The sequence below is a fragment of the Cetorhinus maximus genome, chromosome 17 (assembly GCF_964194155.1).
Source record: "Cetorhinus maximus chromosome 17, sCetMax3.hap1.1, whole genome shotgun sequence".
Lineage (NCBI taxonomy): Eukaryota > Metazoa > Chordata > Chondrichthyes > Lamniformes > Cetorhinidae > Cetorhinus > Cetorhinus maximus.
This window is the reverse complement of record NC_135895.1, coordinates 61,976,471-62,236,691: the sequence shown is the minus strand read 5'-3', so window position 1 is coordinate 62,236,691 and position 260,221 is coordinate 61,976,471. Positions and strand designations below refer to the sequence as shown.

General features: G+C 42.2%; 2 protein-coding genes across 4 annotated transcripts in view; both read left to right on the top strand.

Annotated features, from left to right (window-relative positions):
- The first annotated feature begins 17,315 nt into the window (after window positions 1-17,315).
- On the top strand, window positions 17,316-199,562 carry cachd1 (cache domain containing 1). Of its 2 annotated transcripts, XM_078561309.1 has the most exons (28): window positions 17,316-17,638; window positions 18,219-18,519; window positions 105,751-105,813; window positions 133,151-133,299; window positions 139,291-139,397; window positions 150,732-150,858; window positions 151,774-151,918; window positions 152,724-152,940; window positions 155,563-155,712; window positions 158,031-158,264; window positions 159,298-159,447; window positions 159,854-159,977; window positions 164,069-164,186; window positions 165,619-165,787; window positions 166,607-166,749; window positions 168,884-169,065; window positions 170,884-170,994; window positions 171,521-171,643; window positions 172,053-172,152; window positions 174,100-174,216; window positions 177,498-177,658; window positions 180,659-180,745; window positions 181,432-181,548; window positions 182,306-182,457; window positions 189,466-189,627; window positions 190,231-190,308; window positions 192,991-193,092; window positions 197,454-199,562. In XM_078561309.1, the coding sequence occupies exons 2-28, from the start codon at window positions 18,235-18,237 to the stop codon at window positions 197,693-197,695; spliced, it is 3,915 nt and encodes a 1,304-aa protein (XP_078417435.1). In that variant the 5' UTR covers window positions 17,316-17,638; window positions 18,219-18,234; the 3' UTR covers window positions 197,696-199,562. The 2 variants fall into 2 exon arrangements, with proteins under 2 accessions (XP_078417435.1, XP_078417436.1); XM_078561310.1 differs by lacking the exon at window positions 17,316-17,638 and having other exon boundaries at window positions 18,115-18,519.
- Window positions 199,563-231,714: 32,152 nt separating this feature from the next.
- The window catches only part of raver2 (ribonucleoprotein, PTB-binding 2), an 87,301-nt gene continuing 58,794 nt past the window's right edge, over window positions 231,715-260,221 (top strand). For both annotated transcript variants that reach the window (XM_078561307.1, XM_078561306.1), the window contains exons 1-3: window positions 231,715-231,976; window positions 243,334-243,400; window positions 259,848-260,221. The exon at window positions 259,848-260,221 is cut by the window's right edge and continues 96 nt beyond it. In XM_078561307.1, coding sequence (XP_078417433.1) covers window positions 231,782-231,976; window positions 243,334-243,400; window positions 259,848-260,221 — 636 coding nt within the window. In that variant the 5' untranslated portion in view covers window positions 231,715-231,781. The remainder of the gene's footprint in view (window positions 231,977-243,333; window positions 243,401-259,847) is intronic.

The window sequence follows — 260,221 nt, the reverse complement described above, 5'->3', positions numbered from 1 at the left end:
AGGGCATTTTCCTACAACAAAGGCACAAGGTGTTGTTATCATTGTTAGTTGAGCTCACTACTTATCCTTGTTGTTACAATTATGAGGTTTATTAGATTATAATGTTTTGGACTGTGTCTTTAAACTTAAGTTAAAATGAAGGGGATCATGTAACTATTCCAAATTCTGCCTAACAAGCCTGGCTAAGTATAGGAATTGGATGAGCAAGGCCAAGGGCAGCTGTGCTAACAGTAACTAGATTTACTAGCTCCCAGCTTTTGGGCAGAAGGAAAAAGAGACAAAGGAAAAGAACAGCAGTTGGTGTGGTCAGCAGAAACTAGAGATTGCGGGTTCATTGTGAGCTACCTAAGTCGGAGGTGGAAGGGAGACGGTCTCTTGTCGAAGAGGCGTATTCTGCAGCCATCTAAAGAATCCAGGAGATTTGTCCTGATATAGGCAGAGGGGAAGAAGAATCATCGGAGCAGACTTCCGCTAGGAGTGGATTTGGGGAACTCTCCAAAAGCTGATGGAAGTGGTCAGGGAACTGGAGATGGCACTTAAAGTGAAACAGGAAAACGTGAACCCATTGGAAACTGGAAGCGGCCGTGGACTGTTTGCTATTAGGACTGTAATTCTGTGGAAAGTGTGATGTGTGACAAGTGTAAAATAGGATCGTTCCTTTCTATAGTTTAAAGTTTAAGATGCCTACAAAAATGCTGTTTAGTTAATAATGTTTTTAGTCATCCTTTTTAGTGATTAATTGAAAGTTCGAATTTCTTTTTAATCGTTATTGGTCTCCATGGCGATTGTGATCTGTTGACAATTATTTTCTTGAAGACTGTAAAATTGTTTTTGCTTAATCCTAATTTGTCCTTGCACATGAACAGCAAACTATTTGAGCTACCAATTGTCCTTTTCTTCCAAATCTGGGACATAGGTGCCACTGGTAAAGCAGACATTTAATGCCCATTCTAATTGCCCTTGAGAAAGGGATGCCAGGCTTTGTAATCGTTGGACTCTGTGTGATGATGTTGCTCTCACAATGCTGCTAGTTATTGAGTTCCAACTATTTTGACTCAGCAATGATAAAGAAGGGGCCATATATGTTCTCACTATAGTATGTGATTTGGAGGGTAACTTGGTGATGAGGAACTTGTCCTGCTAAGTGGGGATGTTGGGCAGTGCTGCTAGAGAAGTCTTGGCAAGTTGCTGTATGCATCCTGCAGATGGTACAATGTGCAGCTTTGGTACACTGGTGGTGGAGGGGAAGATGTTTAGGCTAATAAATGATGTGCAGATCCAGTGGACTCTTTTGTCCTCGATGGTAGTTGTGAGGATGCAGATGGTTTCCTTTTTTCATTAGGATGGTTTTAAAGGTATTCCACTTCTTTTTGGCATTGCTACCCAGTAGGGGTGCCTAATTGACCCTATGCAAGTCCTCTGCCACCTTTATAAATCTAGACCTCTTGAAATCTAGAACCAGCATTAAATTTGGTTTCTCTGAAAAAGGTGAATCTAAAAATATTTTGGACATTGTTGCTTAGGTGTTCTTTATAATCACTACCAGAACCTAAATCAAGTAGCCAATTCCACCTAGTTTCCTCATTAAATTGAATACAAAAATTAAAATCCCTCATTATGAACAATACCTGATTGAAATGCTTTTCTGTGAAAGGTGGGTATCATTAGTTATGACAATTATATTTTGATCTAACATCAGAAATTAAATTTCAGTTTGAAGGGTCATTTGTATTCATTACACCATCCGAAGACGAGGATACTTGTGTTGTGTACTTTGACTTGTTAAAAGAAAATATTTGTGCCCAGAGTGCTTGATCAAAATAGGCTCCTTGACCAGGAGGCCGATAACAAGTTACTGATGAACCTAAATAGCTTCAGCTGCAGTTAGACGCTATAACAGAGCTTCATTTACTGATTTGAGCTGTTTAAAAGTTGTTGCTGAATCTGTCTTACCGCAAATACTATTTGCTTTTCTGCTATTGCTAATCACAGAATCACAGTGCAGAAGAGGCCCTTCAGCCCATCGAGTCTGCACCGATACGTGAGAAACACCTGACCGAACTACCTAATTCCATTTACCAGCACTTGGCCCATAGCCTTGAATGTTATGATGTGCCAAGTGCACATCCAGGTACTTTTTAAAGGATGTGAGGCAACCCGCCTCCACCACCCTCCCAGGCAGTGCATTCCAGACCATCACCACCCTCTGAGTAAAAAAGTTTTTCCTCACATACCCCCTAAACCTCCTGCCCCTCACCTTGAACTTATGCCCCCTTGTGACTGACCCTTCAACTAAGGGAAACAGCTGCTCCCTATCCACCCTGTCCATGCCCCTCATAATCTTGTACACCTTGATCAGGTCGCCCCTCAGTCTTCTCTGCTCCAATGAAAACAACCCAAGTCTATCCAACCTCTCTTCATAACTTAAATGTTTCATCCCAGGCAACATCCTGGCGAATCTCCTCTGCACCCCCTCCAGTGCAATCACATCCTTCCTATAATGTGGTGACCAGAACTGCACACAGTACTCCAGCTGTGGCCTCACCAAGATTCTATAGAACTCCAACATGACCTCCCTACTTTTGTAATCTATGCCTCGATTGATAAAGGCAAATGTCCCATATGCCTTTTTCCCCACCCCACTAACATGCCCCTCTGCCTTCAGAGATCTATGGACACACACACCAAGGTCCCTTTGTTCCTCAGAACTTCCTAGTGCCATGCTGTTCATTGAATGCTTCCTTGCCTAATGTTCCTCCGCTTGGCCTAGCCACACTTCTGCCTTGCTTTCCTTGGGGATATCCAATGACAAGTTTTCCCTGCAGGGCATAATTTCGAAGAACACAGCAAACTACCACTGTCTGTGGGACTCAACTGGGAGTTTACTGCTTCCCTCCAGAATGACCCAGAATGATCCAGAACTGGCACTTTAACATATTATTGTGCTCTATGGTGATCTTATTTGCTCCTCCTCTGCAAGCACTTTGGAAGTCATAAAGATGTTGTGAACTGTGGTAAAAGGGTTCCCAGAAGCCAACTTAACACTCTGCTGTGTGGGGGAACAAAGATGGAATGTAGATGTACCTCTTGAACCTTGGGGGAGCCAGCATATACTGAGGCTAATTGAAGGCCCACTGAACAGGTTCAAAACTAAAAGAGTTACAAGTTACATTACTTTTATCATGGTCACGTTATCATCAGTTGTTTAGAGTCAGAGGGCAGAATCGTTCGGTGCCATTGGTGGCATGCATCATGTATGGCGTCATACAATATGGTGAGAAGGCCAAAAATCTGTTTCATGCCGTTGTGAAACTAGTTTGCAATCGTCCACTCTGCTCATCAATGGCAAGATTAGTTTCAAACCACCGCATGTCAGGAATCTAATTTCAACACTTTAGCATCTCGTTATAAGTCCTGCTCACTGGAATCATCTCCCCACGTCAAATTTACTGCCCACGTTGGCGTTACTTCAGAATGGCATGCTTCACGACTGCCTTTAAAGGGCCTATACCTGGTGACCTGAACTTTGAGGGAAGTTGGAAGTGAGTGCACACAACCTTGCACAGCGCTCACGAGCAACGCACATAGGACATCAAGGAAGAGGCACTGAGCATTCAGGAGGTGGTGGGAGGGTGGTGCATAGGCAAGTTGCTTTTTCCCAGCTGGCTTTCAGTGCAATGCCTGGAACACAGCTCCAGTGTGAGTGGGGCTGGTGGAGTGGGGGGTGGGCAGGGACAAGGCAGCACAGACTGAAGGAAGTACATAAATATGCCAGTGTGGAGGGTGGAAGGGAGGTGGGGACTGAGAGAAGCAGCCAAGCATTTGAAAAAGCATGTCAAATGTGAGCGTTCATCCGCAGCTGAGACCGTTCAGCTGCAGCTCCATTGGCATGCTTGGAGTCGGGCCTCTGATGCTTTTCTGCCCACTGAAGCAATGCAGAAGCATGAAAGTGCCACCAAATACTCCAGAACCTGTCACCCCTCAGGCACAGGCTGCAAATTAATGTGTATTTTAGGGGGCAGCAGAGCAATTGGTCGACTGGGCAAGTTGTAGAATTCCCTTGTAAAAGGTGGCCATGGCATAGTCACTGGTGGAGGCACTCACAACCCCTTGCAATGTCTTTATTAAGGTTTGGACAAGAATCCCTCATGGCTCAAGCTAATAGTGCAGCATTGCAGTGTGGGTTAGGAGAATGTCTGCGCCTGAGCTGAGAGCACAGCATGCAGTCCAGTGGCTGAAGCTGTCGCCAATTGGTCAAGTGGAGTGGGGCGGAGTTGGGTGGGGTTTTGGACAGCCAATGAGCGCGCTACACACTGGCCATCCAAGTGGTGGCCAGCACTCTCCTGCATGCGTGCATGAAAGGGCCTTCAGACTTAACTGACAGGTTCTTAGAACACATATACTATCCCACATGTCTCTCTCTTTCATCCTGCAGGAGCTGAACATCAGGATCAAGGAGCCTGGTGATTTAGTGGTACGCCTCATGGATGACAGGGAGCAGAGAAGAAGAAGGAGTGCAACGGAGGTGTCTGGCTCGGCAAAGGAAGGAGCACCTCCCTCAAGATGAAGGTGCGGCAGGGCCATCTATGCACACAGCTAAGATCCACTGAGAGCCGTCGCTTGTAGGTGTTTTACTAGACCCAGGGTCTGGAGAAGGCACTTGTCATTCCTGCAGATGACTGAGAACCAGTGTTGCCAAAGATTACGCATGTTTAGGGAACTGGTCAGTCACATATGTCACCTGCTGCAGGATTTGGCACCATGGGGACATGGAGGGCATCCACTGCCAGTGGCCACGAAAGTAACCATGTTGCTCAATTTTTACACCAGTGGCTCCTTCCAGGGTTCCACAGGTGACCTGTGCAGGATCTCACAAGCCTTCACACACAAGTGTATCCAGGATGTCACAGACATCATCTTCGTGAAGGCACAGAACTTTGTGCATTCTGACTAGGATCAGGAAAGCCAGGAAGCAAGAGCGCTGAGATTTGTGCAGATCTCAGGTTTCCCACAGGTGCAGGGTGCCATCGACTGCACTAACGTGGCGCTTAGATCTCCGTGGCAACAAGCAGTTAACTGCAAGGGCTTCTACTTACTGAATGTTCAGCTACTGTGTGACCACCACAAACACCTCCAACAGGTCTGCACTTGATTCCCATGGAGCATCCACAACTCCTCCATCCTCAGCAGGTCTCAGATCCCAACATCTTCCAGGGTCCACGGAGGCTGCAGGGTTGGCTCCTTGGGGACAAGGGTTACCCACAGAGGACATGGCTGATAATGCCCATGCAGCGGCCTCAGACTGCAGTAGAGTGAAGTTATAATGAGGCTCCTGCTGCGACCCTGACTTTGGTGGAGCAAATGATAAGCATATTGAAAATGAGGTTCTGGTGCCTCAACAGGTCTGGTGGAGCCCTGCAATACAGTCCTCTGAAGGTGTGGTGCATCATTGTCGCTTGCTGCGCACTACACAACCTGGTGCTGCAAAAGGTGACGACCTGGCTGAGGAGGAGATGGAAGAACTGCACATCTCTTTGATGATGAGCACGTCGAAGGGGATGACGGCGATGAGGTCCTTGAAGGTGAGGATGCTGGTGATGAGGCCATTGGACTGGCCAGACGAGGCAGGCATGCTCGGGAGGCCCTAATTGCTGCAAGATTCATGGAGGACGATGATGAGATGCAGTGAGGACACTCCTAATGTCCTCACCTTGCATCTGTGAACATTTGACTCCTTTGTGGCTGTTAGCAGCGCACCTACCCTCACTGCTCAGGCTTATGTCATGGAGGTGCAGCAGAGGCCCTAATAGTTGCTAGATTCCGGGAGGATAATGATGATATGCAGTGAGGACACTCCACAGATCTTCACATTGCCTCTGTGAATGTCTGACTCTTGTCTGGCTGAGGGCAGTTTGTTTGCGCTCTGTGATCAGGGCCATATCATGGAGACACAGCGGTGAAACTTCAAATGCACCTGATCCTTTGTCAGCCTTCAGTACCTGTCCCCTTTCGAGCACACCGTCACCGGTCACAGGTGCTGATGAGATAGCAGGGGAAAGCCAAATCTCAAAGGTGCTGCGAGCACACAGAGAGAATGACGGAACTCTGTCATGCCTGTCCACGACATTCTGGCAGCAATGACAAGCACCATCAAAGTGCAGGCATCGCTAATGTGTCCAGGGAGTGTGAAGCCAGACCATCGCTTTGGTCTGAAGGTTACACACTGTACAGGGGAGAGACACCTGTCTTTATCTGCACCCCTCTCGCTTTGACACTGTTGGAGGCCAACTATGGCGTCAGTGATGGAATTCAGCTCATGCAGCAGTATAGAACCAATGTCCTGGACCAAGATCTCCATGGCGGCCACCACCCTGCCAGTGTTGACCTCAATGCATCGGCATGCCTGTGCTATCACCTCAGACTGAAGGACGACAGCCTCCTCCATCATTGCTTGCAATCTGAGGAGTATACCAGACATCCCTTCCTAGTGTTCCCAGGTGATTGCCTTTGCAGCTCCACCAACTAATTGAGGACCGAGTCCAGAGGCTCATCATCTGAGTCAGACTCAGCAGATACATTGCCTCCAACAGTTTTCCAAGTGCCAGCAACCAAGGATGTCCCTGTCTCCGCCTGCTGTGGAACAGATTGTCTGCTGTGCTCACCAGATTGTAATCCCGAGGTGACTCCAAAGTGTGTGTCGCTGCGCTGGTCGAGGGTGTGGGTGAGCACCGTGATGGGTCTTCAATGGTGCTGCCCTCAGGGTCCTCATCCGAGGTGCTCTCAGCACTGGTGTCGGGCTCAAGGTTGCCTGAGGGCAAAGTGTCAGATGTGCCTTGGAGAGAGAGTGGAGATTATTAGTGCTTGGCAGCCACGTTGAACACAGAACAATAGAACATTGGAGTCAGAGTGATGTTGACAGAGGGATCATGTAGTAGAGGGTCCTCACGTGGGTGTTCACTGCTGACGTCACCATCGCTGGAACGGTCAACGTCCTCTCCAGCCAGTTCCAATGCTTGACTCTCGAACAGAGTGAGGACCTTGATGTCCGGCACTCCGTCCCCAGTCTGGGACCACTCCTGTTGATTGTGTGCGATCTTGTCCTGCATAAAGACAGATGGAGAGAATGTGAGCAAGGCGCATGCCAGGCCAAATGAGAAGGATGCCAGGTGTGCTGGGTGGAGCCATGGACAGGATTAGGATATGATCTCCAGAGGAGATGAGGCCTGATGGAGATGTGAGGGTGTGTGTGAGAGAGTGAGTGGTGATGTCCCTTGAGCTGGCAGTGAGTGAGATGCCAGTGAATGTGTGATGGGCTTGTGAGTGGGTGAATTGAGATTGATGAGATGGTTGACTTACCCTGGTGGCATGGATGAGATCATTCCTCCGTTTTCTGGTCGATCTCTTGTGTGCAGCTTTGGCACTGACCACCTCTACCACCACCTTGGGGGCAGAGGACTTCACGGCAGATCTCCACGACATCCAGAAGGTCCCAGGAATGCACCACTGAATCGGGAGGCTGCACCTTTCCTGGCTTTTGGGGGCCATGTCTTTAGCAGAGCAGTCCTGGGCTGCAAGCATTGAGAAGTGTGTGCGTGGCTACATTTTAAATATGGCATCCTGCATGAGGAAACGGTGAGGCAATGGTGTGGTGGGCCAATTGGAGGCCTGCTGCCAGCAATTTGGCATGTTTCTCATGACTGCATAACTTATGAGGTGGGAAGGGGACGATACGCGAAAACCCACCATTGCGGCCGGTGGGTGAAATGTCTTTTTTCCCGCCTGCTACAGCACTTAGTGTAAATCTGGGATGATTCTGCCCTGAGTACTAGGATTAAAGCTTTGGTCTTAATCCATTGCTGAAGCCAGTAACGCCTTGACATGTGGCCAGAAGGAGAAATATTGACAGAAAGGACTGGATTTTGAATGGATGACATCATTTTGTGATTATCCCATAATTTCCTATGCCTGCTGGGAGGGGCTATAGGTGGTTCTTGCTTCAATTTCTGGTGAAAGTTACAGTGGGTGGAACTTCAGCAGATCCAATTCCAATGCTGTTTTCCTCCCCTGCTCAAATTGCATGATGTTTGCACTCAATTGTCAGGAAATTCAGGGCTCATATTTGCAAGGGGCAACACTGCCATCATATTCTCTATGGACAGGGTGACAAACCTTTACTGGGTGTCAGGGTTGCCAAGAATTCAGGTTCTAGTAGCTGGCACCTATGTAGGCATCAAGGCCACATCAACATATTTGGTTCTGTGCACCATTAGGCTTTTCAATTAATGTTCAGCTGTTGCCTTGTCACAGAAGGATCAAATACCTGTTATCCAAAAAGGTTCGAAGATGTTTTTAATTTGCAAAGCGTACAATATTTGATGGCTCACATAGGCTACTAGATAGTTGCCAGGAGAACACAGCTATCATTTGCAGCCATGGCTAAATACCACACAGCTGTGGAATGTAAATACAGTGAAACATTTTCCTCAGTCAAAATTACTGTACAGCATGCCATTGAGACACTAAAGCAACTGTTTGCATTCAGGCACAATACTTCTCTATAGCCCAGCAAAAGTGTTCCAAGATGATCATATTCTCCATAGTTCTTTTTTAAATAAATATGAGTAATGTTGTAACAACAAATTTGCATTTATATAGTGATTTTAATGTAGAAAATAGGTACTACACAGAGGCATTAAGAAAAAAATGTAGGCTGAACAAAAGCAGATGTTAACAGTTGACCTTGGTCAAAGAGGTAGGTTTTAAAATTGAATCTTAGAATATGGGTGTCACTAGCAAGGCTAAAATTTATTGTTCATATCCAGTTGCCCATTTTAAGGTGGGTCTTAAAGGATGAGAAGAGTGAAGAGGAAGAGGAATTTGAGGAATACCTCCAGAATATGGGTTGACGGCACACCACCAATTATGCTACAAGGTGAAGAAGCATAAACAAGGGGCTTGAGTCGAAAAATGCAGGGGTATGGGGAGATGGTTATGGCACTAGAGGGCATTGGACATAGGGATGGGTAAAGCTGAGGAAGAATTTAAACATAAGAATGAGAATTTTAAACTTGAGACATTGGGGGACCAGGAGCCAATGTATTCAAGGGAGAGCATTCAAACTCACTTTACCCTCCTCCTTCCACTAAATTAGGCCAAAAATATCAAAGGCCAGCTCCTCAATCCTGTTCTTTTTCTACTGGAAGTACACACCAGCTATCCAGATGTTAGAAATTGGCAGAGTACCCAGTGGCCAATCCATATTTTCCTTGTGTCAGTGAATTCCTTTGCGCAACACACATAGTTTCTGGGGCACTGTTGGTTCAGAGCAACTGTGAAAGCCACATCACCCAAACAGACTGCATCACATTCACTAACCTACTTCCCTCTTTCTTGCAGGACTGGAGACAGCAGCATCTAACCAGTGGGATGCAGATGAGGCAGCATGTCCTTATTCCCATGGAGGAGATGGTGCTAGTCATCACTAGAGTACCCCTGACTGAGGCTGTGGCCAGTGGTGGGGATGAAACCACGGAAATTGATAGTATCCTCAAACCTAATCCTCCTTCTCAAATTCCACAATCTGTTCTGATTTACAAGCTGCAGATAGTTCTAGAATGTACCTCTTGCTTTCTGCAAACCCTCCCCACCCCTGCCACACTTCTGCCCAACACAATCTTATCCTTGTGCCTTTCTCCTTTCAGAATATCTAGGAACTGCAACCTAGCCAAAGAGAGTGGTAATAGGTAAAGTAAAGAAATAAAAGAGGTGACTAGATGAGCTGTGAATGGCTGGATAGTAGCTGTCTGAATGCAAAGTAAAGGGATTAAAAAAAGAGAAAAAAAAACAGCAAAAAAGAAATATAAAACAAAATGGCAAGCAGAGGTTATGATCTAACATTGTCAAACTCAAAATCCAGAAGGCTGTGGAGTGCCGAGATGAAAGATGAGGTGCTTCCTCGAACTTTCGTTGAGCTTTATTAGAACAGCATACCAAGGACAGAAAGGGCAGAGTGAGGGCAGGTGGATAATTGAAAAGACAAGCGACAGGAAGCTCAGAGTCATGTTTGCGGACTGGACGGAGGTGTTCCACAAAGCGGTCACCCAGTCTGCACTTAGTTTTCCCAATGTAAAAAAGACCACATTGTGAGCAGCGAATGCAGTATACTAAGTTGAAAGAAGTACAAGTTAATAACTGTTCCACTTGGAGGATTTCCCTTAGGATTTTGTACCATGAAAACTTTTGTCTTTTAATCTGACTTGTCTTCCACCTATCACAGACCTTGCCTTTTTTGCTTCTTCTCCCTTTCCCCACTTTCACTTGCTCTAAACTTATGACATTTCTAACTTTCCTCAGTTCTGATGAAGGGTCACAGACCTGAAACATGAATTTTTTTCTCTCCACAGATGCTGCCTGACTTGCTGAGTATTTCCAGCATTTTCTGTTTTTATTTCAGATTTCCAGCATACGCAGTATTTTGCTTTTGTGTTGTTGCAGAAAGAGGCTTTGTTGGTTGCCTCCTCCTTAGCTGGTTGATGTATAGCTGGTGGCAGGAGCTGTGCCCGCACGATGGCAGGGTTGTACAGCATGCAGCGGATCACTAAGTACTGCAGGGTTTCTCCAGAGCAGTTCAAGCAGTAGAAGTGTTTAAGCAGCCCAATGGTCTGTTCTATCACAATTCATATGGGAGCATGGCTCTCAGGTGTCAGTGGTTTGCCACAGGGTGTTATTATGTATCAAGTGCAGTTGTATGATCCACTGCCACTGGCTAGTTTGCTGCGAAGAGGGAGCAGAATGTTCAAGTCTCTCCTGCCAGTACATAGTCTCTGCACCAAAAATACACCCTGAGGTGCCTCCTTAAGGCGACACATGGCAACTAGGCTCCCTGCAGCCCCTGGCTGAACTGCAGGGGAGCTCGAAAGAGCCCTGGCCCCCAGGATACAGGCCCACAAACGTGTGGACATGCCATGGCACCCATCAGCCAGATCCCAGCTATGGGTCAAATAGTACCCACTGCCTTGTAGGTCAGGCTTGGGAGAGTCAATTGCAGTGGAGTAGAGTCTTATAGGCAGCCAGTGATCCCTTTAAGCAACCACCTGGCAACTCCTGCAACTAAGTGGCTCCAGCTGTAGGGGCTCCCATCCTTCCTTTGGATTCAGTCTATAAGGTCCAGAGGGTGATGCAGATGCTGGGCAAGTCTGTCTCTCCAAATCCTGCCTAGGCTATGCAGCCAAAAACAAATGGAGAGAGCACTTCATCCTTAATAAAAAATGGAGAGAACACTTCATTCTTATGCTTACCAGTGAGGGGATCAACACAGGAGATATCAGTTTATGGGTTATAAGCCCAGATCAACTGGTGTAAGGGAAGGGTGCCACTGGTTGCCTAAGTCTCTATTGGTCAGTCTCTGCCCACCTCAAGCTGGGCAGCCCCTAGCCAATAAGGTGTTGACCTGCCAACATCTGTTTTCCTCAATGGGCGTGTGAGGAATAGGGATTCTATCCTGACGAGCAGAAGGTAAATTAATCCCTAAGAAACAAACTGGCTTGGAAGCTGGAACATCAGAACCATGTGTCCTGGCATGCATGAGGAGTTTTATTCAACAATGTACCTAAGACGTCAATGATTGACCATGAGCTACACAAGTTCAACATTGACATTTCTGCTCTCCAAGAGACTAGATTGGCCAACGTTGGATCAATATGTGAGGCCAATTATACCTCCTATGAGCACAGGAAAGTGCAGATGACCACCCTGAATATGGTGTGGGCTTTGCTGTCAACAACAGATTCACACAAATCATTGAGATGCCTGTCATTACTTTTGAATGCCTCACCTCTATTCATTTGCCATTAGATGGAGATTTTGTCACCATCATTTATGCTTATGCACCAAACTTGTATGCCAATGCTGAAGATGAAGATAATTTCTATAACACTCTAGATGATGATCTGGAGCATCTGCCACATGGAGAAGTATTATTTCCCTTCAGGGACTTTAACGCAAGAGTTGTCAGACAGAGTTTTCTGGCAAACGTGCCTCAGTCATCAAAGCGTTAGCAAGGTGAATGAAAATGGACTGTGGCTACTAGAACTTATTTGTGCAATGTGGACTTTGTGTTACCAACATCAACCTGACCTGATAACCACCATCTGTCCAGGGTTCGCCGCACCCACACCTATCATAGTGCAGATCGTGATACTAGTCACTTGTTTGTCAGTAGCAGGGTGAAGGTGCAAGCATGGAAAACACACAAGTCCAAATACTATGGCATGCTGCAGATCAATATTCCATGCACAAGGGATGATGACAAACATCAGAAGTTCTCAGGAGCTCTCAGGCAGTCCCTTGCACCTGAGAGCTCACCAGATAGTGCTGTTGAAGTATGGAGCATGAAGCATATAAAAGGTCACAGAGCCACCAGAGCTCAGATGATGATCCCAGTGGTGTAGTTCAGGCCGACTGAAGACGATAAAGGCTAGATCCAGAAGCTGACAATAGGCAAACTTGCAGTTGCTGCAGCTGTTTCTGTTACTTGAAGATAACATTGGTGGACCTACGCCATCCAGACTGTCATAAGCAGAGTTGAGGAAGTTCTGCTGATATGTGCCATTTTTTGGTGAAGATTGTGCCCATGGAATTTGGGTTGGTTGTGTGCTGCTGTCGGCTGGGGTCAGGCTACACCCTGGAAGAAGAGGAGCTGAAATTCTTCATAAGGAAGACTGAGTTTTTAAGGACTTTGTAACTGGGATTGATGACCTTAATGCTGAGTGGACTGCTGAGCCAATTTGTAAGATCTGTCTTAGTTGTATCTGCCATTTAATGTATAATTTATAGTTGATAATTGTCTGCAATTTGCTTGTTATTTCATATTTAGCTTATATTGATTCTGCGTTTTAGAGTACAGGTGGTTACCCAAGATTGTATTTAGTGTTTGCTTTGTTTGACTCTTGTATAGTAAAAAATTATTTTGTTTTATACCGTGGAATCTTGTGGCATCATTCTTTTTAGTAAATAGCTGGGGTTTTGGATTTATTCTTTCTGAAAAAATAATTTACTGATCTTGGCCAAGATCATAACACAATAGTAACTTTCATGCTCTTTATGAAGGTATCAAAAGAGCCCTCGGCTCCACGATCACCAAACTTGCTCCTCTAAACTCCGCCGATGGGGAGGTACTCATTAACAGGAACAAGCAAGTAGCCTGCTGGTTAAAACACTACTCCAAGCTATACTCAAGTGAGATGGATATCTCTTTGCCTGTGCTTGATAATCTTCTGCAGCTACCTGCCATGTATGAGCTTGATGCTGAATCCTCATTACTTGAGCTTGAAAAGGTATTGACTCACTAGCAGCATGAAAGCACCTGGAAAAGATGGAATACCAGCTGAGCTATTCAAGTATGGAAAACCCCACTTGCAGCAATACCTCCATAATCTCCTCTTCCCCTGGATGAAAGAAGGCCTCTGTTCCACAGGATATGCGCGACACTAACATCATTACATTATACAAGAGCAAAGGCAATCAAGGGGATTGTAACAACTACTGGGATATCTTACTCCTCAGCATCATTGGGAAGGCCTTTGCAAGAGTCATTCTAACAAGGCTCCATTGACTAGCCAGCAGAATGTACCTATGTGTGGCTTTCGAGCAGGCAGACCCAGGGTGGACATGATATTCTCCCTATGTCAGCTTCAAGAGAAGTTCAGAAAACAGCAAGCACCACTCTACCTTGCTTTCGTGGATCTGACAAAAGAATCTGACACTGTGAGGACAGACTTCTACTGTATACTAGAGGATAGGCTGTCCTCCTAAACTTCGCAGTCTCATACAGTCCTTCTATGATAACATGCACCGCACCATTCAGTTCAATAGGCTCCACCCCTTGACAGTTTTGAGATGAAAAATGGGGTAAAACAGGGCTGCGTCTTAACCCCTACTCCAGTAAAAGCTGCAGATGTTGTCAAAAGAGACATGAAAGCCCTCAACATAAATCATATCAATTGGGGAAATTCCAGCTAATGATTGATGCAAATGGTGACATCAACTGTGGGCAGAAATTTGCCACCACAACAACAAATGGTTTTGGAAGCTCCAAAGCAGATGCCAGCTCTTCAAACAAAGCACCAGCAAAGATCATCCCACACCTCCAAGGGACAACTTTTTGTGTGGCACTTGTGGCAGACTTTACCTTTCCAGGTAAAAGCAAAATACTACGGATGCAGAAAATCTGAAATAAAAACAGAAAATGCTGGAAAAACTCAACAGGTCTCTCAATGTCCCTGTGGAGAGACAAACAGAGTTAACATTTCGAGTCCGTCTAGCTCTTAAGAAGAGCAATACGGACTCAAAACGTTAACTCTGTTTCTCTCTCTGCAGATGCTGAGTTTTCCCAGCATTTTCTGTTTTTATTTGCTTTTCCAGAATCACCCTGTTCAGCCAACAAAAGAAGTGCAGCAGGTGATCTCATCAGATCTCACCAAAGTTCTGAGGCTTCATCCCCATCATTTCTCGCAGATGCAAGGATGTGAACCAGCATGGCTCTCAGCATAGGTATTCTTCCCATATGTGCAAGGGTTGCACAGTGGAGTCATGAGCCGTGTCATGAAAGAATAGGCCTTGTTGCCCAGTGGCCACAGTTATAGAGTATATTGTCCAGGCAACTTCTCTTAGTGGACACATTTAACTTTATTTACAAGACAGCAGCAGCAACTACATGTGGGCATCAAACTCTATAACTAAGGGAGAACTCTCCCCTAGAGGTTCCCCGCGCTGCTAACTCATTGGCCAGAATCTTCCGCTCGTCGGGCGGGCCACTGAAGGTACTTCTCCAGTGCTTGAATCATACTCATAGTTGTTTACCAGCTGGATGTTGAGGGAGTGGAATCCTTTCTGGTTGCAATACATTTCAGAGTTGACATGTGGCATCCACAAAGCAATGTACTTGCAGTTAGTGACACCCTGTAACATGGGGAAGACTGCAATCCTCATGAAGCTATGTGATCGCTCTGCCTGCTTCTCTCTTGCAAGAGAAAATGAAATATATTAAGCTCTATTTGAACAAAGAAACTCAATGATCTCCCATGTGCAACAGTGGAAAGCAAACTGTGAGATGTTGCAAATGTCACTTGCTGCAGTCTGGAAAGAGCCCAATGCAAAAAAGCTCATTGCTAAGGTCATCTTCATAGCCACTGATAAGGCTATCTTTACCCTGCTCTGAGGTTGCAGTTGTGCAAGTGGAGACATCTAACACAATGGTCCCTGATGAGGTTCAGGTAGGAAAATTGCTCCTTGAACATGCTGGGCAGATGTGGCCTCCTGCTGAAAGCCCTTCTCTTCTCCTCCGTCCTCTTCCAGCAGCTTGTCCTGCTCCATGCCACCTCTGCTCATTCTCATGTAGGCACACTCCAGTATACATGCCTGGGACATCCTTGAAGTCAGGACAAAATTCCTACAGCATGTGCCACACAACTCCCTGTAGACTTTAGCAACTTTAAACAACTCTGAAAACATCCAAACGCTTCTACAATTACAGCAAGAACCAGTAGAAATCAATCAGCAACTAACCTGAAACTATTGATAATCCCTTTAAATGGAATTGGTTGGGGCCTTTTCTACTGCTAAATGCATGTTCAGCTGTATGTGTTTAATAGACAGCATTAACTGAAGATTTGTGCTCCAGAATAGCAGCATTGGCATCAAAACAATGTTACACGCTGATTGACATCATGATCTGCCTAATCTGCATACTCGTGGCAGATGCTCCACTTGTGCACACTAAGGCCATCATCAAAATGACTTCCAGTCTGGCTAACACCAGAAGTGGGTGTGCGTGTCACAGATGCCATTTTGGAGACAAAAAAGTTTTTGTAGCACTGAAAAACGGATAGTAAGTAGCCAAATTTCATGTCTAACATGTCAAATTATTGTTAAGCAACAATAAAGAAAGCAAATAGAATTCTGACTTCCAGCTAAAACATTAAAGCACAAGTCAGAGGAAATAATGCTCAAATTGTATTCTTGTCAAATCACATCTTGAGTGTTGTGTTCTGTTCTGGTCATTGAGTCATAAGGGAGACATTTAAAACAGGGAAAAGATGAGGCACAAAAGACCAATCCTATTATCAGATATTTGATTATGAGAAAATATTGGAGAAACTTGAGGTTTTCAGCCATGAAAGGAGGCTGCTGAAGAACAACTTATATTATAGTATACGATTTAGAAACAGTAACTTTACTACTGCAAACTAAACTGTAACACTAGGACAAGGGAACATGAGTTCAAACCAATAAAAGACTGTTAGAACTGATGTCAGGAAGTTTTTCAAAGAAAGAGTGATCAAAATGGATTTTCAAGTAGGATAATGGAAGCAACAAGCTTGGAATCATTGAAGAAACAGATGTCAAGAAGATGGGGCAACTGTCAGATCTTTTTGGATGGATGAGCTAAAATGGGCCAAATAGCCTTTCCCAACTCCCTCCTGATGTTTCTGTAAGGAAAGGGCCTGGCCTAGATTAGCATGAACTGTTTGGACTCTTGTGTTGTAACTTCTATGTATTTGCAGTTATTGGCTTCATTATTGTTTATCTTGTAACGAAAGGCCGAGCAGATGAAGATAACAACTCATATACTGATTGTTGAATCCAATTGATCCTTTCTAAGCACATGGTTAGCAGCAAACAATCAGAGCTCCAATTTAGAGATTATGTGGTACCCACCATCCAATCAGGTCATACAACATTGTGAGCATGAACATCATTTTTAAGAAGTATGCCATGTTCAGAGTTACTTTAAAAAGTCATTTAAATAATTCTTCTTGTAAAATATAGGTTTACACTGGGAAAGAAAAAGATGTAAGGATTTTTTTGGAATAGAAATCTAATTCTTTCAAGCAACATTTTAAGACTGCCACAAAGATGTACGCAACAGAAGCTTGATACAAGAAACGCTCCATTGTAAATTGAAACCACAGACTCGAAAAGAAAAGCAAACCAGCAGGTTTCCAAGTCTGCCCAGGCAGGTAAACGCCATAGGAAAGGAGGGGGAGTTATACTTCCAAATGAACAAATTAATTAATTTAAAGACCGTTCTCAAATTTGCATTTCACAATATAACAAAGGTCTATTCAATAACTTCTCCTATTTAATACTTTTCTAAATCTTTTAGCAATTTCTTGAACTCCCAAAAGATTTGAGTCGCCGATCGTTCATCCCTTCTCTGATTTGTAAATAAAACGATCCTAAGAAAAAGCGGAGTGGATTTTAGTTTTGAGTCTCTTGGATTTGCAAATATTTTTATTACCGAGAAACTTATGTGCGGGAGGACATTACCAAGGATAGGGAAAGCAACAGAGAGGATGAAAGAAATTAAATAGAGGCTTGGTGATGCCAAGCTTGAGTTTTAAAAGCCTGTAGATTCCATGAGGAAGATAAGACTTGAGGTAAAGAGTTGTCTAATTTTGAGGTGCTGGAAAAGGATGAATTGGGGTAGATGACAATGAGATCAATCTCGACATCAATACAGTGAGAATACAGAGAGGATGAAGAACATGGAGGATGGCGTACTTAGAATTTAGGAGAAACAAACGAGAAAAGTTCAGAGGACTATTAACATAATGGCGCTGATCAAATGAAAAATAAGGTGGGTTGTGTTGTACACAGAGAGTTTGGAAGTGAGCCATTGTGCCCTATGTTCGTGTGACATTGTGTGCTGAGAGGTGCCAGGAGATCCTCTCCAAAGGTGAAAGCAGTATAGATATCCACGTTTTAGTTTTTATAGAATCAACACTGGTGGGGAAGATGATCAAACAGACCAAAGAGAAAATGAAGTAAAAATCTGCGCTTTCCAAGTATCTTCTGCGTTCACGACTGCATTGCGTAGGGAGGTTGCTATGGTTATATGGCCTGCATTTTAGTTTGAGATCCAGCCCGGGTTTTGCACTGATCTTTTGTGGCAGGAATTCAAGCTTTTTTTTCTCTGGAGTTAACAGCGAGTCCCGGGATTCACATTTGGAGGGGGAGCCGCTTTAGGAGAATATCAGTGGAATAAAGTTTTTCTTGTGCATTTAGTTTATATTTGGAGGGAAGAGAGAAAAAAAGACTTGCAGTTGGAAAGATTTGCGCATTAATTTTTTTGGGGGGGTGTTTGGGCAGCATTTTTTTGAGGGGGTGGGGGGAAGTTTGCGGTAGAGTTTGAAGAAAGTTTTTTTTTGCACATCCAGATTTTTTTTCTTCATCATGGCGAGAGGGAGCCGCGGATGTGTTGAAATGGGAGCTGGACATTCCACATGGGTCACGGCGATGGCAGCATCTCAGCGGGCCCGCACTACCGATCCATCCCACCCAGTAAGCTGTCTCCTCAGCGCCCTGATCCCACTCCTGATCCCCCTTCTCCTGCTCTCCTCACCCGGATCCGCTGCTCCGTCAGAATCGGGAGACTTCGCTATCCTGGACGAGGCACAAGTTCTTGCGAATCAGATGCGAGTCCTGGCTACCAGCGAGCTTGGAGTCTTCAATATGCAGGTAAGAACATGCTTTTGCTCTGGTGGATGGTCCCAGTTCCCTGGGATCTTCCCTGTTAAAATAACACCTGGATGAGGCATCCTCTGTTAAAATAACACCTGGATGAGGCATCCTCATCCAAAGAAATGGATCTTCCAGTTGGGGGAACGTGTCCCTATAACCTTCCTGTTTATTATTTCCTTTAATCTTGGGTGCCCCTTGAGAAATTGTATGCAGTCCTATGGATGCAGATTTCTAGTAAAAATGTGTTTGCCTCGCTTAGTTAATATGTGAACTGATGTATTACTAGTAATTGGTTGGGCGGGCTGGATGGTGGCGCCTGCTAACATTGATTCTTAAAATTAATCTGGACAAGTCTGCACCTATTCCAAATGTTTCCCATTCTATTTGCTATCCACCATTGACCATTCTATTTGCAATCTCGAAACCTCCTGATTCCACTTTCTATTCACCGTTTCCAGCCATGCTCAGTGACTCTGCTTCTTCACACTTCACATTCTAACACATTTTGCTTCTTTCCTCATTCTATGCAAGCTGTATATTCATCATTCACATCCATGTACCATGTCTCTTTTGTCTTTTTCCAATGTGCTATCCCATTTCCAGCCATTATTCCCTTACTCTTCATTTATTTATGAAATTCCCTCACTATTGGTTAGTCATTTAAATAGGTTAGTTGCCTGAAATCTTGTATCTTTGTACCAAGATGCCCTGTCTTCATTAAGTCTTACTTTTTGACTATAACCTGTGTTCAGAATAGACTTTACACTTTAAAATTTTTAGTCTTGCATCATGCTCCCAGGTTGACGATTACAGGATTTGGGGATCATTGATCATTTGGTGCCCTGGTCTGTGGCTTCCCTATTCACTGTCTCAAGCAGTACAGGCTCAGTGATGGGATTGAAGCAATGTTTGTATTCAGATGTGTTTAGAATGTTTCAGTAGTTCAGTTCTCATCCTTTCCACACATTTCCTCTGCCTACACCACCTGATATTATGTCACTATAGCATTAACTCTGTAATCTCAATAAAATATCTCGATATTTTTATATTAACCTACATAATTAGTAGGTTTTTAAAAAAATATGTTTCGTGGCGCTTTGATGCTCTTTTCCAAGAGACAGTCTCAAGGTTAAAATCATTAATTTTTGTTTCTGTTCCTTGCTCACAGACATCCTTGACAAATGTGAGGATGGATGGTATCTTAAGTCTGTGTGAGGCTGACAGAAGGTGAAAGCAAATGGGCCTAGCAGTCAAGGAGGTGTTAAATATACTAGGACTGTGTGCCACTTTAAGATGTGAGAAGGTTTTGTCTAGGTGGGTGGGGAGCTTAATGACTTATATAGTCCTTTTCTTCATTGCTTTTGTTGTTTATGGGTTAGGCTGTAGTATTTTCTTTCATTATTCATATAATAAGAAAGATGAGCTTGAGCTACCCGAATGACTTAGCTGGTCGGTGTATGTGATGTGGTATTAAACACATTTCAGGAAATTCCAGATTTGATCCCTGGTCTATATGCAGTTGGCTGATTACAGCAGGGCAAGGGGAAGTGAGGGGGAGTGCAATGAGTTGCTTAGTGCTTCAAAGTTAGGGAGGCACATTAGCAGCATTCTAGCTACTAACTGATATCCAGTAACCACAGTTGGCAGATGTGTAGATGTTGGATAGGGATAGCCATCGTTGTGGTGTCTGTATGAATAGCTTTTTGACCAGCTTGCATGGTAGAATTGCACCACAATAAGGATAAGCATCTTCCGAGAGGAGGTGTATTTATTTCTGTCACTCTCTTCAATTCCACCTGCATGGAATGGAGCAGGCATTGAGGGTAGCTTGTAGCGCAGGGCCTGTATTCCTAACTTGAGTGATCCACACAGTATTACACTTTCCTTTTTGTATGTTTCCCTGAAATCTTTAATTTTTTCAATTGTCTATTGCAAAAGGTTACAAATGCAGCTCCGCTCAAATTCATTTAACCAGCCATCAAAAGATAGCATATTTCTTTTGACAATTTGTAATAATAAAGGCCGTAAACCATCTTGATTCCTTCAAATGTTTGTGGAGGTCACAAAATGTAATTTATTATATATACAGACTACTGTTGTACTTATAAATAATGGATTGTGCGAGTTAGCACAAGATTTGAAAGAACCCATAAGGATTTCAAAGCTTCTCTAACTACTTTTAGAATATCTTTTGTTTTCTACTGTTCTTCTAGAGTCTGGAGGTCCTGATTTCTGTTGCAGTATGGTTTCACAAGCCCTGGGAACCTTCTGGTACCTTGCCCAAATGGCAGTTTTCATATTCGAGCCTTGATGTGAGTGTTGCCAAGCTATCTGACTCTGGTAAGGCATCGCAGCCATGCCTTGACCCAGTCTTCACCTGATGTGCACTTAGCAGCAGAGTTTCATGGATAGCAATCAGCATCAGGAACTCTGAATGGTTTTTCCACTCTGTAGTCCAGGATTGCTGTGGGCTTCCTGTTGCCCTGGTTGAGATCAGCCAAATCCGCACAAACCAAGAATTGAAACTGGGACCTTTTTGCTTTGAATGGTTCAGAATCACATCAGTTTGTGCATTTATTCACAAAAGCCACTGGGGCAACAATTCCCTTTATTGAGAGGTAAGTTAACAGTGCAGATACAATCTATTATTACATTTCTCCACAGATCGTCCAGCATTAGAGTGAATGCAGAAAAGCTTCACGAGAATGGTTCCAGGGATAAGAAATTCAGTTACATAGATAGATTGGCAAAGCTGGGACTGTTTTCCTTGGAGAAGAGAAGGTTGTGAGGAGATTTGATAGAGATATTCAAAATCATGAGGGAACTGGACAGAATAGAACTGTTCCCACTGGTGGAAGGATCAAGAACGAGAGGGCACTAAGTTAAGGTAATTGGCAAAAGAAGCAATGGAGACATGAGGTAAAACTTCTTCATGCAACAAGTGGTTAGGGTCTGGAATTCGCTGCCTGAGTGTGTGGTGGAAGCAGGTTCATTGAAGGCATTCAAGAGGGAATTGGACTATTATCTGAAAAGGAAGAATGTGTGGGGTTACGGGGAGAAGGTGGAATGACACTAGGTGAATTGCTCATTTGGAGAGCTGGTGCAGACATGATGGGTTGAATGGCCTTTCTCTGTGCTATAACAATTCTGTGATATAACCTTAAACTATATTCTATTTTAATGGTCTGTTTGGTTTAAAACATAGTGTCAAATGTATAACATTTTATGAACAATATGGCTATACAATTGTTTTTAGAAAAAGTTAATAGCCTTCCCTAATTTTTTACTTTCTCCTACATGCATTTTGATATGAAATAACCATAAATTTATTTTATTTTAATTTTGCCAAACTGTGCACACAGTATTATTAGCCTTGGCATTTGGTCAGTGTGTGTGGTTACATCAAAGTTTAAAGAGGGGAGCTGCCCCAATTGCTTTGGCTCACAGGGTACGCTATTATTTTGTAATGCACATCAGAATAAACTGCTGTTGCTTTGTAATTGATGTCAGGTGAATGGCACACAGTTGGTAAAGATAATGTAACTAAATCATGTAGACAGCAATATCTTAAGTTCACTTCATCTCACTGTGTGCTGAGCTAACTAGTCTCAGTTGGTGCAGGAGTTAGGGTGAAAAATTGGCAGCAGCGTTTCTGATCTAGGGGGGAAACTATCAGCCTGTGTTCCAATTTTTGATCAATATCCAGCTCCAGGGTTGGCTGTGCTGAGTTCCAGAATCAAATTGCTTGACAAACTAAACTGGTTAGATTCATGCATGAAGATTGTAGAATGATAAAAGGTCGCACAAATGTCCTAGAATCCTTTGAAAACGTCCATCAGCATGAGTCAATGTAGGGAAGGCAATAGATGTAGATCATCTAGTGGTTATTTTATTTAACCACTGTCTTGTACTACTTGGTAGCCAATTGATGCTAGCCATTGGTATAGTAACAGATTATCTGTTATTTTGCTTCGCGGGTTGTGTTACATGAAGGAGACAGAACAAAGTTGGGTTGAGGAATCCAGATCTCCATGTCTTTCATTGAAGAGTCAATGCCTCTCGTTCCCAATTTGTGTGGTGCTATGCCAAATGGATGAAGAATGTTCCAGTTTCAATCCCTGGCCTGTGCTGAGTTAGCTAGTCTCAGCCAGGGCATTAGAAGGGGAGAAACAATTGTCATTGGCACCCGAGGCAAAAGAATGGAAAATTGTTCAGAATTTCACTTCTGATCACTATAATTGCCACACAGTGACGCAATGGAAAGTGTGCATGTCTGGTGTGCAAAGAATCCAGCTCAGCTATGATGTTTCAATGGATGGATTGCCTGCTGACAGCCACTGTCTAGATTTGTACATGAAATATAGTCATATTGTGTGATAATAGAGTGGCTGGCATTGTGGACAACATCCCAGGATAAGGAAGTTTTTTCAAAAGAGGTTGTGATACATTGGGGAAATACATTAATGGTGCTAGTCACATAAAAAAATAACAATTTAACAGACAAAATTATTGCTTTCTTTGGTGTTGTCCCATCCATTGTTGGCTTTTAAAACAAGTATTTTAATTAGGAAAGTGAGCATTCCCTTTGTTCTGTTCTGTTTAATAAGCATGTGGTACCTTTGAAATAGTGTACACTTCAGTGAATGCTGTGTGGGAGGTAACAGAGGGAAATCTTTTCAGTTGTACATGATTGCCTGTTGGTTGGATTCCAACCATAATATCATTCCGAGAGGTTATTTTGCAGAATGTCACCATTGACAAAGGCAGCAGTTTTTCATCTTATTTTACCGTGACATTGTTCTGTGAAATATATAAAACAGAATGCGTTCAGCAAGTCCTGGAGGAACAGTGGTTAGAATCCCTGAGCTTGAGAGAATAAATCAGAATTTTTAATCGGGCTTTGAACTGCGACTTCAAAGCACTCAGAAATCACTAATGATGTAAGCAATGTCATATTAGCAAGAGCTGACATTTCACTTCAAACACGGGAAGCACAGCTGTCTGAGGCAGATATTAAAAAATGTATATACTGGGCAAGGTGAATGAGCTGTTAATTAGGATTATCATTAACCACCATTCTGAAAACGAAGCTGCATCTAATGATGGAAATTTTTGTTTTCGAAATTTACAGCAGAATTTCAGTAAAATTATTTGTAAACGAATAGGCGTTTACCTACTATTTGATGCTTTAAAACTGTAGAGAAGCTGCAGGTTTGAGATGGTTTAATTCAATTCCTGAGGTCCTTGTTTTGTTCATTATATTGGGAATATGACAGTGTCGTTACTAGGATTTTGGAAAAATGCAATAGTGAAACCTTGTATTTGAACTGTACAAAAAGTTTGAACAATAGAAGTAAAAATTTTGATTGTTTAAACTTGGGTTGTATCTAGAAAGAACATTGTGAGCAGTGGTACTTGCAATGCAGTCCAGCTCACCTTTACCTTGTGGCTGTTCAGAGACTTGTTGCTCTGTGTATCTTGAGGTTTCCATGTTGATGGAGCTGGGATTCATTACTGTTTCCTCTGCTTTACTTGCTCTCTGGTAAAAGAGGGAGAGGTTAGGAGGGAGAGTTAGCTTACCTTCCGTATAGCAAATAAAAGGATTCAACTAAAATTACATAGAATTTACAGCACAGAAATTTAGCACCACTGGTCCATTATGCTCCACGTAAGCTTCCTCCCACCTCTCATTAATCCAACAGCATGTCCTTTTTTTTCTTTCAGCTGTGGCTCATTGGGTGGCACTATCACCTCAGTCAGGAGGTTGTGGGTTCTAGGGATTTGAGCATATAATCTAGGTTGACACTCTTAGTAAGTACTGAGGAAGTGCTGCTTCCTGCTCAGGTGGATGTAAAAAATCTCATGACACTATTTCAAAGAACAGTGGAGTTCTTCCCCCTGTCCTGACCCAATATTTATTCCGTCAATCACTATCACTAAAACAGATTATCTAGTCATTTTTGTGTTTCTGTTTGTGGGACCTTGCTGTTTGCAAATTGGATGCTATGTTTCTTATATTACAACAGTGACTATATTTCAAAGGTACTCAATTGGTTGTAAAGTGCTTTGGAACTTCCTGGAGTCATGAAAAGCATTATATAAATGCAAGTTTTTTTTGTATTTTTTTTCTCTCTCAAGTTTATCTAGCATTGCCTTGAATGCATGTCTCAATCACTCTTTTGTGGTAGCAAGTTCTGTGTTCATTACAACAGTTAAGTCCTAATAGTTTTCTTTTCCCTCTTGTGTGAAAGTGCCTAGCCTGCACTTGCAGACAGCTCACAGTGGTATCAATGGAAGGAGCTCACTTCGGGAATCACAGGTGCAGACCTGTGTCTCTTCAGTCAATAGTGTGGCATGTTACAATATTCGAGTGCCTCTCCAGCAAGTGTCTGGTAGTTGTTAGCAGAAAGTTAGTAATGCTGTCCTGGGATAGACTGCTAATTGGAGCAATTAGCGATGGTGGAAAAGTGCTATTGCACAAGAATGGCTCACCCAACATTAAAGCATGATAATTTAAGAGTGATGATTTACCTTTTCCTGTGTATTGAATACACCTAGTGACTTGCCAATCATGCTAAGCTCCAAACGTCATAGTTAGTGCTCTTAAGTTAGGTACAGAGTAAAAATTACTCTGTTATCCCATAAGCACCCTCAAGACAGGCATAACTCCTGTTGGATGCAGAGTAAATTGCCCTTTGTGATACCTCATCAAGCACTTTTCAGTTAGTTAGGTATGGCGCTGGATAGAAGCAAAGCCAAAAAAGCTACTTCTAATGTTCAAAACCAACCCAGTCTATGATGAGATTAACAACATCTAACTTTTTGTGAGGGTCCTACATGAAATTCGTTTGGATCGTGTCAGTCAAGATCTTAGTGTGATGAACTGGCTCTAATTTGGAATAATTGGCAATCTCACTGCTGAGAGGGAGCAAGCTAACCAGTGTGGGAAAAAAAATGACACTGCTTTTCAGAGGTTGGCGGTGCAGCACACTCGCAGCCAAGTATGGAGTCTACTATCAATAATTCAGTTTTTTTTTGCACTTAAAATTTCAATTGCCAGATAATTTTGAATTAAGCAGCCACATTGAATTAAATAAAGTTTGCTGTAAAGGGAGCTTCAAATTCAGCTAAGCTAGGCCTGAGAAGATAGCTCCATTGTTCCAAGCATATTTTAACTTCAGTATTTGCTGTAATGGTATCATTTATTTATATTTCCATTGCCAACCATCTTGTCATTTCATCAGTTTATTACAATGTTCGGGGCATTTTTTGGCTATTAGTCTGTACCAACTCAGTTGGCTTGGGCTACCCTAAATTAATTTATTGCCGAGAGAGAGGAATTCCTTTTTGTTGGTCTGAACTCCATTCAAAACCAAGTCCTGGAGCAGTAATGAGTGCCTATCTCGCTGTGCCATTCAGCCCTGCTCAAACTGCTGCTTTTTATGACGCTGGCTCCTGTGCTGCTTCTCAATGCTGTTGAACAAGCTGCTAGAAGATGAGCAGAAATGATCAAGAGTACTGCTAGTTTTAATTTCCTCCCTGTGTGGAAATTCATAGACTCTGCTTGGCTTCCACGTTGTGTGGCATGGCTGAGATTGACAGTTGATACCTGTAATCCTCCACAAGGTGAATTAATGATGACAATTTGCATTTATATAAGCATCTTTAATGTAAGAAAAGTACCAAGATGTTTCACAAATGAAAACTAGATGAGGGAATGGAGATCTAGGTATGAGGAAGGGACATGAAGAGATTGGGTGGTGTGACTGAAAACTTGGTGTAGAAGAAGCTTTTTAAGGAGGAGAAATAAATTGATAAGTGTTGAGGGAGTTCTTGGAGAATATGGCAAAGTGGCTGTATACTGTCTGCAATGTTGGGACAGAGGGAAGGAAGGATGCAATAAAAGACCACAGTCAGAGGTCCGAACGAAGGGTACAGAGGGAATGTAAGGCTGGTGGATGTGGAATGAGACTGTAGAGGAACTTGAGGATGAGAATTTTAAATTCAGTGTGTTGGAGAACAGGGAATCACCATAGAATAGTGCAGGAATACAAGTGTGGTGTGTGCACAGTTAAGATTGCCTGGCCTATGGCACTGGGAGAGTTGAGACTTTACTCCACTGATTATAACCATTGAGTTATATGTATAGGGTGGGAAGTAAGGGCTAAAACACGAAGAAATTTGTTCCTGTTATATGTCAGGGCTGATGGAGGAGACAGTCGAAGTTTAATAAATATAGGATACAAGTGTATTGATTGTCAGTTGTGTCACACTTAGTGGTGTTGCTTATCTCTTACTTCTTTATACCTAATGAAATGATCCAGCAGTACATCTTGGTTGCAAATGGCAGCCTTTGACCATTCAGTGTTTTCTCCCTCCTCTCCCCTGTAATTGTTGCTGGGTATGGATCCACAGATCTAGTTGTCCTTTAGTATCTGGCACAACTCTTATTCTTCATTCACAAGGCCTAGTCAAGCTGTTGATCTGAGCCCAGTCTTGTCATTGGATATATTCATGTGTACTTCTTAGGATGAATTACTAGATAATGCTTTTCTTAGGGACCTTGGCTAACTTATTTTCTTCACTTTCTAGCCCAAAAGTGCAGATGCTAATTGTAATGGTGACAGTTTTTGCATTTGCCCTGAGCTATCTGTAGATAGTATGCCTAGTTGCATGTTTTGTAGAGGTGCTTCTAGACTTGGCTATGTTATTGAGTTGTGGGGGATGGCATTGCATGAATTGGGATAACTTGGGGAGTGAAAATGATGGTAGGAGGAGGAGAACAGCACTGCAAAAATTTTTTTAAACCCTTGTCTGCTTTTTATAGAGAATGATAAAGTAACAGGTGATGTGGACCAGCCATGTTAATCCCTAAAGCCTTTGGGGAAAGATGTGGCTCTAAGAATTATAGTGTCAATATTTGGGTTAGACAGCACTGACATTGCAGAATGATTTGTGAGGAAGGATGTGGAAGTTTTCATTAGGTGGCTTCCATTCTGCTGTACTGATGTTTGGATAAAATTTTTAATATCGGTGTAAGTTAGCTCTTGCCAGTCCAGATTGGTGGTGGAGATTTTATTTATCAAAATCTAGCACATGTAAATTTGCAGTAATCGTTGCAAATACAGAATGTACGATTTGTTTAGTTTTTCATGTAAAACAAAATGAAGACAGTCCTACAAGGATATTGCAGGATTTTATAGACTTGCTTTTTACTTTCGTTTAATTATTAGAATGTATCATGCCTTCATACTTCCTGATTTTTATTTTCCCCTGTGCCCTCTTGCTCTTTTTAGCACTGTGGGTTTTCATTCTTCACCCAACCAAAAAAATGCTTTGGACCTTCTTCATAAAGGAAAATTGAATTGATGATAATATTTGCTAAAATAGAGAAAAGTAAAACAGAACAACTGAAGGTGAGAGATGAGAGAGGAGTTTCTGTCAAGCAACAAGCTTTTTACCTCTTGTGCTCAGAAATGTGAGAGCTGTTGAAAGAGCCTGACCATGCATTGGGTAGTTTTTAAATGTTGGATGAACTTGGGCTTTATTGTTACTCAGGGTTATTAAAGATTAATCTGAGAATTGCTACATGTATGCAGTTGTACTTGTGAAGCATCTCTTACCTACGTTGATCTCACTGTGCCCTTGAGGAAATATACTAAGCAGAGCCCTGGTGAAGTGATTTAGGGAGTGAAATATACAGTGGCTCTCCCGTATACCTGTAATTCACTCATTTTTGGCAGAGACTTGGGAGCTGAATGATAACTAAATGCTTGTTGCACGGAAACTCAGTTGGGAGAAGATGATTTAAAACAAAATGCATTATATCTTTTATAATAAAACAGAAAATGCTGCAAAAACTCAGTATGAGCTTTGAAGAGTCAAAAGCAAAAAACTGTGGATGCTGAAAATCCAAAACAAAAATAAAAATACCTGGAAAAACTCAGCAGGTCTGACAGCATCTGCGGAGAGGAACACAGTTAACGTTTCGAGTCCGTATGACTCTTCAACAGAACTAAGGATAAATAGAAAAGAGGTGAAATATAAGCTGGTTTGGAGGGGGCGGGTAGAGCTGGATAGAGGCCCAGTGATAGGTGGAGATAGCCAAAAGGACAAATAGGTGTTGAAGATGGTGATATTATCTAAGGAATGTGCTAATAGGTGACATTAAGGGTAGAAAGCAGGACAAGCAAGGTACAGATAGCCCTAGTGGGGGTGGGGTGGGGGGAAAGGGATCAAAATAGGCTAAAAGGCAGAGATAAAACAATGGATGGAAATACATTTAAAAATAATGGAAATAGGTGGGAAAAGAAAAATCTAAAAAAATTATTGGAAAAATGGGGATCGGAAAGGGGGTGGGGATGCAAGAGAGAGTTCATGATCTAAAATTGTTGAACTCAATATTCAGTCCGGAAGGCTGTAAAGTGCCTAGTCGGAAGATGAGGTGCTGTTCCTCCAGTTTGCGTTGAGCTTCACTGGAACATTGCAGCAGGCCAAGGACGGACATGTGGGCATTAGAGCAGGGTGGAGTGTTAAAATGGCAAGCGACAGGGAGGTCTGGGTCATGCTTGCGGACAGACCGAAGGTGTTCCGCAAAGCAGTCACCCAGTCTGCGTTTGGTCTCTCCAATGTAGAGGAAACTGCATTGGGAGCAGCGAATGCAGTAGACTAAATTGAGGGACGTGCAAGTGAAATGCTGCTTCACTTGAAAGGAGTGTTTGGGCCCTTGGCCGGTGAGGAGAGGGGAAGTAAAGGGGCAGGTATTGCACCTTCTGCGGTTGCATGGGAAGGTGCCGTGGGAGGGGGTTGAGGTGTAGGGGGTGATGGAGGAGTGGACCAGGGTGTCCCGGAGGGAATGATCCCTGCGGAATGCCGCCGGGGGGGTGAAGGCAAGATGTATTTGGTGGTGGCATCATGCTGAAGTTGGCGGAAATGGCGGAGGATGATCCTTTGAATGCGGAGGCTGGTGGGGTGATAAGTGAGGACAAGGGGGACCCTATCATGGTTCTGGGAGGGAGAGGAAGGTGTGAGGGCGGATGCGCGGGAGATGGGCCGGACATGGTTGAGGGCCGTGTCAACCACCGTGGGTGGAAAACCTCGGTCAAGGAAGAAGGAGGACATGTCAGAGGAACTGTTTTTGAAAGTGGCATCATCAGAACAGATGCGACGGAGGCGAAGGAACTGAGAGAATGGGATGGAGTCCTTACAGGAAGCGGGGTGTGAGGAGCTGTAGTCGAGGTAGCTGTGGGAGTCGGTAGGCTTGTAATGAATATTGGTGGACAGTCTATCACCAGAAATTGAGACAGAGAGGTCAAGGAAGGGAAGTGTCAGAGATGGACCATGTGAAAATGATGGAGGGGTGGAAGTTGGAAGCAAAATTAATAAATTTTTTCAGGTCCAAACGAGAGCATGAAGCAGCACCGAAGTAATCATCGATGTACCGGAGAAAGAGTTGTGGGAGGGGGCCGTAGTAGGACTGGAACAAGGAATGTTCCACGTATCCCATAAAGAGACAGGCATAACTGGGGCCCATGCGGGTATCCATAGCCACACCTTTTATTTGGAGGAAGTGAGAGCAGTTTAAGGAGAAATTGTTCAGTGAGAGAACAAGTTCAGCCAGACGGAGGAGAGTAGTGGTGGATGGGGATTGTTCGGGCCTCTGTTCGAGGAAGAAGCGGAGAGCCTTCAGACAATCCCGGTGGGGGATGGAGGTATAGAGGGATTGGACGTCCATGGTGAAGAGGAGGCGGTTGTGGCCAGGGAACTGGAAATTGTTGATATTATGTAGGGTGTCAGAGGAATCACGGATGTAGGTGGGAAGGGACTGGACAAGGGGAGAGAGAATGGAGTCACGATAACAAGAAATGAGTTCCGTGGGACAGGAACAGGCTGACACGATCGATCTGCCGGGACAGTCCTGTTTGTGGATTTTGTGTAGGAGGTAGAAGTGGGCCGTCCGAGGTTGGAAGATTATGAGGTTGGAAGCTGTGGAAGGAAGATCTCCAGAGGAGATGAGGTCAGTAACAGTCCTGGAAACAATGGCTTGATGTTCAGTGATGGGGTCATGGTCCAGGGGGAGGTAGGAGCGAGTTGACGCTCAGCCTCTGCGAGGTAGAGGTCAATGTGCCAGACAACAACAGCACCACCCTTGTCGGCAGGTTTGATGACAATGTCAGGGTTGGACCTGAGAGAACAGAGTGCAGCAAGTTCAGAGAGAGACAGGTTAGAGTGGGTGAGAAGAGCAGAGAAATCGAGACGACTGATGTCATGCCGGATTTGAAGAGTCATATGGACTTGAAACGTTAACTCTGTTTCTCTCTCCACAGATGCTGAGTTTTCCAGAATTTTCTGTTTTATTTCAGATTTCCAGCATATGCAGTATTTTGCTTTCATTATGTCTTTTAATGGACATAATTTATATTTTTGAAAAGTAATTTTTCAATTGGGTATCTTCTATACATAAAGGTTAAAAGATGCTGAAAATGCAGCTTTTCTGAACAAACTTAATATGAATGGATATTTCAAGCAAGTGCACCAAACTTTCTGCTCAGAGGAATTTCTGAGCTGCCCCTGATCATCATAGTATCAACTTGGCCAGTGTGAAATATTTGCCATTTTTCGCTATCCTGCATACTGCGAGTTTCTTGATCATGCTGTATTTGCTCCTAAGACCTATTTTTCTAGAATAAAATAGTAAAATCATTTTCCCTCATAATTCTTTAATGTTACAATGTGATCTATTGCAGAGCTTCATGACTGTCGAGCATGGGTTAGAAAATCAATAACGCAGCCCTCTATCTGCTACTGCAGTTGCTGCTAGCAAAGTTCCTTGCTGGGTGTAGAACCTTGCAAAAACACTGCCCCCAACCCACCACCACTACCCCAGAGTGTTTCTCATTGCTCTCTTGTCACTACTGTGTTTTGTTTGTAAACTGCTTTTCAGAAATGGCTTGAGAGTAGCCATTTTGTGCATAATAAAACAAATCTTTCAGTGACATTATGAGTTCCCATCTAAATGCCATGAATCAGGGATGCCACTAGAGTATAAGACATTATCAGTAGTCCTATTTAAATGTCTGCCTCCAGGCTGCTTCTTATCAATTATTTTGAAGGGGAAAAAAATGCTGTTTTAAAAAGGTTTGATTGGGAGACATAGATAAGATCTCTTATGACATTCAGGATTTTGTGATATTTCAGTAAAGTGGTGAAAGTGATTGAAAGGACTGAGATATACAGGTTTCCAACTCAACATATTCTGAAAATATTTTTGAAATTAGTTTAATGTTACTTGACAAACTCACTTTTTTATTAAGATTAAATAAACCCGTAAAGGCATTGGGAAGTAAATGGGCTCCAGTAAAGGCAGTGCCTGGAGCTTTATATGAAAGGTAAGCGACATTATAGGCATGCTGTTGTTTGTAATCTTGTAAAAGTCAAAATCCAAATAATGGTTACATTTAACTGTTTAAATACACTTTTCAAAAATAAGACAACATGAATTGAAAGTTTCACAAGCTTTCAGATCATGCTGATCCTGTAATAGTTGCAAGTGAGATTCTGTGATTCTAAAGACCATTATTCTTTTACATTCTGCCAGTCAGTAAAAAGTACCTTGATTATTTTCAATACAATTGCAAAAAAAATTTAAATTGGGAAGGTGGGAGGAAGTCTGAAATCTGTGAATGGTTTTGAGATTGGAGGTTTCACATTAGGAATGTGAAGTGTTAATATTGTAAGGGTCAAAGTTGAGTTGAAGGGTGACTTAAGAAAACATTTGCAGCATTCTAGTTTGTGCAGAGCTGTTGATTTTAGTGCTGGCGTATTGTTTTGGCTGTAAGGTGATATTATTATAGACCTGATTCAGGAGTGTGTGCTGGACTCCATCATGAGGTCTTTACTTTCTGTGATGTACATTCACAAAACTTATTTAATGGATGCACCAGCTGAGATGAAAAAAACATTTTTTTGTAGAACGATTTCTTTATATTTGGCTCAGGAGCTTTTTGCAGTTCCTGGTGTGAGCTTCCAAATCTCTGCTAACAAGAGCGGGGAAGAAAAACTTATCTCTGCAAGCTTGAGTGGAGAACAATGGGAAATGTTGGGAACTGGGGGATGGGGACCACAAGCTTTGGAATGCAGGGCAATCAGTGCAATTGACACGCACGCATCATGGCATTTGTTATTGCATTTAATTCGCCCCCTGCTCCCAGCGGTGGTTTTTGCATTCAGAATGAGGGATTTACGTAAAGGAGATTAGTTTTTTCATGACAATAGGCCCTGAGACTTTTTAATTCTTATAGCTTTCAGTGGGAGCTATTTCTCACAGCCACAGGTACCTAGTGGCCATAGCCTTCAGTAGTTGGGGCCGTAATTGAGGGCAAAGCTTCAATTCTTTGGACAGACATTGAAAAGTCTGTGAGGCAGTGCTTTAGGAAATCTTCTCCTCTCTCGAAAGATCTGACTAATTCTGGTTCTGATCGCACAGGTTCCAGTCCGCCGGTACTTTACCCACATGTCCATTCTTTAATTGCGAAGCTGGACTGTATGTGTAGGCAAGCTCATTTACTGTATAATGTATCAGAGCTAAGCTCATGCATGCACTGTACAGTAGAGGTCATTGGCCAATGTTTATTTTTTCCATTCCAGCCTAGAGATACCAAGGTTAAATGTAGCGCTGTTACTGTTGTTATTGTTACTAATTTAGATGAGTTAATGTGGCGTAGACTAAGCATTGAACCTGAGACCTTGTAGACAAATTTTCTCATTTGTAACACGCTGCCCTGATCATTCCTTGTCTGCAAGGAAATCTGCATTTGTCATACAGGACGAACGTGTATGAAAAAAATCAGGTAGGACAGAATGCTAGGAATAAAAATAGCTGGAGTGTTATCAGGAAAACAAAAACTGTACCCGTTAAACTTTCACTGCAGTTTGGTTTCAGCTGGGGGCCCTTTGGGTGTCAAATTTGCTCTGTATTTTCCTGGGCTCATTGTGGGGGGTGAGAGGGGGAATGCTGCAGGAATCATCTAGAGTCCCTGCTCTTTACCAATATGTACCACCATTTATCTACTAACCCTTGTGGAAAATACATGCATGTGAACATCAGGTAAAGAAAGGATTGAACTTAGGTTGTTTTTTATGATTCAGTAATTTTATGATGCTCACTTTGTGGGTTCAGAAGGAAGTAATGATCACAAGGGTAAAGTTGAAGGACTGTTGGCACCTGTGCACCTGTACTCTTCATGAATCGGTGACTTTATGACAGAAGGGAAGAAAATTAGTGATGAAAATGGTAGATTTAGATTAAAAACAGAAAATGGTGGATACAGTCAACAGGTCCCTCAGCATCAGGCTTTTGAAGCCCACTTAATACACCAGCTACTGCTTGTTGCAGCAGTGTGTACATGACATTTGAGGATCACAATGGGGTATCCTGCATTCTGTAGATATTGCTTTACACACATGAACTTTGCAATGTGGTGCCGTATTAATTTTACACTCTCTGAAGAAAATAAAAACAATACAGAATGATAAAGTTACTGCACACAGACAGTCATCCACTCAAGTAATGATGTCCTACCACCACCTTGTTTTCATTAATTTTCTCCTGGAGACCAAATGGAGGTAAAGCTAGCTGTAAACAAAAAAATAAATAAATTAACTGTGTTTAAGATTCGTGATTACAGTTAGGTGCTCTTATTTGCTACTATGTGTAGAATTAATACTCTGTTTCGAGAGCAATTTCAGTAACATTCTTGCAATACAGTGTACTGCCAAATCACTTTGTAGTTTAAGAAATTGTTAATGTATTTGACCTCGCAGGTTGGTTTTAAGAAGTCACAGACTTGTGCTGAGGTGCATTGGGCACTGGCATTGCTCCAGTATCTTGATCAGGTGTCCATTTTTCATGTGTGAACCGAGCTGAGTGGCAGGATGCTGTTTTTCTAGCGATAGTATCAAGTCAAGCTGTTCATGTCCTCACCAACATTGACACTTGTGCGTTAAATCATGCCCACTTGGATAATAAACATTTTCTATTTGGGCTGATTAAGATGCAGAATGTTAGTACTGGAGAATAAAACAGTTTTTTAGTTTAGAAACTGGGTGTTGCTATCATGTTTTCCCAAGATGGATAACCTGCGGGTTATATGCAGACTGAATCTTCCACTACACTGCATCCATCTTGTAACTTAACCTCACGCAAACTGCTTTGTTTACGTAACTACAATTTTGAATGTTTTACATAACATAGAATTGTGTAGAATTTAAAGCACAGAAACAGGCCATTCAATCCAATTGGTCTATTTTCGTGTTAATGTTCCACACGAGTCTCCTCCCACCTGGATGTGAAGCACTATATAAATTCTCCCTTCCATCTGTCCAAGACAGATGCTACAATATCACCACTTATAGAACCATAGAGCATTGAATAAAAAAATCCTTTTAATTTGCAAGTTTGGGCTAGATCTAAAGGTAAGTCTCTGAGCTACTTAGCCCACTAAATGGTGTTTTCCCTATATCTTAAGAAATAGAAAATTAAAGAATAGCATTTATAGTGTCTTTCATGACCTCAAGGATGTTCCAAAGTTATTTATAGCCAATGAAGTACTTTTGAAGTAATGCAGAGTATGCAACTAATAGCACAATGTATGATTTGAGAACAAAAGCAATCTCTGTATTTGTTTTGAATTACATTTCAGGAGTCACCAAAATTAGTTCCTTGGTATGAAGACCATTAATTATTTGCAGTTGTATTGCTTTATTGTGACTCTAATACTGCAGGTTCACAGTATGCAGGTCTTGGGTAGCCAGTAGCAATACCAAGGTAAACTTGCAGTGTTTACTGAGACCAATGGCCAGGAACACCCAGTTAAAAATGGATCTTTTCAATTGCTGCCATTGATGAATCTGGCAAGTTTAGTGTGGTATTGCTACCAGTGTGCTAAATCAGCATGTTGGCACTGGCAGCATGGCACTAGGTGCATTTGTGGCTAATGTTATAGTTAACACTGGAGGGGAAAGAGAATCAGGCAGCTGATAGTATCATATTTACACTGCTTGTGAACATTGAAAAGTGTCTACCAATGCACTGCAGTAGGAAGCAGTCACCTACATATTCATTTCACACGTATTCGTGTTACTCTCAAACTCCCCCTGGGCAAGATGAACTCTACAACAGGATAAACCGATCCCTGGCATCTGCTGGTAGCCGGTGTGCAAGTAGAACAAAAACAGAATTACCTGGAAAAACTCAGCAGGTCTGGCAGCATCGGTGGAGAAGAAATCAGTTGACGTATCGAGTCCTCACGACCCTTCGGCAGATCTGCAAGTAGACCCTGATTGCAGTTGTTCTAAATTAGTTTTCCTGCTTGCCATGGCAAAGGCTTATTGTCTGTATTTTACTCCTCCACATCCCATAGCAGTGTGGAATTCAGCAGAGTGCAAGAGAGGACATGTGTTATCACTAGCATTATCTGTTAGTCACTGCTATTCTGCAGCTCCACTCTACCTATTTCTTATTTGAACAACTCCACACAGTTTTGTCATTAGTGTCTATATTCTAAATAAACCTAGTAGTTCATCCCAGTGTTGTATAGCTTTGAATGTTCTCTCTGGATGTAACCCAAGTTTGGCAGTATAGAATTTATAACTGGACTGTTTACTTAAAAAGAAATTGCAAACGTTGCATAAGACACCCTTTTTAATTCTGTACGATACTTCAGTTGACTTGCATTCCTGAAATTTTCGATTACAGGTGTTTCAGACTTCAATCATACATTAGTCAGACGATTTGATAATGAGGGATTAAAAAAAAAATTAAATTAATGGGCTGCATTCCTGATTCAACAATAGTATCTTTGGCCTATGGCATTAGTTACTCATTAGAGTGCTAGCAAAATGTCACTACATGTTATCAGCTTGGTTAATGTATGCAACAGTGGGACTAGTAAGTGCAGTATTAAAATCTTTAGCAGAGGTATGCATTCCACTTGATCTGATTGTGTGCCATTCTACCACCACATCTGACCTCCCTCCTAAGGGTGCCCTTTTGGGTAGATGCAGGCACCACAATAGACCTGATTTTTGACACTCCTTTTGATCAGTGGGGAGACCAAAATTGCACATGATGGAGAATCAAATGTTTGAACTGTGGAAGAATCTAGGAATTAATGAAAAGGTGAGCAGAAATAAGTTTGGAGAGGATTCAAAAAAAACGGCTCAGAGGTTCAGATTTGGCTGTGATGCCATTCCTTCCCTGGGTAGCCTGATGATGACACTTGCTCACTGATGACTAAGGTCATTCTTGAATAAGGACCATTTGTGTTAAATACTGGAGAGCTGCCAGTGTTGAAACTTTATTGCCTTCAGGAGAAGAGAAGATAAAAGAATTGGAGTGAGAGAGAAATAAACAGAAGTTGGAGAAATGAGGCATACATATCCTGGTGGGGGCTTTGGGGGTGGGTGGGGGCAGCAAAAGTAAAGGTTACAATGTTCAAGTACGTACCTTGGAGCCTGCAACTCTGTTACCTGATTTCCTGGTTAGAGTTTCTTTAATGGACGATGTATTCATACCACAACACACTCTGAAGGAAAACCAAACTGAGTACAGTGTACACAGCTTCTGGTAACCAAATGTAGAGGAGTTTAAAATCCTTGATCTAGATTCTCCAAAGCTCTACCAAATTTTTTTGAGTTGATAATTTGATGGATTGCATGCTGCCTCTTTTTATGAAACAAATTTATTTAGTTTTGCATTAGGTGGCATTGTCGTATGGACTGTGTTACCCTTTTTTTGAAATAGCAGTCGTCTCTCCATTCTGTGCTGAGTTAGGATGGATGGAGTGGAGCCAAGATTGGTGAGAGCACCCTGGTCAGGGGGAGAATCTATCAGGAATTCCACTCCTAATCACCAGCCATTGATTTATGCTATAAATGTGCACATGCACATGTTAAATGGGGACTGGATTGGACTTCGCTGTCAGTGGGGACTTTAGAATCACCTGCATGGATGAACTAAAATGGTCAAATAGCCTGACAACACTTGTTTGCCTAGGCTTGCATGTAAAGAATAACCACTTAAGGCATGTGCTGGAGGACGGCCAATGGATTATGCACTAGGAGAACAAGTGATTACAGAATATTAGGGAAGCTATTTGAAAATTATTATTTATTATTGCATTTTGTGCAGAACTGGACCAAATAAATCCATTGTTTTACCCTAGTCTGCAGAAGTGTAAAAGTCAGATGAACTCAGTTGCAGTCATAGCCAGAATGAAAAACAAAGAAGGGACTTTCTAACTTAATTGGTTCTTTTATTACACCTCATTTTAAAAATTGCATCAGGTGAAGGATCTGGAATTTTTGTGCTCATCAATGGGAGAAATATTGATTTTGGAAAAATGAACCCTTTCCTGTTTCTGTCATTCATTGTTTGCATCAACAATCCAGCTCAAGGCAGCTATATACCTGAACCCCAACATAGTCCTACAGAAAACAAAATGCTGGAAACACTCAGCAAGTCTGGCAGCACCTGTGGAAAGGGAAACAGAATTAATGTTTCAGTTTATGACCTTTCATCAGAACATTAACTCTATTTTTTTCTCTCCCGGATGCTTCCAGACTTGCTGAATGTTTTCAGTATTTACTGCAAGAACACTGTTGTGCAGTGTGATGTTTCCACTCTATTGTGTATTGAGACATTTTTATTTCTCATACCAGCCTTCCCTACGACCTTCCCTAGTGAGATGAACAACTTAATGCCAAATTTTTGTTGTGTGGACCTTTTTTCCCCACAGGAACTCATTTACATTGGATCCTTGTAATCAGCAAAAAAATCTTGGACTAAATTAAAACCCAAGTCTTAAATTTGATCTCTGATCTGTGCCAAGTTAGTTGATCTCAGCATTGACAGAAATTGGGGCCCGGAATTCCAGGCTTCAGGATGGCCCATCTCTAATCTCCCTTTCCTCTCCAAAGTTCTTGAACGAGTTGTTGCCTCTAAAGTACATGGTTTCTTTCCCAGAGCCCCATTTTTGAATTTCTCTAACCAAGTTTTCGTCTCTGCCGCAGTGCCGAAATGGCTCTTATCAAAATCACAAATAACAACCTATGTAACTAACTGCAGTTTTTGACATGGTTGATCACACTGTCCTCTTCCAATGCCTTGCCATCGTTGGTTGGTTCCATTCTTATCTATTTAATCCTATTGGAGAATCACTTTCAGTGGCTTCTCTTCCCACTCCCATGCTGCTGCCTCTGGTGTCCCACCATGGATCTATCCATGGACCCTTTCTATTTCTTGTCTGAAAGCTGCCCCTCGGTGACACATAAGCTCTGTTTCACCACACCTCTCTTTACACCTCCATTGTCTCTAAATTGTCCAACTGCTTGTTGGACAACCCGTGCTGGATGAGCAGAAATTTCCTCGAATTGAAAATTGGGAAGACTGAAGCCATTGTCTTCGGTCCCTGCCTCATACTGTGCTCCCTCACCACCAACTCCATCCTTCTCTGTGACAGCTGCCTGAGACTGAACCAGACTGTTTGCAACTCCGCATCATATTTGACCCCAAGATGAGCTTCCAACCATATATCCGTAATATCACTATGACTGCCTATTAATGCCTCCATAACAGCGCCTGACTCAACCCTTGCCTCAGCTTATCTGCTGCTAAACCCTCACCCATGCATTTGTTATCTCTAGAATTGACTTTCAACAGTCCTGGCCTGCCTCTCACATTAAATCCTCTGTTAACTTGAGGTCATTCAAGACACTGCTGCCCATGTCCTAACTCATGCCAAGTTCCGTTCGCCCATCACCCCTGTGCTCACTGAGCTACGTTGGCTCCCGTTTAAGCAATGCCTCAGTTTTAGTTTTTCGTCCTTGTTTTCAAATTGGTTTGTGGCTTTGCCGCTCCCTATCGCTGCAATCTCCTCCAGCCCCATAACCCTCAAGATATCTGCATTCCTCTAAACCTGGCCTCTTGAGCATCCCCCAATTTTAATTGCTGCACCATTGGTGACTATCCCTTCAGCTGCTTGGGCCCTAAACTAAAATGCTCCTTAAAACCTCAGTCTTGGACCAAGGTTTTGGTCATCTGCCTTAATATCGCCTATGTAGCTCAGTGTCACATTTTAAAATGCCCGTGTGTGGTGCCTTGGAATGATTGTTATGTTAAAGGCCCTATACTTATATAAGTTATTGTTGGATGCATGGGGCAGAATCTTCCTATACCCGTGGAAGCGGGCTTGAAGGTGGCACCAGGAAGAAATGCTGAAACGAGGGTATCAGTTCAGCGGCCCAATGTGTTCTCACCCTGGCAGTGACAGGTAGCCAATTTGAATAATCAAGTACCCATTTGTGGGCAGACTGGGGACAATGCAGGACCTGCCTAGCGGTGGAAGGGTCACCCACTGAGGGCATAGCTTGGCAGGTGCATGGTGTCCTTAATTGGATGGCATTCCTGGAGGTGGCCTCTTAATTGGCTGCCTCTGGGAAAATCTCGTAGGCAGATGCAATGCCATTAAGTGCGGGGTTGGGACCTGGAAATGATCGCCACCTGTGATTACTTTTAAAGTTCTTAGTCTTCAGCCCTTGGTATCTGTTCCTTGCCTAGATCATGGTCTAATGATGCTGGGAAGTGTATGATGTGAGGACAGGTTCGCAGTTGAATAGCCTGTGTAATGCATTGTGCAGCCTTGTGTAGGGGAATGACCATTTGGGTAGGCTACTAAGGGCCCCTGCTGTTTGTGGCACTATAGTCCAAGAGGGGCCAAGTGATAAAGGAAGAAACCTGAAAGGGAAAGTAAAACACTCGCCTCATTGATTGCATCCATTTATTTTACCAAAAATAGACTGCTGTATGGTGATGACATTCGTGTCCCATTTATATTGGGGGTGTGGGATGGGGAAGTGTGGTGGGGTCTCAGTCTATCCTATTTAAATCTCATTGTTAATTCAAAGCACCGCCAGTAAGATTGTAGCTACTCCGCATAAGTTGTTAAAGTCGAATTTGCTGCTTTGTTTCTGCCTGTACATCTTCCCCAACGTCAAGCAAAGGTCCATCCAGGCTCAGTGTGAAAATTATTTTCCTGACCTATGGATATGTTTAGTCTGCGAGCCTACCTGTACAAAATGGCAGCTTTAGCCATTTGTATTTGGTGCTGGTAAATGTAGAGAATACTTGTGCTTCTTCTGGAATTGGAACAGAATTAGCTCATGAAGTGCTGTTCAGTGCACCACCTTTGTTAATGACCCCTCCTCCATATCTCTTTTATCATATGGAAATGCCTTTGACAGGAAATCCTATAAGGATGACGCTATCATGTATATTGTCCCAACACATTTCTCAGTATCTAATAAACTGTGACATAATGTATACCTTCTAAAAACATGAGTACTTGGTGCATACGCTGAGCATGTAGCTCAAAATCTGTTAGAAATCTTAAACCCTGTCAGCACAAATATTGTCCTTGAAATGTCAAAATCTTGTCTTCACTGATAAAGCTTTAGAAGCCAAAACCCTGTAGCTAATGTGGGTCCTACAGGGAGCTGGGATCAGCAGTTATATGCTGGGATTCTGAAGGCTGATACTCCTATCAAATAACTTGTGTAAATCAACATGACAGGAGGAAGTAAAGAGACACTTCAGAGTAATATATTTCAGCTATTGAAATCTTTGCTTACACTTTTATTTGGGTGCAAATTAATATCACCACTCTCACTATGGATAATGGTCACAGTTTTGAAAAGCACAGGCTATAAGCACTAGGTTCCTATAAAAATCAACACAACTTCCTCAGTTGACTGAAGTGGAAGCTGTTTGAAATCTGCTTCACCCCTGGGAGGACTGCAGAAGGTGTATTAAAAGGTACCTGTAACTTAATTGTACATTGCTGTGACATACGTAACTTTAAAATATAAAGCTTCCCCAGCAGATCTCAGTTGGTTATTTGTAACTCTTTCGAGTTATCAACAGATCGCATGTAACTCTTTCGAGTACATTCACAGTTCTTGGTTTTCTGGGAGTGGGACATGAACCCACAACCCTCTGATTCAAAGGCGAGGGTGCTATGAACTGAGCCACAGCTGACACCTCGCTGTACTCCAATTGATTTAATATTATTAGGTTAAGAAGAGGAACTAGGATTATCACCAGGTCAGGGAGGAAAGGACTAAAGAAGACATTGCCTCCTTGTCTTAAGTTTGGAAGATTTTTCACTTTTTTTACTTGCTCCTGATGGGGAAAAGAAATAACTGTTATTTTGTGAAGACATGGTGTTCTCTTGTAACCTACACTCCAAGCAGTTATTACTCCAGTTCACTCTAGCTTGACAATGCCGTACAAGTTTTGCCCCCATATGAGGAACCACACTTTTCAGCAATCCACAAGGGAGAAGCAAACTGAAAACTCTTACTCTCCATCAATTTGCAAACAGACTTTTTTGTGTTTTTTTTTCAGTATGTGTTGGAGGAGAGAAAGATGTGCTAGTTGTAGTTTGCTTGTTTGAGAATCTGCTTCCTTCTGACTAGATTCCAAACCAAAATGGAGTACAACTCCCTGAGTGCATCTGTGCATGTACAGGGACCGCTGTGTCTTTATATGAAAAATAAAGCAGTTTACTCTTGGTCTTGCTTATTGGTAATCTGTCAGTAACAAGGTAAAGATATTTAGGTGCCAAAGTGGAGTTGCATTTAATGTGACCTGTCCATGAAATGGTCTAAGTAAGAAGTGCTCTGAGGTAACTTAGTCTCTGCCATGTGTTCTTGCTTGTAGATCTCTGGTTTTCTTTTATATTGTATTGATAAAATGTTTCCATTTGGATACCGATTGGCATATTGAGTTAGACACAGGTCTTCCGCCTCTGCGACTTGGTTCGGTTTTATCGCAGACGATTCTTAGTTATATGCTATGTGTGGTGTGATCTTTCGACAAAAAAATTGTCCCTAACTCACAATAACTTGTATTTGTATAGCACCTTTAATGTAATAAACCATTCCAAGGCTCTTCACAGGAGTGTCATCAAGTAAAATTTCACACTGAGCCACATAAGGAGATATTAGGGCGGATGGCCAAAAGCTTGGTCAAAGGGGTAGATTTTAAGGAGCGTTTTAAAGGAGGAAAGAGAGGGAGAGGTTTGGAGAAAGAATTACACAGCTAAGGGCCTAGGCAGCTGAAGGCACAGCCACCAATGGTAGAAATGATTAAAGTCGGTTTGCTCAAGAGGCCATAATTAAAGGAACGCAGATATCTTGTAGGGTTGTGGACAGGAGGAGTTTATGAAGATGGGGAATGGCGAGAAGCAAGGCCATGGAAGAACTTGAAAATTAAGATGAGAATTTTAAAATCGCAGTTTTGCTTGACTGGAAGCTAGTGTAGCTCAGTGAGCACAGGGGTGATGGGTGAATGGGACCTGGCACAGTAAGAACACAGGCAGCAGAGCTTTGGATGACCTCAAAGTTTATAAAGGGTATGGGAGACCAACCAGGGGTGTGTTGAAATAGTCAAGTCTAGAGGTAAAAAAAAGGCATTGGGGGTGGTTCAGGAGCAGATGAGCTGAGATAGGGCAGAGTTAAGGCAATGTTGTAGAGGTGGAAATAAGCATTCTTAGTGACGGCGTGAATATGTGGTTGGAAACTTATCTCGGGGTAAAAAAAGATATCAAGGCTGCAAACAATATGGTTTGCTCTCAGATCATTGCTGGGAGAGGGATGGAATTGGTAGTGAGAGAGAGGAGTTTGTCCTGGGGACCGAAGAGAATGGCTTCAGTCTTAATGTTTCGTTGCAGGAAATTCCTGCTCATCCAATACTATTTGTTGGATAAGCAGTCTGATAATTTAGCAACATTGCAGAAGTCAAGAGACGTGCAGTGAGTGTGTCGTCAGTGTACATGTGAAAATTAACACACTGTTTTTGAATGGTGTTGCAAAGGAACATGTGGATAAGAAATAGAAGGTGGCCAAGGATCGATCTGTGGGGGGTAGTGGGGAAAACACCACAGATAATTGTGTTGTAGCGGGAAGAGAAGCAGTTGAAACTCTGGCTTTGATTAGGGAGGAAAAAAATATAGAACCAGGTGAATGCATTTGCACTCAACTGGAGGCGTCAGAGGAGGATGGTTTGGTTAACCGCGTCGAAAGCTGCAGACAGGTTGAGAAAGATGAGGAAAAGTGTACCCTTGTCACAGTCACATAGGATGTAACTTGTGACTTTGATAAGAGCTGTATTGCTCCTGTGGCAGGTGCTCCTCATTGGCGAATTCAAACAGAGGTCTGAGAAAGTTGTTCGAGATGGGGTGGTAGTTTGCAAGAACATTGAGGTCAAGGGTTTTTTGAGTAGAGGTGCTGACAGCAGATTTAAAGGAATGAGGGTCGGTATATGAAGAGAGAGAAACGTTAGCAATATTGGCTAACATGGAGAACCAGGAGGTGAAATTGGGTGGTCAGCTGGTTGGAGGGATTAGGCTGAGGGACCTGGAGGTGAACTTCATGGGCAAGATGAGCTTGGAGAAGGCCTGAGGAGTGATAGGAGAGAAACTAAAGTAAGAAGCGATTTAAGGACTAGGGCAGAGTGGGGCTGCGTAATGAATTTGGGCATGTTGGGCAAAGTGGGCTAATGGAAGAGTAAGAAGCAGTAGAGGCTTTTGATCAAATCTCAGTCTTAGACATCCATGCGCTCCTTGCACTTATTGTTGGAGGTGAGGGTGGAGAAGACAAGGGTGAGGAGTTTAAGAACACTGTCTGCAGTAGAGAAAAGAAGCCGGGGGTTACCTTTGCATTCCAGGATGATCCTGGATTAGTGAGCAGTTTTAGCAACCAATTCCCACTAAACAGCTGACCACCCAATTTCACCTCCTGGTTCTCTATGTTAGCCAATATTGTTAATGTTTCTCTCTCTTTAAATACTGTCCCTCACTCCTTTAAATCTGCTGTCATCACCTGTACTCAGAAAACTAACCCTTGACCTTAATGTTCTTGCAAACTACTACCCTATCTTCAACAACTTTCTCAGACCTGTTTGAATTTGTCAATGAGGTTTTCACCCCAGTCACAGGACCTGATCAATAGTGCTTTGTGGTCCTGCCAGATGTGGCTGTGAATACTGAATCAGTTGTCCACCATGTCCATTCAAGTTTGTATCCCTTGAACTGAAGCAAGTGAAAATGAGGACTGTCCCAAGAGGAACAGCCAGGGTGAGAGAGAATAATGTTTTTATTGGTGACTTTGGCAGCAAAGTTGAAGGTGTGTTTGAGCCAATCAGTGTCTGAAGAAATGTTATGGTGAATGGAGCACCAAAGGCTAGACAGTTGGGATTTTGAAAGTGTAGTTGTCATGAATTGTGAGTAGATTTTTGCAGGGCGGACAAAGAAGAAGTAAGGTTGGCACGAGGAGGGGGATACAGGTGGAGAGTGATCAGAGATGGCCTTACCTGTAATTGATCTGATGGGTCCAGCAAGGCCTCATTGAGATGGCCAGGTCAGGGGGGTGACCTTGATGAGTTGGGGAGTTAACATGGAGGAGAGAATAAGAGGGCAGTGAACTCATAAGGAGGGAGAGCATGGTAAGTTGAGATGGAGCTTGAAACTGAGGATGAGAAGCCATTTGGTGTAGAGGCTGAGGGAGGAAAGCAGTGAAGATATCCCAGTGAGGAAACTTTTCTCATACTTGAGTGGGCAGCAGAGAATGAGGATTTTAAATGAGACTAAATGACACTAATTGACAGTCTCACCCAGGGGCCACAGAGATTGATGTTGGAAATGGAGACGGTGCTCTTCTAAGGTTGGGGTTGAACAAAAGGAGCTTTATTTTTCACCTGGTTGTGCTATACCTGACCTGGGAGCACGTGATCCCAATATGAATGTTTGAAATGAAAAGAGTTCCATTTCCTAGCACTAATGCAACCTGGATGAAGATTTTCTTAACTTGCAAAACACATTGCTTACATTTACTTTATGAATGGAATTTGAGTCAATTGATTGTGAGTTTGACAAACTTTCATGTGTGTCTTACGTGCTAGATGCAAGAGTTGGTATGTGTGCATAAATGTACACTTAAGTATATACAATATTTAGAGAGAAATGGCACTGTTGAAACTTGCAGCAAATGTAAATTGCTGGTTAATGACTGCACAGGTTGGGGTCACTGTAAAAATCTGTCAGATGAGAATAAACTTGGGCTTAGCTGTGGTGCCATTCCAGGCTTGAATACCTTAATCACATTCAGTGTCCTGACTCAACAAAATTGCTGGCTACTTAATTGGGGTGCACAGGCGCAGAGGAGCTAAATCTAAGTAAGTAAATGAGGTGCTAGAGCGGCCGACAGCAATGGAATCATAAACCAGCACATTTGAAGCAGGCAGAGCAAAGTCCAACCTTGTGCTCATGTTGTGTACATGTGAACTTTTAAGGAGGAAATCACTCACAGGAGGATGATTGGAGATTTGGATGAATTTTCCCCTTCATCCCATGATCCTTGATCGGTTAACGCTTGTTCTTGCTGCCTGTCTGGTCAGGAGAGATCTGGGGAATTTGTGGATTTGTCCTTGTTTCATTGGAAGCTTTCAACTTCACAAAACATTGGAACGTTAATGCTATTGCTAAGGAAACATTTAGCAATGAAAATAGACAAAGACTTTGAACTCCAACCAGCAGCATTAACGGAGTTTTAATTCCACTTAAACCAATAAAGGTTCTTTCCTCCTTTTTTTCATTTCAATATTCTTCTTCCCTAAAGTCACTGACTTGATTTGAGCTACAACTTCAAGGATGTGAACTTACACAGTAAGTATTGGCAGACTGAGGGAGGACTCGCAGCTAAAGCAGATCTTGACCACACTGATTATTGGTGCAGTGGACTTCTATCAGATCTACTGGATGGTGGTCACTATAGGAACCAGTTTTTCTTTGATCATTTTTTCTACTTGAGCCTGGTGGGACACTGTGTGTCTGGTTACAGTCTTGGCTGAAAGCAACTAACTTGGCATAGGCTCACTGACCAGGGAATGAACCTGGGATCGTCCAGATCCATTTTCAGTGTACTCTGCAACTGATGTGTAGGATGAAGAAGAAATATGTTTTTGTACATTAGTTATACTTGTCTTTGTTGACAATTTTATCTCAACGGATCTGCATTGCATCAGTGTGACATTTGCATTTCGCACACCTGCCACCTTTATGCCTCTGAGTAAAATTGTGATCTTGTGTTGAATTGAATGGCTGTTCTCTGCTCCCGCACTCCCCCTCAAGATCTGAGTTGAGACCAAGAATTTATTTGTCTTGAGACCCATACAGCCAGCCAGGGAAAGTGTTAGCTCAGTGCACCACCCAATTTCGTGCAAAGTCCCAAACTACATTTTTACCCAAGTTTTACACAGGACAACCAACCATTTTCTGGAAAGGATAAAAAAGCTCACCCTCCTATTGAAGAGAGGGCTGCAAAGCACAGCCTGCTTTGGCAAAGCCAAGTATAAAAGTCTGCAGTTGATATCCTGAAAATGGCAGAAAGAATGTTGCATGCAAAGTCTGACTTTGATTATTCATAAAACAGCCACATGCTGCAGTGTGCATTTTAAAAGCTGTGCTTCATTAGTTCTTGCCTTCCAGCTGAAACCTTCTCCATTAAGCAGAATAATTTACTACAGTAAGAAGTCCTTCATATAATCTCCAGAGCAGGATCTAGGAAAGGGAGGAGGAGAAAAACAAAGGAGACAGGCTAAGCTACTTGGAATTTACAGGGGGCTTTTGGTTTGGACTCTTCTAATCCTGAGGAAAAGTTAGCAATGTTTCTTACTAAGAAATCCTTAAAATGTTACCAGAGCTCCTATGATTGATACAGGAAATGTCACAGACAAGCCAAACAATCCTGATGTTGATAGGCTGCTATGGGACAATATAATACTGGCTGCTATACAGTAATCCCAGAGGCTGAAGGACCAGTGTCTTACCCAGTTCTCCCATGTTGCATCTAATTACTAATATTGATTATACATGTGAGAGTTAAGAACAGAAGCTGTTGCTATTGGTCCATGAAAGTTATTGATCAACTTCAAGTACACCTCAAGAAGCATGTACATATAGCTTGATTCAATTTAGAAGAAAACCAACCAAAAATATTGGCATTAAAATAAGATCACAGTCTTCCATTTCAGGATCATCTCCATCTTCATCTTCAATTACCAATTTGACATCAATTACATTTATTCAAATGTTTATATTTTTGTCAGTAGTCAAATTAAGTACTTTGATGTCAGAATACTATATAAAAATATATTTTGTGTGTATTTTAGTTTTTAAAAATACACCTCCCAATTTTCTCCCCTGCTGTTGCTGGGGTAAGATTCCACAGGTGAACAGCTCACTCTGGTAGCTTATAGAAATGGTCTTCGAGCATGGGCCCAGTTAATGAATGTTGCAAATGAATCACCAGCCAAAACCCATACTGTACCCAGTGCCTACACTAACATCTTTTTCAGAGGTCATTGGATAATGAGCAGGAATAAAAAGAAACTCTGACTGAATTTTTCTTCTGTTGCCCCTTTCTTAAACCAAGAGTTCTGATAAGTCATTTTGCTGGATCCCTTATAGTGATGAGCAAACTTGATGCAAAATGAAAATTTTGACGTGTTATTGTTCATGGCTAGTACCATACTGTGTTGAATTTTCCCACTGAACCATTTGGAGAACTCTGTACATTTATAGAAAATATCTTGCTAGATTTAATCACTTTTGTTTAAATTGTCTTGTTTTCGGTGAATTTGCTTTTTAATCTATAAGTCCAGCACCAAGAACTGTTAGAACGGTCCTCAGTGACTTCCATTTTGAAAAATACAATTTGTACAACAATACCAGAAATAAAAACATTGACTCTTTAGTTAATTTTCCCCCCTTCTCCCAATACCAGGCCCCGAAAGCCTCTCATAAAACTATTGAATTGCTTTGACTTTGGAGGGCACTAGACTGGATTCAAGCAATCGTAAAAATCACAGCTGTTGGAGTTTCTCTTCTGGGTTTCATCATGCTCATATCCCTGCTCTTTCACAGCCATTTCCAATTAGTGGCTTATTTTCAAAAGGTTGCCAGCTCTTTTCATCTTCAAAAAAACTGAATGCAACCAAAAGGACGTCATGGCAACTGCAACCAAGGTCATTTCCTGTCTGAACTGCATAGCCCAATAACACAAAAAATTTATATCTCCTACTGGGTGCACTCCTGCTGAAAAATAGATAAAACGTTAAAAGTGGATATCACATAGTACTTATGAAAATCGAATCTCATTAATGTTTTACTTATAAATGTGAGCAAGCAACTAATAAAAAGGAGCCAAAAAGAGGAAAATATCCCTCAAAAGGCCTCTTGTGTTCATGTGTTACTTCAACAAAACTTCAATACAAAAGGTTTTCCTTAAGCAAATCAGTCAGAGATCAGAAACCTGACAAAGAGCGTCCCAATATCGTGTTTTTCTAGTCATGTGATGTTTGTATCACTTTAACCCTGGAAAGGTACAGTGCAAAATCCTTGTGCAAACAATCTTGGTTTGTACAACTTGAGTTTGTTTCATTGGCTTCTAACCCTAAATAATAACAAATTGCATTTATTTATGCAACGCCTGCAATGTAGGAAAATATCATGTAAGAGGTGTAATAAAGCAAAAGTTGATCCCAACTCTCAAAAGGAGATATTAGGAGGAGTAACTTAAAGCTTGGTCAAAAATGTGGATTTTAAAGAGTGTCTTAAAGGTTGAAGAGTTGTGGACAGATTTAGGAAGGCAATGCCAGAATCTCGGGTCTAGACAGCTGAAGGCACAGCTGCCAATAGTAGGGTGAAAAAAGTTAGGGTTGTACAAGAAGCCAGAGTTGGAGGAGCGCATAGCTTTTTGAAGGGTTATTGGGATGAAGGTTGTTAAAGATGGAGTGGGATGAGATCATGAAGGGAATTAAACGTGGATAAAAATGTTAAAATTGGAGGCATTGAGAAACCAGGTGCCAAAGGAGCCACTGAGCACAGGGTGATGGGTGAGCAGGACTTCATGCAGCTGAGGCTACAGGCAGCAGAGGTTTGGATGAGCTGAAGTTTATGGTAAGTGGAGGATGGAAGACCTGCCCAAGAGCTGGAATGGCTGAGCCCTTTTTCTGCTATTAACACATTCTGCTATTTTGCCTTCAGACAGTGCTGACCTTTATTCTGCTATTAATACCTGTACTATCATTACCACTCCCATTGACAAATATGTCATGCACAACACAGTTAATCACTCCTGCCCTCCAACCTATCCCTGACCTTCTATTTTGCTTCACCTGCCTCTCCCCTGCCCCACACCCCTTTTCTACAGCATAAAACCCATCACGTTTCCCTCCCTTCAGTTCTGGAGAAGAGTTATATTGGACTTGAAATGTTAACTGTTTCTCTGCACAGGTGCTGCCAGATCTGCTGAGCTTTTCCAGCATTTTCTGTTTTTATTTCAGATTTCCAGCATACGCAGTATTTTGCTTATGCTTTATGCTACAATTAGATACTGACTTAGAACTTCCTAATATGTGATCTTGAGCATGCTGGGAGCAGTGTTGGAAAATTCTTTAACCCTCAGTCCAGAATTTTCTGGCCATTTTAATTCCTAGGAATGTTGAGTTTCCTGATTATTCTAGTGTGCTCTAGGAACCATGGACTGGAAATTTTGGGTGAATATTTCCAAATGTTAGGGTTCAATTCTCAGCACCTTAGAAAGGATGACATTGGAGAGGATATAGAAAAGGTTTACTAGAATGATACCAGGGATGAGGGTCTTCTGTTTTGTGGAGCAACTAGAGAAGCTGAAGTTGTTCTCCTTAGAGCAGAGAAGATTAAAAAGAGATTTGGTAGAGATGTTCAAAATCATGAATGGTTTTGATAGAGTAAATAAGGAAAAACTGAAGAGTCAGTAACCAGAGGACCCAAATTGAAGGTGATTGGCAAATGAACCAGAGATGACATGAGGAAACATTTTTTTACACAATGAGTTCTGACCTAGAATGCACTGCCTGAAAGGCTGGTGGAAGCAGATTCAATAGTAACTTTCACACTGAATTGGGAAAGGTAGGAATTTACAGGGCATGACGAAAGGACAGGGGAGTAAGACTAATTAATGGAATAGTTCTATTAGAGCTGGCACAGACCAGATGGGCTGAATGGCCTCCATCTGTGGTGTATCATCGTATGATTCTATGTTGCAGAGATAAAAACAAAATCAGACAAGATTTCCACTGAAAATTACTGGCCAGTGACTTCTGCTGCAAAGTGCTCCTGTGTGGACACTGGTTGAGTACAGGATCGGCTTGTCCCAGATATGCCCACAGTCAATTATTCTGCAAATATTCAAAGTCTACAAGAAAAATGGGGTTTGTTAAGATACTGAGGACTATCAGCACCTGTGAAATTGAGTTGCAGCATGATTTAGCAGCTTCAAAAGGGGAGATCGAAAATTGGAATAAAAACAGTTAGTATTTATAGGCAACACTTAATTCCTTTCCTTGACTGTGACTTTCCAAATGTCTCTGGATTTAATTGATCGCTAAGCTGTCTATCTTCTACTGCAAAAACAATTTAAACTTGATCCTGTCTTAAAATAAGGAATGTTATTGATCCTCGTCGTTGAGTCTGTGTGTTTTGCACTGTGCCGGCAAACAAAATCTCATCTAATCATTCCTCAACTCCTGCCAAGTGGGCTGCAGTTCCCTCAAGGAAAGTAGATGATCATACCTGATATGAACAAAATCAGAGTAACTGAATTGGCATTTTATTTTGCTGTTTAGTTTCACTGGTCTTTTCTTCTGCTGAATATTTGTGCTCATCAGTGTGAGAAAATCAGCATTTACTAATTTCAGGGATCCAGGAATTTATTAATTACCCCCAGATTAGGCTTGCACAGTTAAGCCTTCTCCATCCTTCCCAAACTGCAACCCTCAGTTTTAAGTTAAGAAGCATAACACCTTTTTTTCGAACAATGAGAAAGTTTTAGTTACCACACCTGCCACTCTCTTTTCTCATTAAGTCTAAAGATATGAAGAACTTGCATTTATATAAGGTCTTCCACTACCTCAGGATGTCCCAAAGCACTTCTCGGCTAATACCGTACTTTATAACTGTAGTCACTTATAATTGAGGGGTTTGTGGCAGACAATTTGCAGCCGGCAAGGTCACACAAACAGCAATGAGGTGAATGTTTTAGTGATATTGCTTAAAGTAATAAAGTTTGACTAAATCTCTGGAAAACTCCCCTGCTCTTTAAATAGAATCATGGGATCTTCTAAATCACCTGAGAGGGTAGATGGGACCTCGGGTTAATGTCTCATCCAAAAGGTAGCATCTGCAGTAGCGCACCCTCAGTAGTGCTCTGTGCACTCAATATTCTGGAATACTTTGCTTCAATCCAAAGGTTGAGTTCAATATTTTATGGTATAATCATATCTTCTCATTATAGGCAAGATTAAATGTGACCCTTGGCAGGTTGATAGTTCAGTTTGGTGACAATGTTCCTTTATCTTGGAAGGGAGGGAAACCCATGTTTCCATATGGTGACACATGATTTATTATACGTTATACATGCTTTGAGGACAAAACCCTGGTGTGACCTCAGCACACTAACCAATGATAAACTCAAGAAGCCAGAGGCCATCCAATGGTGGCTCAACCCAGCTGTTGCCACTTCGAGGTAATGAATGGCTTCCCAAGTTCTCCTCCACTAAGTCCTCCATGTTATTTTTAAAGAATGAGCTCAGGTTACATAGAAGATGTTAGTCATCTTGTTCATGAGACCCAGCTCCAGCTCTGTCAATCCTATCTGACCAAACTGCTGACCACTCGCTCAATTTCCCTTCCATGGCAGAATCTGATAGCTAATATTGTTAACGAATCCCTCCTCGGGCACCCTTCCCTTTTATTATGCTGTCATTACCCCTCTCCTCAAAAAAGCTACCTTTAATTCCTCTGTCCTTGTACCTACTGCCCAATCTGCATCCTACTTTTCACCTCCAAAGACCAAGAATGTGTTGTTGCTCCCCAAATCTGTACCCATTTTTCCTGCAATTCTTTTTTTGAAAACCTCTAATCAAGTTTCCAGCATGGCCATCGTACTGAAATGGCCCTTGTCAAAGTCACCAATGACTTTTTTGTGACTTTGATTGACTCTGACTTTTGTGACTGTGATTGAAAATAAGAAATAGGAGCAGGAGTGACCATAGGCACCTCGTATCCCGTATCCCTTGATTCCTTAGGAGACCAAAAATCTATCTGCTTCAGCCTTGAATATACTCAACAATGAAGCATCCATTTGGGGTAGAGAATTCTAAAAATTCACAACCCTCTGAGTGGGGTAATTTTTCCTCATCTCGGTCCAAAATGATCAACCCCTTATCCTGAAACTCTGCCCCTGTATTCTAGATTCACCAACCAGGGGAAACAACTCCTCTGTCTAACCTATTAAGACCCTTATGTTTTAATGAGATTATTGCTCATCCTTCTAAACTCCAACAGCATAGGTCCACTTCACTAAGCCTCTTGTCATAGGACACCCTCTCGTTTGCGGAATTAATCTAGGTGAGTGTTTGCTGTAGTGCCTCGAAGATAAGTAGATCCTTCCTTAGATATGGAGACCACAGCTGTGCACAGTACTCCAAGTATGATCTCACCAAAGACCTATACAAGTGTAGCAAGATTTCTTATACTTTTACTTCAATCCCCTTGCAATAAAAGCCAACATGCTTCCAAATTTGCCTTCCTAATTGCTTGCTGCACCTGCATTCTAACTCTGTGTTCCTTGTACGAGGGCACCCAAGTCTCTCTGAACATCAATATTTAAAAGTTTCATGCATTTCTAAAAAAAAATTCTGCTTTTCTATTCTTACTACCAAACTGAAGAACCTCACACTTCCCCACATTATACTCCATCTGCCACCTTGATGCCCACTCACATAACGTGTCTATTTCTCTTTGCAGCCTCTTTGTCTCTGCATCACACCTTACATTCCCACCTAGCTTTGCATCATCAACAAACTTGAACTCATTACTCCCTGTCTCTTTGTCTAAGTCATTAATATAAATTGTAAATAGCTGAGGCTCCAGCACTAATCCTTGCGACACTCCAATAGTTACAGCCTGCAACTTGAAAATGCCCCGTTTATCCCTGCTGTCTGATTTCTGTCTGTTAACCAATGCTCCATCCATGCTCATATATTACTCCCAACTCCATGAGTCCTTAACTTGCATAAGTAGCCTTTTGTGCAGCACCTTATCAAATGCCTTTTGGAAATCCAGGTTTACTACATCTACAGGTTCCACTTTATCTACCTTCAAAAAACTCGTCAAACACAATTTTCCTTTTGTAAAACCATATTGACTTTGTCTGATCATACAATGATTTTCTAAATGCATTGTTAAGACTTCCTTCCAGTAGAAGCAACTTTGCATCCAACCCTTGGCAAGAGGAAGGAACCTGGAAAAATAAGATTCCAGGCCCCAGGAATGAAATTAACATATGAGGAACGTTTGAGGACTCTGGGTCTATACTCGATGGAGTTTAGAAGGATGAGGGGGGATCTGATTGAAACTTAGAGAATACTGAAAGGCCTGTATAGTGGACGTGGGGAAGATATTTCCATTAGGAGGAGAGACTAGGACCCGAGGGCACAGCCTCAGAGTAAAGGGAAGACCTTTTAGAACAGAGATGAGGAGAAACTTCTTTAGCCAGAGAGTGGTGAATCTATGGAATTCATTGCCACAGAAGGCTGTGGAGGTCAGGTCATTGAGTGTATTTAAGTCCGAGATAGATAGGTTCTTGATTGGTAAGGGGATCAAAGGTTACGGGGAGAAGGCGGGAGAATGGGGTTAAGAAACTTATCAGCCATGATTGAATGGCGGAGCAGACTTGATGGGCCGAAGGGCCTAATTTCTGCTCCTATGTCTTATGGTCTTATGGTTTTATTTTCTCTATGAATGATGTCAGGCTAATTGGCCTTTTGTTTCATGTTTTTCTCTATCCTTCTCATTCTTTAATAGTGATGTTAACTTGCTGTCTGCTGGGACCATTCTAGAATTTTGGAAAATCATAAGCAGGGAATCCATTCTGCAGCTATCTCTTTTAGAAACCTTGAAAGGAGGCCATCAGGTCCTGAGATTTTGTCGGTTTGTAGTCCCTTGGGTACTTTTTCTCTGCTGATGTAACTTGCTTTAAGTTCCTACTCTTATTAGCCCCTTGGTTACCCTCTATTTCTGGAATGTAATTTATTTCTTGTGAACACAGACAAAAAATATTTGCTTAATGTCTCTGCCTTACCCCCTTGTCCTTCCCTACCTGGTCTGCAGTCTTCTACACAGCTGACCACACCATCCTCCTCAGAATGCCTCTGCTCCATCGTCCAACTGGAAGAAACTGCCCTGGCTTGGTTGCAATCTTATCGATACCAAATTGTAATTAGAGAATTACGTGGAATGGCTTCTCCTTCCAATCCCTGTGATGCTCCCAATACCTTTCCCCGTTAAATACATAGAATTACTTGAAATTAAAACATGGAAACTTGACATTCAGCCCAACCAGTCCTTATTCGTGTTTATCCTTCACACCAGCACTGGTCTGATTCCCATGTGCACATCTTTTCCCATATCTCTTCCCGTCAACCATGTACTTAATCTATTCCCAAGTGATGATGTGGTCTCTGCTTCAGTTACTAACTCCGATTTCACAGCCTCACAATGCTCTGTGGATTTATTTTGATGTTTTCTCTTGCTCTGTGTCCTGAATCTCTTACATTCACCCTTTTATATCCATTTATCTTCATTCTAGACCACTGGAAACAGTCTGTTTCTATCTATCCTGTCCTTACCTTCATAATTTTAAACACATTCTAACCTCCAACGTTCTAACAAAAACAACCACAAGTTTGCATTCCTTCAGTTTTTGATTTCCTCGTACCCTTCTAGCAAATCTGTGCTGTATCCTCTCTATTGCCTCAACATTCTTTCTTTTGTGTGGAGCTAAAACTCCTCAAAACTGTGAAACTGCACACAGCATTCTATGGTCTCAATAAAGTTTTATGTAGATTCACAGTATCTCGATTTTTATGGCCAGCTGTAGAGCATATAAAACCCAGTACTCCATTAGCTTTTTTAATGGCCTTATCCACTTGAGATGCTGCTTTCAATATTTTTGAACCAAAACTCCCAATCCCTCTGTCCTTCCACAGCAGCTAGCTAACCCACCGCCATCCCCAGTCAAAGGATAATTATTACTTTAGATTTGCCAAAATATACAACTGCACATTTACTAACATTGAATGCCATTGGCTACCTCTTGGCCCATTCAACGTTGTTTCAGTCTTCTGCTGCAGTTTCCTTTCATCCTCAGAGCTATTTGCTGTGTCTGTTATTTTAGAATCATCTGTGAATAACTTGCCAGCAGTTCTTATCTTGGTTTATGCATAAAGAATGTTCACATGAAAGCGGAGAGCTGCTGTATCATTTGTCAAACTGTAGCCTAATGTGACATGCCATCTTCAGAAGTAGGAGAGAAAATTTGAGGTTAGCAGCCAGGGGCGTGTGCTGAAACAAATCCTTTCCATTTGGCCCTAACACTCAAATGAAGGCTTCTACCTTTAATTATTTCTAAAGTTTTAGTGTGAAAACCTGATTCTCCTTCATCACTGCTAATAACTAAATATTGAGTGGAAACCTGGGATCCATGACTCACCTGGGGACATTAGTGTTCATGCAGAGGAGAAGAGAAAAAAAATTGGATAAAAGGGAGAGAGAGATTGAGATGGTGAGAAAGCAGTTTTTGACCTGATAGCACTAACCTGAACAAAAACAGAATTACCTGGAAAAACTCAGCAGGTCTGGCAGCATCGGTGGAGAAGAAAAGAGTTGACGTTTCGAGTCCACATGACCCTTAGTTCTGTTGAAGGGTCATGTGGACTCGAAATGTCAACTCTTTTCTTCTCCACCGATGCTGCCAGACCTGCTGAGTTTTTCCAGGTAATTCTGTTTTTGTTTTGGATTTCCAGCATCCGCAGTAGTTTTTTGTTTTTAGCACTAACCTGAGGTCTGTTCCACAGGTTGAAGAGTTTAAAACAATTGAGCCAGAGTTCAACTTCTTTCAAGAATACTTGAGTGGAATTGTAAGCCATGGAGATAGGTATGGGCAGAGGCAATAGAAATGGCCCATGCCAAACTGGTGGTCTGCTGCTGCTGGGTTTGAGGTGTGTAGAAAAGTCATTCGTCAAGGACAACTGGCCAGGCCTGAATGATGGTTGAATATTTTGGAATTTTACTTCATTACCTTAGGGGATCAGGGATATTTATGCAGAAATGTGTTGAGTTAGAGGCTATGGTTTAGATTATATATGGATGGAGCGAACCTAATTACCACTTTTAGTTACTTGTTTAATTGTGACTACCCCCTTTCTCATAAGCTGTATGTCTCAAGCTCTTCATTAACAAACAATAGAGGTAAGTAGCTCTAGTTGTTAGTTTTTATCAGATTCTTTGCTGTTTCCTTTGCTAATCATTTGTGCATTTTACTTTTAACTCAAATCCAGCCTTGGCACCTTTATTTGTAATTGTAATTTATTATTTGGCTTTTTGGCCTGCCCCAGATTTCTAAATGAGTGGTTCCAAATCCTTCCCCAGTGCTTTTGTGAGTGTATAACACAGTTGAAAGAATGGAGTTGTGTTTATACGACATCTTTCACAACCTCAGGGGGTTCCAAAGTGCTTTGCAGCCAATTAGTTTTGTGAAGTATATTCAAACAAATGTGTTGTTCAATCTGTTCATGCATTTCACAAAGTGCAATGAGATGAACGATCAGTTCTCTGTTTTGGTGGTGGTGTTGGCCAGGAGATGGGGAGAACTTCCCAGTTTTTTGAATAGTGCCATGGGATCATTGATGTCCACCTAATCAGGTAGATGGCTCCTCAGTGTCACTTTATATAAGAAAGATGGAAGCTCTGACAGTGTAGGACTCCCTCAATGCTGCTGTGAATTTTAGGAATATAGAAATTACGAAATGTGGAAAAAAAAACAAGGTTCATTAGTTTTCCTTCTACCATCCAGGTCGCATGAGTTGTTGCCTAATTATGGAATCTTTTTCAATTTGTCTAGAACTAACCCAGACATCAGACAAGGAAAGCCCCATAGATCCAAAACCATTTGTCCCTTCCCAGCATGCTACACTTATCATATGTCAGAAGCTGGAAATTGTGAGGTGAGTAACTCACCTCTTAACTCCCCAAAGCCAGTCCACCATCTACAAGGCCCAAATCAGGAGTGTGGTGGAACAATCTCCACATGCCTGGATGGCTGCCGTTCCAACAGTACTCGAAGCTCGACATCATTCAGGACAAAGCAGTCCACTTGATTAACACCCATCCACCACCTTCAACACTCATTCCCTCCACCAGCAATGCACAGTGGCAGCTGTGTGTACTATATACAAGATGCACTGTAGCAACACACGAAGGCTTCTTGGACAGCACCTTCCAAGCTCCCACCTCTACTACTTAGAAGGATAAGGACAGCAAATGCATTGGAACACCACCACGTGCAAGTTCCCCTCCAAACCACACACCATCCTGACTTGGAACTATATTGTTGTTCCTTCACTATCACGGGATCAAAATCCAGAAATTTCCTTCCTACACCAGATGGACTGCAGAGCTTCAGAAGGTGGCTCACCGCCACCTTCCCCAAAGAGCATTTGGGATGGACAATAAATGCTTGCCTTGCCAGTGACACCCACTTCCCATGGATGAATAAAAAAGTAATGTCACAGATTACTCAGAGTATTTTGAAGATGTAGCCCCAGTATGTCGAGGAACCAACTAGGGAACAGGTTATCCTAGATTTGGCTTTGTGGAATGAGAAGGGGTTAATTAATAATCTTGTTGTGTGGGGTCCTTTAGGGAACAGTGACCATAACATGATAGAATTCTTCCTTGGGTAGGAAAGTGAAATAGTCCAATCCAAAAATAGGGTCCTAAATCTAAACAAAGGAAACTACGATGGTATAAGGCGTGAGTTTGCTAAGGTAAATTGGGGAACTTCATTTAAAGGCATGACGGTGGATAAGCAATGGATAATATTTAAGAAATGTATGCATTGCAACAGTTTATATATTATCTGGCGCAAAAACACAACAAGAAAAATGGCCCAACCATGGCTAACATAAGAACTTAAGAATAGTTTTAGATCCAAAGAGGAGTCATATAAAGTTGCTAGAAAAAATAGCAAGCCCTAGGATTGGAAGCAGTTTAGAATTCAGCAAAAGAGGACCAAGAGATTGATTAAGAGGGGAAAATTAGAGTGTAAGAGTAAACTTGCAGGAACGTAAGAGGACTGTAAAAGCTTTTGCAAATATGTAAGAAGAAAAAGATTGGTGAAGACAACTGGAGGTCCCTTACTGTCCGAAACAGGGGAATTTATAATAGAGAACAAAGAAGTAGAGCAATTAAACAACTGCTTTAGTTCAGTCTCCATGGAGGAAGACACAAACAACTTCACAGAAATACTAGGGAATCGAGGGTCTGGTGAGAAGGAGGAATTGAAGGAAATTATTATTACTAAAAAAAAACAGTGCTGGAGAAATTAATGGGACTGAAATCCGATAAAGCTTCAGGGCCTGATAATCTACATCCCAGGGTACTAAAGATGGTAGCCATGGAAATAGTGGATGAGTTGGTTGTCATCTTTCAAGATACTGTGGATTCTGGAACAGGCTCAGCAGATTGGAGGGTGGCAAATGTAACCACACTATTTAAAAAAAAAGGGAGGGGAAAAAACAGGGAATTATAGACCGGTTAGCCTAACATCAGTGGTAGGGAAAATGCTAGAGTCTATTGTAAAGGATGTGATAACAGGAAATTTAGGAAATATCAACGGGATTAGACAAAGTCAACATGAATTTATGAAAGGGAAATCATGCTTGACAAACCTAATGGAGTTTTTTGAGAATTTAACTAGCAGAATCGATAAGGGAGAACCAGTGGGTGTGGTGTATTTGGATTTTCAGAAAGATTTTGATAAAGTCCCACATAAGAGGTTAGTGTGCAAAATTAAAGCACGTGGGATTGGTATGGATTGAGAATTAGCAGTCAGGAAACAGAGTAGGAATAAATGGGTCTTTTTCAGAATGGCAGGTGGTGATTAGTGGGTTCCACAGGGATCAGTGCTTGGGCCCCAGCTATTCACAATATATATCAATGATTTGGATGAGGGAACCAAATGCAATATTTCCAAGCTTGCTGATGACACATAACTAGGTGGGAATGAGAGTGGTGAGGAGGATGTTAAGAGGTTTCAAGGTGATTTAGACAAGTTGAGTGAGTGGGCAAATACGTGGCAGATGCAGTATAATGTGGATAAGTGTGAAGCCATCCATTTCGGTAGGAAAAACAGAATGGCAGAGTATTATTTAAATAGTGATAGACTGGGAAATATTGAACTATAAATGGACCTGGGTGTCCTTGTACACCAGTGCCTGAAAGCAAGCATGTAGGTGCAGCAGGCAGTTAGGAAGGCAAATGGTATGTTGGTCTTCTTTGCAAGAGGATTTGAGTACAGGAACAAGGATGTCTTATTGCAGCTGTACAGGGCCTTGGGGAGACCACGCCTGGAGTATTGTGCAGTTAAGTGACATCAGATTGTAGGAGGAGGCAGACTCAGATGAGCAATTGCAGTGTTAAAATTCTACGAAAAATTAAATAGAATAGATTTTGACTTCAATACACAGGATGAAAGAAGTAGGAATGCTGTGTAGAATGTCTGTTTGAGACATAGACAATCAATAACAATAGTTGTATCTGTGTAAGCTTAGTACATGAACATATTAGCATAATGTTAACTTCCAATTTCTTAAAGAAATACATTCTGAAACCCTAACTAAACCAGCCCCGACACATTCCATTCAGGGAGTGCAGAGGTTTTGTGTTTGTTTCTTGATTGCATAATTATTTTGTTTAAAAAAAATCTTTTATTTAAAATAAATCACAAATGAACATCAGGACAGAGTCAATTTACTGTAAATGCTTATTGTTGGTTGACTGATATGCAATGTGTATTTTTTAAATGCCAAAAAGCAATTTTAGACCACATGGATGATTGTTTTATAATGTGGAGAAACCAGTCCGGTGGGTAATTCTAACAATAGGGGGAAAAAAAACTGACATGCATCATTGCTGAATGTGGATGCTGTTTCTGAGCACAGCTGATTTATTCTAATTTTTTTCTCTGGGAACAAATTATAATGCGGCCTATGTCACAGAAAGCTTTATTTAAAAAGGGCAAATATGACAAATATTTTAAACAGTACTGAGCTTTATGTGAGCAACCAGGATGATTCCTATTCATTTCCAATAAACGTAACTGGCTTACTGAGAAATTGAGTCTTTTTCTAGTGACTTTTTAAAAAAAAGATTTTGTATTCCCTTTATAATTTACTCCACATTTTCACTTTCCCCTTCCCCCAACTTTCTACAATTACTATCCAAAGGCATTGATTCTCTGGGATTCATTTCCAAGCCTTCCAATGTATTGCCAAATAGCCAATCCTCAAATGTGCCGGAAGACTGTTTGATTGTGGGGCACACCATACCCTGATTCTGATTTCATCCCCACACACTTTCTAGCAGTGGCCTCAGATTGCTATCTAGAGTGGGAAGTCTGGCTGACAGATTATTTTCCTGCAACGATGCCAGTTGTAATGCCCCTGCTGGGATGTTGATTTAGCACAGACCAAGGATTGAACCTGGAAACTTTCTGGTCTTCTAGGTTGGTACCATACCAGACAGCACATTAACTAAACAACTGTGAAAAGTTAAATGGTACTGATTGTATAGAAGGGTAAAATAGATGCAATAAATGATTCAGATTTATTTGGGAGTGTAGAGATGTACTACCGAGAGGCTTCTTTATTTGAACAACAAACTTTATTTACAGAGCTGCTGGATTAGCTGCATGCCTCTAGCAAGGCTACAAATCACTCTCTTGGAAAACTCTGCCCCTTTATAAGCTTCCCCGCGCTCGGTGTTGATTGGCTGCTCTGACCACGTGACCCTTAGCAAGGCTGGCCTTAAAACAACAATCACTACATCCCTCCCCCTTTAATTCCTTGTTTTACATTCCTCATTTACACAGATTACTTCATACAGGTGAATAGAAAACAATGTTGAAAATCTTAGAACTAAATCACACTGGCACTTTGTCATGAATTCAGATACATAGGTCCAGTAATTACAAATCATGTCATTGAGGGGGTTTTCTGTTCCGGGTAGAGCGGTGTAATTCTATAGCGTGAGGCTCTCCTACAGGATCGACATTAACAGGAACTGCGATAATGGGTACCTGTTTTGGCACAGGCAGTTCATTACTAATTGATTCAGTGGAGACATCAATTATGTCTATAACAGATCGATCAGGTACTTTAGTGCTTACGGGTTTGATAACATTCCTTGGTGGTAACATGACTGTGGAAGTGTCTCCCTGCTCCTCAGGTGATGCACGTATTTTACAAACGATTTGGCCTTCCACGTCTACTTGGTATGAAAGGGGTCTAGTTTCTCAGACAATAATCCCTGGGATCCAACTTGGAGCGTTACTGAAGTTTCTTACATTTACGGCTCCATCTACCATAGATTTCCAGGCTCTACTATACAAATCGTTGCTTATTTTCTGATTATACCTTGGTTCTTCTCTACCCTCCCTCGCAAATTTGGAAATTCGAGGCTCAGCCTCGTTCTGAACCGATGCTTCATAAGCAGTTCCGCTGGTGGAACTCCCGTTGTTGCATGCGGAAGCTAGGAAGAAAGCGTGAGATTTTGGTTTCCAAGGTTCCTCCCAACAATTTTTTTAGTCCTGACTTGAAAATTTGGACAGCCGACTTGGCTAGCCCGTTTTATGCTGGGTGGTAAGGCGCAGTTCAGATGTGTTTAATGCCATTTAGATTGGTGAAGTTCTGAAATTCAGCTCTTGTAAATATGGCTCCATGGACTGATACAATGACTTTGGGCAATCCGTGAGTTGAAAAGCATTGGCATAACCCCAGTGGTAAGTGATGCGACGTAGGTGATTTCATCTCAAATCTCCATCCATTTTGGGTGAGCGTCGATTATGAGCAAAACATTGTGCCTGGGGATGGACCCACGGAGTCTATTTGGATCCGTCAGCTAGGCCATTTCGAAGGGTGTAAGGGGGCTGTGGCTGGCAACTTTTGCTGTAGTTGGCACTGTTAACCGTGCTTGACTGGCTTCTCGATATCTGCATGTATACCAGGCCACCACACATAATTCTTAGCGAGCATTTTCATTTTAGAAATGCAGGCTGTGCGATGTGTAATTTGGTTAGGAGCAGTTCCCTGTTCCCCAGAGTTATGATGCCATCCTGACAACTCAGTTCGTATTTGCAGGTAAAAAATGGTTTCATTTCCTCGGACACTGGCTCAATTAACCGTCCTGTAAGTATCTGGTCTTTCACTTTGGACAGAAGCGGATCTCGATTGGTTCAGTTCCTGGTCTGCTTCACGCAGACGGGTGATGTGTCTAAAAAAATTCAATATAAGGACGATTTCTTGGGGTACAGGAATACACGATGCTTTCTTGCAAGGGTAGGTGACTAAGGCCGTCTGTGTTCGTTATGTGTATCCCAGGTCGATGCTTGAAAGTGTATTCGTAGGCAGATAGAATTAATGCCCATTGCTGAATTCTTGCTGAGGCTATCGGCGGGATCGCCTTGTCTTCTTTGAAAATACCCAAAAGCGGTTTATGATCGGAGACTATAGTAAAGTGCCTGAAATGTAAGTACTGGTGGAATTTTCTAATTCTGAAGACTATTGACGGTCCTTCATTCTCGATCGGCAAATAGCCTTTCTTGGCCACTGAGGGGGTTCATGATACGTAACCTATTGGCCTTTCAGAGCCGCCCTCCATTACATGGGACAATACTGCACCAACGCCATATGGAGAGGTGTCGCTGATCAATTTCAATTCTTTAGATGGATCGAAGTGCACTAACACAGTTGAGGAGTGCAGCAGTTGTTTTACTCTGTTGAAGGCTGCCTCCCGTGGAGCTTTCTAGTACCAATGATGGTGTTTCTTCAGCAATATGTGCAAGGGGGCCGGTATGGTCGATAAGTTGGGTAAAAGTCGCCCTGTTGTAGTTTACCATCCCTAAAAATGACTTGAGTTTGGTGATATTTGTGGGGGAAAGCCTTTTTTATTGCCTTAACCTTTTCTTCCACAGGGTGTAATCCTTGTGCATCTATATGGTGTCCCAGATAGGTAACCTCGGTGGCTTGGAAAGTGCATTTCTCCTTTTGTAGAAGGAGTCCACTTCCAGAAATCTTTTTAACACCACCTCTAAATTTGCTAAATGCTCGGCCTCTATCGATCCAGTTATGAGGGTATCATCAAGGTGTACTACAGCCCCGGTAATCCCTGTAGCAAACTCTCCATCGTTCTTTGAAATATTGCACATACTGAGGACACGCCAAAAGGTAGGCGCGTAGACTGGAATAGGCCTTTGTGTGTGTTTAGTGTGACATGCCCCCGGGATGTGTTATGTAACTCGAGTTGATGGTACACCTGGCTGATATCCAACTTAGTGTAGGATTGACCTCCTGCCAGCTTTGCATACAAGTCTTCAATTCTTGGAATTGGATAATTATCCAACTTGACAGCCCGATTAACTGTTAGTTTATAATCGCCGCAAATGCGTATGGTCTTATCCGATTTCAGTACGGGGAAGGTAGGTGCTGCCCATTCTGAAAATTGAATCAGCTGTGTGATGCCTAGTTCCTCCAACCTATTTAACTCAGCATCTACATTTTCTCTTAAGTACCAGTATTGCCTTAAAAAATTGGGGAGTTGCCTCTGAATCAACATAAATCTTGGCTTGCAAGTCTTTGATTCTTCCTAATTCGTTGCGAAAGACACAGTCGTATCTTTTTAACAATTCTCGCAGCCCTCCTGCCTGCGCTTGAAAAATCTCGGACCAATTTAACTTGATTTCCTTTAGCCAATCACGGCCCAGAAGGCTTGGTCCTTCCCCAGTCACTATTATTACTGGGAGCTGGGCTGACTGCTGCCCATAGCTCGCAGGTACCATGGCGGTGCCTTTTACTTTCATGGCTTCTCCTGTGTAAGTCTTCAACTGAACAGTAGTTCTCTCCAGGCTCAAGGGTTGGGTACCTTCACTCAAGGACTGAAATGTGTGCCCACCCATCACTGTGGTTGATGCCCATGAATCCATCTCCATAATTGGAGGCTTCCCATTCACGTGAAGCGTGACAGTAATAAGGTTTGCCTTGACTGCTTTAAGATTAAAAAGAGTGAATATCAGAATCAGTTATTTCTTGCTCTTTCATATTATGTACTTCTAACATCTTTGGCTGGTTACTTGGCAGTCTGGACTTAGCCCTACACTGCTTTACCAAATGTCCTCTTTTGCGATAGTAATAGCACTCGGCCTCCTTAAATCTACATGTTTCAGGAGTGTGATTACCCCCACATTGGTAACATTTCAACTTCAGGAACACTGTCTGATTGCCTCTGGTATATTTTTTGATTTCTGGGTGATTGGGAATGATTCCCGCTTCATGGCTGCTTCAGCGGTTTTGGCGCCGCGTCTGGCTGCAGGTTCCCACCCTAATGGTAAATGGCACCATTTTGCAAGCTCTGTAGCTCCTGCAAATCGTTTTCAGCGCTTCCCGTGGCCAGTGCTAACTCCATTACTCGTTTAAAATTTATATTGACTTCTGCCAGCAATCGATGCTGAATGGAATTGTTGCACACGCAACAAACTAACTGATCCCGTAGCATGTTCTTCAAGGTCGCTCCAAAATCACAATGCTCTGACAATTGCTTCAACTTCGCAATATAAGTCATGGTCGATTCGCCTGGGGCCCTCACCCTCATACTAAATTTGAATCTTTGCAGAATGACAGGTGGTTTGGGCTGAAAATGGCCCTTCACTAAATCCATGAGTTAACTGAACGATTTGGAGTCAGATGTGCTTGGGGCTGTGAGACTGCAAATAAGGTTGTAGGTTTGACTCGCACAGATGCTCAAGAGAATTGCCTTGTGCTTTGCATCCTCCCCTATTTTGTTAGCCTGGGAATAAAACCCGAGGCGCTCAATGTATTGAGTCCAGTCGTCCGTAGAGCAGGCAAATGGGTTGATCCCCCCACCCCCGCACTCAAAGAGAGGCACCCTGGTGAGTATATATATTTTCCCTTCTTTAAAATGAGATACCCACAGTTGTTGGGTGAGAGGCAGTGCCAGGATCATTTATCCTTGTCGATGTAGCGATGTACTACCGTGAGGCTTCTTTAATTGACCAACGAACTTAATTTACAGAGTTGCTGGATTAGCTGTAGGCCCCTAGCAAGGCTACAGTACACTCTCTAGACTAGGAAAACTCCACCCCTTATAAACTTCCCCGTACTTGGTGGTGTTTGGCTGTTCTGACCACATGACCCTTACTCAGTAAGGTTGCCCTTAAAGCAACAATCATCACAGGGAGGATATATTGGTTTTGTGTGCTTGAAGAAAACTCATTAAGGAGAACTGTTTCCTCCAGCAGCCCAGTCTGCTGTTCTTGCACCTAACTGTATTTTTAATGTTCTCAATATTTTAATCTTTGCTTAATGGAATTATTCTAAACATTTACTGTTAAACTCTTTAAAATCACAGAAATTTCATGGACATTCATGGGTGTATGTTTGTGATGAAACTGTCATCTGTATTCCATACAGTTAATTGTGGTATGCGTGCAAAAAGTGTAAATCTTCTTCAATTGTTGTAATCAATTCTACAGTATAATTGAGTAAAACATTTTTTCCTTGCTGTTTTACATTTACTTTTCACAAATCAAATTTATGTTATCCGGACCTACTTTCCTGGCTTCCATTGAAATAATCTAGTTTATTTATAATTTAATATATATACATTATTAGAATCCCCTATTTAATGCCCTTTTTCTAGACTGCAGTTTCTCTTGCCTTCATCATGACTTTACAATTAGGATCACTTCTTTGGTTCTTTTTACAGGTTCAATCCATATTTTTCATGCGATGACCAGAATTTAATATAGTTCCATTCCACTAATTGTCAGACTGGTGCATTGTACAGCCCTGTCATAATCTCAGTAGATTTGTATTCTATTGCCAGTGATATATTCCACAGCAGCATAGTTTTTAAAACTCCTTTGCTACATTGCTAGACATCAAAAATGACATATCTAAAGAAAGAACTTGTCTTTATATTATGCCTTTTGTGACCTCTGGATGTGCCCAAGTACTTTCTAGCCAATTAAGTACTATGATGTGTGATGCCCTAGTTTCCCTATGCCTGCCATTCATTGTGTGTTTATGATGCAAGTATTTTTTTGTTAACGTCAAGTTTCATTTTCCTTTTATCTGCACAGTTCATCTGAATCTTTTACTCCATCCTCTGGTGCACTCCATGTTTTAGTGTTGTTGGTAAAATTTGACAGGCATACATTTTGGTTACAACATCCAGCTCATTGATGTAGATTAGAAACAACAGGGGTTTGGACCATTCAGCTCCTATTTGCTATAATAAACATGAAGATTTCAGACTATGCAGGATCCGTGAAATGCAACTTTGAATGTATTTCATTTTAGTAGGAGTTCTCTTAAAAGTTGGAGCTTCCACCAGCATAAGATGCTCAAGCTTTAGATTTATGGATTATGGTGCCATGTGAACCTCCGAATGAGATTGTTATCTGGTAATCATGACCGTGTTTTTAGCATCATTGAAGGTGGTTTCTCTCCGACCCCTCTGATTTGACATTATTTTGCTCAAGGTCACTTTTGAACACACACGCTCTGCGATGTATCAATATGGGGCGCTACTTGTTCTTCTATTTCAAGAAAATTGTGTTTTCAGTTTGTACTTTGATCTTGCTGGTAATCTAAATGATTTAAATAATTTATTCCACAATCATGATTACGATACTCTGTTGCCTCCAATGAACTCCGCTATCAACCAAAATTTGCACATGATATTTGACAGGAAGCTTTTGTGATCTGGCAAGTTCTGGAGGAGCACTGTTCAGTGCAGAGTGAAAATATGCCTGTCTTGTTGGATGTCAAATTGGTCTGACAAAAAACACAGACCATTCAGTTTCTATTTGCTATAATAAACTTGAAGACTTCAGATATGCAGGATCCATGAAAGGCACCTTTGAATATGTTTCATTTTAGTAGGAGTTCTCTTAAAAGGTGGAGCTTCCATCAGCATAAGATATTCGGACATTCCATGGTTGAATTTTCAATTGGAAATTAACAGGCTAACAGACTATCCTTCCAGCATAGGAACAGAGTACACCATTCAGATGCTGGATCCTGTCCTGACATTGAATTAGATAAAAGCAAAATACTGCGGATGCTGGAAATCTAGAACAAAAACAAAAATACCTGGAAAAACTCAGCAGGCCTGACAGCATCTGCGGAGAGGAATACAGTTGATGTTTCGAGTCTGTATGACCCTTCATCAATTAGAATTAGATCATAGCTGGTTATATTCTTACCTGCATCTACCCACTTTGCAAGGGTCATAGAACCAAAAATCTATTGACCTCAGTTTTGAAATTTTCAGTTGACCTTGTCTCAACAGCCTTTTGGTGAGGACTGAGTTTCAGATTTCCACGACTCACATGTGTGAAGAATTACTTTCTGACATCATCCCTGAATGGCCCAGCTCTAATTTTAAGGTAATGCTCCCTTGTTGTGGACTCCTTCACCAAAGGTAATAGATTCTTTATCTCCATCCTCTCAAGTCCCTTGATCACCTTAACGATCTCAATTAGCTCACCTCTTAACTTCCACATTCAAGGGAATAGGAGCCTGGTCTACGCAATCTGTCCTCATAAGATAACCCTTTTAATGCTAGTGTAATTCTAGTGAATCTGTGCAGCAGCCCCTCCAAGGCCAATATCATCTTCCTGAGGTACAATGCCCAGAACTGGATGGGGTCTAACCAGAGCTTTGTACAGCTATAACATAGCCCTCACTCCTTTATATTCCAGTCCCTGAGATAAACAAACATTACATTTAACCTTTTAAAAAATATTTTGTATCTATCCACTAACTTTTAGTGATTTCTGTATCTGGACCCCTGAATCTCTCTGCTTGTCCACAGTTCCAAGCTGCTGCTTCTTATAATGTTGTTTGCCTATAATGTAGCTTCCAGAAGTAAGCAGAAATATGACTGATTGTGGTGACCATATACTCCAGAACCTTGCCAAAGAGCATTCATCTGTGAGCATAGACAGCAAATATTGGAATGCACATGCCAGGAAAAATCGGAGTAGTGATCTGGATTTGGAACTGTAATGATTTTTTTTTTACATATACCTTATTTTTTATTTAAGAAGTCATTACCTGTATGACTTTCTTAATGGTTCATTGATTTAGTCCAGTGAGTATCAAAGGCTTGGGACGTACTGTGTTAGACCCCTCTATGTGCGATCTTGGCCAAGGCAGCAATGGGAGGCATACAGAGCAGCTCCCATGCTTGACCTCTGGCCTTGTTGAGTTTCATGATCTCGATCAGTGCAGCCTCTGTCTCACCTGAGTTAGAGAGTGGAGAATGTTGGAAAATGATTATATGAGGAGAGGATAAGATTGCCTGTAATGGCTGGTAAAATAGTCTCCTGACACATAACCAGTGTGTATATGTTGAGCATTGTTCTTGGGTGAGGAACACAATATTAAATTTTTTTTTAATATATTGAAGGATGGCCAGCAACTGAGAGATTGTACCTCAGCATGAATCTGTGCTCACAACCTCAGGACATCCTGAAGCAGTTTAAGCCAATTAAATGCTTTTGAAGCACACTAACTTTGTTTTATAGGAAACCCAGAAGCCTATTTGTGCATGGAAAGGTCCTACAAGCAGCAGTGAAATAGTGACCAGATAATGTTTTAGTGATGGTAGTTGAGGGGTAAATATTGGCCAGGGTACCAAGGAGAACCTCCCTGCCGTTCAAAATAGTGCAGTGGGATCTTTTGTGCTCATCTGAAGAACAGACAGGGTTTCAGTTTAATGTTTTGTGTTAAAGATGATGACTCCCAGCAGTGTGACACTCCCTCAGAGCTGCACTGAAGTGTCAGCCTAGATTCTGGGCTCAAGTCTGTTGAGAGGGCTTTGAACCCACAACCTTCAGATTCTGAGGCAAGAGTGCTACCACTGAGCCATGGATGACTGGAGAGGAGAAAAATTTTCGGACCAGTAGAAATGTATTTTATTTAATGTTCTGTTGCCATGTCAGTAGAATTTCAAAAATGAGTGAAGAGGTGTCCTAACATTTCTAGTGAGCAAAACATCACAACGTTGAATTCTTCACTGAGTTTTAGGGAAACTGTTTTGGAAAATTGAGGCAGTTTCTAAATGCAGCCCAGATTCTTGACTGGTATCCAATGATTTGCTGGAAAATGCAAATATATGGATGTCAGCTGAAGACTGGATTGGACTCAGCTTTGCTTTTAATGATCTTTCCGCCATCATGCATTGTCTGGGATCCCATAAAGAATAACTTGAGGTATCAAGGAGTTGATTGAACTCGTAGAAATATCCTTTGGGAGAGGAATGGAAAACATCAAGGGTTGAAGTAGGGGGTGGAGAATAAAATGTACTTAAATACCAAGTTTTGGAACTGTCTCTTTTAATCTTTCTAAATACAATCCAGATTCTTAACCTCTTGTGAAAGCATGCCTGAAGTCTGAGTTTAAGGTTGGTTCTGCATTCATTTCCTGTGCTGTATAATTTTATATACTGCATATGTTTTCAAGCAAATGCGAAAATCCAGTCCAGTCCTTGTATGTGTATATGGAATACTAAAAAATTGTGCATCTTGTTCTATTCTGTACCACCACCCTCACCCCAAACCTCACAACTGCTTAACTCTGTTCATTAGTTCCAGATATTGGTGTACATAGTTGAATTTTGACTGTTATTAAGTTAAATCAACGATAAATCAACCTTTTAGGAAAACTCTTCACATGTATTTCACCTTTTTTGCCTGTGTTGCTACATAATAAAATCAAACTAAAAAATTTAACACTTTCAAAAAAAAATTTCTGAATTTTTTCAATTTGCTGATTGTGGGGTAGAACTTTACAAGTGCCCTTCAGTGCCTTATACAAGTGGCTGTTCGTCAAGTGTGAGGCAATTGGCTGTTGGTATGCTGTTCAACTCTTTGTGAATTTGAGCTTGTTCTCATATCTATTTTAATTTTCCAATAGGACCCACTAGATAGCAGTTAGGAACACTAGCTAATTTTTTTCCCCATCAGTAGGCCTTTTGAGGCTGATTGTAGCTGCATCTGTTATTCTGTTGAACATAGCTAAATGGGCACTAATCAGGAAACACTTTTGTATGGTTTAGAATCACATACACCAATCTATTTGTCTGTTGGGCCATTGGATAGGTTTTGTGAAACTCTCTTGAAATGGTTCTGAGGGTTGATAAAATTTGTGAAATCAAGGGCAGTGACTTGTATGTTGGCAAGTTGTGTTTGACAGATGAGTTTTTTTTGATGGAGTGACCAGTTGAATAGGTACAAGGAACACAACAGATGGAGTGTAAATGGATTTTCAGAAGGTATTTGATAAGTCCTCTTGTAAGAGGCTTGTAAATGTTCAGGCAAAGGGTACAAGAGGAAAGTTAACATAATGGACAGAAAATTGGTTGATCGACATGAAATGAATAGTTAGGGTAAATGGGTATTGCTCATGTTGGAGAAGGGTTGGCAATGGTGTACACCAGGGATCAGTGCTATGTTCACTCTTTTCCTGGTACATGGTACATATAGATATTTTGGACTTGGATATAGGAAACATGCTGCTAAAATCTGATGAGACAAATAAGACGTCTGATAAACAGTAAGGAGAGCCCATAAAAAACTTCAGGAAAATAAACATGTTAGTCAAAAGAACAAAATGACATGTGAGAATTTTTGGAGGAGAAACAAGATAGAAGTATACATTCAATTAGAAATTATTGAAGGGTGAGCAAAGAGACCCAGGGGTTCAAATGCATAATGCCTCAAGGTATGATTGCAGGTAGATGAAACCAGAAAAAAGACAAACAGCATTTTAGATTTTATAAGTAGGAGCATAGGGTACAAGTAATGATAAATAAGTGCAAAACTTTGATTAGACGACATGTAAGTGTCCTGAATACAGTTTTGGCATTCTTTTATAGACAGAACATAAAGTCATAAAGGGAAAATGTAGCTAGATTCACCAGGTTGCTGACAAGGACAGGAAATGTGGTTATGAGGAGCAATTTGGAATAGGGGGCTATTTCCACTAGCGTACAGAAGGCTAATTGGAAATTTAAAAGATTTTTAAGATAATGTTTGCTAATAAGTAAGAATATAGTGTTTGTTGGGAGAGTCAGTGATGAAAGGTCATCATTTTAAAATTGTTATTAAGAAAGCTAGGAGAGAGGATAGTGGAAATTTCTTTCCATGGAAGGTTGTTGGAAATGGAATGCTTTGCCAGAGGGAGTGGTAGAAGCAGATATTATTGCATTATTTAAGAGGAAGTTGGATAACATTTGAAGCAGGAGAAATACAGGAGTATATGGAATACATGGAAAGAGAGAGTAGGGCAGTGGGATTAGTTTTGAATTACTTTGGTAAAGAACCAGCAAAGAGACGATGGCTTGAATACCTTCTTTCTGTGCTGTAAACATCTAATGATTGTAGATAGTGAGATGTTTAAGACTAAATCTCCCTGCATTTAGTTAGTGACAATTATTGATTGGTAACCCCTCAACAATGACTCCAGAACCTGTGGAAATAATCTTTCTCTATTCGCACTATCAAACCCTTCTTAATTGTAAAACTTGTAGTAAATCTGTTCCCTACTGTTCTTTGCTGCAATGGATATAGTCCTAGTAGTTCCAGGTTCTCCTCATAACAATTGTTTTCCATGCCTGGCATCATCCTGGTAAAACACCTGGCATCATCCTGATAAAACTGTATATGGCTTCAATCTGTCTATAATGGGTGCTCAAATTGTAGCCTAAACCAAGTTCTCAACTCTTTTGCTTTCGAGGTCCCCTCCCCTCAAAAAACTCCTCTGATTCTCTGTAATAAGTTCTTTTCTTCCGTATAAAAGTTAGCTAAACAATTAAACATATATTATTGTTTTTGTTTTACTTAAAACTTGACTGCTATCCTAACATAATAAAGGCAATATCTGCGGATGCTGGAAATCTGAAATAAAAACAGAAGATGCTGGAAATACTCAGCAGGTCTGTCAGCATCTTTGGTGAGAGAAACAGAGTTAAAGTTTCGAGTCCAATATGACTCTTCTTCAAAACGCTATCACAGGCTTGTCCAACTGGCGGCCTACGAAGACACTGTTCGAAAGCCAGTAAGACAGGCCGGTAAGTTCAAAAGTGAAATTCAAGATTTTGCAAGGGGATGCTCCTCCAATCACAGGCTGTTCCTTTTCCGCATTTGCTGCTGATAGGCTCATTGAGCCTATCAGCAGCAAACGTGGGAGAGATATGTGCTCTGATTTGAGGAGCAGCAAACACTGCCGGCGGTGAGTGTGCTGAGGGACATTGCTTTACTTTTGCTCAGCCATTGTTTCTCCTCTTAATACCTCAGCTTTTTTTTTGAAATTCAGTTTATTGCTGTGCCAAACCTTATCTTTCTGAAATTTGCTCACTGGCCCCTTGAGTGAGGAAAAAAATGCAAATGTGGTGCCCCGAGCAAAAAGATTGGACAAGCCTGTGCTATCGTCTTGTCTTTCCCCTTCTTGAGCTGAGATTTTCTTTTCTTTTCTCTACACTCTTACTGACCAGAGGCATCTCCCTTGTTATCCTTCCATTTGGCATGTTCTTTATGCCTTAAGCAAGCAATTTAAAAAAAAATGTACTGTATGAAAATGGTACCAGATGCAATTCTAATTCCCAATGGTACAGCAGGCAGTAACTTGATTGTAACCTTCCCAGTCTTGCAAATTCACTCATGGAATTACAAAATGACAATATATATGTACAATATCTGCATTAATGACTTAGTTTAGTACAATTCAGTTGCACAATATTTGTAACAAGCCCTTTCTTGGCCAGTGTTTTGCCACTCAAATTACACATCCATATACTGATTTCAAAAACATGAAAACTTATTCATATTTTGGGATTTTTTGCAGTGGTAGTAATCATCCAGCACAGGCCTAGCCTTTCACAGCTGCTGCTTTAAAAATAACATAAAATTCATTACAAACAAGAACAAGATTTATTAACTGCCCATGGGACCTTCTCATGGACCCTGAGGAGGCCGCACACCCTGGTTGAGAACCCCTGGCTAAACAATGTTTTGCATTAATTTACCATTACTTCTTGAGACAGTGGAACTTGCATGCTGAGTTATACCATGAGTTTCACATAGAGAAGCGTTCTTTTTTCAAATATGTGAAACTGGTATTTTTTTAATGGTATGTAAAGTTTAAAGATATCTATATATCACATCACTGATATCCGTTTGAGCCAAATTGCTGATATTTGGACCGTAAAAGCAAAATACTGTGGATGCCGGAGGTCTGACATTTAAACAGAAAGTGCTGGAAAGAACTTTGGAGTTCTGAAGAAGAGTCATATTGGACTCGATGTTAACTCTTCCTCTCTCCAGTTCTGCTGAGCTTTTCCAGCACTATGTTTTTATTATTGCTGCTATTCAGAACTACTTTTAACAGTGAAGAATCCAAGCAGTAGTTGCTTGATCTCAAGTGGGAACTCTGAATAGTCTTCTCTCCCCCTTATTTTGCTCCCTTCCCTCATAAGCCTAGGCTACTGGGGCGATTTGTGGCATCAGTTTGTTTTGTAGATCAATATTAGCTAATTCAACACAACCGTTGAAATGCACAAACTGTGTTTTAACAAGTCCTGATTTTGTTCAGCTTGTTGCAGTGAAAAACAAGAATCTGTGTTCATTCTAACTTCCTTTTGTGCATCCACTTGAGGATAATCCAAAATTAGGATGAATAAGTCACAGAAGTGTCATGGATGAGATTTTTGTGAATGGCATGTTGGTCATGAGAAATTTTAATGCAGTTTCTATTTGAATTGTAAAAAATATAAAGCAGTGCAATAATAAATTAAGTCCTTCCAAACTTAGATTGTGCCTGGAGAGATCAGTTGGAACTGTGTAATGCTAGTGAAATATTGATGGTTTACATGTCGGTCGCTGGCAATGAAAACCACCTTGAGGTAATGAACAAGGAGGAATCACAGCAGAAAACCTTAGTTTATCAGTTTAAGTGTCATTTTTTTTCACCACAGACTATTGATCCTGAACAAACCTAGTAATAACACTGAATGTGTTAATCCTGTTTACCAGCAGAATGCAGTCGATGAAAAAATATGACATGAAAACCACAGTCAAAACTTAGCAAACCTGTATTTTTTTCTTTTGTGGTTTCTGATGTCAGCTTTAGTTGGACTAAATCCAATGAGCAATTTGTTATTGAATCTGTTCCTTAATATATTTAATTGAGATTAGTGCAAGTATTAACACATAAAGTAATTTATTCACTACATTTTTTCATTTTTTTCTTGTTTTTCTTACTATTTTATTTCCTCTGTTGCATATCCCCCCTGAATATTTTGATGCATGCTGGGTTATTAGAACATTGGAACTAGGAGCAGGAGTAGGCAATTCAGCCCCTCAAGCCTGCCCCACCAATCAATACGATCATGGCTGATCTCATTTCAGCCTCAACTCCAATTTCCCGCCCTCTCCCCATAACCTTTCAACCCGTTACTAATGAAAAATCTGTCTATCTCCTCCTCAAATTTATTCAGCGTCCCGACATCCACTGCACTCTGAGGTAATGAATTCCACAGATTCACGACCCTTTGAGAAAAGTAATTCCTCCTCATCTTTGATTTAAGTCTACCACCCCTTAGCCTAAAACTATGGCCTCTCATTCTAGAATGCTCCACAAGGGGAAACATCCGCTCCATATATACTTTGTCTATCCCCTTTAGCATCTCATATACCACAATTAAATCTCCTCTCATCATTCTAAACTCTAGCGAGTATAGGCCTAAACTGCTCAATCTCTCTTCATAAGACAAGCCCCACATCTCTGGAATCAATCTAGTGAACCTCTTCTTAATCGCCTCCAATGCAACTACATCCTTCCTCAAGTAAGGGGACCAAAACTGTGCACAGTATTCCAAGTGCGGTCTCACCAATGCCTTGTACAGTTGCAACAACAATTCCCTATTTTTATACTCTATTCCTTCAGCAATAAATGCCAAAATTCCATTTGCCTTTCTTATTACCTGCTGTACTTGCATACTAGCTTTCAGCAATTTATACACGACGACATCCAGATCCCTCTGCACTGAAGCAATCTGAAGTTTCTCTCCATTTAAATAATAAGTCGCCTTTTTACTCTTCCGACCAAAATGGATAACCTCACACTTATCCACATAAATGGCACAATTTAAGCTTGTTATGGACAAAAAAATAGACAAGTTGCAAAAAAATGTTTTGGATTGGGGGAGAGCGGATTTTAGTAAAATAAGGCAGGATCTGGCCAAGGTAGACTGGGAACAGCTACTTGTGGGAAAATCTACAGAAGAGCAGTGGGGGGCATTCAAAAAGGAAATGGGGAGGGTACAGGCTCAACATGTTCCCTCTAGGGTGATAGGAAGGAGTAACAAGCCCAGAGAACCATGGATGACCAGAGATATTCAGGATACGATGAGAAGGAAAAGAGAGGCTTTTAGCAGGTACAAGGGGAGCAAATCAGTGGAGGCATTAGTGGAGTACAGAAAGTGCAAGGTGGAGAGCAAAGAGGGGATATGAGAAAGCTCTGGCTGGTGAAAGTAGGGAAAATCCCAAGATATTCTATAAGTATATCAATGGGAAGAGGATAACCAGGGAAAGAGTAGGGACCAAAGGGGCAATCTATGGGTGGAGCCAGAGGACATAGGTAGAGTGTTGAATGAATACTTCAATCCGTCTTCACCCAAGAGAATGAGGATGAAGGTATGGAACTCAGGGAGAGAGACTGCGAGGTTCTTGAGCAAATTGATATAGGGAGTGACAAGGTGTTGGCAGGCTTAAAAGCGGACAAATCTCCAGGTCTGGATGGTTGGTGTCCCAGACTGCTGAGAGAGGCAAGGGAGGAGATCGCAGGGGCTCTGACCCAAATTTTTAATTCCTCTCTGGCCACGGGGGAGGTGCCAGAGGACTGGAGAGCAGCTAATGTGGTTCCGCTATTTAAGAAGGGTTGTAGAGATAAGCCAGGGAACTACAGACCAGTGAGTCTCACGTTATTGGTAGAGAAACTATTGGAGAAAATTCTGAAGGAGAGAATCTATCTCCACTTGGAGAGGCTAGGTTTGATCAGGGATAGACAGCATGGTTTTGTCAGAGGGAGGTCATGCCTAACAAATTTGATTGAATTTTTTGAGGAGGTGACCAGGTGCGTAGTTGAGGGTAATGCAGTTGATGTAGTTTATATGGATTTCAATAAAGCCTTTGACAAGGTCCCACATGGGAGACTTATAAAGAAGGCAAATGCACATGGGATACAGGGTAATTTGATAAGGTGGATTCAAAATTGGCTTAGTTGTAGGAGACAGAGGGTGATGACAGAAGGCTGCTTTAGTGACTGAAAGCCAGTGTCCAGTGGCGTACCACAGGTATCTGTGCTGGGTCCCCTATTATTCGTCATTTATATAAACGACATAGATGACTACGTGGGGGGCAGGATTAGTAAGTTTGTGGGTGACACAAAGATTGGCCGGGTGGTTAACAGTGAGGTTGAGTGATTTGGGCTACAGGAAGATATAGATGAGATGGTTAAATGAGCAGATAAGTGGCAGATGGAATTTAACCCTGAAAAGTGTGAGATGATACACTTTGGAAGGAGTATTTTGACAAGGAAGTATTCAATGAATGGCATGACACTAGGAAGTTCTGAGGAACAAAGGGACCTTGACGTGTGTGTCCATAGATCTCTGAAGGCGGAGGGGCATGATATTGGAGTGGTGAAAAAGGCATATGGGACACTTGTCTTTATCAATCGAGGCATAGTTACAAAAGTAGGGAGGTCATGTTGGAGTTGTATAGAACCTTGGTGAGGCCACAGCTGGAGTACTGTGTGCAGTTCTGGTTGCCACATTATAGGAAGGATGTGATTGCACTGGAGGGGGTGCAGAGGAGATTCACTAGGATGTTGCCTGGGATGAAACATTTAAGTTATGAAGAGAGGTTGGATAGGCTTGGGTTGTTTTTGTTGGAGCAGCGAAGACTGAGGGACGACCTGATCGAGGTGTACAAGATTATGAGGGGCATGGATAGGGTGGATAAGGAGCAGCTGTTCTGCTAAGTTGAAGGGTCAGTCACGAGGGGATACAAGTTCAAGGTGAGGGGCAGGAGGTTTAGGGGGGATGTGAGGAAAAACTTTTCTACCCAGAGGGTGGTGACGGTCTGGAATGCGCTGCCTGGGAGGGTGGTGGAGGCGGGTTGCCTCACATCCTTTAAAAAGTACCTGGATGATCACTTGGCACGTCATAACATTCAAGGCTATGGGCCAAGTGCCGGTAAATGGGATTAGGTAGGTAGGCCAGGTGTTTCTCACATGTCAGTGCATACTCAATGGGCTGAAGGGCCTCTTCTGCACTCTGTGATTCTGTGATTCTGTTAAACTCCATCTGCCAAATTTTGGCCCATTCACCTAACCTGCCCATATCCATTTGAAAACTTCTTATTTCTTCATTGCAACTTACTTTCCCACCTATTTTGGTGTCACCTGCAAATTTAGCTATAGTACCTACTATCCCTGAATCCAGGTCATTAATATAGATTGTAAATAGTTGGGGCCCAAGGATCGAACCCTGTGGCACCCCACTAGTTACAGCTTGCCATCCAGAAAAAGACCCATTTATCCCGACTCTCTGCTTTCTGTTGGTTAGTCAATCCTCTGTCCAAGCTAATATATTACCCCTAACTCTGTGTTATAGTTTCACATATACCAACAGAGTTGGTGCCTTATCCAATTCACATACTGCATTATGTAGAACTGGTCAAATGTTTCAGTAGGTTATTTACAAGAGAAAATGGAATAGGGGGAACTGCAACTGAGCGAGACCATTTCCTTATATGATACTTCGGCCAGTGATTCTGCCACCTACCCCAATCTTTATAGTCATCAAGGGAGCCGCAACAATACAAAGGTGCAATCAAGTAAAACGACACTTAAGACATTGGGGTAGTACTAGATGTATTTTCCTGCACTGACAGTCGCTCTGGATTAATTAATTATATTACTGGATCTATGGACAGAGAAAAAAGTTATGCTGTACAATCTTCACAGATGGCGTTCTTCCCCTTGGACTTAGGGGCATTTTGATACTTGAGAAGATTGTTGAGCACTGACAAATTGCAGCAGGATAGTAAGTTCAGGCTGACTCAGCAGAACATCATCAAAAATATAAACTAATCACGTGTTCTTCCCTGCCCTAGAAATGAAGGGATTTTAAAATTATGAACAAAGCTATATTATTGCAATTTGACTTATTTTGCTTTTCTTTGCAAATTAAGGTCAGAGGTCTCCTGGGCATTCATAGCATCTGTAAATCTGCCTGGCCTCCTTTCATCTGCTTTTTGTGTATGTGTGTGTGGCAGCCTTGCAATGAATAAAGTGACACTATAGCAAGGGGTTGATAAACTGAGGTGAGTTAGGTGGCACTGATAAGCTTGCTGTGGGATGTCTAGCCTTATTTGGAAATATTAGTTGCAATGGCTTTAGGTGTAACTTCATATACTTGGCAGGTTTTGTGTCCTCACTTATCACCCCACCAGTCTCTGCATTCAAAGGATCATCCTCCGCCATTTCCGCCAACTCCAGCATGATGCCACCACCAAACACATCTTCCCTTCAACCCCCCTGGCGGCATTCCGTAGGGATTGTTCCCTCCGGGACACCCTGGTCCACTCCTCCATCACCCCCTACTCCTCAACCCCCACCTATGGCACCTCCCCATGCCCACGCAGAAGATGCAACACCTGCCCCTTCACTTCCTCTCTCCTCACCGTCCAAGGGCCCAAACACTCCTTTCAAGTGAAGCAGCATTTCACTTGCATTTCCCCTAACTTAGTCTACTGCATTCGTTGCTCCCAATGTGGTCTCCTCTACATTGGAGAGACCAAACGCAAACTGGGCGACCGCTTTGCAGAACACCTGCGGTCTGTCCGCAAGAAAGACCCAAACCTCCCTGTCGCTTGCCATTTTAACACTCCACCCTGTTCTCTTGCCCACATGTCTGTCCTTGGCTTGCTGCATTGTTCCAGTGAAGCCCAACGCAAACTGGAGGAACAGCACCTCATCTTCCGACTAGGCACTTTACAGCCTTCCGGGCTGAATATTGAATTCAACAACTTTAGATCTTAAACTCCCCCTCCCCCCATCCCCACCCCGTTTCTTCCCCCTCCCTTTTTTTTTCAATAATTTATATAGATTCTTCTTTTCCCACCTATTTCCATTATTTTTAAATCTACAACTAACACTTTGTTAGTCTTTCCACCCCACCCCCACTAGAGCTGTACCTTGAGTATCCTGCCATCCATTCTTAATTAGCACTTTTCTTAGATAATATCACCACCTTCAACACCTCTTTGATCCTTTTGTCTGTGACATCTTTTGATTATCTGCTCCTATCACTGCTTGCTTATCCCTACAACCACCCCACCCTCAACTTCTCTCTCTCCCCCCCCACCCCCCACCTTAGACCAGCTTATATTTCACCTCTCTCCTAACTATACTTCAGTTCTGCTGAAGGGTCATGAGGACTCGAAACGTCAACTGTTTTCTTCTCCACCAATGCTGCCAGACCTGCTGAGTTTTTCCAGGTAATTCTGTTTTTGTTTTGGATTTCCAGCAATCGCAGTAGCTTTTAGCTTTTTGTTTTTATCTTTGTGTTAGTGTGCCTTTTTTAAAAAAGGAATCTGCTTTGTGTAATTCTTATCAGACATCAGACCTGCAGAGCTCCTCTGAGCACTTGACCAAACAGAGTGGAATAAGAACAAATTATTTGGCACTTTCTTCTGTTATGGTTTACCGAAGTGAACGTGGAGAAGTTTTCAGGATCATGAAAGAGATTGACAGTTGATCTGAGCATAACAATGAGAGGTACAAATACCAAGAGACATAGGAACATAGGAAATAGGATCAGGAATAGGTCATTTGGTCCCTTGAGCCTGCTCTGCCATTCAATTAGATCATGGCTGATTTTCTACCTCAGTGTCATTTTTCCTGCGCCATCCCCATACCTCTTGATGTTTTTAATATCTAGAAATCTATTGATTTCTGTCTTGAACATGCTCAATGATTGAGCTTCCATAGCCCTCCGGGGTAGAGAATTCCAAAGATTCACCACCCTCTGAGTGAAGAAATTCCTCCTCATCTCAGTCCTAAATGGCCTACCCCTTATTCTGAGACTGTGTCCCTGATTCTAGACTTCCCAGCCAGGGGAATCATCCTTCCTGCACCTGCTCTGTTGAGCCCTGTAAGAATTTTCTATGTTTCAATAAGATCACCTCATTTTTTAAATTCCTAGAGAATGCAGGCCCAGACTCCTCAATCTCTCCCCATAAGACAATCCCACCATCCCAGGAATCAGTCTGGTGAACCTCCTTTGCTCTCCCTCGATGGTAAGTATATCCTTCCTTAGATAAGGAGACCAAAACTGTACACAATGCTCCAGTCTCACCAATGCTCTGTACAATTGCAGCAAGACATCTTTACTCCTTTAATCATCCTTTTGCAATAAAGTCCAGCATACCATTTGCCTTCCTAATTGCTTGTTGCACCTGCATGTTAGCTTTCAGTCACTCATGAACAAGGACACTCAAGTCCCTTTGGACATCAAAATTTCCCAATCTCTCACCATATAAGAAATAATATGTGGTTCTGCTTTTCCCACCAAAGTATATAATGTCACCTTTTCACCATTATATTCCATCTGCCATGTTCTTGCCCACTCATGTAGCCTGTGTCACCTTGAACCTTCTTTGCATTCTCCTCCCAACTCTCATTCCCACATAGTTTTGTGTCATCAGTGAACTTGGAAATATTACATTTGGTCCCGACATCCAAATCATTGATAAAGATTGTGAATAGCCGGGGCCCTACTAGTGGTACCTCACTAGTCGCAGCCTGTCAACCTGAGAATGACCCGTTTATTCCTACTCTCTTTTTTTCTGCCTGTTAACCAATTCTCATTCAATTCCAGCATATTACTCCCAATCCTGTGTGATGTAATTCTGTTTACTAACTTCTTATGTGGGACCTTATCAAAAGTCTTCTGAAAATCCAAATACACCACATTCACTGGTTCCCCCTTACCTATTTTGCTGGTTACATTCTCAAAAAACTCCCAACAGGTTTGTCACAGATTTCCCTTTCATAAATACATGTTGACTGTGCTCAATCCTACCATTATTTTCTAAGTGTCCAGTTATCACATCCGTTATATTGTATTCTAGCTTTTTCCCTACCACTGATGTCAGGCTAGCACTTCTGTAGTTTCCCATTTTCTCTCTACCTCCTTTCTCAAATAGTGGGGTTACATTTGCTACCTTCCAATTTGCAAGAACCATTCCAGAATCTATAGAATTTTGGAAGATGATCACCAATGCATCCACTATATTTGTAACCGTCTCTGCCAGCACTCCGCGATGTAGATCATCAGGTCCAGGAGATATATCAACTTTCAGTCCCATTAATTTCTCCAGTAATATTTTTTCACAAATACTAATTTCCTTCAGTTCCTTATTCTCTCTAGACCCTTGGCTCCAGTATTTCTGAGAGATTTTTTTTTGCATCTTCCTCAGTGAAGAGACACAAAGCATTTGTTTAGTTTCGCTGTCATTCCTTTATTCCCCATTATAAATTGTCCTGTTTCTGCCTGTAATTGGCCCACTTTTGTCTTTGTTAATCTTTTCCTTTTTACATACCTATAAAAACTTTTACAGACTGTTTTATGTTTCTTGCTAGTTTATTTTCATATTCTATTTTCCCTTTCTTTATCGATTTCTTGCCCCTGCTTTGCTGAATTCTAAAATCCTCCCAATCCTCAGGCTTACTACTTTTTTGGCAAATTTATTAAGCCTCTTTCTTTGATCTAATATAGTCTTTAACTTCCCTTGTTAGCCATGGTTAGATCACTTTTCCTGTTGGGCTTTTGAGCCTCAAAGGAATGTATATTTGTTGTAAAGCATGTATTAATTCCTTAAATGCTAGCTATTGCCTGTCTGCAGTCATATCTTTTAATTTATTTTCCCAGTCTACCACAGCCAATTCATCCCTTTGTTTAGATTTAAGATCTTAGTTTTGGATTGAACTACATCACTTTCAAACTTAATGTAAAATTTCAGCATATTATGGTTAATCTTCCCTAAAGGCTCCTTTACAACAAGGTCATTAACTAGCCCAATCTCTAGTTGGTTCCTCATCATAATATTATAGAAAACCATCTCGCATACATTCCAGGAATTTGTCCTCCACAGTATTAGTGCTGATTAAGTTTACCCAGCCTATATGTGGATTGAAGTCCCCCCTGATTACTGTATTACTCTTGTTACATGGACCTCTAATTTCCTGATTTATACCATATCTGACATTGCCACTGTTTTTTGGTGATTTATAAACAACTCCAACCAATGTTTGCTGCCTCTTGCTATTTCTTAGTTCCACCCAAACTACATCTTGATCTTCCAATCTAAGATCCTTTATCACAAATGTTCTGATCTCATCCTTTATTAACAGTACCACCCCACCTCCTTTTCCTTTTTGTCTGCCCTCCCTAAATGTTGAATACCCTTGAATATTCTGTTCCCAACTTTGGTCTCCCTGCAGCCATGTCTCCGTAATGGCAATTAGATCATAAATGTTCACTTCCATTTGTGCCGTCAATTCACCTACCTTGTTTGCTGCGTGCATTCAGATAGTGTGCCTTGAATTTTGTCTTTTTAACATTTTTCCATTTTTGACCCAATTTGGCACAAGCTGCATTGGCCTCACTTCCTTCAATACAACAGTAACTGCACTTCAAAGTACTTCATTGGCTGTGAAGCACTTTTAGAAGTCTGTTGGCCTTGAAAGGCTTCGTATAAATGCAAGTATTTCTTTTTTAAGAGTGCTAAATATGATTTTTTGTCTCAGTTTTTAACCAGGGAGTAGGCACATTATTATATTTGATCTATCAAGGGAACTCAAGGGTGCTGCAGATTTGAGTTGTGACACTTCATATTACTACCAGCATGGTTGCCAAACAGCTCTGCAAACTTTGAGTGAATAAATCTTGAAGACCAGATAAGATGCATCTGAGTATCTTCAAGAAATAAGGAGTGAATTGCAGGAACTGTGGCACAAATCAACCAGACATTACTGAATACTGGGGTGGTGCTTGAGGACTTGAGGAAGACAGATATTACACCTGTTTTTAAAAAGGTAGCAAAAGGGACCCAGGCAAATACAGATCAATGAGTTTGATGTCCACTGTGGGTAAAGTATAAAAACTCATATTAAAGATATGATCATGGAGGCATCTGGATAGAAACAAAGTCATGAAAGGTAGCAAATATGGGTTTATAAAGGGGAGGTCTTGCCAATCTAACTTACTGGTTTTCTTTGGGCTTGTGACAAAGTAGCTTGAAAGGGGAAGTCAGTGGATGTGGCATACTTGGATTTAAGTGAGGCCTTTGTACAGTTCCTTTTGAAATTCTGGAACTGAAAAAGGAAGTGGGAATCATTGGAAATATTTTGCAGTGGATTGTCCAAAAGGACCTAAAGGGTGATGGTACAGAGGTAGCCATCAGCCTGGAAAAAGGTTATCAGTGGGGTTTCAGAGGTATTTTTTTGGAATTGCTTTCCCTTACTATCTTTTATAAAGAACCTGGAGTGAGGAATCACAGATACAGTGGTTAAATTTGTAGATGACACAAAGCATATAAAGGTGGTTGACTCCAAAGCTGAACAGTAAAAGCTCAGGAGATTCCGAATATACTTAGGATTTGAACTGACAGATGGCAGATGAAATTCATTATAGAGTCTGAAAATAATGTGTATGGAAAATGAAAGATCTATGGGTTCTGATTGACAATAAATTAGAATGATTTTGTACTGAGACTGATGGCTCAGTACCATGTCAGATAATGTATTTACCTATCCAACCACTGGGGAAGCTCAGTTGGTATGTGGCGTTTTAGTTTTCGCTGCTTAGTGGTATAAGCTGACTCTGCTGTTGGAATCAGAGTGCTGTTTTACATAACCATGCCCCATTGCAAGTTGCGTCATTCCATTGGAAGCTTTCTCTGAGGCTTTTGGCAATACCACTCTAATCATAGAAGCTGCAAGTTAAAGAGTTTGATTGGCAATGTTGGGTTACAGTGTTCTGTGTGTATCTGTGACTCTTCTGTCCAGTGAGTAGGAAAACACTAACGTATGTGGATTCCTGACAAATGCTTACACCTGTGTGAACAAACGACATCCCAAGGCACAGCAGCAACATTTCAAATGTTCAAAAGCAAGCTGATGAAAATGTATTCTAAATTCAAACTGAGCATTGTCAGTACTGTCTATCTCAGAGATGTTGCTTTAACTTTAATGATTGAACACAGCAAGTGAATGCTGTTTCTCTCCTGCTATTTGCTGCTTTAGTCAAAATACTGGTGTGGCGGCCATCCCTGCAGTGTGGTCTCTTTTTTGACCCATGAATTCTCCTACCTAGCTGTTTACTTGTATACCACCTCCTCACGTTCCCCCCCACCCCCCCTCATTAGTTTGCCCACTAAGGCATCCATTTTTCCTCTTGCTCGCCCCTCTTCCCTGCACTTGTTCATTCTCTTAGCCCCACTCTTGCTTCTTGCTTGCCTTTACTTGATTTCCCCAATTTATACCTTGCTCTGGCCCATTGTCTTGCAAACACACACTGTTTTTCCCCTAATCTCTTTTGCTGTAGCCCTCTTTCTTTCACTCCATGTTTGCTCCCTGACCTCTCTTGCTTGACACTATCCCTTCCCCATTTTCATAGCCATTTCCCCTCTCTCTGCATTCTTGGTAATTTTCCTTCCCCTCTTTCTGCACCCCCCCGCCCCCCCCATATTCTCCAGTCCTCGCTTGAGAAAGACACTTGCTTGTGTTCATCCTGCTCTCTATGCATGTGCCCACTTTTGCCTCTTCTATTCTCACTTTTCTGTTTCCCATTTGTTGCCCTCTCCCATTCACTTAGCCCTATGAACAACTCCCTTCACTGGGGTTGTCTTTGCCCAACTGCAGCCCCAATCACTGGGGCCACCTTTGCCACGCCCCCTCCCCTACTTTGCTAGGGCTGCCTTTGTCTGCCCTCCTCCCCCCTCCCTATCTCAACCCCCCCCACCTCCCTGCTGGGGCCACCTTCGCCTGCCCAATTCCTTTGGTGGGGCTGCCTTCATTCCAAACTCCCCTTCTCAACCCCTTGACTCCATTTGATCATTTGTAGAGCTTCTTATGTTGTTCTGAACTGAATCAGGTTGATTTTGTTTGGCCTCATTGCTTTCCTTGAGGACTAATATGGTGGAGTTGGGCAGAGAGGACATTATTTACATGTAGCAATTAACTGAATCTCTTTTGATTTAATGAGCAATTTTAACTAGAGCTTATGCAGTAGAAACATATCCCAAGATTAGTTGCCTGGCTTGACTGTACACGTTGGCAAGGCTCAAGCTTGTTGGCCACTTGGATAACATGTGCAATAATGTTTGGTGAAAATGTAACTGGCCCTTTCAGGAAAGAAGATGAGAACTTTGGAGGGTGAACAAAGTTTTCCTTTGTTGTACATTGTGGATTCAGACTATGGCTGTCCTTGATTTCAGTTGCATTCTCCCACTACCTACAAAATGGTTTTCGTTTGGTTTGCCATCTGGAACGAATTTTGCTGTCTGTCGTGTGTCTGATAATTATCAGCTCTTCCTAGTTCTTTCACAGACTTGTCACATGTTTTAGGAGTTCATAAATGTCTACTTCATACTTTTTTTTATAAATTTACTGTGATGTAATTGTTTTGGCAACGTTTCTGAAGTCTTGTGTAAGGAATGAGGTTTTTCCAATTATTTTTCTTCACAATAAAATTCAAATCCAAATAGGAATGCTTGGCTTTCTTTTACCCCACACCTTATATGTATTTACCCAAGAATACCAAATAAAGTAAATTACAAGCGTGTGTATCTATATAATGTAATATTCATGAGTATGACTAAAATACAGTGTAGATTGGTTGCTATTATTTGTGTGACTATATATAAAATGTACGTGAACAATATCAGGTAAACAATATATACAAATGTCAAAATATATTTAATATATATTATGTATATGTGTGCAGACTGTATAAACATTGTGTGTATGTTAAATATACATTTAAAACACTTTCGATCCTTTTTGGCAGCAACGTCTATTCTTGGGGTAAGGGAATCCTTCAGTCTGGGCTCAGTGAGGTATAGGATGATCTATTGGGATATTTGGAGTGAGTGCTTATGCTGTTCTGTAATGTGTGGTGGGAAACCACTTGTGTGCTGTTCTACTAATTGCAATTGCAGTTGGGTTATTTGTGCGGTGCTTATTCGGGATAAAGTTCTGTTCTCTATTTGCAGGGGGTGGAGGGTGGGAGCTCAAATTTCTGTGCAGTATGGGGAGAGCTAAACTTCTCCTGGAGTGTAAGGGTTATGCTTGTAAGGGTTATGCCTGTCACAGCTCTGCGATGCCAGATGCGCTTGGTGCAGTCGCCTTACTTTGAACTTGGTCTGATGCATGTTTATTGTGACTATTTGTATGTGTTATGTTTACAAATATGTATAACTCGGCAAAGCATATCCGCTATCCACAAGTCAGGAGTGTGATGGAATGCTCTCCACTTGCCTGAATGAGTGCAGCTCCAACAACACAAGCTCAGCACCATCCAGGACAAAGCAGTCTGCTTGATTGGCACCCCATCCACCAACCCACCATCTCAAATATTCACACCCTCCACCACCGACACACAGTGGCAGTCGTGTGTAACTTATATAAGATGTACTGCTGCAAGTCATCAAGCCGCCTCCTACAGCACCTTCCAAACCCATGACCTCTACCACCTAAAAGGACAAGGGCAGCAGATGCATGGGAACACCACCACTTGCAAGTTCCCCTTCAAACCACACGCCATCCTGACTTGGAACCATACCACTATACCTTTGCGGTCACTGGATCAAAATCCTGGAACTCCCTTCCTAACAGCACTGTGGGTGTACCTACACTACGTGGGCTGCAGTGGTTCAAGAAGCGTATCAGAGCATGGGCCTCAGCTATTTGCAACCCATATCAATTACTTAGATGAGGCGACTGAGTGTGATGTATTTATGTTTGCTGACAATACAAAGTTAGGCGGGAAGGTAAGGTGTGAGGTGAATGCAAAGGGACATACAAAGGTTAAATGAGTGGGTAAGAACATGACGGGGGAAATATGTAGTTATTCACCTTGGAAGGAAAACTAGAAAACAGAATATTTAAAAAATGGTGAGACCCTGGGAAATGTTGGTATGCAGGTATGGAAAGCAAATGGTATGTTGGCCTTTGTAATAAAGGAATTTGAGTATAAGAATGAAGAAGTCTTGCTGCAATTGTATAAGACCTTGGTGAGATCTTGCCTGAAGTACTGTGCACAGTTTTGGTTTCCTGACCTAAGGAAGGATATACTCACCTTAGGTGGAGTGCAACAAAGGTTCACGTGATGGATTCCCAAGCTGAGGTGTTCCATGTATGAGGAGAGCTTGAGTAGTCTAGGCATATATTCCCTGGAGTTTAGAAGAATGAGAGGTGATTGAATTCAAACATAAAATGCTAAAGGGACTTGTTAGTGTAGATGCTGGGAGAATGTTTCCCCTGGCTGGGGAATCTAGAACACTGGGCCACAGTTTCAGCAAAAGACCAATTAAGACGGAGATGAGAAGAAATTTCGTCACACAAAGAGGATCTTTGGAATTTTGGATATTAAGGGTTATGAGGATAGTACTGGAAGGTGGAGTTGAGATAGAAGATCAGCCATAATCATATTCAATGACTGAGCAGGCTTGAGGGGTCAGATGTGCCTACTGCCGCTTCCATTTCTTTGTTTTTATGACCCCCAGGAAGCTAAAAATCTTTGCCATAGTGCTTTTTAAAAATTGGATCCAAAACAAAATGGGGTGCTTTGGTTATGTGCTTTCCTACCATTAAAGAGTCAATCACCTCCTCGGGCATCTTCTGTCACACATCATAACACACGTCGCTCTCTTTAGAGTGCTCCCTTAGAGCAGCAACCCCAACCATCTCATTATTTATTCCCAACCATTTAATTTATGTCATTCCTTAGATGTTGCCCCATGACCTTCCTCCCTATCTCTTTTTTTTCCAATCCGGTTGCTGCAGGATCAGTCTGGAAGGCTGGGACAGCTCAAATCTTCTTGGCTAATGGCTTTCTCAAACACTGTTTCCCCCCATCGTCAATGTAAACAATGCCAACTTCAAAGACTTAATTAATATTTTCATCTTTAAGAATGGCACTAGCCGTACAGCTGCCTTGTTTCTGTCTCCCATTCTGCTCATTCCCTGTTCTGAACTGTTCTCAGTCTCTGAATTGTTAAAACTCCCGTAACATTTCAATCTGCAGTTTCTTTCTTCTTTTTCTCCTCTGCTTATCCTGCTCCTTCCCCCTAACTTCTGATCAATCAGTTATTCCTCCTGGCCTCCATGCTTGCTGATGCTATTTGTTAATTGTTTCTTTTGCTCCGCCACTGACTGTCTCCATTTCAAAACCACTGTCATAAACATCTGTCTGCCATTACATCGTGGGAGAGTCAAAACATTTCCTCCAGTTTAGCATTATGTAGATCAAAGCAATTTTTTTTCAACTGCATGATAAATTCTACGCATTTGCTATGGATTTCACTCTTCTCCAGCCACTTCATGATGCTGAATTAGGCCGAGCAAAACATGTACATCCTGTTTGACCTCGAACTGATCTTCAAGCCTCATATCTTATCTATCAAGATTGCTGACTTCCACTTCCACAACATTGCCTGACTCCAATTATATATTGCCACCGCCAAAACTTTTATCTATGCTTCTGTCAGATCTAGACTCAGTTTCTCCACCATCCTCCTTCAATCATGCACCCTCTACAATTCCCAACTTGTCTGTAACTCAGCCAAGCATATATCCTGGTCTATGATCCGTTTCCCTTGATCACTCCAGATCTGCAATAGTTTCTTGGTGTCTAACATGTTGAATTAAGAATCCTCGTTATCTTCTACAAATCTCTCCATGGTTATGTCCCACTGCATCTTCATAATCTTCTTCAATCTTGCTCCCTTTTGCACTCTTCACTCCTCTGACTGTGGTTTTCTGTTTATTCCTCTGCATCATTGGTGGAAAAGTCTTTAACTGCCTTGTTCTTGAAAAGAACTAGTGTCAGTGGATGTTACAAAATTGTTTGCTGGATCATAAGAAATAGGAGCAAGAGTAGGTCATTTGGCCCATCGAGCCTGCTGTGCCATTCTACAAGATCATGGCTGATCTGATTGTGGCCATAATTCCACTTTCCTACCTGTCCATCAAAACCCTGAACTCCCTTGTTGATCAAAAATCTGTGTAACTTAACATTGAACATATTCAATGACCTAGCCTCCAATGCTCACTGGGGAAGATAATTTCAAAGGCTAACTCTTAAAGAAGAAATACCTCCTTATCTCCATCTTAAATGGGAGATGCCTTATTTTTAAATTGTGTCCTCTAGTACTAGATTTCCCTTTGACGGGAAACATCCTCCCAATATCTACCCTGTAAAGCCCCCTCAGAATTTTATGTTTCAATAAGATCACCTCTCATTCTTCTTAACTCCAATGAGTATATGCCCAATCCGCTCAACTTCTCCCCAAAGGTAACCCCTTCATCCCAGGAATTAGCTGAGTGAACCTTGTCTGCACTTCTAATGAAATTATATCGCTCCTTAAGTAAGGAGACCAAAACTGTATACAGTGCTTCAGGCGTTGTCCTCACCAATGTCCTGTACAGCTGTAGCAAGACTTCCCTACTTTTATACTCCACTCCCTTTGCCATAAGGCCAAGATCCCACTTGTCTTCCTAATTACTTGCTGTACCTGCATGCTCACTTATTGTGATTAATGTACAGGACTCCTAGGTCCCTCTGTACTGCAGCGTTCTGTAGTCTCTCTCCATGTAAGTAATATTCTGCTTTTCTTTTCTTCCTGCCAAAGTGGACAACCTCACATTTTCACACATTATGTTCCAGCTGCCAAGTTTTTGTCACTCAATTAACCTATTGATATCCCTTTGCAGACACTTTGTATCCTCCTCACAAATTGTTTCCTACCGATCTTTGCCTCTTCAGCAAATTTGGCGACAATAGAGTGTGTCCCCACATCCATGCCATTAATATAGATTGGAAATAGTTGAAACCCCAGTACTGATCCCTGCAGCACTCTACTAGTTATAGTTTGCCAACTTGACGTTGACCCATTTCTCCAGACCTTTGGTTTCTTGTTCGTTAGCCAATCCTCTATCCATGTTAATATATCATCCCCAACACTATGAACTACTGTCTTGTGCAGTAACCTTTTATGTGACACCTTATCAAATGCCTTTTGGGAATCCAAATACATTACCACTGCTAGTTTCCTCTTTATTCATCTTGCTTGTTACACCCTCACATAACCTGAATAAATTTGTCAAACACAATTTCCCTTTCACAAAATCATGTTGACTGTGCCTGATTATGTTATGATTATCTAAATGTCCTGCTACTACCTCATTAATAATGGATTGTAGCATTTTCCCAATGACAGATGGTTAGACTAAGTGGCTTATAGTTTCCTGCTTTCAGTCTCCCTCCTTTCTTGAATAGTGGTGTTACATTTGCAGTTTTCTAATCCTATGAGACCTTTTCAGAATTTGGAGAATTTTGGAAGATTGCAACAATACATCCACTATCTCTGCATCCTTTAACACCCTAGGATGCAGGCCATCAAGTCCAGGAGGCTTGTCAACCTTTAGTCCAGTAGTTTTCCTAGTAGTTTTTCTTTAGTCATCGTTATTGTTTTAAGTTCCTCCCTCCCTTTTGCCGCTTGATTTTCTAGTATTCTTGGGATGCTTTCTGTGTCTTCGATTGTGAAGACAGATAAAAATACTTGTTCAAAGTCTCTGCCATTTCATTGCTTCTAATAATTAATTCCTCCCTCAGAGACCAATGCTTACTTTAGTTACTCTCTTCCTTTTTATGTAGTTGTGAAGTTTTGTTGTCTGTTTTTATATTTCTTGCTAGTTTATTCTTATACTCCAGTTTCTGCCTCTTTATAATTTTTAACATTGTCCTTTGCTGGTTTCTAAAATGTTCCCAATTTCCTGAGCTACCACTAATCTTTGCAGCATTGTATATTTTTCTCTTTCAATTTTGTATCATTCTTAACATCTCCCATCTTACCATTTAAACTATTTTCCCATTTCACTTCAATTAACTTCAGTGGGGGAGGCGATGGCATAGTGGTATTGTTGCTGGACTTTTAATCCTGAGAGCCAGGGTAATGCTCTAGTGGAATTTGATTCAATAAAAATCTGGAATGAAAAGTCTAATGATGACCATGGAACCATTGTCAGTTGTAAAAACCCATCTGGTTCACTAACTGTCATCTTTATCTGGTCGGCCTACATGTGACTCTAGACCAAAAGGAATGAAACCGGACGGACCACCTGGCATCGACCTAGGCACCAGAAACGCAGCTCAGTCGACCCTTACCAAGTCCTCCTTACTAACATCTGGGGGCTAGGGAGAGCTGTCTCACAGACTGGTCATAGTCATCCTCACGGAATCATACCTTATAGATAATGCCCCAGATGCCACCGTCACCTGGACATGTCCTGTCCCACCGGTAAGACAGACCCAGCAGAGGTGGCGGTACAGTCAGGAGGGAGTTGCCCCGGGAGACCTCAACATCCACTCCGGACCCCATGAAGTCTCATGGAAACCTCCTGCTGATTACCATCCCTCAGCTGATGAATCAGTGCTTCTCCATGCTGAACACCACTTGGAGGAAGCACTGAGGGTGGCAAGAGCAGAATGTACTCTGGGTGGGGGACTTCAATGTCCATCACCGAGTGGCTCGGTAGCACCACTACTGACCGAGCTCGCCGAGTCCTAAGTGACATAGATGCTAGACTGGCTCTGTGGCAGGTGGAGCAAGAGGGAAAAACATATTTGACCTCATCCTCACCAACCTGCCTGCCGCAGATGCATCTGTCCATGACAGTATTGGTAGGTGTGACCACCGCACAGACTTGTGGAGACGAAGTCCCACCTTCACATTGAAGATACCCTCCATCGTGTTGTGTGGCACTACCACCGTGCTCAATGGGGTAGATTTTGAACAGATCTAGCAACTCAAGACTGGGCATCCATGGGGCGCTATGGGCCATCAGCAGCAGCAGAATTGTACTTGAACACAATCTGTAACGTGGCCTGGCATATCTCCCACTCTACCATTATCGGGGATCTGGATCAACCCTTGTTCAATAAAGAGTGCAGGAAGGCATGCCAGGAGCAGCACCAGGCATACCTAAAAATGAGGTGTTAACCTGGTGAAGCTATAACACAGGATTATTTGTGTGCTAAACAGCATAAGCAGCAAGTGATAGACAGAGCTAAGCGATCCCACAACCAACGGATCAGATCTAAGCTCTCCAGTCCTGCCACATCCAGTGGTGAATGGTGGTGGACAATTAAAAAACTCACTGGTGGAGGAGGCTCCACAAATATCCCCTTCCTCAATGATGGAGGAGCCCAGTACATCAGTGCAGAAGATAAGGCTGAAGAATTTGCAACAATCTTTTGCCAGAAGTTCCGAGTGGATGATCCATCTTGGCTTCATCCTGAGGCCCCCAGCATCACAGATGCCAGTCTTGAGCCAATTCAATTCACTCCACGTGATATCAAGAAAAGGCTGAAGGCACTAGATACTGCAAAGGCTATGGGCCCTGACAATATTCCAGCAATAGTACTGAAGACTTGTGCTCCAGAACTTGCTAAACCCCTAGCCAAGCTGTTTCAGTACAGCTACAACACCGGCTATGTGGAAAATTGCCCAGGTATGTCCTGTACACAAAAAGCAGGACAAATCCAACTGGCCAAATACCGCCCCATGACTCTACTCTCGATCATCATTAAAGTAATGGAAGGGATCATGAGCAGTGCTATCAAGCGGTACTTGCTTAGCAGTAACCTGTTCACTGACACCCATTTTGGGATCTGCTAGGGCCACTCAGCTCCTGACTTCATTACAGCCTTGGTTCAAACATGGACAAAAGAGCTGAACTCCCGAGGTGAGGTGAGAGTGACTGCCCTTGACATCAAGGCAGCATTTGGCCGAGTGTGGCATCAAGGAGCCCTAGCAAAACTGGAGTCAATGGGAATCAGGGGGAAAACTCTCCACTGGTTGGAGTCATACCTAGCATAAAGGAAGATGGTTGTGGTTGTTGGAGGTCAGTCATCTCAGCTCCAGGACATCACTGCAGAAGTTCCTCAGGGTAGTGTCCTCAGCCCAACCATCTTCAGCTGCTTCATCAATGACCTTCCTTCCATCATAAGGTCAAAAGTGGGGATGTTTGCTGATAGTTGCACAATGTTCAACACCATTTGCGATTCCTCAGATACTGAAGCAGTCCATGTAGAAATGCAGCAAGACCTGGACAATATCCAGGCTTGGGCTGACAAGGGGCAAGTAACATTCGCACCACACAAGTGTCAGGCAATGAGCATCTCCAACAAGAGAGAATCCAACCATTGTCCCTTGATGTTCAATGGCATTACCATCACTGAACCCCTCACTATCAACATCCTGGGGGTTACCCTTGACCAGAAACTGAACTGGGCTATCCATATAAATACTGTGGCTACAAGGGCAGGCCAGAGGCTAGGAATCCTGTGGCGAGTAACTCGCCTCCTGACTCCCGAACGCCTGTCCATCATCTACAAGGAGTGTAATGGAATATTCCCCACTTGAGTGGATGAGTGCAGCTCCCACAACTCTCAAGAAGTTTGACACCATCCAGGACAAAGCAGCCCACTTGATTGGCACCACATCCACAAACATTCACTCCCTCCACCACCGACGCACAGTAGCAGCAGTGTGTGCCATCTACAAGATGCACTGCAGGAAATTCACCAAGGCTCCTTAGACAGCACATTCCAAACCTTTGACAATTACCATCTATAAGTACAAGTGCAGCAGACAGATGGGAACCCTGCCACCTGGAAGTTCCCCTCCAAGTCACTAACCACCCTGACTTGGAAATATATCAGCATTCCTTCACTGTCGTTGGGTCAAAATCCTGGCACTCCCTTCCTAACAGCACTGTGGGTGTACCTACACCATATGGACTACAGTGGTTCAAGAAGGCAGTTCACCACCACCTTCTCAAGGGCAACTGGGAATGGACAATACATGTTGGCCTAGCCAGCCTGCATTCCGTGAATGAAGAAAAAAACCTCTGCCCTCTTACCCTAGTAACTGCCTTTATTTAAGCTTAAGGTACTAGTTTCCAACTCAAATTCTCACACAAACTGAATGTGAAATTCTGTCATCTTACGATCATTCTTGCCTAAAAGATCCTTTACTATGAGGTCATTAATTAATCTTGTCTTATTACAGATTACCAGGTCTAAAATATCCTGTTCCCTGGTTGGTTTCAGAATGTATTGTTCTAAGAAACCGTCCTGAATAAACACTATGAACTCATCCTCCAGGCTACTTTTGGCAATTTGATTAATCCAGTCTATATGAAGATTAAAATCTCCCACAATTATTGCAGTAACTTCCTTACAGGTCCCCATTATTTCTTGATTTATACTCAGTTCTACAGTGTATCTACTGTCAGGGGCCCAAAAACCACTTCCACCAGTGTCTTATTTCCTTTGCTATTTCTTATCTCTACCCAAACTGATTCTACATTTTGATCCTCTGAACCAAGATCATTTCTCGCTACTGTACTGGTCTCACGCTTAATGAACAAAGCTACCCCACCTCCTTTTCCTTTTTTCCTGTCCTTCCAAAATGCTACATAACCTTGAATGTTCAAGTCCCAGCTGTGGTCACTTTGCAACCATGTCTCTGTAATGGTTATTATATCATACTCACATATTTCTCTTTGTGCTATCAATTGATCCATCTTGTTACAAATGCTGCATGCATTCAGAAAAGAGCTTCAATTCTGTGGGGTTTTTTTAAACCACTTTTCCCCACTCTGCTCTTACTTGCTGATACACTCATTTGTATGCTCGGTCCCTTCCTTTACTCTCTGGTTATCATTACCCACATCACTACTCTGCGCCGTGCCTTGTCCTTTCTCTTTAACTTTCCAAATCTTTCCACGTGTGAACCTCCCTCTGTTTCGTTTAAAGCCCTTTTTACAGCCCTAGTTTACTGGCCCCAGCATGGTTCAGGTGAAGGTCGTCTCAATGGTATAGCTCCCCTTCCCCTGGTGCTAGTGCCCCATGAATTGAAACCCGTTTCTCCTACTCCAATCTTTCTGAGCCGCACATTCAACTCCAATCTTATTTACCCTATGCCGATTTGCTCATGGAGATTACTACTTTTTTGTTTCTGGTTTTTAATTTAGCCCCTAGCTGCTCATACTCCCTCAGCAGGGCCTCTTTCTTCGTCCTTCCTATGTAATTGATATCCAGATGTCTACAACAACTAGATCATCCCTTTCCCACTTAAAATTCCTCTCCAGCCCCAAGGAAATATCCTTAACCCTGGCACTGAGCAGGCAACACAGCCTTCGGTACTCGCACTCTTGTCTGCAGAGAACAGTATCGATCTCTCTTAACTATACTCTCCTCTACTACAACAATATTCCTTTCTATTCTCCCAACTTGAATGGTTCCCTACACCATGGTGCTATGGTCAGTTTACTCATCTCTCCCGCACCCCCCCGCCCCCTTTCAAGCCCTGCACTCATCCACACAGGCTACAAGTACCTCCAACCTGTTGGACAATTGCCAGGACTGAGGCTCCTCCATTACTACCTTCTGGATGCTCATACCTGCCTCACGCATTGTCACACCTTCCTGTCCTTGACCACAGGTCAAATCTGAAGTTTCTAGCCTAAGGGGTGTGACTGAACCCTTGGACAGAGTGACCACATAACTTTGCCTTTCCCTGATGTATTGCAGTGTCTGAAGCTCAGACTCCAGCTCATCAACTTGGAACTGAAGTTCCTCAAAGCTGCAGACACTTACTGCAGATATGGCTGTCGTGGATCCTACTGGTGTCCACTAGAACACACATGCTACAGCTGCAACACATCTGCCCTGTCACCTTTATTGTATTTAATTTAACTAATTGGGTTTCAAGTATAAAAATATCACTCAGTGCTGTTGTCTGTACAGTAAGTTCCCATTTTAACTCATTGAGCTTTAATATCATGGATATAAGGGGCTGGTATGCACATTTACCGTCGAGATTTCTGTTTTAGTGTCGTTTTGTGCTGGGTTGCTGTAGCGCGCATGACCTGAATGGCGCCGTTTTGAAATGGCCCCTCCTGCTCGCTGCCTCTCTCCCCATCCTCAGAGTCACAGCTCCTCTCACCCCCTCACTCCCTTCTAACCTCTCACCACCCCTCTCCCAAGCCCTTGCACACAGCAAAGGTTCAGGAAAGGAAGTGGTGAGCAAGAGGGAATGGGAGAGTTGGCGAGCAGGAGAATCAGGGAGCAGGATGGGAAGCGAGTGGCAGAGTCAGCAAGATGTGGAAAGAGCTAGCATATTTCTTTATATTTTAAAATTTATTTCATCTACAAATATAGGAATTTATAGTATTTCAACTTACAAGGTATAATGTTCTAATGATTTTTTTTTCATGAGAAAGGGCTGACAGAACCTAACTTCAGCTTTTACATTGTTTTAATGGGAAAATCTGATTTGTTTAATGTCGTTTCATTTAAGGTTGCACTTTTCAGGAAGACAATTACAATGTTAACTGAGGAATTACTGTAACTCTTTCGAGTACATTCACAGTTCTTGACTTTTTTTTTGTTCAAAGCCCTGGAGTGGGACATGAACCCACAACCTTCTGACTCAAAGGTGAGGGTGCTATGAACTGAGCCACAGCTGACACCTCAAAGGAATTACTGTAGTTGTACCAAGTAGTTAACTAATTAAGCTATAAATTTAATGCAATACTTCTTTCGCCCCAGGACCAGTTTAAACTACTTCCTAGGTTTAGCAGGACAAAATCTTAAAAGCTCATCAATCACCTACCTGCTCACCTAACTAAAGCTTTAAACACTCACTAGCTTCTGGATGCTGAAAAAAGATATAAAAAGCAGCACCTTCTTCCTTCTCTGCACCAAATTCCCAAGTGAGCACTTGTTCCTTGTTGCACTCAGGTTTCATCACACTCTGTGTTCCCATACTCTGCGATAGCAAAACCTGTCTATTTTTATAGAGAGCTGATGACTTGCACCCAAGTTACAACTGCTAAGTTAGTTTCCTGCTTCTGTGATTAACACCTGTTCATTTTCAGTTGATTGACAGATAGCTGCCGCTCCCAGGCATTTTGTTAACTAGGCTTCTTGACTAAAGGTTGACTAAGTTGGAGCCTGAATGCTAATCTAAATTATAATTACAAGAGAGATTCCCACCTGCATGAAATTCCCCAGTTAGCATTCCTGCCTCGTCGCACTTGGGCCTCATCACACACTGTGCTCCACAATAATATGTAATGCACCTTGTTTACATTACTGAGTAGGCTCAGTAGAATTGGAACAAAGTAACACAAAATGCATGTTGATTTAAATTTGTGGATTGCTGCTGCATTTTCTGGATGGTGTATTTTTTAGTGACTGGGTAAGGCACTAATAAGTTGGGAAATGGACAATCTCATTATGGATAAAAGCAAAATACTGCAGATGCTGGAAATCTAGAACAAAAACAAAAATATCTGGAAAAACTCAGCAGGTCTGACAGCATCTGCGGAGAGGGATACAGTTGACGTTTTGAGTCCGTATGACCCTTCATCAGAACTAAGACATATAGAAATGAGATGAAATATAAGCTGGTAGAAGGGGGTGGGACAGGAGAGCTCGCTAGCTCGACCTGCTGAGTTTTTCCAGATATTTTTGTTTTTGATCTCATTATGGAGCTGTACAGAGCCTGAACTGCTCAGTTAGCTGGCAGACAGAAAGGATGGTAGTCTACCTTTCTAGTTAGTACATATCTCCACCTCTGGAGAGGTTGTTGATCAGCACCTTGTGGTTACTGGGCAGGAAATGGTGTGCAACATCACCTACTTTCCAGTGCTGCTTCCAAAGTTAGGGTTACTGTCAGTTGCTGCTGTGCAACCTAAATGAGGCATTTAAAAAAATACTTTTTTGTTTCAGAGCGATGAGTGTAGCTTTCTGACCCTTGATTGGTAATGATAAGTTGCTGCATGCCCACTCTTTAAAATATCTAAACACTTTTCTAGAAAAGAAATTGATATTTTTATTGCATTACACATATACACATGAGGGAGGTGGTGGCATAGTGCTATTGTCACTGGACTAGTATTCCAGAAGACCCAAGGTAATTCTCTGGGGGCTCGGGTTCAAATCCCAGCATGGCAGATGGTGAAATTTGAATTCAGTAAAAAAAATCTTGTAATTAAAAGCCTGATGATGACCACGAAGCCATTGCTGATTGTTGTAAAAACTCATCTGGTTCACTAGTGTCCTGTAGGGAAGGAGATCTGCTGGCCTGGCCTGGTCTACATGTGACTCCATACTCACAGCAATGTGGTTCACTCTTAAATGTGTTCTGAACAGGGCATTTAGGGATGGGCAATAAATGCTGGCCTCGTCAGCGATGCCCACATTCATGAACGAATTTTTAAAAATATACGGTGGTGTTAGTAATTGTTCCTTGGTGGCCATGGAGTTATGGTTGCTAACTTCATGTTTGAAGTTGTCCCAGTTTGAATTGGCAATCAGATGAAATCCATATTGATGGATGCACCCTTGTTTTGTGAGGTTGGATTTTTTTAATGTCACCTTTCACAAAACTACCAGATTAATGCATAGGTTGTTATTTGTTCCCATTTTCTTCTATAACCAGGTATGCATGAGAATGAGTTAGTTTGATTGTATACTGGAAAGTCAAGAGGGCATTTGGCCTATCAATTCTGCTCCTTCCACAGACCATGCATACATTATTGTGCACATTGTCCAAGCCATTTAATTTTTTGAAGGAAAGTCCTGCAGAAATACTGTGCTCCATGGAGTAAACGACTTAGCCTATGAATGTAGTGGGGCCGAAAATTCATGATCCACACTCCAACACTCTAACAGTGGACATCTTCTCTCTGGGAATTTATCATCTAATTGGAATTCCTAAATCAGGCAATTGAAATTAAGTGTGCTTCACCAGGAGCAGTGCAGCTGGAGCATTCACTGGGTGATCATAAGACATCACTGTGGCCATTGGAGCTGTAGGTTCTATGTCCCAATGATGGACCCACAGCAATGAAAGATCGTAAACGCGTCCACTACTATTGCAGAGTGGTGGACTTTTAAATTTACTTTTGTAAATCTGATTCACAAACCACATTTGAAAACTATATTTAAAAAAAAATTTAGAAGTATAGAATTTTACAAAAAATCTTTTGGTACATCCTGCTTGCAGCAGCTTTCTGAAAGGGCTATCCATTTGGTCCAATTTCACTGACTTTTCCCACATCCTTTGAAGATTTTCCTTTTCAACTTTTTGCTTACTTCTCTTATGGAAGCTATTAAAAATTCTACTTCTATACAATTTCTGATAGAGTTGTGAGGGCATGGAATGCCGTCAGCTTCCCTCATTGCTTTTGTGGCAATCTTCAATTTATGCTCTTTAATTTCCTGCTCCAATGATAAGTGAAAGGAACTTAACCCTGTTTAATTTATTGAAACCTTTTGAACACCTGTTGGATCCCCTTTTAACCTTCTCCAATGAAAAGAGTCTCAGCTTCACTCGCATCTCGTCATAAATTAAGTGTCTCTTCCCTGATATCAAAAGAAAACACAACATTCTAATTTTTTTATTATTCATTTTATGGGATGTGGGCATCGCTGGCTAGACCAGCATTTTATTGCCTGTTCCTAATTGCCCTTGAAGGTGGTGGTGAGCTGCCTTCTTGAATTGCTGCAGTCCATATGGTGTAGGTTCACCCACGGTGCTGTTAGGGAATTCCAGGATTCTGACCCAGCAACAGTGAAGGAATGACGATACATTTCCAAGTCAGGGTGCTGAGTGCCTTGGAGGGGAACTTCCAGGTTGTGGTGTTCCCATGTGCCTGCTGCCCTTGTTCTTCTAGATTTGGATCCATGCAGTCATGGATTTGGAAGATGCTGCCTAAGGAGGCTTACTGAGCTCTTGCAGTGCATCTTGTACATGGTACACACTGCTGCCACTCTGTGTCGGTGGAGGAGGGAGTGAATGTTTGTGGTTGGGGTGCCAATCAAGCTGTTGCTTTGTCCTGGATGGTGTCAAGCTTCTTAAGTGTTGTGGGAGCTGCACTCATCCAGGCAAATGGAGAGTATTCCATCACACTCCTGACTTGTGCCTTGTAGATGATGGGCAGGCTTTGGGGAGTCAGGAGGTGAGTTACTCGTCACAGGATTCCTAGCCCCTGACTTGCTTTTGAAGCCACAGTATTTATACGGCTAGTCCAGTTCAGTTTCTGGTCAAGGGTCACCCCCAGGATGTTGATAGTGAGGTATTCAGTGATGGTAATGCCTTTGAATGTTAAGGGGCAATGGTTAGATTCCCTCTTGTTGGAAATGGTCAGTTCCTGGCACTTGTGTGGCATGAATGTCATTGTGACTTGTCAGCCCAAGCCTGGGTATTGTCCAGGTCTTGTTGTGTTTGGACATGTCTGCTTCAGTATCTGAGGAGTTGCGAATGGTGCTGAACATTGTGCAATCATCAGCAAACATCCCCAGTTCTGACCTTATGATGGAAGGAAGGTTATTGATGAAGCAGCTGAAGATGGTTGGGCTGAGGACACTACCCTGAGGAACTCCTGCAGTGATGTTCTGGAACTGAGATGATTGACCTCCAACAACCACAACCATCTTCCATTGTGCTAGGTATGACTCCAACCAGTGGAGAGTTTCCCCCTGATTCTCATTGACTCCAGTTTTGCTAGGGCTTCTTGATACCACACTCTGTCAAATGTGGCCGTGATGTCAAGGGCAGTTAGTCTGACCTCACCTCAGGAGTTCAGCACTTTTGTCCATGTTTGAACCAAGGCTGTAATGAGGAGCTGGGTGGCTCTGGCGTCAAACTGGGCGTCAGTGAGCAGGTCATTGCTAAGCAAGTGCAGCTTGATAGAACTGTTAATGACCCTTCCATCAATTTACTGTTGATGGAGAGTAGACTGGGCGGTAATTAGCTGAATCGGATTTGTCCTGCTTTTTGTATACAAGACATACCAGGGCAATTTTCCACATTGCCAGGTAGATGCAGCGCAGCAAGTTCTGGACCACAAGTCTTCATTACTATTGCCGAAATATTGCCAGGGCCCGTAGCCTTTGCAGTTTCCAGTGCCTTCAACTGTTTCTTGATATCACGTGGAGTGAATCAAATTGGCTCAAGACTGGCATCTGTGATGCTGGGGAGAGGTCCCACCACTTCTGCAGAGGTGCAGAAGGCCAAGATGGATCATTCACTTGGCACTTCTGGCTGAAGATTGTAGCAAATGCTTCAGCCTTACCTTTTGCGCTGATGTGCTGGCCTCCCCCATCATTGAGGATGGTGATATTTATAGAGCCTCCTGTTCCAGTGAGTTGTTTAATTGTCCACCACTATTCTCGATTGGATGTGGCAGGGCTGCATCTGTTGGTTGTGGAATCGTTTAGCTCTGTCTACCATTTGCTGCTTTTGCTGTTTGGCACACAAATAGTCCTGTGTTGTAACTTCACCAGGTTAACACCTCATTTATAGTTATGCCTGGTGCTGCTCCTGGCATGCTCTCTTCTTTGAATCAGGGTTGATCCCCTGGCTTGGTGGTAATGGTCTGGGCCATGAGGTTACAGATTGTGGTTGAGTACAATTCTGCTGCAGATGACCCATTGCGCTTCAAGGTTGTCCAGACTTGAGTTGCTAGATCTGTTTGAAATCAATCCCATTTAGCATAGTGGTAGTGCCACACAACACGATGGAGGTTACCGTCCATGTGAATACTGGACTTCATCCCCACAAGGACTGTGCAGTGGTCACTTCTACCGACATTGTCAAGGACAGATGCATCTGCGGCGGGCAGGTTGATGAGGATGAGGCCAAGTATGTTTTTCCCCTCTTGTTGGTTCCCTCACCACCTGTCGCAGACCCGGTCTAACTGCTATGTTCTTTAGGACTCGGCCAGCTCGGTGTGTACTGGTGGTACCGAGCCACTCGATGATGTACTTTGAAGTCCCCCGCCAAAGTACATTCTGCGCCATTGCCACACTCAGTGCTTCCTCCAAGTAGTGTTCAACATGGAGGAGAACTGATTCATCATCTAAGCGGGGGCGGTACATGATAAGCAGCAGGAGGTTTCCTTGCCCATGTTTGACCTGATGACGTGAGACTTCATGTGGTCTGGATGCAATGTTGAGGACTCCCAGGGCAACTCCCTCCCGACTGTATACCATTGTGCTGTCACCTCTGCTGGGTCTGTCCTGCCTACTTATAGCTTAAGTAATGACTTATGTAAATTCAGAAACTTTGGTCAAAGATCAAAGTAGGACACAGCAAGAATTAATGAAAAGGGGAGAGAAGATTATATAAATCGAGGAATAATGGTTATACCAAGTTTGATCTTTAAAAAACAGTTTTCGGAGGATGGGAGGGCTGATGGTAGTAATAATTGTGATTCATTAAGTTCATAGTGGGATAGTGAATTTGGGGGACACTATAAAATCCAAAAGCAACAAAGGATTCCTCTTTTGAATATTACGGTCAGAAGCAGAAGCCGTGATCCTTACCAACAAAACCACACAGACACTATCTTGGTCAAGACTGGGGTTAAACAAGGCTGTGTCTTTGCTTCAATCTTCTTCTCCATTTTCCTCACTGCAATACTGCATCTAATATCCAGGAAACCACCCAGAAATATGTTGATAATTTCCAGAACAGATGAGAATACAAAACCAAAGTCACGCCAACCTCAGTCATTGGGCTCCAGCATGCAGATGACGTTTATGTGTGCGCGCTCACTCAGAAACTGAGCTCCAGGTCATTGTCGACTCTTACTTTGAAATGTATGGGAAAATGGGCCTTACATGAAGCACCTGGAAAACGTAGTCCTCTTGCAACCAGCTCCCACTGCGGAACGCCTGCCCACAACAATTAAGATCAATGGCGAGATCCTGGAAAATGTGGACTCTTTTCCATATCTTAGGAGCCTTCTCTTGATGAAGGCAGACATAAATTATGAAATTTATCATCACCTCCAGTGTGCCAGTTCAGCCTTCAGCCAACTGAGGAAAAAAATATTTGAAAACCAGGATCTCAAATCCAAGACTGGAGGTCGTGGTTTACTGGGCAGCAATGATCCCCGTGCTCCTATATGCTTCAGAGATGTGGACAACCTGCAGCAGGCATCTCAAAGTACTGGAAGAAGTAAAGGCTCTCAAATAGCAGCATCCTCTCCCAAACAAATATGCCCAGCATTGAGGTGCTAATCACTCAAAGCCAGCTCAAATGGGCAGAATATGTCATTTGCCTGCCTGACACCAGACTTCCAAAGCAACTGCTTTATTTGGAACTTGGTTACAGCAGGAGACTCCCAGGAGTAGAGATGAAATGCTTTCGGAATGTCCTCAAAGCATCCCTGAAGAGGTCAAACATCTCCACCAACTCATGGGAGTCCCTCGCCTGTGACTGACCAAAATGGAGAAGGCACTGAACGCAACAAGAGACTTCATCGGGATCATGCAGAGGCAAACTTAAGGGGTCAGAGAGAGTGCACAAACCTCCAAACAACTAATCTAGCCAATCCTCCAATCACCATTTGTACTGCATGTGTCAGAGTCTGCAGATCACTCCTTGGACTTAACAGTCATTTCAGAACCCATCAGGCCAGAGTGGAAGCAAGTCATCCTCAATCCCAAGGGACTGCCAAAGAAGAAGAATGGAATAGCCTCATTGTTCAGAGCCCTCATTTTAAAATGGCTGCCCTGACTAAGTTGGGAAGAGAAAAGGTCATTTTTTCCTTTCAAAAAGAGCAGTTCCAAAACAATTTTTCTGACAGTCTGTTATAAACAATATAAAGGTGTTTTAAAAAATAATTTTGTACAATGTATAGTTCCTTTTTAACTGCAAAGGTTTACTATGTGACTTATTTGTTTAGAGGCTTTTAGTTGCATACTTACTTCTCCAGATCCTTTTTATCCTCCGTCGTATATTAAGAGCAGCCGGCCGGAGGAAGCTTGCTGGGGCGGGGGGGTTGGTTGGTTGGTTGGGGGCGGTGGTGGTAGTGGGTAGCGGTGCGGTGTTGTGGAAATAAAGGAGCGGCCTGGAATTTACTGAATTGTGCAGCCTGAAAGGTACCAGGTTCAACCTAAAGCACATAGCAGGAAAAATGAGCTGATTTAGCTCCCTTAACCAGTATAGCAGTTGGTATCGTTCAACTAATTGTGTGTATGCATCACTTGATTCAGATACTTGATGGCAGTCACGGCTTATGGAGCCATACGCCAGTGTGAGTTGTCACCAGGAGGAAGGGGAAAATGTTATGAAACAAAAACATAATATATAGGTTAGTGGTTTTGGGGCTTTATTGTATTTAGAGCCACATAGATTTGTACCATGGAACTTAAGTGGGCCATTTATAAAGTTTAAATCCATGTTCCAAAATAATCTGCAGAGATCTGAAATTGCAAATATTAATAGACTGTGGAGTTCTGATTTAGGCTGCAGTGAGGCTACAGTTCTTAAACATAGCTCCTTCGAAAGCTTCAGACCCACAGAATTCAAATAGGATCAAAGTTACCTGGGCTTAAAGGGCTGCTCTTTCAACATCCCTAAAGTAGAACTTGATTTTTTTTTCTGTGTAGCCATCCTCTTACCTATCCTGCTTTGTTTTACTTCCAGACTATATACAACTCATTTGTGTACACAGAGAAAATTTCGAATGGAGAAACAGAAGTTCAGCAGGTAAGTAAATGTTTAATTTTATTTTCATAGCATCCAACTTCTGTTGTCAAGCTTCTGGGCACAAAATAATCTTTGCTGTGCAGTTATAATTTACTTGGCAGTTGTTTCTTTCTCCCTGCAAGATCTTAGGCCCCTTAGCTACATGAGTCACATAGCTGATAATAATTTGTACGAGTGCAGCTGACTGGCAGATCCTTCAGCCCCACGTTATATTTAACTTGTGCTACTTGTTAACATCTGATTGAAAGCCTAGAGTGTGTGTTTGCTTTTTCGTGGCATTGGTATCCCGGCATATTTTGAAGCAAGTTTGTAGTTGTGAAAGTCCAACAGTAGCCACACCCATTTGCTCTGTGCTCAACCTCTGTCTTGATCATGAGAGTTGCAATGTCTGGAGCTGGTGTTCTCCACTCTTCCTCTGCCATTCAGAGGTTCATTGTACCATTTGATGATGTACTCAGACACACAGCATGTGTAGGTCCCGAGTTTAGTTCTTGGTTCATGCTTGGCTAATCTCAATTGATATGCAGTGGGAGTACTACATGTAGCATAAGCACTTCTAGGCTGGGGTTAAGAGAAAACAGAGAAACTGGTCCACTTCGCAAGTAAAGTATAACTGCCTTAACACTGCTGTGGAATACTTGGCCAGTAATTTAATACTTGACCAGCAATTTAAGTAGGATGGATGCCACGTAGAACTCTGAAGATGACCTCTTTGACCTCCTAGGTTAGTGTGCATTTCTCCTGTGCAGGTATGAAGGATTTGTTTAGGAACTTTTGAAGTTTGTGAAGAATAGCAGGTTGAGCTCACAGCTTTGCAGTGAATAGGAGCCTGAGCAAGGCTTGCTTTTTTGGTACTTGGTCATGCCAGTATTGTTCAGCACAGTGAGAGCTAAATTTTGACTTTAATCACTTAGACGTTTTTTAGAATATGTTTTTTACAAGTTTCAGTGCGCGTACTGGCTATTTAGTTTCATTTAAAACATGACATAAGGGTTAGGAGCAGAAGTAGATAGACCATTTGTCCCTCAAGCCTGCTCTGCCATTCACTCTGATCATAGCTGATCTATTTCAACTTCACTTTTGTTACACCCCACCCCCCCATGTATCTTGATGACCTGAGAGATCAAAAATTTGTGTCTCAGTCTTAAATATACTCAATGATGAAGCATTCACAACCCTCAGTGAAGAAATTTCTCCGTATCTCAGTACTAAATTACCAAGCCCTTATCCTGAGGTTGTGCCCCTGTATTCTAGATTCCCTGGGTAGGGGAGATAACCCTTAGTGCCTACCCTGTCAAGCCCCTCCAAAATCTTATATGTTTCATTGAGATCACCTCTCATTCTTCTAACCTAGGCAGTATCTGGCCAATTTACTCAGCCTCTTATCATAGGATAACCCTCTAACTCAGGTATCAAATCTAATGCACACTCACTGTATTGCCTCCAAAGCAAAAATATCAATCCTTAGCTATGGACACCAAAACTCTGTGCAGTGCTTCAGATATAGTCTCGCCATGGAGAAAGTTTGGTGTGCATGGAGATCAGATCATAGTAGGGATTGGACTCAGGTGCAGCATCCCTCCTTGAGAACTTAAATAAGCAGCTGATGCGCACTTTCTGGACTTCCACATGAAGAATGGCTATTTGCTTAAGGTACCATAGGGAACTGGCACTGCACGTATTGAATTATAGCCAAGCATGAGTCATTGTTTTTAGGCGAGAAGAACGGGAGCAAAGTAGGGATTATAAAATCTTCTGCGATGGGTAAATCCATATTGTTTTGTAGTTTAATTGTTGGTCATGGGTGTCATTGTATGATTGAAAATTGACCTCAACAATTCCAATTTTAAAAAAGAGCTGTTGAGACTAGGATGACTGAAGAATTGCAAAACAGTAATAATGGGTGATTACAATTTACTAATAGACTGGGTAAACCTAGTTAGCACTAATGCTGTGGAGGATGCATTGCTGGAGTGTGTACGAGGTGGGTTTCTGGAGCAGCACGTTGAAGAACCAACCAGGGATTGGGCTATTTTAGATTTTCTATTATGTAATGAGAAAGGGCTAATTAATAACCTTGTTGTAAAGGAGTCTTTAGGAAATAGTGACGATAATATGATAGAATTTTCCTTTTAAGTTTGAAAGTGATATAGTTCTTTCTGAAACTAGGGTCTTAAATCTGGACAAAGGAAATTATGAAGATATGAGGGGCAAGTTGGCTTTGGTGGATTGGGAAATCATGTATTTGATGGTATTCAGGCAATGGCTAGTATTTAAAGAAATATTATACAGTCAACAACAAATGTAGATCCCTCTAAGACACAAAATCCCAACAGGAAAGGTAAATTAACCATGGCTAACAATAAGAGTTAAAGATTGCATTAGATCAAAGGAAGTGGCTTATCAGGTTGCCAGCAAAAGTGCCCAAGGACTGGGAGCAATTTAGAACCTAGCAAAGGAGGACAAAGAAACTGATAAAGAAAGGGAAAAGAGAATATGAATGCTAGCTAGCGAGAAACATATAGGCAGACCGTAAAAACTTCTTTAGGTATGTGAAAAGGAAAAGATTAGCAATGACATATATGGGCCCATTACAGGTGGAGATAGGAGAATTTATAAAGGAGAATGGAGAAATGGTGGAGAAACTAAATGATTACTTTGTATCTGTCTTCACAAAGGAAGATACAGAGTATGGGAACCAAAGGGCTTGTGCAAATGAGAAACTGAAAAAAGTAGTTTTAAAGAGGTAGTACTCGAAAAATTAATTGGATTGAAGGTTGATAACAGCCCATGGACCAAATGAGCTACATCCCAGAGTGCTGAAGGAGGTGGCTTTAGGGATAGTGGATGCAATGATGGTTATCTTTCAAAATTCTATAGATTCTGGAAAGGTTCTTGCAGACTGGAAAGTATCAAATGTAACCCCACTATTTCAGAAGGGAGAGAGAGGGAGAATGGAGAACTATAGACCTGTTAGCTTGACATCAGTAGTAGAGAAAATGTTAGAATCTATTATAAAGGATGTGATAATTGGACACTTAGAAAATAATGATGTGATTGGGCAGAGTCAACATGGATTTATGAAAGGGACATCATGTTTAACAAACCTGTTGGAGTTTTTTGAGGATGTTACCTGTAGCATAGATAAAGGAGAACCAATGGATGTGGTGTATTTGGATTTTCAGAAGGCTTTTGAGAAGGTCCCACAGACGAGGCCAGTAAACAAAATTAGAGCACATGGGATTGGGGGTAATATACTGGAATGGTTTGAGAATTGGTTAACAGACAGAAAACAGAGAGTAGGAATAAACGGGTCAGTCTCAGGATGGCAGGCTGTTACTAGTGGGTACAGCGAGAATCAGTGCTAGGGCCACAGCTGTTCTATATAATCTATATAAACGATTTGGATGTGGGGACCAAGTGTAATATTTCCAGGTTTGCTGATGACACAAAATTAGATGGGAATGTAAGTTGTGAGGATGCAGCAAGGAGTCACAGGCCATGTGAATGGGTAAGGACATAGCAGATGGAATATCATAGTAATAAGTGCGAAGTTATCTAATTTGGTAGAGAAAAAAACAAAGACAGAGTATTTCTTAAATAGTGAGAGGTTGGGAAGTGTTGGTGTCCAAAGAGACATGGGTACCCTTGTTCATGAATCATTAAAAACTAGCATGCAGGTGTAATTATGAATGCAAATGGTACATTGGCCTTCATCGCAAAGGGATTTGAATACAGGAGTAAAGATATCTTACTGCATTGTATAGAGCCTTGGCGAGACCGCACCTGGAGTATTGTGTACAGTTTTGGTTTCTTTATCTAAGGAAGGATATACTTGCCATAGAGGGAGGTTCTCCAGACTAATCCCTGGGAAGATGGGGTTGCCTTATAAGGTGAGATTGAGGAAACTGGGCCTGTATTCCCTACAATTTTGAAGAATGAGAGGTGGTCTCATTGCAACTTACATAATTCTTAAAGGGCTTGACGGAGTAGATACAGGAAGGATGTTTGGTGAGTCTAGAACCAGGCGACACAGTCTCAGAATAGGCCATTTTAGACTGAGATGAGGAGGAATTTCTTCACTCAGAGCGTGGCATATCTTTGGAATTCTCTACCCCAGAGGGCTATGGAAGTTCACCCACTGAGCATGTTCAAGACAAAAATCAATAGATTTCTGGATACTAATGACATCAAGCGATCTGGGGGAAAATGGCATAGAAGTAGATGATCAGCCATGATCTGATTGAATGCCAGAGCAGGCTTAACAGGTCAAATGGCCTACTCCTGCTCCTATGTTCCTAAATTGTTTCTCTTATAGCAAACCCATTCTCCTTCGCTGCATATTGGAAGTATCTGAGAATGAAACATTATGCTTAATATCAATAATCCAACTGCATGTGGAGAAGGAAAGCAACTTCTTTTGTATTGGATACTTTGTGGTCAGGGATTCATAGGATTTTGTGTTATTGCTTTTTAAATGTCTCCTTGGTCCTGTACAGTCTCTCAAGCGCTTCAAACTTAAAGCGTTGTCACGTTGCATTTTTTTCCAACTGTCATTTGGACATTCCAAATGCATCTCTTCCATGAGAACTACCTCGTGCTCCTATGGTTCCTTCCATTCTCTAGATCTCTCAGCCATCCTTCCTTGTCTGCAAAATTTTGTACCTCCAACCTACTGAAGATCTCGTAATGCTGATTATATCCATGTTTTTATCATCTGCAGACTCGATTGATCCAATGCATCTTTTGTTGCTTTTTCATCATCTACCTTCCATAAATTCCAACTTGTCAAAAATGAAGCTATTCATTTCCTGTTTTATTCGCCTGTCAGTCCATCTTTGGCCCACCATGGCTTCCTATTTATCAACAAATTAAATTAAAGTCTTCGTCCTTTCCTTCCAGTCCCATCATGGACTTGCTTCTCTCTTCTCCCTTTGCAACCTTCTTTACCCATATGTCAGTTCTTGCATACTTCAGTTCTCTGACTTTGGCATCCCATGCAACTGTCCCCCAGGTTTGGCCCACTATTGTGGTAGAACTTTGAGCCTCCTGTTTCTATAGTCTGAAATTTTCTCATCCTTCATCTCTTTATTTCTCTATCCTCTGTGAAAAACCTTCTTAAAATCTATCTGTTTGACCTATCATTTTGTCACCTCTTCAACACCCCTCAACACAAGTACAATTTACAAACTCCATGTTATGATAAATAATTCAGTGCTTCCCTTTTCTTCTCAACAAAGGAAATAGGAAATTTTATTTATATTGTCATTTGATTAGATTTTCCAGACTACAACACAAGCTGTACTTGCTATGTCAGTAAATCTCTACTTTTGAAAATTTGGGATCAACATTTCCAGGATGACATGAAATTTACTTTAAGTATCTATTTGACTGATGCCTGCCTCTCTTGCAGATTCCATCTGACAGTCTTTTCAAGTTTTGTTCAAAATCTCAGGGGAGCTTGTTGGTTTTTATCTTAAAATATGAAAGAAAGCCTATATTAGTGCTGGTCGATCACATTCCCTATTTATTGTCAATGGCACAGAATCCCCCTTTTCAGGTGACTCTATCTTATTGAGTTCTGAAGCTGGGCTTTCCAGTGATCTGCTGTTGCTGTTGGCCTCATTTCATTGTATTTCATTGTGGTTTACCATGCGGGCAATGCCACAGATAACCATTTGATTTTAAAGATACTGATTTATGCTTTTTATGGCCAAAGTGGCCATAAAAATGCCATTTGTTCTGTTCCTGAGGCTTGCACATCTATGGAAATGATGTCCATCTTGGAGACTGGCAAAGGTGAAAAATAAGGTTCATAATATTGATGCCAAGTGAAATTAATGGGAATCTGGGAAACCTCTCCATTGGCTGGAATCACACCTAGCACAAAGGAAGATGGTTGTGGTTGTTGGAGGTCTGTCAGCTTAGCCTCAGGACATCACTGCAGGAGTTCCTCAGGATGATGTTCTCGGCCCAACCATATTAAGTTGCTTTATCAATGACCTTCTCTCCAACATCCCCAATGTTCAGTATCGTTCACAACTCCTCAGAAACTGAAGCAGTCCATGTCCATATGCCACAAGGTCTGGACAAGAATCAGGTTTAGACTGATAAATGGCAAGTAAAATTTGTGCCACACAAATGCCAAGCAATGAGCATTTCCAACAAGAGAGAGAATCTAACCATCTTTCCTTGTCATTCAATGACATTATCATCACTGAAACCCCACTATCAACATTCGGGTGGTGGAGGGGAGGTGGGCTACCATTGACTAGAAACTTAACTGGACCGGTGATTAGAAATACTGTGGCTACAAGAGCAGGTCAGAGGCTGGGAATTCTGTGGCAAGTGACTCACCACCTGACTCCTCAAAGCCTGCCCACCATCCACGAGGCACAACTCAGGAGTGTAATGGAATACTGTTCCCATGAGATGAGTGTGGCTCCAAAAAGACTCAAGAGGCTTGACACAATCTAGGACATAGCAGCCTGCTTAATCAGCAACCCATCCTCCACCATAGACATTCAGTCTTCCCAGCATCAATGTGCAATGGCAACATTGTGTGCCGTATACAAGATGTACTGCAGCAACTCATCAAGGCTCCTTGGACAGCACCTTCCAAGCCCATGACCTCTGTCACCGAGAAGGACAAGGGCAGCAGAAGCATGGGGAACATTGTTAGGAAATAGAGAGTTTAAGTAACTATATTTGTATTTGTGGGTGTTAGGAAAGAGTTTTAGCTTCAATGTTTAAGTTTGATTTCTATTTCTGTATATGTGTGTTAAGAAAGGTCAAATTGAGTTTTAGTTTCACTATAAAAGGTGCCTGCATTTCTAATGAGAGTTTTATGACTCTGGCAGCTAAGTTAAACAAACAAGAATATAGAAACTGAGCTATTGCCTAGCAATAGGGGTCCAGAGAGGCAGGTTGCTCCCACAGATTCACACACAAAAACTAAAGAAACAACAGTTTTGAGTTCAGCTTGAAGTCAACTACCGAACAGAAGCCACCTGGAAGGGATAGATAGCCAGTCCCAAGCTAAAATTGGTTGAAAGTAGCTGCCAGAGAGAGACTGGAGCAAAAGTGCCAAGTCCCAAGCTAAAGAAGAAAGTCCCAAGCAGATCTTCTAATCAAAGAGATGGACAGGAACCTGGAAAAGGTCCTGTTAAGTGAAGTTAAGAGTGAGGAGCAGAGAGAAAGTCTCCAAGCTTCAGATTTAAAGAGACAAAAACTGCAGAAAGCAGATTTAGAACCAGAACAGCTTGTAAGAGGCAAGAAGGTCCAAAGAGACTGCTCGAGGTCTGTAACTCTTTGCTATGGGCATGTGAAGCAGTGGTGTACTGTTGACAGCTGATTTGGTGAGAGAGCGTGTGCGTGGAAGACATTTGAATGCATATGGTGACCCAGGGAAGAGGAACACCGGAAGGAGAGTTCGAAACCCTGGAAGTGAATCTTTGTGGAAGGCATCTGAGAGAAAGCATCGGTTTGGGAGAAGATTCCAAGGCGAGGTCTTGGAGAGTGGAGATTGGAAACCTGGTGTGAAAGACAGAGTGCAGTGAGACTGTTTGGCTTACGGTGTGACAAGCACCTGGGGATAGTTGAGGAGAGATTCATAGCATCTGGTTGAGGTAGCATCTGTCACTTGGTTTCAGAGTGTGGTGTATCTGACCACAGGGTGCTTATTGGTTTACATGGACTATGTACTTACTGTGAACATTAAAGTACAAGATAGCTTTGTAACTTGTATTATCCATACAAATCTATATATATCTGTAAGGGTATAGTTGTGGGTGAAGGAATATTGTAATATAGTTAATCTTTTCTTGTTTAATAAATGTTTTACGCTTTTGTTAAAAGTTCATTAGCTGATTCCAGTCAGTCTGTTCAGTAGCTCCACTCCATGTATCTAAGCAAACAAAAATAAAAGTTAGGATCGATCAAGCTGGTTTGCGCTCTGGGACCAGGCTTGTCCAGTGGTAACCTCAGTTGGGGATCATAACAACACCACCATCTGCAAGCTCCTCTCCAAGCCACACACCATCCTGACTTGGAATTGTATCGCCATTCCTTCACTGTTGCTTAGTCAAAACTAACTTAAGACCATAAGACATAGGAGCAGAAATTAGGCCATTCGGCCCATCGAGTCTGCTCTGCCATTCAATCATGGCTGATAAGTTTCTCAACCCCATTCTCCCGCCTTCTCCCCGTAACCTTTGATCCCCTTACCAATCAAGAACCTATCTATCTCGGTCTTAAATACACTCAATGACCTGACCTCCACAGCCTTCTGTGGCAATGAATTCCACAGATTCACCACTCTCTGGCTAAAGAAGTTTCTCCTCATCTCTGTTCTAAAAGGTCTTCCCTTTACTCTGAAGCTGTGCCCTTGGGTCCTAGTCTCTCCTACTAATGGAAACATCTTCCCCACATCTACTCTACCCGGGCCTTTCAGTATTCTGTAAGTTTCAATCAGATCCCCCCATATCCTTCTAAACTCCATCGAGTATAGACCCAGAGACCTCAAATGTTCCTCATATGTTAAGCCTTTCATTCCTGGGATCGTACTCGTGAACCTCCTCTGGACCCTCTCCAGGGCCAGCACATCCTTCCTGAGATACGGGGCCCAAAATTGCTCACAATATTCTAAATGTGGTCTGACCAGAGCCTTATAAAGCCTCAGCAGCACATCCCTGCTTTTATATTTTTATATTCTAGTCCTCTCGAAATAAATGCCAACATTGCATTTGCCTTCCTAACTACTGACTCAACCTGCAAGTTAACCTTAAGAGAATCCTGGACTAGGACTCCCAAATCCCTTTGCACTTCAGATTTCTGAATTCTCTCCCCATTTAGAAAATAGTTCATGCCTCTATTCTTCCTACCAAAGTGCATGACCTCACACTTCCCCATGTTGTATTCCATCTGCCACTTCTTTGCCCATTCTCCTAACCTGTCCAAATCCTTCTGCAGCCTCCCCGCCTCCTCAATACTACCTGTCCTTCCACCTATCTTTTGTATCATCTGCAAACTTAGCCAGAATGCCCTCAGTTCCTTCATCTAGATTTTATATTATATAATATATTATATAATATATAATTTTTATATTTATATTATATTTATAATATTTATATTATATAATACATACTTCCTGGCAGCACTGTGTGTGTGTACCTACAGCAGATGGACTGCAGCGGTTCAAGAAGGCTGCTCACCATTACCGTCTCAAGGACAATTCGGGAAGAGCAACAGTTCATATTCCATGAAAGATTAAAAAGAGAGCTGAGAAGTTATATTACTATCAGAAAAACTGAGAAGGTGGGACATTTTTTTCTCTGGAAAAGAAAAGGTTGAAGTAACCTAGTAAAGGTCTTGAAAATTATTAAGGTGATTGATAGGGTAAGCATAGTGAAGATGTTTGTACTTGTGGGTGGAGTCCAAAATTAGGGGTTATAAATACAAGATAGTGACTAATAAATCCAATAAGGAATTCAAGAGAAAACTTCACAACCCAGAGGGTGACTAGAATAGGGAACATGATACCACATGGAGTAGTTGTGGTAAATTGCATAGATGCACTTAAGGGGAAGTTAGATAGGTACATGAGGAAAAAGGAGCAGGAAGTTATATTGACGAGGTTAGATGAACTAGGGTGGGAGGAAGCTCATGTGGAGCATATTGACCTAGACTAGTTGGGGCGAGTGGCCAGGTACTGTGCTGTAAATTCTAATCTTTTCATATAGGATTTAGTTATGATCTCTGTAGAGACCGATAACTTTAAAAAAAAAGAAATTTGAACTTCCAGTTTCTAGCAAGAGTTCACATTTTAAGATGTTTACTGTAACAAAAGACTAAAAGCACTGTTCACTAAACACTATCTTTGTAGGCCACTTATACCTCAAACCACAGAATGCCCCTTCTTATTTTAGCATAATTGGAAAAACACAGGTATACATTACACTGTCCTTAGAATTAGTTCAAAATGATTCTTAGCTCCCGGGGGTTTACTTCTGCTCTTTCCCTTTCTCAGCCCATTAACTTTTAACTCCAGAACTGTTCCTCATGATGAGAATATTATTGGAGATCCTCCCTCTAGTGGAAGTTAGGCGAATCTTCCAGCTTTGTTTTAACTCCTCACAAATTTGGTCCTTTTGATCTGAGCATGAGCTTCCACCTAAATTCCTGCGCGATGAACCATTGAGACTTTTGATCTCTAGTTGCTCCCTCTTCTTGATCCTGGCAGACTAACCCACTATCTGTGATAGTCATATTTTAGAAAAACCTGTAACCTCATACCACAATGATTTCCTCTGTACCCTTCCCATCTCAACCCCCATCACCATGGCAACATGAATCACATGGACCTTGTACCCAGGTAGAAATGCTGATAGTTATCCTTGAGAACCCAACCCTTTCATCTAGGAACTAAATATATAATTTAAAGCACAACTGTTTACAACCCAACATTCTCAACACTTTTCTGGGACTTTGGCACTCAGTCTATCCATTGTTAGCATACAGGCTCCAAGTGTAAACACTTTACACCTTCTTCCCAGTAAAACAGTCTGGGCCCCTTTAATCTCTAACAATTATAACACCCAGGCTTGTTGTCAGGCAGACTTCAGAAAAGGTCACATACCTCATTTCATTTTAACTTAAATTAAAGACAAAGTTCTTTAAAAAAAATATTTTAAACTTCATAATTTGACAGGATTCTTCATGGAGAGGAACCTTTGTTATTGTTACCTAGTCTTCCCTAACCACCAAAACATTTCTGATTTTCAGCTAATGAGATAATTCATTGCAATATAACAGGCTGTTAGCCAATGCTCAGCCAGTTGAACAGACTCCAAGGACTGATGGAGGTCAGCCAAATCTGTTTCCAAGCACATTATTGATTTTTTTCTTCTTCCCTTACTGGGAGTAGAATAAATTGGCTGTAACTCTAGAGAAGGGAGAGATATAGTAGTAAATATGGTTGACTTGATCTATAGCCAAATAAAGCCTGGATTTGGCAGGAACTTTCTACTTCAGATAGTTACAATTGGGCTGCTTATGTAACTGAATTTTACACTTGGTATTCTTTGCAGGATGTCAATGAGAAAGCTGCTTCAATATTTGGAGAGTGAGTGTCACATGTTTCCTGTTGCATTTAATTTTCTTTGGGAGCATATTTACCTCTTGTTTTCTCCCAATTATATTATTTTCATGCCCCTTGGCCAGCCACTGTGAGGTATTAATCATTAGTTGGCTACTTCCTCATCAGATTATTGTTTTTATCTGCAGGCGTACAGCAGTCTGTACCTGATGTGATTTAGACAGAATACTAAGTAGAATGGAGGTTTGTTTCTGTATTCTACACCTATTAATCATATACTTGAAATGGAAAAAATTCCAGGGCTATGGGGAAAGAGTGAAGTAAGTTTGATGACTCTTTCAAAGAACTGACATGGGTTGAGCGTGCTCTATCTGCGCTCTAAGATAATAAATGCCACCACTCAAATGATCTGCTTCGTTGCACCAAGACATCTCCATTCAGATGTTAATATATTTTTTGATTTTTTTTTTAAAGATAAAGTAGTGTAGAGCTGTACAATATCAAATCATTATCACCATAGATATAAAATCAAATATTCATGGTTCAAATATCCCACAGATTCTAGATCTGGAACTTGCTTGCTTGGGGAAAAAACATACATTTACTCCATTTATATGGATAATTTATGTAATTGCTGTAATATCTTTACCGTACCAAAAGTGCTGCAACATTGCAATCCTTGTAAAGTTTTCAAGAATCAGAACTGTGATAGTCAGATTATATACGAGTCTGCTTAACTAATTTGTTTAGTTTATCATGATATAATTTCTTATACACCCTCAAGCAACAAGATAACGATCAAAATGCTGGAAATGGTCAGAGATCTGGTAGCATCTGTGGAGAGAGCAGTTACTGCTTCAGGTCGATGTTGAAGTTCTGATCAAGGGCCACCAACCTGAGACATTAACTCTGTTTCTCTCTCCACAAATGCAGCTGGATCAATTGAGTATTTTCAGAATTTTCTGTTTTTAACCATTTGGTTATACATATGTATATTAGACAATTTACTTGTAAAGGAAAACAATGGCATAGATGTAATAGGCCAAATGGTCTTTTTCTATGTTTTTTAATTTTATTATTGTGAAATCAGTATTTATTTCTCAGGCCAACTCAAAACTTTTCGAAATTTTGGCATATCACTCCATTTGATACAATCAAGCAAAACCTCAAAGACCTGTCTTGCTATTATCATTAGAAGTCATTAGTGCTGATTTTCTACTTCTCAGAGGTGGATTTTAAATGATGTCAATCCTTGTTCCAAAATGGGCAGTTGGTTTGTTGGGTGCTCACAAAAATGGGTAGTCATTGCATGCAAAAAAAGAGAATGTCTACCCCCATTTAATCTCATTCACCATTATTGGGATATGATTCCAAGGGTGTACTTGACCTCCAGTATTTCCTATAACTGACCGCTCTTCATCCAAGCCTGAATCGTATTAGAATTTTGACCCCTAACAACCAAAATGGAGTCACACCTAGCACAAGGAAGATGTTGTGGTTGTTGGAGGGCAATCATCTCAGTTCCAGGACATCATTGCAGGAGTTCCTCAGGGTAGTATCCTAGGCCCAACCATCTTCAGCTGCTTCATCAATGATTCCTCCCTCCAAACCACTCACCATCCTGACTTAGAAATATATCGTCGTTCCTTCACTGTCGCTGTGTCAAAATCCTGGAACTCCCTCCCTAACTGCACTGTTGGTGTACCTACACCACAGGAACTGCAGCGGTTCAAGAAGGCTGCTGACCACCACCTTTTGAAGGGCAATTAAGTATGGGCTATAATTGCTGGCCTAGCCAGCAATGCCCACGTACCATGAATGAATAATTTTTTTAAAAAAAATTTGTTTGGTATCATTCGGAATGTATGATTGCTTGGATAGAAGGGGATATATTTGGGACGCCCCAACATTGCTTCATGAAAAGGCCATTTTGTACAACGTCTATACGTATTTTTGAGGTAGTTGCACAGATGGTAAATTAGAGAAACTTGAAGCTTCTGTATAGAAATAAGGCTGTAGCATTAGTGGTAGTATATTAAGCTAGATTGAAAACTGGTTGGCAGGATTTGGATTTGTTTTGAGACCGATTACCAGTAGTGACCTACAGGGTTCAGTTTTGGGACCGTTGTTCTTTTCCATTTTTATTCATGAATTGGAATTCAGTGCTGAGGGCATGATCTGCAAAATTGCAAAAGATCTGTGCAAGTGTGTGTTTGACTGCTTCAGGTAGACCTTAATGTGTTTGGAGACTGGGCTCATGACTGGCAAATTTTGCTTAATTTGGATAAGTACAATGTTATGCATGTGGGGCATGCCAATGTTCAACATTCACACACTCTACAGGGAAATTAATTAAAAAGGTAGAGAAAGAAAGTGATCTGGGCATTCTAGTATATAGATCTCTAAAGATATATGAGCAATGCTGTGAAGTAATGGCTAGAGCAAATAGATCGTTGCGTTGCTTTCGTAGGACAATAAGATGAGGTATACTTTGTTGTCTTTGTGCAAGACTTTGATCAAACCTTGCTTGGAATACTTCTTTAGTCATCTCACACAGTGGGTGATATTGAGGCTTTGGAAAAGGCCCAGAGGGGGACCACTAGATTAATTACGATTATAAACCATCTTAGTTATGAAGATAAGCTAAAAAAGTTGAGTCTCTACATGCCAAGTGAGAGCTGAGCCTCTTTCTGGTTGGGTTAGACATCACCACTTAGAAAAGGTAGGTACTTCGGGGAATTTAGGACCACAATGGGTCTGCTAGACTTGAAACACCATAGTATACAAGGCTATGGGCCAAGTGCTGGAAAATGGGATCAGAATAGATAGGTGCCTGATGGCCAGCATGGACAAGCTAGGCCGAAGGGCCTGTTTCTGTGCTGTATGATCCTGTGACTGATTTTGATTGTTTTATTGGGTCGGAGAGGCATTTAACAGATTTGATTGCCTACAAATCTGCCTGGCCTGCCTTTTGCTTCCCTGGAGATCATGTTGTTTCAGGACGGGTTGCAGAGTGAATATGTCGTGATACACAAGGTATAAGTTGTGTGGGACAAACTGGATGGACCAGAGGATCTTTACCTGTCTGTCTTCATTTGTATGGCTGCTTCATATTTCTTTCATTCTACTTAATGTAATTTCCAATGGAGCATTAACAAATGAAGAGGGCACTCAGAGTGCATACCTCCACCAAACTATATTAATTCAAAGTTATTACAATTACTTAGCTATTCTTTGAGGCTTTTCCCTGCCTGGTTGATGCTCTATACTATAAAGCTGAAAAAAGAAACCTTTTTATTAAGAGCTTCCATCTCACAGAGGAGGTGGCAGGCCAATCCACATCCAACAAACTGCTCTGAAAACTCTGCTCATATTTTGACAGATGTGATAAATTGTACCACAGCAACTGAGACAATCCACAATATGGTAACCCAATCAACAACATTCTAAATAAAGCAACCCACAACATTCTGAAAGAAAGCCAATTTGTCCTCGCTCCTAATATTAACGGATCCTTTAAAAATTTCAAGGATTCTGATGCACATCTTCGCCAAAAAATTAATCATTTCTTCCTTGGGCCATACTCTATTGTATGGAATTTTCATTGAAATCCGTTCATTAGTTTTTGAAACTTTTGTTTACAAACAAACTGACAAATGGGTGAAAATTGATCCCTGCCCACCTTCACTGATGGAGGTAATATAGATCCTTACAGATGTTTCTGGAATCAAAGGTATCAGATTTTTGAAAATTTGCAAATTTGCTGATTAATTTGCTATTTCAAACTCAATTATCTAACTGATAGTTTATCCAAGAACAAATTTGTATCAACTAACATGAGGCACTTGTTGGTAGACGATTCTGAAGTTAGTAATTGTGGGTTTCATAACTAACCCTAACCCTAATTCTCACCTCTTGAGTTAGAAGGTTATGGTTTCAAGCCCCACTCAGGACTTGAGCACAAAAATCAAGGTTGACACTCCATTGCAGTCCTGAGGGAGTGCCATAGTGTTGGATGAGAGGTTACACCAAGGTTCCATCTGCCCTATCAGGTGGATGTAAAAGATCCCCTGGCGTTATTATGAAGAAGAGCAGGGGAGTTATCCCCGGTGACCTGGCCAATATTTATCCCTCAAGCAACATCACTAAAACAGATTATATGGTCATTATCTCATTGCTGTTTGTGGAGCTTGCTGTGTGCAAATTAGCTACTGCATTTCCTACATTACAACAGTGACTACACTTCTTAAAAAAAACAAGTATTTAATTGGCTGTAAAATGGTTTGGGATACCCTGTGGTTATGAAAGACATTATCTCACTGTAAGTCTTTGTTCTTTTGATGTGTGTTTGCCTGTGTGGTGTTATGAAAACTATAATTACCTCATTGAGAGCGGAGGTCGGGAACTTCAACACCTGATGGACCTAGGAGCTTTTACTCATGCTTAGACTGAGAGTGGGCTGCGTGTGCGTGGTTCTGCTCTTTGAGTTTTTTGGGCCCAAAAATGGTGCAAAAGCCTGGGTCAGGTGGCCAGGAGTGGAGCGCCATTGCTGGCAAATGTCCCAGGTAGGGGACAGGGAGAGGTCCCGAAGGGAGAGGGGACAGGGAGAAACCCCAAAAGAAGAGTCCCAGAGAGGGGATAGGAATATGAGTTCTCTGTTAAAAAGAGATGAGCAGAGAAACAGGCTCCAAACAGCCAGAAATTTGGTGACTTGGTGCTGCGGCCCACTGGGGCAAAGGTACTCCTTTGCAGCTGTAGTGTTTTGCTTGGCATGGCCAAAGATTGGAAGTTATGCTAGTGAGCTGGTGCTTGAGTGTATACTCAGGAACAGAATCTTGGAAGATGAGATTGAAACCCAGCAAGGCGGACCGTCGTTGATGCCATCTGAATCTGGTAATTGAGGAGGGCTAAAGAGAAGCCTTGAAGATCCAAGAAGGCAGCCGAAGGTTGGTGACTCCTTGCTGCAGGCCATTGGGGCAAAGGTACCCCTTTGGAGTAATAGTGTTCTGCTTGGCACGGCTGAAGAGATAAAGTTGTGCTTTTGAGTTGGTGCTCGAGTGCAGACTTCGAAATCCAGGGGAATGGAATTTCAGAAGACGAGATTGAAACCCTGCGAGATGGGCATTCATTGATGCCATCCAAGTTGTAGCGAATTTTGGAGAGAATTCCCAGGTTAGATCTTCGAAGGTGAAGACGGGAATCCTTCGCAAGAGAGACAAGAGATTCAGTGAGATTTGTTGACTCTCAGTATTACTGACGTCTGGGTGGGCCGATGAGAAATCCTTTATTTTAGTCACATCTGTCACTTATTGTGTAGTGTGGTGTATTTGACAACAGTTTGCTTATTAATTCATATACACCTCATTAACCCTGAAAGTTAAGAGTATAAGATAGATATTGTAAATTGTTTCATCTTTCTGAGCTTGTATAATATAGTTTATTTTTTTGGTTCAAAACCCATGGCTTTATTCACTGAACAAATGTCTTAAATCTCAAACTTTGTCTCCTTTAAATAAAAAGTGATTTGTCCCTAACCAAATATTACCAAAAGCTTGGAGGTCTGGTCAAGGGTCATAACAGTGGCCAATCACATTTTGTAACTGATCTGGTGGGTAGAAGAACTGATCAATTAGTCTAAGGCTTGTGGAACTCTGAGGCCCCATGGGAATGTAATCATTTCTTTGGGCCCACACAAGAAGCAGCCTGATCGTGGTATTCGTGTTAGGATGATAGGTAGTGCATTGAAAGCAAGGCATGCCTAGATCCAATTCATGCACTGTCTCACTGATAGGGTTGAGAGTGCATAGTGGGAGGGGGAAGTAGTTAGTTAAATGTCAGAATCTGTGGAAAGAAAACATTAATGTATTGGAGCCGTAGAGTGCCAGGCAGTAGCTTTCTCCAGGGTTTCAAAATAAAGGTTGTAAATGTCATGTGGGTTCCTGCCTAGAACTACCAGTATGCAATGTCATGCAGTTTCCGTGAGAACAAGAATTCAGTGAAGTAGGCTCAGATGTCGCCAGCTATTATTTGGCAAAGCAACAGAGGCAATCATGTATTATTTTTTAAAACGCAATAACAGCATTCCTGCAAGTACAGTGCCTGAAATGTCATCCCTGTTATATTTTGTTGCATTAGCCATGTAGGTTTCTTGTGACACAAGGACACTCGGGGAATGGGACATTTTGTTGTGTAGCAAACAAATTGCACAAAAATGGCTTTGATACTTAGGCACTGACATTGAGTGCAACTCAGTTGAATATTTTTAAATGTCCTTACATTTACCTTTTGTAATTTTGAAATTAATTTATTTTCTATCCAAGTAGAAGAAAATGTTTTAAGAAATAAACTTGGATGAAGTGGGACAACATAAATAGTGATTTTTAGAAAAATTATTTCAAATGCTGAGGTGGATAGCTGTAGATGGAAGCCAGTTGTTGCATTCAGACTGTGATCCTTGAACTAGAAGGCTTAAGGGAGCACAGATGATAGAAACAAACTCTATTCTCCCATTCCCTCATTTCACCACACAAACAGTAATAAATAAAGGGAACAGAGCCAAGAAGTAGCTGTTAAGGCTAAGCCTTTTCTTGAAAGGAACTATATAGCGCATAAGCAACAACAATTGTGTCCTTGGAGAGGGAGCACGCGGTGTCTGCCGGCACTGTCGAGGCCTTCCGTGCTCGGTGGGCACCACGGAGACTGGGGTGTTTTATCGACCCCCTTAATCACATTTTGATTTAATGTTTGTAAGTTTCCTTTAAAATTTGTCTTTGGTTTTACAGTTCCCTAATTTAGGGGCTGTGTTTATTTTGTCCCTGGTTTTAGTAATTATTTTATTTGGTGGACTCTATAAGAGTTAAACAACAACTTGCATTTATATAGCATTTTTAAAACAAAAGGCCTAAAACCCGCTGTTAATGGAATTAATTAGGAATGCTTCAGGCCAGCATTGAACAATAGGAACCAGGTGGATAGATGAATATTCTGGATATTTCTCAGTTATATCTATTCACAATCAAGATGGCCCTGCACTTTCCAACCAATAGACCTGAGAGAAGAAAATAAGTGACATGCAGAAGATGGCCCTTCAGTACCATAGCTCTCCTGAGAGCTGGAAATTTGATATATTTTTTGTGTATGCTGACTGTATAGCAGTATCAGCACATGGAACTTAACATTACACGACACCAGGAGCCAGAGAGAAGGTAAGTTCAAAAAAGACAAGAGAATGGAAACAGGCCAGGTACAGGTGATTGTGCTTCACAAAATAAACTGTAGTTGCAACTGCTGTAAATATTCAAGCATTGGTGTTGCACCATCCAATATAGGACTACATGCATGCTGAACAGTGCAAGCAGCATGCGAAAGACAGAGCTAAGCGATCACACCAGCAAATGATCAAATCAAAGCTCTGCAGTCCTGCTACTTCCAATTGTGAATGGTGGTGGACAATTAACCCATCGGAGGAGGAGGCTTCACAAATATCCCCAAGCTCAATGATGAGGAAGCCCAGCACACATCAGTGCAAAAGAAAAGGCTGAAGCTTTGGCAACCATCTTGGACCAGAAGTGCCGAATGGACGTTCCACCACGGCCTCCTCCTGAGGCCCCTAGCATCACAGACTCTAGTCTTCAGCCAATTCAATTCACTGCACGTGAAACTAAGAAACAGTTGAAGGCACTGGATACAGCAAATGCTATGGGCTTGACAACATTCCGGCAGTGAATTGAAGACTTGTGCCCCAGAACTAATTAAGCAGTTCCATACAGCTACAACACAGGCAAACTGCCCAGATATGTCCTGTCCACAAAAAGCAGGACAAATCCGATCTGGCTAATTACCACCCCATCAGCAAAGTGATAGAAAGTGTAGTTGACAATGTGCTCAAGTGGCACTTATTCAGCAATGGCTTGCTCACTGATGTTCAGTTTGGGTTCCCCCATGGCATTTGGCTCAAAACTTCATTATAATCTTTGGGGTCCAAACATGGACAAAAGAGTTGAATTCAAGAGGCGAGGTGAGAGTGACTGCCCTCGACATCAAGACAGTATTTGACCAGATGTAGCATCAAGGAGTCCAAACAAAATTGAAAACAGTGGGAGTCAGTGGTGTGGGAAACTCTCCATTGTATGGAGTCATATCTAGCACAAAGGAAGATGGTTATGGTTGCTGGAAGCCAAACGTGGGGCTGCCAGATTATCACTGCAAGATTTCCTTGGGGTAGTGTCCTGGGCCCAATCATCTTCAGCTGTTTCATCAATAACTTCCCTCGATCATATGGTCAGAAGTCAATATATTCGCTAATGATTGCACAGCGGTTCAGTACCATTTGTGACTCCTCAGATACTGAAGCAGTCCATGTCCATATGTAGCAAAAGCTGGACAACATTCAGGCTTAGGCTGATAAGTGGATGCAATGACCATCTTCACCAAGAGAGAACTGTCACTTGTTTTATATTTGTTTAATATTCATGTACTGGAAGCTACGTATGTTAATACACAGGACCCTATTCTTTGCAGACAGAAAGAACATGGACATACACTGTGCCTGTTTCAGCTAAACAAAGTAAGCGACAACCATTCGCTGACTCATTCCTCAGGGCATTGCCTTGACCAATCAATGTCAAGCTGCCTGGTTTAAATTTCAGACAATGCTTGGCAGTTAACTGTCAGTCAGTGGTGCATTCTCCATGGCAACACCACTTGCCAATCAGCACTCTCCTTACATACAGTATAAATTGTTGTTTTTTCCCCTCTTATATTGCTATCTTGCAAGTGTCCTGATAAGTGCAAGACAGAAAGCTTAGATGCTTAGATATGACTTTTTTTTCAGCAACACCCTTTTCTTAAAATCCAATTGTTTTTATTTGGTTGTTTAAAATACACCCCCCCCCCCCCCCCCCCCCCCCCCCAAACACCACCACCAACAAGGCCATTTGTCACTGGTTTCTATGTTGTGCTTTCATAGAGCGCTGACCCTTGTTCTGCTATTACCACATTCTGCTCTTACCTTTTATGCCATTATTAGCACTTTCTTTAGTCTTTACCACTACCATTAACACTCCCATTGTCTTGTATCCATGACATGGTTGTCAATCTCTCCTTCGCTCCCACCTATCCCTGACCTCCTATCTCGCTCCACCCCCTCTTAAATAGTATAAAATCCCTCACATTTCTACTTCCCTTTAGGCCTGAACAAGAGTCATACGGATTCGAAATGTTAACTCTGTTTCTCTCTCCACAGATGCTGCCAGAACTGCTGAGCTTTTCCAGCATTTTTTGTTTTTATTTTTATTTACACTTCACAGGTATACTTTATGTGGATTTTCCCTGAATCAATCGACAGTGATTCTTAACTCCCAAGGGTTTATTCCTGTTCTTTTCTCAGCCTGGGAGCTTGCAATCTTAGAACTGCCTTTCACAGTGAGGTTTTCTTTTCCTGGAGACACTCCCTCTAGACAAAGTTAGCTGACTCTTCCAGCCTTGTTTAACTCCTCGCAAATTTTGTCTTTTCAATCTGACCACGAGCTTCCACCCATATTCCTGCGTGGCGAGCCATAGCGACTTTTTTCGCCTCTAGCTTCTCCCCCTCTCTCAGATTCAGAAAACACTGTCTGTGATACTCAGTGATATTCTAGGAAAGCTTGTACCTGACCTTTACAATATCTCTCTCTGCATCCTTCCCCATGGCAATGTGAATCACCTGGGATGTGTATCTAGTTGGAAATGCTAATTAGCTATCTTTGACCTTAAATGGACAGCTTACAGCACAGCTGTTTACAGCCCGATACTTTCAACCCCTTTCTGGGACTTTGGGAGACTCTATGGTCGGAATTTTCCAGCCGTCTTGCAGCAGGTTCCCCTGTGGCAGGGCTGGCAAGCCATTGAAACCCCCATTCGGATCGGTGGGACTGGAAGATCCTGCAGGCGTGAGGAGCTGGAAAATTCTGGCCATAGAGTCTACTCATTGTGAACTCAGAGATTGGTGTCTTTGTCTCCAACCATGAACATCTTGCACCATCGCCCCTCCGTTTGATCTTTAACTGCCCCAGGTCTGTTGTCAAGCAGACTTCAGAACAGGTCACGTTACCCCCTCCATTTTAGCTTAAACTAAAGACACAGTTCCAAAACATAACAATCTTTTAAACCTCATAATTGTAACAGTGACCTTTCTTGTTTTTTATATACTGTGCATACACTGTGGAAATTCAACTTTGTGAGATCAGGAGAGCTGGACTTGATTTAGGCTTTAGAAAAGTTTGTTTGAGAACATTAAATGGACACACAGTTTTTCTAGCATGTTTACTAAGGTCAGACATTGTTGGGCACCGTGGGGAACATAGAAGAGTTAGCTCTGAGGGCGTGGGCTAGAGGTGGACAGTGGAAGGAGTGATTTGGACATGGTGGGGCTTGGGGAGTTGGACATTGCAGGGTTGGGTTGCAGAATAAGACATTTGGGGTGGGGTTGTTAGGTTGGAAATGGGATGCAGGGATGGTTTCCCATTTTTAATCTTTTTGCCTCATCCACCCCTACCTGCCCTTGGGGGTTAAAATTCCCCCCTTTCCTCAGTCGATAACTTTAGCTGTGCATTGAGAAAAATTTTAAGATTAAAATATACTATGCTTTTTTGCCAAATTAATGAGCTTTGCTTTGCCTGTATCAAACTTGTTTTATGTGAAATTACTCTTCATCGTTGCCACACAAATCAAAACCTCTCATTAATCTGTGTTTAAGCTTCAGTGGGAATTGTGGCTGCGTTTGGGGGTGAGAAATAATGATTCTTTGGCAACAGTTTGTCAGTTGCCTGCTGGGAGATCCAGCAGAGCTGCTGTTCCATGCTGATAGCATTTCAGTAAATACACTGTGACTAATGTTCTTTGACCTGATGCATAGTAAAGTGTTCAGAATGTACCAATGATAAAAGTTATTCAGCAATGTCAGCGATCTAAACTGAGAAATCACACATACCACCTGGGTTCAATTGGTTCTGAATGAGCTTTTTAGATATTAATGGTTTATGGAAAGCTGGTTAGTGTATGCAAAGAATGTGTTTTAATGATGGGCTCAATTTGAATTGTGCTGGTTGCAAACTGTCAGATTGAAAATCAGGAATTGTGTAAATAAGGTGGATGACAAATTAAATCAGTAATAATTTAAAGAGAAAGGTGGTGATTATTTTCCCATATTTTCCACTAAATTTCTGTTTCTCTTTCCAGAAGTACAATTCCAAAGAATACTGTCTGTTCTCTGGTATCTGACCCACCACTCCCTCTCTTTTCCCAACCCTCTCAAATCCCAAGTGACAATTCTTGTGTGTGAGCCCAGGCAGTGAATATTGATGGTTTATTTCAGTAGTTGAACTCAAACCCATCCTAAAGCTGATGCCCACACCAATGCTTTTTCCAGAAGGGGGTCACTGGATAACATTCAGCAACAAGGAAGTTTGACTATTTTATTTTTCCTTCCCCCTCCCAAGCACGGTGATGGTGTGCCAATTGTAGTGCCCTTACTGCTACCTTAGAAGGGAGCAGAAAATTCAGTACGGATGCCTCAAAAATCAAACCTGGATCTTTCTGGTTTGTGTATCCCAGTACCGCACCATCCTGTCAATATTTAAATTAGGAACGGTCAATATTTTCAGATTTCAGCATAAACTGAACTTGCATCTGCAGTTTTAAGTTATTCTCCTTCTCACTTTAGTGGCTAAGTGCCACACCTTAAATGTTGTGTCCATGCACCCCTGATCCTGATGAGTTAACAATGTCCTTTATTTTTCTACACCCCTCAGATTGGGATTGAATGTGTGGGCAGGGGAGGTAAACACTGCTTTCTAAAGAACCTGTCTTCAGCCAGAGAAAAGGCAATGCGGCCTCTGAATCACCAGTTTAGCCACTTGACTTGGTGATCAGTTAAGTGTAGTTTAGTTGTGCAGTGCTGTGGCATAAGTAAGCTGTGGCCTGGGGTGATTGGATGACCCCTTGGTTATCTGTGCAGTGAGTTACCAATCTTGACTATGTTGTTAGCTATAGGCGTAAATCTTTACAACTCCTTGGGAAGAAGGTATTTGCTCCTTTTTGTGAAATCCCCACAGAGCTGCAACTTTCACCGGAGGCTTGATATGGTTTATTGGGTGACTGTGTTACTCGATTACATTGTATCTTTATTAAAATTCAGCTTTTATTTAATTTGAATCAATCCCTGTATTGCCTGAAATCCTTTTGATCTTATAGTCTTGCAGAGAAAGTGGGCAAGCAGTCAGTGTCCCCAGGAGGTATAAATACAATTTAAGCCATTATATCATGGACTTAGATGTGGTGATGTGATTTGTTTTGTATTTGTTGTAGTGGACAAATTCGGTCAACCATTGTGTACTGGAGTTGGGCGAGGGTGAAGCTCAGGGATTCTGAATGGGGGAGAGGAATGTTAAAGCTGTGAACCTAGAAATAGCAGTGCTAGTGTAGGGATGCAAAACATGGAACAAGGAACCAAGTCACTCAATGTATAATTTATCCAAACAAACCAAAGATATGTATGCATGTGCTAATATATCGGTTTGTCCAGTTTATCTGATTGGCATTGTAAATACAGCATGTGTGCATGGCAGGTTGCCCATTCTCTTTTCCCTTCATCCATACTGCGCTGAGTTGCTGCAATTTCTGCTTGGTCTGTGTGGCTTAGTGGAGGAACTGAAAGATCAAACTACTTAGTTCAAAATTACTAGAAGCTGCTTCAAATAATAAAACAAGTATTACTTAAATTTTATTTTCTCAAATCAAACTAAAACAACCTTGACAGGGCAAAACAATCTCTGCTGTTAGATCACCTTGAATATATCCTTTCAGCCATTGTACTAGACCAGAAAATCATTAGGATTATTCTGTAGTTGACAATTTATCATCTCATCTCTCTAAGAAAGGCTGAATGAAGGCAGCATACCTGGATGTCTCCTGTATGTCAAGGCCGATAATCACACAGAACTATTGGCACCTTTGTGACATTGGGTTGAAACCTTTTGTGACTAAATTTCCTCAGTTCATTGAAAACCCTTAAACGCTGATTTATAAAGAGTTTTTCTTTTAATAAGTATATCAGTTTCAGGATCTAATTTGAATAATGGTTCCATGGCCAAATAACCTGCCAGCACTCCCTGTCAAAGCTCGCAAATTAATAATTGCCATTAGGGAGAAGTACAAGAGTACAACTTTCACCTCTGGTACCAGGAAAGGGTCAATGCCTAAAGAAAACCTGGGGAGGGCAAGTAAAGGTCTTCAGAATAAGCTTCTAAATGCAGACAGAGATGCTTCAACCTTGCAATCTTCTAAGTGCTGTCATTAATTTGAAAGCTTGGTGATTTATTTGCTCAAAATAAATTATCCTGTAGCAGAATCTAAGAGGACTGAAGGACTAAGTTACCAAATTCTTTTTCTGATTAATATTTGTGATAAGAATAGAAATAATATTCCATCATGTAGGATCCTTACAGATTAGTATGGGCTGGATTTTTGTATAAGAAAAGAGCGATTGCAGGAAACTTGCATCTGAGTCCCTGTAACTTGGGCAGGGCTGCTATTTTGGACGGAGATGTACTCAGCCAGAGGGTTCGATACACTGTCTAAAAGATTGAGAGATTTGGGGTGTTGTACTTGCAAGCACACGATTAGCATTTTAGTCAGGTGCCATGGACACGATAAACTCCCTGACTGTGTCTACTTGCACCATGCTAAGCACCTAGTAACCAGTTGTAGTTTCTTCTATGGCAGCACAGTATTTGAGCTCTGTAAATCCAGGGTGAAAGCCAATAGCTGGAGAAGTTTGAGTTGATTAATTAGAAGTATCTCAATAAGAAACAAAGCATTAAAATGTATTTGCTTAAAAATGATTTGTTTCCCTTCTGGCATATTGACACCATACATTAAATAAGCCTAGTGACAACACTGCAGAAATTTTTTTAAATGCCAGTTTTCAGTTCAGGGTTCCTTCAGTGTTTGCATGCAGATGAAAATCAAAATTGGACATTGTTCCAAAAACTGTAGAAGGCATATTCTTATCTGATCAAAGAAGTGCTTCCAGGACTCTCTCCTCTCCCCCCCCCCCTCCCCGCCAAAAAAAACCCATTAATTTTTACTTTGTTCCTGATCGGGGTCTGTAATTTAATGTTTTAATCATGGTTAACAATTATAGATGAGACAGACTCAATAAAATTTATATGCACTTTATAAAAAATTCATAGTATTTTAAGCATTTATGTAAGTAATGCAAATGTAAGCATAGAATAGCTAAACAGTTTGTGCTTTGAAGTTGTTTTCTGAATATTCTGAGCACAATTTGATATTCATTGCAGATCGTGTCACTGTTTTTAACTGTTGGTAAAGATATCAAATTTTTCTGCACTTTTATCTTCTCTTCAATTGAAGGAGCCAAGTCTTGGTGTGGTATGATTTTGAGCCCATTCATCTTCTGACATGTTTGACAAATGATAATTTTTTATGCATGAACCTGGATGCCAAAGACCATTTGACAGTGGAACTTGCGTCTGACCCTGATCTTGAAATCCTCCTATATTCAAACGTTTTCCAGAAGGGGTCTCTGGCTTGTAATCAAAAGCAACAATCCTTGGTGTGCTGGTCTCCCCTTCTGATTTTTCTGTGCAAGGCCAGGTGCTCTTGTATACTAACTACTAAAAAGCATGGCACACTTTTGGAATGGAGAAGTAGAAGTAATTACATTGTTGGAGCTGGTGAAGAATGTCTTTACACATGTGTTGCTCTGATAGGTTTTTAATTTGCAGGTTATTTTTAAATGCCTCTTTTTATTAATTGTGAATTTCACTTGTTCAATTGAAGAGTTGAAGTCTAAGTGCCAAACCGAGCTGGAACTAATTGTGACACCTCAAATGAATTTGAATTGAAATTTTCAGTTGTCCAGCTGAATACCATGTTATTATCAGAATTTTTACAGGGGCAGCAGTGGACCCACCAGATGGAAAGTCGGGGGTAGCCTTGCTTCTGCCAGCTCTGGGAGCCCTGAATGGATTCTACTTGCATCCAGCACTACCTGGCATCGGGGCTCTGTTCTTTTAAGGAACATGATCCCACATCCGAGCTCCCAGCCAATTAGAGGGCCAGCAGCTCCCCAGTTCCAGCAGTGCCACATGGAGCCGTGGCCACTGCTGGAACAGCACATAGCCCAGTGTAGCAGGATGGACGTTGCCCCAGAACTGAGGTAAGTAGGGTTGGGGTCACTGGGCCCAGTCAGGCAGGCCCCAGTGAGGGAAAGGAGGGTGGTTTCCAGGTGGAGGCCCTCCCTGGGCTGCACGGTGCCTAATCAGGAGGCATCTGCTACCCCCCGAGTCCACTTGGTGGCTATCAGGACATACTTGGCAGTCTTGCCATATGGTAGCGGGCCCCCTGCCCTCCTCCCTGAACATCTCCAGAAGGGCCCTTTAATTGGCTACTTAAGGGCCTCAACTGATCTCTGGGCAAGAGGGTCTTCCCTGACGCTGGTGAAATGCCAGCAGTGGTAGGAAGGCACCGGACATGCCAACCTGCACCATCCCACCTGATTTTTGTTTTAGTTGTCGCAGCCCCACCCAACCTCTCAGTTCGCTCCCTGAAGCCTTGTAAAATCCCAGCCATATCATTAAATCTTTGGGGAAATTAGGTGTATTGTATTTTCATGGCCTTGGTTGGTGGCCTGGGTTTCATTTGCTATTTTCTTTAGCCTTTTGGAAGCACTGTCAAGGATTGATCTGTCCATTTACTTCTGATGTGGGTTCAAATTATGTACACAAAAACAGAATGAAAACCTCTTCTCAATCCCTGTTCTTTGCTGCCAGGAGGAATTCCACTTGAAATTAATTTAGGACTCCATGCCTCGATGGCACAGGCACAAAACTAAACGTTTCGACACAAATTGGCAGCCTTACTTAGCAATGCTAATGCTGTATTTGGTGTGAAATTAGGAATGTCACTTATGAGGTATAAGTAGAATATTGGGGTAGAAGATAGAAATTGCGTTTGACTGAGCCGTATTCAAAGCAAAATGCTGGAGAAATGCTTATTTGGCGACAGTGACTTAATTACTATGACACGGACCCACCAGGTCAAATGGTTTCCTCCTGTGATTCTCCTTCATCAACAAAGAGTGTCATTTTACCAAATTTAGGACATCAGTATTGTAAACTGGTAACAATGTTGATCTATGATCTCATCCTATGTTGTGCTTTTTCATTCCACTGGCAGCTGGCTAAAAAGATAAGAGAGAAGTTTACTCGCTACCTCGATGTTGTGAATCGTAACAAGCAGGTAGTGGAAGCATCCTACACGGCTCATTTGACATCACCATTGACGGCCATCCAAGACTGCTGCACAATTCCAGCTTCAATGATGGAGTAAGTATTTTCTTTCCCCCACTTCATAAATTCCAGCAGTCAATGTATCCATGATTGTGGCACGTGTGATCTTGTGCAATTGTAAGTTTCAGATACAGTGCAGTCATTCAAATAGGATTTCCAAGTCACTTTTTTCTGCTCTCTGTCTCCTGCTGAAAGTGCTGGTCTTGCTTAAATGCAGTTCCATAGTATTGCCAGTTTACAGGAGAAACTGGGAAGACCATGAACGCCATGACCACTCTTAAAATGCTTCCTGATGTGGTAATTGTTCAGAACCACACTGCTATTTCAGGCGCTGGGCAACTGTTCCATTTTGGCTTTAATATTAGTTTGCAGCCTTTGCTGACAATCAACTATTAATTTTTTGCATTTAGATTATACAATCTTTGAGATGCACCTGGAGCTTCTGTTGAAATTAGTTTCTTTATTTCACAGACAAGAGATTATTATTCCTACTTTTATCTGCCACATTGTCAATCAGAGTTGGAGCAGTTGTTTGACTGTGCAACTGTTGTAAGAGCCCTCAGTTACCACATTACCTAAATTAGAAGTCTCATTAGTTATTTGTTTCTTATCACTCATTGTGCCAGACAAACTAGTAACCAAACGACTGATAACTGAGTGGATGATAAAGTATATTTTGCTGCGGGGCTAAATCTTGGGAGTTAGATTGTACAATGAACTTTAAGTGAAAACAGCTTGCTGGACAATTAGGCATTCCAATTGATGGCATTTGCAATGCAGCCATATAGAGTAAGCTGCACTGGCTTCCCAAGCATAACCATTTAGACGTGACTGCACAATAAGTGCCTTTGGTACATCTAAGCGATTGAATGTGGATGTTTGCGGTAATGGGCTGGTTCATTAGAACAGAGGAAATACAGAATCCTGTTTCTGCCACCTATCTGGATGTTTGAGATAGTTGCTTTTAGGTCTGTTTCCAGTATGCTACTCAACCCACATCAATTGATAAACATCCAAATAAGATCTTAATCAATGAAGATATCTCAAATTGAACACAAAGGTAGCAAATCATTGAACTATGCAGCATTTAGCTACAGAAAATGTATTTATAAGTGCTGGCTGGTGCATCATTTGACTGTGGATTCAATGTTGAATTGGCCTCATTGGGACCAATGTAAACATTAATTAAACTAGCTAATGCAGTTATTTCTTGTGATGAATTGCCCAATGAGGATGCATGTGTTAGGAGCAGTAATAGGACTTGTCAAGAATGAAGTATGAGCTAAAAATATACAACAGAGGATCCAATTAATGACGAACGTAGTGGCTTTAATGCACTTGCTGTCCACTAACTTATCTGACTTTCTTAAAGGTTTTTGAAAATAAATGTCCTCAGTTTTTAAAAATTCTTCTGCTAATGGTACCTAATTATGATGAGATTCAGTTCTAAAAGCACAAGCACTCTCTGGTATCTCACCCAAGTGTTGAGTTAACTGATCTCTCTTTGGGTTGCATTGGAGTGTTACAGCTAACCTCTATTCCTGGGCTTAGGGGAGAAAGATTAACCAGAGTTCCTGCTCATGATGGAAAGTGAACATCTCGATATTAGATGAGGATAGAATTAGGTTGAGCTTTAATGTTCCATAGTTAAATTGCCTATCAACCCTAGCTGCCTTGACCATCATAGGATATAAGGCAAATATTGGTTTGTTTAATAAATGTTCCACTTAGGGACTGAGACACTCAAACTTTGAAAGTTCCAGGCTTGAGTCCTGTTCTATATTGATGTTACTGATGTCAACTTGACCAGCAATAGGAGTGCCACAATTAGCCTCAAATGCTACTGGAGGAAAAAAAAATGGCTAGGGTTCCATCCGTGATTGCTGTTTAAAAGTGTATGTGTGGTGGTCAGGCAAGGTCAAGTTTGGTCTTTAAAATGATGTTCCACATGGAAGAATAAGAATTGCCTGCTGGCAGTAGACACAGGCATGAAAAATTGCCCCTAGCTTAAACAGGCCGTGCAACCATTGCCTATCAGTCAGTCCTCCAAGAGAAGAGGAAATGTGAGAGATGGGGGAGATGAGGTCAAATATTCTGAAATAATAGCATATATTGCTTTGAGAGAGAATAAACAATCAGTAGATTAATGGAGAAGAGTTTTTCTGACGACATTAGAAACCTTGCCTGAGCATATATTTTCTTTCCGGTTTCCATATGCTGAAACGTCTCACAAAAACCTGTTTTGCATGATAAGGCCAGTCTGATTTCAGTCAATTTGGAATTTGCTAGAAGTCTGGGTTTTGATATAAAATTCAAAGTGCTGCCAAAAAAGCACAGTTTTAATGTTCTGCATTAGCTCCAGTTCACTAGCAAAAGCTGCTCAGTGGAATAGAGGCTGGCTGGCCTGGTGGGATTTTAATATGTGAAGTTCAAAGTGCTGAAGCACATCAGAGCAGATATCAATCAAGTCAGTGCCTCGCAAGTTGAAGGCTGAACTGACGTTTCCAAAGGGAGTCAGATCAAAAAGGAAGGCTGAGGCTGTGCAGTTTCTCTCTGGAGACTGTGTTTCGATCAGTTGTTCATTAAAGTCCGTCCAGGAAGAAGTTGGGGAAAAGAATTGCAATGATGTGACTGCTCTTGAAAACAGAATTTCAGTCTATCTTTTGATCACTCAGCCCAGGCAGGCAGAATCTCATCACAGCTGTAGTCATGGTACCCTAGGCAAGTTGAAACAAACAGGGATAGTTTTGTGAGAAATTGAAAGAATAGTAGTATGCAGCTTTTTGCAGGAAAGGATGTTAACCTTTTTATGTCATCTGAATATTCTTAACTACAGATATAATACGAGTTCATGTTAGGTCTATTTTCATCAATGCAGTGGATTCTTCCTTGCAGCAGTGTACATGTAGGTAGATCATCAGCACTATTATTGTTTTCTCAGTGTGCAGTGCAAGACTTGTGTCAAATATCAGGTGTGAACAAGCACCTTCATTTCATAGGGAAACTGCAAAGGGTAACAGAATATCGATGTTTTGTTTGTTTACACATGAACTTAGAAAGAAACACAAGAACCTGGAGCATTGTTTCCATGCTGGGTTTGCATATTGAATGGTATTATTGAATAAGGGCAGAAAAAACAGTAATAGGGACAGATGTGTCACAGGTGTCCCTTGGTAAATATTGGGAGCATAGAAAGAGATAAAGAAATTAGAAATGGGCAACTGAGAGACTTCCTATACCCTTCAACCACTCTAGCTTAGTAAGCGATGGCTAACTTTTCATGCATTTAAACTTATGCAGACAAGGGACTGAGGTCCAGGTGATGCTAGTGACAGAGTTCCACAGGCAAGAGAAGCACTGTATAAAGCGTTGCTGCTAGCATTTTGTACAGATGTTTTGTTTTGTATTCACACACAATCTTGATGTACAATTGCTATTTTTCTGGCATCAACATTTGACTTCAGTGCCAGTAACTTTATCATTGGACTGACAACCCAGCTATATTCCTTTGATGTTGCAAAATGTAGACTCTTTCTCTTATCAAGTTGATTGGTTTACTTGGCTTCAGAGACCAAAAACAAGGAAGCAATGTTCTCAGTAATCTGCTGAACAACAGTATTTCATCATTGGCCACATCAGAAGCCTTATTGCTTATTGGAATTGGAGATGGTGCATCTTTTCCATCTCTTTCAGTTGTTTATACACACTTACTTGGTTTGTGATTTGCACAGAAGTAGGTGGGTGCTTGTATCTGAAGAGATTTTACTACCCATATAGAGCAGAGGTGAGTAGACAACAGTCAACCTTTCTTGAGAGTTAATTGTCTCCTTATAAGTGACAGTGGCTTATTATTTGTCTACCTGCTGCCTAATTCTGTCCATTGAACATTGTAACTTACCCTTTTAGGTAGTGAAGTACATCATTCTAGAGAATTATCAGCAAAGAGGCTGTCACACTCAACGGTATCCACATGGCAATCAATGAAGTGTTTTCTGTATATTAAAGATTGCAGTTTCGTAGATAGGGCAAGTAAGATGGGCTTTCTTTCTTTGGTGCTGGGAACTAAACTTGGTGTAAAACTGACTCAGGTTTTCAAGATTACAATGGAAATTTCACCCCTTGATCCAAGCTAATCTTTCATTATGTTGAGGGAAATTGGATTTGAATGTAATGCCTTACCCAGTTGAATAGACCATCAGACATATACAGGAAGAATGGCTAATTGAGTAAGCCACCTAATGGCTAATAATACTTGTGGAATCATACCCTTGTATGATTCTACACCTTCAGGAGAATTGAGGTAGGGTTGATTTGATGTGCACATCATACACATCTTGTCAGTTGGGTCTGCTCATGCAGGCATTCAGAATAGCCAAGCTTCTTTTGTTGAAAGTTTATATGATTTCTTCAATCCGAATCACTGAATTTTGAATTTTTCTTCTGAAATATTTGTTGAATTAAATTCACAAAATGATGGGAGAGGACACTTGGCTCGCCTCATGGTTGAGATGATAGATCATGTGGTATTGGTCCATAAGTTTCACTTGCCTCCTGTTAAATCTGAAACTTATTGAACAAGCACTGAAACCTGCTTTTTCGACTCGTATTTGAAGAGTGTACAGGAAGGTGCCAGAACCTTACTCTAACAGGTTAACACCTTTCGATGAGGTGTGAAAATTGAAAGAGAATAAAAACCAGAGTATTAGTATTCTATCCAAAATCTCTCTTTCTCTCTTTTCTTTCCTCTCTCTCTTTCTCTCTCTCTCTCTCTCTCTGTCTGTCTCTCTCTCTCTATGTCTGTCTGTCTGTCTGTCTCTCTCTCTGTCTCTCTTTTCTCTCTATGCAAGCCCATTGTTTCTGCAGGGATATTTGTTTGACTACAGCTTGGCAATTGGTGCTCACAGAACAGATTTATGTGGAGAAGTGTGCTACCCAGTGACTTCGCGAAGTAGCCAAATGCATAATCAAGCCCATCTGGAGTGCTGGACCTCTAAGGGTGGATGAATGGTGGCAAGGCCACTGGCAACGCAAAGGATGACACCGTCAAAAACGCTGGGCACAAGTTCAAGCACTCAGATTGCAAACCCCAGTGCTTTTCTGAGATAGCCCAAAAGTTCACAGCAGCTTAGTGGAATATCATGAGTTCTTGGAAAGCATGTGGTTTGTACTGGTGTTGGTAAAAGTAGAGAAGGGAAATGTTGAGAGTGCGGATAATAAAACATACAGTGTCCTAGGCTTTATTAATAGCAGCAAAGCGTACCAGAGCAAGAAGGTTATGTTCAACTTCTATAAAACACTGGTTTGGTCTCAACTGGAGTATTATGTCCAGTTCTGGGCATCACACTTTAGGACTGATGTGAAGGCGTTAGGAAAAGTGCAGAAAAGATTCACGGAATGATTCCAAGGCTGAGGAACTTCAGTTACCTGGATAGATTGGAGAAGTTGGGACTGTTTGTCTTGGAGACGAGAAGGTTGAGAGGAGATTTGATAGAGGTATTCAAAATCATGAGGGGCCTGGATAGAGTGGATAGGGCAAAAACCATTCCCACTGGTCGAAGGATTGAAAATGAGAAGCAATTGGCAAAAGAAGCAATGGAGACATGGAGCCATGAGGAGAAACTTTTTCATGCAGCAAGTGATTAAGATCTGGAATGTGGTGCCCGAGTGTATAGTGGCGGCAGGTTCAGTCGAGGCATTCATGAGGGAATTGGATTATTATCTGAAAAGGAAGAATGTGCAGGATTAAGGGAAGAAGGCGGGAGTGGTACTAGGTGAATTGCTGATTTGGAGAGCTGGCGCAAATATGACAGGCTGAATGGCCTTCCTTTGTGCTGTAACAATTCTGTGATTCTGTGATGTTATGTATATAATATAGTGGGGTCAAATGGTTTTTGTTTGAAATTAAGGCCATTTCATACTTTACCAGGCTTCAATTACAGCTGCAAAGTCAGAATTGTTTTGTCACTGTGCTTTCATACTGTGCTACGCTTTGAAATCTTCATCTCATTTTAATCTTTAATTTCACAGGTTTGATGGGAATTTCAACACAAATGTTTCAAAAACTATCAGCTGTGACAGGCTTTCCACGACTGTCAGTAGCCGAGCATTCAATCCTGGGCGGGACTTAAACACAGGTTAGTGTGCCAGTTGATGTTCATTCCAACTACTTTGTTCTTTTTTGTTTCTTTAAGTTTTTTTTTCCAAACTTTTTTTTAATCATCCTGCTTCTCTTTGACTGCTTCCCCCCTCTGCTTATTAAGAATTATTACTGTTGACTGCTATTGTGTCCCGCTATTGAGCAATTCTTAAAACTGGGGAATAGGGTAGACTATTCAGCTGGTGATGCTACATTCATCTCTGAATCCTGGATTCAAATCCAGACAAGACTGAAAGGATCTGTTCCCTAATATCTAGGAACATATCATACAAAACGAGTCTTGTTCCTTGTAAAGCCTAATCCAGTACTAATTTATCAGTAAATCGACAGTCTCATCTCAGAAACCCAAGTGGCAGTAAGGGGGAAGAAAAAGCCTAAAGCACCTGTCAGAGATCCTCTTCTGTATTTAGTACTAAGACACATGTTTGGAACAAAATAAAGGGAAGTTGTCTCTGCATCCAGCCACGTTAAACACATGGAGAATGACCTTTTCTTATCCATGACTTTCCCAATGTTGTTAATGCTGACCATGACTACAGTTATTTTTCCCCTCTATTTTTCTGTGATACTTGTTGAATTGTGCCTATTTAATTCACATAAGTGCAAAGTATTTCCATTCCCCAGCGTGGACATTCTCGAGATTACAACAATAACTACATATCAAAAGTAACTACACTTCAAAAGTGCTTAATTGTCTGTGTAGCACTTCCGGACACTGGGGTCATTAAAGGCTGTCTTAAACTTCAAGTTCTTCAGTTCTTCAATGCAGTTATCATTAGCAAGCAGAATTATTTGCAAAGAAATAACCAAAGGTAGCATTGAAATCAAAAACCTGTACTCAACTTCTCACAAAACTATTTGTAACAGATAACAGCCAGTTTTGACATTCATTGCAACAGATGCATCAGTGTTGAACCCTGCACCATTTAGGCCTTTTGTTCCCTGATTGTAGCTGCATTTGGGTCAGTTCCAAGTGAATGATTGACTGGAGCATTTCCTTGTAGTAAGAAACAGAAGGAAAATGTACGTGACACATAAAGGCCAATCAGTCCATAACAAATCAGCCCCTGGAATTCCTCTGACTCAGCCGGCTTAGCATCCAATTGCACTCTGAATACTTCAATTTATAACTCAGGAACTTTAGCAGGTAGATTATTCCAAATATTTATCACTCTTTGCATGATCTTTTTTCCTAATAGCTGATTTAAATTTGCTTTCTGTTAAGTTTTATTCCTGTTCTGTAGTCCTACTGGCCTGACATCTTGAATAAACAGCCTAGAGTTCATAGAATCATAGCAGCACAGAAGAAAGCCATTTGGCCCGTCATGTCTGTACTGGCTCTCTGAAAGAGTAATTTGCCTAGTGCCACTCTCCCTCCACCCCATAGCCCTGCACATTCTTCCTCCTCAGATAATGATCCAATTTCCTCTTGAATGCCTTGATTGACCTTGCCTCCACCACACTCTCAGGTAGTGCATTCCAGTTCCTAACCATTCGCTGTGTAAATATGTTTTTCCTCATGTCGTCATTGCTTCTTTTGCCAATTACCTTAAATCTGTGCCCTCTGGTTCTTGATCTTTCCACCAAAGAGGACAGTTTCTCCCTATCTACTCTGTCCAGACCCCTCATGATTGTGAATACCTCTATCAAATCTCCACTCAACCTTCTCTTCTGCAAAGAGAATATTCCCAATTCCTCCAATCTATCTATGTAACTGAAGTTCCTCATCCTTGGAACCATTCTTGTGAATTTATTCTGCCTTCTCATCCTTCTTAAGGTATGGCCATTTAATACTTCAGAATACTTTAATGATGGTTCCCTGTAATGGGCCTCTCTTGACTGCAGATCTTACAGTTCACTAATCTTTTCTTTCTAACTCATCCCTATTATAGTTAAGCTCATTATTGTTGCTGTTGTCTGTATTCTCTCCACTGCATTCATATCTATTGTAATGTGTGGAGACTAAAACTGTAAACAGTTCTTAAAATTAGGTTTAAACAGTGCAGTGTAAAACCGCAGCATAATCTTAATTCCTTCTCCATGTGCTTTAATATTTAAAATGACGAGTCTACTGTTAACCCCAAGTTCATTTCTGTCTCCCATTGATAACTCTATTCACACAATTTTGTACCGAAGTTGCTCCTTTTTCAGGCAAAATGCAGTACTTAGCATTTTTAGTATTTTAATTTTGTTTACCATTTTGCCTGCTTACTTGATCCAAATCTTTCTGCAAAGTGTTGGCTGCATCCCGTGCCCCCATTGCACTTTCAATTTTTGAAATCTGCAAATTTAGCATCTTGTGATTTAATTGCGTCCAGATCCAAGCACAGATGTCTGTGGTACTTACTACCTTCTCCATTCTTGCTCTACACGTGCCATTCTCTCTTTTCTGGTTTTTATGCGATATTTTATCTAGCCCATTTATTGTACCTTGTATTCCTTTAATTTTCAGTTTTATTGGTAATCTCTCATGTGAAATCTTGACAAATAAACTATATCATAGGATGTTCCATTCTCTATTTCTATTTAGTATGTAGTTACTCCTTCAAGCTACTCCTTATAGTTAGTTTATCCACTCTTGGGCACATCAGTCTTTAGCTGCTAGTTCAGATATTTCATTTTTTCAAAATATTAGGTTTGTTTGCCTCCCAATTTTGGAATCCACCAGTACCAAATGACCACTGCCCAGAGATTTCTTGTCAATTCCCCATTAGCATCCTAGCATATACACCATCCGACCTAGGGGACTTGTATTCAGTCTCCTCAACCTATTTACTACTTTCAAACTGATTTAAAAATCCTCTCAGTTACTGTACTACAGTAACTATATAATTCCCCATAGTGAATACTTCTAGAAAATTATCATTAAGTAAATTTCAATTATTTCCTTTTGTCGTCAATCACTCCGCCAGAGTACTAACTTCCTCCATAAATATTATTTTACTGTCATACTGAAAATATACTATTTAACATCGTTTGCTATGTTCATCTGTAGTGCTGCCTTTGCATTTCAAATGCCATCTGTCTTGGCCTATTTTGATATCTTCTTAGACTATTACCCCAAGTCTGTGCATTTTGGTCTGTCCTTTATAGATTATTGTGTCCTCGTTTATGTTTTAAATATAGTGATTAGTGATTTTGAGACTGCTTGTTTAGTTTTACTGGATATATACATGTCTTGCATATTTACTATTGCTTTAAATGTTTTCCACTTTTTATTGAGATCTCTCTCATATTTCATTTCATGCCATTTAGCTGATCTCTCATTTTGCTTGCTTTAAGTAATATATTTCTATCTTTATCCCTGCTAGCACTGACTGCCAGATTATCTGAAATTTGGCTGCATAATATTTGTTCATCTTAACCGATATTTCTACTTTATATCCTTGAGTACTTCCGAGAAGCAGGACTAAATATGAACTTCTCCTGTTGTAGTCGGTTTCAGGTTATGCCAAGAAGCGGTCTTGTATTACATACTAGAACTGACTCCGCCAGTGAACTTCTTAGGACATTCCTGGTTTATGTTGGATTGGTGAAGTCATCCATTATTATTACTTGGTTTCATATCAAACTTATTCAAAAAATACAGAAATACCTTACCTCTCCTCCTATAATTACAATCTTCCCTGAATAACCCTTATCCCCGCATTTTGAATTCACTCCGCTTGCCTGTGGTGAGCCTTGTTTCAGTGAGCCCTATGGTACTATAATTTAATTTTTTAAGTATAGTTCTAGCTCCAACATTTCCCCCAATACTTAACCACTTATCTTAATTGTTTTATTACAGTCTATTTGCTAGTTTACTGTGCTTCAATTTATTTATGCTTTGCCTTTTACCCTCTGTTGTTTGATCATCCCCTAAGCTCTGCTTATCTCTAGTTAAAGACTAACTTCCTCCCCTACTATTTATCTAATTTAAAAGACCCTCCGTTAGCCACTCCTTGTTCCTTCCGCATTTATAAACCGTTCATTTCTTCTCTATTCCCAAAAACAGTTTATTATTTCTAACACCAATATCATTTATCTGCCTCAACTATGTAGACACATCATTTACCGCTATAATTACCCTTGTAAATCGAGTTTTAAATCCTGGGCCTCATATCAGAGCCCTCGATCAGTTGCCTGTGTGAAACTGGAATGAAGCCTCACCTGGTTGCCAGATGGGAATGATGCACTGGATGACAGCAGACAGCCTGTGGAGTGAAGTAAGGTCCCTGGCACTCGAGTAAAGTACAGGATGGGGAGCCGATGCAGGGAAGGTCTAGGTATTCCTTGTGGGGCCCAGAGGCAGAATCTTGCTCTTCCTAGCTTCATAAGGAAAGTTTAAAAAAAAAAGTTTTAAAGAACTTGCCTGTTTGGGCCTCTTCTGGCCCTGACTCTCCTTTCTGTTGGTCTTACCTGAAGGGAAAGTCAAAACAGCTTCATTGCTGGGGCCACGGGTTAAAATAGCAATCGGGCCCCAATAATGTCATCTTTTCCATTTGAAGGCTGCAGGAAAGGAGCAGAATGCTGGCTCATTGGAAATGCAACAGCCAATTTCTGCACAGCAAGATTGCACAAACAGCAGTGAAATAAATGACCAGGTCATCTATTTTTAGGTGTTAGTAATAACTACTTTCAGATTTTGTAACCATGAAACATATTTCTAAAAAGGATGTATTCAAATGAAGGTAAGCTGCTTTATCTAGAAATCGTGGGATGGGAAAACCCATCTTTAACAATTTATTATTTGATTTTAGTTTTGAGGATTCTGTGTTGTCTGATGAAGTGCCTGATATGATGTAGAACCATACAAAATGGGATGGTCCTGTCCTATAAGTTAGCTGATCTTGGGTAAGATGACAATGTTGCTAGCGTCCATGTAACCATACACCAGAATGCAACAGGACCTTCATGGCAGCAGAGAGTAGGGAGAACATTTTTGGGATGGGGCAGCTATTTGTGTTTCTAAATCACCATTACCTTCTTGGTGTTTTATTGCTCTTTTGTTCAGATCCTATAGATCTGGTTCTGATAGTTACTTGCTGTGAACTGAAATCCGTTGATAAGTTGATACACGGAATCTTCTGGAATTTATAGTAATGAGTGAGACTTTCATGAATTTGATCTGCCTTTTGCCTCCCAGGGGTGAAATTGCTGGCTCCTTCAGTATCAACTCTTAAAAGACATATATTTAAAAGCTGCAATTAAGTGCTGATGAGCTTACACCCTCTGAGAGTTCCTTTCTGTCTTGTAGAAGTGTTTAATTTCTTTCCTCTACTAGAAGATTAGCCATTAACAGATTAAATAAAGAATTTAGTGAGAATTTATTCACGCACGCAATAGTGACAATGTGGATCTTGCTACCACGTGGAATGGTTGAAACAAATGACAATTACACATTTAAAGGGAAGCTTGATGTACAGGAGCAGGATGAGAGGAGATAATTAGAGCGGGAGGGGGCTCATGTTGGGTATAAACACAGACCTTGACCAGTTGGGCTGAATGACCTGTTTCTGTGTTGTAGGCCCTATGCAATTCTATATCATATACTATCAAATATATACTATCCAAGTGACAACTTAGTCAAGTGCCATGTACTCTGATAAACTTTACAGACAATATTGTCAGAGGCCCTGTAAAGGAAAGTTTTAAAATATTTTTGTGGGGCCAGGGGAAGTATGAATGCTTCTTTGGGTCCCACAAAAATAGTCTGGGCTGCTGCTGCCCCAGTCTCTTCCTCTTTATCACCCGATCCCCTATCACTGTGGTCTCCATCCCCATCCCCTGAATTTACCTTATTAACCATAAGGTTAATATATTGTACCAGTCTAAATCAGGTGAGCTGTATCAGGATACCAGTAATTCCGGCCTCATTGCCAGCTGTCCAAATGTTAAGATCAACTTTATGGTGAACAAGAGTGAGCCATAGAAGCATGGAGGTTTATAGCATAGAAGGAGGCAATTCCCACATTGGATCATTGCTAGAGCAATGCAAAACTGATCCCATACCCTACAGCCATCCACCTTCCTCTGCTTCAAATATGAATTTAATTTCCCCCTAAAATATGCAGTGGTGTCTACAACTGCTCCCTGTGGCAAGGCAGTCCATGTGCCTAACAACTGTGAATGAAGAAATGTCTTCTAATCACTTTCTACACTGATTTCATGATCATTTTAAATTGAAGACCGTTGTCACTAGCCTTCTTCCAGAACAAACAAACTTCTCCATGTTCATTCTATCAAAACCTTTTATTGTTACAGTGTCTGTTAAAATTCCCTTTGGCCTCTCTATTCTAGTTGAAATTTTCCTCATATCTTTGCAGTCTCTTTATATAGTTTACTTTATATAGTTTCCCACCCTTGGCATTGTCCTGATGAATCTTAAATTGTGTGCTTTTGTATGGCTTCATGTCTTTTCTGTAATGGGGTGCCACAGAATTGCACAATGTATTCTAACTCTAGCCTTGTAATAGAGCCCATAGGTCTGGATTTTTGACACTGTGTTGGGTGCACAGAGTTGGGAGAATTCCTGGCTCTGCTAACACGACTTCTATAAATGTCTCCCTGAACATCAGATTTTCAATCTTTGACTTGTCAGGCAAGTGGGAGCTCTGTAAACGTTGTCAAACTGTTAGCTGACCCTGTAGTAGATGGCCCATCATGTGCTTTCCCTAAAAAAAAAATTGTTTTTTTTGCTGCCTATTCACAGTATACTGTACTGAAGCACTGAAAACATAGAGTGGATTAATAAGACACAGCCATGGAGATGGCATTTTTTTGCCACTACTACCTGGTACAGATATTCTGCAGTCATGTAGTTAGCTGTCAAGACTCAGTGGGTGAATGATGAATGCTGCCATGGTCATTATCACACCACTTGCCCTCTTGACACCCATCTATCAGGATTCACCCACACAGTTCACCCTTGTTACAATCTGGTTAGAGACCTAACTTTTTGTTTAAAGTAGACAAAATTTGAAACCCCAGTTACCCACTAGGAGAATAAACCCATAAGATTCCACAGTTTTAAATAAACTTTACCATACAAAATCAGCAAAGTAAAACAATCTGTATTACCTGTCTTATACTCTAATATTTGTAATTAACATGAGGTAAATATTAATTAATAGGCAAACTGTCGTCTTACACACCACACTGCGCATTAAATGGCAGATACGACCTAGACAGATCCCATGGATTTCTCAACAACCCACCCAGACATTAGTGACCACTGTGAATCACAAAATCTCATTAAAACTTTGTCTCCGCTATGATGGATTTTTACTCCTCACTTTTGAAGATCTAGCCTCTGAATTCCCTCAAAAGATGCTCCAACTTGGACTACCCCAACAACTGCTCGCCTCCAGATGGTTCAATCTCTCCTCCTGAGACTGCGTTCCACAGGATTCACAAAGCTGTACTCCCACCTCTAATTACAGTCACACTTGCAACTCTTTTGCAGGCCACTAGCTTCACTAAGCTGGCACTGTCTCTGGATTTCCCCAAACACCAGTCTCCTAGTTGCACCGAGCTATAAATGGCAGTGTGGGCTTCTTTCAGCCCTTGCTGTCTCCAGCATGGAACCAAGACCTTCCACCACCTTTTCAGCTCCCCAGAACTTCTCCTGAGCCCTAACACTGCACCAAACAGCTCCCAGGGCTTCTCTGTGAGCTGCAAACTACAAGAGGTCCAAACTGCAACTCACCATCTCCCAGAAAACACACAGATAAATTGAAACCAGAGAACCGTCTTAAGCTCAAACCATGTCCCTGACTAAGTAGTCTTTGAGGGCTCACAGAATGTTTTTAAACTTATTTAACTCTAATTCTCAAAACAAAACATCTCTCTGGACTGCACTTCTTTGCAAGCAGTGTAGATATCAAGTCTTCAGTTCCCCAGCTAAGTAAATCCACCTGCTGTTTTATGACTCTATCTCTTCTATTCTGACTCTGTTAAACAAACATCGGTAACCTTCTGAATTGCCATTTTCTTTTAGCTGTTCTAGCAATCTCTCAAGCCTTTTAGTTACCTTACCTTCACAACAACCTTCCCAGAACTAAACATTACCTCTAAAATATTAACATGAATGATGAACTAGATATTCGTCAAACTCTTGAACAGGTTCCTCACATCTGTACACTGTCATGGCATAGCAGTGTGACTAAGTGCGGGGGGAACCAGTAGGGCTGTCAGTGGCTGTGGAGCACATCGCATGCAACCTTGGAATGACTGCTGCAACATACATGGCACCAATTGTTTGTGCAGAGCCAGTTTCTCCACCTTTACATCTGAGACACCAAATCTACAGGGAAATTAATGTGGTCCTCCACATGGGCAAACAGAGCATTAGTTACAACCTTAATGCAACTGTGTGCTGCTGACTGGGATATACCAGCCAGGTCACCTGTTGAACTCCGGAAAGAGCCTGTGCATAAAAACTGAGAGCAATAGTTACTTTTTACAGCCACTGGCAAGGCATGGTGTCAATAGAGTATAGCTCAAGTTGTTAGACCATGCAACACAAGTCTGTCACCACCTCATGGTTTAACCTAATTCGCCTTTGGCACTGGTTCTCCTAGATATGTACATCCTTCCCACAGGGGAGTAGCTGGTTGTCCTGCCTCTCCTCCTTTTCATCCTTCCTGGTACATGTGATGCTGCTGCGCCCATCTGATCATCAGCCCTCCCTCTGGCCTCCTGCTGCTCACATTGACTGGCTTCTGTGGTGTCTATGTGCAAGGGTGCTATGCCTATCTTGTATCTTCCTTTGCACAAAGCGCAAACAGCCATCTCAAAGACTAAGTTCCTCCTGGTACCTGGGTACACAATTCAGTAGGGGCAGGAAAAACTGAGTCCGGCAGACCCACCCCTCTACATGCTTGGGTTAAAGCAAGACAGTTTGAATTAATTTTTTTGCCAATTCTGAGGCAGTTGAGACAAGTTTAAAGCAAATTCCACAGGGGTATCTTCACCCCTCCAAAGGGGTGTCCCTGGCTATCCAAAGAAATGCACAAAGTTCGGACCTGCTCCTCCCAGGTTCACATTGCGCACATCACATTTCAGACACCTGTGGGACCAAAATCCGCCTTGAGTGGAGGCTGCTGTTGATTGTGGGAAGCTGCCTCCTGAAACGCATCTGCGCGAAACACGACCTGTCCCCATAAAAATGGTGAGTACCATGTGCAGGGCCGGGACTTCTGATTTCCGGGCATGTCTGCCATTTTCACAATAACAGAGAGGCTCTTCACTGTTGCAGAAATTCAGGCCATAGAGTCATTTATGGCGCAGAAGGAGGCCATTCCGCCCATTGTGTTCATGCTGACTCCCTGAGAGCAGGCTAGTTAATCCCACTCCTCCACTTGGGCCCCGTAGCCCTGCAGGTTCATTTCCTTCAAGTGCCCACCCAATTTCATTATGAAATCATTGATTGATTCCAGATTCACTCAATGCCCCTATTTATAAAACTCAACATGCTGTTGGCAACTTAAAATAATTGTATCTCCTGCAAATGTGTTTGAACTCCTAAGTCTCGCTGTTGAGGCACAACCTTTGGCATCTTTCCATTGAGCGCACGCTCCTATTCTTGTTTATATCCGTGTTTCTCCCCCCCAATTTCTCTAAGTGACTTGCCTCACATCTAACTACATTAATTTGCATTTGCCAATTTCACGAAATTGCTTCATTTGTACCGCGGGCAGTACCTGAGTGTGTGCTCATGTGCCCCTCTTTACTAAAATATCATTTCTTGTGAACGTTCAGGCTCAAGCATTGTGTTATTAAAATTTAAATAGAAGACAAAGAGGAGAACTGTGGCCTCTTGCAGCACAGGTTAAAGTCAAGCTTTTTCTACTATCTCTATTGATGTGTTACATTCTTAGAATATGTCACCGACTATAAAATGACACTTCAAACAGAATTATTTGCCTACTATATAACACATGTTCACATAGTTGCAACTCAGTTAGTACCATAGAACCACAGAAGTATGCAGCACAGAAGGAGCCCATTTGCTCCCATCATTTCTGTTCCTACTCTGACCAAGCAATCCAGAGCCAAGCAGGCCACCAAGTAAACTATGTTGAGTTGGGAGATGAGTTGGTGATATCATGGGCCTGTCTTCAACTGCAGACCATGCCAGAAGATGGTAAGCTTAAAGTTTACATTAATCATTTTTTCTATTCATGTATACATAGAGAGTTACTATATTCTCCCTGCTGGGGTTTTTGGCCTCAAGTTCTGAGGATATTACTGACAATATAGATGAACCAAAGAAAAGATTGCCAATTCACAGCAAAAGCAAATGGTGCAGAAAAAAGCAACTATTTACATTTTAAATTCCAAAAGGATATTTCAGGTTAAAATTGAAAGGCTACTAATAAGGGGCATGTAACAATTTAAAATTCAATTTAACAAGAACTGAGACAGTAAATTTGAATATTAAAAAAAACTCTAAGCGGATGGTAAAAGATAGTGGTCAAGTCCTCTAATTTCCTTGAGAGATTTTTGAATATAGTCACAGACTGAAAAGTCACGAAGCAGCCAGATTGAAGTTATTGTGTGACATGTTTGCATAATCAAAACTTGTGAGCCTGGGAAATTGTAATGGTAAAACGTGGGCAGCAAATGTGTGATTAAAAAGAGGTTAATTGGTGTGGACATTTATTTTCTGTAAATTTTACCAATAGAAGATGAGGAGGGAGAAGAATGTAGGTAATGCGTGCATTTTCCACTTGCTTTGCAACTCGAATGTAACTATCTTAATCAATGATAACTACTGTGGCTATGTCACTTTATACTGTGTGCATGGGGTTGTTCTTGCATCTCCCAGCTGCCATGGGATCGGCACAGTTTCCTGCTATTGATCTTAGGCAGCCGAAAGTGCAAGTTCAGCACTTTCACCTTCCTGCAGACAGAGTCTTGGGTTCATCCTTCAGCTGGCATATATCACTGGTCCAGTTTGGACTGGACACTCTGGATTTTGATTTGTATTTGAAAAAGTGTTAGATGAAATATGCGCATCAAAACTCTGATATCTTCCATTTGTTTTTCAAAGCCAATTTTCCACTTGCTGATTTTTTTTTTGGTTTAACAACAAACATTTTCAGTGATACCAAAGTAAAGATGAAAATGCAAACCTTGATCCTTCACCCTGCCATCCCTATTGACAGCATCCTGGTTTGAGACTACATTGCCCCTGTCTGACTTAACATCCTTAAGATGTTGGTAGCCCTTTCTGGATCGGGCCGCTGATAAGCCATTTTATGAAATGCCCCAGCAATTTTCCACTTATATTTTGCTTTGAAACAATCTGACCTTTCTAATCCAACAGTTCTTGCTGACAACTTCAAGTCAAACCCCGGTATTAAGTGGCAATACTTCAGCTCAGAAGAAGGGATTTTCACCATTTTCCCAGCACATAAGTTTGGCTGCAAAGGTGGCTATGAGCATCGGAGTAGGTAGGAAACTTCTACTTTGTTCTATGAGAACTCATCGGTTTTCTTTTCGGTCACCTAATTTCAACACCTTCCTTGCTATTTTCCTCTCTGTGAAATTAGTTTTGACGAGTAAGAAAATGTGATAACTTTATTGGATCTGTTTATAGTTAGAAACAATATGTTTTACAGATTTATTAAACTAATGCACTGAGGAATATACTAGGAAATGTGCACAAAAGTTGTGTTTTAGGACTTGGCGTAAACACTCTCTAGTTGAAGATGAAACTGTAGTACGTGATAACTCACTCAGCTAGCCTAGTCGGATCTTTGCAAAAATGCGCACGATAAACGGCGTGAAGTTACGTCATTTGTAATATTCTGTTTAACTTCATTTGTTGCTACTAAATAAACCCGGGAAGACTAGCTTTAACTTCCTCATCAACCAGTGTCATTTTCCCAAATGAAAACTGAAATGATTCCAATTAAACATGTGTCTGGTCTAAGAATGGGCGATTTCATTCAGTTTGCATTGTGCGGGATTTCTGATCCAGGAAAATATTTCTCTGATTTGTAAATTCTTAGTTGATTGAGTTAGTCCATGTCTGACTGTTAGCAGGAGCCAAAGGTTTTTTCAAGTATGGAGCTGTGAAGTTTACAGAAAGTGCTTGCATGTGGATGTGGATAGGATTGGATTTGAATAGCCTGCTTGAATAAGATTACATATGAATATTGGCAACTTTTAAAACAGATAGGTGAGCTATCAGTGCTCATGGATGTGCACCCTATCATGAGTCAGTGCCTTCAGCAAAGATGGGGAGAAAATTAGAGGGAACGATCGTTAATGATTAAGAAAATGTAGAAAACAGAATCATTGATTTGGTTCTTCATTGCCTATTGATCTTCGTTTGCAAATATTTTGGGATTCTTTTGGTACAGGCCTGTTTATGTCTCTACGGTGAGGCCACAATCAAAACACATTGTGGTGGTGGTGGACCATGGGGCTTTAGCCACGGACACACAGCTTCAAATAGCCAAAGATGCTGCACGAGTAATATTAACCTCAATCGATGAGCATGACAAGGTGAGTTCTTTCCAACCTTTGTCAGTGTTCATAATGTGGAATACGTCACATACAACAATGGCCTTTTACTAGAACACATATAATTGCCCTGGAAATGTGTGATCCAGGTCTTTAAATCACTAAGGAATGTACAAACAGGTTATTTAATTCGACTGTGCAAATTTTATTTTTTCTTGATAACCATTCATGCAGTGCCTACGCAAGACTTTCCGTCAAGAAATTAAATGAAAGGAATGTGTCCATGGGAGGGTGGATCTTACATGACATCTCAGTAGAGGGAGCATATCCTGATTTCGTGTTGAATATGTTCTTAATTTTATATTCCATTGCTTTAATTAATAAGATCAAATGAGACGTGAGATTAAACAAGTGATTTCTTCCCCTTTCCCATGCCCCCGCCCTCCCCCCCACACACACACACACACACACACACACACACACACATATCATATGGATAATTACAAAAATTAAATGGTAAGTACAAAGAAAGTACAGTACTATTAAGGATATAGTGTTGGTTCATAGCTGTGAAGCTCCGTCTGAAGGCTAACCACTTTGGCAAGCTTGGGCCAAACTGCTTGAGCAGACATTTTCAGGAGAAGAAGGAAAAAGGTGAGAAAACTGAAGGGAAGAAAAAAATCATAAGGAAGCAAAAATCTTCCCAGCATAGTTTTTGCAGTAATTCTGGTTGAAATAAAAAAAATTGGACTTGTGGAAATTAACTTGAAAATGTAAACTGTACAAGTAAAGCAACTAAGGCTGTTGGAGAGAAATTTCAGGAATGAGTTTTTTGCTTTGTACCTAGATTTCCGTACTGGCTGTGGCAGACACAGTCCGAACGTGCTCGCTGGACCAGTGTTACAAGACATACTTGTCTCCAGCCACCAGTGAGACAAAAAGAAAAATGACCACGTTCCTTAGCAACATAAAATCAGTGGATGGTGCCACTCAGCATGCACTGGGGTTTCACAAAGCTTTTCAGTTACTTCAGAATACAAACAACAGCACCAGGATCCATACACGTGAGTACAAGGAGGAAATGAGATAGTTAGGAAACTTAACTTTTTACACTCAGATTGAAATTGGGTTTTAATTGTGTAATTGACATGCTCCAAACTGACTTTAAGCTGTTAGGGTTAGTTATTGTGAGCTGTCATCAATGTTTAATGCATCCCCTTCTGCCAGTTTTCTCATTTAGCTATTTAGGCGACATAGCTAGGTAATAGTTCTGGGGGTGTGTTACACTTTCCACATACATGAGCTTCGTTGTTGGCAGGCTGTTTGATGCAGTCCTGCAGGGATTACTGAGTAGAGAGAGCAAGATTAGAAACTCTGGCTGTGTTTTTCTCCCTCATCCCAAGGACACTGAGTCCATTGTAATGCTCCAACTGCCGCCCTGGCTGAGCTCACTGGCTCAACGCAGACCTGCAGCCAAAACTGGCATGGTGTGGCTTATATGCTTTGTATCATGCTAGATAGTGCCTATATCCAGTTGAATATTTTTGCAGCATGTGGGTTATGCTCAGCCTATGATATAAATGACACATTTAATCTGTGAGGAAGGATTTTTAAATTAATATTCTGTGCTCCCTAAATAGTGCATGCCTAGTGTGGTACTGAACTATCAGACCAAGGAGGTACATGCTTTGAAAGGTTCAGATTTGTTTGCACAGTAATCGATTTTGTAGCGTATCGGCTTTCAAACTGGGACCCTGGAGGATCCACAAACTCATCACATTTCTGTCTATCATCACATTTTTCAATGATAGCATTGTTTTCTTTATGGATAGCTGACACTATCTTTCATAAGTTAGGACAGGGAATCTGTCATAATTTGTTAATATTTGCAGAAGAGGGATCTCCCACAAAGAAACCACTGTGTTAGAGACTGCAGAGACCTTGGCCTGAGTTTTACGCTCTCCCATCGACGGGTTTTTAGATGGGAGGAGCGTAAAATTGAGGGACGGGATTCCCTCCAGGTTCCTGCTTGCCCTGACACACAGCGATGCCTGCCCCTGCCCCAATTGAGGCCCTTAAGTGGCCAATTATTTTTAGGCTGGCGGGAACATTGAACCTCTTTGTGGGAAGGCCAGAAAGAATCAAAATTGGATCTGGGGCAGGAAAGGAGGGTGGGGTGGGGCCTCCATCAGAAGCCCCCTTCTGACTGGGGCATCCTCCCCATTAGGCCCGGTGACCTCTGGACTCCCCTCTCTTGCCCCCACCCCCAGCCTCTTCCCTCAACATCCTGATTGCCCTCTCGCGACCTCCACGCCCCCCTCTTTGCAGGGACTGGAGAGCTGCCAGCCAACCAGATTGGTCGGCAGCTCTCCAAGGCGGGACTTCTGAGTGAGGGCAGAAGCCTCGCCTACAGCCAATCAACACTCATTGGAGCATAAATTGCTGCAGGCAGCTAGAGTCGGCAGGGATGTGTTCGGATGGCTAGAGGGGAGCCCCCGTCACCTGAAAAATTTAGGCCCTTGGCTAGGAGCTTTGTTCCATTACAAGAGTTGAGTTCATTACCAGTTTAAAGGATGTTCCAGTTTATTGCTTGCCAACTATAACCAAGCATCTCAGGAGCCGAGAGCTTCATTCCTCCACACGCCAAACAATTGTGAATCCCAGATTTAAATGGGCTATTTTCACATGAATCAGTGTCAGAATCCACTTTGTTTGTGTTAAGACTAATCAATTCAATTTGAGTAACTTAAGCAATGAAATCCTCATCAATACTCAGTCGCTATTATACTTGAAGTACTGTTGAGAATAGTGCAGTCCTTACCACTAATCTCAACTGTTTTGCTGCGGGAGGTGCAGTGAGGTGAATGTAAGTCAATAGGTCCTCTGAGGAAGGGGTGGTCTTTTTTACTTTTGGAGCCAATTTACCGGTTGGTGACCGGTTGGCTGCAGAAGGTGCAAGAATAGGAAGACATGGAAGAAAATTCACCTGTCCACGAATGCATGATGGGTATTTGTAAATGTTTTCACTCTTTACTCTCTCCCCACAAAATGTCTTTCAAAATCTATGAACGAATGAAAGAGACGTTCACACTCTCCTTTTATAGTGGTCTGGGGAACAGAGGAGACAATCGTTTAGTTCCTGTTTCTTCATCTCAGACATGGGTTTCTATCATGCTCTGACTGATGGGATAAAAGTTGGCTGGCTAAACAGGTCTAACATAAAATGACTTTTTGCTTTCTCAACCCAGTTCAAAATGAATGAATCTGAAGCTCAATGTTGCTTGTAATTTGACATTAGTTGTAGTATTATGAGAAAGATCACAGGGTTTATTGGTGTGGAAAATGAGACTGTCACTCTGTTACAGGAAGGGTATACTTCTCTGAAGTTTAGGCTGAGGCACATTGTTGGACAAAGCCAAAGGGGATTTGGTCTATATCTAACCATATGATGGATCAGAGGCCAATCATAGTCCACCAACTGAATCAGCTAGCTTGGTGATCAAGTCTGCAACCTTTGTGTTCTTTGATAAATGCTGCAATTTAGTGGCACTCAATTCAGTGCCTTTAGCCACGTAGCCATTGGAGTCCTGTAATTGGTAGAAGGATACTGAAACAAATAACTGCTGGGGCATGGGTCAGAATAAAGTAATTGTAAATTCAACTAAACATTTTCCTTTAAATCACAGCCACTGACATGGTGATAATCTACCTGTCCTCTGGCATCACCTCAAAGGACTCCTCTGAAGAAGAGAAGAAGGCAACCCTGAGTGTTATCAGTGAGGAAAATGGGCATCTCAATAACTCTGTGATGATCCTTACGTATGCACTCATGAATGGTGAGAAACCGGTTTACTTATGGTTCTAGCAGCTTGTCGGAGCACAAATGTTTAAAAATATTTAATCATTATTTATACTTGTGCATTACCTACTGACTTTTGGATGACTTTTCTAGGGCTTCCCCACTTTCCTGATTTTCTCCCTATTTTTCTGAACATAACTGGAGTTGAAATTCTAATGGGTCTTGGTCCACTGAGATGAATGCAAAAGAGTAGAATTCCCAGTTGCCCATGGCATAGGCCACTCTCAAACCCCATGCTTAGGACAGGCTGCCCGTGCTCATAAGGGCGCTGCTGAGATGTTGCGTTGATCTGTTAGATGTTTGAACAGCACCATGCTGCTGTTATTCAGCAACCAGAAGCTCATCCTGGGGCTGAAGAAAATAATTGAATTCCTTTAGTCCTCAGGGAGCCAGAAATCAGTTTTATTTAGTTGAACAACCTCGTCTCAGATCGACGCTTTACTTTACGCTGGGCAAGTTCTGGAAACTTTGCAAGGGCCTTAACAGAATTGGTGTGTCCAACAGGCCAATGTGATAAGTGTAGTGTGGATGAAGAGAGTTAGCGTGCTTTAGCTTTTACGCGGTAGTTTGCTTCTCATTTTCAGCCTACACTGGCTAGTAGCAGTGAGAAAAAGAGAGCTAAACATGTAAGTCTCTCCCTGTACACGGCCTCTCCATCGGCAAGTCCTCAGCTGTGCCTCCTCGTGGCGCCACATGGAAACTGAGTCCCTCGTGGCCCCAGGCTAAAGCTTCAGAGGAACCTGGGGGAAGTTTGGACTCCAGACAAGCAGTGTGCAGGCCCACTGGCATGTGGACAAGCCCTGGCACTCATGAACTAAACCCCAGCAATGAGCAAATAGCTCCACTGCCATGTGTAACCTTGGGAGAGATGAAGGCTAAGGGAATAAACTCTGACAAAACTGGACTGGGGCCTGAAGGTGGACTGATGTCTAAATGTTTAATCCTTCCGGCAAACAAGCTCGTGCCAAATGTAATGCTTTGTGTTCTTTTAGACTGAACCAGGGAGGTCATGAGTGGGACCCTGATGTTTGGGCATTCTAGAGTCTCCATAAAATTTGACTAGGCTTGTGCCCAGGAAAGGGCACTTCAGTTTCACAACAGAGCGTTAACGCTGGAGACAACAGTTATGAGTGAGAAGCTCAACTTGATTGATGTAGAGAACTGGTGCTTTCAGGCTGTCAAACATTGCCGTGGACATTATCATTACGCCTTCATTAACTGGCCATAAGATTAAAGGAATTGGATCAGATATAGAAGTAATATGTGGCAGTTTGGAGGTTTACATTTTGTTGTGAGCTTTCAGAACTTGGTACTCAAACAATTTTCTGCAAAGAATATATTTCTTTTATGGAGCTGTGAACTGCAAAAATAGGTTTCAACCTCTAAATTGAATTTCCAATTGCAACCATGTCACTACAAGGTGGTAAGGAGCAGAGGGTAGGTACTTCCTCGGATGAAGGAAGAGATGGATGGATGGACAATTATCGAACATACGAACAAGGAGCAGGAGTAGGCCAGTTGGCTCCTTGAGCCTGCTCCGCCATTCAATAAGATCATGGCTGATCTGACTAACCTCCCGCCTACCCCTGGTAAACCTTCATCTCCCTATCTACCTCTGCCTTGAAAACATTCAAAGACTGCTTCCACTGCCTTATGATGAAGGGAGTTTCAAAGACTCACCACCCTCTGAGAGAAAAAATTTCTTCTCATCTCTGTCTTAAATGGGGGGCCCCTTATTCTTAAACAGTGACCCCCCACCCTAGTTTCTAGATTCTCCCACAAGAGGGAACATCCTCCCCACATCAACCCTGTCAAGACCACTGAGTATCTTATATGTTTCAATCAAGTTGCCTCTTACTCTCCTAAACTCCAGCAGATACAAGCCTAGCCTGTCCAATCTTTCTTCATAAGATAACCTGCTCATTCCTGGTACTAGTTTAGTAAACCTCTGAACTGCTTCTAATGCATTTACATCCTTCCTTAAAGAAGGAGACCAATACTATACACAGTATTCCAGATGTGGTCTCACCAGTGTCCTGTACAACTGAAGCATAACTTCCCTACTTTTGTATTCAATTCCCCTTGCAATAAATGATAACATTCTATTAGCTTTCCTAATTACTTACTGTACCTGAATTAGCCTTTTGTGATTCATGCAATACAGCACCCAAGCATTCAAGCAATTATTTTCTTCCCATTTTGGTTTCACATTGAGTATGTACCAAATAGAGCAAAATCTCAATAGCTATTTCAATGGTGTAACAATTTCTAACTATTAATAATCTTTTATTTTAGAGGGTGTAACTGGTTTGAAGGAGCTTGCCTTCCTTCGGGATCTGGCAGAACAAAACTCAGCAAAATATGGTGTTCCTGATCGCACATCACTTCCCGTTATAAAAGGGACAATGATGGTTTTGAACCAGTTGAGTAACCTAGAGACCACAGTCGGACGCTTTTACACAAACCTGCCAAATCGAATGATAGATGAGGCCGTGTTTAGTCTGCCATACACTGATGAAATGGGTGATGGTGAGTGCTGCTTTTTCTTTCCCTTAAATTGGTGCTTTCTCGCCTTCCCTGTTACCCTTTGGTCTCTATGTTGCCTGCCTGCTAAGGCAAATTCAGGAAAGACAGAGACCTCTCTTGGAGCAGAAAAGCTCTTTGTCAATGCCAGTAAAATCATCAGCGCAGCAGCGGTACAGACTGCCACCGATTTCAGTGGAAACATTCAAAACCAGTATGGTCCTAACGAACCACTCATTGTACTGAGCCATGCAGAACAAAAACTTCCAGTTTGAATGTCAGCCTTATGCTAAGTTGCTGATCTGGACTAGGGAGAGTGCTATCATTGTTTAAGGAAAGGGAAGGTTATTCAAGGTTCACACTTGTGATTGCAATCCACTTGGCCCTACTAGATATGGCATAAGAAAGAAAATTTGCATTTATAAAAAGCTTTTCAAACATCAAGTCATCCCAAAATGCTTCACAGCCAATGAAGTACACTTTTTAAAGTACAGTCACTGTTAATTAGCTAAAGAGGCCAACCGGTATACTCACAGTAAGGTTGCACAGACAACAATGGGATAAATGACCACCAGATGATCTATTTTTATGGTATTAGTTAAAGAATGAATGTAGGCCAGGATATCAGGAGAGCTACCCCACTCTTCTTCAAATATGCCATGGGATCCACCTAAGAGGACAGACAGAACCTCATTTTGCCATCTCATCTGAAAGATGGTACTCCCAATAGTGCAGAACTGCCTTGGTACTGCAGTTAAATGTCAGCCTTGATATAGGCTATTATCGAGCTTTGCTGTGATGTCCTCCATGAACAAATAGACTGCTGACATTCAATTTAGACTCACCAATGGCCACTTGAGTATGGTACTGAAAGACTGTTGATTATCATGGAGCCTATTCCGAAGGTATATCTGTCTTCCTGGAGAAACCCTCCTCTTCATCACAACAAGTCCTACTACTCACCCCCCAACCCCCTGCCCAATCATTTTATATTCATCCGGCATGACAAATTGTGTATTTTTCTCATTAATGTTCACAGGATTGATCATGACTGTCAGTAAGCCCTGCTACTTCGGAAACATGCTGCTGGGAATTGTGGGGGTAGATGTGAATTTGGCTTACATCCTGGAAGATGTAACTTACTATCGTGATTCTTCTGCCTCCTACACATTCTTAATAGATAATAAAGGTAAGAGAGATACAATTATCCCGTTAATTTGCACTGGCGTTACTGGCTAACATTATCTGCCTGCATGGAAGCAGAGACTTCTCTGTTTAACAGTCACAAAACAGACTGAATTCCACGGCACAAGGAGTTCAAACAGATTACAGACCTCTCTGTAACGTGAACAGGGCACGAAAGGTCATGTTTTTAAGTGGTTGTTCCAAACTTAATCAGCAGTAAAGAGCCAGGGTCAATTTGATTATCTTGTCATCACTGTGTTCATTTCACCTGCTGTTGGTTTGTCAGATAATTATCATCTTTTGACTGTGAATACTGGAAACAGATGTGAACACTTTCAGTTGTAAACGTAGTATTCACAGTCCAGTAGACCACGATTAAATTCTGTAGTTACTTTTCCTTTCTGTTTCAGGTTACACTCTTATGCATCCGTCCTTGACTAGGCCGTACCTGCTAACAGAGCCGCCACTTCACACTGATATTATACACTATGAGAATATTCCAAGATTTCAACTCGTCAGGCAGAACATTCTCAGGTAATGCATTAAAAAGCCAAGAGAATACATTCCAACAAGAAAGAAAAATTCCAAGGGGAGGACCCACCATTTGTGGTTAACTAAAAAGTTAAAGATAGCATCAAACTTAAAGAAAAAGCATATAATTGTGCAAAGATTGATGGCAGGTCAGAAGATTGGGCAGAGTATAAAAACAGCAAAGAATTACTAAAAGATTGATAATGAGGGAAAAATTGGAGTATGAGAGAAAGCTAGTTAGACATATAAAGACAGGTAGTAAAAGTTTCTATAGATATTTTAAAAAGAAAAGTGTTAAAGTGAGCATTGGTCCTATAGAAAATGAGTCTGGGGAGTTAATAATGGAAAATAAGGAGATGGCAAATGAATTGAACAGGTATTTTGCATCAGTTTTTACTACAGAGGTTACAAGTAACATCCCAGAAATAGCTGTAAATCAGGATCTGGAAGGGAGGGAGGAACTTAGGAAAATTACAATCACCAGGGAAGTGGTACTGAGCAAGTTGTTGGAACTGTGAGGTGACAAGTCCCTGTGTCCTGATGGGCTTCATGCTAGGGCCTTAAAAGAAGTGGCTAGCGAGACAGTTGATGCGTTGGTTTTAATTTTCCAAAGTTCTGTAGATTTGGGGAAGGTACCATTAGATTGGAAAATAGCGAATGTAACTTTATTTAAAAAGGGAGGGAGATGGAAAGCAGGAAACTACAGGTCAGTTAGTTTAACATCTGTGATAGGGAAAATGTTAAAAGCTATTTTTAAAGACCTTGTAGCAGGGAACTTAGAAAATTTCAAGGCAATCAGATAGAGTCAACGTGATTTTGTGAGTGGGAAGTCGTGGGTGGAATTTTACCACCCCACTGATGGGATCTTCTGGTCCTGCTGAAGTCACTGGAGTTTTGAATGGCTCGCTGCATTTTCCGGCCCTGCCCCCGTTGCGATGGGGCCGTACAATCCTGCCCCACGTTTAACCAACTTATTGGAGTTCTTTGAAGAAGTAATATGTGCTGTCGATAAAGGAGACCCAGTGGATGTATTGTATTTAGATTTCCAGAAGGCATTTGCTAAAGTGCCACATCAAAGGTTATTGTAGAAAATAAAATATCATGGGGAAGGGGTTAACATATTGACATGGATAGAAGATTGGCTAGCTAGCAGGAAACAGAGAGGGTCATTTTCTGGTTAGCAAGATGCAACAAGTGGTGTACCAGAGGGATCAGTGCTGGGCCCTCAACTATTTAAAATTTATGTAAATGACTTGGATGAAGGGGACAAAGGTATTATTGCTAAATTTGCTGATGACACAAAGATAGGTAGGAAAGTAAGCTGTGTAAAGGACATGAGGGTAAAAAGGTATATAGATAGGTTAAGTAAGTGGACAAACATCTGGCAAGTGGAGTATAATGTGGGAAAATGTGAAATTGTCCATTTTGGCAGGAAGAATAAAAAAAGAAGCATGTTATCTAAATGATGAGAGATTGCAGAGCTCTGAGGCGCAGAGGGATCTTTGTGTCTTAGTGCATGAGCCGGAAAAAGTTAATATGCAAGTACAGCAAGCAATTAGGAAAGATAATAGAATGTTATCATTTATTGTGAGGGAAATTGAATATAAAAATAGGGAGGTAGTGCTTCAGTTATACAGGGCATTGGTGAGACCACATCTGGAGCACTGTGTATAGTATTGGTCTCCTTATTTAAGGAAGGATGTAAATGCATTGGAAGCAGTTCAGAGAAGGTTTATTAGACTAATGCCTGAATGGGCGGGTTGTCTAATGAGGGAAGGCTAAACAAGCTAGGCTTGTATTTGCTGGAGTTTAGAAGTGAATTGATTAAAACATATAAGATCCTGAGGGGTCTTGACAGGGTGGATATGGAGAGGATATTTCCTCTTGTGGGAGAATCTAGAACTAGGGACCACTGTTTCAAAATAAGGGGTCCCCAATTTAAGACTGGGATGAGGAGAATTTTTTTCTCTGTGGGTTGTGAGTCTTTAAAGCTTTCTTCTTCAAAAGGCAGTGGAAGCAGAGTCTTTGAATATTTTTACGGCAGAGGTGGATGGATTCTTAATAAGCAAGGGGGTGAAAGATTATCAAGGGTAAGAGGGAATGAGGAGTTGAGGTTAAAATCAGATTAGCTATGATCCTAATGATCTTATTGAATGGCAGAGCAGGCTCGAGGGGCTGAGTGGCCCACTCCTAATTCGTGTGTTTGTATGAGGAGAGGGTAAAGCTGGAAACTAAGCAGAACAAATAGCTCTTCAAATGGTACTATTGGTCAAGTATATTGTGCAATGTCAGCAACCCAGACTAGGAGACTCCTTGAATTGACCTCCAGCTGTGCATTGAGTTAGCTGTCCTCAGTCGGGGCTGAATTAGCTACACCGCTGCAAATGTAACACTGAGTCTCCATTTCTTCAGGTGACTGACATGGAGAGAAGCCATGTACATCCCAATGTGATTCCTTTGATTTTAACAGTGTCACGATACTTGGCCAGACCCTGGGTTGTGGGGGAGATCCGGTTAAGGACCAAAAATGTTTTGTTTAAAGTAGGCAAAGTTTGAAAATCAAGACACGTACTAAGTGAATAAAGCCACAAGATTCCACGGGTTTTGACCAAACAAAAATAAACTTTACTATACAAGTTCAGAAAAATAAAACAATTTACAATATCTATCTTATACTGTAACATTTAGGGTAGGTGAATTATGTGTGAATTGACAAGCAAACTGTGGTCGAGCACACCACACTTCAGAATGGATGCTAAATGCAACCAAAACAAATTCCATGGCCGGAATTTTGCGGCCCCGTCGCAGCGGGGATGGGACCATAAAATGCAGCGAGCCATTCTAAACTCCATTGACTATGCCGGGACTGCAAAATCCCGCTAGCAGAAAATTGCGCTGCATGGATTTCTTAATAACCCCTTCCTGACATTAGTAACACTGTGAGCCAACTAATCTTGCTAAAACTTCACCTTTCTAACGAGGGTTTCCAATCTTCACTTTTGAAGATCTTTCCTTGGAATTCTCTCCAGTAGTTGCTCCAACTCGGACGGCTTCAATGATAGCCCACCTTGTAGAGTTTTGACCTCGCCTTCCGAGATTTCCTTCCCCTGGATTCCCCAGTACACTGAAAACACTAGCTCACAAGCACAATTTCAGTTCTTTGATCGTGCAAGCAGAACACCACTGCCCCAACAGCCTACAGCACAGTCACCAACCTTTGGTTGCCTTCTTGGATCTTTTGGGCTTCTCTTGAGCCCACTTCACTTAAAGCCTGCTCCCCACAACCCTTTCTCTAACTTGGAGCCTGTTTCTCTGCTCCTTTCTTTTAATTTAACTGAGACCTGTTCTGCCCCTTTTGTTTTTGTTCCTCACCTGGGACACTTGCTGGCTGACAGACTCAAACTGAGTGTTGAAGACATGCTGTTCACTGACCCTTAAACTGAGCTGGTGGCCTATCACAACACACCAAGAGGGTCCCGGCCTTATTACTAGGCAGGAACAAGTGTAACAAGCAGTCAAACATCCTGTACCTTAAATGTTACAACCTCCACAGACTATAAGCTTATATAACACACAGAGACACAGAATGAATGGATTTCATAACAACACAAAGATAGATATTTTATACTGGTTAAGAAATAAATCTAGGACATGCTACTGACCGGATATGGATGTTTACTTATCTGGTGGCATTTTTCTGATATTGGTTCTCTGGACCACTTCCCATGTTGATGGTGTGGCCTATAATAATAAATGGAGCCACTCTAGGATTAGGTGGCTCATCTTTGTCTATGAAGTCCCATGTTTTGGAGTGATACTTGAAGTGATGGATTTCCATTCAAGCAGAATTTTTATCTTTAAAGTAGTGATACTGACCTTGCGCAATTATCATGAGTCAGAAGAACTTACATTAGACTTTGTTCACTCTTCATTTGTGCCCTTTCCCTCCTCAACCATACATGTTTTATCACTATAAATGTAATTCCCTTAGTCTGAATTTTGCTAGTAACCCTAAAAGTGTGTTGGAGATTTGAGATTTATAGAAATATTGTTTGTAAACATGTAAATTATTTATATTTCATATCTCCATGCAGCCTCCCTTTGGGCAGTCAGGTTATTACTGTGCCTGTAAACTCCTCCCTGTCTTGGCACATAAATCGTTTGCGAGAAACCAGCAAAGAAGCCTACAATGTCAGCTATGCCTGGAAGTTGGTACGTTATGCTTTGTTGAACGTGCCCTTGAATTTGTTTTTTCTTTGATCTATGAAGATGTGTGGGTTTGCAGTTTAAAACCAAAAGAACTTTGCTTAATCAAGGGTGTTTTTCTCAAAAGTATTTTTCTCTTGTATCACTTCAGTGGTCATTGTATATAATCCAAGTAAATGCTTTTGCAAATTGTGAATGCTAATATTTAATATATTGATAGATTGAGTACATTTATTGTGCTATTTTTAGGTTATTAGGCTAATTCTGAATTTTCAAAGTCTGTAACAAGAGCTGATTCCTTATATCAAACATGTGTAATGCAGAAGTTTAGAAAATAGCTATTTCTTCCATTTTCTACTACATTTACCTCATTGCACTGCCACTTTCAGGAGCTTGTTTGATCAGTGACAGGATTGTAGGGTAAATAAGTGCTATTGTCTTAAATGCACCAAAACCCACCTTAGGAAATGGCTGTGCCAGTGCAGGTAAAGGCAGCAGGATCCTGGGGCAAGTATAAACATGGCCTCCAGAGGAACTAACTTTCAGTTTTCACTCCACAGGCAGAGTGATGGCTCACCTGTATGTACAGGCCATTGATGCATGCTTTCCTCTCATTGACCTGTAGAAACCTTCCCCAGCTATTTGGGGAGGTCCTTCAGCCAGAAATAGATTTGTTTGTGCGTAGTTGTTGATTATAACGCAGCAGCACCTGCCAAATAACATAAATGCGTTGAATCCCAGAGAACTGTGAGGCCCTGGGAAATGTTTTGAGAGATGTTTCCCTAAGATCCTCAGTGTAGGTGGGCCCATTTATTAATACGCAATAATACTGTCAAGGTAAGACATGTAATAATTTCAAAGGCCTTTGCATTTATTTTTATTAAAGGTTAAGCTCTTGACTTTTGATCGCTTGGGTTTCAGGAATGCATCAACTGTAATGGAAAGGCAGGCAGCTCTGCTGCTTCTGGGCTTCCACCAGTACTGCTATGATCTAGCCGCAGGCCTGGAAGAGTGATCCTGGGGCAGATTTTCTTCTCTCAATTTTTTTTTTCAATCCTCTCTCTCTATGGACATAACCTATCCTCAGGCAACTCCACACTGCCTGTAACTAAGATTCAGAATTTAGCCCAATGGAGATTAAACCCATCCTTGTCTTTCTAATTCTTTTTCATGTGCATAACTGAACTGGCCTTGCCAGTTCTTCAAATTTTCGGTTGCCCTCTCAACAATCGGGCATTTTCAAAGCATTATTTTAACCAATGCTTGTCATTTGTTCAGTAGTATGTTTTATTGCATAGATAGGTACTTGATGATTCAGTGAAATCTCTTCCTCTGTTCTGTTATGTGGAGATTACTGACAATCGTGCCACAGGTTTACCCTGATGAAGTTATAACTCAAAATAAATATAAATAAACTCTGGCACTTCTGTCTTTGCAGGTGCAGGACACATCCTTTATTCTCTGTATAGTGATGGTACAGCCTGAGGTACCAGTGAAACACCTGAAGAATTTGAACACAGCACCAAGCAGTAAGCTTCTCTACCATCGATTGGATCTCCTGGGCCAGCCTGCCTCCTGCCTGCACTTCAAGCAGTTAGCAACACTGGGTAAGGAACATTTAATTTTTAAGAAATGCTTTGAGGATTTGTGATTTCTGATATTCCTTGCTGCTTCCCCTGGCCCATCCCACCTTGGGTCACCTTTAAGTAAGAAGTAGCTGGGCACCTACACCATTTGTACTCTGAAATGGATACAAGCAGTACATGGAAAAGGCTTGATGATGACAATCTCCATTTCTCTAATTTTCTTTCTGTTCATGTAGACAAGTACACAGTGTTCACTTATTGCTTTTCTATCATGCACTCAGCCATGACTTGGGTAAGATCATGAACACAGAAGCGTAAGGCACCAAACTATCTAACCATTATCATGCTCTGTGTTGATGCTTTACTGAACAAGGAGTTTCAAGGAGCGCTGTTTAGTTGATTTATGCCTTTTTGTTAGTCTAATGGAAACCATCTGCCAGGCTTACACATGAGTAACAGTATGAGGCATGGGCCATACACCAACACTAACCAGCACCTTCCGATAGGAAAACTATTAGGGAGCAAAATAAATTCAAGAAAGATTCACATTCATCCATTTCTGTTGTTAATGTGACCTTTTATGTCAGGTAGCTTGATCAGCATCCTTGGGTATATGTTGTTCTTTGACATATTCAGTTGTAATTTCCTTATCCAAGGAAAACATTTTCTCTTCTGACTTTGTATCATCATGAGCCCCTAGCATCAAGTATCATTCAGTATTGAAAAGGCTATGCCCTCATTAATCCGAGACCATAATGATGTCTCTTAAGTATGATTAACACAAGTCTCGTGTTTGTGATATTAATATTTAATACAATGCTCTGATTGACTGTCTTGCAGAAAGTCCCACAGTCATGCTGTCTGCAGGTAGCTTCTCGTCTCCATTTGAGCACCTGAGTCAAGCAGAGACCAAACGCATGGTGGAACACTACACGGCTTATCTGAGTGACAACACACGCCTCATCGCCAATCCAGGACTCAAAGTGTGTTTTTTCATAAAAATTGAACTCTCAAATTTCCAACAATATACCACCATGTTATTTCTCAACTTTGTTGAGGGCGCAGCATTGTCTTGTTGTTCAAAGCTCAACTTGGTATCAGACAGGATGCCGAGATTGAGAACAGTTTAGCCCGAGTGAGAATCTTGAGAAGAGAATGGTATGTTCTGAGTCCTGTCATTTGATGCATAGAAGTTGAGGTACCCATTCACTTATTGAACAGTACTGAATCCCTACAGCCAGCCAGGCACTGATCAGAAACTCAGAGGCACGTGGAGCATCAAGTCTGCCAAGAGCTAGTGGTGAAGGGGAGGCAATGTCCCCTGCACTGTATTGTGATTTTTCCTCAACGTAGAATACAACAAAATAAATTAAAAATGAGGCTATTTACACTGAAGTGCTTAGAGTTTGTGCTTGTAATATTGCTTAATGATGGTGCCAAACTGAGGCTAGATTAATGACAGGCCAGTTTCAAATCATGGTTGTGCACAAAAAGTGTACTTTACAGGACCACTAGATCTTGCCAAATAAGTGACTTGTTTTCCACAAATTGTCATTCCCATTTTGTAAATAGTCAATGTGTGTATCCTAAAGAGAACTGCTCATCAAATTTACTGAGAGTTGATGAAAGATAAACCCTCCCAATAGCCTTAAACGGTATGAACCTGATTTCAGAGTAGTTAATGACCCTGGTATGTTTCGCACATACACTATGAAGAGAAAAAATATCACATGAGTAAAAACAGCTCAATGTTGTATGATATATCTTTTGTATTGGCTTTTAATTCATCATGTAAGTTTGCTCCAGCCACTTCCAATGGCAATATTTTCCCCCCGTCGGGGCGGGTGGGATTTGTATGGAAGCGGGTGCCGGTGGCTGGCCTTCCAATCAGCGCCCCTAGTCAGCGGGGCGCAGCCATTTTAAGTGGGCAGGCCAATTAAGGCCCACCCAGCTTGACGTCCGCCAGGAAGCGCTGTGCACGCGCGTGAAAGAGCGCACAGATCTCCCCAAGGCAAAGTGCTGCCTCAGGGAGTTCAGCTCCGATTTAAAACTTATAATAAACGTGTTTAAAAATTTTCCCTGCCATGTCCCCTCATGTGACAGTGTCACATGAGTTGGGACATATCCATAAGTTTTATTGAAACCTTTCTTAAAAATTTAAATACCCTCATGAAACCTCATCTCACCCATGGATGACCGGGGGACACACCCGACATATCCTCGTGTCATTTTATGTGTCGGTGAGCGGGCCCCGCCCCTGCTCACCGACCGGAAAAACCTGCCCCATCACTAGTAATTCACCATAGTGTCACATACAGTTGAGAATTCTTTCTGCAGGCACAACCAAAATAACACAATCTATAATTGAACTGCTGGATGAAGTGGATACAGTATGAAAATTTCATTGCTCTCTTTCGCTCCTTGGAATTGGAATCCTCATTACAGCCCTGAATTAGGAGAGTAAATGTGAATTAATATGCCTCTTCTCAGGACATCTGCTAAATTTTGTGAAAATTATATATTGCAGATTAATGTTACATACTTCCCTGAAATTTCTTTTCTTATTCTATCTAAGATAAAAATGCACCAATGCACATTCCTTCATTTCCTGTATTCTCACTTATTAAAATTGTGTCTCTTTACAGCATCTTTTAACCTTAACTGAATCTTCCGATGATCTCAAAATTGGAACCGCTTGCTTTCCTGTGTCTTTCATTTCTCCTCTAATCTACATGCTTATGAAACCCAAGCTTGACATCACCTAATCATAGTTCCTGATTAATCGCTTTTAATCTATGATCCTTTTTTCCTTGGTGGTGTCCTGCACTGTAACCCTTGACTCTTCACTAGGCTTCTCAATTTAAAAAAAATTCCCTTTGGGGAACGGATCAGGCTTTCACTTGTGTGAAATTAGGCAAATTATCTTTCCCTAGCCTGGGTAAATTGGAACACTGAAATCTGCACAGAATCCTTTTTTTAATATATGAGGGAACTGTCTTTACAATTTCATACAATCTGTTTAAAAAGCGTATTAACAGGATTGATTAACGGTGTTGAAACTTCTCAGGCATATCTTTAAGAAGCCCTGTGTGTGTTTTTTTTTCTGCCTGTGTGTAGTCTTCTGTCAGAAACGAAGTTATGGCTACCAGTCACGTAACAGATGAATGGATGTCACAAATGGAAATCAGTATCCTGAACAGTTACATTGTTCGGCGTTACATAGCAACACCCAATGGGGTGCTTCGGATTTACCCTGGTTCTCTCATGGATAAAGCATTTGATCCCACCAGGAGACAGTGGTGAGTTTTACAGGATCCACAGGAAGAGTTTTCCATATAGCCTCAAAAGGAAAACCTCTTTATTTAAAAAAAAATGTTTGCGCCTTGCCACACTGAACAGGGCCTGTCCTCACAGTGAAGTGATTAATGATGTTTTTTTGTGTTCATGTGGTTAACATTTCTTTTTGTTGATGTTGCAGCTACGATTATTTGATTTATTTATATTTGTTTTGAATTCAATAATTCCCTTGGCTGCCTGTTTTTTTTCCACTTGAGCATGCTGCATAGAAAATAGTGGGTGTGTTTCTTTTTTCTTCTCTGACTGAGGGCAGCTTGTCTATGAACCTAGGCACTGAGAAGCTGGCAAGCTACTTAACTGTGGGGGCACCTCAACCAAGTCTATTATGTCCTCACTCAGTAGCTATGCATCTATTTTCAACGAGGTTCACTGAATAGTGACCCTTTCTATTCTAGATATATATATCATGAATAGGAAGAATATAAGTGACTTGGATGAGGAAACCAAATGCAATATTTCCAAGTCTGCTAATGACACAAAACTAGGTGGGGTTGTGAGGAGGATGCAAGGAGGCTTCAGGGCGATTTAGACAAGTTGTGTGTCTGAGCAAACACATGGCAGATGCAGTATAACATGGATAAATGTGAAGTTATACACTTCGGTGTGAAAAACTGAAAGGTAGAGTATTATTTAAATGGTGATATATTGGGAAATGTGGATGTATAAAGGGATCTGGGTGTCCTTGTACACCAGTCAATGAAAGTAAACAGGCAGGTGCAGCAAGCAATTAGGAAGGCAAATGGTATGTTGGCTTTCATTGCAAGAGGATTTGAGTCCAGAAGTAGGGATGTCTTACTGCAGTTGTACAAGACCTGGTGAGACCACACCTGGAGTATTGCGTGCAGTTTTGGTCTCCCTACCTAAGAAAGGATATATTCGCCATAGAGGGAGTGCAACGAAGATTAACTAGGCTGGTACCGGGGATGGTAGGACTGTCATATGAGGAGAGATTGGTTCAACTGGGCCTGTATTCACTAGAGTTTAGAAGAATGAGAGGGGATCTGATTGAAATGTATAAAATTCTAACAGGGCTAGACAGACTAGATGCAAGGAGGATGTTTCCCCTGGTTGGGGAGTCTAGAACCAGGAGCCACAGTCTCAGGATATGGGGCAGGCCATTTAGGACTGAGATGAGGAAAAAGTGGAATTCTCTATCACAGAAGGCTGTGGAGGCCAGGTCACTTAGTATTCAAGAAAGAAATTGATCATTTTTTGGATATTAGGGGCATCAATGGGTATGAAGAGAAAGTGGGAATATGGTGTTGAGACAGAGGATCAGCCATGATCATATTGAATGGTGGAGCAGGCTCGAAGGGCCGAATGGCCTACTCCTAGTTTCTCTGTAATCTTTCGTAGCTCAGAAACACTGAGGCCAGTTAGTGCCCCTCTTTTTCTCTTGCTCACTTATTGATAGTGAAGCCAGCCTTAATATGAACAAAGTTTGTGGTTGGTGTGCCTGAGCCACAATGTGGCGCCATAGGGTCCTTGTTGTTTCTTATCTCAGATTTATTTGTTTTGGCGCAGAATTTGCACTGAGGCCATTTACCACCCTGCAAAGAAGGAAACACTGAAAGTGTTAATGTGGTAGCTCTCGGCCACTTTCCAGAGAACAATATTAGTGGAAGCCTGGGAGGAGGATGGCATGGAACAGCATAACTGAGGGGAAAAGAAAGTTTTATCCTTGTTAAAAATAAATTTCAAGTATAAAATACTATACTTAGTAGGTTTTTTATCCTGTGAAATTGTACTGTCGTTACCAGGTATCTCCATGCAATGGCTAATCCAGCTCTGATTACCTTTACTGGCCCATACCTTGATGTTGGAGGAGCTGGTTATGTGGTAACTCTCAGCCACACTATTCATTCTTCCAGGTAAACTTCAGATTTTAAAGATCCATTAAGGCATTAATCTATACAACATGTTGGAGGAGCACCATTTTTGTGAAGATGCTTATTAAGCCTTTCTTCTTTAGAAAACTCTCAAATTTATGTAGGTATTTGCACTGGACAAAAACCGCATGATTCTTCTCCCAGAAGTTCTATTCTTAAAACATGTTTTTCTTGAAGGTGGCATCCCTTTTATTTTCTCCGTCAAAATTAACCTGATCAGTGATACTTAAGTTCCAATCTCATCAGATGGTCCATTTATTGTTGATGAAACTTTTTAAAAACAAAAGGGAAGCTGATATGTGGCAGTACTGTTGGCCATTTGCTATGAGCATAACATTTCTTACTGTATGTAGATTTCCGAATAATTACTTGAGTATGATTTGTATTGAATCTCTCTGAAAATTTGAAATAAAATGAAATGCGGTGAAAATAACCAAGACGTTCCTTTGTTTAGGTAGATGTTAGTGAAGAATGTATCAAAGTATTCATTTTCTTTCTTCCTTAAAAGATCTCTTTCAGCACCAGGTCATGCTGTAGCAGTGATGGGTGTTGACTTTACACTGCGATACTTCTATAAGGTCCTTTTGGATTTGTTACCCATCTGCAATCAAGATGGAGGCAACAAAATCAGGTAACTCCTACACAAAGTTGCTCAACTTAATAATCCATCAATGAGACTATTTAAAACAGTCACTTGGAACTGATCTATTTTGGCATTAACTAAAGAAGAAAATCTCTGTGGTTATGTTGTGCCATGTGGGTGCCCAGGAATGAGGCACATATTGGTATTTTTCCAGTTCTGTGGTGGAGGCTGTATATCACCTGTTCAGATCAGCATATATCCCACATGTTTTATTCTTGTTTCATTTTAATGTAACTTTCTTAAATGAAGATTGTCTGGGTTTCTTTTTTTTATTTGCTCGGAACTTGTAGTAGGCCACCAGCTTCTTTTTACATGTAAATGCTAGCCATTCAATTGTTCTAGAATGATGGAAGCTCTCCTGGACTCTGCTTACATTAATTTGGCTTTTTTTCAATAGGTGCTTTATTATGGAAGATAAAGGTTATCTGTTGGCACACCCAACTCTGATCGACCCCAAAGGCCATGCTCCTGTGGAGCAACAACATATCACCCACAAGGTACTGAAAGAATATCTTGTGCGTTTAACTTTGAGTAGTTATTTTTAAACACAGTAGAACATCACTGTCAATCACCAATGGAACTTGTCGAAACTTCATCAACTTGGTGGATGGCTGACTTGTAGAGGCTCATTCTTGTTCCAGTAATCCTGAGGTGGCGCCAAGTGTGTTTTTGTATTTTTGATAAACAGAAGGCAAGCATTATTCATCAACTGTATAGATTGCTTGAGGGGGTGAGGTAAATGGGTTTTCTTTGGTATTGTGTTGTCTCCAAGATAATGTACCAGCAGATAGAATATTGGAACAAATTTGATTCTCTGTGGCAGACTAGATAACCCAATACCAGAATCGACTGTATTTTGAGGGCATCGTTGATGATTGGTCCGGACTGGCTAATTGATGGTCCTAGAGAGGTACGCCTTTCAATGGGGCTTGGATTTTTTCCAGTGGCCTCAAATAACACTTCAACCCAATTCTCTAATTCAGTGTTATCCACTACATTAGCCAGTAGCCAGATGTGGTTAATTTGAAATCCAACAATGACTAATTGCATTTTTGATTAAATTTTTTTTAAAATGAGTCATAGAGTCTTAAGCATGTGATCTCAGCATTTATTTGCATGCCATATGTTTGTGCACTTTAACCTTTTGTGCATTTGTTCATAAAATGGTAAGACTAAAAGCAGAGTGTGTGAGTGTGTTGATTGTTGTGCTTGATTTTCTTCCTTAACCGCTGTATGGTCGTAGATGTTAAATAAATATACACATGAAGCACATCTATCTGCGTTGTAAATCAGGAGTATTGCACGAAAATCACTGCATGTGGCTAAAATGGTGGCTCCATAGCCACATTAGTGGTCTAGTCAGCAATTTATTTTGGACAACACTGTTCCAGCTGTTACAGTGGCCCTAGTTGGACAAATGGTGAAACCATACTAGTGCTGTGTGCTGATGAACTGTGTGGTTTTAACCAGTTCAGCTCCAGGAGTATCCCCGTAGATAATTGGAGCCAGTTACTTTAGCAAAGTGGAATGTGCCCCACAGTTGAGAACATACACTCCATATCAAACAGTGGGCAGAATTTTATGTCTCGGGGGCAGGCGTGCCCAACCAGATCGGGCGCAAAATCGCACAAGAAGACATCAAGCGAGTGTCCCGACGTCATCACGCACTCGCATGATATTTCGCTCGGCGGGTGCGCACAAAAGTCGGAAGCGTACCGCCAACAATTAAGAGGGCAAATAAGCCAATTAACGGCGCAATTGATTCCGATTTTTCATTGCCCGTCCAACGTTACAGTTGGCAGACAGGCGAATCGGCCAGGCGGCCTTTGCATTTTTCATCAAACCTCGTCCAAGGGCAGTATGAGGTTTCCTTGATGAAATAAGATAAAAATAAATTTCTGTGGACAGCATTTTTATCAGCTATGTTTTCAGGTGATTGATTATGATGCATGGACACTTTTTTTCAGCTTTCACAACCTTATTTCAGTTTTTTCAGGTTTCCAGCTCCCTGAAGCAGCTGTCTGCCTCCAGGGAGCTTTCACGCAACATCATCACCCGCCCTCTTCCTGCCCCCACCCCGGCAGCACTAAGCGTTTCAGCGTGCGTTTCACGCTGGCTGGCCGTTAATTGGCCAGCTATCATGAAATCGCGGTCAGGGGCTGATCACGGACGGTGGTCCATTTCCCGACTGCTCCTGGGCCCGCCGAAGGTACAATTGAAGCCGGAGAATATTTGTATGTATAAATTGGTAGTTTGGTGTGGGTCCTTACCATTGTGTTGTATTTCTGTGCCTTTGCAAGAAGAGGCAAAAAATTGTTAGGAATGACAGAGCTATTGAGTAAGGGCTGTGATTGCAACAAATACCTCTCTACTTTCCCTGATATCAGAAACATGAAGATCTAATCTAAGTCCAAACTAATTGTTTTTCCTTTTTGGCCTGTCAGGAACCTCTGGTGGCAAATGACATTCTAAACCATCCCAATTTTGTGAAGAAAAATCTCTGCAACAGTTTCAGTGACAGGACAGTGCAGCGATTCTACAAGTTCAACACCAGCATTGTAGTAAGTCTGCTTTTAGAACCAAATTTAACAGCCATTTTCTGTAGATTGTTTTAATTATTAGAATGCTATCCATGAATATGAATTTAGAGCTCTGCTTCTTTAAGAAGAAATTTGAAGTTTAAATCTGTCAGATTGAGATTGTTTTGATGACTTTTTCTGTTCCTGAAGATAATACAGTCAGAGTTTTCCCTTTTAATTAAAGGGATATTTTAGATTCTCCTCTTTCCCCTTCACTTCCACTGTTTATTTTCCCCCATAAAACTTAACAGAACTGCCCCTTAAGTAATTGTTCTGACCACATACCCAAGCCACTGTACTGGGTGACTAGTCAAGCAGGCAAGGGAAATTGACTCATTTTAGATGCAGGCTTTCTCTCTGCAGTTATGCCAGTTTTTTTTTAATTCTTTCACAGGATCCAGGCGTCATTGGCTAGGCCAGCATTTGTTGCCCATCCCTAATTACTCTTGAGGTGGTGGTGCTGAACTGCTGCAGTCCATTTGGTGTAGGTACATCCACAGTGCTGATATGGAGGGAGTTCCAGGATTTTGAACCAGTGACAGTAAAGGAACGGTGATATAGTTCCAAGTCAGGATGGCGTGTGGCTTAGAGGGGAACTTGCAGATGGTGGTGTTCCCATGGATCTGCTGCCCTTGTCCTAGGTGGTAGGGATTGTTGGGTTTGGAAGGTGCTGTGAAGGAGCCTTGGTGAGTTACTGTGGTGCATCATGTAGATGGTACATACTGCTGCGACTGCATCAGTGAGGAGGGAGTGGATGTTGAAGGTGGTGGATAGGATGCCAGTCCAGTGTGCTGTTTTGTCCTGGATGGTGTTGAGCTTCTTGAGTGTTATTGGAGCTGCACTCATCCAGGCAAGTGGAGAGTATTCCATCGCACTCCTGACTTGTGCCATATAGATGATGGCTTTTGGGGAGTTAGGAGGTGAGTTACTTGCCACAGAATTCCCAGCCTCTGACCTGCTCTTGTAGCCACAGTATTTATAGGGCTAATCCAGTTCAGCTTCTGGTAACCCCAAGGATGTTGATAGTAGGGGTTTCAGCGATGGTAATGCCACTTAATGGCAAGGGGACTTGGTTAGATTTTCTCTCTTGTTGGAGATGGTCATTGTCTGGCACTTGTGTGGTGCAAATGTTACTTACCACTTAGCAGCCCAAGTCTGAATGTTGTCCAGGTTTTGTTTTGTGTGGACATTGACTTCTTCAGTATCTGAAGAGTCGTAAACAGTACTGAAATGTATGCAGTCCATCAGCAGACATCCCCAGTTAGATCGGAAATTCAGCTTTGTTGACACTGAAGCCTAATTTTATTTTTATGAGCATTGTGCTAGTTGCTTGAGGAAAAAAGCCCCCTACATCATTGGGAAGATCATAGAATAAAATCATAGTATTATAGATTAGTACAGCACAGAAGGAGGCCATTAGGACCATTGAGTCTTCAAGAGCTTTTTCAAAGAGCAATCCAGTTAGTCCCACTCCCCTGTTCTCGCCCTCCTTCCCTGCAATTTTTTTCTCTTTATTCATCTAGTCGTTCTTTAACAGCTACTATTGAATCTGTATGCACCACCCTATCGGGCAGTGCATTTTAAATCTTAACCACTCAGTACATAACAAGGCTTTCCCTTATGCTGTCTCTGGTTTTTCTGCCAATCATCTTAATCTGTGTCCTCTTGCTATCAACCTTTCAGCCAATGGAGAAAGTCCTCTTTATTTACTCCTATCTCAATCCTTAATGGTATTAAGCATCTCTGTCAAATCTCACCTTACTCTTCTCTGCTTGAAGGAGAGCAAACCCAGACTCTCCAGTCTATCCATTATATTTTGTAAATTAAAGTTACATTTCTTCATTTAGTTCATGGCAAGAATTCCACATCATAATGTGAGATGGGAAATGGAGGGACTGAAGCTGTTGAGTACCTCCCTCTTTCTCCCACCCAAAATCAAGATACCGTGATAGGGAATCACCACATTAATACTGGCTCCTTGACGGTAGATGTTACATCTACATAGAGTGTACAGCACAGAAGCAGGCCACCCACCATTCGTGCCAGAAATGATAATCTCCTTATCTGAAGGGTTTGGAAGAAGCGAAGGATACCAGAAAGGGCAAGCTGCATAGGAGATGCCCAGCAGCTGCTACTCACAGCTGCAAATGCAGAGAAAAATTAATATACCTGGTTTTGGCAAGCAATATCTGCTTGCAGAGTCTGCTCTTCAGAAAAAAAGCTGCAACTGCGATCTGAAGACATCACTAACTTGTGTGAATGTCTGACCAACTGTACTTCTGGGTGCTTCCTCAGAAACATCCCAGCCACAGCCTGTCATACTTGCAGTGACACTGCATGAAGAAAGGCTTTTCAGAGTGATCAATCTATCCCTTTAAGCTGTCACCAATCTTTTCTGAAGGCCCTGGAACAAATGCTTGGCAGTGACCATAGGCAACAGTTCTTCAGGTATAAACGTTGTCAGCAAGCCTGATGAAAAACTGCCGGCTGCTGCAAGAACACCTACAGCTACTATCCAGCAGAGGACTGGAACATCCAGTGAACTTGTCAGCTGTGCCCTGAAACTCGGCTTCAACCCCTGGGCGCTGGGCACAAATCAGCTCTCAAAAAATTTCCATGCTGACCTTTGGGGTGGCGCATTGCCTAGATCGCTAACCACCTCATACAGCACTATATTTGCTTCAGCAGTCATCAAACAGGGTTTTAATGTTGGTTTGCTTTGTTACTGGCCTTTAGACTTGTGCCTGAACAGAGTTTTCTTTCCCTTTTTAGCTTTTCTTAATCCCTTCCCCTTTCAGCCTTAGCAAATGAGTGGAGATGCAAAAGCTTTCAGAGTTTTTGACATCCCACCCATTCTGACCCTTTAATTATCTCCTTTCCCTTAAATTTCACATGCATGTAATTCTTTGCTCTAAACACTGGCCTCTTTCATGTAACTGTCCAAATCTGTACCTGAAGGTATGCAAATGGACTAAGCTGGAAAAATTGCCTCAAACTTACCACTAACCATTTAGTTTGAACTACACCAGCAGGGGTGGAAACCCTTGCTCATTTTTTCTCTAGCCTAGGGTGATGAGGCCAAATGTAACACCTCAATTGTTACTCTTCCAATTTAGCAGATTTGAGAATGAGCTGGTCTGCATCACACAGAAACATGCCGAGTGCTGCATTTATCCATTGAGCCAGTTGTTATCGGAAAAGTTTAATTGAACATCTTATGGTGGTTATTTCTTCGTGTTATTTACATATATTACTTTTGATAGGGTGATCTGACCAATCTTGTCCATGGTAGCCATTGTTCAAAGTACCGATTAACCAGGATTCCTGGCACCAATGCATTTCTTGGAATTGTCAATGAAACATGTGATGCGCTTGCTTTCTGCGCCTGCAGTATGGTGGACAGGCTTTGCTTGAACTGTCACAGGTGAGTGCATGAATGATATCTACTTTATAGAATTTTACATTGCTTTTGTAGATAGAAGATGCAATATTACACAAAACTAATCAGTTAATAAATTATTATTAGTGCTTATCAAATCCCGTGGCTCAATCATATCTGATGGTTGCCATTGTTTTTAGCCATGACATTTTTATTGGCAAAAAAATGCCTACTTGGAAGAAATCTATGAAATAGATATTTAAAATTCTGAAAATGCACTGCTGGTCAGTCAGCATTTGAAAGAGAAAGCTGAGTTAAACATTTAGATGGGCTTTTTCAATAAAACTTATCCTTTCTGTTCTATATGCTACCTGATCATATAGGCAGAATCACTTAATGTGATTTCAAGCTGTAGACAGTCTTGGTAAGGTGGTGAGTCTGTGACAAACATAGTGGGAGGCACAGTGAGTTGGAACATGGTGTCCATGATTGTGTAGGAGTGTGAAAATTGTTTTGTTCTGTCAAATTGAGCGTCACCCAGATTTTTGTAGAGAATTTATTGCAAACCGTGTCATCTCTCTATTCTTTGATAAATGATCTTTCCTGTATCACTGTCATGAGCTTGCTATCAACCAGCATAAATTTGGGGAGAAGGTCAACTGCCCCTCCATGTCCAGAGGTGATGTAAGGCCTAGGACAAGCATGTGTCCTGAGAAAGACCAATCAAAATATCTCACAAACACAACATGACAATAAAATCTATAAACATTTGAGATTTTCTGTTTCTACAAAACTTGTAGAAACATTCACTTAAGTCTAAATGATCTGTATTTTTAAGACAATTTTTAAAGAAATATTTCTACCTGTTTTGATTGCATGGTAAAATATTGCCTTGGTTCCACATGACCTTCACTGAATAAACATAAATATGTCAATTCACTTGTAAGTGATGTCAGTGTTGAAAATTCCAATTCCAACGTGTAGGTTGTATAAACTACAGATACTTCAATGGATCTATCAACATGATGGAAATTTGGATTGTTTTTTGGAATATGCCCTGATACAGTAAATTCCCATGAGTCAAATCCCAGGGGACCTACTCACAAATTTGTGTTAAGCGGAACTTCGTAATAGCTGAAGAGACTCCATTCACACATGAATGCACCTCAACATAACCCGATATGCCTTCAAATGCAGTCAATGTACAAAAAACCGATTCAAATACCAAATGATAAAACAGTAAAGCAGTAAATGTGTGAAAAAGCCTTCATTCAATTTGTTCACACCTTACAATGGCCTGGCCTTGGAAAAGGCTGGAGCTTTGCATTGAAAAATGTCGGGAAGTTAACTCTGGAAAAATTCCGTAATCTTTTTCTGCTTGGTGTGCTGTCTTCAGACTTGCATGTTACAGTAGCCCATATTGTCAATGCAGTCAGACGTGTTTTCGGTGTTTTCATGCTGCAGTGCGAAATCCCAGAGTATCTCCTTTACGGCCTCGGCTGGGGAAATAGGTGAATTATCTCCAATCTACAACACGTAAATTTCTCAAAGGTCTAGTCGTACTCGCAGGCTTTGCACGTCCTTTCACAGGGAGATCTCGATGTCAAATGATGGCTTGCCCAGCAGTCCATGATTTCGCCCTCTTGTGTGGTCGAACTCCACTATGACTGGTCAGCGCAGTTAAATGACAAGCTCAGCTAATCTGGAGCTGTCAGTTCAGAATTTCGTTTTATTACGGTCATCATTCTATGGGATTTGCTATTCTGCTGGTGGGAATGGTTAACAATTTCGACATAACTGGAATTTCGTGTCATCCGAATTTGACTAATCGCGATTTCACATCTTTTGCAAGGGGCATTATTGCCCACTGCAGCTAATGTCAGAATTACTCTGCAGAAGTGGTTGAAGTGATTTATGTGCACCAATGATTTTGAAAAACTTCATTTAAATGGTCTACATTGAGAACTGGTGAGAAATAAGCAATTTTTTTGATCCCATTGCAGCATTTAACAGGTGGAAGAGTTACAAAATCTCAGTGCCTGACTTTGAGATCGAGCAAAGTGGTTATACATTGTGTTTTAGTATATAAGATTATAATTTGCAACATTGAAGCATTGCCCTACACTGCTTGGCCCCCACATTTTGCAGACCTTTTGAAAGGAGCAGACATTAGGGGCAGGATTTCTGCTTACCACTTTGCCATGCGGTTGACTGTGTCCCAAATCGCAGGGAGGGAGTTATTTGCTTTATTTTGGGGCAGGCAGCCTGGCTGTGCAGAAGCGCTCACTGGAGAAACCAAACCCCTCATGGTGTGAAGGTTGAAGTTCTTAACAAAAAAAATGAATGGATAGCAAATCTTTAGGCCACTTAGCCCCCAATAGAACCTCCATTTTCTTGCAGGTACCTGCTGGGCTTGGTGGTTATGTGAATGATTAAATTCCTGGGAATACCTCCAGCCACAACTCAAAATTACTGCTGGGCATTGAGGGGTGGACAGGAGGTGCATCCAACCTTCGCAATCAAAATTTTCCCGCATGCTAAATGACATGGAAATCTTTTGGATCCAGGCTCCACCTCAAATTATGGGCACCCACACCAAAATTCCTGCCACCAGAACTTTGGATCCATCGTGTTTTCATGATTGTTATGCAAAAATTTCATCTGCTTGAGGACTGTTGTATAGTACATTGATTGGGCTTCATAAATTCTTAAGAGGAATAATGGATGTTGCAATGTTTCATGCCTCTTTAAGAAGACAAGTGTGCCACAAAACATTAGTGTACCACCATAGCAATACTATCTAACAAGTGAGTTATCTTCTCTGAACCAGTAACTGATATTAAATACTACATGTTACTTTGAGGGAGTTTGATCAGGATGTGGAGAGGGCTTTTTGAAGGTGGGACCGAAGGGAAGGAACGTTGTCGGTTGAATTTTCAATAAGTGTGCTCGCTCAAAAAATAAATTGCTGAAAGCCTGAGAATTTTGTTCTCTTGTAGTGAACTTTTCTCTGCAGTTAATAACCAGCTTCTTGTTTTTGTTCAGAATGGAACAGAATGAGTGTGAGTGCCCCTGTGAATGCCCCCTGGAGGTGAACGAATGTACTGGCAACTTGACCAATGCAGAAAGCAGGCAAGACTCATTCCAAATTTTTTTTGAAGTGTAATTGTCATGGTAAAATAGTAACATTGTCCTGGGTGACAGTAACATTTGTTCACTGACTTATAACTGCTTTAAAAAAGTCTCAAATATTAACATTTGGTGAATCCCTAATTGTTCCCAGTAGCTAATTTGGTGGCTGAGTTTTTAGGACATGCTGTTCCAGGTGCTAAGCCTGTCTGAAGGAGAACAGGCTTCTTAAGGTAGTAAATGTCAGAGCAGCTTTGTGGGTAAACATATGTGGTATCGAAATATACAATGCAGAATGATTCCCAATGTAATCTTGGTCTGTTCTGAGTTAGCTGAACTCAGAAGCAGCACAGGGGGTGCTACTATGGCTTCAGTACCCCTGTGTTAGGAGAAAACAAACTCAAACAGGACTTCCTCTCCTGAACACCATCAATGCACATATCAGTCTGGTAAGGACAAAATCAGGTTCTGCATTGTGTCCACCATGGTGGAGCAGCTTGCCAAAACTAATAGTCTCAGCTCATTTGTGAAGAATGCATGAACAGCCAATGTAAGAAATCAAGAGCAAGAAATCAGCACCTTCAGGAGAGATTGGGAGAAATGAGACATGCTTAATAATTTTAAAAAGTAAATGATATGTTAGCAAATGCTTACAATGTGAGTAATTGATTTCTTTTTTAATAAAATAGAAATCCTAGTTGTGAAGTCCATCAGGAGCCATTGACCCTTGCTGCCTTTGACCCCAGTCTACAGGAAAGTCTCCCACAGTGCATTAACACCAGATGCAGTCAAAGGACATCAAGCGGGTAAGGTTACAATGTGTAAACCTGGGGCCTAGAGATGTGCAAAACAATAGTTTTTCTCTTTGCAGCAGAAGTTACAAGAGAATGGATTTGGTGTTTTATCCTTAATCATTAGATAAACTAAAATCCTGAAATACTTTTCAAAGAAAATAGAATTGTAAGGAATCAAGATTATTTCTATTAATTTCTGTCTTTTAGTAAATTGAATGTTTTCTTGTTTTAAATAGAGTTAGCATTCTGTGGGGAATGGTTTGGATAAGTTACTGAACCTTATGAAAGGGCAAAATTAGCACCAGTAGCAATTGATGGTATATTAACCTGCATCGTTCCTATGAAAGTAAGGTCGACTGCTGGTGACAATGCTGTAAATTAACTAAGCTGTTGCACATCTACAGAGTTAACCAACCTAAGACAGGAAAGCAGTTGAGTTAACTCTATCCTAGGTTGTGAAAGGGGAAAAATCAGCATGGCTTCCTTTTGATTGCTACCCAGTGATCCTTCCTGGAAAGTGCAATGACAGTGGGTGAGGACGCAATTAGCTCAACTATGATATTCCCACCAACTAACTGCTTGGAAGCACTCAACCGTCCAAGTTCACTTTTGAGAATTGGCCACTTAGGTGAGGTATTGGGGGAAATTGGTGTCTTCAGACCCATCATTCAACACGATCAATAGCTTGGAGCGATAAGTGAGTGTAACAGGAAATAAAGTTTTCTGTATTTGGTTGCCAATAGCTAATGACTGATTCTTTGTGTTTCAGTGATTGTTTTGGCGTTTTAGATTGTGAATGGTGTATGGTGGATAGTGATGGAAAAACGCATCTGGATGAACCATACTGTGCTTCCCAGAAAGAATGCTTTGGAGGAATTGTGGGAGCCAAGAGCCCATATATAGATGACATGCCTGCCTTGGGTAAGAATGGTACAATGAGCAGTAAGGATGGTGAAGTGGTGTAACAGACAGAACATAATAGCCCATTTATTATGAGTTATTTACTAACCTTGAAGCATCCAGTTAAATCTGTAGGAGGGTTATCCAATTAGTTATGTCCCATAAGAATATATTCAAGAAAGCAAGCAACACTGGATGGTAACATTTTAAATGGTCGGACAATAAATTATAGATTCAAGGAGTGTTTTTTGATGTTAGTTGTTTGTCAAGAACTAGACTGTCCATTAAAAGCATCTGACTTTTTATTTACAAGGAGAGAAGTTATTCCATTGCCACGTTCCCACCAAGGGACCTATTCCCTAAACCCCATTCCTGTAGATTGAATTTCAAGTGTCACAGAAAGTTTATTCAGTTGAATCATGTTGCAGAGGGGCCCCTTTTTGGTTTTTACACACACACATGTTTCAAATATTGGCTTGCCCACATTCTTGCTTTCAAATAAACTGGGTAATTAAAATGTTAAATTTCTGAAACAGGCCTAAAAGCTTTTCATTGCTTCTTAACATTAAAATGGTTGTAATCTCCATTGCTGTTTTCTTTTCTCTAACTCACTTGGTGTTATTTCTTACTATTTTATTTTCTTACATTTTTTTTTAACCCAGTTTTTTAGCTGTCATGTTTTCTAGACTGAGTTGTAATCACCTGGCACTCGGTCAACAAGCTGTTTCAGTCTGAGGTGTATTACATCCCCAGTTGACATATTTACAACTCACTAATCTATGCTGAAGACTTTTTTTATTCCCAGTGCCTACCCATGGACATAGTTTGGTGCAAATGCTAATCTCTCAGCATTCTAAGTTCTATCCTGTAACCCTGAAGACAGATGATTGTAGCTAGTTTTTTTTTCCTGTTCAGACTCCTTATATGGAGAGATGAAGCCCATCACTTCATATTCAAGTGGAGTGCACAATGGAAATTTCAGTTCTTGATGTGGCAAGGCTGCCGAAAGGCGCTCTCAAGTTCATTGAAAGCAGAGCCATTCAAACCTTTGAACAGAATTCCAGTTCCATCAAACAACACTGTACAGTACCGACAGCACTTCCTGGGTAAGCTGACCCACTGGGTCAGGGACACTTGTCTGCACCACAGGACAAGAAACTGCCCTGCCCCCTCCTAAAAGTCACACCCAACCTTTAATGGAATTTCAGAGTTCAGCAGAATGCTGCAAAAGTAGAGTCATTCATATCTTTCAGGCAGGACACAAAAAAAAGTCAAATCCAACCCATCTGTCAAAAGATGACTTGTGATTTAAAGTAAATTAACCAATATGCAGTTGATCATACTGCAGAAAATCACCTCTTTGGAATCTTGTGATCCTTGTGCACTTGAATGAGTATCCCATTGAGCTTCCTCCTAATCATACCTATTAGTCTATTTCAGTATTGCTGAAAAAAGAGACATGTCCATGCTTTTTGTCTTGCCCAACACTGTGCTTAGTCTGACATGCGCAAATTTCTTTCATTTATCAATTTGATCCGTTTGTCGTTACATTGCTTCAATAGATGACTTCACCATAAACACTACCCATCTGAAACATGTCTGCACCAAGAACCCACTTAAGTGGAAGCGGTTTGGCAACGCAATTAATGATGCCACTAAACACCTAACAAATCTCTCTGACCATGTACTCTCAGAAAGCGAGGAGTTCGTTCTTGCGCATGGTTTCAGTTTTGGTGTGCCTTCATCTCAAATCAAACAGGAAGAGGTATTAGCTGAGTATGAGCTCCTCTACTCCCAACTATCCCACCACAAACCAGTATCCACTGAAGACACTGAATCCTTGAAAGCACGCCTAACTGATCTAGCGCATGCATATTGTGGGATTCTGAACGACCTGTCTGACTTTCACACACAATGCGAACATCCTACAAAGTTGTGAGGTCTTAAGGCTAATCTGGACATACGCATCAGTAAACCTGACAAAGGAATGGGAACAGTCATCCTTAACGAGCATGTCTATGTCAACAAAATGCACGCCATTCTTAATGACAGATCCAAATTCGTATCCATTGGACCTGCCGCTCAACATGACTGGACAGCCTTTCTCGAAAGTAAGCTTTAAAAAAATGCTTGCTGGACTTGTGTAAGAGTTATGAGCTACTGCACGATATATATATGACAGGGTTGGTCCTCACAGTTCGCCTTGTCCACGTATGAATGGGCAGCCAAGACACACAAAAGTACACCCCATCTTATCTAATACCGGTTCTGCACAACATGAATTGGCCAAATGATTGGGTGAATTGTTACAACTAGTCTCGACCAAGTTTTCCACATACACGGTGAAATACTCCTTCACATTTGCAAAGGCCATGCAGGACTTGCATATCAATAGCAATGCGGTGTCCATGTGCTCATTTGACATTGCTAGCCTATTCACCAATGTTCCACTTAAGGAAGCCATAGGTATTTGCGCTGCAGCACTATATTATGGCGATCTAGACCCGCCATCTTTGCGTGAATCAGTATTAATTAAACTTACGAACTCTGTACTCGCACGGTTGAGTTTCAGTTTTAATGATACGGTGGGCCAGAATTTTTCTTTCGGCGGGAGTGGGCGGGGGTAGTCAGGAAGCCAACTGCCTCACGCGATTGGCTCTGCTCCGCAATTTCGTGCAGGTGGGCCAATTAAGGCCCGCCCTGCGTGGATTGCGAGTGGCAGCGCTCAGCACTACCTGTGCGGGCGGTGGGAGGAGGGAGAGCGGGCCTGGTGCGCAGTTCGCGCATGACCGCGAAAGAGCGCTTCAATCTCCCTGAGACATGGAGCTGCCTCAGAGAGATTGAAGCGCTCTTTAAAAAAAATTAATAAAGACAAAAATTTAATAAAACATTTCCCCTCATGTGACTGTGTCACATGAGATGGGACATGTTTTTAATTTCAAAATAAAGTTTTCATTTAATGCGTATTAGCTTTAGGGAACCTCATCCCGCTCGTGGCCTTTTCACTTGCCCGCCAACCGTAAGGTTGGACAGGCAGTATAAATTTCAAATTAATTACCTTGTTAATGGCCTTAATAGGCCTTTTAATTGTCAGCAGGCACGCAGCCGACTCCGGCGTACGGCCCCCAAGCGAAATATCGCGCTTCATATTACGCTTGGGCGTGTCGGGCACGCGCCCGCATACCGAACGTAAAATTCTGGCCCATGTATGCCCAAATACATGGTGTTGCCTTGGGCTACCCTTTAGGCCAAGCTCTCTCAAATATCTTTGTTGAATTCCATGAGAAACGTGTCTTGGATGAAATAACACCTAACATCCTACCCTTCGCATATTTCCGATATGTGGATGATAGGTTTGATGTATTTAAATTTCTGCTGCATGTAACAATTTCCTTACATGTCTTAATGGGCTCTATCCTGTGCTCAAATTCACCTATGAAATGGAGCAGTCAAATGAACTCCCATCCTTGATGTACTAATTGAGAAATCTGCCAGGGAGTTCTCTACCATAGTCTGTTGCAAGCCTACCTTCACTGGCTAATACACATGCTGGGATCCTTACAGTTCCACACACTATTAGATTGGTCTTATTGGCAACCATGTAAATAGGGCCCAAGCCATTTGCTTATCATGCAAGCTTGATGCTGAAATAGGGCACATCAAAGGCATCCTGCAGCATAATGGCTACCCTGATCAGATCATTTCGCTCTCTATATCATGCAAACTCATGAATGGACCTAAGGCCATCAAATTGTTGTTTTCCCCCTTATATTTGTATTCTTGGGAGTGTCCTGATGAGTGCAAAATGAAAAGCTTAGATATATCTCTTTTTTTCAGCAATACTTAAGTTCTGTACTACCAAGCAACTATTAGTCCATTTCACTTATGTGGTGACAAAAAAAAACTTTGCTATCCAATCAATGTGGTCATTATAGCAAGTGAACCTGATCCTAGAAAATCTCTCTCTTGTTTTGACTGAATCACGGGAGAAAAAAAGCTAAAACGTGATGCTTGTTCCTGGCCCACTACCAACAGCTGGCCTGTGTATTGTCAACACTGCACATATAGAGAAAACGCAGTGCCAAAATCTATCAAACATTGATTCACCGATGAGCACAACACAGCCTAATATCACCATCACTTTCCAGGATTAATCTGCAGGACTGGCTGCAGCCTAATTTATAATGTTCGCATGTTGTCGGTGTGTGTACCTAGTACCAGTGTGATGGGCTGTATGTCCCAATGACTAGCGGCAGATCGTACAAACAGCACGTCTCTATGGCTGTTCGCAACAGGAAAAGTACAGACAGTACCCAACCAGCCTATGCTTGCAAAACTTAAAACATAGTGTCCAACATTAGATATGATTCCGCGATTGGACAGCACTTGCTAAATGATCCTGATTGTGCTAAGAATTACACTGAAAACCAATTTAAGACCTCGGCCCAACCATCTTCAGCTGCTTCATCAATGACCTTCCTTCCATCATAAGGTCAGAAGGGATGTTCGCTGATGATTGCACAATGTTCAGCACCACTCGCGATTCCTCAGATACTGAAGCAATCCATGTCCAAGTCCATGTCCAAATGCAGCAAGATCTGGACAATATCCAGGCTTGGGCTGACAATTGGCAAGTAACATTCGCGCCACACAAGTGTCAGGTAATGACCAGCTCCAACAAGAGAGAATCCAACCATTGCCCCTTGATGTTCAATGGCATTACCATCACTGAATCTCCCACTATCAACATCCTGGGGATTACCATTAACCAGAAGTTAAACTGGACTAGCCATATAAATACTGTGGCTACAAGAGCAGGTCAGAGGCTAGGAATCATGCGACGAGTAACTCACCTCCTGACTCCCCAAAGCCTATCCACCATCTACAAGGCACAAGTCAGGAGTGTGATGGAATACTCCCCACTTGCCTGGATGAGTGCAGCTCCACACAACACTCGAGAAGCTCAATACTGTCCAGGACAAAGCAGCCCTCTTGATGGGCAGCACATCCACAAACATTCACTCCCTGCACCACAGATGCAAAGTAGCAGCAGTGTGTACCATCTACAAGATGCACTGCAGGAATTCAGCCAGGCTCCTTCGACTGCACCTTCAAAACCCACGACTACTACCACCTAGAAGGACAAGGATAGAAGATAGATGGGAGCACCACCACCTGGAAGTTCCCCTCCAAGTCACTCAGCATGCTGACATGGAAATATATCGCTGTTCCTTCACTGTCACTGGGTCAAAATCCTGGAATTCCCTAACTGCACTGTGGGTGTACCTACACCACATGGACTGTAGCAGTTCAAGAAGGCAGTTCACCACCACCTTCTCAAGGGCAGTTAGGGATGGGCAATAAATGCTGGCCCAGCCAGCGAAGCCTACATCCCATGAATATAAAACAAAAAGTTGGGCTTGCAATGTGGCTCACTTACACATGTCAGAAGCTACATGTATTCACAGGGCCCAGTCCTTTGCAGACGGAATGAGCATGTCCATGCATTGCAAATAAACAAAAGTTTGCAGGACAACCATTTCCAGGTTCATTCCCCATGGTAATGCCTTGACCAATTAGAATCGACCTGACTGGTTTGAATTTGAACAAAACCTTGGCTGTTAACTGATTTCTGGTGCATTCTCCATGGCTACGCCTCTCTCTATCAGAGCCCACTTGCCAAACAATCAGCACTCTCTTCTCATACAGTATAAATTGTTACCTTTACCATTGGTATTCTTGCAAATTGTCCTGATGAGTGCAAGATGAAAAGCTTTGACAGCATGTCTCTTTTGTTTAGCAATAATTTAAATTTCTTTTGTTGCTCACCTCTCCCAAAGAAGCCTGTTCTTATTGGCAAAGATTTCCACAATCACCAGCTACTGTCCTGTGCCTCACTTTAAGTGACCTTGGGCTGGAATTGCAATTGCCCGTGGGGACGAGGATGGGTGCAGGTATGCTTTGAAAATAGCACTCTTGTCAGTCTTCTGATGCCTCTATTCCGATTGCATTGCAATTTTAAAAGGGAGGATAGGAGGAGCTGGCAACCCACCCGCCTCAACTGAAGCTTAACAGCAAGTTAATTGAAGAGCTTGTTAATGGGGTGGAGAGGGGCAGAATCCAAGTTTCAAAGGTAAGAAGAGGAAGAATAAGTGGTTTGGGGCACGTTTGTACACAGCAGGGAGCCATTATTCATTGTGGCTGCTGATTTAAAATCATAGTTAAACTGAAGTACTCCTGTTATGGCACAAAATTGCCAATGCTTGAGCAGAGTGGACTAAGTGAGTGAGTGTTTGGACATCTGAGTGAGCCATGAGGCTGTTGGTCCTCTACTTTCCTGCCTGCTCCGTTCCTTAAAGCAACAGCAGCCCAGTCACGGCTGCCGCCTGCCTTTGAAAATCACCCTCCAGGAATAGCTCCTGCTTCCAACCAGCACCCGGCACCACTACTTGGGCATTGAACTTGCGGCTGGCCCAATTAGAGCCTTTGCATTTAAAAGCCACGTTGTGTCACTGACGCTGATGCGGCGTGGGGCCAGGACCCAGAATGATCCGGGATTGAAAATCCAGCCCCATAATTCAGTGAACCTAGACAGTGAATGTTAATCAGGTTCCTAACTATGGGAGCAGCACAGCTGACTCCAGTACTGACTTTAGCCGACATCAGCCAGTGCTGATCAGTGCTCTGATCAGTGCTCAGCTCAGTGCTACTCCATCTAAGATGAAGACTGGTTCTTCAAATTATGGATCACTGAGCCCATCTTCTTCATTTTTTGCTAAAGTGGGAAGACTGCCAAAGTTCTGGGGTGCTGCTTCTCCCTGTCTGCCATTAGTATTGCTTTGTGTTCATGTGACAAAATAAGATATCTACTACCAGATGTTCCATTTTTTCAAGACATATTGATCAACTGCAACACCATTGGGTTCAAGCTCAATTGTGTGTTTATATCAAAGCTGTTATCTGAATGTATACTCCTGTACAGATAGAGTCAAGTAACCTGTTGGTTTTTTTTAACATTTCTAATTATAGGAGATGAGGTTATAGCACTGAACATGATCAAAAGTGCTCCAGTTGGACCCGTGGCTGGCGGGATCATGGGGTGCATCATGGTGCTTGTTTTGGCAGTGTATGCTTATCGACACCAGATCCATAGGAGAAGTCACCAGCACATGTCTCCTCTCGCAGCACAAGGTAAGAACAATAACTGACCTTTCCAAGATTGTGAAGTAAAAAAGTGTTTATGATGAACTCCAGAAGGTAGCAACTTCTAGAATATGCATAAACTTCAGTTAGGAATGTTTGATATAATGGATGAAACAATTTTTGGTAGGAACAAAGGGGCAGGCTTTACATGGCTTATGAAACCAAGTAACCGAAGTAGAACAATATTCCATCCATCATCTTTAAGGCATGTTGGAATTCAGTTGTTCCCTGATAGAATGGCACTACCTGGTGAACTACTGAGCCACATAAAGCAAAAGATTGACTGCTACCAAAGTCAGGGCTATGGAAAAGGTAGCTCTGTAAGGCAGCTGTTGCAATAAAATTGCCTGGTTATTCCCTTGATGTAACTCCATGAATTCTTCCATTTCATAGTTTGTGTTATGATATCTCAAATGCCCTTTGGATTTGGCACTGCTCCCAGAATGGGTTTAATGTGGCGAAGAGAATTGGCAACTGAAAGAAGTCCTAACCTCTTTGTAAATAAAGGATAAAAATTGATGATTGGAAAAAGTGATGTGCAAATATACTCAAAAATAATCATCTTCATCTAAATTTTCTTTTTGAAAAAAGAGATGTCTGTGCGAATGTCCAACCTGGAAAATGATCGAGATGAGCGGGATGAAGATAGTCACGAGGACCGAGGCATCAGTAAGTGTTGCATCCTGTTGTGATGATAAAATGAAATTTTGATTTCTTAAAATGTTTTATTTTTCCAGTGAAAATGACTCAATTACTAACTTTTGAAAGGGCAACAAGAACAAAGTTCCTTTTAACTGTCATGCAGGAGGTGAGAAGAAAATATTCAGTTGTAACATGAGAGGGCACTCCCTGGTGCTTCTGATAATTCCTACCTATTAGGATACCAAACTATTTAGAGCAGGAAGGCCTAAGGTTCTATGCCTGATCGGTGCTGAGTTAACTAATGTCACTAATGTGGTGAAGAGGGTCTTGGCCTCCCGAGGCCAGGAAGGGGAAAAGTCATTCAGGATCCCACACTTGACTGTGACTGACAACTGTTTGGGGTTTTCCATTATGAAATAGTTTAGATACAGTCACAAAGAGAACTTGAGAGTAAGATCTAGGAAGGTATCTGTCACCCATGGAGCTGTATCTCTGCACCAACTGGTGTCTTCAGGAGAAGAAGAAAACCTTTATAAAGCTATTGGAAAATTAGTGTACTAATAGATGATCGGCAATGTATACCTATTCAACTAAAATTTTAAAAGGAACATTCCCTGATAGACAAATTGTTAAATGGAATCATTGTGCTTGGAACTGACCAGGCTCAGTGCTGGTTAGTGACACATTAACTGATCTCAGCTGTGGCTGTAGTGGCATTGGTACAATTGACCCCCTGTTTCTTGGCTAGATCAGAGTTAGAAAATCAGTGCTGATTGGTCCGGATTTGCAGGAATAATGGTGAGGCTATCAGTGCCCCCTTTATTAAGGAGTGAATCAGCCAGCAATTTCCAGCATCCATGCATGTGCAATTACATGTGGAAATCAGAAAGTTGCTGTCCGATTTGCACTCATGCCCCACAAGCTTTGCAATGCTGCTACTTCGCTGAGACACACAACATTCACGTACATAGAAGAGTGTGAAGCTGCAATATATAACTACTAGATGCCCATTAAACATGCCAGCAAAAGTTCGGGCTTGTCCATTCAAGTGTAAGTGAATTTTTAATGGTGTGTTAATTCTTACTACCAAGCAATCTCTCTGGCACTGAAAATTTACTTTTAATATTGAGGAATCTCACTCCTGATTTTAATTATTATTGATTTCTTAAAGTATGAAAATAAATGTTTCTTTTACTTTTTCTTTCTGTTTCGTCTCTTTCTCTTAATCCCATCTTTCTTTCCCTGTACTTCACTTGCTTTAGACTTTGCACGTCTCAATAATGATTTTTCAATCTGATTGATGGAGAGACACGCAGTTACTTTCCCTGTTTGAGTAGGTACTAGGTCTCCTGTAGAGGGCACTGCATTGAAATGGAGCTCTAATAGCTGTTACACAAAAGCTCACTAAGTTTGTGGACAACTGTAATTGTAGTGGACAGTGAGCGCCATTTGTTCCTCACTGAATGTAAAATCCAGGCCAGCATTTATGTTCTGATCTCTTGAAATCCATGTTTTTCCAACTAAAGCCCCAGCTAAATGGCTTTAAAACAAAAACCTTCAGCAATAAACCAATATTTATTTCTTTATTCTCTCATGGGATGTGGGCATCCCTGGCAAGGCCAGCATTTGTTACCCAAACCTAATTGCCCGACTTGCTAGACCATTTCAGAGGGGCAGTTAAGAATCAACCACATTGTAGTAGGTCTGGAGTCACATGTAGATCAGACTGGATAAGGAAAGCAGATTTCCTTCCCTAATGGAATCAAATGGGATTTTACAACAAGTTTATTAATTAAATTTTAAGTTCCACCAGTTGCCGTGGTGAGATTTGAACCCGTGTCCCCAGGGCATTACTCTGGGCCTCTGGATTACTGGTCCAGTGACATTACTATGGCACTACTACTGTCTCCCTATTTGTTGAAATGTGACACCTACACAGTAGGTTTCCTACCAATATTAAAAACTTAATTTGCAAAAGTAATGCCCAAAGGACAGGCTGCAAAGTTGAATAACCGTACACAGAAAAAGAATGGAGCAGAAATGAAAGTAAATTTGAGAAACAAGAATAAAAGCGTGATAAGGAAAAATGATGGAAAAGCATGAATGGGAAGCTGCAAAGACAAAGAATGAAATAAAAGCAAAGAACTGCGGATGCTGGAAATCCAAAACAAAAACAGAAACAGAAATACCTGGAAAAACTCAGCAGGTCTGGCAGCATCGGTGGAGAAGAGCACAGTTGACGTTTCGAGTCCTCATGACCCTTCAACAGAACTGTTCTGTTGAAGGGTCATGAGGATTCGAAACGTCAACTGTGCTCTTCTCCAAAGAATGAAGTAAGTTCAGTCTGAACGAAGAGCACTGTTGCCCCTCCCACTTTTATCAGGGTCACAGCCGTGTATTGCCACAGTCCTGCTTGCTGAACTTTTTAACAATTAACTACTGTCCCATGTCCTAGGGTACACTGTCTGCTGGGACTGGAACTGTAGGTTGGAAGTATGTATCGCCTCTGGAACTAGTGAGTGAGTCAATCAATGCCTGACCAACACCTCCTTCGATCAAATTTACCATTTCATTTGAACTCTTTCTTCCCTTCCTCCCCGCCCCAACACCCAAACGTATGAATTCGAAATTTTAGATTCTCTTATTTAGAAATATGCATTGAGGAGAGAAAATTATTGCCTGCACTTATAATTTGTTTATTTTGAATAGTCAGTAACACAAGATTTATAGCGGCTGTGATAGAACGACATGCACACAGTCCAGAACGCAGGCGCCGGTACTGGGGAAGATCGGGAACAGAGAGTGATCATGGTAAGATCAATGTCCTTGCATTTCGTTTGATGGACGGAAAAAAGCTTGTTCATTTCTCAACAGTATTTAACACTTCAGAAGTTAAAAATGATCCTGTTTCTGTCTGAAGGGAACTGGTCCTATCTGTGTGGGCTGTGATTGATGTTGAACTCCAGTCAAAACTAGAAATGAATTATTTTGAAATGCATGAAAGAATCTCTAGAAAAATTCATGAGAGATAAACATCTCTTGTACTGCTGTTTCTTTATTTTAACACCTCACCATTTTTTGGTATTAGTTTGCTAAAAATATTCTGTGGGGACTTTTGTTTATATAATGCAGCAACACTGTCCAGAGCCCCCTTGAATAGGAGCTGTTGTAATAGCGTGAGTTTGACAGTGTTTAGTTTTCTTATGCTAGGCTTTTATGAGTGCTTAAGAAACCTATGCTTAAAATGAACAAATATTTCAAGATGTTATTTGAGTTAAAGAGAGAAACTCGATAATTGTTTTAGCGATACACATAGGAAATGCATCATTCAAACTGTTTATTTAATGAGGAAATTACAATGATTTTGGTGCATTTGAGCCTAAAAGTTTTCCTGGTGCTAGTTCTTATGCACTTGACAATTATAATTCTTCAATATTCTCTTTTCCTTTCCTGGAAGCACTTACTCATAACTGGAGTAGAGTTGTGGATCTCCTGGTCTGTGTGGCTGTATATATCACAACATGATACTTACTGAGTCACCAACAGAGCTGACGTCTTTTTAAACTGTATGTGTTAACAACAACTTACATTTACTAAGCACTTTTAACACAGTAAAATGTCCCAAGGCACTTCACAGAAATATAATTGGACAAAACCTGACCGAGTCATAGGTGACCAAAAGCTTTATCAAAATGGTGAGTTTTAAGGAGAAGGGCAGAGGTGACATGACATAGACATTTAGAGAGGTAATTCCAGAGCTTAGGGCCTAAATAGCTGCAGGCACAGTCACCAATGGTAAGGAGAAGGAAATGGAGGATAGACCAAAAGGGCAGGTTTAGAGCAATGTAAACTTCTTGGAAGATTGGAGGGCTGGAGAGAGGGCACAGTGGGTAGGGATATGGCCATAAAAGGATGTAAATAGGATGAAAATTTGAAAAGCTTGGGAACTGGGAGCCAAAGTAGATCAGCAAACAGAAGATGACTGAAATTTGGTGCAAGTTCAGATATGGGCAGCAGAGTTTTGGATGAGCTTAAGTTTATGGAGAGTGGCAGATGGGAGGCCATCCAGAAGAGTTACAGGCCTGGAGGTAAAAGGGTGAGTAAGGATTTCAGCAGCAAATGGGCTGAGGCAGGTGGAGATAGGTGATCCTACAGAGGCGGAAATGCATGGTCTTGGTGATGAATGGGCTCAGAAGCTCAGTTCAGGGTCAAATAGGATACCAAGATTGTGAACAATCTGGTTCAGCCTAAGACAGTGTCCAGGGAGGGTATTGCAATCTGTGCCCGTTTGTGGCAGGGCTGAAGACAGTAATTTCAGGCACCCTAATTTTTCCAGGACTAGATGTCAAGCAATTTAATGACAAAAAAGCACAAGAGGGAATGAGCGAGCTAGTGGCAAGGTAGCACTGGGTGTTGTCAATGTATATGTGGAACCTGATTTTTTTTTAAAAAGTCATTCATGGGACGTGGGCATTGCTGTCTAGGCCAGCTAATGTGACTCTTTGGGTGATGTTACTGAGGGGCAGCATTTTGATGGGAAAAAGAAGGGGTCCAGAATACACCTTTGAGGGACTTCATGGTAGGTAGTGATGTGGGGAGGGAAGAGAAGAGTTTCAGAAGATGTAAATGGACAGATAACAGGGCAGTGTCAACTCAGATGGTAATGGGGGAGAGGCACTGGAAGTGGACGGTGTGGTCAACCGTGTAAAAGGCAGCAGACAGGGCAAAAAGGATGAGGAGTGATAAATGCCACACTCACATAGCATACCATTCCATTTGTGCCTTTGGCTAGAACTATTTCAGTGTTGTGGCAGGTAGGAACCAGGTTCAAACATGGAGCTGTGAGAAAGATACACATGGATTTGGAAGGTAACAACAAGCTCAAGAACTTTGAAAAGTAAAGGGAGGTTGGAAATGGAGTGGTAGTTTGCAAATGATTCACTTTCTCTTTTCCTCTCCATGCTTGTTTCATGGTCAACCTTCCTTTGGCTCGATAGATGGGTATCCTTGATCCAAGCATTCATCAATCCTGTTCTTCAACTAGTTACTGGAAAAGCCACAGAAGTTCCTTAGCAATGTCCCTCCTTAACTTGCAGGCAAGTGCCCAGCCTATGCTCCATGCTTCCTGTGAGCAGCAAGATTTAGACCAAGGACTCAGGACAGTGAATAAATGAGGGACTGAGCCTGCCATTCTGTGGCCTCACTCAACATGCTGCCTAACAAAAGATAAGACCTTCTCAGCCAGCAACATTGCAGTTTGCAAGCTGTACGTTGGCTTCCAACCATCCAGTTTAATGTAGCATGAAGGTGGCCAAATTGAATCAGGAGATACCGGGCAGAGTCTTACCTGCCCCGCTGAAGCAAGTTTGATGGCGAGACCTGGAGGTCTTTGGGTCGATGGACAGACGAGTTCCTACTTTTACAATAAAGGCAAAATACTGCGGATGCTGGAAACCTGAAACAAAAACAAAAAATGCTGGAAAAACTCAGCAGGTCTGACAGCATCTGTGGAGAGAAAAACAGAGTTAATGTTTCGAGTCCATATGACTCTTCAAAGTTCCTATTTCTGGCAGATCTTGCCTGAGGTGGGTGGGAGCAGCAAGCGGCTACTCACCCGGCAGCGGCAGGTACCCACTTGGCATATGTTGGTGCCCCATAGTGTGCAGATAGGGGATGCCACTGGGAACTTCTTGGCAGGGGACAGGCCCCCCACTGAGGCCAAATCCCAGCAGGTGCCTGCAGCTGACGAGTGGCTGGCTGGGAAGATGGGGGAGGGTGTTGCCGAGAGTCCCTGTTTTTATGGCCGCCCCGGCCCCCCTCCCCCAAAACTCCACCCAGAGCAGTGGCATTCAATGAGCCACAGCTATGGCCATGGGCCACCTTGTGGAGGGATTTTCATCCAGGGTGGGTGTAGCCACAGTTTATTTTAACAAAATTGAAAGATTTTCAGAGAGCGCCCAAGGTTGCAGGCCCCACTGTCCATAATTGGATGGCAGGTGCAGAGGTGACCATTTTGTAAGATCGTGCCGGTGGGCACACAGCTGGAAAGTGCAGGGTTTGGACCCAGAAATTGACTCAACCAACGACTATTTTTAAAGTGCTAAGAATTCCGCCCATTCTCTCTCGGTTTCAACTTCATAAAAGCTGTGATATATGTGCAGCAAGTGCAAAATAAAGTTTTGCCTGTAAATCTGTAAAGTCTTACTTTTTAATATTTTAATGTTAACCAATCTGCTAACACTAAAATAAAATGGTCATCTGGTTTTGATGAATGGGGTTGTGCATGGGACCAGCAGTATAACTCCAATCTGACAGCAAACCCTGCCCCTCCAACCAACTTCTGTAAACAGCCATCCATTTCAAACAGATACCTTTGATATAAAAATGCCCTTATTCTGCATTTAAAATACAAAGCTTCCTCATGTGCTTTTAAGATGACCATTTTGAGATAAATCTGTCCTAGTTATTTCGTGTCCTTGGAAAATATTGCATGGAGTATAGGTACTCAGAGGTTGGCTCAATCGCTACCCTAAAAATCCCTTAAGAATTACATGTTACTAGAAAGAGGAGCGGTCAGAGATCAGTTCAAATACAAGCTATACTGTCCGCCCTGACTCCTGGACCTAGAATGTGCTTTGATATTGTTGCATTGAGTTAGGTAAGTTCTGTAAAGATTGTGTGTCTTAAGATGGAGGTGAAGTAAAAATCAGACTCAGTGAGTGAATGCAGTGCCCACTGTGATACTGAGCCACACAAACAATTATACCCTGATCTGTGTTTACTTATTTTACTGCTGTCAAAATGCATTGCAGTTGGCTTCAGTTTCCTGTGATCCCTGCTGGATCAGTAAGCCCATTGACATTCGTCGGCAAGTGGAAAACTCATAGTACCAGTTCTCTTTCTGCAGCATTTGATGTGGTTGTACTGATTATCAGTTCTCAGCCCTAAAGCTTTTCATTGGAGGGATATGCCTCTCACAGTGACATCTGCAGAGGGAGGTAGCGATTAGAGTTGAATCACAGCTGAGCAGTTTTGTAAATAGAAAGCTAGGTCATTAAAATTATAGGATTTAAAATTAAACAACATAATTGCAGTTTCAGAAAATGGAAATGTATGCCAATAACTGATGTGTTTAAAAAGAAGTAATTTTATAAACTTGCACTCATTGGCAGGATATAGTACCATGAGCCCTCAGGAGGACAGTGAAAATCCACCATGCAATAATGACCCGTTAACCGCTGGAGTGGATGTTGGGAACCATGAAGAAGATTTAGAGTTGGACACTCCACCTCAGACTGCTGCTTTGTTAAGTCACAAATTTCACCATTACCGCCTTCATCACCATCCTTCTCTCCATCACAGCCATCACCTACAAGCTGCAGTTACAGTCCACACAGTGGATGCAGAATGCTGAACCACTTGTGCTCCCCATTCACTGGAAGCTACAATCACAGAATTGCAAAAACTCTTTTTTTAAATCATTAGTTTTCGAGTCAGGTGGTGAAAACTTTTCCTGGATTTCTAAGGAATGCTAAAAACCATCAAAGCAACTCGATGGGAATTGTAAAAGTGTTAACAGTGCATCTCAGATTTTTTAAATAAAGGATTATTTTTCTACTATTTATTGAACTTTTTAACAAAAATCAACTGTAGGAAACAATTTTTAAAAACTGACTGGAAAATTGAACTGGTGTTTTTTCTGTCGATATTACAGAAGAGCTTGTGAATGAAGATTGAACAAAGCTACATGAGTAGTGATTAAGAATTTAACCTGAATCCACAGAGAAACTGAAGTTTGTAAATGCATTGTGTTTGATTGCATGAGCTGCAAAAACCTTTTCAGAGTAGAGGAATTACTAACTTTTTGTTTAAGGTCATAATCTCAACCTGTGTCTTGCTTCAGGCTCACTTGGGAAGATACCAAGCGATGCAGACGCGCAAATTTGATTTTGCATGCAGTGGGACCCTGATTTCATTCACCTCACTATGGGGACTTGATAAATAGAGGGCAAGTACTTACCCACAGGAAGAGAAATAAATCATTGGCCCACTAGTTTTAATTTTAATAACGCTCTCGCTTGTTTGTAACCTGGGATAGGCCTGCCTCTTAACAGAGTTCCCAAGCCACCTTTTTGAAAGGTAGAAGTGGGAGAGTAGAACCAATTCCCAGCATGGTTCACAGCCCACATCTGGGAAGGCTATGAATGGAACCCCAATACGTCATTTCCACTCAGGATCACAGGTGAGGACAAAGTCATGGCACAAATAGCCATTAGGCAATTCTATTAGTACTACTGTTCTAAGTAAAGCAGTAAATGATGCCTGTAGCTGGCATTGTAAAATGGCAATGTTACGAGATCAGTCTGGAATGAGATTCTGTTACGGAATGTTCGTGTTAAATATTTGTGGTGCAGTGGAACACTTTAAAATATCAGAGATTTCAATTGACTTCACAGCTCTAAGGTGAAGTTGGTCATAGGCAAGCATGACCTGAAGAGCAATCAATGCTGCAAATTTTTAAGTAACTGTGTCTTGTATAGATTAATTTCTTTAGTGGTCTTTTCTCGTTCAGTCAGATGTGATTTTACACTTAATATAAAAAAAAAACTCATTGCTGCTGATAATTACATGAAGTCTAGGGAAGGGGAGACACTAGTAAATACATGGTTAATGTACAATTCACACTCTTCAACCGGATTGACCTAAAAAATAATTGTTTATGAAATTGTAAATTTAAATTTTTTTATTTTTATGGTTACAGTCGCTAAAAATTTAAAGTGATAATTATTTGTATTCCTGCGTTTTTAAACTGTAAATTCTTATTAAACAATTAAAATCTTAGAAAATAGATTTTACTCATTGTGGATGATATAGTTGAATTCCAAAATTTATGTAAAAGTATTTGGCATTCTTTTGTTTACAAACCCACGAGACTATGATGTGAATCACTTTCAAATGCTATTGAGATAGTTGTAAAAAGCTTTGCCAAACACTTTTCACGAGATAGTGAGCCTTTAATATAAGACCATAAGACATAGGAGCAGAAATTAGGCCATTCGGCACATCGAGTCTGCTCCACCATTCAATCATGGCTGATAAGTTTCTCAACCCCATTCTCCCGCCTTCTCCCCATAACCTTTGATCCCCTTACCAATCAAGAACCTATCTATCTCAGTCTTAAATACACTCAATGACCTCGCCTCCACAGCCTTCTGTGGCAATGAATTCCATAGATTCACCACTCTCTGGCTAAAGAAGTTTCTCCTCATCTCTGTTCTAAAAGGTCTTCCCTTTACTCTGAGGCTGTGCCCTCGGGTCCTAGTCTCTCCTACTAATGGAAACATCTTCCCCACGTCCACTCTATCCAGGCCTTTCAGCTACTGATCAGCTACTGAATGCATGGTCACTGTCTCCTATACTCACTGGATTGTTATTCCCCTATCAGCATCACAAGAATTTAGCCCAGAATTACAAGTGTTGCTGAAGTTGCACTGCAACTTTCAGTATCAATCCAAAAGGTTTCCAAAAATGTCAATTCACCCACTGAGCCAAGGCTGACACTAATCAAAACATTAGCTATGCAAATTTGCATTTGGATGTTTGCCTTTTGAAGGTTTATGGTCAGTTTGCTGTAAGGAAGCATACAACAAATATGAGAGTAATTTTCACTCAACTACTGGATTCTAAGAAACTGCTGTTTAACTTGTTCCCCATACTCTTCTCTTCCTTCTAAAAGAGAGATTTTCCAATTCAGAGCAAGGGAACTAGGTTGTCGCTGTAATGCTCCATTTGTGATTGTTGACCAAGTTTTTTAATCATTTGTAACATTTCTCCCTTGCTTTTCTACATCAAATCAAAGATGTGTAAGGGCAACATTCTATGAGTTGAGATAGTGAAGTTGATAAGGGGGTGTGCGGAGTTCCTTCCTGCCCAGTTGTCTTCCCTCCTCCTACCTGAACTTGGTACCTTGGTTGTCTATTATGTGGCGTGTTTATATTACAAAACCAGCTCTGAAATATTATCCTAGGTTCCCAGGATTATGGGTCCATTCCTAAAATATCATTAAAAATTGAGCATGCAGAGTTGTTTTTCTGTAATGGTTCACAGCATTTTAGCCATAGTACCTTGTGCAGACCTATAGTAAACACAAAAGCTGTTAGCTGGCCCGTACATGTGGGTTTAATTGTTCAGCCTATCATTGGCCAGAAGAAACAATTCCCTTTTAACTTGTGCCCTGGAACCAGAAATTTGTCTGGATGAACTCTGTGAATTCCCTTCCAACAGATCACTTAGAAGTAGGCCATTGAGCCTGTTCTGCCATTCATTTAGATCATAGGTGATCTGTACCTTAATTCCATTTACCTGACTTTGTTCCATATTGCTTGATACCCTTATCTATTAGTCTCAGTTTTGAAAATTTTCAACTAACCCAGCATGCACATCATTTTGGTTCCATTGTTCCAGGGATGAGACACTTCAGTTATGAGGAAAGATTGGAAAAGTTGGGACTGTTTTCCTTGGAGAGGAAAAGGCTAAGAGGAGACTTGATAGGAGTTTTCAAATTCATGAGGGGTCTGGACAGAGTAGATGGGGGAAACTGTTCCTGCTCGTAAACGGATCGAGCACCAGAAGGCACAGTTTTAAAATGTTTTGCAAAAGAAGCAAATGTGAGGTGAGAAAAAACTTTTTCACACAGCGAGTAGTTAGGATTTGGAATGCACTGCTTGGAAGTGTGGCAGGTTCAATTGAGGCATTCAAGAGGGCATTAGATGATTATTTAAATAGAAACAATGTGCAAGGTTACGGGGAACAAGCAGGAGATTGGCACTAAGTTAAAATGGTGCAGACACAATGGGCCAAATGGCCTCCTTCTACACCATAACAATCCTGTGATTCTGTGTTTTTAGGAAACAGAGTTTCGGATTTCCATTATTCTTTGTGTGAAATAACGTTTGCTGATTTCACTCCTGAAAGACCAAACTCTTAATTTGAAAATGATATCCCTTGTTTCGGGTTCCCCTACCAGAGGGAAGTAGTTTATTTGTATCTACCCTATCTAATCCCATAATCATTTTGAATTCCTCGATTGGATAACCCCTCAATCTTCCATATTCAAGGGAATACAAGCAAAGTTTATGCAACCTGTTCTCATAAGCCTTGGCGGCATTCTGGTGAATCTGTACCCTTTCCAAGGCAAATATATTTTTTCTAAGATGTAGCACACAAAGCTGAGTGCAGTACACAAAGCTGAACACAATACTCCAGATATGGTCTTGCCAAGACTGGACAACTGAAGCACCACTTATTCACTTTTTCCAATCTCCTTGCACTATAAGCCAACATTCCATTAACCTTTTTTGATAACTTTTTGAACCTGTATGTTAGTTTTTAGTGATGTATATTTGACCACCTAAATTCCTTTGCTGCTGTATAGCACCAAGTCTCTCAACATTAAGAAAATATTCCAATTTGTATAACTTGGACCTTACTCTTCTCCACATTGATCTTCATCTGCTATAGTTTTCCCTACTCATTCAGTCTATGTTGCATTGCAACTTACTGCTGGAGTCCATACAATTTACTGTGTCATCTGCAAACTGATATACAACTGTCTATCAATGGCTTAAAGGAAGGAATGTATATGGTATAATATATACACACAAGCCAAAATACAGATCCCTGAGGAACACTAATTATCCTGCCATCAGAGAACAAAAACTTTATTCCTAACAATTTATGCCACAAGATTTCCTAACAATTTATGCCACAAGATTCCCTCTAACTCCATGCACTCTGATTTATGCTGCGAATCTCATGTGTGGCACCTGATCAAATGCTACCTGGAAGTCCATATAGACAGTGCCCGTGGACACTTCCCAATCCAGCATGCTCCTGACCTCAAAAGATTCAAATATATTTGTCAGACATGTGCTACCCTTCACAAATCCATCTGACTCTGATAAGTGTTCTGTCATTTGATTTCTGATGACAGATTCAGTACCTTCCCCATGGTTGATGTTAAACTGACAGGGCTGTTGTTACCTGGTTTCTCTCTCCCTCCCTTAAATGATAGTGACATTTGCAGTTTTTCAATGCAAAGGCATAATTCCTGAATCTTGAAAGCTTTTGAAAACGCTCCTTTCCAAAGAATACCAACCCAACCTTCCTAATGAAGTTTCTCAAAAATTTAGCTGATATTCAAAATTATTTAAATTGCTCACTGTTCCATTCCCCCTCTCCCCCCCCCACCAGCACCAAACTCAAGCTAACCTTTCTTTATATTTGTAGTTAGAAATTCAAGCTAACCTTTCTTCATGTTTGTGTTTAGAAATTCAAATGGCCGTCAGCTCATAATGCTTTCTCAGTAAAACCAATGTCACTTAAAATAATAAGCACAAATCAATTTATCTTTCACAGAATCCTTCCAACCATTTGAAAAGCCAAAATGTTGAGTTGGCATGGGTGTCTTGGGTGTTGCAATATGTTGGATAGGGTATGGAAAATCAGCCAGACTTCTTGGTAAATAGTGCTGCCTAATGCTAAAGCAGAGTTGTCAAGTGAGCATAGGATTTGTTCAGCCTTGATGTTCTTGCAGGGAATAGCTGAGTGATGTTGACAGTCTAGACTTCTGCATGTACATAGGTGAGGTTTCAGAGGACTGTCAGTGTCCATGCATGATATGCCAACAAGAATTGGCATCTTCAGGAAAGATGGGGAGAAAATTGAGAAGAGATCAAAAAGCCAACCAAAAGTTACAGATGGGATTTTAACCAAGCTAATTATTTTAGTTTAATATTTAAACTATATGAGTAGTTTAATGAATATTGAACCTTGAAAGGATGGATTTACACTTTAACAGGTGTGACTAAATTGAAATAAATTTAATCATTCAGACTCACTTATAAAATTCTGTATAAGCTTATCAAAAACACTTGTAAATATTCTTTACATCACTATGCTCTTGTATAACTAAGTCCATTTCTGATGGTCCCAGGAGTTTTAAGTATTTCCTGTCCACAAAATTTATTTTTAGTGAATGGATAATTAAATACTCAATATCTCATAGCCTATGACAAATAGAATATCCAAACTTCTGTGATAGATTATTCAATTCTCTGTGCAGATAGTATTGGAATTAATAATTTTGCACACTGCTGTACTGATGGTTTAGGAGAGAAATATATTGTCATGTGTGATACTTCATAGTAATGACAAAAAAAAAGTCCAAGGTTTGATCTCTCATTTACTATGTTGGCTTATCTGTAATGATGGTGAGATTGCCACAATTGGCTTTAACCTCCTTTAGGATTAAGGAGACCAGAAATCAGCCATGGCTCCTTTTTCTGATCGCTATCCATCATCCAATGGCCTTTGGATGTCTGGAGAATCAAGATTAGCTGCACTGCCTTCTGCATTCAAGTGGCCTGTCAGCATTGACTGTGTAGCCTCATGTAAGAGAACAGTCACTTGGGTGAGCAAGTCGAACACTACCCTAGTAAAAGCACCTTCACTCCTTCAGAGGGCCAACACAGACATGACAGGTTGAATAGTCTCCTGTGCTGTAACTATTCTATGAGAGGAAAGAAAAGTGGGAAAATAATTACTAAAAACACAGTTGGATGCATAGATTATATGGTTATTATGCATTTTGCTGATTTTCATTCGTTTTACATGTCTTTGGGACCAGAAATGGATTCTTGTCGCATTGGGCTTTAGTGAACCATAATTTAATGTTGTTTACAGATGTTTATAGATAAATATCAGATTAATCTTGTTTCATCTTAAAAATAGATGGCATCCTGCTTAGTTATTATAATATCCTCAATGTAATTTTACACTTGTACCTTAAAAACTGGAAATGATATCTTTTAATTAAAAACAAACAGTAAATTGTATTTGGAGTTTGTTTTTGATATGCATTGTTTCTGATAAAGATGGAAAAAGAGGGCTCACCTAATTGTTCACCTGCTAAATGTACTGCCCATTGATGAACTGAACTGTACAAACCAGGAGGATTTTCAAGTTCTGTTTCTAGTTTGAGCTAAATTAACTGATCTCACCTGGGACTTCAGCAGGGGTGCTACATTGGCCACAAACATTGGGCAACACAGGAAAATCATCCAGTGTTCCAGTTGTTCCTGCATAGTACCATCTCCTGCTTTCTCCCATATACCAAAATATGGTACTCACTTTTTGTTCATCTGTATTATTTGGACCATTGGTGTATTTTTCCCGATATGTTTCTAATTAGTTCTGTTCCCTTTTTTTCTTTGGCTACCTGGCCCTTAAGGCTCTGGAGTTAAGTGATTGGACACCCATTGTACCTGATCATTAGGAGATGCTACAGCCTCAAATGTCACTTCATCGCTTTTAAGAGAAGATTGGAGAATATTACAGAAAACTGGAAACTAATTACATTTATCAGTTCTCCACAACACTGCCAACTTGAATATATATGGCACCAAGAGTGTGAAAGAATTTCCTACAGTGGTTCATGGCTTTCTAAAAAAAACAATAGTTCTTGAGTTAAACACTTCATTGGCATAGTGGGCATTTATTTACTATCCCTTTTTTGCCCTAAGAAGGTGATGGTGGGCTGCTTCTGGAGCTGCTGTAAGTGATTTAGTACAACTGAGTGGCTTGATGAGCCACTTCAGAATGCAGTTAAGAGTCGGCCATTTTGGTGTAGGATTGGAGTGGCGTGTAAGCCAACCTGGGTAAACATGGCAGGTTTCCTTCTCTAAAGGGCATTTGTGTACCAGTTGAGTTTATACACGTTTAATAACTTTTACTGATAAACGAGCATTTTATTTCAAGTTTATTTTTAAATGTTTCAAATTTTCCAACTGCCATGGTGGGATGTTATCTCAAGGGCTGTGGATTACTATTCTAATAACATAGCCATTATATCACCATGCCCATGTAAGGAAAACTTAAATGATTATTAAGCCAAAGTTTGGTCTGAATTGCAGGTTTTGAGGATGGTAATAAAAGAGCAGGAAGTGGAGGTGCTTAAGTAAGCAATCCCAGACTGTGGGCCTAGTTGTCTACAAGTTTATGACCAACAAAAAAGCTCAACCCATTAGGTCGCAATTTTGATGGCTTACTCTGTGTAAAACACTGAAAAAAGCAAAATCTTTATTTTAGTTGCTAGTACGGCATTTCTTTGCAAATTTTCTGCCTGATTTTCATGTGATGTGGGTTATTGCAGTGAACTCTGGACATTTCAATTTTACAGAAGCAGAATGAAAATACATACAGAAAGTCAGTGGGAATCCTTAAATGACTGAACCCAAATCTAAGAATGAAGCAGAGCTTGAGTCCCAAGACCCAACAGGAGAGACGCCTATATAGAAACATTTTTTCAAGCATTTCTAGTATTATCCCCATTTGTGCCTTTGTTACTCCTGGACTTACAGATTCCAATACTCTACTGGCCAACCTCCTGTTTTCGACCCTCAATAAACCTGAACTGATCCAAAACTCTGCAACCCGAATCCTAACCTGCATTTTGGAGCTGCTCCTGCTGATGACAGCTCCTGCACAGAAGTGTCCTGGAGTTCTCACACTGAACAGGTTGTGCACTCCATGGGGCTGAATTTCCTACCGTGCTTCCTTATCATCGCCGACCTTTGCCTCTGCCTCAGCTCAACTGCTGCTGAAATCTTCATCCATGTCTCCAGGCTTGCCCATTCCAAAACACTCCTGGCTGGCCTCCAATATTCCACCCTCTGTAAGCTTGAGGTTATTAAAAATTCTGCTGCCTGTGTCCTTACTCGTATCAAGTCCCATTCACCAATAATTCCTGTGCTTGCTGACCTACATTGGTTCCTGGCCAAGTAACACCCTGATTTTGAAATTCTAATTATTGTTTTCAAATCCCTCCATGGCCTCACCCCTCCCTATATCTGTGTAATTTCCTCCAGCCCCACAACTCTCTGAGTTATCTGTGCTCATCTAATTCTGGCTTCTTGAGCATCCCTAATTTTATTCACTCCACAATTGGTGGCCGTGCCTTCTGCTGCTTAAGTCCTAATCCCTGGAATTTCCTCCCTAAACCTTTCCTACTCCCTACCTCTCATTCTTTAAGATGACCATTAAACCTATCTCTGATCAATCTTCTGGCTATCAACCCTAATAATTCATTATGTGGCTCCATGTTTTATAACATTTCTGTGGTGGGCCTGGGGAAGCTTAACTATGCTAATGGCATTATTGTAACTTTTTCAGAGTTTTAAAAAACATTTTCTCTAATAAATGCCATATTTAGTTTTACAAATTCAACTGAGTGGAGGAGAAAATTTGAAGAAATTGAATGATTTCTTGGTTCATTTTATGATAGTGTTGGTTACAGGTTGCGGGGCTTGAGTAATTTGAGCGCTATTGTAGTGCTCGTTGGTTTATTGGTGGGTTTCCTACCTGTCAAGTGAATGAAGTGGAGTTTGATTGTTTTGTATTAAGTGAATGGAATATGAGAGTCTAACAATATATTAACTCAATGCATGGTTATATGTGCTAATCACTTTTCCCCTACTTATTCCCTTTTGAGTTGTGAAATCTGACAGATACACTCTATACAGAAGATATATTCCACCAAAATTGTTGCTTTATCTGATATTCGGTTCACCACAGCTTGCACTGTGTATTTCCTCATTGCATATAGATCATGCTGCAGCAAAAATAGAAACCACATGACTTATAACTTGGGCCAGGACCATTTTTGGGTGTGTCGGAGCATAGTTCTTGCTCTCCTTGCCTGAATGGTGGGTCTGAGGTTTTCTGGATATCGGTTGAAGATTGCAGCAGGAGACTGAGATGGCAGTTGCTCATCTCACTCACTCCACTGGTAGCTCAACTGGATGATTCATTGCGGGGAAAACTAATAAAGCAACAGGGTATGACCCAAAGGCAGAGAGAAAAAAAATGCTACAAGTTTAGCAAGTCTGAGGGACAAACCCTGCTGGATGAAATAGAACACAAGCAAGAGTGTTGTGTGTCTGTAATAGGAAGCCTGCAAGAAGATCACTCGTGTCATACGGGAAGATGGCAGTGAATGCCAAATCTCTTGCAGCACTGCAGGTTAGTGCCAGAGAAGGTTCAATGACATGACCAGCATAGTGCTGCAAGAAGTTTTACATCCTCAGCAGGGAGGGCAAGGTCATAAACCAACCAATTGCCTTTCCTTCAGCCCATAAGGCACCAAAATACACATCATTCTCTAAAAGTAACAGCTTTACAACTAACCCTTCATAGTGCACTCTAGTTAAAGAAACACCAACTCAAAATCTTATAGCTACACATTCTGAAAATATTTGTAAATGACTCTTTGCAAGCATATTTGGTCTAGAACAGATGTAAAACTGTAGGCAGAACAGCCTGCAGTTATCACATGCATATTCCGAAAACTCCTTCCTGCTCTTTAACAGGGTGATACCACTACATCTTTAATTGCAGTTGCCCAATGTAACCTGCCACATTCCCCTGTTAGTCTTCACCAAATTTACTCAATCATCTTGCAGCAGAAAGTGCCACACAATGCCTGCAAGAGTCAGGTCAACAGAAAGACCACCCCAACCTGAAACAACCTCATTCTTACGAGCATGATTCCGTGTGGAGGTATTCTGCTGTTGCCATAAGAGATGGTTAGGTTGTGGCATATCACTGGTGTCAGCTTAGTGATATGATGGTATTTGATCGTATGATGATAGTGATAATGAAAATGAGGAGGAAGATGATGAAGATTCCGTGGTCCATGAGTTCCTGCAAAGACTTTCTGCCCGACCATACTCCATCTGCCCAGTTTGCATTCTATCAATTTGCATTCTAACTCCCACATAGCAGCTTAGACACTTTCACTTGGGTGTAAGTAGATAATTATGAGAGTCATGGAGTCATTACGGCATGCACAGAAGCCACTTGGCCCATCGACTCCATGGTCTTTCTAAGAGCATTCGAGTCAGATACATCCCACCATTCTATCCCTATAGCCTTGCAAGTTTATTTAGTTCAAGTGCCTATTTAATTGCCTTTTGGAATCATTGATTGTCTCTGCTTCCAGCACTCTCCTAGGCAGAGAGTTCCAGGTCCTTACCACTTGTTGCATAAAAAACATTCTTCCTAACATTCCTCCTGCATCTCTTACCTGAAACCTTAAATCTGTGTCCCCTAGTCCTTATATCATCAACTAATGGGTAGAGCTTTTCTTTGTCCACCTTATTGAAACCTATTGAATCTTATTCATGTCAATCAAATCTCTCCTCAATTTCTTTCGCTCCAAGGAGAACAGCTTTGCCAACCTAACCTATAACTAAAATCCCTCATTCCTGGTTGATTTTCCTCTGCACTGTCTCAAGGACCTTCACATCCTTGCTGAAGTGTGGTGACCAGGACTGGAGGCAATGCTCCAGTCGTGGCCTAACCAGAGCTTTATAGAAGTTCAGCATAACTACCCTGCTTTTGTACTCAATATGCCTATTTATGAAGTCCAAGATCTGCCATGTCTTGCTCATTACTCAATTTTTCGTGCTAACTTCAAAGATAGCACTGCACATGAATCCAGGTCCCTCTGTCTCTGCACAGTCTTTAGAACTGCACCCTTAAATACAAATTGCCTCTCCCTATCCCTTCTGCCAAGTCATTGGCAAACTTTAAAATTTTACTCTGTATTCTAATATCCAAGTCATATATTTTATATATATTTATGCAGTTTATATTAAAAAAAAGCAATGGTCCTAGCACTGAATCTTGGGGAATACCATTGTCTACCATTCACTAGTCTGAAAAACAACCATTTACCACAACTCATTTTCTATTCTTCCAAGCTGACATTGACTCTTATATTTCATGAACCTCAGTTGTGTTAACTAACCTTTTATGTGGTATTTTGTCACATACTTTCTTAAAAACCATATAGACAGCATCCATTGCATTCAACCTTCTCTGTCACTTCATCAACAATTCAATTAGATTAGTCAACTACTATCTGCCTTTTACACATCCATGCTGATTCTTCTTAATTAACTCAAACCTCTCCCTAATTATTGTTTTTAAAACCTTACCCACAACTGGTATTATACTGACTGGCTTGTGGTTAATAGGAATGTCCTTGTGCCCTTTCTGTATCTAGGAAAGATTGGAAGATTATGGCAAGCCCTTCCGCTATCTCCACCCCACTTCCTTTAGCATGCAATCCAGACCAGGCAACTTATCCATTCTAAGCATAGTCAGCCTTTCCAGTGCATCCTGCCTATAAATTGTCACCCCATCCATTACCTCTTCAATCTCTACATCTCCCTATATTTTGTCTGCAGCCTCTTCCTAAGAAAACACTGATTCAAAGTAATCATTAAGTATTCCAGCCTTGACTTGCACCTCTAAGTATACATCACCTTTTTTTGGCCCTAATAGGATCGAACCCGCCTCTTAACACCTTTTTACTACTTACATGCCAGTAGAGGAATTTTGGGTTTCCTTTTATGTTAACTGCTATTATCATATTCTTTTTGTCAGTCTTATTTTTATCTTCACTTCCTCTCTATTTCCTAGCCTCGCTTGAAGAATTCATCTGACATACACCACTCACCCTACTTTTTTGTTTTGTGTTATCATATTCTTTATCTTGTTACAATCCCAGCTCATGTTAATACTGGACAAGTCATATCCCAGGGTGAAACCTGGCTTAATAGACCCTAACTTTTTTTTTGGATTGTGGAGGAAAGTTACTGAATAAATTCACAGGAGTCTGTTGATGAACATTTAATGCAAAGAATAAATATTTATTACACAAGAAAAATGAATTATATCACACCAGACAAAAAGGTTGGAAATATCTCAATGCAAACACAAGAAGACACTTCAAATTCATAATGTTCTTTAACCCCAGCATTATCTTTACAGACACACAACAAGTGAAGAGTTACCGTTAGCTTAACACAATGGCTTCTTGCTTGGCTCTAGCACAGTTGCAAATGGTTTTCTTCCAGAGGATTCCTGAGCATTCACCTGATGCTTCTCACCCAACTCGTATCTCTCCCCAAGACGCACAAAAACTGCACTTAAGCTCATTGTTTCTTCAACTGCAGAGCAAACAAATGGGTTCCCTAAGCTTAGTCTTCCAGTAGCACCTCTGCTAAACTGATCACTCTACTGAGTTCTATAACTGACTATTCAATCAGCTACTGTCCCAATAGCCTTGTGGTCCTATCAGAGAGCTTACAATTTCTGTCCTCTCTCTGTGGCACACATTGAATTTTTTTTCTGTCTTTTCTCTGTGTCTGTATCACTTGACCACTGTCGCTAGGCAACAGTAAAGTTTTTCTACTTTGTTTTTTTTCCAGAATCACTAAACTTTTAGCCCTTCTCTTTAACTTCAAGTGTTATAAAACCTCATTAAAATGTATATATACAAACAAACCCAAAAGGCCTGACCTTTTAGTCAGGAGTCCATCCACAATTCCAGGCATCAAAACTCACAAGCAACCTAAATGAAACTGAAACCCCACCTTAACACACAAATATAGATATATAATATATATATATTCAACTTAAAAATTATACATTTTTCATAACAATCTCCTTTGTCATTCAAGGAGCTCTAGATTTGGTTTTACTGCCTTTTGCCCTTGTTGGAATGTACCTAGCCTGTATCTGAAACATCCCTTCCTTACAGATCACCCATTATAGTTATAGTTCTTGTCAGTTTTTGGTTCCATTTTATCCTATGTTCTGATCCCTTTAGAAACCAATAACTTTTAAAAAGATATGAATTTCCCAGTAACCAACAGAAAGAATCGCACAATAAGATTTCCAGTTTTAAGACTTTTATGTAAAAAAAAAACTAAAATCAACATTGATTTTGGTCTTCCCTCCCAAGTCTCTATCTGAGATTGAGTCTGTGTCCAACAAGACCAGCTGCCCCTCTTTTGTGTCAAGGTGTGAAACTTAGCATTGAGTTCCTTTTGGTTTCAACCTGGACCTCTGTCCCCATAGCAACCAAATCCCATGGGGCTGTCTCCAGAAAGATTTCAGAACAATTTCACACCATCCCCCATTCCAGGGAATTGTATTACTTGAAATTAATAGACAGTTTAAAACATAACAGTCTTATAAAGAATTGCATTTGTAACACCTCCCCCTTAAAATTAGAAAAAGCATTTTCATAGTAATAATTTTCATTTAACACTATCAAAATACAACATTGTAACATTTTAACTTATTATATAGAATAGAATAATATTCTTTCCTTTTTTGTCACAGTTTGCCATTAAACATCCTGTCTTGGCAGCACTATAAGGCTTAATCCGTAACAACAAGCTGCATGTGACAGGATTTAAAGTCCAATTTGCGTGACTTTGAGTCCCAACTATTTTCAAATGAGAGTTTCTTTTACTACTCCTTGTTTCACTTTCTTTCAACAATCACAACCATCTTCTTTTGTACTAGGTACGACTCCAACCAGCAAAGAGTTTTCCCCCTGATTCCCATTAACTCCAGGTTTGCTAGGGCTCCTTGATGCCACACTCAGTCAAATGTAGCCTTGATGTCAAAGGCAGTCACTCTCACCTCACCCCGGAGTTCAGCTCGTTTGTCCATGTTTGAACCAAGGCTGTAATGAGGTCAGGAGCTGAGTGGCCCTTGCGGAACCCAAACTGGGCATCAGTAAGCAGGTTATTGCCAAGCAAGTGCCACTTGATGTTCATGACCCCTTCCATTACTTTACTGATGATTGAGAGTAGACTGATGGGGCAGTAATTGGCCGGGTTGCATTTGTCCTGCTTTTTGTGTACAGGACATACCTGGGGAATTTTCCACATAGCCAGGTAGATACCAGTGTTGTAGCTGCACTTGAACAGTTTGGCTATGGGTGTGGCATGTTCTGGAGCACAAGTCTTCAGTACTATTGCCAGATATTGTCAGGCCCAAAGCCTTTGCACTATGTAATGCCTTCAGCCGTTTCTCGATAATACGTGGGGTAAATCAAATTGGCTAAAGACTGGCATCTGTGATGGTGGGGACCACCGGAGGAGGCCGTGATGGATCATCCACTTGGCACTTCTGGCTGAAGATTGTAGCAAATGCTTCAGCCTTATCTTTTGCACTGATGTGCTGGGCTCCCCCATCATTGACTCCCCCAGTGAGTTGTTTTATTGTCCGCCACTATTCACAACTGGATATGGCACGGCTGCAGAGCTTAGATCCGTTGGTTGTGGGGTCACTTAGCTCTTATCACTTGCTGCTTTGCTGTTTGGCACACAAGTAGCCCTGTGTTGCAGCTTCACCAGGTTGACACACAAGTAGCCCTGTGTTGACACCTCATTTTTAGGTATGCCTGGTGCTGCTCCTGGCAAGCCCTCCTGCACTCTTCATTGAACTGGGGTTGATCCCCTGGCTTGATGATAATGGCAGAGTGGGGGATATGCCGGGCCATGAGGTTACAGATTGTGTTCGAGTACAATTTTGCTGCTGCTGATGGCCCACATGCCTTCTGTCCAGTCTGATTTACGACTGGATGGAAGTAATGTGCACTTGCTCACCTTCACTTAACTTGTGACTTCTAGGTGCATACACCATTATAAGCTTACCTGCCACAGTGCTGCTCCAACTCGGTACCGCTGCCCAGAACTGTTCTCTTAGGTGAGACTGGTGGGGTTCATAGGCAGGGCTGCTTGCACTGGGTGCTGCAGGGTGCAGGCAGGGCTGTTCACACTGGGTGCTGCAGGGTGCAGGCAGGGCTGCTCGCACTGGGTGCTGCAGGGTGCAGGCAGGGCTGTTCGCATTGGTGCTGCAGGGTGCCGGCAGGGCTGTCCACACTGGGTGCTGTAGGGTGCAGGCAGGGCTGCTCGCACTGGGTGTTTGTGGGCCATGCTACAGGGGTATGCGTGGCATGCACATCATGATCCCGTTCCAGGGAGGGGCAAGGCCTCTCTGGTCAACCTGTAAATGGGGAAAAGGTAATGGGGGGGGTGGGGCAGTACTCGGTGCTCTTCTGCTGTGTGCCTCTGTATGTGACCATGCAGACAGCCTCGAGATGGGGAGGGGTGAGGTCTACATGAGGCATAGGTACATCCACAGTAATGGGTTCAGGAGGGAGGACAGGAATGTCCACAACAAATACCATGGGCACCAGGGTTACTTGTGGAGGCTGCAGAATTACTGGAGGAAGGTCAAGTGAGGACAAGGGGGACCCTATCATGTTTCTGGGAGGGAGGAGAAGGCGTGAGGGCGGATGTGCTTGTCCTCACTTATCACCCCACCAGCCTCCGCATTCAAAGGATCATCCTCCGCCATTTCTGCCAACTCCAGCATGATGCCACCACCAAACACATCTTCCCTTCACTCACCCTGGCAGCATTCCGTAGGGATCGTTCCCTCCGGGACACCCTGGTCCACTTCTCCATCACCCCCTACTCCTCAACCCCCACCTATGGCACCTCCCCATGCCCACGCAAAAGATACAACACCTGCCCCTTCACTTCCTCTCTCCTCACCGTCCAAGGACCCAAACACTCCTTTCAAGTGAAGCAGCATTTCCCCTAACTTAGTCTACTGCATTCGTTGCTCCCAATGCGGTCTCCTCTACATTGGAGAGACCAAATGCAAACTGGGCGACCGTTTTGCAAAACACCTGCGGTCTGTCCGCAAGAAAGACCCAAACCTCCCTGTCGCTTGCCATTTTAACACTCCACCCTGCTCTCTTGCCCACATGTCTGTCCTTGGCTTGCTGCATTGTTCCAGTGAAGCCCAACGCAAACTGGAGGAACAGCACCTCATCTTCTGACTAGGCACTTTACAGCCTTCCGGACTGAATATTGAATTCAACAACTTTAGATTTTGAACTCCCTCCCCCATCCCCACCCCCTTTCCGTTTCTTCCCCCTCCCTTTTGTTTTTCCAATAATTTATATAGATTTTTCTTTTCCCACCTATTTCCATTATTTTTAAATCTATAACTGCAATACCCTGTCAGTCTTTCCACCCCATCCCCACTAGAGCTGTACCTTGAATGTCCTGCCATCCATTCTTAATTAGCACATTCTCTTAGATAATATCACCACCTTTTACACGTCTTTGTTCTTTTATCTGTGACATCTTTTGATTATCTGCTCCTATCACTGCTTGCTTGTCCCTACAACCACCGCCCCCCCCACAACTTCTCTCCCCCCACCTTAAACCAGCTAATATTTCACCCCTCTCCTAACTTTACTCAGTTCTGCTTAAGGGTCATGAGGACTCGAAACGTCAACTCTTTTCTTCTCCACCGATGCTGCCAGACCTGCTGTGTTTTTCCAGGTAATTCTGTTTTTGTTCTGCTAAACATTAGATGAATCTGAGGCACACAAAGATGGCAATCATGGGGTAGGAGCTTGGGTCACCCTCGCAATAAGAAGGCACATAGATTCATATGCAAGGGGCATTCACATGTTGAGACCATTATCATGAACTCAAAAGGTGCATGATATATACAGTGAGTGAACACCCGTGGCACCATCATGCTCTCAGTATTTTTTAATTTTCCTAACCCTACTGCTAGGCCTTGGTGCATCCCCGACATGCTCAGCAGAGACGGAGGCAACCTGCTGACTGCTACGCCCTGTTGCCTGAGAAGACTTTCGCTGGCACTCTCTGGAGTACCCTGGCCTACTTTGGGTGTCCTGCTGTGGGCCAGGTGCACCCTCCTCAGTGCGTGGAGCTGGAGCTGATGGGGTCACAGGAAGAGAGGAATGGGAGCAGCTGGATACTCAGAGTCTCGTGGGTAGATGGCCCTCAGGTGTCCAGCTGATGGTCCTCTTCCCTTTGGATGCCAGAGGGCCCCTGCCTGATCCTTGAGGAAAAGGGGCAACTGGAGGCAGGTCGAAGTGCCCCATTCCCCTCCCCTGCCTAGCCACTAATGGATCCCATCTTTGCCTAGAATAATGGCTTGCAGGTCCGAGCGCAAATCCAGCAGAATCTGCTGAACCAGGGTCTCCAAGCTGGCTGCAACCCTTCCCATGGTAACCTTAAGGCGCTTGCATGTCGCAGCTATGATATCAGACAGAATGCAAACAGACTCCTCTATCTTTCACTCTGGTCTGTCGACTGCCTCTTGCAACTCAGCCAGATGTCTTTGCATCTCCAGCATGTGCCTGTTCTCCAGCAGTCCTCTGAGTGCCAGAGACCTGGACTGTCACTACCTCCGACTGCCTTGGAGGTGTGTCAGTGAGGTGTTCTCCAGAAAGTGACCCCGAGCCTAATCTAGATCTAGGACCCACCGAGGTGTGTGTCGTTGTGCTGGTGGAGGGTGCAGGTGAACACAGTGGTGGCTCATTACCAAATAGATCCTCATCTGAGGTGGATTGGGGGCTGGGGCTGATGGTCTGGCTGGACCTATGTCTGGGCCTGCTGTTGCCTGTAAGAGAGAGAAGATAGATTTAGTTTATGAGCAGGCTGAATACAATATTGCATGTTACTCTGAATGTCAGGATGTGATTAACTAATGGAGGGCTCATCTGCACTGGTTTGCTGGGGGAGGCCAATCTCGCCTTCACCACAGGAGCAATCCCTGTCCTCCCCTGCCAACTCGCCTAGCTCTTCCTCAAAGGGAGTGAGCTCCTGGATGTCCGCCATCCCTCCTCCGTTCTGGGATCTCTCTTTCCTGTTGTGGGATAACTTGGCTGCATCAAGACAAATGGAAGCATGCATGTCAGCTGTGTGAGCTGAGCCCTCCCCAGTAAGGGCTGAAGATGTTGCTTGTGCAGGATGATAGATCAGATGGCGGTGATGTTAAAGTGGGTGTGAGACACTGAGTGCTAATAATGTGTGAGATCGCTGAGGACTGTAACCCTTTGAGTGCCTGAAGCCATTGTGAGAGTAAGTTTGGAGTGAGCAGAAAGTTGACTTACTTAGGTGGAGTGAATTAGATCATTCATCCTCTTCCTGAACTTCAAGTCATTTCTTTTTCAGCTCCCAATGGCACAGACCTCCTCCCAAGCCAGCAAGGTGAGGTTGATGGACCTCCTGTTTCCATCCCTTGGGAACATGACATCACGGTGTTATGTTGACAGCATTGAGGAGAGCCACCAGAGAGTCATGACTGAAACTTGGAGCACTTGGCTTCTATCTCAGAATGTCCAGACCACACAGCTGGGCTGCAGAGAGTTAATATGTATGTTCGGGTGGTGTTTAAATTCGGCACCAGGATCTTTGACCCCATAAGGTGGCGGCGGGGAAGATGAATCAGTGCCTGCCCCACCTTCAGATTCAGAGACTGGCTCGCCTATGTATAATTAATGAGGTTCCAAGCATACAATCAGGCACAAGAACATGCCCTGCCGAACTGTCAAAGGCCTATTGAGGCCATTAAGAAAGTAATTAACATTATTAACACCTTAAGGTTGGCGGGCAGGCGAAGAGCCCAAGTGGCCTTCGTGTTTTCCAGGAAACCTATCCATGGGTGGGATGAGGTTTCCTGAAGGTTTTATAAAATTAATAAATAAATTTGGTGAACTTCACAAACATGTCCCAGCTCGTGACACCATCACATAAGGGGACATGTTTAAATAATTTTTTACTTGAATTTTAAAAAACTTTTATTGCCCATTCAATCACTCTTTGCTGCACTCTTTCGTGTGCATGCGTGAAAGAGCACAGGCCTTGACTCTCCCTCCTCCCCCCACCTGCACAGGTAGCGCTGAGCACTATGGAACATGCATTACGCTGGACGGGCCTTAATTGGCCCACCCACATAAAATGGCGGTGCGGAGCTGATCGCGGGCGGTGATTGGCTCCACACCTGCCCCCACCCGCTCCCGCTCAGCCCTCCTGACATAGGTAAGATTCAGCCCTTGATCTCCATTTTCTATCATATTTGCATGTTTTTTAATGTCTAAGTACTGTGAATAAAGTCTCAACCAGCCAAACATCTGAATTGTCCTCATCCTGTTTCAATTCAGGATCACTTTATATTTAAGTCTGTTTCCATGATTTAATTCTGCAGTTTTCTTTTCCAGAAGACCCGGTTTAACACTATCTCCTTTATTGCAAGCAGTTTGTTCTACTGTTGAGTAAATTCCTCTTCAGATGCTTTAAGAATTTCATTTAGGTTATGCTAATAACCAGCTAAAAGATTTTGACTCCTTTCTAGTCATTTCACAAATTCCTTTAAATTGTTTGTGCTTCTCCTCTTCTCACTCAGTTCGAGCTTTTTCCAGTTCTTTTCTAGCAAGAGCGATCATTTCTTCTTTTTTAAGTTTTAACTTATGTTCAAGAACAAGTATCCTATCTCACAGATCTATGGTCAGTATTGGATGTAGCTGGGTCTTTCTGCTTTAAAGCAGTTCTTTCCTTTGCTTCATCATTAACTTCTAGTACTGTGCTATCTTCTTTATCACCCCTTGCTCATGCATTGCCTGCATGTTTAATTCAGATGGCTTTACCTCATCTCCAACTGCCAGGAACTTGTTGTCAGTGTGATGCTACAATATCCTTTTAACAAGAATGGTTTCAGTTTCTGACTCTTTGGGCACGTCTTAATCGAAACAAAAATTTTCATAGCATGGGTACAAAAAGTCATGGATTTTTGTACGCCACTTGATTTTTCTGGTACAATTTCAATTTCCACAGCTTCAACGGGTTGTTCTAGAACGACAGAAGACAGCAATACTTTTTCCCTGGCCAGGTCATTTCCTAATATAAAATCTATCCCATCAGTAGGCAAATTAGGCACAATCCCCACAATTACAAGAGCAGAAATTAAACCACATTTTAAATTAACTCTGTACAATGGAATAGGCAAACAATTCCCGTCAATACCCTATATCAATACATATTTATTTATTTCAGGAGGAAATTCCTGTCACCTGCCAACATCAGCAATTGAGCTGACCTTGTATATCTAAGAATATTAATTTGCTTGCCTGTCTTACCAGACAGGTATGGGGATACCTCACTTTTAAAGAGAAACTTGCATAATTTGCTGCACTCTATCTCCCTCTAGTGGTGAATACAGGTGAACCTACAGGTTTGTCATCATTTTTATCCATCGGGAAAGTGATTTCTGAAGGAGCATTACGCATCCTCACAAATTTGCTTTTTAATTTCTAGTATTCAGCCTTTAAATGCCCTTTTATATGACAAAAATAATATGTTGGTACCCTTGAATTAAATTTAAACTCTGGACTATCTCTATTAATGTTCTGAGGAGAATCTGCTTCCTCCTCTGGGTCATTCTCCTCACTTTGATCCAATCTCCTATCTCTCCTGTTTGTGTGAGTTCACAAACTATGGCCTGCTACTAACAATTTGAGAGACAATTCATAATGATGAGCCATTCTTGCAGCCTCTGTTATCTTAGAAACTTTGTGGCCCTCCAGGTGGAACCTTATTCCCAAATGGACACTATTTTTGAACTCATCTCACTAAGACTTTCAAAGTCTTGTTCAATCTTCATAGACCTATACCACTTTTCTCTAGCAGGTTCCACAAAAGTCTGACTCTGTTTCTTCTTTAAATTTCTAAACTTCTGCCTGTAAGCCTCTGGCACTAGCTCATGGACATTGAGAACAAGTTTTCATTTCATCATAATCGCTGGACTGTATGTCTGAAGCGACAAGTACACTTCTAAAGTCTTCCCTACAAGCACATTCTGCAGTAAAATCATCCAACTTTCTTTCAGCCATTGCAGTTTCATAGCAATTTTCTCAAATAACACAAAACACATTTCAACTCCTTCTGCACTGAATTTGGGTACTAAGTGAATATGCCTTGTCAAATCAAAGCCACGAGTTAAATCGAAGTAATCATCAAGTCTTCCTGCTACCCACTGTTTGCATAACCCCTGCTTGAACTCTATTTAGTTCAAATTTTCGTTCTTTCTTTCTGAGCCAGAATTTTCCCATTGGCGTGCAGGGGGTGGGCCCCACACGCCTGTATGTAAAATGGCGCGGGGTGACATCGGGCAAGTGTCCTGACATCACCGCGCGCTGTCGCGATATTTGGGAAGGCGGGTGCGCTATAAGTTCGGATGCGCACCTGCCATCAATTAACAGGCCAATTAAGGCCCATGAGACAGCAATTGATCTCGATTTTTCGCAGCCCGTGTGATCTTTAGGAGGCCGCACGGGCGCAATGGGCAGGCGGGCAGGAGAGATTTGTATAAACCTCATCCACGGGCGGGATAAGAGGGGTGAGTGGGGTCACGAATGTGATGTTTGAGGGATTTAAGTGTGAAAGTAACTTTCACTTGCCTGAGTGAGCAGGAAGACTTCAAAACTCATACCAGCTGCTAGGACAGGAGTAAAAGCCTTGGTCAGGACTCTACAGTAGAAATCATTTCTGGGGCCTGGGGCTTTCAGGAAGCCTTCCCATAGCCTGGGAATGGGAGTTGTGCTCTCTACTGGAGGCACCTCCTCTGAGGAGGGAGGGAGGGCCAGAAGAGGGAGGAGGCCAGGAGTCCACATTCAGCCTCCAGGGGAGCCACCTTTGGGAGGAGAGGCGCAGGCACAAGGGGCGTAGGGCCAACAGGAAGTGCAAGGCAGAAGACGCCACTATCCTGCTGCCAGGGTTTACAGGCGGCGAAGCAGCTACCTCAATATGTCTGAGATGCAGTGCCGAAGGAGGCTCCGTCTCTCAAAGGAGACAGTCACCTCCATCCGTCAGGTGATAGGCCCTGAGATCTCCCCAAACTGTGTGGGTGGACACCCCATGCCAGTGGCTCTAAAGGTCACAGTTGCCCTCAATTTCTATGCCTCCGGCTCTTTCCAGGGGTCGGTGGGTGATCTCTGCGGAGTCTCCCAGTCAGCTGTCCGCACATGTGTCAAGCAGGTGAGACACACTCTGTTCAGACGTGCACTGACTTTCATCCACTACCGCTGGGCAATGCCAGTCAGACAGAGCGAGCCAGAGGTTTCGCGGCCATTGCTGGCTTCCCCGGCATCCAGGGTACACATGTGGCCAATAAGGCACCAGCAGGTAAGCCCGGTGCCTTCGTCAACAGGAAGGGCTTCCACTCCATGAATGTGCAGATAGTGTGTGATCACAGGATGCTGATTCTACAAGTCTGTGCAAGGTTCCCAGGCAGCTCCCACGACACCTACATCCTCAGACACTCCCAGGTGCCGGGGCTCCAGCCCGGCTGGATGGGTGACTGCTGGGTGACAAGGGCTATCCCCTCAGAAGGTGGCTCATGACGCCTCTCCGCCATTAAAGAACAGAGGCTGAGCAGTAGTACAATAGGAGCCACACCTCCACAAGGGCTGTGGTGGAGAGAACCATCGGTCTTCTCAAGATGCGCTTCCGATGCCTGGACTGTTCAGGGGGCGCACTCCAGTAGCCCCCGGACCGTGTCTCGGTGATAGTGGTTGCATGCTGCACTCTCCAAAATCTGGCACTGGAAAGGGGTGACACTGTGGATGAGGAAGATGTGAACACAGTTGCTCCGGATGCACACAATGAGTCCAGCAGTGAGTCCGAGGATGAGCAGGCACAGGAGAATGCTGAGGGGGTAGACGCTGACCTGGGCATCCTCCAGGGAGACAGGGACACCCGAGAGGCTTTCATCCAACTCTCCTTCAGCTAGTCCACCACAGATGGACCTTCAACACTCGCCAGGGCTGCAGGGTCCATACTCGATACCTGAGTGCTAAATCCGCCTGGATAATAACATTAACTAAGGCCCTTGTCAATAAAGCTCAATGTCAAACAACTCACTCATAACATCATGGCTTCCCGTGTACATGCAGAAGTAAGGGATCACCCTGAGGCATGGCAACATGTCAAGATTTATTGAGCAAACAAAAGTAAATTCATAAAGCAAAACAAAAATGGTGTTGGACTTCACACCAAGCAGCATAAGTACCATGGGCCAACATAAAAGCACCAGTGAGAAGCCCATGTTGTGCCTAAGGTGCGTTAAATTTACACTTACGGGTGCTACGTCTAGGCGCTGTCCCCTCGCTGGCACTGGCATTTGAGACAGCCTGCTCACTCTGCTGTCCTGTTGGCCTCGATGACCTTGGCGGACGTCCTCTGGCCCTGTGGAGCCTATGATGGCCCCGCCTGGGAGGGAGCGGCCAGTTCCACAGTTGGCATCTCCCCAGTCGCCACAGCCTCATCGGATGCCACAGTCACTGGCAGAGGGGCGGAGGAGATGCTGTCCTCATCCGGAGCACCCTGAGAGGAGCCCGCAGAGACGACAGGCAGCTGCTGCGCCAACTTCGGACCTCCCTGCTCACTGTAGATGGATGGGCACCAAGCTGGGATACTTGGTGCCCAGACCATCTCCCACATAGGCACTGACCAGCTGAGCCCAATGCTGCTGTGAGGGCTTGTAGGTCCGAGCGCATCCCCAGGAAGCCCTGATTGTTCTCCTGGAGGAGCCTCTCCACGAGAGTCGCCACTCTCTCCATGGAGGAAGCATGGCACTCGGCCATGAGACTCATTGCATCGGTGATGCTCTACGTGGACTCCTCAAGCACGGGCACCATGCCATGCTTGGCCTTATGTATCTCCGCCAGATCCTCCCACATACCCTGCTGCACTTCCAGCGTTCGCTGCCTCAGGGACAACTCCAGAGGCACATCATCAGCCACCGACCAAGCAAGTTCCTGGTCCCCACCAGTCCTCTGACTGCCGGCGCCCTGGGTACTCTCTGTCTCTACCCGCACCTCAAGCGAGTGTGAAGTGCCCTCACCACCGTGCCCCAGGACACTAGCCGAAGATCTAATTCTCACCGAGGTGCTAGTATCTGCGCTGGTGCCTGCCTGGCTAAGATGGTGTGATGCTGGAGAGTGCATTTGCTTGGGGGCTTCAGGGGTGAGAGTTGGGCTCTGCGTGCTCCTCCTGGCCCTGCTCTGGTGATGCTGAAAGGAAGGAAAAGAACATTTGATTAGTTACAGTGCAGACAATGTCAACTTGCAGATTATTATGCGCTCATCCTTCAATAATCAAGAGTAAACCCATGTTGCTAACTTCAATCACTGAGCATTCAGCAGTGCCATGGCCACTGGGACACACATGGTGACCTGACTGCTCGCCAAACATACCTCCCCGTGGCACCCCAGCCTCACTGCCACCGGTGTTCCTGGGGGCATGGTGCCTCTCAAGGTCCATGGCCTGCTGCTCGAAAGGCGTAAGAATGGCCAACTGGGCCTGCCCTCCGCCAGTCCACATTCGTTCTGATGCATTGTGCGCAGTCTTTTCCTGAAAAGGAGAGAGGAGCATTGGTTAGTCCAGCCCGTGTCTGAATTCCCATTGCATCCCTGCCAACCCAGCCAGAGTGGGACATTGCAGGGCTCCAGTTCCTCGTCACCCCGCAGCTGCCGCACACTCACCCAAACAAGCCAGGGCTGACCCCACCCCATTGGCTAAATGCTGCCTCCTTCACATGTGGCATCACAAGGTGCCACTTTGCTAAGCAAGAAGGCACAAGCACGTGGAGCGCAAACACCAGAAGATGGATTGGTGCCCCGCCAACTGGAAGCTCCCCTCCCAGCAGGTTAGCACCTGACTTCAACATGCTTCCCAGTTCCCGCACTCTGCCTAGGTGCAGACCCTTGACATTCAACCCCATTCTATACTCTGGGTGTCAGTGTCACACGTGCTGCGGATGCAGAACACGCCCTAGCTTAACCCTCTCAGGCTGAACTGGACATGGGCAATCTCTACTGTCACACCCAGCGAGGGATCCCTGCCATGAGGGATTCAATGACGTTACTGTACTCAGAGTTGGCGGGGGTGTGGGGTGGGGTGGGGTGGGGTTGGGGGGAAAAGGTCACAGCTGCATTAAGTGACTTGAGGCAACATGGTACTCACCCTTCTTGAGCGCAGATCATCGTTGAACCTTTTGCGACACTGGAGCCATGTGCACAGCACCACATCATGGGAGCTGTAGGCCACCTCCTCCCACGCACGTTTGGTCAGTTGGGGGGGCCTCTGCCTCCCGTCCCTCAGAAGAAGGGCCTCCCGCCGCACTGCCATCTCCTCCAGGTGGGCAGATAGGCACTTGTCTGAAAAACGAGGGGCACACTGCCCTGCTGGCCTACCCTCCGGCCTGGCCTGCCCCCATGGCCTACCTTCCAGCCTGGCCTGCCCCGATGGCCTATCCTCCGGACTTGTGTCACCAGCATTGCCCCTCTGCAGAGCCCTTCACCCAGCCATTGCGAGCAGCCTTTCCAAGGCTGCCAGGCCCTCCTTAATACAGGCCGCCAGGTTGCCATGGACCAAGTGGGCTGAGCGCGCCCGCTGCCATCCGCCCACTCCCGCTATGCATGGGAGTTGTGAAGTATGCTGGGCGAGCCCGCGTAAAATGGTGATCTGGACCCAATTGCGGGCGGCGATCAGGTCCGCGCCCGTGCCCGTGCCCGCTCCCAACCAGCTCTGCCTGACATGGGGAGAATTCTCCCCCTGGAGTTCAAAATTTTCCTTTTATTTTCCCTTTCTCTCTCTAACATTCCCTGTTCTAACCTCTCTTTCTCTTTTTCTTCTCTTCAGAATTCTAGTTCAAGTTTTCACATTTCCCTTTCTTTATCAAATTCAAGTTCTTGCCTTTATCTCTTTCCAATTCAAGTTGTTTCATTTGTAATTGAATGAGAGCTGGTTCAACCCGAGTGCTATCAGGATCAGGCTTTTCCTCTTCGAGGTTCAACTGTTGAGCCGATACTTCAACGATCTCCGCCTTTTTAGCTCCGGCTTTTAAAAATACTCCTAATTTTTCTATCACAGCCCTGCTGGCACCCTGCAGCACCCAGTGCGAGCAGCCCTGCCGGCACCCTGCAGCACCCAGTGCGAGCAGCCCTGCCTGCACCCTGCAGCACCCAGTGCGAACAGCCCTGCCTGCACCCTACAGCACCCAGTGCGAGCAGCCCTGCCTGCACCCTACAGCACCCAGTGCGAGCAGCCCTGCCTGCACCCTGCAGCACCCAGTGCGAACAGCCCTGCCTGCACCCTACAGCACCCAGTGCGAGCAGCCCTGCCTGCACCCTACAGCACCCAGTGCGAGCAGCCCTGCCTGCACCCTACAGCACCCAGTGCGAGCAGCCCTGCCTGCACCCTACAGCACCCAGTGCGAGCAGTCCTGCCGGCACCCTGCAGCACCCAGTGCGAACAGCCCTGCCTGCACCCTGCAGCACCCAATACAAACAGCCCTGCCTGCACCCTGCAGCACCCAGTGCGAGCAGCCCTGCCTGCACCCTGCAGCACCCAATACAAACAGCCCTGCCTGCACCCTGCAGCACCCAGTGCGAACAGCCCTGCCTGCACCCTGCAGCACCCAATACAAACAGCCCTGCCTGCACCCTGCAGCACCCAGTGCGAGCAGCCCTGCCTGCACCCTGCAGCACCCAATACAAACAGCCCTGCCTGCACCCTGCAGCACCCAGTGCGAGCAGCCCTGCCTGCACCCTGCAGCACCCAATACAAACAGCCCTGCCTGCACCCTGCAGCACCCAGTGCGAACAGCCCTGCCTGCACCCTGCAGCACCCAATACAAACAGTCCTGCCTGCACCCTGCAGCACCCAGTGCGAACAGCCCTGCCTGCACCCTGCAGCACCCAATACAAACAGCCCTGCCTGCACCCTGCAGCACCCAGTGCGAGCAGCCCTGCCTGCACCCTGCAGCACCCAGTCCGAGCAGCCCTGCCTGCACCCTGCAGCACCCAGTGCGAACAGCCCTGCCTGCACCCTGCAGCACCCAGTGCGAACAGCCCTGCCTGCACCCTGCAGCACCCAGTGCGAACAGCCCTGCCTGCACCCTGCAGCACCCAGTGCGAACAGCCCTGCCTGCACCCTGCAGCACCCAGTGCAAACAGCCCTGCCTGCACCCTGCAGCACCCAGTGCAAACAGCCCTGCCAGCACCCTGCAGCACCCAGTGCAAACAGTCCTGCCAGCACCCTGCAGCACCCAGTGCAAACAGTCCTGCCTGCACCCTGCAGCACCCAGTGTGAACAGCCCTGCCTGCACCCTACAGCACCCAGTGTGAACAGCCCTGCCTACACCCTGCAGCACCCAGTGCGAACAGCCCTGCCTATGAACCCCACCAGTCTCACCTAAGAGAACAGTTCTGGGCAGCGGTACCAAGTTGGAGCAGCACTGTGGCAGGTAAGCTTATAATGGTGTATGCACCTAGAAGTCACAAGTTAAGTGAAGGTGAGCAAGTGCACATTACTTCCATCCAGTCGTAAATCAGACTGGACAGAAGGCATGTGGGCCATCAGCAGCGGCAAAATTGTACTCGAACACAATCTGTAACCTCATGGCCCGGCATATCCCCCACTCTGCCATTACCATCAAGCCAGGGGATCAACCCCGTTTCAATGAAGAGTGCAGGAGGGCTTGCCAGGAGCAGCACCAGGCATACCTAAAAATGAGGTGTCAACCTGGTGAAGCTGCAACACAGGGCTACTTGTGTGCCAAACAGCAAAGCAGCAAGTGATAGAGCTAAGTGACCCCACAACCAACGGATCTAAGCTCTGCAGCCGTGCCATATCCAGTTGTGAATAGTGGCGGACAATAAAACAACTCACTGGAGGAGTCAATGATGGGGGAGCCCAGCACATCAGTGCAAAAGATAAGGCTGAAGCATTTGCTACAATCTTCAGCCAGAAGTGCCAAGTGGATGATCCATCACGGCCTCCTCCGGTGGTCCCCACCATCACAGATGCCAGTCTTCAGCCAATTCGATTCATCCCAAGTAATATCGAGAAACAGTTGAAGGCATTAGATAGTGCAAAGGCTATGGGCCTGACAATATCTGGCAATGGTACTGAAGACTTGTGCTCCAGAACATGCCACGCCCCTAGCCAAGTTGTTCAAGTGCAGCTACAACACTGGCATCTACCCGGCTATGTGGAAAATTCCCCAGGTATGTCCTGTACACAAAAAGCAGGACAAATGCAACCCAACCAATGACTGCCCCAGCAGTCTACTCTCCATCATCAGTAAAGTAATGGAAGGGGTCATCAACAGTGCTATCAAGTGGCACTTACTTGGCAATAACCTGCTCACTGACGCCCAGTTTGGGTTCCACCAGGGCCACTCAGCTCCTGACCTCATTACAGCCTTGGTCCAAACATGGACAAAAGAGCTGAATTCCCGGGGTGAGGTGAGAGTGACTGCCCTTGACATCAAGGCAGCATTTGACTGAGTGTGGTATCAAGGAGCCCTAGCAAAACTGGAGTCAATGGGAATCAGGGGGAAACTCTCCACTGGTTGGAGTCATGCCTAACACAAAGGAAGATGGTTGTGGTTGTTGGAGGTCAATCATCTCAGTTCCAGGATATCACTGCAGGAGTTCATCAGGGTAGTGTCCTCAGCCCAACCATCTTCAGCTGCTTCATCAATGACCTTCCTTCCATCATAAGGTCAGAAGTGGGGATGTTCACTGATGATTGCACAATGTTCAGCACCATTTGTGATTCCTCACATACTGAAGCAGTCCATGTCCAAATGCAACAAGACCTGGACAATATCCAGGCTTGGGCTGACAAGTGGCAAGTAACATTCACGCCACATGTGCCAAGCAATGACCATCTTTGACAAGAGAGAATCTAACCATCACCCCTTGATATTCAATGCCATTATCATTGCTGAACGCCCCACTATCAACATCATGGGGGTCAGCATTGATAAGAAACTGAACTGAAATAGCCATATAAATACTGTGGCTACAAGAGCAGGTCAGAGGCTAGGAATCTTGTGGCAAGTAATTCACCTCCTGACTCCCCAAAGCCTGTCCACCACCTACAAGGCACAAGTCAGGAGTGTGATGGAATACTGTCCAATTGCCTGGATGAGTGCAGTTCCAACAACACTCAAGAAGCTCGACTCCATCCAGGACAAAGCAGCCCACTTGATTGGCACCCCATCCACAAATATTCAGTCCCTTCCCCACTGACACACAGTGGCAGCAGGGTGTACCATCTACAAGATGTAATGCAGGAAGTCACCAAAGTTCCTTAGACAGCATCTTCCAAACCCATGACCACTATCATCTAGAAGGGCAAGGGCAGCAGATAGATGGGAACACCACCACCTGGAAAGTTCCCCTCCAAGCCACTCATCATCCTGACTTGGAAATATATCGCCGTTCCTTCACTGTCGCTGGGTCAAAATCCTGGAACTCCCTCCCTAACAACACTGTTGATGTACCTACACCACATGGACTGCAGCGGTCCAAGAAGGCAGCTCACCATCATCTTCTCAAGGGCAATTAGGTATGGGCAATAAATGCTGGTCAAGCCAGCGATGCCCACATCCCATGAATAAACTTTAAAAATATGTGCCTCTGCTATTGCTTTCATCTTATCTTTGGCTGGATTGATTCTGTCACTCATGAGTCTATGCCCCATGTATGTTCGCTCTGTGAAGCCCAGCAAGCATTGATCTGCATTTGCCATGGGTCCCGCTGACTGCTTTCTAGCTAATGCTAATCTGAGCCTCTCGTCATGTTCCTCTGTATTGTCTCCATGAATAATGCTGTCGTCTGAGATATTGACTGTTCCTGGGATCCCTTGTATCACCTTATGGATTTGGTGTTGGCAAATCTCTGTTGCTGCATTGATACCAAAAAGCAATCTCTGTATTGGTAAAGTCCACAATGAGTGACAAAAATTGTCACCTTCCTTGAATCAAGGTGAAGCTCCAGCTTTACATCTTTAAGTCTAATTTGGAAAATACCTTGCTTGTGGATGACTGTTGAAAGACCTCGTCCACAGTGTGAATTGGGTGACATTCTCTCACCATTGCTTCATTCACCTGTCGCAGATCAACACAGAGTCTGATGTCACCACATAGACAGATTTTTAATCAGTAAGGGAATCAAGGGTTATGGGAAAAGGCAGGAAAGTGGAGCTGAGGATTATCAGGTCAGCCATGATCTTATTGAATGGTGGAGCAGACTCGATGGGCCAAATGGCCTACTTCTGCTCCTAGGTCTTATGGTCTTATTTGGTTTAGGCATGACCAAGGCTCAACCATGGTGTTGGTTTTTCTATTGGCTCTCGGTGTCTTGATCCATAAGTCTCTTGATCCTTGCCTCAACTTTCCCTGTCAGATCAAATGGTGTTCTGCATACAGGCTGAGCTACAGGCTTCACGTTCGTGGTAATGGTTAATCTCACTTGGCAGTTGTGTAACTTCTCAATTCCTTAAAACACTGGTCCAAACTCCTCCCTAAATTTCACATTTCAATCCAATGTATATCACCCCCAAGGTTTAGGCAGTTTTCCTGCTCAGAAGAGGCCCACCCACCCACCTCTTCAATCATTGCAAATTCTGCCTGTACATTCTGGTCCCCAGCTCTCACACCCACAATGAAACATCCAACAGTTTGAAGTCAGGTTTTCGACGTGTAAGAATAGAGCTTTTTGACACATTTTTGAGGTGTATACTTGAGTCTCCTTGTCTTCAGTTCCTCCCACAGTGCTCTGTCAATGACATTAGTGTCACTGCCTGAATCTACAAAAATGCTCACTTCAACATCACCAACAATCACTGGAGCTTTCTCATGGCTGCTCCCATTGATAGAAAACATGAATCCATGATTGCTGATAGTGTCTTCACTTGCTGCATCTTCGTCAGCCTGTCCCACAGTTGTGCCACTTTCACCTCTCTTTCCTTTACATGGTTTGTTAGCCTCCCCTCTCTGTTTAGCTTTGCTTCTGCACTTCTTGGCAAAATGGCCTTTGCCCCCACATTTTCTGCATATCTTTCCCTTGTCCCGAGTTGCCACATCTGAAACACTCTCTCTCAGAACGTTGCTGTTTACATTTACATGTTCCTGGATTCTGTTGTGCCACTCAGTTAATCCCAACCTTTGTCCTGCCAATGGCAGTGGTGGGATCAAATTTCATGCTGTGAAATTGTCCATTCAGTGCTTCCAGTGCAGCTGTTATTTTCAAAGCGTCATCCAACATGAAGTCATCTCCTCTTTCCAGCAGTTTATGCTTCAATTTATCCGACTTGTAATGCTGAATTAACCTGATCCGCTACCTGGTTATTCAGATCTGTTGCAACAAAATTGCATCCATCTGACGCCTGCCTCAAACAGGCCACAAATTGGGTGACTGTTTCCCCCTCTTTTCTGACAGAAAATATACCTTTGGGATGTGGCATCTGGCGTCATGACATAACGGTCCTTCAAAGCTTTCACTGCACGTTCATAATCCTCCTTTTCCCCTGTGTCAAGTAACGTCTTGCAAGTCTCCCTCACCAAAGCGCCCACACTGAAGCCTGTTGCTGTGCTTTCTGCCCCACTGTTGTCCTGTCCAAAAACAGACTGTGACTGTCAGCATAAGCTTCAAGCTCCTCCAGCCACACTTTCCATTTCACCCTGACTGTACTGGCATCACCCAATGGATCAAACGGCTCAACTCCTTGGACTGCAGACATATCAGCTCCAACAAATGTCATGATACAATCCTAAATATCTCTGTATTTATCCTCATTGCCAATGTCACATCTCAGGCTGTAAGAACAACACTCAAAATCGCAGGTTTAACTGCAGAAACATCATCATTTAATCTGCCATCCTGGTTAACTCCCTAACGTGTTATCTGACCTTCACCACCACACCACCACCCCCCACCACCCCAACACACCCCAGGACAGGTGATCCCACATGTAGTAGTGAACCTTACAGTACCTTATCCGTGTGCTGCATCTAATACTCAAGTCCACACACACTCACAATCAGCTACAACCACCTCAAATCTCAAACTCTGTTCCTCTGACTCCAGCCTCTGGTGCCTCCTTCCCTTCCTTTATCCCATTATTAGTGGCTATGCCTTTAGAGCCCCCACCCACTGGAATTCCCTTCCTAAAACACTTCGCTTCTTTGCTTCCTCGACTGAATACCCATCTCATTCATCAAGCTTTTTGGGCCGCCTCTGCTAGTGTCCTCTTTGGCTCGGCATCCAACCTTTGTTTGTCCCTATGGCCATTTTCTGTGTGAAAATGCTGTTATGCATTGCAAGTTGTTGAAATATTAATTCATGGCATTTTTGTTCATTTATTTTAGTAGCTTTTCCTTGATGCTTAAGGCAAACTCGCAGCTTTGAAACGAATATAATTCTGTTCGACTTAAAACGTTAACTGTCTCTCTCCACAAATGCTGCCTAACCTGCTCAGCGATTCCGCCCTTTCCTGTTTTATTTCACATTACTACCATCCGCTTTTGTCAATTATTCTGGATGGATCACAGGGCATCCTCACGCTTTGCTGATCGCAGTACCGGCCTCGGCCTGCGGGCGGCGATATCTCCCGGATCGCAGTACCGGCCTCGGCCTGCGGGCGGCGATATCTCCCGGATCGCAGTACCGGCCTCGGCCTGCGGGCGGCGATATCTCCGGGATCGCAGTACCGGCCTCGGCCTGCGGGCGGCGATATCTCCCGGATCGCGGTATCGGCCTCGGCCTGCGGGCGGCGATATCTCCGGGATCGCAGTACCGGCCTCGGCCTGCGGGCGGCGGTGTCTCCGGGATCACAGTACCGGCCTCGGCCTGCGGTGTCTCCGGGATTGCAGTACTGGCCCCAGCTTGCGGGCGGCGGTGTCTCCGGGATCGCAGTACCGGCCTCGGCCTGCGGGCGGCGGTGTCTCCGGGATCACAGTACCGGCCTCGGCCTGCGGGCGGCGGTGTCTCCGGGATTGCAGTACTGGCCCCAGCTTGCGGGCGGCGGTGTCTCCGGGATCGCAGTACCGGCCCCTGCCTGCGGGCGGTAGTGTTTCCGGGATTGCAGTACCGGCCTCGGCCTGCGGGCGGCGGTGTCTCCGGGATCGCAGTACCGGCCTCGGCCTGCGGGCGGCGGTGTCTCCGGGATCACAGTACCGGCCTCGGCCTGCGGGCGCCGGTGTCTCCGGGATTGCAGTACTGGCCCCAGCTTGCGGGTGGTGGTGTCTCCGGGATCGCAGTACCGGTCTCGGCCTGCGGGCAGCGGTGTCTCCGGGATTGCAGTACCGGTCCCTGCCTGCGGGCGGTGGTGTCTCCGGGATTGCGGTATCTCCAGAATTGCAGTACCGGCCCCTGCCTGCGGGCGGCAGTGTCTCTGGGATTGCAGTACCGGCCCCTGCCTGCGGGCGGCAGTGTCTCTGGGATTGCAGTACCGGCCCCAGCCTGCGGGCTGCGGTGTCTCCGGGATCGCAGTACCGGTCTCGGCCTGCGGGCAGCGGTGTCTCCAGGATTGCAGTACCGGTCCCTGCCTGCGGGCGGCAGTGTCTCTGGGATTGCAGTACCGGCCCCGGCCTGCGGGCGGTGGTGTCTCCGGGATCGCAGTACCGGCCTCCGGCCTGCGGTGTCTCCGGGATTGCAGTACCGGTCCCTGCCTGCGGGCGGCAGTGTCTCCCGGACTACAGTACCGGTCCCTGCCTGCGGGCGGCAGTGTCTCCCGGACTGCAGTACCGGTCCCTGCCTGCGGGTGGCAGTGTCTCCCGGACTGCAGTACCGGCCCCGGCCTTCGGGCGGCGGTGTCTCCGCCCCCTTTTTTTAACCGGCCTCGGGCTCGCGGCCGCTTCGATTTGTAACGGCTGCCGCTCCAAAATGGCGGCGCTCCCGTATCCGCAGGCGGCGATGGGCTCCGTCTTCCCGCAGCGGGGCCAGGGGGCGGGGGAAGAGCGGGAGCTGCCGGCCCTGGAGCCTCAGGAGATCGAGCGGCGGCTGCAGAGGACCCGTAGGGAGCTGAGCAACAGGCGGAAAATCCTCCTGAAGAACCTGCGGACGGACAGCGGCAGCCAGGTACCGGCCTGTCCCCGGGGGAGGGAATCCTCGGGCCACCCTCAGCCTGGCGGCGGGGGCCGCCTAAATAACGCCGTAAATTGCCGGTTCCCCGCTGTTAACGAGTGTTTTTTATTATTAATATTCCGCTCACCTGCTCACGGCAACTTCACTCATGGACAACTTTACAGCAACAGCGGCTTCTTCTCCCATTCCCCAGCTCTCACTCACACTCTCTCTCTCACACACACCGCCTCATCTACAAGTTAAATCGCTGTTCTTCATGAACTGCGCTTTTAATTGGATCTAAAGTAAATTCCAGTGGATCTGATCTCCTGGAGTTAGTTTCCTTCAACGTAAATTATCCGGCGTTTGGTAAATGCGCCGTTTCCTGCCCTTCTCAGGCGAGGCGGTGTTTGAAGTAAAAGTTTAAATCTCCAGTCAGGTGGGATTTTAAAACTTTCCGGGTGCGTGTTTGTAACGTGGAGCCTCATCTTTATGTTGGCTCCCAAGCTCTGTATGATTTTACGGAGTAAACTCAGTCCACAGCGATGCGGGGGGGGACTGAACTTGTCTGAATTTACCAAGCAGCGCTGCGGAAATTCTCATTTTCAGCTGCGTGATTGCATTTCCGCGAGATATTCATTGTTTCCTTCTCCTTCATTTTACATTTCCACCTTTTCCCATCCCACAAAAACATTTAATGGAATGTATTTTAACGTTTGAAATCTTTTCAGATAGTCTGGTCAGATTTGATTTTCCTTCGGGAAGAATCTGTACAGTACTTTTAAAGCTTGTGTTCGTCACTGCCTTGTACAATTTCTTTAGTATCCTACAGCAGTTTTTTTTTATTCAAGACAAACCAACGTTCAAGAACTTGAAATATTATTGGCTGAACAAACCTAATCGGACAACAAATTCCATATTGAGCAGTGCTTTGTGGTGGGTTTGTACCTGGCTCTATTATAGCTAAAGTTTCCTTGCCTAAGTTAGGGCAGAACAGGGCACTTCCTAAATAGTGGAAAGCCAGGAACAGCAGAAGTTGAGAGATTTGGGGTCCATGTACTTAGATTACTAAAATGTCATGGACACATGGAAAATAATCAAAAAAGGATAATGAATATTGGCTTTTATATCTAGTGGGATAGTATACAAACAAGGGGGTTGAATCATGCTTCAGCAAAACAAAACCTTGGTTAGATCGCACCTGAAGTACTGTTCTGGGCATCTCACCTCAAGAAGCATATACTGGCCTTGGAGGGAGTGCAGTGTAGACCTACCAGAATGATATCTGGACTCCAAGGGTTAAATTATAAAGACAGATTACACAAATTAGAATTGTATTCCCTGGAATTTAGAAGGTTGAGGGGTTATTTAATCAAAGTTTTCACGATATTAAGGGAACTGGATGGGGGTAGATAAAATGATTTCTGCTGGTTGAGGAGTCAATGGGCAGATTTTCCCCGCAGTCTTCTGAACTCCACTGTCAGGCTGAAATGTGGGTCAGAAGCCCATGCTGTCTGGGGAACAGTCTGTGGGAACCTGGAGGCCAACTGGAAAATCCCATTGGCTTTTCTTAAGTGGCCTTTAATGAGCTTAATCCTACATGCCACTTGCAACTGTATTCCCAATGCCGCCCCCTACCCCCAATTCCGCCACAAATATCGCCTAGAGGTGGGATGGCATCGGGGAGTCAGCATACCAGTGAGAAGGACTTTTTTGTTTAGCTCCTGCCTGCCTCCATTCCTGGCCCTAGCAGGGGAGGGAGTCTCAAAATCCTGACCCAAGACTAGGAGCATAGTGTAAACATTACAGCCAGACCTTTCAGGACTGAAATTGGGAAGCAATTCTACATGTAAAGGATAGTAGAAGTTTGGAGCGTTCTTCCACTGATGCCGATTGATGCTAGGGAAATTGTTAATTTGAAATCTGAAATTGATAGATATTTGTTATCCAAAGGTATTAAGGGATATGGCGCAAAGGTGACTACATGGAATTGGGTTGCAGATCAATCATGTCTCATGACTAGTGGAATAGGCTCGAGGGACTAAATGACCTCCTCCTGTTCCTATGTTCCAAGAAAGCAAATGGATGTTGGTAAACTACAGAAAACTACATAAATAGTTTGAGCATTGTTTATTAATGACATCTGTGAAGTGTTCGGTTTTCACAGCTTTTCAACAATTTTCAACAGTTATTTATGTATCTCAAATTATATCCACTGTTATATTGCATTTATTGCGAAATCACTGGTAGCCTTGATTGCTGGTACTTTGGAATCCAGGAATGGGCAAGCTGTACAGGGCTTGAGCACAAAAATCAAGGCTGGCACTTAGCACTCCTTCAGTACTGCACTGCATGGCTGGATGTGCTGTCTTTCAGATGGAATATTAAACTGAGGCCCCGTCTGCCTAGCCGGGTGGATGTAAAAAAAAAACCAAGGCAATCTTTTGCAGAGGAGTTATCCCTGGTGTCCTGGTCAATATTTATTCCTCAATAAACATTATAAAAAAGTGATTATTTGGTCATTTTCACATTAAGATAATCAGCTGAGCTCGTAACGTGGCCCATTTACACTGGCCAGAAGCAACATACATTCATATGCAGGGACCTGTTCTCGGCAATTAAAAGGAATATGCCCAAGCCTTGCACCTTTTTTGAATTATCTGATAGCTTGGGGAACCTATTGTTCCCCATTGCTTTCTCCACGGCACCGCCTGAGCCAATTAGAGTCAGCTTGCCAGCCATTCAGCACCCTTTTCTCCTGTAGTATAAATAGTTGTGATTGTTTGAAATTTGGCATTCTGGCGTTTGTCTTGCTGAGTGCAAGATGAAAAGTTTTGGCAGCATACTCTTTTTTCAACAATGTCTCATTGTTGTTTGTGGGGGTTTGCTGTGTGCATATTGCCTGCTGTGTCCCCTGCATCACAACAGTAGCTACATTTCAGAAGTATTTACTGTAAATCACTTTGGGATGTCCAGTGGTTGTGAAAAGCGCTATGTAAATGCAGGTCTTTTTTCCCCCAGTTTGTGTTCTCTTGGATACCCTTTCCTTGTGCTTCATCCAAAGTTTGCTGGTGTAGGCATTTCTCAACCAGTGAACTGAAACATGACCTTACTCACAAAGTAGTCTGGAATAGCGGGCTTCAGGGTAAATGATGAGCTTTGCACTCAAAATGGCACTGAATTCAATTGCACTTTCCTGATTTTCCCTCAATTTCTAAATTGACAGTTCAAACAACCAGGCTAAAACTATGACTCAAGTTTAACAAAACTAAAAAAAGAATATTCTGAGATTCTTGATTTGAAGTTAGGATGTAGGAAAAAACAGTGTGTGTAGGGCAGTGAAGCTTGAGCAGGTCAAGGGAAGGAAGTTTAAAAAAGCATTAGTCTTGGATGCCACTCAAACTCATCTTAAATGATAAAACACTGATCTCTTCCATTGTTTGTGGGGTGGTGGGGCAATGTGGAGGTCGCAGTAGGGGGAGGCCCTCTATAAAGTGGCACTCCTATGTTGTCTGTAATAGGTATTCCTACAAAGCTAGCCAAGGGGCAAGTGAGGGGTTATTATGGGACAGGTCAGCATCATTTATCCTCCTTAGAACACAGGAGCAGTCATTAAAATGTAACACTCCACAGTGAAATCATTTTTTTTGATTCTTTCATGGGATGTGGGTGTTGCTGGCTAGGCCAGCATTTATTCTCCATCCCTAATTGCCCTTGAGAATGTATAATATTTGAGAGTAACCAGATTGTCTCACTTACTGCACCTGTGCAAAGCCTTCAAATTCAAGGATCTATCCTTGGCTGCTTCCTCTTCTATGTTTTGCTTTTTAATATCATTTGCATGTATTGGTCAGCTTTCATGCGTGTTCTGTCAATGCTTTTTTTAATTCTTGAATGGGATGTGGGTGTCGCTGGCCAGGCCAGCATTTATTACCCATCCCTAGTTCAGAGAGTTAACCACATTGCTGTGGGTCTGGAGTCACATGTAGGCCAGACCAGGTAAGGACTGCAGATTTCCTTCTCTAAAGGGCATTAGTGAATCAGATGGGTTTTTACAACAATCGACAATGGTGTCATGGTCATCATTTTAATTCCAGATTTTTATGGAATTCAAATTCCACCATCTGCCGTGGCAGGATTTGGACCCTGGTCCCCACACATTATCCTGGGTCCCTGGATTACTAGTCCAGCGACAATACCACTACGCCATCGTCTCCCCGATTTCTACATTCTGAGGAATGTAGTGATAAAAAATGGTTTACAATGTTGACTTGAAAAAGGTTACAATTTGCCTTGATATTCCTCTCTCAACATAGGAAAATTGTTCCAAGGCATTCACAGAAGTGCAGTTAGCCAAAAATTGACACTGAAGTAGAGTGCAATATTAGAATGAATGAATGAAGAGTTGGATTTTAAGAAGAGCCTTAAAGGAGGAGCGGGAAGTGAAGAGGTTTGGGAGTTTTTGACCTACTGAAACATGGAAAAAGTTAAAGAATCATAATTTGCATTCCTTTAAGAAATAAAATATACATTCCTTTAAGAAATAAAACCTCCATAGGAAAAGTAGTCCAACCATTAGTACTAAGAGAAGTTAAGGACGGTGTTAGATGAAAGGAAGAGGCTTATAATGTTGTCAAAGAGAGTAGTAAGCCTGAGGATTAGGAGGATTTTAGAATTAAGCAAAGAATGCACAGGAAATTGATAGAATACAAGAGTAAGCTAGCAAGAGACAGAAGAACAGATTGTACAAGTTTCTACAGCTATGTAAATAGGAAAAGATGGTGAAAGTAAACATGGATCCATTAAAGACGGAGACAGGAGAAATTATAATGGCAACTAAGGAAGTGGTAGAAACATTAAACAAATACTTTGTATCTATCTTCACGGTGGAAGACAAGAAATATTCCAGAAATAGTGGAGAACCAAGGTCTGGAATCAGGAACTTCAGAAATTCATACAGTATTACTAATGAAATAGTACTAGAAATTAATGGAACTAAGAATTGACAAATATCCTGGACCAGATAGCTAGTGCCTTGGTGTTTTAAAATTGATAGCTACAGGACTGCAGCAGTTCAGGAAGGCAGCTCACCACCACCTTCTCCAGGGCAACTTGGTATGGGCAATAAATGCTGGTCCAGCCAGCGAAACCCACATCCCGTGAATGAATTGGTTTTAATATACCAAAATTCTAGAATAGTCTCCATGGATTGGAAGGTAGCAAACATAACCACACTGTTCTAAACAGGAAGGAGAGAAAAGGCTGGGAGCTTTAGGCCTGCTAATCTGCCATGAGTAGAAAATGCTAGCATATTATTGGGAAATGGCAACAGAATACCTAACAAATCATTGAATAGATGGTGTCAACATGGATTTAGCAAAGGGAAATCTTGTTTGACAAATCTGTTGCATTTTCTCTTATAGTTAGGGTAGTTAAAGGAAAACCAGTGGATAAAGTGTATTTCATTTTTCAGAAAACATTTGAAAAGTTGCCACATAAGAGGTTATTACATACAATTAGGGTTCATGGAACCTGAGGTAATGTATGAGCATGGATTAAGGGATTGGTAAATGGACAGAAAACAGTAGGAATATACATGTTGTTTATGGGTTGGCAGCCTGTAACTAGCCTGCAACCACAAGGCCTGAGTGCTTGGATCTCAGCTGTTAACAATCTGCCAATAACTATGTTGAGGGGACCAAGTGTAATGCACCTATGTTTGCTGCTGATACAAAGTTAGGTGGGAAAGTAAGCTATGAGGAGGATGCAAAGAGGCTTCAAAGGGAACAAGGTGGCTTAAATGGGCAAGAACATGGAATATAATGTAAGGAAGTGTTAAGTTATCCAAAATAGAAAAGCAAATTTTTTTTTAAGTGGCAAGAGACTGGGAGTACCGTGATCAATTTTCGTTTTCTTAGAGGGTATAAACAGCAGGTTCTCTAGATTGATTCTTGGAGTGAGAGGATTGTCTTGAATCACAGAACCTTTACTGTACAGGAGGAAGCCATTTGAGCCTTTGAGCCCATGTCGGCTCTCTGTAGAGCAATCCAGTAAGTCCCACGCTCTTGCTCTCTCAGTAACCAGGTAAGTTTATTTCCGTCCAGTGAATTTCTTCTTGAAATCATTAATTGTCTCCGCTTCCACCACCTTCATAGGCAGTGTGTTCCAGGTCATTACCATTTGTTGGGTTTTTAAAAAAAAGGCTCCTCTTCACATTCCTCCTGCAATTCTTGCCCAAAACCTTAAATCTGTATCTGCTAGTCCTTGTACCAATATGTAATAGGAGCAGATTTTCTTTGTTTACTTCATCTAAACCTGTCGACATTTTGTATGCCTCGATCGAATCTCCCCTCAACCTCCTTTGCTGCAAAGAAAATGATTCCAGCTCTTCCAACCTAACCTTGTAACTAGTTTCAATTGTCTTAATTTCCCTAAAATTCAATTCTAACTCCAAAACATCAACGTAACTTGCTTCAAAATTGACACCTACAATCGTGGATTGTTTAACCATTCTAACAAAGTGTCAGCCCACTAACTAGGAAATGATTTTTGGAAAGTAGGATTTGATCCGTAAAACCAACTAATTGCTAAAAGCAAATTCAGGAAACTTTACAGATATTAAGATTGGACATCAATGATTAAACATAATTGGTTAAATGTAATTGATTTAAACGTGTACACAAATGTCAGTTGTGGTTCTAATGTTAGCATTCTCGCCTCTGAGTCAGAAGGTTGTGGGTTCAAGTCCTACTTGAGCACAAAATCTAGGCTGTCTATTTTTCGGATGACATGTTAAACTGGGACCCCATCTGCATTCTCGGATGGATGTAAAATATCACAACGACACTACCCAAAAAGAACAATGGGATCCTCCCTGGTGACTTGACCAATACTCATCTCTTAACCAACACTTGAAACAGATGATCTAATCATTATCTCATTGCTCTTTATCAAATTGGCAGCCATGGTTTGTACATTGTAAAATGATTGATTGGGACTGCTTTCTTTCTTAAATTTGTTCATGGGATGTGAGCATCACTGGCAAGGCCAGCGTTTGTTGCCCATCCCTAATTGCCCTTGAACTGCTGCACTCTATGTGGTATAGGAATGTTGTTAGGGAGGGAGTGCCAGGATTTTGAACCAGTGACAGTAAAGGAATGGCGATATATTTCCAAGTCAAGATGTTGTGAGAGTTGGAGGGAAGCTTGCATGTGGTGTTACCAGGAGCATCCTGTCCTTGTACTTCTAGGTGGCAGTGCTCACAGGTCTGGAAGGTACTGTTGAAGGAGCTATGATGAAATACTGCAGTACATCTTGTAGGTGGTACAGACTGCTGCAACGATGTGCCATTGGTGGAGGGTATGAATATTTGAGGTGGTGGATGAGGTGCTAGTCAAATGGGCTGTTTTGTCCTGGACGGTGTCCAACTTCTTGAATGTTGTTGGAGCTGCATTCATCTAGGAAATTGGGAGTATTCCAGCGTACTCCTTAACTGTACCTTGTAGATGTTGGACAGGTTTTGGGGAGTTGGGAGGTGAGTTACTTGCTGCAGAATTCCCAGCCTCTAACCTGCTCGTGTATCCACTGTATTTATGTGGCTGGTCTAGTTCAGTTTCTGGCCAGTGGTAATCACCAGGATGTTGTTGATGGTGGTTTCAGTGAACATAATGCCATTTAATGTCTGGGGAGATGGTTAGATTTTTTTTCTTTTTTGAGATGGTCATTGCCTGTAACTTATCAGCCCAATTCCGAATGTTGTTCAGCTCTTGCTACATGCTGGTATGGACTGCTGCAGTATTTGAGGAATTGCAAATGGGACTAAACACTTCAATCATCAGCGAACATCCTCACCTCTTACCTTGTGATGGAGGTAAGGCTATTGATGAAACGGCTGCCGTGGACACGTCCCTTAGTAATTCCTGTGGTGATGTCCTGGGGCTGAGATGATTGGCTTACAACAGCTGCTGCCATTTTTTTTTGCTCAGTATGACTCCAGCCAATGGAGAGTTTTCCCTGATTTCTATTGACCTCAGTGATTACTAAACAAGTACTGAATATTTATTGGAAAAAGATAGTTAATAAACAGCGGGCAACATGGATTTGCTAAAGGCAAATAGTGTTTGACTAACCTGATTGTGTTCTTTGAATGAAAGCGTTGAGGAAGGTAGTGTAATGTATGTGGACTTTCAAAAGATGTTTGATAATGTGCTTGTTAGCAATATTGAAGCCCATGGAATTAAAGGGAAACTCTTTCGAGTTATCAACAGTCACAGATTGCAACTCTTTCGAGTACAATCACAGTTCTTGGTTTCCGGGAGTGGGATGGAATTAAAGGGAACTGGCAGTGTCGATATGAAATTGACAACGAGCCAAAGCAAAGGGTGGGGGCGAAGGTTGTTTTTCAGACTGCTGGAAAGGATAGAGTGGTGTCTTCCACATGTTGGTATTAGGACCACTACTCTTTTGGATGCACATTTCTGGACTTGTGTATGCAGGGCCTACTTCTCAAAGTTTTCAGGCAACACTAATCTCAAATAACGTAAATAACGAGGATGTTCATAACAGACTTCAGGAGAATAGAGACAGATTTATGAAATGGACAGATGCAAGGCAGATACAATTTAACAAGTGACAAGTAGTGAATTTAAGCAGGAAGAATGAGAAGAGGGTAATATAAATGCTACAATTTCTTAAAGCAGTGCAGCAATGTAGAGATCTGGGGATATAAGTACCTAGACCTTTGAAGGTGGCAGGCCAAGATTAGAAGGCTGTGTTTTATAAAGAAGCTAACAGATCCTTGGCTTTATAAACAGGCAAAAATGCAAAAGCATGGAAGTTATGCTAAACCATTATAAATCACTGGTTAGTCCTCAGTTGGGCAGTTCTGGGCATCACACTTGAGGATTGATGTCAACCCTCTGGAAAGTATGCAGAAGAGATTTAGCAGAATGCTACCAGGGATGCGGGACTTCAGTTATGTGGATAGACTGGAGAAACTGGGGTTGTTCTCCTTAAAATAGAGAATGTTAAGGGGAGAGTTGAAAGAACTACTCAAAACTGAGGGGTTTGATAAAGTAGGAGAAATAGCCAGAGGGCACAGATTTAAAATAATTGGCAAATAAAACCCAGAGGCGAGGTGAGGAAAATTGATTTTGTGCAGCATGCTGTGATCTAGAATGCACTGCCTAAGCAATCTCTCAATTAAAAAAATTCTCATGTTTGTTTTCCAGGCCTGCCATAGCCTTGCCCCTCCTCATCTCTCTAGGCTTTTCTGATAGTACATCTCTCCCATGATATCTACATTCTGGCCTCTTGCACATCCCTGATTTTAGTTGCAGGATGTGCCTCCTCTGCTCGGCCCTGAGGGCTGGAATGCCTTCCCTCTACCTCTCTGCCTCTCCAGCTCTCTTTCTTGCATTAAGGCACTACTTTGGCTTTTAACCATCTGCCTAATAATTAGTATGTAGTTAAGTGCCAACTTCTACAAAAGCAAGCTTGAGTTCTGATGAAAGACCACGGATCTGAAACATTTACTCTGCTTTTCTGTCCGCAGATGCTGCTTGACCTGTTGAGTAATACCCACGTTTTCTGTTTTTATTTCAGGTGCTAACTTTTGTTTGATAATGCTTATGTGAAGTGCCCTGGGAATTTTACTATGTTAAAGGCTCTATGTAAATACAAGTCATTGTTCTTGAAAGGGTGGTGGAAGATGATTCAATAATAACTTTCAAAAGGGAATTCAATAAATACTTGAAGGGAAGAAATTTGCGAGGAAGGGAAGAAATTTGCCAGGTTATGGGGGAAAGGGCAAAGGAATGGTACTAATTAGTAGCTTGTTCCAAGAACTAACACAAGCAGTATGGGCTAAATGGCCTCCTTCCAGTGCTATATCATTGTGATGTATTCTACAATGGAATACAGTAAGTATTTATTCAATATTGCAGTTAAATAGTAAAGTTCTTCATTAAACCAGCTATGTACACAGACTATGCAGATAGATTTGGCAATGGTCAACGATGAGTAGAAGGTGGTCCATCCTGACTGTGGCTGTCAACTTTCTTACTTAGCAGTTGCAGATTTAACTCAGCTATAACTGCCCCTTTCTAAAGTTTGGAAAACACAGCCTTTGTGATTCTTGTTACATTTGTCAGTTAGATCATTATGCTGAAGGATTAATACAGACCAAATGGCCTAAAACGATGAAATGATTAAAATAAGAAAGGCTCTGTCTTGAACTATAGGGAGTTTTACTTCCTTATCACCGAGCTGCATTCCATTTGCAGATGTGCTGTAGTTAACAGAGGACTATCACTAGATCACCCAATTTTACATTCTATGGATGTAGTTTTATAAGATTGTTTATGTAATTAACAGTTCCTTGATTACGTTTTCTTGGAATTGGGTATTGTGCCATATGAATTAATGAGAAACCTTTCAATTAATAAAACTGGAAGATGACTGGTGGTGGTCTTAAAATTATGAAGTGATTCAATACGATAGATGTTTCCACTTCTGTGGGTGTCAAAACTAGGGGTCATAAATACAATCACTAATAAATCCAATAAGGAATTCAGGTGAAACTCTGAACCCAGAGAGTGGATAGAATGTGGAACTTGCTATCACTGGAGTAGTTGATGATTTGCAGGAATGCGAGAAAGGAGTAAAGGATATGCTGTGAGGATTAGAGAAAAGGGTTGAGAGGAGACTTGTGAAGAGCATAAACACTGATATAGACTAGTTGGGTGGGATGTGCTATGAAGTTTGTGTATAATTAAAACATATAGCCTTGCCTATTATTTAAACAACATAATGTTTGTGTACGTCCCAATGCTCTTACCTGTTCAGAGTGTTTTTGTTTGGTTTTATAATTCCTCTGTAAAACATCTTGGGATGTTCTTAGGCTCGATGTAAGTATAAATTGTTGTTGCTGTGTGACACCTAACCTTCATAGAGATGTCATACATTCCCATGATCATTTTGAAGATGAATAGGATGCTGTCTCTCACTTGCACGCTTTTAGATTCTGAATGTTCTCAAGGCCTTCGTTTGTCAAAGGATTATTTACATTAAAAGGATAATTAAAATGCTCGTGTTATAAGGTCAGTTGGGATTAGTTTTTCTGGTCAGCAGTGCTTTACATGCATGCGTGATTCTATTAAGAGTTTGATTACACTTTTAATCTAATTCTGACGTACTTTTAAGACTAAATTTGCATTCTCAGTCTGAACTTCAAACCACCCCCAACTAACTGTTCTTATTTATCTGACCTGAACATTTGCTGCTTCTTAGTGCATTTTAATCATTATTACTTTATTTAAGTATTTGAATGTGCTTGATTACATGGCTAATATTTCTTCTATTTCATGATTCAGGAAGTACATGAATTGCTGAAAGATTATGAATTGAAGTACTGCTATGTGGATAGGAACAAAGGAACCGGTAAGCTGAGATTATTTTAAATGTTTGAGAAATGGATCTTAGCCCTGACTACCATTCACCAAGAATTAGAGATCTTGGAGAGGGATAATTTTTACATCCTTTGCTCTTTGGACAAGATACTTGCATGCTCTTCCAGAGCTTTGTTGCTGCCGTTTGTCACAGCAGCAGCCTAAGAATCCTTTGATCATGACTGTTCAGCAGGTACCATTTCAGCAGCACAGGGATGTTAATGCTAAGACTATATTGAAACTGCACTACTGATTTATTTGTTGAAGTTAGTTCTTAAAATATTCTTCTGGCTTTTCTTCTAGGAAATTTCACTACTTGGCTTGACAGCTAGCATGGAGCTTTTGAGTTAGATTCTGATGTCAGTGTCAGAATGTAGGATTTCAAATTGACAATTTCCATTTAGCTCAATGACAGCCAGCTGGAAACAACTGTCAGGTACAACTGGGAGATCTGATGTAACACATGACTGAGGTGCAGTTTAGTCTAGAAAGCCTCTCTTAAGGATACGTCAAATTCAATGTTTTTTTTTCTTTCCTCTGCTCTTCTACATTTCTTTTTCTCTTTTTCTTTCTCGCTTTTGCCCCCTCCACCCATTCCGGTAAATTAATTGAATTTAGACCTTTAAAAGCCTCTCACTTAAGGCGGATGGGTAGTGAAAGTATGAATTATTAAATATCTGGTCTTTAAAACTTAGTTTCAGCACTGAAACTTGATTGCTCAATTTATGCTTGGGCTAGAATAACATTTTGATAAGTAATTTACCTGTAACTACAGGTTAATACTTGAATACAATCTTGATGTTTCCACAAATGCACAAATGCACAAATTCCACAATCAATGGTGCTGCCATCGCTCAATCCCCACAAACAACATGCTGGGTGTTATTATTGAGGAACTCATGACCCATGTTGAGGTTGCTTATTCTGTGCCGAATGGTTCACCACCTGACCCCCCAAATTAAGCCAGTGGTGAATAATTATATTTTCCCTGATGATTGACATCAGCTCTAAAGTAATGTAAAGCTCACAGGCACTAGGCTCTGCCTTTTTAAAGAGTGTAAATAAAAATTCTAAGTGTGGAATGTTTCTCCTGCCTGTGCCTGACAGATTCAGCTTCCAGAGACAGTCAGATTCATTCTCTTTGCGAGCAAACAATAGACCCATTTATTGTTGCTTTGTGTAGCTACAACACAGCATCTGCTCAACAGTGTGGAAAATTATGCAGGTATATCCTGTCCACAAAAGGCAGAACAAATCCAATCCAGTAAGCTATCAACCTATAGGCCTACTTTCTGTCATCAATAAAATTGTGGAAATGCTGTCAAGCAACACTTGCTCAGATTGGGGTCTACCTGTCCAGCATGGATAAGATGGATTCCAGAGGTGAGGTGACAATGACTGCCCTTCATTCAAAGCAGCAGGCAACTGAATATGACACTATGGAGACCTAGTCAAAGTCTAGCCGATGGGAAATGGAGAAATTTTCTCCAGTTGCTGGAGTCATACCTGGCACAAAGGAAAATAGTTGTAGTTTTGCAGACGGTCATCTTAGTCCTAGCACATTGCTTTGAGTCCCTCAGGGCAACATCCTATTCCAACATCTGCAGCTGTTGCATCAGTAGCCTTCCCTTCATCATTAGGTCAGAAGCAGACTTGTTATTTTTCAATAATGGCACAGTATTCAACTCCATTCACAATTCCTCATTTACTGCAAGCAACAGACCTGAACTGGCATAGTTTGAACTGATGTGTGGAAAGTAACATTTGCACCACTTAACTGGCAGGCAATGACAACTTTCAGTATGAGAGAGCCTAAACACTTCCCTTTGACAATCAATGGTGCTGCCATCGCTCAATCCCCACAAACAACATGCTGGGTGTTATTATTGAGGAACTCATGACCCATGTTGAGGTTGCTTATTCTGTGCCGAATGGTTCACCACCTGACCCCCCAAAGCTTCTCACCGTCATCTTTAAGGCACAAGCCAGGAGTGCAGTGAAATACTTTCTACTTGCCTTATGTTGCAGCTGCAGCAGCATCCAAGAAGCTGAACACCATCTAGGTAAAACAGTTCTTTGTCAGCACCCCATTTACCAGTTTAAACATCTATCCCTTTCAATGTGCACTTTTTACAGGATATTCTAGTTTGTCAGGACTTCATAAATATCATCTTCCAAACCAGTGATCAGCATTACCCGCAAGAAATAGGGGTAGGAATAGGCCATATGGCCTTTCGGGCCTGCTCCGCCATTCAATATGATCAAGGTTGATCTTGAGCTTCAAATCCATTTTCCTGCCTATTCTCCGTATCTCTGATTCCCTGAGAGACCAAAAATCTGTCTATCCTATTTTTTAAACGTAATCAATGATGGAGCATCCGCAACCCTCTGGGGCCGAGAATTCCAAAGATTCACAACTGTTTGAGTGATGTAATTTCCCCTCATCTCAGTCCTAAGTGATCAAGGGTAACAGATGAATGGGATTGTTCCTATTCTGAAATTGGGAAGAAGGCTTTAAGTAACAGTCATAAACTAGCTGGATGTGATGATTTTGCGATATATTAATAATTGCACAGATGTTAATATCTATGCATTCTTTTCGAAGGACAAATAAACTTTCCCTATGATTCAATTTTTAAGTTGCAATGTGGAACTGAGCCAGACCAAATTGTGGAAATTCCAGATTCAATTTCAAACTAGTTCTGAGTTAAAAACAAGAACAGAATTACCTGGAAAAACTCAGCAGGTCTGGCAGCATCAGTGAAGAAGAAAAGAGTCGACGTTTCGAGTCCTCATGACCCTTCAGCAGAACTGAGTATAGTTAGGAGAGGGGTGAAATATAAACTGGTTTAAAGTGGGGACGGGGGTGGGGGGAGAGAAGTTGGGGGGTGGGGTGTGGTTGTAGGGACAAGCAAGCAGTGATAGGAGCAGATAATCAAAAGATGTCATAGACTAAAGGAACAAAGGGGTGTTGAAGGTGGTGATATTATCTAAGAAAATGTGCTAATTAAGAATGGATGGCAACTCCAGCATGATGCCACCACCAAACACATCTTCCCTTCACCCCCCTGGCGGCATTCTGTAGGGATCGTTCCCTCCGGGACACCCTCCATCACCCCCTATTCCTCAACCCCCACCTATGGCACCTCCCCATGCCCATGCAGAAGATGCAATACCTGCCCCTTCACTTCCTCTCTCCTCACCGTCCAAGGGCCCAAACACTCCTTTCAAGTGAAGCAGCATTTCACTTGCATTTCCCCTAACTTAGTCTACTGCATTCGTTGCTCCCAATGCGGTCTCCTCTACATTGGAGAGACTAAACGCAAACTGGGCGACCGCTTTGCAGAACACCTGCGGTCTGTCCGCAAGAAAGAGCCAAACCTCCCTGTCGCTTGCCATTTTAACACTCCACCCTGCTCTCTTGCCCACATGTCTGTCCTTGGCTTGCTGCATTGTTCCAGTGAAGCCCAACGCAAACTGGAGGAACAGCACCTCATCTTCTGACTAGACACTTTACAGCCTTCCGGACTGAATATTGAATTCAACAACTTTAGATCTTAAACTCCCTCCCCCCATCCCCACCCCATTTCTTCCCCCTCCCTTTTTTTTTCAATAATTTATATAGATTTTTCTTTTCCCACCTATTTCCATTATTTTTAAATCTACAACTATAATACCTTGTCAGTGTTTCCACCCCACCCCCACTAGAGCTGTACCTTGAGTGTCCTGCCATCCATTCTTAATTAGCACATTTTCTTAGATAATATCACCACCTTCAACACCCCTTTGTTCCTTTTGTCTGTGACATCTTTTGATTATCTGCTCCTATCACTGCTTGCTTGTCCCTACAACCACCCCACCCCCGCCACCAAACTTCTCTCCCCCCACCCCGCCCCACCTTAAACCAGCTTATATTTCACCCCTCTCCTAACTATACTCAGTTCTGCTGAAGGGTCATGAGGACTCGAAACGTCGACTCTTTTCTTCTCCACCGATGCTGCCAGACCTGCTGAGTTTTTCCAGGTAATTCTGTTTTTATTTTGGATTTCCAGCATCCGCAGTAGTTTTTTTTGTTTTTAGTTCTGAGTTAGCTGATTTTGTACAAAATAGTACAAGTGTTAAAATGGGCCACAGAATTAATGACGAGATAATAGAAAGATGGATTGGTTCTTTCATACTTGGTGGTTATTTCAGATGTGGGGATATTGGGTGATGAAAATAAAAAGCTTGACTTCATTGTTCCCATGGTCCAGCACCACTTTCTCAAGACAATTAGGAATGGACAATAAATGCTAGTTTTGCCAGTGACACTCATATTCCAAGATGGTGGAGAATGGGAATCTAGAATTGCATGCAGGTTAGCTGCTTGGCCACAATTGATGCTATGAGAAAATAAAAGGGCTGAATTACCCTTCCCACCCCCTGTCGGGGGCGAAGTTGCAGGGTGGGCCTGCACAGGCATGCTTCTGTTCAGCGCCCCCGATTGGGGTCGTGGTGCCATTTTATGTGGGCCAGTCAACTAAGGCCCGCCCAGCATGATGTCTGCACAGAAGCGCTATGCGCTTCCTGTGTGGGCAGGGGGGGCGGAAATCCCAAAACCGAGAGTGCGATCTTTCGCGCATGCACACGAAAGAGCACACTCATTTCCCTGAGGCTAAGTGCAGCCTCAGGGAGATCGGCTCAAAATGTAAAAAACCTAAAAATAGAACAGTAAAATTTCCCCAACATGTCCATAATTTTCACAAAAACTTCATTAAAATTTTTAAAAACCTGAATGAAACCTCATCTTGCCCGTGGATGAGGTTTCAAGCTGTTTCTAGTTTGTGCCGGGGCTCCTGGCCTGCCCGCCAAATTTAAGGTTGGACGGGCAGGTCCTTTAATTACTTAATGGACTCTGTCAATGGCCTCAATTGGCCATTGACAGGTCGGCGGGTGCACAGCTGATTTCGCTGCGCCCTCGCCTTCCTGAAAATTTAAATGGGGCACAGTGACATTGGGAGTTCCCCCCCAATGTCACCGCGTGTCATTTTACGTGTCGGCGAGCGGGCCCTGCCCCTGCCGCTGCATAAAATCCTGCGCAAAGGATAATCTTTCAACATTTCAGCCCCTGTTTCCTCCAATGAGTGTAATTGGGTGGTTTGTACTAGAATATCAAGTAAAGGATGCCAAAATGGCCCATTTTCTTATGGGCCTAATGACCAACTGCAGAACAGAACCCTGTGATCCTGTCTGACTGTCAATCATATTTCTAGTTTGCATTTAGCATTGCAAAGTTAGTATATTGCACTTGATTGTAAGACAAAACTTCATTCACTGTATGGTAATAATGTACTGACAAATACCTCCCCCAGCACCAGAATGAATTTCTCCGTTTCCCACACCAGCCATTGATTTAAGCCCTCTGAAATATTTGATTTGGAGACACTTTAGCACTGCTGATCACTGAGAACTAGGAGGGTGGAGAAGGGGTGAAGGTGACAGTGAAGGAAATGCGATGGACACATTCAAAGGCTTGTCTGCCATAGCAAGGGAGGAATTGTGGCTGAGGAAATAGGACATTTTCAGAAACTCTGGCATGAAAAGTGGCACATACGAGCGATGAGTTGGAGAAGCTGGGAGAAGGGAATGAAGTTGTTGTAGGAAGTTGGATGAGGAGAAATATAAGCAAGGTAGTACTTGCGTGGCCGGTTTGCTCAGCTTCTCTGTTCTATCTGCAAGTGTGGCCCTGAGCTTCCAGTCACATGCTAACCCCACTCTGACCTCTTTGTCCTTGGCCTTTGGCATTGCTCCAATGAACATGAGAATATACGAATTAGGAGCAGGAGTACTTGCCCCCTCGAGCCTGCTCCACCATTCAATAAGATCATGGCTGATCTGATTGTAACCTCAACTCCACATTCCTGCATACCCCCAATAACCTTTCACCCCCTTGATTATCAAAAATCTATCTACCTCTGCCTTTAAAATATTCAAAGACACTGCTACTGTCTTTTGAGGAAGAGAGCTCCAAAGAGGTACAACCCTCAGAAAAAATGTTCTCTTCTCTGCCTTAAATGGGCAACTCCTTATTTTTAAACAGCGACTCCTAGTTTTACATTCTCATACAACAGGAAACATCCTCTCCACATCCACTTTGTCAAGACCCCTCAGGATTTTATGGTGCAATCAAGTTGCCTTTTCTTCTAAATTCCAGCGGATACAAGTCTAGTCTGTCCAACCCTTCCTCATAAAACCACCCTCCCATTCCAGGTATTAGTCTAATAAACCTTCTGTGAAATGCTTCCAATGCATCTACATCCTTAAATAAGAAGACCAATACTGTACACAGTACTCCAGATATGGTGTCTCGAATGCTCTTTATAACTAAAGCATAACCTCCCTATTTTTGTATTTAATTCCCATTGCAATAAATGATAACATTCTATTAGCTTTCCTAATTACTTGCTGTACCTGCATACTAGCCTTTTGCAATTCATGCACCAGGATGCCCAGATCTTTGCATCTCAGCTCTGCAATCTCTCTCTCCATTTAGATAATATGCTGCTTTTATTCTTCCTGCCAAAATGGACAATTTCACATTTTCCTTCATTATATTCCATTTGCCAGATCTTTGCCCACTCACTTAACCTATCTATATCTCTTTATAGCCTCCTTATGTCCTCCTCACAACTTACTCACAACCTATCTTTGTCATCAGCAAATTTAGCATCATACCTTCTGTTCCTTCATCCAAGTCATTTATATAAATTGTAAAAAGTTGAGGCCCCAGCACCGATCCCTGTGGCACACCACTCGTTATAATGTCCAAACCAGAAAAAGACTCATTTATGCCAACTATTTCCTGTTAGCTAGCCACTCTTCTACCCATGTCAATATGTTACCCCCTACACCATGAGCTTTTATTTTCTGCGATAACCTTTGCTGTTGCAGCTCATCAAAAGAAATTCAATGAAAGCTCGAGGAAGTGCATCTGTTGGAAAAGAGACCTGCTTTTATATTGATTTTATCATTTACACAATGACAATATGGCTAATGCACGTATCATGAGTATGTGAAGTCAGCTTCAGTTAAGATATACAGATAGTCAGTTTAAAAGCTATGAAGAAGAAAACGTTTTTGAACAAATCAGTCAAAGTAAAAATATATGGCTATGAAAGAAGAAACAACTAATAGTAAATACTGGGCAAAGAAAGGAATGAAACTTGTAAGCTTGAGAAAGCTCAGGTAAGAATGAAGTCTTTATAACAACAACTTGAATTTAATATAGCAAAATTCCCCAAGGCATTTACAGGAAGGTTACCCAGCAAATTTGACAACAAACTAAATAAAGCAGACAGGATATAAGGGCAGAAGGTCAAAGAAGTAGGTTTTATAAAGTACCCTGAAGGAGGGAAGAGGTGAGAGTTTTAGAGGTGAATGTCCTGCGCTTAGGGCCTCAACAGCTGAAGGCATGGCCACAAATGTTGGAGCAATTCGTGGGTGGAGGATTGCAGATATCTTGGAGGGTTGTAGGGCTGGAGGAAGTTAAAGATGGGGAGAGGCGAGGCCTTGGAGGATTTGAAAACAAGGATGAGAATCTTAAAATTGAGACACTTTTCAACTGGGAGCCAGTGGAAAAAGTTCCTCCTCATCTCCATCTTAAATGGGGGACCCCTTTTATTTTTAAACTCTGTCCCTAGTTCTATTCTCTCCCACAAGGGGAAGCATCCTTTCAGTATCCACCCTGTCAAATCCCCTCAGGATCTTTTATCTTTTAATAAGATTGCCTCTCATTCTTCTAAATTCCAATGGCTACAGGCCCAACCTATCCAACCTTTCCTCATAGGAGAATCCCCTCATCCAGGAATCAGTCAAGTGAGCTAATGCAGTTACATCATTCCTTAAATAAAGAGAACTAAACTTTACACAGTACTTTAGATGTGGCCTTACCAATACCCTACCCAACTGTAGAAAAACATTCTTTTGTATTTCATTCCCCTTGCAATAAACGGCAACATTTCATTTCTCATCCTAATCACATGCTGTATCTGCATACTAACTTTTTGTGATTTATGTACTGAGACACCTTGATCTCTCTGTATCACCAGTTCTGCAATCTCTCCTCATTTAAATAGTACGCTGCTTTTTTATTCAGCGGGCATTTTGTGTTCACATTTTCCCACATTTTACTCCATCTGCCAAATTATTGCCCACTCACTTAACCTATCCATATCCCTTTGCAGACTCTATATGTGCTCTCCACAAATTACTTTCCTATCTTTCTTTGTGTCATCAGCAAATTGAGCAACCATACATTCGGTCCTATCATCCAAGCCCTTGGTATAAATTGTAAATAGTTGAGGCCCCAGCACTGATTCCTATGGCATTCCACACGTTACATCTTGCCAACCCAAAAATGACCCATTTATGCCTACTGTTTCCTGTTAGATAACCAATCCGCTATCCTCTAATATGTTACCCCTGCACCACAATCCATTATTTTGTGTGGTAACCCCTGATGTGGCACCTTGTCAAATGCCTTTTGGAAATATCAGTATGTCACATCCACAGGTTCTCTTTTATCCATCTTACTTGTTACTTCCTCAAAGAATATGAATAGTCAAACATGATTTCTCTTTCACTAAACCATGTTGACTCTGCCTGATTGCATTGAGATTTTCTGAGCGCTCCACCATAACCTCCTTAATAGATTCCAGCAGTTCCTCTATGACAGATGTTAAGCTAACTGGCCTGTAGGTTTCCTGCTTTTTGTCTCTTTCTTCCCCCCACTGCCCCTGTCCCCCGCCGTCCCCCCACTGTCTTGAATAGAGGAGTCACATTTGCTGTTTTCCAATCTGATGGGACCTTTCCAGAATCTAGGAAATTTTGGTAAATTGAAATCAATGCATCTACCTATCTCAACAGCCACTTCTTTGAAGGCCCTTGGAATGAAGTCCATCAGGACCTGGGGCTTTCAGTGGTAATAATTTTCTCAGTACTCTCTCCCTGGTGATTGTAATTGTTTTAAGTTCCTCCCTCCAGTTCACCTCTTGATGCACACTTATTTCTGAGATGTTACTTGCATCTGTCTTCACTGTAGAGGATACAAAATATCTGCTCAATTAATCTGCCATTTCCTTATTTTCCATTATTAATTCCCCAGACACACACTGTAGAGGATCAACATTCACCTTACTACTTTCCTTTTTAAATACCTGTAGAAACTCTTACAACTGTTTTTATATTTCTAGCTAACTTTCTCTTGTACTCTAATTTTTCTCTCATTATTCTTTAGTCATTCTCTGTTGATTTTTATAATCTGTCTAATCTTTTGACCTGCCACTAATCTTCATGCAATTGAATGTTTTTTCTTTTCAATTTGATACAATCTTTAACTTCCTTAGTTAACCATGGATGGTCCATTCTTCCCTTAGAGTCTGTCTTTCTCACTGGAATGTATCTTTGCTGAATGTTACGAGATAGCTTCTTAAATGCCTGCCACTGCATCTGTACTTATCCCTTGACCCAACTTCCCAATTCACTTTAGGCAGCTCTGTCTTCCTACCCTTATAATTGCCCCTATTAAGTTCAAAACACCTGTCTTATACCCTCTCTTGCTTGAAATTAATGCGAAATTGAATCATGTTATGATCACTGCAACCCAGGGGTGCCTTTTCCAAGAGGTCATTAATTAATCCTGCCTCATTGCACATTACCAGATCCAAAATAGTCTGCTCTAGGCACATGCTGCTGTAAGAAATTGCCCCAAAAACACTCTACGAACTCACCTTCCAGGCTACCTTTGCCAATCTGATTCGCCCAATCGATATATAGATTAAAATCACCTATGATTATCGCTGTTTCTTTCTCACAAGGCCCCATTATTTCCTCCCATATACTCTTACACTGTGTTACTGTTAGGGGTCCTACAAACTACTCCCACAAGTGACTTCCTACCTCTGCTGTTTCTTATCTCTACCCAAACTGATTCTACATTTTGATATTTAGAACTAAGGTTATCTCTCACTATTATACTAATGTCATCCTTAATTAACAGAGCTACCCTCCAACTTTTCATAGCTTCCAGTCCTTCCAAAATGTTACGTACCCTTGAATATTTAGATCCCAGCTTTTGTCATCTTTCAGCCATGTCTCTGTAATGGCTATCAGATCATTTATATTTATTTCTATTTGAGCTGTCAACTCATCTGTTTTGTTACAAATGCTACGTGCATTCAGATACAGAGCCTTTGACTTTGTCTTTTTACTATTTTTGCAATCTCTGGCCTTATCTGCTGGCGCACTCTTATGTTTGTATGCTCTGTCCCTTCCAGCCATGCTTTGATTATCACTTCTCTTATTGCTGCCTTGCTCTCTTGCCTTGTCTTCTCTCTTAAATTGATCACACATTCCCAAACTTGATCCCTTGCCCCCACTATTTAGTTTAAAGCCATCTCCACCTCCCTAGTTATACACTCACCAGAACACTAGTCCCAGCATAACTTTCCCCCGTACTGGTGCCAGTGCCCATGAATTGAAACCCGTTTCTCCCACACCAATCTTTGAGCCATGCATCCAACTCCCTAATATTATTTACCCTTCGCCAATTTGCTAGTGGCTCAGGTAATAATCCAGAGATTTATTTTTACAGTTCTGCTTTTTAATTTAGCCCCTAGCTGCTCATACTCCCTAAGCAGAACCACTTTCCTAGCCCTACTTATGTCTTTGGTACCTACATGGACCACGATCATTTGATCCTCCCCCTGCAAGTTTCTTTCCAGCCAGAGCAGATGACCTGATCTCTGGCACCGAGCAGGCAACACAACCTTCTGGACTCTCGCTTTCGGCTACAGAGAACTGTCTGTCTCTTTGATTATACTACCCCCTACTACCACTACATTCCTATTTACTTCCCCTCTTGATTAGTCTCCTGTACTATGGTGCCTTGGTCAGTTTGCACATTCACTCTGCAGTCCCCACTATCATCCATACAGGTTGCAAGCACCTCGAATCTGTTAGACAATTGCAAAGCCTGAAGCTCCCCCGCTTCTACCTTCTGGGTCCCCATACCTGCCTCACTTGTAGTCCCTGACCACTGATGAAATCAGGGGTGTGACTGCCTTCTGGTATAAAGTTTCCTGGTAACTTCCCCCTTCCCTGATGTATCGCAGTGTCTGCAGTTCAGCCTCCAGTTCAGTGACTGAGTCAAAGCTCCTCAAGTCACAGACACTTACTACAGACATGTTTGCCCTGAATCATGCTAGCATCCAGGAGCTTCCACCTTCTGCAGTCACAACACGTCACAGCAGATCTGAACCAGAATGAGACCAGTGTATCCACGGAAAAGATAAATGGGGAGGTAGCATAGGTTTTAAACTAGTAAGATGAGGGGAGGGATTCACAAGAAATGAAACAAAACAGGATCAGAGAGCATAGAACAGACTAAAGTATGGGAGGACATAAATCGCCAGGAAAGTGTTATAGAAGAGTGTAAAAGGTTGTTTTCAAATAAAGGAAGAGTGCTACTGTTAAGAGTTATGCATACAGCATCTACTGAAATGAGAACTGGAGGCAGTAATGTTTTGCGAGGAACCAGATATAGTAGGGATTGTATGGCCAGAGAAAATCAGGATTGGGGATTAAACAATACAGGGTATGATGTATCTAGAAAAGATAGAGGGGAAAAAACGGGAGGTGGAGTTACAAATGGAATAATGACAGTAGAAAAAATTGACGCTGCCATCATTTAAAACAAATCGAATCCATGTGGATAGTGACAAAAGATTAGAAAGGATTAATTGATCCTCTTACATAAATTAATAGGGATAGTCTGCAGACCATCTAGTACTGGAAGGGAAGTAGAGGAAGAAAAATGCAAACAATTTGGGGAAATGAGTTTTTAAAAAAAAAATTCAAAGATCCCAAAATTAATTAGCCAGAAGAGATATGTAAAGCGGATAAGGAGTTCCTGCAATGTGGCAAGTCCTCTTTTCTAATCCAAAATAGAAGAAGCCCAACCAGGGAGGATTTGCTTCTGGAACTAGTAATGGGAAATGAACCAGAACTGATAAGAGAAGTCAAAGTAGCAATCTAGGCAATAGTGACCATAATATACTATGCTTTATGATGATGGAGAAGGATGTAAGTGTGACAAAGACCATGATACATTGGAGTAAAGCTTGATAAATAAAATGGGAAACAATATTGACAGAACAATATTGACAATCAATGATGTAGAACAGCAACGCAAAATGTTTAAAATGATCAGTTTCTAGGAAAAATATATTGCATTAAAAAGACAAGAATAAACTAAACCAAAAGCGACTTGAGAAAACTTTTTCTGCAACAAGTGGTTAGTATCTTGAATATGTTGCCTAAGAGAGTGTTGGAGGCAAATTCAATTGTGACTTCAAAAGGGAATTGGATAAGCACCTGAAGATGAACTTCTTGTTACAGGGGAATAGCTGAATTGTTCTTGCAAACAGCTGGAGCAGATACGACTCCTCCTGTGCTGTGCAACCATTATATGATTCTAAATATTGAGATACTATGGATGAATAAATTCACAAGGAAAAAATTGAGAGCAAGGAAAGAGATGTACACTAAAGTACATGGATAGCAGGGAGAGCATGATGAGGGAGTACACAAAGACATTAGGAGAGAAGTCAAAAAAGTAATTAGGAAGCTAAAGAGGAACTTTGAAATTGAATTATCAAGGAATATAAAACACTATAGTAAAATATTTTGCCGGCAAATAAAAATCATGATGGAAATAGAGCTACCAAAAGAGGAATGGAATAAAATCGTTGGCAGCAAAGCAAAATGGCGAAACATTAAATAATTACTTTGCTTCAGTCTTTACCTGGACGATAGCTCGGGTGAACAGACATTAGAGGATGAGTGTAGAAATGATATAACTGCATATAAAATAGAGAATTATTAAACTAACCAACTCAAGATAAAACCCCTGGCCTTGGATGGATTGCATCCATACGTTTTAAAAGGACCTGGAGGATGGAGCATTTACACATTTTTAATTAATTTGTTCGAGAAAGGTGCAAAACCAGAGGACTGGCTAACCTACCTGTACTTAAGCGAGATAGAATATATCCTGGAAACTGTACGCCAGTTAGCTTAAGATCAGTGGTCAGAAAATAATGGAATTCCTACTAAAGGAGAAAATAGAAAATATCTCTAAACCAAAAATGTAATAGTAAGGAATTCAAAATGGAAATTCTTGCTTGACTAATCACATTGATTTTCTCGAAGAGGGAACAGAGCACTTTACAGCCTTCTGGTGTTAACATTGACTTCAACAACTTCAGATCTTAACTGCTGTCATATTCCTCTCCTACAGCGTATGTTAATAATGGAGAATGGCTGTGCCTGAGCTACTGGGATGCAGGAGGTGTGAGCTGATGCTTAGGATGAGGAATTTCTAACTGTACCAGACGAATGAGGGCGGTCCACACCTCTAACTTCTACATGTTTTCTTTCTGCCACAGCCTTAGGTCATAAAGCCTTCAACTCTTTGCCAGATTCTTTAGGTTTCCCTCCCTCTACTTCCATTTGTTGTAACTGTTCACACAGACTCTGGGCACATCTTTGTTTTTCGTTTCTCTCATGGTCATTGTTGCTTCTATCATTTAATCATTTCTGGTCGTCACAATCACAGACTTTTTGTTCATTGATCTGCCATCTTTTCCCTGGATTTGTACCTGTTAAAGGTTTTTCATCTGCATATCTTCCAATTCTGTCTGAAGGTCATTGACTTGAAAAGTTATGTTTCTTTATCCACAGATGCTGCCTAACCTGAGTGTTTTTGGCATCTGAAGTTTTTTTTTACATTAATTGTGATTCCATCCTGATGATGCAAAATTATTGAAAGCGTTTCCCCTTATTGGAAGGGCTGTCCAATACATTAGACAGTTGCTACATGTGGCTAATTGCATTTCTAGATAATAAATAAAACATGAGCACACAGCACTTGTTGAATATGTAACCTCAGCATTCACATTTGCACAGCCTGTACATGTGTACTTCAACCTTTTTGTACTTTTGTTAGTAAAAATGGTAAGGCAAAAAAGCAATTATTTTTGATCACTGAATGTCCTTTTTGGGTTTTGGGATAGTAATGATGTTGAGTGAAGTACTTTTACCTGTATGTAAGATGTTTTCTACTAAAATTAGTGCATATGACTAAAATGTTGCTGCTGTGGACACAACTGTGGCATGTCAGCTATTCCTATTGGACAATACTGCCTTAAAATTCTGAATTCTATCTTTATTAGAGCCTGTGTGCTGATCTTTTGTTTACATCAGGCAGTGCTGTGTAAGCTAAAAACCCAAATGGTGTAGCATTACAAAGCATAAAAGGTGAAGCCAAACAAAAAACGATCTAGAATGTTGGGACTCCTGTAACCTTGGTTGCAATGTACTATAGTTTGAATTTTCAATTTTTAAAGAGTATTCATTGCCCTTAAATTCAAGTTTGTTAATAATACATTAATCATTTTTCTAGTATTGACCTAGAGGCTGTAGTATGCAATTTGAACAAAACTTAATTGTTTCGAAGGATTAATTTGTAATTGCTGGTTAAAACTATTGTATAAATTAACATTTCTTTATGAAATGTATAGGATTAAATGATGTAAGTTGATTAATCTGGGGCACTTATTTTGAATTATTTGCGATGGCTGGCAAGTGGATCATGTGTGGCTCAGTTGGTAGCACTCTTGTTTCTGAGTCACAAGATTCTGGTTTCAAGTCCCACACAAGGAATTGAGTGCGCAAGGCTACACTGCTGGAGGTATGTCATCTTTGGGATGAGACATTAAGCTGAGGCTCTGTTTTTCCCCTCAGCTGGATGAAAAAAATCCTATGGCATTATTTTGAAGAAGAGCAGGGAGTTATCCCTGGTGCCCTGGCTAATATTTGCCCCTCAATCAACGTAATTAAAAACAAATTATGTGGTCATTATCACATTGCTGTTTGTGGGAACTTGCTGTGTGCAAACTGTTTTTCCTACATTATAACAGTGACTACCTTTCAGAAAGTACTTTATTAGCTGTAAAGCACTTTGGTATGTCTGGCGGCCATGAAAAGCACTATATAAGCAAGTCTTTTTAACATGTTGTCCAGCCAGCTATCAAATTCACTATTTGAAAGAATTATACCAATCTGTCAACGTTCAGTTCTGATTAGCCTATTCAACTCTCCTTTGACAGAAATCAAAACTGAAATGTACTAGGAGCTTCAGCTTCCCAGGCCGAATGACTAACTTGGGAAGAAAATAGCAATTGGAAGCTGGTATTAATCCTGTGTAGCCAGTGACGACAAACAAACTAATCAATAAGCTAATAGTTTCATAGCAGAAATTGGTGAATAAATCAGCCAATGATCTATATAGTCTTCAGATCAATGCAACTTTCGGTCTCTGTTGGTTGAAGCTGTCAGTCAGTCCTGTGACCTATCCTAATTTAAAATTTCTACTTTTTCCATTTTAAATCAGTATTTTTGTTGAAGTAGAGCTTCTTGTTGCTCAATGATATAACTGGTTTTCTACCTCAGTTTATTTGTTCAAGCCCCTAATGTAATAAATGGCACCTGTAAATAATGTTCTCGCTCAGCTGCATGATCGCACAGTAGCCTGAAATGTACCATGCAGACCTTGTTCTGAGAGAAATAACAGCACTGCACAAAAAAATAAAAACTGAAAAAAATGGGCTGTAGACAGAAACTAAATTTTAGTCAGATATAGAGTGTCTACAGAGGGGCTTAGATTTAAGTGAGTGGGCAAAAATTTGGCAGATGGAATATAATGTGGGAAAATGTTAACTTGTCCACTTCGGCAGGAAGAATACATAAACAGCATATTATTTGAATGGGGAGAGACTACAGAACTCTGGAATCTGGTGCGAGGATGTTTCCCCTTGTGGGAGAGTTTAGAACTAGGGGGGACAGTTTAAAGATTAGGGGTCTCCCATTTAAGATTAAGGAAAATTTTTTTTCGAGCGTTGTTAGTCTGTGGAATCCTCTTCCCCAGAGAACAGTGAAGGCAGAGTCATCGAATATGTTTAAAGCTGAATGAGTTAGATTTTTGATTGGCAAGGGAATCAAGGGTTATGGGGGCAAACAGGACAGTGGAGTTGAGGCCACAAGCAGATTAGCCATGATCTTATTGAATGATGGAACAGTCTGGAGGCCGAATGGCCCCCTCCTGCTAATTCTTGTGTAAGGGTAACATTGCCTGTGCGTGAATAAGTATCTAGTTAGGAATACAGGTTGAATGATGGAGAAGGAATTGCACTGTGCAACCCTGGTTCCTGAGTTGAAAGGATCAAGAAAATGTTGATGCCAAGGAAGGCAATTGAACATAGATAAATGTATACAATAATGATCAGATATTATGGCATCTTAACTTCTTGCATTCTTGATTTAAATTGGACTTTTTCTTTCAGCTTTTGTCACTTTGCTGAATGGAGAACAAGCACAGGATGCCATTCACAAATTTCATAAGTCCACTTTCCAGGGAAGAGAGATATCTGTTCAGCTACAACCTACTGATACCTTGCTTTGCATTACTCAGCTACCATTGTCCTACACTCAGCAACAGTTTGAAGAACTGGTCCGCCTTTATGGGAACTTGGAGAGGTGTTTCCTTGTTTATAATGAGACTACTGGTCATTCAAAGGGTTATGGTTTTGTGGAGTACATGAAGAAGGACTCTGCTGCTCGAGCTAAATCTGAACTTATGGGTAAACAGCTGGGGCCTTTCATACTGTATGTACAGTGGACAGATGTTGACCATCTCTCAGCTGATTTCCTTCATTCA

Bases quoted from the DNA above. Each gene is read 5' to 3' on its own strand.
- cachd1 (XM_078561309.1), top strand. From the start codon at position 18,235: ATGGCGAGAGGGAGCCGCGGATGTGTTGAAATGGGAGCTGGACATTCC. The intron at 18,520-105,750 runs GTAAGAACATGC...TTTTACTTCCAG, and splicing joins TTGGAGTCTTCAATATGCAG to ACTATATACAACTCATTTGT. The intron at 189,628-190,230 runs GTAAGAACAATA...TTTTGAAAAAAG, and splicing joins GTCTCCTCTCGCAGCACAAG to AGATGTCTGTGCGAATGTCC.